A 288,358-nucleotide genomic window follows, 5' to 3' on the forward strand; every position below is an offset into this window, starting at 1 on the left:
AGACGGCGCCCACCCTGTCGAGAGTTTGGAGGATGGGCTTTCCTGTCCACCAAACTCATAATAGGGCCCTGAACGTGTAATATAAATTGTAGGAGTACATCGAGACGCTGGGTGTGCGTAATTGTTATTTTTGCACATAGATCCCTCCATCAGTTTAAGAAAGAATTTCATGTAGTCTTTTATTAACTTTGTTATAGCAGCAGGAGTATTTCCAATTTTTCTATTCCAATTTTGACGTAGTGTTTTGTTTTATGCCTATTAATCAGCAGTTGAGTGGTGTAGCTAAAGCTAAAAACATTGACATTGTTGAAGGTTTCTTTGAACCGATCCTGACTTTTGGAACTGCATATGCATACAGAAACAATTTATGTGCATTCTTACACCTGTAGAAAAATAGTTAATTGGACAAGTAGATGACAGAAGGAAAGCAATGAAAACCAAATTAGAAAAGGGAGTTGTTTCACAAAACTGGCAGAAAGACACTGTACATGATTCAGGCAGTAGTAATCAAGGATGGTGAGCTTTAGACTTGCAACACGTAGAGAAGATATGTATATACAGGCCTAAGCCAAAGACAGATAAACATTTTGGAGGTAGTAGTGAATGTACATTAGTATTTTTTTTATTTAAGTGTGCTTGGACTTTTATGTTGAAAGGACAAGATCCTGACATAACAAGTGTTTATTTTATATGTCGGAAAATGCCTATTACGAGCTGCCGAATGGCTGGTATGGTACATGTTACCTGGGAGTAGTTTTTCTGAAAATGTATCATGTATGAAAAGAGAAACCAAATTCCAGAGTTAAGAGAGGAGCTAGTGTTGCAGAGAATACAGAGATATTTTTGGTGCCATTATTCCATCAGTTGGAGTGATCTTGAATGATATCAAGATTAGGAAGCTATCATGGGTAGAAGATAAATTAGCTAATGACAAAGCAGGTGCCATGTTATTGATGTACACCAAGATGTTTGCTATGAGATCAATGGTTTTGCAAAATCGTCTTGTATTAGACATTTTCCTTGTGAAGGAGGGCAGAGTTGCACTTACATCCCTGATAATACTAAAGAGATAAGGAAGTTTGGGCCAGATGTAGCAAACATTTTTGCGATCGCAAACAGACCAACTTGTTACCGAATCGCAAATTGGATTTGCGTCTCAAGGGCGTTCCTTCCTAATACTGAATCGCAGAGGTATGAATGATTGCTTTGTGATGTTGAATGCGGTCCCAAAACAATTGCAGTTACCACCAATTTCAAATTGGTGGTGACCCATTCGCAAAGGGACACCTTCCCCTTTGTGAATGCATGTGAAAACATTTTTTAAGAGCAGGCAGTGGTTCCACGGACCACTGCCTACTCTTAAAAGATGAAAAGAAAACTTTAAATTTTTCATTTTTAAACGCATCCCATTTTCCATTAAGGAAAATGGGCTGCAAAAAAAAAGACTGCTTTAGCCATTCGCAATGGCTCACAAATAGCTATTACCTAATTACGATTCGCTAAAAATTGCAATTAGGTAATTACTATTGTGAAGAATGATACATCTAGCCCTTTATCTCTTACATCACAAACCTGAAAGATGACCTGAAAGACTTGACAGACACCATGCATAGGAAACAATAGGAAATGGTTTTTCAGCCATTGGAAAATGGTTTGGAAACTTGGCAAAAGAAATAATGAGAATGATCTTGAGACCTGTGTTGATTGCGGTTTTGTGTACCTTAGTTGCCCTTGGATTATACAAACTATACAAAATCTGGAAAGAGAAAGGAGCTAAGAACAAACAGAGGAGGGAAGAGATGGAAATGGAGACTAGGAGAAGCCTTTATTATTGTAACCTCAAGAAATTTGAGAATTACGGCAGACCTTACTGGAAATGACATCAAACTTTTAAGTTGTCTCATTGATATGAGAAAGTGTCCTTTTTGTGATGGTACAGATTGCCATCAGATGAGGGACTGTTGGAGCGTAGATTTTATTAAAACTTTGAGTGACCCAGATATCAGCAGCAGAAGCACACATTTCATGCCTGATGTTCAAAAGTCCTAACGTAGAAAGATGCATTCACACACATTTAAAATGTGCTAATGTTTTCATTCTGGTGGTGGTCACATTGCACCTACCTCATTAGCATGTTCGAAAAATGAAAGTTATGTTAAAGTATAAGTTAGACCTTAGTTTAAACATATGCACTGAAACAAATTTGTTTATTCAACATTTAATGTTAAATTATTAGTTTAAAGAGTTGAGCAGAAATCAAAGAAATGCACTCCTCTGTACCAGCTGGTAAAAAGTATTAATAAAGTCTTTGCTTTAAGTGAAATGTATTGCTTACATTAATAAGATATTAACATGAAGAAGTTTATGTTAATATTTTAAATGCTTTACTAGATTGCAATGAATAAATTATAATGCATTTGAATTTCTTAAGTTAGCTTAACAAGGCCTGCAGAGCTCGTATTTTGCAGTCATGTAAAGATGTTGCAACTTTTTCTTCTTATAACATGAAGCTCTCTTTCAGAATTCTTTCCCATGAGAAGCAAAGCCTCATTTGCAAAGTCCATTGTCTTACTGTGGAAGAGAAATACATTTGTCCTTCAATGTTAAACTTTACAGGAACATGGACTGCATTTTGTTTCAAACTGTTAGGATTCACATGGCACTGAAATGACTGCATTGTAAAACCCTGAGATTTAAATGGAGTGTTGCAAAGGGATACAAAATGTTTAGAACTCTTTGGATTCACACCGACATGAGCTATTCCCATGGCAGAACCTGGGAACTAAATTAACTGTTAAAAAGTGAAGATGGGAAACTAATTTTATTGGATGATGCCCCTCTAGCGTGACCTGAAGTAATGTTAATGGACTATTGGAATGGTTTATGAGATTTGAAATACTAGAGGACTCTGGAACTTTAGTCAGTGTTCTCATTTTCTCTCCTGATGCAGCACCTTTACTGAGGATGCTTGCTGCTAATCTTGATGTTCTTCTGATGAAGTTTCCTTGAATGCTGTTTCCCTTGGAGAGGTATACCCTTTCAACTGGATGCCATTGCCCCTTGACATGTCCGATTTTTCTTTCTTCTCATTTTCTGTCCTAATGCTGCACCTTTCCTGATGACACTTGCTGCCCCTTTTCTAGAATAGATTTAATATGCTGATACTCATTCTTTTTATTTTTCTAGCTAGCATTCTGTAGCCAAAGTTATATTTTTCTAAATTATTTTTGTCTTTTGCATTTTGCCTGCATGTGTTTGCCCATCTCTACACATGCATTTCCTAATATGGTTAGCTGTAGGGACAACCTGTGCACAGAATAAAATTGTATACTCTGCTTATTTGAATTTGATCAGTTTTGATACAATCTGACCTAAGATTTGTATCTGTCTCACAGATAATATCCTTAATGATATGTATGATTATCCTTGAATGTTTAATTGTGTTAATGCTAATTATGTTGAATTTATTTCACCACTTTGGGAAACCGATGGTGATCATATATCTTTACAATTTGGTTATGCATACTGTCTTCATGACATTAATGTTGTGGTTTTAAAATGAATCTCACATTCCTGCTGCCTCTTCTGTACCTTTTTTGGATGTTGCTGCCTATTGTGTACTTTTTCTGTTTATGATGGAAGCTTTCACTGCTGCTGCTTAACCTGAACCTATTCTTTGTTCAAGGGAAGCGTGCACTACTGCACTTGTCCCACTCATTTTCTATGCATAAGTGAAGCTTGCACTACTACTGCAGGAGCTGCATGTGTTCTGTTTTGTTGTGGAAACTTATACTGCTCTTGCTCATACTCTGCCTCATTTTTGTCTAAGGGCCCGTGTTAAGTTGAGGCAGATGGCCCATGGGTCCGCCATGGGGACAAAATAAATTACTTTTCCCCCATGATGGAGAGGCTGCCCGCCTAATTTATAAATGACTGCCAAGCAGGTGGTCATTTATAAAGGCATTTGCAGGAACCGCCATCTCACAGGTTCATGCCAATGCATTTGACTGTTTTGTATAGGGTTGCGTCGGAAGGACGCAGCCCTGTAGCAAACAGTATTCTTTTAAAAAAGTAAATCCCAAAACCGGATTTCCTTTTTGAAAAGAAAAAAAATAAAGCTCCCCTTGCCATGGGCCTCTTGGGGATGGACATTATAATGTTTTTACTGTTCCTTATCACCAGATTTTACATGGCGGTAAGAAACAGTAAAAACTGATGACCCTTATTCCCCAGGGCCATCGTAGAAGTTTGATCACGTCTGAGACAGAGTAGTCTCCTTCAAGGTCAACTTAAGGTCCACCCACAATTAAATTTGGTGGGCAGACCACTTTATTGGCGAAAAGGGAACTCTGTCACAGAGTACCCTTGCCACTAATATATAAATCAGGGCCTAAGTAAAGCTTGCAACACTGCTACATGTGCTGTACATGTTCTGTGTATGGTAGGTGCTTAGGGTGGTAGGTGCTTAGGTTGTGAGGCAAGCTAGCACTGCAGCTTCTTGGGTGATGCGTGATGCTCACAACGGGATCCTTTGATGAATGTCTTTAGAGAAAGTCTTCTGTGAATGACTTTGTTGGATGGCTCTGGAATAAGCCTACAATGGGATCTATAGGTGTGTGTGTTTGGAGGAAGCCTTCAGTGTAAGGCTTTGGTAGAAGTCTTTGGAAATGGTTTTCAATAGTTTGGCAGACATCTTTAAGGGAAGCTATTAATGGACTATATTAGTGGGTGCTTTTGGAGGAAGGTAATTTGTAGAATGCCTTTGCTGGGTGAGTTCTCCAGACATGCATCAAGGGATGAACTGCTTGGTGAATTTCTTTAAGGACTGCATTGAAAACCTTTAGCAAATGTCTTTGGGTGGAACATTTAAAAATGGCTACTGTGAATGTCTTCAGAGTAAGCTGTCAATGGAATACCTTAGTGGATGCTTCTGGAAGAAGCTTTCTATGCAGGCCTTTGTTGGATGTCTTTTGAGAAAGTCTTCAATGACAGACTTTTATTGGCTATTGGAGCCTTCAATTTGGAGTTTAGGGGACAATGTCAGAATCCATAGGCAGAAGCTACTTAGAAAACTGTAAATGAAAGACTTTAAAATGCCATGTTCATTTGAAAGAAACCTACAGACCAATGTACTTCACCCAGTGATTTGCCACATCTTGCCCATTTCAGGTTTAGAGTGTGTCAAGATGGGCACTATTAATATCTAATGTTTGTGAAACAGCAAAACGAAAAGACAATGATCACTTTTTCAATAAAAAACATCATTTGCATTATTTTGAGCTTGGACAAACTTGATTTGCCCCCTAGATGTTATATGCTTTTTGTTTTCAGTTTTCTTTGTCAGTAGTTTGCAATAGCTCGATCTCTTATGGAAGCGTGGGAAACTTGAAGACTCTTGTTCCTGTAGTAAGCATTTTGAAAATTGTATCACTAGCCAACAGATGTGTTGCATGAGCAAAATATACTAGCATTCTGATAGTGGTGGTTTGGAGATGGACTGTTCAAAGAACGTGTCTTCAGTCTATCTCAAGATCTTCTTTATCCAGGGTAAGAAGTGGGATATCTTTGTGAAGATTCTGGGTGGCTGTCCGTTGCTTAGCCCATGTGAGACGATGCCCTGCAGTACATTCTGACAGACCAATGGTCCTCCAGAGTCGCCCTACAAGGGAAAGTACAGAAAACAATATTTTGTTTCATTTAAAAATAAATGCTATTGCACCACCATTGTTAGTGATCTGGTACTCTTCTGGATGAGTTGCCCAGAAATGCACCCGCCACGTGGTTTTGTTTACACCGTCTGTTTCAAAATCTACACTCTATCACTGCATCCTGTTACATTACTGTTTATGGCACAGAACAGATATTGGGGACAAAATACTAAGGTTTTTCAATTCATAAGTCAGTCCCAAACTAGTCTGCTCCTGCAAAATCACGATGCTGAAATGTACTAAACTCTAAAAATGATGAAATCGCTAAAATTGCAAAAAGCACCAAGGGGCATATTTAAAAGAAACTTGCGCATCAGCTTTGATGTACTACTTTTCTTGCGCCTCCATGCGCCCCCCTAACGACACCATGTGTGCACTGTATTTACAATACTGAATACCATGGCGCACGTTAGGACAATAGCATCAAAGGATTGTGACGCTATTGTGGTACTTTGCAGGATTAGTGCCACAAATTGTGGTGCTAATCCTGCAAAGTAAAGTGAGGACGATTGAAAGTAATTGGTGCGCCATTAAAAATTTCTGAAAAATGGTGCAGTGAAATGTTGTAAATTTCACTGCGCCAGTTTAACAGGCCTCCCTGCATGGGAATGCCCTCCTTGCATAGATTATGCCTGGTGCTGGCATAATGTGGTGCAAAGGGTTACATAGTGGCGCAATGCATGCATTGCTCAACTTTGTAAATATGGCAAAGGAGAATGGCCTCCTTAACGCCACATTAGCATAAACAAATTACACTAGTGTGGTGCTAAGAGGAGCTAGCGCCTTGTAAATCTAGCCCTAAATACCTAATCGCTAATTGTGCAACATTACCCCATTGCGATTGCTAAAAAACAAGTAACAAATGATATGTGCTACTGAATTACAAATTGTAAATAGTTGCACAAACCACATTTTTCACTCACAAATTATCAAGTTAAACCAGTCGTCAAGCAGGTGCAATCCATAAACAGGGGCCCTGAATGTATCAGTTTGTTACAAAACGGCATCTATGAATGCAATGGGGAAGAGAATAAGGACTGTTGGAGCGCAGAGGAAGAGGCGGAAACACAAAAGTATATTTAGCGTTAGTGACATTTATTGAACAGACTGAGGAAGACATTTATGGCAAGTACAGTGCTCATACTTGATCTCAAACAGGAGCTGGACCCTGTGCTAAGGAGACAACCAAACAGAAGCTGGGCAATCCCAACACATGTAGAGGTGCTGTGCTCATTACACTTCCTTGCTTTAGGTAGTAATCAAAGCATTGCAGCTGCAGGAGGAGGTTATCTTGCTTTGTCATAGGTACTTCATACTTTTCTGGATACCATGTTGAGTATTATGAACACCCACATAATCTTTCCTGGCACCCCTCAGGAATTGCAGGACACCCAGGTGAATGTTTACAGAATTGCACATTTTCCTACAGTAGTAGGTTGTGAAGGTGAGATGGATACTCAGATCTGTTGCAGAAAGGGCAGCAGCAACAGGCTATCTGTAAAGGAATTACAAGATTAACACAGCCTAAGTATATAGGTGATCTGCAATGCCGGGTGTCTGATAACAGCCCAATATCTAACCATCTTGCACAAGAAGAGTTTGGTGGTGGGTGTTTATTAGGTAAGTCACATGAATATTGTTAAAAAACATAAAGCTGGCCTGGCATTGTGAACAAACCGACCATAAGGTTTACAGATGTTAATTTATTCAGAAATTACTCAAAATGTTGTATAATGAACAACTGCCAATCCTGGCATGTACTCCATTATTATCAATAAAACTGAAATTTCCTTTTCACATGTAAAAAAGCAAATAGTAAACAAATGAAAATGTAATTTAATGATGCCTCCTCACTTTACATATGCTTTCCTCCCCTCCCTGCAGGTGTTGCTGCCTCAGCTCCTTGACCATCACAGCTCTGGGTGCGGCATACACTCCATACGTTCTGAATACTATTGAGGATTGAGGCCTCATCACTTTCTGGAAATAGAACTTGCTCTGCTATATCAAGATGTGTTGTCTGCAACTCCTCAGGTGCTGTGGTAAATTGAACTAAACCACGCACAATACCTTCACTATAATGTCACATCTCAACCTAGAGATTAATGGCCCATCTTGAACGAAACGAAGTGGCATTAGCCAACTGAGTAACTGACCTTCCAAAAATGTCCATTCATGAAAGGATTTGGCGTTTTCTGTGCTTCTGTGAATGTGATGTTGTGAGGCTTCTTGGGCCCACTCTGGTTCTCCACCTTAGCTTAGTTTAATATTTTACATGTTTTAGGCTCACCGCTTTTAGCAATGACATTTTACGCACCTTATGCTTGCACACTATTGTCCTCAGAATACATTTTACCTACTGCTTGTTTTAGTTAGCCTTCCTCAACATGTAATTTGTACACTCAAATCAAGGCTAGGAATATTGAACAAGATATCCTTGTGCTTGAGTTGCCCATTCAGAGACAGTTTCTAACATCTATACATATCATTGCATTTTGCTGTGCCACTAACACAGTGTGGCTTTGATTATATACACTGTGCACTGCCCCAGGAAGGTCAAAGTAGCACTGCTGCCTCTACTGTCCTGGAATGAATCCTGTGTTTATTCCAGGATTCATTCATTGCAGAAGAGGATTGCCATCTTCACTCTAGACTGGCACCCTGGATCAGCTCTCCAGGTTTGGGTCCTCCTGGATCAGATACAGGCAGAGGGTATACCCGCTATGCTCTCAGATTGTAGATAGTGGTAGGTAGGAAGATATCGATCTAAGATTACCATGGGTGGACTGATAATTCTTTTCACCATGTTAGTAACACTGGTTACAATGCTTTGTTTCATCTGCCTAATAATCACACTCATTCTCTCTATGCAAGAAAATTATTGTTTCAATAAATGTTTGAAAACCTTCCTTTGCATCTTTCTTGTGTGTACCCTAGGCATGCATAAGTAAAAAATGAAAGTAGTAAGATCTGTTTCCACGACCTCCTTGGGAGTCAGCGTTCCATGTTCGAGGTTGATGTAGTCATCTGTCACCCTGTGAAGGTTGGGCATTCAGGTGAGGTACTGTGAGCTAGCTAAGAATTGGGTTGACAGCTCCTGATGTTGTAGAAAGAGTCAGCCCCCTGGTCCTGAAGTTCTGCCGCCCTGATCCACTGCCCTACCTACTCAGTGGGAACCGTACAAGTGACTCCTAATGCAGTATTGTGCACAAGGCAGTAACTGCCTCTTTCAAAGCCTCCATATGATTATTAATGGCTCTGTGACCATCATTTATTCATGATGTTGCACAAAGCCTTGTAACATTCTCTGATTTCTGTGCCAAGGCCAACTTTCATACTGATGGCACATAATGCGTTTAATTTTTGCCTTTGTACACCCAACATTGATGTTTCTGATTGTATACATATTGGTACAGCCCTCTTCTCCAGGTAACATGAGCTTCATCCTCTAAATTCTGCACCGCACTGAAGAAAATTGCTTATGAAGAATGTTGCCCACACTATTGCTTATGATTATAGTTGGGTGGATGGTGTGATAGCAGGTTAAGTTATTGGCAGAGGGCACTGGTCAACTCTTGTCCCTGTGTTTTTTGTTTTTTTACAGGAATGCTCTTACCACCTGCTTCACCAGGCTCTCCAACATTCTTTTGTCACTTCTTCCTCTTCCCTCTTACGTGCATCTTCCTCCTGGAGCAATGGCATGTTTATAGGAAAATGCAGCTCTTGCTATTTTCTTCACTAACATGACTAATGCTACACTCTTTAGATAGTATGTATGATGGTATTCATTCACTTGAAAGTTTGTTTGAACAAACAGAGCCCTGAGTTTGAGAATAATTTAATTAATGTGTTGCTTAAGCTATGTGTTACTTTTTTGAAGCCACTAATGCCACAATGCATTCTTCTGCTGTCAGGGGTAAGGCAGGCATGGACCTTCTGGTACAGAAGTATGGACTTATAGCTGTATTAAAAAATTAACTTTCACATCAAATATCAGCTTAGGGGATACATGTGTTTTTGAGGACAACCACTTATCTGTGGATGCTGGTGGTGGAGCCGAAGTGTCTACTGTGCTTAATCCTGTGACTGCTTCAGGTTGAAATGTCAAGTGAATTCTTCAACAGGAGTAAATGGTTTTTGGGTAGAACGGCCTTCCCCAGTCCCATTAGCATCATGCCTTCTATTTGCAACTTTTCCGTGTTCATGAGAGCATGGCTTAACATTGTTTCCTTATTTAATCTATGCTACGACAAGTAACTCCTACTGTTCTTGAATGCTGAGCCATATTTTCATTTTTTTGGAGCATCAGCCAATGTGAGTGAATTCTTCACAAAATTCAGAATTATGAGAAACAGACTCTTCTACCTGGATCTTTAACTCTGTTTCGCTGAACTTATGCATCCCTTCTCTCCCTCCTTAATCCCTCTCTGTGTCTAGGTTTACCATGATGGTTTTGGAGTCCTTTTGATTATATTGCTGCTCTGCTCCTCTCCTATGTTCTCTTTTGGCCCGTAGTGAGCATGTAGTAGTCTATTTCATGGTTGTAATGTCTCACTCTGGTTCCATAATTTGAAAATGCAAATCCTCCCGATTCGCTATCTAGTTATGACATAGGGATGCAATTAGTGATTTGGTATTTTTGATCAATTCCGAATTACAAACCTATTCCTTTGCACATTGGGCCTTAAAATCTTTGAGGTATGTGACTACTTTATAGGACAATATGGGGCAAGCATTAGAGAATCAGCAGTCAACTGGTCTAGGTGGCCAATGGGCAAGTCCTGGAGGATTTTTGCCAAGATTGTATATACCTTTTACATACACTCTCACCAATCTCTAAGTAAGTAATAGTTCTCATGCCAAAATTTTCATTTTTATGTAATTCTAAAAATAATCAACACAATGGCACACAGGTGGTACAAGTAGACAGAATGTGTGGATGCTAACTGAGTGCATCTATTGCACTATGTGACAGGGTATGTAAATATTGTGAAAACATTTTCTAGGCCATGACAGAAGTAAGCGCCTTATTACAGGTAATTCAGGAACACCACATTAATAATTGTGTGCCCTGATTAAAAATATTGAGAGCTACTGTATTTTTGGGGTACAGGATTATCATAGTGTTACAAGGTTTCCCATGCGGAATGGGGAATTGAAAAAGAAATGTGGTTTTTTGCAGCGATTTTGGATGTTTTTATCCATTCCAGACAGCTTCTCACAATTGGTGGAAATAGTGATGATCCTCCCTCCCACTGGAAGATGGTGGCTTATGGGCCGGGGGCAGGGAGGTTTTGAAGCAGAGGAGCTAGTGGAAGATAAGGGGTCTGTATCTGCTGCTGTTGTTGGAGATGGTGTCCCTGAAGCTGCTGCTGTTGTTGGAGATGGTGTCCCTGGAGCTGCTGCTGTTGTTGGAGATGGTATCCTTGGATCTGTTTCTGTTGCTTGAGAGGGGGGGGGGGCCTGGAGCTGCTGCTCTTATTGGAGATGGTGTCCTTGGATCTGGTGCTGTGGCTGGAAATGGTGCACCTGGATCTGCTGTTGTTGTAGTAGATGGTGTCCCTGGATCTGCTGCTGTGGCTGGATATGGTGCGCCCTGGATCTGCTGTTGTTGCTGAGATGTTGTCCCTGGATCTGCTACTGTTGTTGGAGCTGGTGTCCTTGGACCTGCTGCTGTAGCTGGAGATGGTGTCTCTGGATCTACTACTGTTGTTGGGGATGGTATAACCTAGATCCACTACTTCGCTGAAAGGGCCAGTACATTTGTTGGGGCATCTGGATGAGGGACAAGGTCTCTGCCAAGAAAATTGTACACTGGAGCCTCTGAACTTCAATTCAGCTCCTCTGACACCTCTCCTAGGCACCTCAAAGGTTATGAAGAACAGTCGCAAATAAGTGCTGCGCCTGAGGGGGTTAAGGAGGACTACCTTTTAGTTCTGTGTGGAGCCCTTTTAGATTGTGAGGGGGACAATAGAGCTCTGTGCCCCATCATGACTCAATCAAGATGTAACCCTAAAGAGCAGGGAACTATAGGGACAAAGGAACAAATGGTATGATGCCAGCTGGATAGGTTAGTCACAGGCCTTTGTCCTTGAGCCTACTTTTCTCTATACATTAAATTATATGTGCTAAGAAGGTGAAAGGCCAAAATTATACAACAAACATTTTCTCATCTCTCTAATGTATTTTGCTACACACATCTACATTCACAAACATACATTTTACAGATGCTCACAACGCATTTATAGCCTTAAAACATCTGTCTAGCTATAAATTGCATGTTTGATATTTCCCAAATTCAGAAGTGGCAGATCTTATACATGCATATGTAGGCAGGGGTGAAGCTTCAAGGGGGCTGTTTGCGGTGTGACACCCCCTAAATAAATGCTTTGTTGGTTTAGTAGTTGGGTCTGGGGGCCCTGACTCAGGTCTGCTATGTCTGTGTTATTTTTTTCTCGCTGTTCTGATTTCACTTGGAGGTTTTAACCGCTTTATTTTTTGGATCAGGCACTTAAATATATAGTGGCAGGTTTCTTAAAAAAGGAGCAACCCTGCCCCCATTAAAGTACTTCTTTGAAACAAGCAAATTTACTACTTTTTGGAATTCACAAACACTTGGCAGTAGGACGCTTGGAAGGTTGTGTCAGTCTTAGGTTTCCAGGCATACTACTGGCAAACAAATACCCAAAAGATAATGATGCAAATGCTTGCAGATAATCTAACCGCTGGCAATTACTCGGGGAGGCATTCTGAACCATCGTTTTTTCACCCACTGTACCACACTAGCTTTTGGGTTTGGCAGATACAGTAAAGACAGTCTGGCGGCCCAAGGACTTTGTCTGCCACCCTGCCTTTACTCCACCCAGAAAATGTAGAGATGCCTGCTTGCGCCAGGGACATCTCTAATCATTGTCAGGAATTGCCATTATGGCGATTCCTGTCAATATAGGAAATGTTTGACTGACAGCTCTGTGTAAAATGTCGGCCAGCTAGCCATCAATCTTTTCCAAAGTATTTTGTTTTTCAAAAACAAACACCAAAGCAAGAGTTTGTTTTTGAAAAATAAAACAACACTAATGCCAACGGCACCATGGGAGTTTTCTACAGAGGTGTTGGGATCATTTTTCTTTTTTTACATGTCCCTCACCGCTGGGATATACTTGGTGACGACAGACCTTGAATAAAGCCATCTGACCCTCTGTCCTAGTGTCTTACCTTGAGTGGCTTACCCTGCTCCCTTGGTTCATTGGAGGGAGATTTACACAGAGGGAGTAAATTTTTCTCCTTCAGTGTAAAACTTGAGGTTGCTGACTCAAAATCCTGGACATGGAAAAAATAGTGTTAGAAGCCTCACCATCTGATGCAACACACATAGCAGTTCTGTGGTGAATGGTCATCTGCTAAGGGGTTTCTGATGACAGAGCTGGCTGAGGCCCAGCTGTTGGGAAGGCAGCTTGTCCCCTAACTTCAAATGAGGCATGGGAACTCAGAGGTAGGTAGACAGGGCATCCACAGATTTTCAATACATGAACAGTTTCTAGACACCTCTAAATTGCTCTATTGGTTTCTATCTTAGCTTAAATATCAATAAACCTCTTGATGGCCCATTGGAAACTGACTTAGTATCATCCAAAAGATCATATCATTAGCATTATACAACACAGGTAAATACTAACTCCTTTCCAGAGGATATGTATTAACGCTTTTGTAGCCTGCACAAGACAACTAACTTATATGTTAAATGAGAGGGAGACAAGCGCATGTCATTGCCAGATAGCATGCTCACTGCATATCAGATCATTCTCATATGGGAACTTAACTTGTCTGTGCACTACAATTGGTATATAGATTCATTCAAGTGGTATATTGGAATTATTGTCTCTCCAAGTTCTGCCCGAAGTAACTATGTGAAATGCAGTAAAGATTGTACGACTGAATATCGAACATAACTATATTGTGATGTAAGAATTTCATTGACAATTATCAAGCACCAAAATATTGAAAGGAAAGTACATATAGAGGAAGTATGAAAACACAGTAAGTGAGATATTTTGATTAATATACTGTTTTTGTTTTTATACCTTCTGTATATTGCGTGGCGGTGTCTAGTGTATTGTTGCCCTGTGACCTACGCACTATTCATATCACTTTGTAAAGTTTGCAAGGACTCCTTTCTTTTGGTCCTTCATCTGTTAAAGTTTGCCAGGATCCACCCTTCTTAGGTTCAGGGGCTGCATGGATGTGCAACTAGAAACACAGTGTGCAAGAGATTTTGATTTTATTGTGTTTTCAGTTTTGTTTGTATATCGTCTGTAAATCAGGTCCCAGTTGTAAGGAAATGCCTTTTTTGCATGATCACCCCATAGTTGTGGACTGATGCTGCTATTGTAAGGGTTTATGTGTGGTTAGTTCACCCCAGTGCTTAATTTGAGCCGGTGTTGGTTGTGGGAGCACCAGCACCTATTTTTGGGAACTGGTGTAGGAAAGTAGCCCTTTTCTAGACTTGTTACCCCCACTTTGTGCCTGTATGTCAGTGTGTTTAACTGTTTGTCAGTATGTTTTACTGTATCTACTGGGATCCTGCTAACCAAGACCACAGTAGTTATGCTCTCTCTTGTAAATTTGGTTGTTGGATACTGTTAACACAGTATTCTACTCATAATTGGCATACTGGTGCCCCCCTTATTATTTCCTTGTATATGGTATCTAGGTGCCCAGGGCATCGAGGTTCCAGGGGATCCCTATGGGCTGCAGCATTTCTTTTGCCATCCATAGGGAGCCCATGCAAAGGTGTCTACAGGACTGCCATTGCAGCCTGTGTGAAATGGTGGATGCACCCTTTCACTGCCATTGACACTGCACCAGGTCACTCTTAAGTCACCTATATGTCAGGCCTTCCAGCCGTGGAGGCTAGGTGCAAAGTACCTGTGTGTGAGGGCACCCCTGCACTAGCAGAGGTGCCCCCACATCGTCCAGGGCCATTTTCCCAGGCTTCGTGAGTGTGGGATGCCATTTTATATGTGTACTAGACATAGGTCACTACCTATGTCTAGCTACATAATTGTAACTCAGAATGTGGTCATGTAAGGTGTCTAACATCTGTGAATGATATCCCAATGCTGATTCTAGCATTGTTTGTATGATTCCATGCACTCTGGGGGCTCCACCGTGGACCCCCAGTACTGCTATACCAGCCTTGTGAGGTTTTGAAGGCAGCCCAGCTGCTGCCACCCCACAGACAGGTTTCTGTCCTCCTGCTGCTTGTACAGCTCAAGCTCAGGAAGGCAGAAACAAATTATTTCTTTTTGGAGAGGTGTGTTACACCCTCTCCCTTTGGAAATAGGTGTTACAGGCTTGGGAGAGGTGGCCTCCCAGAGCCTTTGGAAATGCTTTGAAGGGCACAGACGGTGCCCTCCTTGCATAATCCAGTCTACACCAGTTCAGCGGCCACCAGTCCCTGCTCTGGCGCGAAACTGGACAAAGGAAAGGGGAGTGACCAGTCCCCTGTCCATCACCAACCCAGGGGTGGTGCTCAGAGCTCCTCCAGAGGGTCCCTGGGTTTTGCCATCTTGAATTCAAGGTTGGCAGGGAACTCTGGGAGCATCTGAGTGGCCAGTGCCAGCAGGTGACGTCAGAGCCCTCCCCTGATAGGTGCTTACCTGGCTAGGTAACCAATCCCCCTTTCAGGGCTATTTAGGGTCTCTCTTTTGGGTGTTTCTTCAGATTCGGACTGCAAGACACCAGCAGGAATCCTTTGCATCCTCCACTTCAACTTCTTACTGAAGAAACTGCATCTGGACCCTCCAGGCACTCTACAACTTCAACAAAGAAGCAAGAAGCCTTCTGCAACATTGTATCTTCAGCTCCTTCCAGCAACTGCAACTGTTTCCCAATCGTGCATCCTATGAGGACAGCCTGTCTTCAGCCTGCACCAGAAGAGTGAAGGAATCTCACATCGGGTGATAGAGTCACTCCCCTGCTTCAGCAGGCACCTACAAGGATGACGATCGGTGGTGTGGATCCCCTCTCCTGACAAGTTGCGTGGATCCTGCAACACAAGTGGTAGACTTAAGAGGTCCTGACGGTCCCAACGTCCTACTATCCAGTTTTAGTGGAGGTAAGAGCTTGCCTCCCCATGCAAAACAGTAACCCCATGCACTGTGTGCTTGCAGCTGCCAAGGCTTGTTTTCATTGTTGCATGAAATCCTTTGTACACCATTCAGCTTCGGCCCCCAGCACTCTATCCTGCGATGCACCGCTTCATGAGCAGTCCCCCGGCGACGTGGGAGCCTTTGTCATTGTGCTGCATGGCCCTCTTTTGCAATTTCTTTGTCCCCGAGCATTGGGACTCCTATGCATGCTGTCTGGTCTTCAGTGGGCTCTGTGAGTTGCTGAGAGCCCCCTCTCAATCCACCTCCAGGATAGAGTCCACCAGATCCCTCCTGGTCCCGGGCAACGCCATCTTCTGCTAACCACGAGTTTTGGGTGTGTCAAGGCTTGTTGGCGGAATCCAGCGACTCAAAACAGACTGCAATCTTCCATCTGGTGTTGGACATCACTTGCACCGATCAGGAGCCCGAATCCGTCTTCTTGGGTGCAATCCTGACTGTTCTTCTACACTGGTGGTTCTTCTTTTGCACCTTCATCCGGTTAGCAGGGGCTCCTGTTCTCCCTGGAGTCTTCTGTGTTTCTTTGACTTGGTCCCCTTCTGCCACAGGTCTTCAGGTCCAGGAATCCACTGTTGGTGTCCTTCAGTCTCTTCTGGTTCTTGCATAATGTCTTTCGTTGCTGTGTGTGTTCTGGGAAAGTTACTGTGTTTTACTCCTGCTTTCCTGGGCTCTGGGGTGGGTTCTATTACTTACCTTTTGTGTTTTCGAATACCCCCAGAGTCCCTCTACACACTACACTTGCCTAGGTGGGAAACCAATTTTCACATTCCACTTTCTTAGTATTTGGTTTGGGATTCTCACTGTTTGCACAGCTATTTCTGCATACTAGTGTATATAATTTGTATATTACTTACCTTTTAAGGGAGTTTAGTCTCTGAGGTATATTTGGCAAGTGTGTCACCAAAATAAAGTACCTTTATTTTCGTACCACTGAGAATTTTCTTTCATGTGTGAAAGTACTCTAAGACTGTAGTGATATTGCATGAGCTTTGCATGTCTCCTAGTTAGGCCTTGGCTGCTCATCCACATTACCCCTAAAGAACATGGCTTCTAGACACTGCCTACATTTCACTAATAAGGGATAACTGGACATTGTATAAGGTGTAAGTACCTTAGATACCCACTACAAACCAGGCCAGCATCCTACAACCAGTGATTCTTTTTTCGCATCAAATATGTACTGAACGCAAGAGTGGGGAAAAACACACAGATCAGGAAGACAGATGGGAACAGAAAGATGGCAAAACACAAAAGGAGAAAGCAGGCACCTTCAACAATGAAATAAAGGGGCAGGGAGTGTCTAAGAGTGTCTGGTAGTGGATTAAATAAGCATGAGACGACCAGCCTTGGAATTCAGCATGCAAACATTTAATTGTGAGCTACTGAGCATAGCTTCGGGCACTGACCGTCTTTCTTTTGCAAATCAAGCACTGGTTCACCCACAATTGGCATAAGTTAACTTACTTATAAGTCGCTAGTGTATGGTAACCGGGGTACCCAGGGTCTGTAAGTTAAAGTGTCCTTTGTGGACACTCAGCACTTATTGTGCCACAACAAGTGTGACAAAGAATAGTGTGACTCCTAATGTGTCCTTGCTGGCCCTTTTCAAACTGCTAACTCGACTTTGTCAATTAAAATAATGACCAAACCTTATTTTTTAATATATATGTCACCCCAGATTAGGCCTACCAAGCACTAAGGCCGGGTGTTATATATTAAAAAGTGGAACATGTGCTTTTACATGCTTTAATAGCAAAAACACCAAAACTGTTAGTTTTACTGTCGGAAGGCTGGTAGCCCCATTGGCAAGTGGGCTGGAGTAATTACCAGTTAAAGGGAACGACTAGTGTAGGAAAGTACCATCTTGCCTGGCATGTTACCCCCATATTTCACTGTATATATGTTGTTTTAGTGTATGTGTCACTGGGACCCTGCCAGTCAGGGCCCCAGTGCTCATAAGTGTGCCCTGTATGTGTTCCCTGTGTGATGACTAACTGTCTCACTGAGGCTCTGATAACCAGAACCTCAGTGGTTATGCTCTCTCTGCTTTCTAAATTGTCACTAACAGGCTAGTGACCAATTTCACCAATTCACATTGGCATACTGGAACACCCTTATAATTCCCTAGTATATGGTACTAAGGTACCCAGGGTATTGGGGTTCCAGGAGATCCCTTTGAGCTGCAGCATTTCTTTTGCCACCCATAGGGAGCTCTGACAATTCTTACACAGGCCTGCCACTGCAGCCTGAGTGAAATAACGTCCACGTTATTTCACAGCCATTTACCACTGCACTTAAGTAACTTATAAGTCACCTATATGTCTAACCTTCACCTGGTGAAGGTTGGGTGCAAAGTTACTTAGTGTGTGGGCACCCTGGCACTAGCCAAGGTGCCCCCACATCGTTCAGGGCAAATTCCCCGGACTTTGTGAGTGCGGGGACACCATTTCACGCGTGCACTATACATAGGTCACTACCTATGTATAGCGTCACAATGGTAACTCCGAACATGGCTATGTAACATGTCTAAGATCATGGAATTGTCACCGCAATGCCATTCTGGCATTGGGGAGACAATTCCATGATCCCCCGAGTCTCTAGCGCAGACCCGGGTACTGCCAAACTGCCTTTCCCGGGGTTTCACTGCAGCTGCTGCTGCTGCCAACCCCTCAGACAGGTTTCTGCCCTCCTGGGGTCCAGCCAGGCTTGGCCCAGGAAGGCAGAACAAAGGACTTCCTCAGAGAGAGGGTGTTACACCCTGTCCCTTTGGAAAAAGGTGTCAGGGCTGGGGAGGAGTAGCCTCCCCCAGCCTCTGGAAATGCTTTGATGGGCACAGATGGTGCACATCTCTGCATAAGCCAGTCTACACCGGTTGAGGGATCCCCCAGCCCTGCTCTGGCGCGAAACTGGAGAAAGGAAAGGGGAGTGACCACTCCCCTGACCTACACCTCCCAGGGGAGGTGCCCAGAGCTCCTCTAGCGTGCCCCAGACCTTTGCCATCTTGAATTCAGAGGTGTGCTGGCACACTGGACTGCTCTGAGTGGCCAGGGCCAGCAGGTGACGTCAGAGACTCCTTCTGATAGGCTCTTACCTGTGTTACTAGCCTATCCTCCTTCCTAGGTAGCCAAACCTCCTTTTCTAGCTATTTAGGGTCTCTGCTTTGGGGAATTCTTCAGATAGCGAATGCAAGAGCTCACCAGAGTTCCTCTGCACTTCTCTCTTCACCTTCTGCCAAACGATCGACCGCTGACTGCTCAGGACGCCTGCAAAACGCAACAAAGTAGTAAAGACAACTACTGCAACCTTGCTAGCTTTCTTGCCTGTTTCCTGGTGGTGCATGCTCTGGGGGTAGCCTGCCTCCTTCTTGCACCAGGAGCTCTGAAGAAATCTCCTGTGGGACGACGGAATCTTCCCCCTGCAACCGCAGGCAACAAAAGACTGCATCACCGGTCCTCTGGGTCACCTCTCAGCACAACGAGCGTGGTCCCTGGAACTCAGCAACTCTGTACAAGTGACTCCCACAGTCCAGTGACTCTTCAGTCCAAGTTTGGTGGAGGTAAGTCCTTGCCTCCCCACGCTAGACTGCATTGCTGGGTACCGCGTGATTTGCAGCTGCTCCGGCTCCTGTGCACTCTTCCAGGATTGCCTTTGTGCACAGCCAAGCCTGGGTCCCCGACACTCTAACCTGCAGTGCACAACCTTCTGAGTTGTCCTCCGGCGTCGTGGGACTCCCTTTTGTGTCTTCGGGTGGACTCCGGTTCACTCCTCTTCCAAGTGCCTGTTCCAGTACTTCTGCAGGTGCTACCTGCTTCTGTGAGGGCTCTCTGTCTTGCTGGGCGCCCCCTCTGTCTCCTCATCCAAGTGGCGACATCCTGGTCCCTCCTGGGCCACAGCAGCATCCAAAAACCCTAACTGTGACCCTTGCAGCTAGCAAGGCTTGTTTGCGGTCTTTCTGCGTCGGAACACCTCTGCAAGCTTCTTCACGACGTGGGACATCCATCCTCCAAAGGGGAAGTTTCTAGCCCTCTTCGTTCTTGCAGAATCCACAGCTTCTACCATCCAGTGGCAGCTTCTTTGCACCCTCAGCTGGCATTTCCTGGGCATCTGCCCACTCTCGACATTGTCGCGACTCTTGGACTTGGTCCCCTTGTTCCACAGGTACTCAGGTCCGGAAATCCACTGTTGTTGCTTTGCTAGTGTTGGTCTTCCTTGCAGAAACCCCCTATCACGACTTCTGTGCTCTCTGGGGGTTATAGGTGCACTTTACACCTACTTTTCAGGGTCTTGGGGTGGGCTATTTTTCTAATCCTCACTGTTTTCTTACAGGCCCAGCGACCCTCTACAAGCTCACATAGGTTTGGGGTCCATTTGTGGTTCGCATACCACTTTTGGAGTATATGGTTTGTGTTGCCCCTATACCTATGTGCTCCTATTGCAATCTACTGTAATTTTACATTGCTTGCATTACTTCCTTTTGCTATTACTGCATATTTTTGGTATTGTGTACATATATTTTGTGTATATTTGGCCTCCTCATACTGAGGTACTCACTGAGATACTTTTGGCATATTGTCATAAAAATAAAGTACCTTTATTTTTAGTATATCTGTGTATTGTGTTTTCTTATGATATTGTGCATATGACACCAGTGGTATAGTAGGAGCTTTGCATGTCTCCTAGTTCAGCCTAAGCTGCTCTGCTATAGCTACCTTCTATCAGCCTAAGCTGCTAGAAACACCTCTTCTACACTAATAAGGGATAACTGGACCTGGTACAGAGTGTAAGTACCCCTTGGTACCCACTACAAGCCAGGCCAGTCTCCTAAAACTAGTTTTGATGTAACCTTAGACCAGGGGCAACTGGTGTTAGGCTGGATTTCAACCGGACTTCGAGGGACATCAACCAGTGTAGCCAAAGTCAGTGAGGTAACTGTCCAAGTAAGTTTCATTAGCCCCTGTGGCTCTCTCACTGCCAGAGTTGATCGCCCAAAGCCAGCTAGAGAAGTAGTTAACAACTTTACAAACGTTTTCAAAGTAACTGTGGTAGTTGCTAATGCTTGCTTGAAATTCAAATGGAAAGCAGTGATTTATTATTTGCTCAATAATTTATATCTTCTGAACCCTCCCATTGAAAAAAATCATAAGACTAGGAGTTACTTTTATAAATTGCTGCTGGATTTCCTTTGTGTTGTGTTTCTTTCTTACTTCTTGTTTTGGTACTTGCAAATGCTTTGCACTTGTTCCTTTGACAAAGCCTGATTAGCACAAAGCCACAACTACCCAGCATAGAGCTAAGGTTTTGCCAACAAACCTGACTGGCCCCAAGATGGGTTTGTGAGTTTATTACATGATGAGGTTGCACCACCAATTCATATAATAAACCACTTTTCTCACCGTAGTGTTTTATTGCCCTGTGAACTGTGCACTGTTAGTATTACTTTATTAAGCTTGCGAGGAATCCTTTCTTTTGGTCCTTTGTCTGTTTAAGTTTAGTTTTTTCTTCCTACTTACCTTTGGGGGATATTTGCCAGCAGGTGGGGAAGTTAATATTTTTTGCTGCTCTGCTTTCTGCTCCCTGCTGTTCACAGAGAGAGCATGGGTCATTTTCCCTCATCTGGATTCGCCCAGCAAGGGATGGCATTTTAGCAGTGCACCTTCTATCTGTTTCCCTCTTCCTGAATGTGTCACCAGCATTTAGGTATTTAGGGCCGGGGATGTGCAGACAGCGCTGAGGGACCAACACAGTTCCCAAATTGTTTCAAATGCATGTGTGAAAGAGGCTATTCTGACTCGCCACAAGGCTCCCCTAAACAACATTAAAAACTTAGCAACCATTTCCTAATACTTTAACCTGGTAAAGGTGTGCCCCTGTCAACTCTACTCCAGTTGCAACCAGGGTGGACACCGTGGGAATACCCAAGGTCGGCTACAATGAAAGAAAACATTATAACTGAAGTTTTATTAAACACACGTCCATTAGAGAAATATGCTACAGAAAGGAGGATCCTGTTGGAAGACTCGAATATTGATATAGCTTTTATATCGTACACTTGGATTAATGATGTGTCAGCACCTGATCTTGCTCTGATATGCTATTATGATGACCAGTTTTATTGGATGGAGTGATGGAGGTCTAGCAGTGTGTGGTGATAAAAATTGGAATGAACATCGATGATCAGTTCAATGAAGTTGGATCTTCATTGGCCACAGTCATTGACAGCTCCGACTGCTCTCTACAACTGTCCCCTCTGGAATGCCCCCAAGGATCTCTCATTCCTCATTCCATGTATAGCATGGAATAGAGAATGTATGAGATCACCACACAGTGATTCACAAAAAAGACCTAGCCGCCTCAACTTGGGCCTTGAGCAAACTATTAGACACTGAGTTTCTAATCCTTAGTATTCAACCAAATTCTAAAGTATCTATCCAGCTAATGCTTATATATTTAGACCTCCGAGCCCAAGAGGTAGTTTCCTAGCTTCGATTCAAGAAAATATGGCTATGGCACATTGTGATGCTAGCAATGCCATTCTGCCTGGAGACTTTAATCTGCATGCTGATATTTCAGAACTATGCAATATTTGACAATTTTCAAAATGCCCCAGCATATACATGAGCCCACGCATGTGGCCAGTAACGTCTTAGACCACATATGTGCCGGCGAGAACTCAGTAGGTATTGGCCCCATATTATTGCTGACATTGACAGAATATAAGGCACTCTTTTTTAGTATCATTTCCAGAAATAGGAAGGCTTTTGTAGGGAAACCTCCCCAGTTACATACTATGCTTTGCCTAAAGTAAACCAGGACCAAATAATTGCCTACCTGAAGTAAGGAGCCCCAGACTTTTCTGGGAAATCTTATTATTTGTTTAAAAGTGTTTTCTACTGCAACCTGTGCCTTTTTACTGTAGACTCTCTGTGTTTCAGGCAGCCTGGCCTAAATAAAGTGGTATTTTTTAGCCATGACTGTGTAAAATGTCCCTCCTACTTTGTGGTAAAAGACTACATAAATTCCCTGCCCTTCTTTTTTAAGTAAAAAGGCTAGATACACCTCAGTGGCTAACCAGAGTGTGTTTAGGAGACTGCTTAATCTGTCTCTGTGAGTTAAACTGTGGTTAGAAACTGTCTGCATCACCTGTTTTTGCCTTGAAAAAGCCAAATTCTGAGTGCACTTCAAGCAGTATTTCAGTGTTTTTTTACAATCTCTCCCTTACCTGGAAAGTAGACTCTGCTAGCTTGGAATAGTGGATTCAGCTTGTCTGTATCCAAGGAGATTCTGAATAGAGCAGCAGCTCCCTCTTCCCTTCCTACAGGGGCTAGAGATTGCTGATTGTCTCTCTGAGTCCTGGGCAACCTGAGCCCTCATCTCACACCTGCCCTGGCCCTTTAAGTTTGTGGAGGGAACACCAAGACAGCCACCTCCATTTGGTGAGCCCAGCTTTTTCCCTGCACCCTAATACAGCCCAGTGATCAAGGATTCCTAGGAGATCGAGGTAAGGATCCCCAGACGTTTCTCGGAAATGTTATTATTTGTTTAAAAGTGTTTTCTACAGCAACCCATGCCTATTTACCATACACTATCTGTGTTTCAGGCACCCTGGCCTTTTTAAAGTGCTGTTTCTTAGCTATGACTGTGTAAAATTTCAGTCCTAGTTTGTGGCAAAAGACTTCATAACCCCCTTCTTTTGTAAGTAAAAAGGCTACATACACCTCAGTGGCAAACCACAGTGTGTTTAGGCAACTGCGTAATCTGTTTCTGTGATTTAAACTGTGTTTAAAAACGGTTCGCATCACCTGTTTTTACCTTGAAAAGGCAACATTTCTGAGTGCGTGACAAGCAGTATTTCAGTGTTTTCTTACATTCTCTCCCTTGCCTGGAAAGTAGACTCTGCTAGCTTGGAAGTGTGGATTCAGCCTGTTTGTATCGAAAGAGATTCTGAATAGATCAGCAGCTCCGTCCTCTCCCACAGGGGCTGGGGCTTGCTGATTGGCTCTTTCAGTCCCAGGCATCCTGAGCCATCCTCTCACACCTACCCTGGCCCTTTAAGTTTGTGGAGGGAACCCCAAGACAGCCACCTCCATTTTGTGAGCCCAGCTTTTTCTCTGTGCCCTAATACAGCCCAGGGATCAAGGATTCCTAGGAGACCTAGGTAAGGAGCCCCCGACATTTTTGTGAAATCTTATTATTTGTATAAAAGTGCTTTCTACTACTACCCATGCCTTTTTACTGTGTACTCTCTGTGTTTCAGGCAGCTTGGCCTTTTTAAAGTTGTTTTTAAGCTGTGACTGTGTAAAATCTCCCTCCTAGTTTATGGCACAAGACTACATAAAGACCCCTCCCTTCTTTTTTAAGTAAAAATGCTACATACACCTCAGTGGCTAACCAGAGTGTGTTTAGGAGACTGCTTAATCAGTTTCTGTGATTTCAATTGCGTTTGGAAATGGTTTGCATCATCTGTTTTTTCCATGAAAATGCCACATTTCTGAATGCACGACAAGCAGGATTTCAGTGTTTTTTTTTACAATCTCTCCCTTACCTAGAAAGTAGACTGCTAGCTTGGAAGTGTGGATTCAGCCTGACTGTATCCAAGGAGGTTCTGAATAAAGCAGCAGCTCCTTCCTCCCTTCCCACAGGGGCTGGGGATTGTTGAGTGGCTCCTTGAGTCCCAGGCAACCTAAGCCCTCCTCTCACACCTGCCCTGCCCCTTTAAGTTTGTGGAGGGAAGTCCAAGACAGCCACCTCCATTTTGTGCGCCCAGCTTTTTCCCTGTGCCCTAACACAGCCCAGTGATCAAGGACTCCTAGGAGACCTAGGTAGGGAGCCCCAGACTTTTCTGGGAAATCTTATTATTTGTTTAAAAGTGCTTTATACTGCAACCCGTGCCTGTTTACTGTAGACTCTCTGCGTTTCAGGCACCCTGGCCTTTTTAAAGAGGTGTTTTTTAGCAATGACTATATGAAATTTCAGTCATAGTTTGTGGCAAAAGACTACATAAAGCCCCCCCTTCTTTTTTAAGTAAAAAGGCTACATAAACCTCAGTGGCTAACCAGAGTGTGTTTAGGCGACTGCTTCATCTGTTTCTGTGATTTAAATTGTGTTTAGAAACGGTCTGCATCACCTGTTTTTGCCTTGAAAAAGCCACATTTCTGAGTGCGCGACAAGCAGTATTTCAGTGTTTTTTTTACAATCTCTCCCTTAACTGGAAATTAGACTCTGCTAGCTTGGAAGTGTAGATTCAGCTTGTTTGTATCAAAGGAGATTCTGAATAGATTAGCAGCTCCCTCCTCCCTTCCCACAGGGGCTGAGGCTTGCTGATTGGCTCTCCGAGTCCCAGGCATCCTGAGCCCTCCTCTCACACCTGCCCTGGAACTTTAAGTTTGTGGAGGGAACCGCAAGACAGCCACCTCCATTTTTTGAGCCCAGCTTTTTCCTTGTGCCCTGATACAGCCCAGTTATCAAGGATTCCTAGGAGACCTTGGTAAGGAGCCCTAGACTTTTCTGGGAAATCATATTATTTGTTTAAAAGTGTTTTCTGCTGCAACACATGCCTGTTTACTGTAGACTCTCTGTATTTCAGGCAGTTTGGCTTTTTTCAAGTGTTTTTTTTAGCCGTGACTGTGTGAAATTTCCCTCCTAGTTTGTGGCAATAGATTACATAAAGCACCCCCCCTTCATTTTTAAGTAAAAATGATACATACACCTGAGTGGCTAACCAGAGTGTGTTTAGGCGACTGCCTAATCTGTTTCTGTGATTTAAATTGTGTTTAGAAATTGTCTGCATCACCTGTTGTTACCTTGAAAAAACCAAATTTCTGAGTGCACGACAAGCAGTATTTCAGTGTTTTTTTAACTATCCCTCCCCTACCTGGAAAGTAGACTCTGCTAGCTTCGAAGTGTGGATTCAGCCTGTCTGTATCCAAGGAGATTCTCAATAGAGCAGCATATCCCTCCTCCCTTCCCACAGGAGCTGGGACATGATGACTGGCGCTCTGAGTCTCAGGCAACCTGAGCCCTCCTCTCACACCTGCCCTGGCCCTTTAAGTTTGTAGAGGGAACTGTAAGACAGCCACCTCCATTTTGTGAGCCCATCCTTTTCCCTGCGTCCTAATACAGCCCAGTGATCAAGGATTCGTAGGAGACCTAGGTAAGGAGCCCCAGACTTTTCTGGGAAATCTTATTTGTTTAAAAGTGCTTTCTACTGCAATCTATGCCTGTTTACTGTAGACTCTGTGTTTCAAGCAGCTTAGCTTTTTTCAGGTGGTGTTTTTTTAGCCATGACTGTGTGAAATTTCACTTCTAGTTTGTGGGAAAAGACTACATAAAGCCCCCCGTTTTCTTTTTTAAGTAAAAAGGGTACATACACCTCAGTGGTAACCAGAGTGTGTTTAGGAGACTGCCTAATCTGATTTTGTGATTTAAATTGCGTTTAGAAACTGCCTGCATCACCTGTTTTTGCCTTGAAAAAGCCACATTTCTGAGTGCGCGACACGCAGTATTTCAGTGTTTTTTTACAATCTCTCCCTTACCTGGAAATTAGACTCTGCTAGCTCGGCAGTCTGGAGTCAGCCTGTCTGTATCCAAAGAGATTCAGAATAGAGCAGCAGCTCCCTCCTCCCTTCCCACAGGGTCTGGGGCTTGCTGATTGGCTCTCTGAGACCCAGGCAACCTGAGCCCTCCTCTCACACCTGCCCTACAAGTTTGTGGAGTGAACCCCATGACAGCCATCTCCATTTTGTGAGCCCAGCTTTTTCCCTGCGCCCTAATACAGACCACTGATGAGGGATTCCTAGCAGACCTAGGTAAGGAACCACAGATTTTTCTGGGAAATCTTATTATTTGTTTAACAGTGTTTTCTGCTGCAACCTGTGCCTATTTACCGTAGACTCACTGTGTTTCAGGTACCCTGGCCTTTTTAAAGTGGTGTTTGTTATCCATGACTGTGTGCAATTTAAGTCCTAGTTTGTGGGAAAAGACTACATAAAGCCCCCCCATTATTTTTAAGTAAAAAGGCTACCTTACACCTCAGTGGCTAACCAGAGTGTGTTTAGGAGACTGCTTAATCTGTTTCTGTGATTTAAAATGTGTTTAGAAACTGTCTGCATCACCTGTTTTTGCCTTGAAAAAGCCAAATTTGTGAGTGTGTGACAAGCAGTATTTCAGTGTTTTTTTTTACAATCTATCCCTTTCCTGGAAATTAGACTCTGCTAGCTTGAAAGTGTGGATTCAGCCTGTCTGTATTTAAGGAGATTTTGAATACAGCAGCAGCTCCCTTCTCCCTTCCCACCGGGGCTGGGGCTGGCTGAGTGGCTCTCTGAGTCCCAGGCAACCTGAGCCCTCCTCTCACACCTACCCTGTCCCTTTAGGTTTGTAGAGGGAACTGCTAGACAGCCACCTCCATTTTGTGAGCCCAGCTTTTTCCCTGCACCCTAATGCAGCCCAGTGATCAAGGATTCCAAGGAGACTTAGGTAAGGAGCCCCAGACTTTTCTGGTAAATCTGATTTGTTTAAAAGTGTTTTCTATTGCAACCTGTGCCTGTTTACTGTAGACTCTCTGTATTTCAGGCATCTTGGCCTTTTTAAAGTGGTATTTATTAGTCGAGACTGTATGAGATTTCCCTCTTATTTTGTGGCAAAAGACTACATAAAGGCCCCCCCTCTTCTTTTTTAAGTAAAGAGCCTACATACACCTCAGCGGCTAACCAGAGTGTGTTTGGGAGACTGTTTAATCTGTTTCTGTGATTTAAATTCTGTTTAGAAACTGCCTGCATCACCTGTTTTTGCCTTGAAAAATGTAAATTCTGAGTGCGCGACAAGCAGTATTTCAGTGTTTTTCTACAATCCTTCCCTTACCTGGAAAGTAGACTCTGCTAGCTTGGAAGTGTGGATTAAGCCTGTCTGTATCCAAGGAAATTCTGAATAGAGCAGCAGCTCCCTCCTCCCTTCCCACAGGGGCAGGGGCTTGGTGATTGGATCTCTGAGTCCCAGGCAACCTGAGCTATCCTCTCACACCTGCCCTGGCCCTTTAAGTATGTGGAGGGAACCCCAAGACAGCCACCTCCATTTTGTGAGCCCAGCTTTTTCCCTGTGCCCTAATTCTGCCCAGTGATCAAGGATTCCTAGGAGACCTAGGAAAGGAGCACCAGACTTTTCTGGGAAATCTTATTATTTGTTTAAAAGTGTTTTCTACTGCAACCTGTGCCTGTCTACTGTAGACTCTCTGTGTTTCAGGCAGCTTGGCCTTTTTAAAGTGGTGTTTTTTTAGCTGTGGCTGTGTGAAATGTCCCCCCTAGTTTGTGGCAGAAGACTACATACAGCCCCCCTTCTTTTTTAAGTAAAAAGGCTACATACATCTCAGTGGCTAACCAGAGTATGTTTAGGAGACTGCTTAACCTGTTTCTGTGATTTAAATTGTGTTTAGAAATTGTCTGCATCACCTGTTCTTGCCTTGAAAAAGCCAAATTTCTGAGTGTGCAACAAGCAGTGTTTTAGTGTTTTTTTACAATCTCTCCCTTACCTGGAAAGTAGACTCTGCTAGCTTGGAAGTGTGGATTCAGCCTGTCTGTATCCAAGGAGATTCTGAATAGCGCAGCATTTCCCTCATCCCTTCCCACAGGGGCTGGGGCTTGGTGATTGGATCTCTGAGTCCCAGGCAACCTGAGCTCTCCTCTCACACCTGCACTGGCCCTTTAAGTATGTGGAGGGAACCCCAAGACAGCCACCTCCATTTTGTGAGCCTAGCTTTTTCCCTGTGCCCTAAAACTGCCCAGTGATCAAGGATTCCTAGGAGACCTTGGAAAGGAGCACCAGACTTTTCTGGGAAATCTTATTATTTGTTTTAAAGTGTTTTTTACTGCAACCCGTGCCTGTTTACTGTAGACTCTCCGTGTTTCAGGCAGCTTGGCCTTTTTAAAGTGGTGTTTTTTAGCTGTGACTGTGTGAAATGTCCCTCCTAGTTTGTGGCAGAAGACTACATAAAGCCCCCCTTCTTTTTTAAGTAAAAAGGCTACATACACCTCAGTGGCTAAACTGAGTGTGTTTAGGAGACTGCTTAACCTGTTTCTGTGATTTAAATTGTGTTTAGAAATTGTCTGCATCACCTGTTCTTGCCTTGAAAAAGCCAAATTTCTGAGTGGGCAACAAGCAGTGTTTTAGTGTTTTTTTACAACCACTCCCTTACCTGGAAAGTAGACTCTTCTAGCTTGGAAGCGTGGATTCTGCCTGTCTGTATCCAAGGAGATTCTGAGTAGAGCAGCAGCTCCCTCCAACCTTCCCACAGGGGCTGGGGCTTCAGCTAACTTCGCCCTTATATAAGTTTCTATTGGTTGTTGCATATGGTGCTGTGATAGGTTATTGGGGATTGTCTTTCTATTGGCTTAAGGATTAGGGTTGGGTTTGTGATTGGTACTAGGGTTGAGATTCCCATTGGTTCCTGTTTTCAGGGTTGGGCTTATGACTGGTACTAGGGTTGAGATTCCTATTGGTTCCTCTTTTTAGTGTTGGCTCTGTGATTGGCACTAGAGTTGAGTTTCCTATTGGTTCCTGTTTTTTTAGGGTTGGGTTTGTGACTGGTACTAGGGTTGAGATTCCTATTGGTTACTGATTTTAGGTTTGGCTTTGTGATTGGTACTAGGGTCGAGATTCCTATTGGTTACTGTTTTTAGGGTTGGGCTTGTGACTGGTACTAGGGTTGAGATTCCTATTGGTTCCTCTTTTTAGTGTTGGCTCTGTGATTGGCACTAGAGTTGAGTTTCTTATTGGTCCCTATTTTTTAGGGTTGGGTTTATGACTGGGTCTAGGGTTGAGATTCCTATTGGTTACTGTTTTTAGGTTTGGCTTTGTGATTAGTGCTAGGGTCGAGATTCCTATTGGTTACTGTTTTTAGGGTTGGGTTTGTGACTGGTACTAGGGTTGAGATTCCTATTGGTTCCTGTTTTTAGGGTTGGGTTTGTGATTGGTACTAGGGTTGAAATTCTTATTGGTCTCTGTTTTTAGGGTTGGGGTTGTGGTTGGTTGTCAGGATTAGTGGTATGATTGATGAATAGGGCTGGCTCTCCCATTGCTTGTGTTTAGGGTTACAAATCTGATTAGTTAGGGTTAGGGCTATGTTTCTATTGGCCAATAGGGCTATTTAAGCCTAGGATTCAGGGCGTCTCAGCCCAGCCCTCAAGGTTAAGGGAGGAGAGGACAAGGGCATTTACTTGTTTGGGCCTGGGTGGGCCCGGTCGGCCTAGGGACAGAAATGCTGCCCAATTTCCTATTTACCAGAAAGGGTCTTACTCCCTACACATCAATCAACATGAAAAAACATTATCAGCAAAGACATCCAACTCTTGCATCACAAACTGACCTCTTACAGATTGCAATGTCTCATCAACCAACACAAAACCCAATATACCACACCTATACACATATCCACCATAACTACAACAGTAAAACACCTTCATTCTCACAGCAAACACTACTCTGTCTATTCCCACTAACACAATCTGCCATCACCCACACAACACAAAACCACATTATACATTACTTTCAGCCATACAGATACACACTCCCTGTTCATACAAACCAACAGCACTATACTCTGTTTGCTCCTGCCAGACCCCTTTTTATCATGACAATACCTAAACCCAGCCTTCCAACACACCATCTACAAACACCCTTTCCTTCTTTTTACCAATTACACACAACCATACATTCCTCACACTCCACTCTACTCCACTCCACCACTCAGATTATCTCTTCCAGTCATCACAACTAACACAAACACCCCTGACACACATCCATCCCCTGTTACACACCTCATACACTCATCTCCAAAACACATCAACACCTCCTGTGATACTCTAATACCACTCACCAGCACTTACTCACATACAAATCCTTCACAGAAAACCACTACATCAATATCCCCTCTTACTATTCCACAAAAACAAAACAGACCACACAGATCAGCACATCAAAATAACACAAACTTTCATTATACTTTCCGTCACACCCACTCCCACCCTCATGACTACACAAAGAATACAGATCCTGACCAATCTTTACCGCTACATTCTCACTCTTCTCAAACATCTACAACAAGCACCCCAACACAGCAACATTCATTCACCCGCCTCTCATCCACTGCACAATTTAGAGCCTTACATTATGATCCACATGCTCCTCCACCACCCCTAACCCATACTGTTTCCACACTAAACAGATGCAAACAAAATAAACAACATGCCACTCTTAACAACTTTGTATCTCCTTGTCTATTACATAATAAGGCTACCCTACAAGAAAAAGTACACTCTTCATGTCTCTCTCAACCACCAAGTCCACTACCGACACACACAGACCCAACAAAATGCCTCCTAAGCCTGCTGGAAGCTAAACGAAATGCGACCAAGAGAAAATGTAAGCAACTAGAGAGGTTATGGTGGCACAACTAATGTCCTGAAGATGAACAAACTACCATCAGAAGAGGAGCCTTAAGGCTAAGGAGGTATTTTCTATTTATAAAATGTCGGGTAAGACAGAAACTGCCTTCACAGTGTTTAGGGCATCTCAAACATTCTGCTTGGAATTAGGAGATTTTTGTTAATGATAAGACTGAGTCTAATAACTATGATGCCATCTCATTGAACCCTTTGCCTCTCCTTAGCTTTCCTGATCCACGCTTCCACCGTGTTTGGAGATCTGTCCGATTACAGAAGATAGTATGTGAACTACTTTAAAATGAGCTCAGGTTCCCTGTTGGACCCATGTCCTGCAAAGCATCTCAAGATCCTGGCAGCTGCCATGGCCCCGGTAATTGCTTCTAGTTGTAATGACACTTTTGCCTCTGGACAAGTACCAGACTTTTGTAAACCTGAAGCTGTTATTCCTTAAATAAAGAAACCAATACTCAACCCGCGGCTCTTAGCCAACTATCGGCTGATTTCTCTCTTGCCCGCTATGGCCAAATGCAAGGGGAATCACATTAATACACTTTTATCTCGCCACATTGAAAAAAGAGAGCTCAGAGATTTCAGCCTGGCTTTCAATTTGGCTTTAGTACTGAGGACTTCCTGATGGTCGCATCTAATGGGACAATGGAACTCTGTGACCCAAATCCTCTTTGATCTATCAGTGGCCTCAACACGGTCTCACATAATATTCTTCTTCTAAGACTTGGTGAGCTTGGTACTCAGAGGAAGGCTCTGAGCCGACTAGAATCATTTTTGTTAAAGAGGACCCAAGCTGTTTATCTTCATCCTTTTTAATCTGCTCCGTATTATCAGCATTGTGGCATCCTACAGGGCTCGCCTCTCAACCCTAGTTTCTTCAAAATTGAATTGAATTCAATAATTTTACATTGCGCACGAGGGTCCAAAGGCATCTTGGCATGGGTGTCTGCTAAATAGAGTGCTGAGCAAAAGGAGTATGTAAAAGATCCTATCACAGTTGACAGGAAAACAGCCAGGTTTTGAGATGTTTAACATGACAATGGTTTGACTGACATTTGAGATGTCCTGGCAGATTGTTCCAGGGTTGGCAGGTGATGTAAACAAAATGGCAACTGATGAGAAGCCAAATGTATGGATTACTCTGGCCAGGGGGGCTACATAAATGGCTACATAAATGCTAATGAGCGAAGGGCTCTTATGTGATGTCTCTAGCCAACCTCATCACCCGTTTTGGGCTTCAATACTATTCATACTCTGATGACACCCAGATTATACTGCCACGTTAAAGTGGTCACTCATTCATCCAAGACCATTGCAGCCTTACAGTTGTGGCCAAGTGGATGAATGTTAATTCCTTGGGCCCAAACACAGACAAGCTAGAGGTCCTAGTATTTGGAAATCCTTCTATCTGGTCAACCAATTGGTGCCCTCAATGCCTCGAGCACTGTCAACACCATTTTCGGTTCTGTCCACTCCTTGCTCCTTCAACAGTTTTGGAGCAACAGATATGATCTGCTAGAAAATGGCCCTCTCTGATGGGTCATCCTAAACATTTTACCTCCCTCCTCCTCTTTTTCTTACCTCATTTTTGTTGGCTTTGGTACTCTGGACACTTGACCACTGCTACCCAGTGCTAAAGTGCATTTGGTCTCTCCCTAAAAACATGGTAACACTGGCTCATACCCAATCAGCATATTTAATTTACTTGCAAGTTCCTAGTAAAGTGCACTACATGTGCCCAGGGCCTGTAAATTAAATGCTACTTGTGGGCCTGCAGCACTAATTCTGCATCCACATAAGTAGCCCCCTAACCATGTCTGTCGCTTGCCATTGCAAGGCCTGTGTGTGCAGTTTCTATGCCACTTCGACTTGCCATTTAAAACTACTCGTCAAGCCTAAACTCCCATTTTTCTACATATAGGTCACCCCTAAGGTAGGCCCTATGTAATCCATAGGGCAGGGTGCTATGTAAGTAAAAGGCAGGACATGTACTTATGTGTTTTACATGTCCTAGTAGTTACAAATCTCACAAATTTGTTTCTCACCACTGTAAGGCCTGCTCCTCTCATAGGCCAGCATTACAACTGCCCTTATATACTTTTAAGTGGTAGATTTTGTTCTTAAAAGAGTAACCTGTCATGTTTAGTATGGCCAGAATGGAAATAGGAAATCCTGCTTACTGATGAAGTTGGATTTAATATTACTATTTTAGAAATGCCACTTTTAGAAAGTGGGCATATCTCTGCACTTACTGTCATCTGTGCCTTACAGCCTGTTTCCAATCTACGCCTGGTCTGTGCTGGTTGACAGCTCCCCTTGAGCATTACACCAAGACAGCCATAAACACAGGACACTCAGTCACATCAGCGTTCATCTTCATACTGAAAGGGCCGCCCTGGGCAGGAAGGGTGGAGGGGCTCTCACTTACACTTCAAAGGCCAGTGGCCTCACCCCACACAAAGGACTGATAATCCCACACAGGGATCCTGGCAGACAGGGCTAGGTTGAAAGAGCAACTTGTGCACTTCAAAACCATTCTTTGAAGTTTCCCCCACTTCAAAGGTACCTTTGGGTATATATACTGGGCCTCTGACCCCACCAAATCAGACACTTCTGGACCCACACCTGGAAACTGTCAGAGGGACTTTCTGGCTGCCCAAAAGACTCATCTGGACTGCTTTGCTGAGAAGGACTGCTGCCCTGCTTGTTGCCCTGCTGTCTGCTGGGCCCTGCCTCTGCTGGAAGGACTCTGGCTTCCCCACAGTTGTTCTTCAAAGGCTTGGGTTGAGTTTGCCTCCTGTCCTGAAGTCTCTGGCCACAAAGACTCCACCACAGACAAGAAAATCCCTGTGTGTCAAAAAATCAACGCATGGCCTGCAGAAATCGACGCAGCGCCTTCCTCGCGGCTGAAAAATCACAGCATCACCTACCGGATGGACACAGTGCCTGCTCTTTCTTGCCAGCGTATCAAAGATTTTCAGCTCATTGTCCCTGGGCATCAAAATATCCCCCCATCACAATGAGGAACCAAGGCTGTGCTCCTGTAAATTTATGCATCCCCTGGCAGTGTGGAAAGAAACAAAGCAACATCTGTGCTGCACCGGAAAATCCGACGCAGCGCCTTTTTTTCAATGCATCTCTTCGGAACCAATGTGGTACTCCTGTAAATCAACACATCACCTTATAGCGTGGAAAGAAATGACGCAATGTCTTTGCCACACCAGAAAAGTTGACTCAACACATTATTTTTCTATGGATTCCCCTCCCCTACGTCCGCGTGCTTCTATATGATGTTACATGTTTTGGGGTTGTCTATATGAACCTAGATATTAACATCCAAAATCACCATATTTCAAGATTTTTTGATTCTCACAAACTTTGGGATGTCTGTGTCTCAATACGGAAAAAAAAGTGCTGTACTAACATTGCCTCATTTAGCATTCTCCTCACGTATGGCAGTTTGAATGATTTTAAACGTTCATACGTTGTAACCGATTTTACAAGAGAGTTAATGTAAGTTCACAATATTTGTAAATGCGCACAATATTTCCTCTGCATGCAACATTCATGTGGTTATCTTGCTCTCGGTTTTCCTGTAGTTACCTGCTTCTTGAGAGGCTGAAATCTTCAGGTAAAAGTCTGCCCAAAATGAGGAATTAACAAGGAAGTTGTCCACAGAATTACTGATCCCCTTATAATTCCTCATTTTTCTGTGGAGCCTTAGGGTCCAACTTGCAATGGAATGGGTATTCCCCAGTCCCAGAGTCATTGTTCCTTCCAATATCGATAGCTTTGTGGGTGGGGAAAAATCTGACCATTTACCAAGCCACTTATAATAAGAGCCTAAGGCCCTCATTATGACTCCGGCGGGCGGCGGAGGCCGCCCACCAGAATTCCGCCCTCCGTAATACCGCTCCGCGGTCAGAAGACCGCGGAGGGTATTATGAGTTTTTCCCTGGGCTGGCGGGTGGTCTCCAAAAGACCGCCCGCCAGCCCAGGGAAAAACTCCCTTCCCACGAGGATGCCGGCTCGTAATAGAGCCGGCGGAGTGGGAAGGTGCGACGGGTGCTGTTGCACCCGTCGCGTATTTTACTGTCTGCAAGGCAGACAGTGAAATACATTTTGGGGCCCTCTTACGGGGGCCCCTGCAGTGCCCATGCCGTTGGCATGGGCACTGCAGGGGCCCCCAGGGGCCCCGCGACTCCCCCTCCCGCCATCCGGTTCCCGGCGGGAGAACCGCCAGGAACTGGATGGCGGGAGGGGGAGTCGGAATCCCCAAGCCTTGGAGGATTCCTTGGGGGCAGCGGGAAACCGGCGGGAGACCGCCGGTTTCCCTTCTCTGACCGCGGCTAAGCCGCCGTGGTCAGAATGCCCCGCGGGGCACCGCCGGCCTGTCGGCGGTGCCTCCGCGTCCAGCGGCCCTGGCGGTTACAAACCGCCAGGGTCGTAATGAGGGCCTAAGTAAGCCTTGCTTTCGGTTCGAACACAAACAACTAAGAATTTCTTAATCTGCCATTTTAAAGACTGAGAACAGCAACAACTCTAATGTAGAACTGAGTGATATAAAGAATGGGGCAATGTCAGAATAATTTCTGGAGTGCAAGGGACTGAATTAGAATTTGACAGTCAGGGTACTCCATCACAAACAGAATGGAGTACCTTACTACCAAACTCTCAGTCCGTCTGCCCTATTTTGGGCCTGGCGAACTATCAGTATTCAGTCTGCAAGGCCCCCATGGGATCCTATGATGGAATTCCTCTTCTGATGGTCCAACAGAGTAGGGGCCTTCAGAGGAAGGACTTTACTCCATCCGTCCCATTTAGAGTGGATGGTGTAGATGTTTTTTTCCCTGCCTGTCACAAAATAAATAAAATGTATGCTTTTAAAGAAACCCACCACCTCAAGTCAGACATTAAATAAATGCTTCCAAGGTGGAAGGAATCAGGTTCCTCAATTCTTAAATTAGACAGAAGTGGATAATGTGTGGATAAAATGTATCGTGAAGAACCATCATTTTACCACATGTTAACCGCAATAACCATGCACATGTTCCAGATTTTTGGGCTGTCTTTTCTCTGGGTTTACACTAGAGGTGGGAGAGTGACTAAAGACTCACATCTGACTCTGGCTCAGCTCGAGGTCCTCCTGGTCTCTCAAGCCCAAAGCGAGCCGAACTTTCATGTGGCTTTTCCTGCTGCTGCCGCACTTCTCTTATTGTGCAATGCTCTGCTTCTCTCCCCGTCACTCCTGCATGGCCATTACAAGGTGGCGGAAGGGGGGGGGGGTGGGGGGGTCACTGAAGAGCAGTAGAGCCCATCTGTGCATAGCCCCTGCCTATATGGGGTAAAATAAAATGGAAAAGGCATTCACAGTATGAGCTCTGCTACTGCATTTCACTTTTTATTGATGTAAAGAAATGACATGATGTCGGCTCTCCCACATATTTTGTTTTGCTAAATGTTTAATTGCCGTTCCTGAAGTGTTGAGATGCTACTAACGTCTGCTCCTTGTTATGGCAGGAGAAGTTTGTGACATCATTAATACTAACTGGCCTTCCCTTAACTTGTCATTTTATCCAGAACGGCTACATTTTCCAACTTGATTTAACACATAATACAGTACATTTTTTAATAATGTACTGGTTTAGCTCCTCAAAGAATTACACACAAAGCACTATCCTTTGAAGTAAGATGGGACATTGATACCCATGTAGTGGCTGAATTGCACAACTGGAACAAGGAAAACTGTGATCGCTCCCGGCTTCCTCGCTTGATTAAATTGTGTGATCCTAGCTATTTACTTGAAATACATCCAGACTTGTAGCCAAATGTATATTTTAACAGGGGCTTGGCCCTCATCTTATAAAGCTGTGCTCTCTAGGTGCATTCTTTCGCAAATACAGGTTGCACTACTAAATACCAACCGCTAGAATATGGGGGAACAAGAATATAAAGGACAGATTATTTAAAGGTAAGTGCATATATGGAAGTATAGATTTACTACTCCTAACTCCACATCTACATACCTCGAAGGTATATGTATTGCGTAGGAACATATATGTGGAGCAAAGTGTAGAAAAACTATACTTACTTGTCAATAGTTTGGATTTTATATTTTGTCCTCGATACTCTGTGCCATTGATATTCTGGTTTCAATAGTAAGGTGATTCTATGTGAAGAAATATACAGATTTTTTGACATGCAAATTAAAGCCCACTCAATGAACTTTTCACAATCAAACTTTAAATCCTATCAATTAAATGGGATTTAAAGTAGAAGAATGTAAAGTTGTAAAGTAGGCTGGCTCACAACTTTGTGAATTTTCCAAACTATGCAAGCTTTGAGCAATGCAAAGCTTTTCAAGTTCTTTTTTTGCTCCTTTTTTTTTTAAATAAGCTGGCCTCAGCTCAGAAAACCTACCTCGCACACCTCTTAACTCTGGTGGTGAATGTCCAGCCTCCACTTTCCAAAATGTTTTGCTGAAAGATGTCCTACCCAATACATTCTTCATCAGGAAATCATCATACCTGGAAGGCCTTAAAGAATAAACCTTACCTCAAATAAATTTAGGAAAATGTATCTGTTTCCTGAAGGGTGAAGTTTCCCAACTCCGAACAACTTTGTAACTGTAGATGTGATTTGACACTAATATAAAATACCCTTACAGAGAATTGAGAAATTAGTGGCAAACAGTGTGTTTTAAACATTTTAGGAATGCAACAATGGTGAAAACTTAATAAAAATTTTAAAATGTTATTTTACAGTGGAAGCTAGAAAGATGTCAAAATGAATTTCAGAAAGGTTTAGATAAAAGACGGATTGTTCAATTACATTTCATCAAAAGCACCAACCAAAACTGCCTGGACTTAAAGCAGTAACACCAGCATCAAGTTGAACCGAGGTCTTTGTTTCTGGCAATGGCTCCGACATTGGCTTCCACCCCTTAAAGATACAGGAAGGTTGTGCGAAAGGTGTTGTACAAATGGAGACCTTTATTGGACATCGATGAGCAAGACAGGTTGGCATGGTAAAGTATAGGTGACTGTGTGAGCCCAGAATGGGTCCATTTGAGCCCTGTGGCCTGGCTGAGGACACTAGCACCAGCATTGCCTCTAATGCTCGGAGTGGTTGTTTTCCAGTTTGCATCTAGGACCTTGCTCTGTTATATTATCTCTGTTTGATGTTACTTGCTTGGTACCTCCCATTTGGATGCCACAGAGTCCTCCACTTCTAGAATTACGGACATTTTCTGCTCTTGCACTTGCAGTAGACTCCTTGCATGGAACCCTCAAGGTGGCACCCTCTATGTGGCGAACATTGCTTGGATGAGCACAGACATTTTTGAATGGTGAACGTAGAAAACATGTAAGCTTGCCATGTGTACTAGAAATGGAAAATATTTTCTTGCAGAGGAAAATCAAGCTTCATATTATGAAAACAGGTAAGAGACTGTCATATTTAAACATGCCACCTTTGTTTGACCACCATGCTTTTCGGTGCTGCCCAGTCCCTGAAGCCTTCCATCGTGGTGTCCTACTGGAACTACAGAAGGTCCCTACCATCATGGAACAAATAAATTAGTGCAGGACAACAGGCTGCATGGATTTGGTTGGTTTTAACTGCTTTAGGCTGGGCAGACAACGACCCGTTGACATTCACCACACTGCTTTCACAGTGCGGAGGACTTCAACAGGTCATCCACAGCACCGGAAAAGAAAGTGTTTCTGGTAAAAACAGCAGAAATATTTTCTTTTCCAAAATCAAAGTCAGGATGCAAGGGAAATGCTTCCCACGAGTCCCAAGTTAGATTTTTTTGTTTTGCTATATTGCACAGCATGCTTGGCGAACTGACGTTACACAGCAAAACAAAAGTGAAAAAGGATCATGCTAATGGAATCTGTGAGGATTCACAAGTGTCCTACCACACAACATTCCTCCTGATAACAGTAATACCCCGCTTCTGTGACTGAGCTATCACCCGTGAAGGGAAAGGGTCCCTAAGACAAAAGGGAAGATCAAGATTTTGTCTTGCAAATTGACCAATTCTAGTGATGTGGGTAGCTGTGGTATTTAGCCCAGGGCTCAGTCGGCACCCAGAGAAACATTGCAGGTCCAGACATTTCTGAAAACATCATAGAGAAATTAATTGATGCAGCACCAGATGTTGCTTCCTCAAGGGCACTTAACAGGTAATGAGTCGCGCCTCACTGGAGAGGGTACTACAGGTATCGAACTGATTGTAAAGCACAATACATACGTTGAACGAGGCCTCCCTCTTCTGGGGATCCCCAGCACATATCATGGAATCCTCTTCAAAGTTCTCTGAGATCTTCTTGCACTCTTCCACTTCCACAACTTTCAGGTTCACTTCCTGCAGTTTGTCTGCAAGCCGCCCGCGTGGTGCCGTTCTCCCCCAGCCTGCTACACTGCATACATCACCCGCCTTTACCTTCTTTTTGGCTGGTGGCAGTGGGATCGGTTTCACAAATTTGTTCAATTTAACTTTGCTCTTCAGCTGCAGTGGAGAAAGAGACAATAGGTCGCTTAAATTTAACAAAAAGATTCTCATGTTATTTTGGCGAGCTGTGAACATAGTGGGCACAATACATGTAATGGCACAAACAGTTATAGTTTTGATATGGAGGGCCTGATTCACAAATTCATTTATACATGGAAGTTCAGCTCACAAGTGCCAATGATTTAATAGTACAGATTCAAACATTTAGCTAACAACCAGTAAATCACTTTATTCCCAGTTAATGCCACACAAGTATGAAGTGAGCGTTCATCTGCCGTAATTCTTCATTTCGGCAGGCGAGTATGCATTCCAGGGTGGGGATACTCTGGAAAGTCTTTGCACATTCACCACCATGTGTTTTTTGTGGTTACTCAAAAACGTTTCTAAGTACATTCAAACTGTACAAGCAATTGGAAATTTACACCAGGGAAGGATGGAGTAAGTTATTTTCTAGGATGGGGACACATAGGAAACTTCCCTGAAATTTAGGTGGTGAAGGGGACGAAATATTTCTAAGTGAAAGTCTGCATGTGCAAAAGTACTTTTAGTAAACATTTAAACATGCATAATTGTACTTTATGTGCCATTATACATCAGTAACTATTTATCTAAAATCAACAGGAACCTCGACCATAAACCACAAGCAACCATCCACCTCTCACCGACCTCCACCACCCAGGACACTCCACTCATGGAGTGCTCCCCGCAGACCAACGAAGAAACAGTGGCTATAAAGGCATCCATGTGCTTGGGGGCCCCAATGGACCCATGTCCCGACCACTTCTTCAACCTAGGGAGACCCATGATAAGCACTGCACTCAAAACCGTCATCAACACCTCTATTGGTAAAGCCATTTTCTGGACACCTGGAAACCTGCTCCTCAAGAAACCGTCCTTGGACCCCAACATTCTAAGCAACTACTTAGCTATTTCCTTCCTAGTCAAAGTCATTGAAAAGGCAATCAATCAACAGCTGTCCTACTACCTTGAATGCTACAAACTCCTGAACAGCTCACAATCTGGTTTCCGAAGCAACCACAGCACCAAGATGGCCCTCATTGTAGCTTCGGATGACATTTGCACCAGACTAGATCAATGCCAGACTGCTGCACTCATTCTCCTCAACGTTTCCACCACTTTCAACACAGTCTCCCACCACAACCTTATCTCCAGACTCAATGAAACCGCAATTCAAGGACCAGCATTCAAGTAGATAGCCTCCTTCCTGACCGTAAGAGCGCAACGGGTCAAGCTCCGTCTGTTCACCTCAGAAGCCTAATGTGCAGAGTCTTGCAAGGATCTTCACTCATTCCCACTCTCTTTACGATATACATGACTCCTCTAGCAAGCACCATTTGGACCTTGTAGGAGGCTGGACTGGCTTGTAGTGAGTACCAAGGGGTACTTGCACCTTGCACCAGGCCCAGTTATCCCTTATTAGTGTATAGGGTGTCTAGCAGCTTAGGCTGATAGATAATGGTAGCTTAGCAGAGCAGCTTAGGCTGAACTAGGAGACGTGTGAAGCTACTACAGCACCACCTAGTGTCATATGCACAATATCATAAGAAAACACAATACACAGTTATACTAAAAATAAAGGTACTTTATTTTTATGACAATATGCCAAAGTATCTTAGAGTGTACCCTCAGTGAGAGGATAGGAAATATACATAAGATATATATACACAATAGCAAAAATATGCAGTATAGTCTTAGAAAACAGTGCAAACAATGTATAGTTACAATAGGATGCAATGGGGAAACATAGGGATAGGGGCAACACAAACCATATCCTCCAAAAGTGGAATGTGAACCACGAATGGACCCCAAACCTATGTGACCTTGTAGAGGGTCGCTGGGACTATTAGAAAATAGTGAGAGTTAGACAAATAACCCCCCCCAAGACCCTGAAAAGTGAGTGCAAAGTGCACTAAAGTTCCCCTAAGGACAAAGAATTCGTGTTAGAGGAATAATGCAGGAAAGACACAAACCAGCAATGCAACAACTGTGGATTTCCAATCTAGGGTACCTGTGGAACAAGGGGACCAAGTCCAAAAGTCACAAGCAAGTCGGAGATGGGCAGATGCCCAGGAAATGCCAGCTGCGGTTGAAAAGAAGCTTCTACTGGACAGAAGAAGCTGAGGTTTCTGCAAGAACGAAAAGGGCTAGAGACTTCCCCTTTGGTGGACGGATCCCTCCCGCCTTGGAGAGTCGTACAGAAGTGTTTTCCCGCCGAAAGGACGCCAACAAGCCTTGCTAGTCGCAAATCGTGCGTTTGGCGTTTTTGGACGCTGCTGGGGCCCAGGAGGGACCAGGAGGTCGCAAATTGGACCTGAAGAGAGAGGGGACGTCGAGCAAGACAAAGAGCCCTCACTGAAGCAGGTAGCACCCGTAGAAGTGCTAGAAACAGGCACTACGAGGATGCGTGAAATGGTGCTCGCCGAAGTTGCACAAAGGAGTCCCACGTCGCCGGAGACCAACTTAGAAAGTCGTGCAATGCAGGTTAGAGTGCCGTGGACCAAGGCTTGGCTGTGCACAAAGGATTTCCGCCGGAAGTGCACAGGGGCCGGAGTAGCTGCAAAAGTCGCGGTTCCCAGCAATGCAGCCCAGCGAGGTGAGGCAAGGACTTACCTCCACCAAACTTGGACTGAAGAGTCACTGGACTGTGGGGGTCACTTGGACAGAGTCGCTGGATTCGAGGGACCTCGCTCGTCGTGCTGAGAGGAGACCCAAGGGACCGGTAATGCAGCTTTTTGGTGCCTGCGGTTGCAGGGGGAAGATTCCGTCGACCCACGGGAGATTTCTTCTGAGCTTCTGGTGCAGAGAGGAGGCAGACTACCCCCACAGCATGCACAAGCAGGAAAATAGTCGAGAAGGCGGCAGGATCAGCGTTACAGAGTTGCAGTAGTCGTCTTTGCTACTATGTTGCAGGTTTGCAGGCTTCCAGCGCGATCAGCAGTCGATTCCTTATCAGAAGGTGAAGAGAGAGATGCAGAGGAACTCGGATGAGCTCTTGCATTCGTTATCTAAAGTTTCCCCAGAGACAGAGACCCTAAATAGCCAGAAAAGAGGGTTTGGCTACCTAGGAGAGAGGATAGGCTAGCAACACCTGAAGGAGCCTATCACAAGGAGTCTCTGACGTCACCTGGTGGCACTGGCCACTCAGAGCAGTCCAGTGTGCCAGCAGCACCTCTGTTTCCAAGATGGCAGAGGTCTGGAGCACACTGGAGGAGCTCTGGACACCTCCCAGGGGAGGTGCAGGTCAGGGGAGTGGTCACTCCCCTTTCCTTTGTCCAGTTTCGCGCCAGAGCAGGGCTAAGGGGTCCCCTGAACCGGTGTAGACTGGCTTATGCAGAATTGGGAACCTCTGTGCCCAACAAAGCATTTCCAGAGGCTGGGGGAGGCTACTCCTCCCCTGCCTTCACACCATTTTCCAAAGGGAGAGGGTGTCACACCCTCTCTCAGAGGAAGTTCTTTGTTCTGCCATCCTGGGCCAGGCCTGGCTGGACCCCAGGAGGGCAGATGCCTGTCTGAGGGGTTGGCAGCAGCAGCAGCTGCAGTGAAACCCCAGGAAGGGCAGTTTGGCAGTACCAGGGTCTGTGCTACAGACCACTGGGATCATGGGATTGTGCCAACTATGCCAGGACATACAACATATATACAGTGAAAAATGGGGGTAACATGCCAGGCAAGATGGTACTTTCCTACACAACCCCCCCCCCCCCCAAACGAAGGACAATAAGACTAGCCATGACCTGATGAGTCTTCATTGTCTAAGTGGAAATATCTGGAGAGTCCATCTGCATTGGAGTGGCTACTCCCAGGTCTATGTTCCACTGTATAGTCCATTCCCTGTAGGGATATGGACCACCTCAACAATTTAGGATTTTCACCTTTCATTTGTTTTAGCCAAAGTAGAGGTTTGTGGTCTGTCTGAACAATGAAGTGAGTGCCAAACAGGTATGGCCTCAACTTCTTCAGAGCCCAGACCACAGCAAAGGCCTCCCTCTCAATGGCAGACCAACGCTTTTCTCTAGGGGTCAACCTCCTACTAATAAAAGCAACAGGTTGATCCTGGCCCTCAGAATTAAGTTGTGATAGGACTGCCCCTACTCCTAATTCAGATGCATCAGTTTGGACATAGAATTTTTTAGAGTAACAAGGGCTTTTCAGGACAGGTGCAGAGCACATGGCCTGCTTCAGCTCCTCAAAAGCTTTCTGACAGTTTGCTGTCCATAATACCTTTTTAGGCATTTTCTTGGATGTGAGGTCATTAAGAGGGGCTGCAATGGAGCCATAGTTCTTAATGAACCTCCTGTAATACCCAGTGAGGCCTAGGAAGGCTCTCACCTGAGTCTGTGTAGTAGGGGGAACCCAATCAATAATTGTTTGGATTTTCCCCTGTAGTGGTGCAATCTGTTCCCCACCAACAAGGTGTCCCAGATAAACCACCTTACCCTGCCCTATCTGGCACTTTGAAGCCTTGATAGTGAGGCCTGCCTTTTGCAGGGCCTCCAAAACTTTCCATGGGTGGACCAGGTGATCATCCCAGCTGGAGCTAAAGACAGCTATATCGTCCAGATATGCTGCACTGAAAGCTTCCAGCCCTTGCAGGACTGTGTTCACCAACCTCTGAAAAGTGGCAGGTGCATTTTTCAAACCAAAAGGCATTACAGTAAACTGGTAATGTCCTCCAATGGTAGAAAATGCAGTCTTAGGTTTAGCATCTTCTGACAATTTGATCTGCCAATACCCTGCAGTCAAATCAAAAGTGCTTAGATACTTGGCAGATGCCAGTGTATCTATGAGCTCATCTGCCCTGGGTATAGGGTGAGCATCAGTTTTGGTTACCAAGTTGAGACCTCTATAGTCTACACAAAACCGCATCTCCTTCTTTCCATCTTTGGAATGGGGTTTTGGTACCAGTACCACAGGAGAAGCCCATGGACTGTCAGAGTGCTCAACCACTCCTAGTTCTAACATTTTCTGGACCTCTTGCTTTATGCAGTCCCTGACATGGTCAGGCTGCCTATAGATCTTACTTTTGACAGGTAAACTGTCTCCAGTATCTATAGTGTGCTCACACCAAGAAGTGGTACCTGGCACAGTAGAGAAGAGTTCAGAGAATTGATCAGGAGATTTATGCAATTATCTTTCTGCTCAGCAGTAAGACAATCAGCCAAAACTACACCTTCCACAAGAGCATCTTGATCTGTGGAAGAGAAGAGATCAGGTAGAGGATCACTGTCTTCTTCCTGTCCCTCATCTGTTGCCATGAGCAGGGTGAGATCAGCCCTGTCATAGTAGGGTTTCAGGCGATTGACATGGAGCACCCTAAGGGGACTCCTGGCAGTGCCTAAGTCAACTAAATAGGTGACTTCTCCCTTCTTTTCAACAATTGTGTGGGGACCACTCCATTTATCTTGGAGTGCTCTTGGGGCCACAGGCTCCAAGACCCACACTTTCTGCCCTGGTTGGTACTGAACCAAAACAGCCTTCTGATCATGCCATTGCTTCTGGAGCTCTTGGCTGGCCTGAATGTTTTTACTGGCCTTTTTCATGTACTCAGCCATCCTTGATCTGAGGCCAAGTACATAATCCACAATATCCTGCTTAGGAGCTTTTAAAGGTTGTTCCCAACCCTCCTTTACAAGTGTGAGTGGACCCCTAACAGGGTGTCCAAAAAGAAGTTCAAAGGGGCTGAAGCCCACTCCTTTCTGGGGTACCTCCCTGTAGGCAAAAAGGAGGCATGGTAGAAGGATATCCCATCTCCTGCGGAGTTTTTCAGGGAGACCCATAATCATGCCTTTGAGAGTTTTATTAAATCTCTCCACCAGTCCATTTGTTTGTGGATGATAGGGTGTTGTGAACTTGTACGTTACACCACACTCCTTCCACATGGCCTTTAAGTATGCAGACATGAAATTGCTTCCCCTGTCTGATACTACTTCCTTTGGGAAGCCCACCGTGGAAAATATTCCCAGGAGGGCCTTTGCCACTGCAGGTGCTGTAGTGGTCCTTAAAGGAATAGCTTCAGGATATCTTGTGGCATGGTCCACTACCACTAAGATAAACCTATTGCCTGAAGCAGTAGGAGGGTCAAGGGGGCCAACTATGTCAACCCCTACCCTTTCAAAGGGAACCCCAACCACAGGCAGTGGGATAAGGGGTGCCTTTGGGGTGCCACCTGTCTTGCCACTGGCTTGACAGGTTTCACAGGACTTACAAAATTCCTTTGTGTCCTCAGACATCCTAGGCCAATGAAACAGGGGAACAAGCCTGTCCCAAGTTTTCATTTGTCCTAGATGCCCAGCTAAGGGAATGTCATGTGCCAGTGTTAGGAGGAACTTTCTGTACTCCTGAGGAATCACTAATCTCCTGGCAGCTCCAGGTTTAGGATCCCTATGCTCAGTGTACAAGAGGTTGTCCTCCCAGTAAACTCTGTGAGAGTCACTGACATCCCCATTAGCCTGTTTGACAGCTTGCTGTCTGAGACCCTCTAATGTGGGACAGGTTTGCTGTGCCACACTCAGCTCCTCTCTGGTAGGCCCCCCTTCACCCAAAAGCTCAGCAGTGTCTGCTTCCAGCTCCTCTGGTGTAGGTTCTGCACAGGGAGGGAATTCTTCTTCCTCAGAAGTAGAATCCACTGTAGAGGGAGGGATAGTAGGAAGTGGTTTGCTTCTACTAGCCCTAGCTTTAGGGAGCACTTGGTCCATTGTTCCAGGATCCAAGCTTCCCTGTCCTTTTTGCCTTTTGGCCTGAGCCCTTGTCAAAGCAAAAATATGCCCTGGGATGCCCAGCATTGCTGCATGGGCCTCCAACTCCACATCTGACCAAGCTGATGTCTCCAAATCATTCCCTAATAGACAGTCTACAGGTAAATCTGAAGCTACCACAACTTTCTTTGGACCAGTAACCCCCCCCCAGTTGAGATTAACATCAGCCATGGGGTGGCTAAGTGTGTTGTTGTGAGCATCGGTTACTTAGTACTGGTGACCAAGTAGGTGTTGTTCAGGGTGGACCAGTTTCTCTATGACCATAGTCACACTGGCACCAGTGTCCCTGTAGGCCTGAACCTCAACACCATTTATTAGGGGTAGCTGCTTGTACTTATCCATATTAAGGGGACAAGCAACTAAGGTGGCTAAATCAATAGCCCCCTCAGAGACTAACACAGCCTCTGTGGCCTCCCTAACAAGGCCAACCCCAACTAAATTACCAAAAGTGAGCCCAGCTACTCCCTTGGATTGGCTATTAGTAGGTTTGCTCCCACCACCACTGCTATTAGTAGGGACACTAGGTGTAGCAGTAGGGGTTGTAGTGGTAGGAGCAGTGGTGCCTTTCTTTGGACAACTGGGATCTGTTGTCCAATGGCCTTTTATCTTACATAAATAGCACCATGGTTTCTTTTCCTTGTTCTGATTAAAAGAGGATTTGGACCCACCACCCCCACCAGAGTGTTTTTGTGGGCCTGATGAAGACTCATTTTTAGATTTGTCCCCACCCTTGTCTGAAGACTTACCATCCTTCTTTTTGTTGCCATCTTTGTCACCCCCTTTATGAACTTTTCTGTTCACTCTTGTTCTGACCCATTTGTCTGCCTTCTTTCCCAATTCTTGGGGAGAGGTCAGATCAGAGTCCACCAAGTACTGGTGCAACAAATCAGACACACAATTATTAAGAATATGCTCTCTCAGGATTAAGTTATACAGGCTGTCATAATCAGTAACTTTTCTGCCATGTTACCACCCCTCCAAGGCCTTCACTGAATGGTCAATGAAATCAACCCAGTCTTGTGAAGACTCCTTTTTGGTCTCTCTGAACTTTATCCTGTACTGTTCAGTGGTTAAGCCATAACCATCCAGGAGTGCATTCTTAAGAACTTGGAAATTATTAGCATCATTTTCTTTCACAGTAAGGAGCCTATCCCTACCTTTTCCACTAAATGATAGCCATAGGATAGCAGCCCACTGCCTTTGAGGGACATCCTGTACAACACAGGCCCTCTCAAGTGCAGCAAACCACTTGTTAATGTCATCCCCCTCCTTATAAGGGGGAACTATCTTGTGCAGATTCCTGGAATCATGCTCTTTTGCAGGATGACTATGGGGAATACTGCTGCTGCCACCATGGGTTTCTAAACCCAACTTCTGTCTTTCCTTCTCTAGTTCAAAAGACTGTCTATCCAAATCCAGCTGTTGCTTTTTAAGCTTCAGTCTGGTTTGTTCCACCCTCAACTTATTGAGTTCCCTCTCTAACATTCTGTCATCAGGGTTGGTGGGAGGGACATTCCTAGATACAGAGGTATGATGGGAATGAACAGAAGGAGACCTGTCCCTTACAGAAGCCACCCTAACAGCTTGGCTAACAGAAACATTACTACCAGTATGGTGAGAATAAATGCTTTTGCTATGATGTGAGACAACACTATTTGTATGGTGTGGCTCATCATCATTACCAACTATGCTAGACTGTCTAGTAATGGGCAGGCTAGGAAGTTTCTTTCCTGAATCTTTTCCTGGGGGAGTCCCTGAATCAGATTGGGAACTATTAGGTACTTTTTCAACAGATGAGGCACCTATGGCCTTATCCTGTTCTCTAAGCATGTTAAGTAACAGTTCCAAGGAAGGATTCTTCCCTACACTCAAACCTCTCTCTATACAGAGACTCCTTGCTCTTTTCCAGCTAAGGTTGTCATATGCAAGTCTGGACGGATCAACATTTTGGCCTGTGCCAGACATTTTTAGAGAGAGTTAAAGTGATAGTAAAAGATAAAAAGTTTGTCAGAGCTTTTAGAAAGACAGAGAAAAAAACTTTTAAAACTTTTTAGAACTTTTTAGAAAGTTAGAAGTACTTTTCAGCACTTAGAAAAGAGTGAAAAGAGGAAATGCAAAACTTTTTGGCTATGTGTATATACACTGACCTTGTTTTGTATATTTTTCTCTTATGAAAAGTACAATGACAAGAGTGGTAAGTAGTCCCAAAGCACTTATCCCACCACTGCACAACCAATGTAGGAGGCTGGACTGGCTTGTAGTGAGTACCAAGGGGGACTTGCACCTTGCACCAGGCCCAGTTATCCCTTATTAGTGTATAGGGTGTCTAGCAGCTTAGGCTGATAGATAATGGTAGCTTAGCAGAGCAGCTTAGGCTGAACTAGGAGACGTCTGAAGCTACTACAGTACCACCTAGTGTCATATGCACAATATCATAAGAAAACACAATACACAGTTATACTAAAAATAAAGGTACTTTATTTTTATGACAATATGCCAAAGTATCTTAGAGTGTACCCTCAGTGAGAGGATAGGAAATATACACAAGATATATATACACAATAGCAAAAATATGCAGTATAGTCTTAGAAAACAGTGCAAACAATGTATAGTTACAATAGGATGCAATGGGGAAACATAGGGATAGGGGCAACACAAACCATATCCTCCAAAAGTGGAATGTGAACCACGAATGGACCCCAAACCTATGTGACCTTGTAGAGGGTCGCTGGGACTATTAGAAAATAGTGAGAGTTAGAAAAATAACCCTCCCCAAGACCCTGAAAAGTGAGTGCAAAGTGCACTAAAGTTCCCCTAAGGACAAAGAAGTCGTGTTAGAGGAATAATGCAGGAAAGACACAAACCAGCAATGCAACAACTGTGGATTTCCAATCTAGGGTACCTGTGGAACAAGGGGACCAAGTCCAAAAGTCACAAGCAAGTCGGAGATGGGCAGATGCCCAGGAAATGCCAGCTGCGGGTGCAAAGAAGCTTCTACTGGACAGAAGAAGCTGAGGTTTCTGCAGCAACGAAAAGGGCTAGAGACTTCCCCTTTGGTGGACGGATCCCTCTCGCCTTGGAGAGTCGTGCAGAAGTGTTTTCCCACCGAAAGGACGCCAACAAGCCTTGCTAGTCGGAAATCGTGCGTTTGGCGTTTTTGGACGCTGCTGGGGCCCAGGAGGGACCAGGAGGTCGCAAATTGGACCTGAAGAGAGAGGGGACGTCGAGCAAGACAAAGAGCCCTCACTGAAGCAGGTAGCACCCGGAGAAGTGCCAGAAACAGGCACTATGAGGATGCGTGAAACGGTGCTCACCGAAGTTGCACAAAGGAGTCCCACGTCGCCGGAGACCAACTTAGAAAGTCGTGCAATGCAGGTTAGAGTGCCGTGGACCAAGGCTTGGCTGTGCACAAAGGATTTCCGCCGGAAGTGCACAGGGGCCGGAGTAGCTGCAAAAGTCGCGGTTCCCAGCAATGCAGCCCAGCGAGGTGAGGCAAGGACTTACCTCCACCAAACTTGGACTGAAGAGTCACTGGACTGTGGGGGTCACTTGGACAGAGTCGCTGGATTCGAGGGACCTCGCTTGTCGTGCTGAGAGGAGACCCAAGGGACCGGTAATGCAGCTTTTTGGTGCCTGCGGTTGCAGGGGGAAGATTCCGTCGACCCACGGGAGATTTCTTCGGAGCTTCTGGTGCAGAGAGGAGGCAGACTACCCCCACAGCATGCACAAGCAGAACAAGTCAAGAAGGCGGCAGGATCAGCGTTACAGAGTTGCAGTAGTCGTCTTTACTACTATGTTGCAGGTTTGCAGGCTTCCAGCGCGGTCAGCAGTCGATTCCTTATCAGAAGGTGAAGAGAGAGATGCAGAGGAACTCGGATGAGCTCTTGCATTCGTTATCTAAAGTTTCCCCAGAGACAGAGACCCTAAATAGCCAGAAAAGAGGGTTTGGCTACCTAGGAGAGAGGATAGGCTAGCAACACCTGAAGGAGCCTATCACAAGGAGTCTCTGACGTCACCTGGTGGCACTGGCCACTCAGAGCAGTCCAGTGTGCCAGCAGCACCTCTGTTTCCAAGATGGCAGAGGTCTGGAGCACACTGGAGGAGCTCTGGACACCTCCCAGGGGAGGTGCAGGTCAGGGGAGTGGTCACTCCCCTTTCCTTTGTCCAGTTTCGCGCCAGAGCAGGGCTAAGGGGTCCCCTGAACCGGTGTAGACTGGCTTATGCAGAATTGGGCACCTCTGTGCCCAACAAAGCATTTCCAGAGGCTGGGGGAGGCTACTCCTCCCCTGCCTTCACACCATTTTCCAAAGGGAGAGGGTGTCACACCCTCTCTCAGAGGAAGTTCTTTGTTCTGCCATCCTGGGCCAGGCCTGGCTGGACCCCAGGAGGGCAGATGCCTGTCTGAGGGGTTGGCAGCAGCAGCAGCTGCAGTGAAACCCCAGGAAGGGCAGTTTGGCAGTACCAGGGTCTGTGCTACAGACCACTGGGATCATGGGATTGTGCCAACTATGCCAGGATGGCATAAAGGGGGCAATTCCATGATCATAGACATGTTACATGGCCATATTCGGAGTTACCATTGTGAAGCTACATATAGGTAGTGACCTATTTGTAGTGCACGCGTGTAATGGTGTCCCCGCACTCACAAAGTTCAGGGAATTGGCTCTGAACAATGTGGGGGCACCTTGGCTAGTGCCAGGGTGCCCTCACACTAAGTAACTTTGCACCTAACCTTTACCAGGTAAAGGTTAGACATATAGGTGACTTATAAGTTACTTAAGTGCAGTGTAAAATGGCTGTGAAATAACGTGAACGTTATTTCACTCAGGCTGCAGTGGCAGGCCTGTGTAAGAATTGTCAGAGCTCCCTATGGGTGGCAAAAGAAATGCTGCAGCCCATAGGGATCTCCTGGAACCCCAATACTCTGGGTACCTCAGTACCATATACTAGGGAATTATAAGGGTGTTCCAGTAAGCCAATGTAAATTGGTAAAAATGGTCACTAGCCTGTTAGTGACAATTTGGAAAGAAATGAGAGAGCATAACCACTGAGGTTCTGATTAGCAGAGCCTCAGTGAGACAGTTAGTCACTACACAGGTAACACATTCAGGCACACTTATGAGCACTGGGGCCCTGGGTTACCAGGGTCCCAGTGACACATACAACTAAAACAACATATATACAGTGAAAAATGGGGGTAACATGCCAGGCAAGATGGTACTTTCCTACAGACCTACTGACTCAAGATTATGTCTTACGCCGATGACACCCAACTCATCTTATTGGTCACTCAGAAGACACCAACACCACCAAAAGTAACTTCGAAATGTGCTTGACCAAAGTGGTCAGCTGGATGAAAGGTAACTACCTCAAACTCAATGCGGACAAGACGGAAGTGCTGCTATTCAGCAACAAAAGCTCACACCTGGACTCCAACTGGTGGTCCACAGAACTAGGCCCTACCTCCAGACCCTCCGACCATACCAGAAACCTGGGCATCATCTTGGACACCAACCTCACAATGAGACATCAAATCAACGCAATCACATCCTTCAGCTTTCATATCCTCTGCATGCTCAGAAAAATCATCAAATGGCTCACTCCAGGCACCAGAAAGACCGTCATACAGGCCCTCATCACGAGCAGACTGAACTGCGCAACAATCTCTATTACAGCATATCTACACACCTGCTACACAAGCTGCAAACAATCCAAAACATCACCGCCAGATTAGTACTCAACCTCCCTCGTCACACACATATCACACCTCACCTCCAAGAACTACACTGGCTCCCCATTCAGAAACTTTGCCTGTTCGAGATGCTCACCCACGCCTACAAGGCATTATACAACATGGGTTCCAACTCCCTCAACTACCACCTGCACTTCCATCCACCAACCAGGAACCTCGCTCTGCATCACTTGTGCTCACCCCGGGTCCATAGAAGCAAGACAGGAGGCAGGGCGTTCTCTTACTTGGCAGCCAAATCCTGGAATGACCTCCCCCAGCACATCAGGGCAGCCATGTCACTTATAAAGTTCTGGAAGAAACTGAAAACCTGGCTCTTCATCTGAACCTATATGCAGAGCCTGCACCTACTCAGGGCTTGAAGACTCTCACGGGTGATTAGTCGCGCTCTACAAATCCAGGTTACATTACATTACAAGGAGTCTTACTCCAAGTAACAGGTCGCATACAGACAGAGAATGACTATCATTGGAGGTGTTTGGGGGCTCTTTTCTACCATTCAAGGTGGTCTGGCGTCATTGCCTGTCTGTTTTAAACCTGTTGAGCACTTCATCCCAGTGATCTGATATTGGCTTTGAACGGAGGCCCATACGTTCTTCTCTGAAGCATCCTAGCCTCTAGATCTGGCCAATACAGCACATCGCTTCCTTTTGGACCATCTGTGCATATCTAGTAGACTGACCTTGATCGCCCCTTATTCTCTTTTCCCTACTACGCTTCTATGTCAACGACAACTGCCCGCCAGTAGCCGATCAGCAATGGGTAATCCCACATTATATGCAGTTGGTTGGCTTTGACATTCCCACACCTGGGGCACATTACTGGGGTGATGGAATAGATCTGACTCAACTTGTGAGGTGTTAGATAAACTCAGTGCTGTTTATTGAATTGAATATGCCCAAAATGGGCATTTCGAGAAACTATTCCAGGATATTTGAGTGCCCTCTGCCAGTCTTTGTTATTAAATACACAACCAACCTCATCTTCCCATTTTTCCATCAAGGGCTGCAGTGATACCTGTGTGCATTGCTTTGTTAAGCCAGGACACTGTCCTCTAACTTCCACCCACTATAGAGCGCCTGGATCAGGGCATGTGTCGGGGTTCCTCAGTGCTTATGTAAAGCTGTCGTCTGAGAGTATGTAGCATCTGTTTGACTTGGCCCTTGTTGCGTGCTTGTGCTCTCTCCTTTAAACATGGCAAAATTGGCATACACCAATTTGGCACATTTATTTTACTTGTAAGTCCCTTGTAGTGTCCATTGTAATTTACCCAGTGCTGTAAATTAAATACTACTAGTGGGCCTGCAGCAATGGTTGTTCCATCCTTTTAAACATGTTTCAGGCCTGCTATTGCAGCCTATGTGTGCAGTATAGACTGCAATTTCGACATGGAAAAATAAACCCTTTACCAGGCCCAAACCTTCCTTTTTAATACATATAAGTCATACCTAGGGTAGGCCCTAAATAGCATGGAGGGCAGGGTGCAGTATATTAAAAAGGTAGGACATGTACATTTAGGTATTACATGTCCTAGTAGTGAAAACCGCCTAAATTCATTTTTCACACCTGCAAGGCCTACCTTGCCCTTTGGATAACATTAGAGTTACTTTTTTCATTTAACCCCTTCGCTGCCAGGCCTTTTCCCCCTCCTGTGCCAGGCCTTTTTTTGCCTATTTGGGGCAGTTCGCGCTTAGGCCCTCATAACTTTTTGTCCACATAAGCTAACCAAGCCAAATTTGCGTCCTTTTTTTCCAACATCCTAGGGATTCTAAAGGTACCCAGACTTTGTGGGTTCCCCTGAAGGAGGCCAAGAAATTGGCCAAAAGACAGTGAAAATTTCGTTTTTTTCAAAAAAATTGGAAAAAGGGGCTGCAGAAGAAGGCTTGTGGTTTTTCCCCTGAAAATGGCATCAACAAAGGGTTTGCGGTGCTAAACTCAGCAGCTTCCCAGCTTTCAGGAACAGGCAGACTTGAATCCGAAAACCCAATTTTTCAACACAATTTTGGCATTTTACTGGGGCATACCCCATTTGTGCAATTTTTTGTGCTTTCAGCCTCCTTCCAGTCAGTGACCGGAATGGTCATGAAACCAATGCTGGATCCCAGAAACCTAAACATTTCTGAAAAGTAGACAAAATTCTGAATTCAGCAAGGGGTCATTTGTGTAGATCCTACAAGGGTTTCCTACAGAAAATAACAGCTGAAAAAGAAAAATATTGAAATTGAGTTGAAAAAAACATCAATTTTTCTCTACTTTTTACTCTGTAACTTTTCCCTGCAATGTCAGATTATCGAAAGCAATATACCGTTACATCTGCTGGACTCCTCTGGTTGCGGGGATATATAGGGTTTGTAGGTTCATCAAGAACCCGAGGAACCCAGAGCCAATAAATGAGCTGCACCCTGCAGTGCGTTTTCATTCTATACCGGGTATACAGTAATTCATTTGCTGAAATATAAGGAGTAAAAAATAGCTATCAAGAAAACCTTTGCATTTTCAAAAAGGGCACAAGATAAGGTGTTGAGGAGCAGTGGTTATTTGCACATCTCTGAATTCCGGGGTGACCATAGTAGCACGTGAATTACATGGAATTTCTCAAATAGATGTCTTTTTTACACACACCCCTATATTTGGAAGGAATAAATGTAGAGAAAGACAAGGGGCAATAACACTTGTTTTGCTATTCTATGTTCCCCCAAGTCTCCCGATAAAAATGATACCTCACTTGTTTGGGTAGGCCTAGCGCCCGCGACAGGATATGCCCCAAAACACAACGTGGACACATCACAGAAAACAGAGCTGTTTTTAGCAAAGTGACTACCTGTAGATTTTGGCCTCTAGCTCAGCCGCCACCTAGGGAAACCTACCAAACCTGTGCATTTCTGAAAACTAGAGACCTAGGGGAATCCAAGGAGGGGTGACTTGTGTGGCTCGGACCAGGTTCTGTTACCCAGAATCCTTTGCAAACCTCAAAATTTGGCTAAAAAAACACATGTTCCTCACATTTCTGTGGCAGAAAGTTCTGGAATCTGAGAGGAGCGACAAATTTCCTTCCACCCAGCATTCCCCCACGTCTCCCGATAAAAATGATACCTCACTTGTGTGGGTAGGCCTAGCGCCCGCGACAGGATATGCCCCAAAACACAACCTGGACACATCACAGAAAACAGAGCTGTTTTTAGCAAAGTGACTACCTGTAGATTTTGGCCTCTAGCTCAGCCGCCACCTAGGGAAACCTAACAAACCTGTGCATTTCTGAAAACTAGAGACCTAGGGGAATCCAAGGAGGGGTGACTTGTGTGGCTCGGACCAGGTTCGGTTAAACAGAATCCTTTGCAAACCTCAAAATTTGGCTAAAAAAACACATGTTCCTCACATTTCTGTGGCAGAAAGTTCTGGAATCTGAGAGGAGCCACAAATTTCCTTCCACCTAGCGTTCCCCCACGTCTCCCGATAAAAATGATACCTCACTTGTGTGGGTAGGCCTAGCGCCCGCAACAGGATATGCCCCAAAACACAACGTGGACATATCACAGAAAACAGAGCTGTTTTTAGCAAAGTGACTACCTGTAGATTTTGGCCTCTAGCTCAGCCGCCACCTAGGGAAACCTACCAAACCTGTGCATTTCTGAAAACTAGAGACCTAGGGGGATCCAAGGAGGGGTGACTTGCGGGGCTCGGACCAGGTTCTGTTACCCAGAATCCTTTGCAAACCTCAAAATTTGGCTAAAAAAACACATGTTCCTCACATTTCTGTGGCAGAAAGTTCTGGAATCTGAGAGGAGCCACAAATTTCCTTCCACCCAGCGTTCCCCCACGTCTCCCGATAAAAATTATACCTCACTTGTGTGGGTAGGCCTAGCGCCCGCGACAGGATATGCCCCAAAACACAACGTGGACATATCACAGAAAACAGAGCTGTTTTTAGCAAAGTGACTACCTGTAGATTTTGGCCTCTAGCTCAGCCGCCACCTAGGGAAACCTACCAAACCTATGCATTTCTGAAAACTAGAGACCTAGGGGAATCCAAGGAGGGGTGACTTGTGTGGCTCGGACCAGGTTCTGTTACCCAGAATCCTTTGCAAACCTCAATATTTGGCTAAAAAAACACATGTTCCTCACATTTCTGTGGCAGAAAGTTCTGGAATCTGAGAGGAGCCACAAATTTCCTTCCACCCAGCGTTCCCCCACGTCTCCCGATAAAAATGATACCTCACTTGTGTGGGTAGGCCTAGCGCCCGCGACAGGATATGCCCCAAAACACAACGTGGACATATCACAGAAAACAGAGCTGTTTTTAGCAAAGTGACTACCTGTAGATTTTGGCCTCTAGCTCAGCCGCCACCTAGGGAAACCTACCAAACCTGTGCATTTCTGAAAACTAGAGACCTAGGGGAATCCAAGGAGGGGTGACTTGCGGGGCTCGGACCAGGTTCTGTTACCCAGAATCCTTTGCAAACCTCAAAATTTGGCTAAAAAAACACATGTCCCTCACATTTCTGTGGCAGAAAGTTCTGGAATCTGAGAGGAGCTACAAATTTCCTTCCACCCAGCGTTCCCCCAAGTCTCCCGATAAAAATGATACCTCACTTGCGTGGGTAGGCCTAGCGCCGGCGACAGGAAACACCCCAAAGCGCAACGTGGACACATCCTAAATTTTGGAAAAAAACAGAGGTGTTTTTTGCGAAGTGCCTACCTGTAGATTTTGGCCTCTAGCTCAGCCGGCACCTAGGGAAACCTACCAAACCTGTGCATTTCTGAAAACTAGAGACCTAGGGGAATCCAAGGAGGGGTGACTTGCGGGGCTCGGACCAGGTTCTGTTACCCAGAATCCTTTGCAAACCTCAAAATTTGGCTAAAAAAACACATGTCCCTCACATTTCTGTGGCAGAAAGTTCTGGAATCTGAGAGGAGCTACAAATTTCCTTCCACCCAGCGTTCCCCCAAGTCTCCCGATAAAAATTATACCTCACTTGCGTGGGTAGGCCTAGCGCCGGCGACAGGAAACACCCCAAAGCGCAATGTGGACACATCCTAAATTTTGGAAAAAAACAGAGGTGTTTTTTGCGAAGTGCCTACCTGTAGATTTTGGCCTCTAGCTTAGCCGGCACCTAGGGAAACCTACCAAACCTGTGCATTTCTGAAAACTAGAGACCTAGGGGAATCCAAGGAGGGGTGACTTGCGGGGCTCGGACCAGGTTCTGTTACCCAGAATCCTTTGCAAACCTCAAAATTTGGCTAAAAATACACATGTTACTCACATTTCTGTGGCAGAAAGTTCTGGAATCTGAGAGGAGCCACAAATTTCCTTCTACCCAGCGTTCCCCCAAGTCTCCCGATAAAAATGATACCTCACTTGTGTGGGTAGGACTAGCGCCCACGAAAGGAAAGGGCCCAAAACACAACGTGGACACATCACATTTTTTTATAAAAAGCAGTGCCTACCTGTGGATTTTGGCCTGTAGCTCAGCCGACACCTGAGGAAACCTAGCAAACCAGTGCATTTTTGAAAACTAGAAACCCAGGGGAATCCAAAATGGGGTGACTTGCGGGGCTCTGACCAGGTTATGTTACCCAGAATCCTTTGCAAACATAAAAATTTGGCCCAAAAAACACTTTTTCCTCTCATTTCGGTGACAGAAAGTTCTGGAATCTAAGAGGAGCCACAAATTTCCTTCCACCCAGCGTTCCCCTAAGTCTCTCGATAAAAATGGTACATCACTTCTGTGGGTAGGCCTAGCGCCCACAAAAGGAAATGGCCCAAAACACAACGTGGACACAACATATTTTTTCACAGAAAACAGAGGTGTTTTTTGCAAGGTGCCTACCTGTGGTGTTTGGCCTGTAGCTCAGCCGGCCCCAGGGGGGGGGGGGCAGAAATGCCCTAAAATAAATTTGCCCCCCCAAACCCCCCCCCCCCCCCCGGGAGCGACCCTTGCCTACGGGGTCGCTCCCCCTGCGTGACATTGGCGCCAAAAAACAAATCCCCGGTGCCTAGTGGTTTCTGCCCCCTTGGGGGCAGATTGACCTAAAATTGGCCCATCTGCCCCCAGGGGGGCAGAAATGGTCTAAATACAATTTGCCCCCCCAGGGGAGCGACCCTTGCCTGATGGGTCGCTCCCCATCTCTAAAAAAAGAAACAACAAAAAATAAAAACACAAAAAAAAAATTGCCTTGGCGCCTAGAGTGTTCTGCCCCCCCCCCCCCGGGGGCAGTTCGGCCTAATAATAGGCCGATCTGTCCCCCGGGGGGGCAGAAATGGCCTAAAATAAATTTGCCCCCCCAACCCCCACCCCCCCCGCCCCGGGAGCGACCCTTGCCTACGGGGTCGCTCCCCCTGCGTGACATTGGCGCCAAAAAACAAATCCCCGGTGCCTAGTGGTTTCTGCCCCCTTGGGGGCAGATTGACCTAAAATCGGCCAATCTGCCCCCAGGGGGGGCAGAAATGGCCTAAAATAAATTGCCCTCCCCCCCAGGGAGCGACCCTTGCCTAAGGGGTCGCTCCCTTTGCGTGAAATTCACGCAAAGAAAAAACTCCCTGGTGTCTAGTGGTTTCTACCCCCCTTGGGGGCAGATTGGCCTCATCAAAATAGGCCAATCTGCCCCCAAGGGGGGCAGAAATGGGCAAAATATAATTTTCCCCCAAGGGGAGCGACCCTTGCCTAAGGGGTCGCTCCCCACCAAAAAAAAAAAAAAATGAAACAAAAAAAAAAAAAATGGTCCCTGGTGCCTAGAGGTTTCTGCCCCCAGGGGGGGCAGAAAAGGCCTTCCCGAAAATATGCCCCCCCTGGGAGCGACCCTTGCCCAAGTGGTCGCTCCCTTTTGTCAATAACAATAAAAAAATAAAAAAATCCCTGGTGTCTATTGGTTTCTACCCCCCTTGGGGGCAGATTGGCCTCATCAAAATAGGCCAATCTGCCCCCAAGGGGGGCAGAAATGGCCAAAATATAATTTTCCCCCAAGGGGAGCGACCCTTGCCTAAGGGGTCGCTCCCCACCTCAATAAAAAAAAAAGAAAAAAAAAAAAAATTGTGCCTGGTGCCTAGAGGTTTCTGCCCCCCCTGGGGGCAGAAAAGGCCTAATAAGGCCGATCTGCCCCCAGGGGGGGCAGAAAAGGCTTTTTCAAAAAAATGCCCCCCCTGGGAGCGACCCTTGCCCAAGGGGTCGCTCCCTTTTGTCAATTTCAATTTAAAAAAAAAAATCCCTGGTGTCTAGTGGGGTTTCAAAAGCCGGATTGCAAGCAATCCGGCTTTTGAAACCCTCGGAGGGACTTCAAAGGGAAGGAAATACTTTTCCTTCCCTTTGAAGCCCCTCCGGGCCTCCCAAGTGATTGAAAAAGAAATGCTTTTGCATTTCTTTTTCAATCGCGCTGGAAGCAGAGCTTCCAGCGCGACGAGGGAGGCCCCTGTGACACATCAGCGCGCGCGCCCGCGCTGACGTCACAGGGGGGGGTGGGGGGGGTCGGGGGTGGAAGGGGAAGGTCTTCCCATTCCATCCCCGACTTGGGGGGGAAGGGGGGTGCACGGGGGGCGCGCTAGCGCGCCCCCAAGTTCCCCTGTGCCATGGACGAGATGATCTCGTCCAAGGCACAGGGGAACTGTAGCCTTGGACGAGATCATCTCGTCCAAGGCACAGAAGCGGTTAATAAGCTGTAACATCCGATTGGGAACTGGTAGACAGGTCAGGCTTGGTGTGTCCCACTCTGCTGGACTGCTGCTCTGCAGGACTGTTGCCCTGCTGTGCTGACCTGCTGCCATGCTTTCTCTTGTCTGTCTGAGTGGGATTGGACCTGCATCTTTGAACCCAGGACCCCAGAGTGACACCAAGAACTAGTAGTCCTGTCTCCTGGTCAGAAGCCTCAAGGACATAACAGGCTTCCAACACCCTTGACCCCAGCACATGGACTCTGCTATCCGTGAGTCCCACCCTCCCAAAGGGTGCCACACCAGTCAGTATCTTAGGAAATGAGCCTGAAGATGCTCTGCCAGTCCATCTGTGGATCCAGCAGAACCAACTCATCACTCCTGCAGAGTGGTGCACCTCTTATGCAAAATCGGCACATTGCCTCTGGCACTCAACATATCACTCTCAGAACTGACTCATCGCCTCTGCCGCATCGACTTCCCCCACAGGCCATCGGAGCTGACGCATCCCCACAGGGACTTTACCTCGGCCAATGCAACCCATGGGAACCACTACTGTCTCCACGCAAAGACATCACCTTGCATTTCACAGCTCCCTGGAACCATTTAAGTGCGACGCACCTCCTCTCACGGACCCCTCATCGCTTTTACTGTGTGACACTTCCTCAACATGGGATAGTGGAACTCACCACAACCAGGATTAAGGTACTGGGTTCAGCGGGCCTAAGGGGGTCCCTGCATCTGGCCTGTGCTCCATTGCAGTCAGCTTCAACTTGTGACTTTGTCTCGGTCCGACATGACCAAATAAACACAGTTGGCAATTCGGTGCTTTTTGTCACTATTTTCCCTGAAATCTTTAAGCTTACATATCTCCAGTTTTACTGATTGGAATTTTGTCATTTTGATCCTGATTTATTTATAAAAAACATTTACTCTTTTTTTTAAATGGAGTGGGATTTTCCTTGTGTGGTGTTTTCACTTTATTCCTGCTAGAAGTGCTGCATAAATACTTAACACAATGCCTCTAAGTTAAGCCTGATTGCTGTGTCCCAAGCTACCAGAGGGTTGAGAACAGGTTAATTTGGGGTTGCTTGTGGCTTCATCCTGCGAAGGGATGTGGCTTCACCCCCACAACCAGTAACCCAATTTCTAATAGTACCCTCATCTTCCCACTTGTCCATCAACGGCTGCAGTGATGACCGTGTGCATTCCACTATGGCTTTGTTAAGCCACATCACTATGGCCTGCACCTGATAGCAGGCTAGACCAAAATGACACGTAGGCCCACAGGGACTGTACAGCCCCACCAATGTTCACATCAATCATATCATCTTTCTCGTGGTATAGGTGTATGCTCAGGTAGCAAAAGGTGAGTGGACCCCAGCATATTGCTTTTTCTGGTGGATACATTAACTACCTATGGATTCCTCACTAAAAGAATTCTCCCCTCGCGCCAGCTTCAACGGAAATTTTCTTCTAGCTCTGCACGTCGACGATGACGTCACAATTGCCCGACTCCACGCAAAGCCGTATGACGTCATCCAGGCAATAAGAAGCCCTCGTTGACGTGCAGATGTCAGTTATCACCATTTTTTTACGTGCCTTAGAGGCGAACAGGTGAACATTGACCTTGAAGAGAATATAATCACATCAAATGAAGTGAAAATGCAACATTTATTACAATAAAAATAAAAATAAACTAACAGCAATAACTGTTCCATATGAAACCAAATATGTCAGTCAAGTTCAATCATGTGTACTTGAATTATCAAAACCAGAGAAAGAAACACATATATACATGCTATAACTATATACATGAACCAAGCATATATATATATATATATATATATATATATATATATATATATATAAGACAACAGTGCTCACCCACGGATTTCGTGGCAGGACCAATCAGGCAACGGGGAGGTGGGTGGGACCGTGAGGAATCCACAGGTAGTTAATGTATCCACCAGAAAAAGCGTTACCGAAGGTAAGTCACTTATTCTTCTGATGGATACACCTACCTGTGGATTCCTCACTAAAAGAATAGAGTCCCAAAGCAGTACTACCTCTGGAGGTGGGTGCCTGAATGGTCAAACCAAGAAATCCTGCAGCACTGAGCGTGCAAAATGGCCATCCCTCCTAACCTCAGAATCCAAACAATAATGTTTGACAAAAGTATGAAGGGATGCCCAAGTTGCCGCCTTGCTGATACCCACCGCTCCAATTGAAGCACACACCCTCCCACCCCCTCCGATTCATACACAAACACCCCCACCCCCTCCTGATTCAAGCACACACCCCCACTCCCTCCGATTCATACACAAACACCCCCACCCCCTCCTGATTCCAGCACACCGACTGCTCCAATTGAAGCACACGCCCCCATCCCCTCCAGATTTAAGAACACCTCCCTCCCCGCATACACGCACACAGATACCCACACTCACCACACATACTCCCATTCACCTACACTTCCATACACGCATCCACTCACACTCATCCAGACACGCATTCACTCATTTGTACTCGCACGTATTCATGCAAGCATTCACACAGACATCCAAACATTCATTCAGGCACGCTACGCACTGACATGCACACACGCACTCACTTCAACTTTCATACACGCATTCACTCACACGCATACAACAACGCATACACCACAACACTCGGATTCACACACACACATGCATACACACAGGCAGACACCACACACTCACACCCAACACCACCACCCTCCCATCTCCCTCCCCTGTCGGACACCCGACTTACCTTGTCCGGCGAGGAGGTCGTCCGGCAGGGAAGGGGTGCTGCTACCACCGGCAGTGTCCCGCCAGCAGGACACCGCCAGGCCGTATTAAAGGTTTTAATATGGCTGGCGGCTCCCTACTGGTGGGGCGGTGCAGGTGGTAGCACCGCCAGGGCACCAGCTTCCGCCAGCATGACTACTGCCGGATTTCCGCCCTCATTGTGGCGGAAATCCTGCAGTGTCCATAATATGGCGGGAGGAAGACTGCCAGCACTGGCGGTCTCCCGGCGCCCGTGGCATCGGCGGTTTTCACAGAAATAGTTATAATGAGGGCCTAAGTGCCAACCCTCAAAAATAAGTACTGGTGCCTCGCTCCAGAAACCAAGGCAGTTTGGTGGATGCACGCAGACAACAAAGTGAAGAGCTGTTAGAGTCATTTGATTTTGATATGTTGTGTTTCACAAACCTTGATTGTCCATTAGCTTTGCATCACTTTTAGATGAACTGGGGATATAAGATCCAGTATTTTGATCGTATTTACAAGGTGGGAGCTGGTAACAATTACAGTACAGCCTGCTGAGGGCTTGAAGTTACCCTATTATCATTGTAAACTCAGGGTTTTAAGTGAACTGTTGGACCTGGCCCTTGTGGCAGGTTCATCCCCTGACTTTTTGTCTCCTTCCTCCTATTTTTTCTGACCTCTCGCTGTTGGCTCTGGGACTCTGAGCACTTTATCACTGCTGATCAGTGCTAAAGTGCAGGTGCTCTCTCATCGAAAGTTGGTATGAATGTCTTATACCTATTTGGCATATTTAATTTACCTGTAAGTCCCTTGTACAGTGGTATCTCTATACACAGGGCCTGTAATTTAAATGCTACTAGTGGGCCTGCAGCGCTGCTTGTGCCACCTACTGAAGTAGCCTTTCAAACCTGTCTCAGGCCTGCTAGCGCAGGGCCTCTGTGCGCAGTTTTCTGCCACAGGGACCTGCCATCTAAATTTACTTGCCAGGCCCAGAACTCCCCTTTTACTACATGTAAGTCACCCCTAAGGTAGGCCCTAGCTAGCCCTATGGGCAGGGTGCTATGTAAGTAGAAGGCAGGGCATGTGCCAGGTTGCGTGGCCTGTCCTGGTAGTGACAAACAGCCTAACTTGGTGTCTCATTGCTGTGACTGCTGCCTTCTCATAGGATTGCATTAGAAATGCCCTGCCTTATATGTAGGGGGTATTGTCTGATTTATGAGGGGTAGCGTAGGCATGTTTGGTATGGTTATAATGGTGGTAAGAAATGCTGCTTACTGGTGTAAGTGGATTTTTTATTACTATTATAGAAAGGCCACTTCTAGAAAGTGAGCATTTCTCTGTGCTTATGACTCTAGTGTTTTGCAGCTTGACTCCAATCCACGCCTGGGCAGAGTGACAGTTGGGCTTTGTGCATACTTTTCAGACAGCCTGTACACAGTGAGGGTGGAGGTGTCACAGAGGTGCATGTGCATGCTGAATAGTCTTCCTGGGCTGGGAGAAGGGAGAGGCGGGGCACACCTGCGTTTGTAAAGGCTATGCCTTGGCCTCAAACAATAGGATTGTTTACCCCCAACTGAGTCCGTGCTGGAGGAGAGGGGGGGGCACTCCCAGAACCAGTTGTAACTGGTTGGAAACTCCATTCCCCTTCCTTCGTAACACACTGTAAAAATTAGTATAAGTAGAGGGGAATTTACCCCACAATTTGGGAACTCTTGGAACTTACCTGGAACTGGACACAGACTGCAGGAGGGACTCACCAGGAACCACCACGGACTGCTGCTGCTGTGCTGACGTGTGACCTACTTGGTCACTGTAAGGAACTGCCACGTGCTTTAATTCATCTTGTGCTGGCCTGCTGCTGGGCCCTGCCGCCTGTGCCACGGGCCAGCTTAATTTTTAAAGCGCACCGGAGCTGCGCTGTCCCCGGTGCCCCTGGGGCACCACAAACAGAAAGGAGCGGAGCGGGTGCGCTCCTACCATGCCCCCAGGGCAAGCACGCCCCCAGGACCGCCCCGGGGCACAAGCAGGTACCTACATTGGTGCCTGCCCGCTGCTGTGGGCCGGACCGCCTCTCCAGTGTATTCGGAGCTGGGTGAGGGAAGGAAGCCTGATCAGAGGCTCCCCTGCCCCACCGGGACCCTTTGTGCCTTTTTGGACAGGCGGGGGGAAGGAAGCCTCATCGGAGGTCCCCCCTGGCCCCACCGGAGCCCCGAAGGTCAGAGACCCCGGGAAGCCTCGCCCGAGGCCCCACCGTGCCACTGGCCCCCCTTTGTGGCCCCCTTAGGGGCGGGTGGCATTGTTTTGGCCCCCCCTTGTTGGAGGGCCAGTGAAGGCCCAGGTGGGGCCCCCAGAGATCGCGGGCTCCAGGAGTTTGAGGTTGGAGGCAGTGCGAGTTTCTCTCAGTGCCTGTCAGAAAGATGTCAGAATACATGGTCATCCAATCCTTGGCCTCTTTGCAGAGCACACAAAGCAACGGTCAGTGTGCCAGTTCCAGTTGCGTTACTATGTAAGTGTGTGTGTAAAGGAGGTACACAGATTTCAAAATAATAAGAAAGCAAAATTAAAAGAAAATGCAGTGCCTACAGGTGAGTGTGTACGTTGTGTGTTGGGTGGTGAAGTTAAGGAGATGCAAGGAACTTCATGCAGGAAAGAGTGAAAAGAGGGTCCTGAAGCAGAAAGATGAGATTTTCAGATGGAGGAGTTCAGGAAGGTGTAAGAGAAGATGGGGTCACATTTCTAACGTAGACTGCAGAGTAAAGCTGTGTGATGGGAGGAACAACAGTGACAGAGACACATTAGAGACCATTACCCCTCCCACAGTTAGTAATATTTAATTCACAGTCTCATAATTACAGAACTGAACCCTTTTTACTATTATTTGCAACAAAATCATTGTTGTTACTTATTTATCTTAAAAAGCTAACAGCCACTGGCAAAGCCAATAGTACTGGCTTGTTCCAGGTGTATGCCAGTCATGTTATATACCTGGATCCAAGAACAGAAAGCTCAGAAAGGCACCAAAATATTGGTTTGCTGGCACTCTATGGGAAGCACAGAATTTTTGTTTACATGTTTAAGCCACACCCTTAATTACGTAGGTCACACCCCTTTAGAGACCCTCCCCTTTTTTTTATCTCAGTTAAAGTCCTCTGCACACTACTACTGACTACAAAAGCCTAACTTTTGCACCCCAAATCAAAAACATCACAAACAACTATAGATTACAGTATCACCCCTTAGCCCCCAATTCCCTGATAGAAGACTTCATTCTACGTAAGAAAAATACTTTTGTACTAGGTCATTCAAAGTCCTTATTTGATGTTCCCAAGTGCAACACTGCAGATTAAGGGGGTCATTCTGACCCTGGCGGTCATGGACCGCCAGGGCCAACGACCGCGGAAGCACCGCCAGCCTGGCGGTGCTTCTGGGGCCATTCTGACCGCGGCAGTAAAGCCGCGGTCAGAAAAGGGAAACCGGTGGTTTCCCGCCGGTTTCCCGCCGGTTTCCCGCTGCCCCAGGGAATCCTCCACGGCGGCGCTGCAAGCAGCACCGCCATGGGGATTCCGACCCCCTTCCCGCCATCCTGTTTCTGGCGGTTTTCACCGCCAGAAACAGGATGGCGGGAACGGGTGTTGTGGGGCCACTGGCATGGGCACTGCAGGGGCCCCCTAACAGGGCCCCATTAAGATTTTCAGTGTCTGCTTGGCAGACACTGAAAATCGCGACGGGTGCAACTGCACCCGTCGCACACCAGCAACTCCGCCGGCTCCATTCGGAGCCGGCTTCCTCGTTGCTGGGGCTTTCCTGCCTCCTTTTGGCGGTCGCCCGCCAGCCCAGCGGGAAAGTCAGAATGACCGCCGCGGTCTTTTGACGGTCTTCTGGCGGTTCCCGCCAGGCGGGCGGCTTCCGCCGCCTGCGGGGGTCAAAATGACCCCCTAAATCGGTTGTGTAAGAATATAGGGGGTTATTACAACTTTGGAGGAGGTGTTAATCCGTCCCAAAAGTGACAGTAAAGTGACGGATATACCACCAGCCGTATTACGAGTTCCATAGGATATAATGGACTCATAATACGGCTGGTGGTATATCCGTCACTTTACCGTCAGTTTTGGGACGGATTAACACCTCCTCCAAAGTTGTAATAACCCCCTATGTCTTAAACTGCTTAAACCCAGTCTCACACGTGGTGGGTTACCTGTTGGATTCTATCTTTGTAGTAGTTTGGACATTGTAGGGGAGCCCTTATACCCAATATGAATTTACTACTATGCTATTACATTTCAAATAACTATGGGGGTTATTACAACTTTGGAGGAGGTGTTAATCCATCCCAAAAGTGACGGTAAAGTGACGGATATATCCCCAGCCGTATTACGAGTCCATTATATCCTATGGAACTCGTAATATGGCTGGTGGTATATCCGTCACATTTGGGACGGATTAACACCTCCTCCAAAGTTGTAATAACCCCCTATGTATTTTATATTTTGAGATGTTGTTCCTCAATTCACCAAAGCAGTTAAAAGTTGGAATGAGTTTGACTATGAATAAATTGCTGCTCAGGCCTCCTCAACATCCAACTGCCAGCAGTTACTAATGTCATCATGCCTCCCTAAGAGTATGGTAGAGGGCTTAATTAAAGGATGAAGGATGGAGTTAATACAAACTTTGTCATTGCAGTATCGTAAGTACAGAAGTTATCTCAAACCAAAATATATCCCATGGTTTTCAAAAGATCTGGGTTAACTCAAGTTCAAGCTAAAAGTAAGGTATTGGGAGAGAGAAAATGGAGGCAATCTGATCATTCTACCCTCTAAACATATTACATATCTCATGCAAAGTCACACAAGTGAGAGATTAAAATGGCTGAAAAGCTGTATTATTCTGATCACATAGATATTGCTCCTAAACTTGCCAAAGAGTTCTATTGAATAATAGAAGAACTTGATTAAAGTTGACTACTCATACAATGATCACTGCTTCTAATGAGGATCTCATCACTTTTTTGTAGATGAACGAGTTACTTACCTTCGGTAATGACTTTTCTGGTGGATACATTAGCTACCTGTGGATTCCTCACCTAATGAATACTCCCATGGCGCCAGCATTCAACGGAAATCTTCTTCCTAGTCTCTGCACGTCGACGAGGACGTCACTCTAGCCCACGCGACGCCGTCTGACGTCATACAGGCAATAAGAGGTCCTCGACGACGTGCCGACGTCAGTACCAACATTTTTTACGTGCATGAGAACAACAACCCAATGCAATGAAAGAGCAAGGCAACATCCCATAACCTTGTAAAATACACAATATTGCAATGAATAGCTGTAAATTTAATATAACGAACAAATATATGCAAATCATGTATGTACAAAGATATATACATATATATATATATATACAGATAAATATACACAAGTATCCATATATACAACATCTATTGCAACCTTGAAGACCAAGAGGAGCACACTCAAGGATTACTTGGTAAGACCAGAAAGGCAACGGGGAGGCGGGTGGGACTGTGAGGAATCCACAGGTAGCTAATGTATCCACCAGAAAAGTTGTTACCGAAGGTAAATAACTCGTTCTTCTGATGGATACAACTACCTGTGGATTCCTCACCTAATGAATAGAGTCCCAAAGCAGTACCACGCCCGGTGGTGGGTGCCTAAATGGTCAAACCAAGAAATCCTGCAGCACTGACCGTGCAAAATGGCCGTCCCTTCTGACCTCAGAATCCAAACAGTAATGTTTCGCAAAAGTGTGAAGGGACGACCAAGTTGCGGCCTTGCAGATGTCAACCACAGGAACACCTCTGGCCAAGGCCGAAGTGGCCGACTTAGCTCTGGTGGAATGAGCTCTAATGCCCTCAGGAGGGTCCTTCTTTGCCAAAGAGTAACAGATTTTAATGCAAAGAACCACCCACCTGGAGAGTGTTCTCTTGTGGACTGCCTTTCCTCTCCTCTTGCCCACGTACCCGATGAACAGCTGATCCTCCAGCCTGATATCCTTTGTTCTATCAATAAAGAAGATCAACGCCCTCTTTGGGTCCAGACGGTGCAGTCTTTCTTCCTCTTTAGAAGGATGAGGCGGAGGATAGAACGTGGACAAAGTAATTGTCTGAGCCAAATGGAAGGGTGAAACAACCTTCGGGAGGAAAGCAGCCTTGGTCCTCAACACCACCTTATCCCCATAAAAAGTCGTATAAGGGGGCTTTACCGATAAGGCCTGCAACTCACTCACTCTCCTTGCAGATGTTATAGCTACCAGAAAAACTGTTTTTATAACCAAATACCTTAAGGGGCAAGAATGCATAGGCTCGAAAGGGGACCCCATAAGGAAAGTCAGGACCAAGGACAAATCCCATTGCGGCATAACAAATGGTTTTGGAGGATATTTATTTAGAAGACCTTTCAAGAATCTGATAACAATAGGGGATTTAAATAATGATGGTTGGTCTGGAAGACAAATGAAGGCTGACAAGGCCGACAAATAACCCTTAATGGTAGCCACTGCACAACCTTTCTGCGCTAGAGACAAAGCAAAAGACAAAACGTCCGATAGATGAGCATGTAAGGGATCAATCTGCCTCTCTCCACACCACGCAACAAATTTAGACCACCTATTAGCGTAGATAGATTTAGTGGAGTGTCGCCTGGCCGATAATATAACATCCACTACATCAGGCGGGAGAGAGAAGGAACTCAGGTTGCCCCGTTCAATCTCCAGGCATGTAGGTGCAGACTCTGGAGGTTGGGGTGTAAAACCTGCCCCTGCGACTGCGAGAGGAGGTCTGCCCTGAAAGGGAGACGGAGCGGAGGGCACATTGAGAGTTGGAGAAGGTCGGAGTACCACACCCTCCTTGGCCAATCCGGAGCTATTAAGATGACTTGGGCCCGGTCTTGGCGAATCTTCCTCAATACTCGAGGAATCAAGGGTATGGGAGGAAACGCGTAAAGCAACTGGCCACACCAGCTTATTTGAAACGCGTCCCCCAACGCTCCCTGCATCGGATACTGGAGGCTGCAGAATAACGGACAATGCGCGTTCTCCAGAGTGGCAAACAGATCTACCCGAGGAAACCCCCACCTTTGGAAGATCAAACGGGCTTGATCTGGATGGAGACGCCACTCGTGGTCTGCGAGAATTGGCGACTGAGACCGTCCGCACGTACATTCAAGACCCCGGCCAGATGATTTGCTACCAAGCAAATGTGATGGTCCTTTGCCCAGGACCATAGTCGAAGAGCTTCTCTGCAGAGAAGGTACGACCCTACTCCTCCCTGTTTGTTTATGTACCACATCGTGGTAGTATTGTCCGTCAGGACCTGTACCGACTGACCACGAAGGGAAGGGAGGAAGGCCTTGAGAGCCAGACGTACAGCCCGTAACTCCAACAGATTGATATGAAACATCTGCTCCTCTGGAGACCAAAGGCCTTTGATCTCCAGATCCCCCAGATGAGCTCCCCACCCTAGAGTGGAAGCATCCGTTATGACCGTGGCCACTGGTGGCGACTGCGCGAACGGCTTTCCTTGTGAAAGATTGTTGCTCGCAATCCACCACTTCAAGTCCACAGCAGCATCTCTGGAGATCTTGACAGCACCTTCTAGATCTCCTTTGTGTTGAGACCACTGCCTTCGGAGGCACCACTGAAGAGCCCTCATGTGCCAGCGAGCATGCGTGACCAACAGAATGCAGGAGGCAAACAGACCGAGCAGACGAAGGACCTTGAGGACTGGAACTACCGCTCCATTTCGAAACATTGGAACCAATTCCTGAATATCTTGAATCCGCTGAGGCGGAGGAAAGGCTCGACTCAATGTTGTATCCAGTACTGCCCCTATGAACAGGAGGCGCTGAGAGGGCTCCAGGTGAGATTTGGGCTCGTTCACCGAAAAGCCCAGGTCGAACAACAACTGAGTCGTTGACTGCAGATGATGCGACACAAGCTCCAGCGACTTGGCTTTGATCAACCAGTCGTCCAAGTAAGGGAATACTGCTATCCCCTTCCTTCTGAGCTCTGCCGCAACCACCGACATCACCTTCGTGAAGACTCGAGGTGCTGAAGTAAGACCAAACGGAAGGACCGCAAACTGATAGTGCTGCGATCCCACCATAAACCGGAGATACTTCCTGTGTGACTTGAGTATCGGGATATGAAAGTAAGCATCCTGCAAGTCGACAGACACCATCCAATCTTCCTTGTTCAACGCCAAAAGCACCTGAGCTAGGGTCAGCATCTTGAACTTTTCCTGTTTGAGGAACCAATTCAAGATCCTCAGGTCCAGGATTGGTCTCAACCGACCATCCTTCTTGGGAATCAGGAAATACCTTGAGTAACAACCTCGACCCCTTTCCTGCTCTGGGACCAACTCTACCGCGCCCTTTGAAAGGAGGACTTGTACCTCCTGTTCTAGCAACAGGAGGTGTTCTTCTGAACAATAAGATGGGCGGGGCGGGATGAGGTGCGGGAACTCCCGAAAGGGAAGGGTGTAGCCTTTTCCCACAATACTGAGAACCCAAGTGTCCGTTGTAATAGTCTTCCACTTGCGGAGAAAATGCTGTAATCTTCCCCCTACAGGAGAGGAGTGAGTGGGAAATGGTGGAAGCCTAAGGCTGCTTTCCCTGCTGCACCCCTCCAGAGGACGAGGAAGAGGCAGAGTGCTGCTGAGAGGCTCCTCTGGTGCGGGCCCTCCCTCTCCCTCTAAAAGATCTATAGGGATGGGAAGAGGCAGGTTGCTGGAATCTCCCCCGAAAGGAAGAGGAGGAGGAGCCATGCCCAAATCCCCGAAACCTCCTGAAAATCCTGGAAGAGGCAGAGGAAGAAGGAGCTTGGAGTCCTAACGATTTGGCTGTGGCCCTGCTCTCCTTAAAGCGTTCCACGGCCGAATCTGCCTTGGCGCCAAACAGCTTGTCCCCATCAAAAGGGAGATCCAATAGGGTTGACTGCACATCCGCAGAAAACCCCGAATTACGGAGCCAGGCCTGTCTCCTTGCCACCACAGTCGTGCCCATTGCTCTGGCCACCGAGTCGGTCGTGTCCAGCCCAGACTGAATAATCTGGGTCGCGGCAGCCTGGGCATCTGAAACAACATCCAAAAGACCCTGGGGAAGCTCCGTAAATGATGAGGAAATGTCATCCATAAGAGCATGAATATATCTCCCCAGGATACAAGTTGCGTTGGTGGCCTTCAACGCCAGACTGCAGGACGAAAAGATTTTCTTGGACTGTGCATCCAGTTTCTTCGAGTCCCTGTCCCCAGGCACCGTCGGGAAAGAACCAGGCGCTGATTTGGATGAACAGGAGGCCTGCACCACCAAGCTCTCCGGTGTAGGGTGCCTAGAAAGAAAGCCAGGGTCAGTTGGTGCAGCTCAATACCTCCTGGCTACGGCTCTATGAACCGCTGGGGAAGATACTGGTCTCTTCCACACCTCTAGCACCGGATCCAGCAAAGCGTCATTAAACGGCAATAGAGGCTCTGCCGCAGCTGAGGCCGGATGAAGCACCTCTGTCAGAAGGTTCTGTTTTGTCTCTGCCACCGGCAAAGGCAGGTCCAGAAAACTAGCTGCCTTCCGTACCACTGCGTGAAAGGAAGCAGCCTCCTCCGTGTATTCCCCTGGAGACGAAAGATCCCACTCAGGGGAAGTGTCCAGCCCACTGGCTGTATCTAGACCATGCAGTCCATCACCCGAGTCCTCTAGTTCTCCCTCTTCCAGGACTCGTTGGTACTCCTGCTCCTCTAATAAACGGAGAGCACGTCTCCTTGAATGAAGCCTCTGCTCGATACGCGGAGTCGACAATGCCTCCGCCGAAGCCGAAGATCGGCGCCGATCTTCAGAAGCCACTGACGCCGCGTCCGGCGCCACAGTTAACTTCGGCGCCGATGAAAGAGCACTCGGAGCGGATGGACCCACTGGAGTCACAGGACGAAATCCCGACGACGGAATGGAAATCTCCGGGACCAATCCCTTCGAAGCCACCGGAGTGGCCACCGGCGCCGACACCGGCGCCGAGCCCACGTTCCCAAAAGGGAGAAAGGGCATAAAGGGTGCCGGCCGTAGAGGCGCAGGATCACCCAATGAAAAGGCCAAAGGGCCAGCCGGAGCACCCCCTGGAGCCATCTGTTGGAAGATGGTATACATCGCATTTAGGAATGCGGTACTATCGGCTCCAGGGGTGGGAAAAGCCGGATACTGGGGTGCCTGTATCGAAGGCGACCCCGACGCCGGCCTCGACGTCTGCGACGCCGGAGACAACACCAGAGGCTGCACCACTTCAATCACCGACGCCTGTCCAGGTGAAGTCGGTGACGCCGGAGAGGGCAACGGCGTCGATGGATGCGGCGTGACCGTGGGACTGACCTCCCAAGTCCTCCGGCACCGATCCGAAGACCTGGAACGAGTCTCCTTGCTTGAATGGTGCCGTGATTCTCTACGGCACCGGGAGTCTCGATGACGCTGATGCCTTGGCGAAGAAGACTTCTTATGATGTTTTTCTTTCTTCGACTTCGCCATAAACAACTTCGCCTCACGTTCCTTGAGAGCCTTTGGATTCATGTGCTGGCATGAATCGCAAGTCGAGACGTCATGGTCGGAGCTTAAACACCAAAGGCAGTCGGAGTGAGGATCCGTAACTGACATCTTGCCCCCACACTCACGACAAGGCTTAAAACCCGACTTTCTCTGCGACATTATTACTACAGCGAAGGACTACGCAGCAAAAAATACACTGTAACCACGAAAGTAACAGTTGCTCCCTCGAAGATAACCGTTTCGAATGCACGGAAAAAAGGGAACTGACGTCGGCACGTCGTCGAGGACCTCCTATTGCCTGTATGACGTCAGACGGCGTCGCGTGGGCTAGAGTGACGTCCTCGTCGACGTGCAGAGACTAGGAAGAAGATTTACGTCGAATGCTGGCGCCATGGGAGTATTCATTAGGTGAGGAATCCACAAGTAGTTGTATCCATCAGAAATGACCCATACAATCCGCTCCTATACTGAGCTGGAGAATATGCCTAAACCCAGTATATCTGATATTGATCTCTCACAACACAGAAGTGCACGACTAGTTTGACACATAAAACCGTCTAGACTAGCTGTACTTAGGATTACCACAAGATCCCTGCCCAACTAAATTGATGCACGTGCTCAATCCCAAACTGATTCAGTAATTACTCTTAATTTTTAATAGCCCGCTGATGTGCCACCCATGGTCTGAAAACCTTTGTTAAAAAAAAACCCTAATTAAAAGCTGAGGACCTAAACAACTTATGGCCCATATCTATACATCCTTATCTGAGGAAAATTTGGAAAAAACTGTTTCCCCATATATAGCCTTTTATATAAAGTAGTGACATTCATGGAAGAATTTGGTGATTCTGTTATTTCTAGACAACCATCAGAGTCTGATGGGGGTGCGGTGGCGTGTTGATGTTTGATTTAGCAGCAGCCTTTGACCCCATCGACTGGTCCATCCTGGCAACCAGACACTCAGATGTGGGGCTTACAGGCATGATCCACAAGGTGTTAAACTCTTTTCTGAAACATCAATCGCTGTCTGTCGCCCTGCCCCCTTTCAGTTCATAACGCAAAATGCTCTGCTATGGTGTCCCACAGGGCTTACTATTGTTACATCAGACCGCGGTGCAGTTTTATATGTAGGTGAACAACATTGTCTGGACCTTTGAGGTGTCTCATCTTTCTGAGCAAGAAACACAAGTATCTTCCTTACTGACTCTGCATGAAGAAATATGATCACATCCCTCCTCTCTGATGGAACTCTATTTGCTCCCATTGCTAGCCCGCATTCTCAAAACCGGTTGCATTTTTTACAAAGCCATCACAACCAACAGCCCCTACATATCTTGCTGACAAGCTCACCATCTCGGGTTGTTTTCAGCATGCCCGCAACCAGGACACCATCAGATTGCAGAATTGTAAACAAGAAAAAATAGGCCTATATCACAATGCATTAAATATCCACAATTCAGCTTCTTCTCCTATTACTCCCCATCTTTAAGCGTGTCTTTGATCATGTACAGTGTTCCAGTGCCTTCTGGCTAGGTTTGCACTATAGAAATACCATATATATACTGTAGGAAGGTGGCTTTCTTCTACCATGGTTACCCCCATTTTTGGCCTGTTTGTCAGTGTGTTTTTACTGTCTGACTGGGATCCTGCTAGTCAGGACTCCAGTGCTCATAGTTCGAGGCCTATATGTCAGTATGTTTTACTGTTCTGTCAGTATGCTTGACTGTGTCACTGGAGTCCTGCTAATCCGAACTCCAGTGCTTATGCTCTCTCTGATTCCAAATTTGTACTTACATACTGGTAACCCAGAATTCCACTCCAAATTGGCATACTGGACCCCCATTATAAGTCCCTAGTATATGGTACCTTGGTACCCAGGGCATTGGGGTTCCAGGAGATCCTTATGGACTGCATCATTTCTTTTACCACCCATAAGGAGCTCATACAAACATGTCTTCAGGACTGCCATAGCATTTCACAGCCATTTTCACTGCACCAGGTCACTTATAAGTCACCTATATATCAAACCTTCAGATCCTGAAGGCTAGGAGCATAGTACCTGTGTGTGAGGGCACCCCTGCACTAGCAGAGGTGCCCACACATCATCCAGGCCCATTTTCCCGGACTTCATGAGTGCGGGGACGCCATTATAAGTGTGCACTACATATAGGTCAATGCATATATGTAGCTTCACAGTGGTAATTCCGAATATGGCCATGTGAGGTGTCTAGGAACCGGAAATTGAACCCCCAATCTGATTCTGGTATTGGGGGGCCAATGGACCCCCAGTACTGCCATACCAGTCTTCTGAGGTTTTCGCTGCAATTACAGCTGCTGCCACCTCACAGATAGGCTTCTGCCCTCCTCTGGCTTGGGCAGCCCAATCCCAGGAAGGCAGAACAATGCATTTCCCTTGGGACAGGGGTGTTAAACCCTCTCTCTTTGAAAATAGGTGTTACAGGCATGGGATGGGTTTTCCCCAAGAGCCTCTGCAAATGCTTTGAAGGGCACAGATCGTGCCTACCTTGCATAATCCAGTCTACACCGGTTCAGGGACTCCCGGACCCTGCTCTGGCATGAAACTGGACAAAGCAAAGGGGAGTGACCACTCTCCTGTCCATCACCACCTCAGGGATGGTGCCCAGAGCTCCTCCAGAGTGTCCCTGGGTTTTGCCATCTTGGATTCTAAGGTGTTGTGATACTCTGGGAGCGTCGGATTGGCCAGTGCCTGAAGGTGATGTCAGAGACCACTCCTGATAGGTCCATACCTGGTTAGGTGACCAATCTCACTAAGAGGGCTATTTAGGTTCTCTCCTGCAGGTGTTTCCTCAGATTTGGTTTTGAATGACTCCAGCAGGACTCCTCTGCAACCTCTACTTCACCTTCTACCATCTGATCAACTGCAGAACTGCTCCAGGAACTCTACAACTGCAACAAAGTATCCAAGAAGGCTACTGCAACCCTGTAACTTCAGCTCCTGCCGGCAACTGCAACAGTTTCCAGGTTGTGCATGCTTTGAAGACTTCCTGTCTTCATCCTGCACCAGAAGGACCAAAGGAATCTCCCTTGGAGTGACAGAGTCACTTCCTTGCTTCAGCAGGCACCTCTCTGCAGCGACAACCGGTACTCTGGAACTCCTCTCCTGGCGACAAGCGTGATCCCTGGAACACAGGTGGTGGACCGAAGTGATCCTGACTGTCTAAAGAACCAGCTGTCCAAATTTGGTGGAGGTAAGGACTTGCCTCCCAGAGTCAGACAGTACCCCTGTGCACTGCTGCGATGACTGCGATTTGCAACTCCTTTGTCCTTGTGTCCTGGGACTCCTGTGGGTGCTGCCTGGTCTTCTGAGAGCTCTCTAATGTGCTGAGAGCCCCCTCTGTCCCCCCAGTCTGAGTTGAGACCCCCAGGTCCCTCCTAGGCCCAGGTAGTGCCTTTTCCCACCAACCGCAACATTTGCGTGAGCCAAGGCTTGTTGATGGAATCCAATGACGAAAAACAGCCTGCATCCAATGACTTGACGTGGGACATCTCTTGCACCAAGCAGGAACCCCCAGCTGACTTCTTTGGTGCAGTTCTGACTTTTTCTTCCAACCGGAGAATCCACTTTTGATCCTTCATCTGGGTTAGCAAGGGCTCCTGTTCTTCCTGGACTTTTCATCTGTTCTTGGACTTGGTCTCCTCTCTCCACAGATCTTCAGGTCCAGGAATCCATTGTTGGTGTCTTGCAGTCTTGCTTGTTTTTTGTATAATCCTTTACCACGACTACTAGTGTGTTCTGAGGAAACGTGCTGTACTTTACTCCTGTTTTCCTGGGTTCTGGGGTGGGGTACTTTACTTACCTTTGGTGTTTTCTTACACTCCCAGCACCCCTCTTCACACTACTCTTGCCAAAGTGGGAAAGTGACTTTTGCATTCCACTATTTTAGTATATGGTTTGTGTTGCCCCTAGGCCCATTATAGTCTATGGTGATTTCCACTGTTTGCAATATTTTAAGACTGTTTACGTACCTGATTTTGGTTACTAGTGTATAGTTTGTGTATAATACTTACCTCCTAAGGAAGTATTCTGACTGACTGATTATCTTTCTTTCCCTTGCTTGTGGATGTCAATCAATTTTATCAAATGTAATCCAGCTAAAACCAAGCTCTTTGTTACTGTTCGTGATATTGCCAGCTGGTTGCTACTTCTTGGCCACAAAGTATGGGCTCTTCACGTATTCCTGCCACTTCTGTATGCAACTTCGACATCTCTCTTAACCCCTGGGGGGTACCCACTCCAGAGGGGTATGCACTGGAGTTGATACCTTTCCGTGCCCTTACATGTTTATGTAAGGGCACAGAGAGGTATGCACTGTATTGGACTCGAGTGCACTGCATACCACTCTGCATTGCCCACTCTGCCCCTTTCAATGTAATGCCACAGAATTCCGCAGAATGAAAATCTGCCATTTGTGCCCACACCGACTTGTAAGTCCCTAGTATATGACACTGCATGTACCCAGGGCCTGTTATTTAAGTTCTTCCTGGGTTTGCAGCACTTTTTGTAAAAACCTGTTTCAAGGCCTGCTAATGCATGCTGTTGTGCAGTTTTAAACTGCCATTTTGACCTGTCAAAATCACGTTTTTGACAGGCATAAGCCTTCCTTTCTAATATCTAGAAATCACCCCCAGGAATAGGCCTTAGTCCCCAATAAGGGATGTTGCGTGGTATTGAAAAGTAGGACATGTACAAATTAATGTTTTACATGTCCTTGCAGTGAAAAAACCTACAGCTGTTTTGCATTGTAGGAACTCTGGCTTTTACAAAGGTTAACACTGGCTTAGTAGCAGCTTGCGGGACGCAGAAGAGGCAGGGAGGTACGCGAGGGTAGGGGAGAACAAACATTGATTTAATTTAATAAAAAAACAACCACTTACCTTCCCTTACCGCCGCTCCTCTTGTTCGTTGCAGGCTGCAGGCACAGGTGCCCAGCCTGCCCTGCGACCAATCCTGACACTGCTCAGAGCAGCATCAGGATTGGCTTAGAGCGCCCAGCCAGGGTGCTCCCAGGCAGACTGGAAGCCTGTGCCGGCTCTCTTCCAGCCCGGCAACTGTGTTGCCGGGCTGGAGAGGGCCTACTGCGCATGTGTGTTTGGCTGGCCCAAGACGGCCGGCCAAACATACATGCACAGTGAGCCCCCGTGGCCCCAGCCCTTTACCAGAAAACGATAAAACTACGTTTATTATCATTTTACGGTAAAGGTTTTGCAGCTGCCGCTGCTGGTGGGGGGTGACCCTCCTCCACCCAAACGGAGGAGCTGCCCCTGCACTGGCTTGCACTATTATATTTAATAAGTGCTAAATTCAGTTTGGGAACAGCTGGAAAAATAAGTCAAGCACTCATTTTAATGGTAATTTAAAATCCAATTTAGTGGTAAGGGCGTTGTTCACATTACTATTTTGGAAAAGACAACTTTTACAATGTTGCTTTATTCCTGCCTAAAACCAAAAGGCCTTTCTGCCAGTGTCCAACTGTCACCTCACTACTGATGACTCCCCCTTGGTGAGATGTGTATTTCTCCCAGTCAGTAGACAAAGGGGGTGATTCCAAGTTTGGCTGGCGGCGGGTGCCGCCAGCCAAACGGGAACCGCCAGAATACCGCTGCGCGGTCAAAAGACCGCCGCGGTTATTATGAGTTTCCCGCCCGCCCAGAAGGTCGCCCGCCCGGCCAGCGGGAAACCCCTTCCCACGAGGATGCCGGCTCCGAATGGAGCCGGCGGAGTGGGAAGGGTGCGACGGGTGCAGTTGCACCCGTCGCGATTTTCAGTGTCTGCTATGCAGACACTGAAAATGTTAGTGGGGCCCTGTTAGGGGGCCCCTGCAGTGCCCATGCCATTGGCATGGGCACTGCAGGGGCCCCCAGGGGCCCCACGACACCCATTACCGCCAGCCAGGTTCTGGCGGTCAAAACCGCCAGAACCAGGCTGGCGGTAAGGGGGTCAGAATCCCCATGGCGGCGCTGCCTGCAGCGCCACCATGGAGGATTCCCCAGGGCAGCGGGAAACCGGCGGGACACCGCCGGTTTCCTGTTTCTGACTGCGGCTGTACCGCCGCGGTCAGAATGCCCATTGGAGCACCGCCAGCCTGTTGGCGGTGCTCCCGTCATTTTAGCCCTGGCGGTCGTCGACCGCCAGGGTTAGAATGACCCCCAAAGAGTCCTAGGAGTCAGGAGGGAGTTTCCCTCCTTGACAGGGCAGCCTGGGGGGTGTGCCCAGCCCCTTCCTGAGCTTAAAAGGATTCCTACCCTGTCACTGGCGAAGAACCTCACACCAAGGCCTGCCTCCCTTTTGCCTTTCATGCCAGGCTGTCTCCAAGCCCAGTATGGGGGACACAGAGAAGGAAGCTGCCCAGAACATATTTAGAGGGTGGACAAAAGATTGCACCCTACCTATATAAAAACGGCATTCCCTTAATTCTCCTCAGAACACATTTGCATCTGTGAAGAATCAGAAGGACTGCCCTGCTCTCTGAATCCCGAAGGAAGACTGGATCTGCTTGCCTTGACCCCAGGACCCCAGAAGTGACTCCAAGGCTCAGCTGGCTGGCCTACAGTTTGAGCTACAGGGACAAGCTTCCAGGGGCCTGCTTTCCCGCTGACCAGACCTGGTCCCATCTGCTGGTCTCTGTGGGAGTTAGTCTTCCCCATCTGAACTGCCCCCAAGGTCATGGACAGAGTATACTCCTAGTAGGAGGCTGGCCTGGCTTATAGTGGGTACCTTGTGAAACTTACACCTTGTGCCAGGTCCAGTTATCCCTTATTAGTAGATCAGTAGTGTTCTAGCAGCTTAGGCTGATAGAGGTAGCTATAGCAGAGCAGCTTAGGCTGAACTAGGAGACTGCAAAGCTCCTACTATACCACCTATATCATATAGCACTATATCACAGGAAACACAATACTCAGAGTTGCTAAAAATAAAGGTACTTTATTTTAGTGACAACATGCCAAAAGTATCTCAAAGAATGGACTCCCTTAGGAGGTAAGTAAAATACACAAAATATACACACAAACCAAAATCAGGTAAGTAAAACACTTAGAAAAGTAGTGCAAATCCCGTAGAACACAATATAATGCAATAGGAGACAATAGGCCTAGGGGCAACACAAACCATATACTCCAAAAGTGGAATGTGAACCACGAATGGACCCCAGGCCTAGTGTAGTGTGTAGAGGATCACTAGGAGTGTAAGAAAACATTAAAGGTGTCCAAGATACCTCACCCCAAGACCCTGAAAAGTAGGAGTAAAGTTACCTCACTACCCCAGAAAGACAGTAAAGTCGAGATAGGGGATTCTGCAAAGGCAACAACTGACTGCAAAGCACTGAAGATGGATTCCTGGACCTGAGGACCTGTAAAGGAAGGGGACCAAGTCCAAGAGTCATGCAAGTGTCCAGGGGGGCAGGAGCCCACTAAACCCCGGATGAAGGTGCAAAAGGGCTGCCTCCAGGTGGAAGAAGCTGAAGATTCTGCAACAACGGAAAGTGCCAGGAACTTTTCCTTTTGCCAGAAGATGTCCCATGGCGTGCTGGAGGATGCAGAGTTGTTTCCACACAGAAAGACGGCAAACAAGCCTTGCTAGCTGCAAGAGTTGCGGTTAAACATTTTGGGTGCTGCCAGGGCCCAGGAAGGACCAGGAGGTCGCCCCTTGGAGGAGGAGACAAAGGAGGCACTCAGCAACACAGAGAGCCCAGGCAGAAGCAGGCAGCACCTGCAGAAGCACTTGAACAGTCATTCAAGAAGTATGAGCATGGCAGTTGTGTCAGTACAACAAAATCCCATGAAGTCAGTGGTCAACTCATCGAGTTGAGCAATGCAGGACTGAGTGCTGGGGACCTGGGCTGTGCTGTGCATGAAGGAATCCTTGCAAAAGTGCAAAAAAGCCTGAGCAGCTGCAGATCACGCACTACACAGGATTACTGTCTGCTGTGGGGAGGCAAGGATTTACCTCCACCAAATTTGGACAGACGGACCACTGGACTGTCTGGGTTACTTGGATCCAGCTCCTGTGTTCCAGGGACCACGCTCGTCAAGATGAGAGGGGACCCAGAGGACCGGTGATGCAGACGTTTGGTGCCTGCGTTAGCAGGGGGGAGATTCCGTCGACCCATTGGAGATTTCTTCTTCGCTTCCAGTGCAGGATGAAGGCAGACAGCCCTCAGAGCATGCACCACCAGGAAACAGTTGAGAAAGCCGGCAGGATTAGGCGCTACAATGTTGCTGGTAGTCGCCTTGCTACTTTGTTGTGGTTTTGCAGGCATACTGGAGCAGTCAGCGGTCGATCCTTGGCAGAAGTTGAAGAGAGCAGGGCAGAGAAACTCTGGTGAGCTCTTGCGTTCATTATCTGAAGAGAAACCCACAGGAGAGACCCTAAATAGCCCTCAGAGGAGGATTGGCTACCTAACCAGGTAAGAGCCCATCAGAATGAGTCTCTGACGTCACCTGCTGGCACTGGCCACTCAGAGGACTCCATTGAGCCCTCACACCTCTGCATTCAAGATGGCAGAGATCTGGGACACACTGGAGGAGCTCTGGGCACCACCCCTGGGGTGGTGATGGACAGGGGAGTGGTCACTCCCCTTTCCTTTGTCCAGTTTCGCACCAGAGCAGGGGCTGGGGGATCCCTGAACCGGTGTAGACTGGTTTATGCAAGGAGGGGACCATCTGTGCCCTTCAAAGCATTTCCAGGGGCCAAGAGAGGCTACTCCTCTCAGGCCCTTAACACCTATTTCCAAAGGGAGAGGGTGCAACACCGTCTCTCAGAGGAAATCCTTTGTTCTGCCTTCCTGGGACTGGGCTGCCCAGGCCCCAGGGGGGCAGAAACCTGTCTGAGGGTTGGCAGCAGCGGTAGCTGCAGAGAAAACCCCAGAGAACTAGTTTGGCAGTACCCGGGGTCCATGCTGGAGCCCAGGGGATGCATGGGATTGGCACCCCAATACCAGATTTGGCTTGGGGGGACAATTCCATGATTTTAGACTGGTTACATGGCCATGCTCGGAGTTACCATTGTGAAGCTACACATAGGTATTGACCTATATGTAGTTCACGCATGTAATGGTGTCCCCGTACTCACAAAGTCCGGGGAAATTACCCTGAACAATGTGGGAGTACCTTGGCTAGTGCCAGGGTGCCCTCACACTTAGTAACTTTGCACCTAACCTTCACTAAGTGAGGGTTAGACATATAGGTGACTTATAAGTTACTTAAGTGCAGTGGTGAATGGCTGTGAAATAACGTGGACGTTATTTCACTCAGGCTGCAATGGCAGGCCTGTGTAAGAATTGTCAGAGCTCCCTATGGGTGGCAAAAGAAATGATGCAGCCCATAGGGATCTCCTGGAACCCCAATACCCTGGGTACCTAGGTACCATGTACTAGGGAATTATATGGGTGTTCCAGTGTGCCAATCAGAATTGGTAACAATGGTTACTAGCCTGTTAGTGACAATTTGGAAAGAAATGAGAGAGCATAACCACTGAGGTTCTGGTTAGAGACAGTTAGTCATCACACAGGGAACACATACAGGGCACACTTATGAGCACTGGGGCCCTGGGTGGCAGGGTCCCAGTGACACATACAACTAAAACAACATATATACAGTGAAATATGGGGGTAACTTGCCAGGCAAGATGGTACTTTCCTACACGCCCCACCCGTGTTAAACATAATTAAAAATGTTAAACTTCTAACCTTAAATGTGACAGGGGAATATAAGTAGAAACAGTCTAACCTGATACAAAGCACATGCAAAGGAGGCCAGAGATATGAAGGGGCCATTTTAAACTGATATTTGCGGGGCCCTCTCTTTAGAGCCTTGACCAAATGATGCACACGTGCTACCTTGTATGACATTTTCTTTTGAATGAACAGGAAGGCTTTTTTGAGTTGTCAGTTAGTGCTGGAGTGCTCCTCCACTGTCTATCCAGTTTACTTTCATTGTGTAACTATTTCTGTGTCACTGTATATGTATTACTCTCCTGTCTTTCCTGTTTTTGTCTTTCTCCTGTGGCCATGCCTTTCACTCCCGTCATTACCTCCCTGCTTCTCTTCTGTCACATCCTGATGATTTTATGTTTTCCTTTTCACTCTTTTTTCTTTCATTCTCCATTGACATCACTCTCTTTTAACCAGCTCCCAGTCTTTCTGAATTTATCTTTCAAACTCCCCCTACCCTACCATTCTTTTAATACATGTTACTATGTACTTGCTCTCTGTTTTTTGCACTTAATTTTTTTTTTACTATCTCCCTCCTGTAACTTCTTTCTCTGAATATCCATTTGCTCACCTCTCTGGTGCAGATCATGTGTATGATTCTGGCTCCATAGGATTGCCCTATTTCAGTAGCAATGAGACATTTTGCATCTGTCAGAGTTAACAAACTTGCATGTGAACACATGGGGATAATAATTCAGTATTCACTAAAGACAGTAATATTGAGAAATCACTGTCAAGTCTTCTTGCAAATCACTGCACCTTCCAGCTAGTACAATGACTCTGCTACTTAATGCTCACTGCTGACATCTGATGTGATCTGCAGGTCATAAACTTTAGGGGTTGGCATAACTCATGCATTTCCTTGTAAACTAATGATGCCGAATTACCTAAGAATTCTGTGAGATTACGCTTGAATTACGTGAGAAAAATAATTCTGTGTTTAGCACTATTTCTTAGTGCAAAATCCCCCCCATCTCACATCTAAAATGGTTGTGAGGTTACAGTTTGCACCAAGAAATGCAACAGAACACGAATAGCTAAATGCAACCGAACATGAATACCGAGCGTGAGCGGCCACTCACTTAATGTGCTCTTGGGGTATGATTTTTCACCAGTTTATTACCAGCATTTAGCCCTATTTTCTGAACACAAAATGCACCCTGGCATCCAAAATGGATGTAAAGATGCATTTCGCACTAAGTAGCATTAAATGCAACAGAACATGAATGACAAACACGAGCAGTCACTCGAGCTTGCTAAATGTGCTCCTGGGGTAGGACTTTTGTCTCACATTGCTACGGGCATTTCGCACTATTTTTTTAGTGCATAATGCCCACGTCCAAAATGGACCCAAGGATTAATTTTGTGATGAGAAACAGCTATACACGCAGCAGAACATAAATAGCGAGTGTGAGCTGCCGCTTGCTATATGTGCTCTCGCGGTAGGATGTTTTCTCCCCAGGTTTCTCTTCATTAAGTGAGGAGGAATAATTGCGTAATTATTGGTAATTCCATGTCAAACAGTGATCAGGAAGTACCAAAATTAAACGATTACTTACTCCAGCAGAATTGAAATTCTGCCTAGGTCTATTATGAACACTGGTAAGGCAAGTTATTCCTTACCATCAAATTAGGCAGCAGTAACGCATGTAAAGCACTTACAAAAGAAAGATGTGTGGCGGGAAGAGCTAGAATTCATTGTGTTATTGCCCTTCAAACATGTAATCCCCCCAAAAAGCTGAAAGTATGTATTGTTATAATTACTCTTCGGGTTAAACAAAGAAGTATTCTCTCTCATTCTGTGGCATGCTTTATACAGAGATCTCATAGGGGCCTTCATAATGAGTGAGCCAGGATCTACTCCTATTTCCTCAACACCGGAGTTACCAATATCCGGGGTACTGTAAACTCCAATAGTGTGAAAAATCCATCCCATTATGAACTAGACTGTGTGAAATTACTGAGGAAATTGTTCATTCTGGGTCTGATTCCCCTGATAATTGCTCATTCTGGCCCAGGCTTTTCACCTGCAGATTTCAGGTCTGTTTAGCATACAAAATCCACGAGTTAAAGTAAATAGATCCACAGTGATCCTAGAGAGTTCCTGATTCTGATGGCGCTGGTAACTGCTTTTACTAGCCCCATTGTGAATAAGTGGCATTCAGTAATGACAGCCTTTGTCCTCTTGCAAGAATACAGTTCTGTTTTGAGGTCTGGACTAAAGACAGCTTGTCTTGATGGCTTTATGTAAGTTAAAAATAATAATAATAGATACATACACGCAGGAGCTTTGGGGCAGTTCAACTATCATTAATATTTTGCTTCTGCCCAACTCAAGTTAAAGCATAGGGCAATGGGTCAGCCCCCTTCAACCATTGGCTCTCCTACTCTGCGAGTGACAGCATTTAGACTTATCAGGTGGACATCCACCTAAAAATAAGTGTACTTGAGTGTTACTTGAGTGCGACGCTGGTGGGTATTTCAGTCAAACCTCCTCTTTATGAACATTTCCTGTTACTAATGAATTTATGGATATCAGCCTTTATCAATAAGTAGCCAAGACTGCAATGTATATGTGCCAAAAATGAGCAGAGAAATCATCATGAATATATAGCCTTTCTCCATTGAAGATCTGCTGATCAAGTGGCATTGGTGGAAAATACAAAGAGACTATTATGGGCTATTTACTGTAAAAAATGTACTTGTTTTTCCCCTTCTCTGTGGAGGGTTGTGAAGTGCCTTTGGATTATTCTGTATATGCTGGCCTTGTCATTTTTAACAGTATGATTGGGATGATATGAATGTGAGTTTCATTATTTTTTTCTAATTTTTCTGTTCTTTGCCTAGGAGTTATTGAATTATGAACATTATACAGATATTTATTATTTTGGAACAAACAGGGTATTTAGTGCATAATGAATGAATATAGAATAAATTGTTATAAAACATATGTATCTGTCTGTATATGTATGATTTTGGCTTGATGAGTTCTATTTTCATTTGGGGATTACACATTTTTTGAACCATTAGTGAAGGTGGGTTATTCTTATTTTGTTTATTTATTTTCCCTGTCCCGCTTCCATATCGCTTAGCTGGGGAACTCTAGTTTTGTTAGAAGCTAGAGTTGATACATATTGTTTTTGGTGTACAAAGCGTTAGGGATGCAGATCAGAAGACAACTTGGAAGCGGCCAATTCGTCCTTGGAATCCACCTTTAAGAAGTTTTATTTTAAGCGGTTGAGATTTGCTGCCAAGTGGTAGCAAGAGTTAAATGTGCATAATGTTGGCCACCAGTCCTGGACACAGAATGCATGCAAAATTTCTTAGCGTCCAAAACCTAAAGCTTCAATTGCATTTAGGTCATGGATGCCAGAATTATCACACTGGGTTTCAAAGTGAATGTTCAGTTACGTTCCTTGGAAGAGAAATTTTGTAATTGGAGATAATCTTTTTTTCCTTAAGTTTAAGAATACCATAATGGATTAGTATTGCAGTGAGAGGTTTAGGTCTTTCAGAATAAACTGATGCAATAGTGTAAATACCTCTGGTTAGAGCAGGTCAGTAAAGGAGTGATGGAATGCTCCAGACTACTAACTGGAGGATGGCTAGCATTAAGAAGAAAAGAGTAGGTAGAAATGATGGAAAGACGGGATAAAGACACTCATGCACGTGAGAGGGTTATAGTTCATATTGTAGTTAGGGGAAATGTAGAGTAGTGATTCCCAATCTGTTGAGTTGTTTGAACTGTGAAGGCTTCTGAGTTGCCAATTCAAGAGATACATGAATAAGCCTCACCTCCACGTCCTTATTAAAATTGACATTTTTCAACACAAAAGCTAGGAAATTTTACACTGCACCTCATGACTCATTTTTCCACCACCCTGCAATTCCTGTCTCTTTAGCTCCCTCTTTTTTTATCCTGGCGTTTCCTCTTTGTCACTGTTTCCTTAGGGGAGTTGCTACAGTGAGAACAGGCAGCAGGCAACCTGCCCCTCATAATCACTGAAGGCCAGGGCATTTTTGGCTGAACTGATGTCTAATTAAATAGGGTATTTGAAGGCTGGATTATACTCTCAGAAAGGCAGCTAGTTATGTTTTGAGGAGAGCTGGCAGATGTCCTCTAAGGGTGAAAGAAGTGTTGTTTTAAGCCCTGCTGGAATTGTGTCCGAGGGCACTATGAGAGTCACTAAAGGCGGGAAGCGTTAGAACCAGCTGGTTGAGGTACATTCATGTAGGCATCCCAAAGCATGCGAGCAGTGCCAGTTAGTTCATTGGCTAAAGAGCCTATTGAGAGTGTTTAATGACCAGCTCAGGGTCGGCAAAGACTTGGTTCTAAGAGAGCAAGTGTGTATATTTTAAGGGTATGCTGGGGCAGTCTGAGAGAACACCTAGTCTGTTTAAATACCTAATGATGGTGTCTGAAGGCAAGCTGAAAGACAGTTGGGTATGTCTAGGAGCTAAACAGAGGTATCTAACGGGCTGTTTGACAGCATGCTGGAGGTTTCTGAGAGGTAATTGGGGGGTTCTGGGAGTAGTCTACATGTCTCAAAAGGCTGGCGGAGGCTGTCCGAAGACCTATTGGGAATTTCTGAAGGCAGGCTGAGGGTCAAACAGAAAATGTTTTTTGTGAGCCATCTCTCACATCCCTATCCTCCACCTTCTTTCACTGTCAGCAACAAGCGCAGACTTGGATGTGTTCAGCACTGTTGATGGGGAAGGAAAATGAATGGCGCCACATTGTTCCAAAAGCAACATTGTGATCTGCAGGTTAGTGGTGACTTGAGCTGACAAATAGCTATCTGTCAGAGGGCAATTTGGAAGTTACGAACTAATCAAAAGGGTTGTTAGAATGCTGGCTAAGGGTATCTGAGGGATTATTAGTAGGTATGCTGAGAATTTCTAAGGGACATCTGGTGAGGGTCATCCGATGGTAGCTTGGATGACGGAATATGAATTGTAGACTGAATGAGGTATCCAGTGACCAAATGTGGGTGCCTGAAGGCTGATGTCTCTCAGTGGAAACTGATAAGAGTTTGCTTGGAGAGTCTGAGGTGGGCCTGAGGTGTTTCTAGGTATGTCTGACGTCAAATACAGTTCCCAGGGCATTGCTGGGAGTTCTCCAAACCCCTTCTGGAAGTGCCAGAGTATATGCCAATTATGCAGCCTGATGTTAATCAGCCGGATGGGTGTGTTGCTAGACAGTGAAGTGCCTTGAATAGTGAGATGATGGCCTCTGAGGGCTATGTGAAGGTGACTGAGAACCTTTCAAGGATATTTGAACATCTTTGAAGGGACACTGGTGGTGTTTAAGGAGGACTTGGGGTGCCTCGAACATTTCCACTACAAAGGTGTAATGCCAGGTCATTTTTCTTTAGTCCCAGCACGTCTGTCTTCCCCAGATCTCTAATTTAATTTACAGATTCAGAAGGGTATCAGAGAGCTAAAAGCATAAAGGTTCCCTTTCTCCAGTGCTAGGTACATGTTGACATTTAATGTGACATAAGAGAATAAGGCGGTCATTCTGACCCTGGCGGTCAAAGACCGCCAGGGCGGAGGACCGCGGGAGCACCGCCGACAGGCCGGCGGTGCTCCAATGGGGATTCCCATTCCCCGTAAGAGGGCCCCTACAAGTATTTCACTGTCTGCTTGGCAGACAGTGAAATACGCGACGGGTGCCACTGCACCCGTCGCACAGCTTCCACTCCACCGGCTCGATTCCGAGCCGGCTTCATCGTGGAAGCATCTTTCCCGCTGGGCTGGCGGGCGGCCTGAAGGCGGCCGCCCGCCAGCCCAGCCGGAAAGTCAGAATTACCGCGGCGGTCTTTTGACTGCGCAGCGGTATTCTGGCGGCCCCCGACAGGCCGGCGGCGACCGCCGCCGGTCAAAGTCGGAATGAGGGCCTAAATGTTGTTGTTAAATATATATTTAACCTAGTTTCTGTTGAAGCCTATGTGTGCTGATTTTTACTTCCCTCCCACAGTACTAGGTTGACGACTTACTGGCTAGACGTTCCAGAGCAGGAGTCTCCAGCCTTTTGTGTAATACAAGCTACTTGTGTCCAATAAAAATACTCCTGAGCTACTATTACTATTAGAGATGTAGTAGTAACCATATCAAGCAAGACTGCATAAGTGGCCGCCATATGCAATATCACAAGCAGAGATCACCTCTGTGCTGCAGGCATGGTTGCCATGAGTAAATATGGCACACCTCAACATGGGTAGGAGATAAAAGCCATAGCTGAAGTGCCCTGGCACAAAGGTAATACAATTAGTAAAAGTCTCTGCGAGTGTGTTTGATTTTCATTTCTCAAATACCAGCTTATATTTGAAAATTCAACTGTTTTCCATCAAATATTAATTTATGGATTCTGAAAATACACACATTTTCATTTCAAACACATGCTTTTCAAATCTGGTGCATAAGTTAATGAAAAATAGCAAAAGCTTCTTATTTAGTTCACTGGACTGCACAGAGGAGAGCTACTTTTAGGTAGCTGGAGGGCTACAAGTAGCTCATGAGCTACTTGTTGCATAAGCCTGCTACAGAAGTACTCCTCCAGAGTTGACTGTGTTTGTTTGATAATATGTCATTTTATTTTTTTACAGAAAAATAACTCAGAGAGGCCACAGTGACTGCACATATAAATTGGTTGTTTATCTACATTTGTATTATTTCTGGCTAATTTAAAACATAGACAGTACACCCCTTTACGTCTGATGTTCATAATCTGATTACGTCTTCTCTTTTTTTCTTGCACTTTCTAGTGATCTGTTTGGTATAGCTCATTATATATTCAAACTCTCCTAAATTAAAGCAAAAATGATGTCCTTGTTCTGCGTCACAGTTTGATGTTGAAGAAGTAGCTCCCCAATATGGAGTGCCACCACCTGCAACCAACAACATTATTTAGGCAGTGCTTACCCAGGCAAAGTAAGCGCCGAACCTTTAAAAAAATCCTCGCAAGCAGTACCTTGAGAAGCATGATGTCATTAGCAAAAGTCTTTGGGTCGTACTCTGGGTGAAGAAATATGCTAAATCTCTGGACGTCTTGCTGCGACTCCTCCTTCATTTTAATGTTGTGAGCTCCCAGGGTGATCTTCGTGATGCTGAAAAGGAAATCAAAACCATAGTGGACAGGTTGACTTCAGAATCTTTCAGAGATCTACGTAAATATATATCTGATGATCAGTGGGTCCTGCCACTAATCTATAGTGGTGGAGCGGCGAAGAGGGGCTGGACGAGTTGGGGGGGTTTAGGGCATTAATAATTTGAAAAGAAGTACTCACCTGCCTCTGCCGGTCCTCTCCTCCTGGCATGGGCCACAAGCACAGGCTCCCCACCCAATCCAGACACTGCCATCATGCTATACCAAGCATGAGAGCAGTGCCAGGATTTGCCAGAGTGGGCTGGTCTGACACTTGCTCAGGCACAGGGAGCCTGTGCCTTTTCTCCGCTCGGCTCTTTAACACAGCTGGGTTGGAGAAATATAAGTGCGCATGTCGGTCTGGCCATGCTAAGACGGATGGCCAAACCAACATGCGCACTTACAGTGTACACCACTCCTCCTCCCTTGCATGGTCCAGACGGGCACCATGCTAGATTCCATTGGCTCAGTCATTTGAAAATAAAATGATAATACAATTGTTTTATTGTCGTTTTATTTTTCACTGACTGACTCTGAGCAGGGGGCAATGCTCCTCCCCTATTACCTGCTGACGATGCCTTCAAAAACACACTCTCAACATGCCCTCTCCTGGAATGCTACATTGAAATTTGCTTCGATTAAGGACCGGAATACCATGTTTGTTTCAAGAACTGAGTATTAGAGGACAGCCTATTAGATTTGGCTCTCGTGTTACAGACGCACATATTTTAAGAGCATCATCTAACTGCACCAGTGAAGTAAACCTTTCGTTCCCAAATATTAGAAACCACTGAGTTTTGTGTGGGTTGTCCGAGATGTTCTGCCCTACATGCCTGATCACCTTGCCTTTAGATACTGTGTGTGCCACTGCCTCTCTTTGAGTTGGGTCCACCAGATTACTTTGAAGTACTTCTTCTGGTGATCATATGCACTGTGCTACATCACCACAAGTGGCACACTACTTCAAATGCATGAACATTGCCCTAGACTAAGACCCGCACTTGGTAGGCTCTCACATAGAACAGCACGACTATGTTCACTGCAACTCAGGCTGCATGTGCCCATGATGTTTTTGAAAATTGAGTTTTGTGCATTTTGCTCTACTTCTTAACCTTGTGAGTGCTGATTGAAATGTTCTCATGTGTGATCCTGGACAGCAGGTGTTCCTGCTTAGTGTTAGACTGTTAAGAAAGTTGTGGTATGTCCCAGCATGTTTTTGATTCTCGTGTTAGTGAACATGACAATCACACATGTTCACTAAGGGTGGCTCATGTAATTGCTTGAGACTCCAATGTGTTATGTTATGTTCTATTGATTTGTATAGCGCACTAATCTCCCAAGGGGGTATACAGGCACTTGGGCATGTGCCTTATATTGTGGTCTCCAAGGTGCTTATACAAAGACCCCATAGCAATGTGTTGGAATGAGGTCATGAGGAGCAGATACAGTGCTTTTTGTGCTCTGAACAGGCTGTAAATGGCTGTCATAGGTGACAGTAAATTATTATAGCAGGAGGGATAGGTCATTTTGCCTATCGCTTTCCAGGGAGAGAACCCTACTCAGGGACGGAGGTTGGTCAGTCAGATTGGGGGGGGCGGCGGTGAGCTTCAGATTTTCCAACAATCACTCTGGCATTTAGGCACCCATTATGACATCAGCGGTATTTTTCCAATACCGCTGATACCCGGGCGCCAGAAGACTGTAGTGCTGGCGGTCTTCCGCCTGCCATATTATGGGTGCTGGGGGATTTCTGCCACAATCAGGGTGGAAATCCGGCAGTAGCCATTCTGGTGGGCAGTGGTGCCCTGGAGTTGCTACCACCTGCACCGCCCCACCAGTAGGACACCGCCTGCCATTTTATGGCCCAAAATATGGCCTGGCGGGGCGCTGCCGGCGGTGGCATCGCCCCTTCCTGTTCCCTGCCGGACGACCTCCTCACCGGACAAGGTAAGTTGGGCATCTGACAGGGGAGAGGGGTAGGAGGGTGTGTGGTGTCTGCATGTGTGTATGAATGTGTGTGTGAGTGTGTGAATGCGTGTTAGGATGTCTGTGTGTATGCATGCCTGAGTGCATGTTTGGATGCCTGTTTGTATGCGTGCCTGAATGCGTGTGAGTATGTGTGAGTGAATGCATGTATGGATGTTGAATTGAGTGCATGTTTGGTTGTCTGTGTATGCATGCCTGAATGTGTGTGAGTATGTGTGAGTGAATGTGTGTATGGGTGAGTGTGAGCATGTATGAGTGAATGCATGTATGGATGAGGTTGAGTGGATGTGTGTCTGGAAGTGCAGGTGAATGGGTGTTAGCGTGGTGCGTTTGGGTGTCTGTGTGCATGTATGCAGGGGAACTATGTAAGTAGGGGGGTCGGGGAGGGGAGTGATGTGAGTGTGTGTGCATGAATGGCTGTGGGGGGTGTTGTGTGGTGGGTGCATGTCTGCGTGTGTATGTATGGGTGTCGTGCGTGTGTGAGTGTGAGTATCTGCGGGTGTGTGCATGGATGGGGAGGGGGGAGGGTGAGTATATGGATCGGGTGGGGGGTTACTGTATGGATCGGGTGGAGGGTTGGTGCATGGATCGGGGGTTAGCTGTATGGATCTGTGTGGAGTGGGGGTATGTGTGCATGGATCGGGGGGGTCTAGTGTTTGTATCGGGGGACAGGTGCTTGCTAGGGGTTTGGGAGGAGCCATTACCAGTGACAGGGAAGGAATTTCCTGTCACCAGTAGCCCTACCACCATGGTTTTAGTGGCTGTGCTACCGCCACGAAACCATGGCAGTAGGCCGGGTCATAATGCCAACGGTGGTCATCTGTGGCCCGCCGGGTTGGAGATGAATATCTCCGCCCGGCAGTTCATACCGCCATGGAGGTATGAGTGGAGATGTGGCAGTATACACCGCCAGCCTGTTGGCAGTGTTACTGCCACATGAACCCTGGTGGTCGGAAGACCGCCAGGGTCATAATGACCACAATAATGTTTAAATACATTATACGACAAGCAGGGTGAATGAGTGGCACCTAAGGGGCAGTGGAAAGGGAGAAGAATGCAGTCTGGTAGGCGTGCTAAGAGAGAAAACACAATATTCTGTAAAATAGCCAATATTTTTTAGGTCTTTCACAGAGAGAGTGTGTGTGTTTTCTGTCTATGTGTATGTGAAAATATCTGCTGAAATCCAAATCACAATACTCGACTGAAAGCACTTGTACCTGTCTAATCATAAGGAAATACATAATTTTAGGAGGTGTAACACCTCAAACACCCCCTGAAGCTATACCTCTGACCCTACTGGCCTCTCCCGCAAATGGTCTCCTTAGCCCACTCAACCAGGTTCTTCACTGGGTCCAACATAAATATATCAGGAAGCTGTTCTAATGTCACTGGATCGTGGGTCAATTCCTATTTTCCCCTCACTCTGAAATAACCCTGAGAGCCTGTCAGCCCAGAGCATAGGGAAAGGAATATTGGGTTACAAAAGGAAACACTAGTCAAATGTTGGGGACTGGTATAGCATGAGGACTCAATTGTCTAGAGGTATCATTCCTCAAAGACACAGACAGCACTTCTATCATAAGAGATTAAATCCGTCCGGGTCACCGTAAAGTACTGAGGGACTAACTGACCTGCCTCCTCGTAGCAGGATGCCCTGACAAGCTTAAGGAAAACAAGGAAATAACCTTGATCCTGGAGGAGGAGGAGAATAGGAATCTCTAAAGAGAGAAAATAACACATTGATGGGAGCCCAAGGGCTGGGTAAGAACTACGGGCACAAGTGGGAAGACAATGCAAACACTAGACATTTGCCTGGAACAGACCAAAGGGAACTGCGTCACTGCCTTTGATAACCCACTGCCTTGACATTGTTGGCCCCCTTGACCCTCCAACTGCTTCTGGTAATAGGTTCAGCTTAGTGGTAGTGGACCAAGCCATAAGCTATCCAGAAGCCATCCCCTTAAGGACCACTACAGCACCTGCAGTGGCAAAGGCCCTCCTCAGAATATTTTCCAGGGTGGGCTTTCCAAAAGGAGTGGTATCCGACAGAGGTAGTAACTTCATGTCTGCATACTTAAAAGCTATGTGGAAGGAGTGTGGTGTAACCTATAAATTCACCACACCCTATTGTCCACAAACAAATGGACTGGTTGAGAGATTTAACAAAACTCTCAAAAGCATGATCATGGGACTCTGAAAAACTCAGAAGGAGATGTGATGTCCTCCTGCCATGCCTCCTTTTTGCCTACAGGGAGGTACCCCAGAAAGGAGTGGGCTACAGCCCCTTTGAACTCCTCTTTGGTCACCCTGTTAGGGGACCCCTTTCTCTTGTGAAACAGGGGTGGGAGAAACCATTGAATGGCATGACCAGAAGGTTGTCCTGACTGAGTACCTCCAAGAGCAGAAGGTGTGAGTTTTGTAACCTGTGGTACCAAGAGCACTCCAGGACAAATGGAGTGGAACACATCTTATTGTGGAGAAAAAGGGCAGGGTCACCTATTTGGTAGACCTTGGCACTGCTAGAAGTTCCCTTAGGGTATTTCATGTCAACCGCCTTAAACCCTACTATGACATGGCAGATTTGACTCTACTCATGGCAAGTGATGAGGGACAGGAGGAAGAGAGTGACGCTCTCCCTGACCTCTTCTCCAACACTGAAACTGATGGCTTAGTGGATGGAGTGGTACTTGCAGACTGCCTCACAGCAGACCAGAGGGAGGACAGTAAGGGCCAGATGTAGCAAGGGTTTTGCGACTCGCAAACGGCCAAAAACGCCGTTTGCAAGTCGCAAAAGCCTATTTGCTATGTAGAAATGCATTTTGCGAGTCAGAACTGACTCGCAAAATGCATTTCCGACTCGCAAATAGGAAGGGGTGTTCCCTTCCTATTTGCGAGTCGCAATGAGATGCAATTCCATTTGCGACCGCGAAAGCAGTCGCAAATGGACTCGCAGATACCATCCACTTGAAGTGGATGGTAACCCAGTCGCAAACGGGAAGTGGTCCCCATGGGACCCCTTCCCCTTTGTGTCTGGCTTCAAAAATATTTTTTCAGAGCAGGCAGTGGTCCAATAGACCACTGCCTGCCCTGAAAAATACCGAAACTAAAGGTTTCGGTTTATTTTTCAAAGTGCAGCTCGTTTTCCTTTAAGGAAAACGGGTTGCACTTTGAAAAAAAAAAACTGCTTTATTTAAAAGCAGTCACGGACATGGAGGTCTGCTGACTACAGCAGGCCTCCATCCCCGTGAGTGACCTGACTCGCTATGGGGTCGCAAATTGCGACCCACCTCATTAATATTAATGAGGTGGGTCTTTGCGACCCCATAGCGACTCGCAGAAGGTGTCTGAGACACCTTTCTTCATCCCAAATTGCGACTTGCAATTTGCGAGTCGCAGGGACTCGCAAATTGCAAGGTGCAATTTGGGAAGTTGCTACATCTGGCCCTAAGAATCTGCTAGGTCATTTTTTTCTGACTGCTTTGCACTCACACCTGGTACCACTACTTGGTGTGAACAATCCATAGATACTGGATACAGTTTATCTGTCAAAAGTAAGATTTATAGGCAGCATGACCATGTCAGAGACTGTATTAAGTCTGAGGTGCAGAAAATGTTGGACCTAGGTGTTATTGAGCACTCAGACAGCCCCTGGGCCAGCCCAGTGATGCTTGTCCCCAAACCTCATTGCAAAGAAGGAAAGAGAGCAATGCAGTTTTGTGTGGACTATAGAGGGCTCAATACTGTAACTAAAACAGATGCTCACCCTATACCCAGGGCAGATGAGCTCATAGATACACTGGCCTCTGCCAAATATCTAAGCACCTTTGATTTGACTGCAGGGTATTGGCAGATCAAATTATCGAAGGATACAAAGCCAAAAACTGCACTTTCAACCATTAGAGGGCATTATCAGTTTACAGGTATGCCCTTTGGTCTGAAAAATGCAACTGCCACTTTCCAGAGGCTGGTGAACACAGTCCTCAAAGGTCTGGAAGCTTTTAGTGCAGCATACCTAGACTACATTGCTGTATTTAGCTCCACCTGGGATGACCACCTGGTCCACTGTGTAAAGTTTTAGAGGCCCTGCAAAAGACAGGCCTCACTATCAAGGCTTCAAAATGCCAGATAGGGCAGGGGAAAATGGTTTATCTGGGGCACCTGGTACGTGGAGAACAAATTGAACCACTACTGGGGAGGATACAGACTATTTTAGACTGGGCGCTCCCTACTACTCAGACCCATGTCAGAGCCTTTCTTGGTCTCACTGGGTATTACAGGAGGTTCCATTGTTGCCCCTCTTAGTGACCTCACTTATAAAAAGATGCCTAAAAAGGTACTGTGGCCAGCCAGCTGTGAAAAAGCTTTCGAGGAACTTAAGCAGGCTATGTGTACTGCACCTGTTATAAAAAACCTAAATTACACTACAAAATTCATTGTTCAAACAGATGCATCTGAACTGGGGGTTGGGGCAGAGCTATGACAACTGAACTCAGAGGGCCAGGATCAACCTGTTGCTTTTATCAGTAGGAGGTTGACCCATAGAGAAAAGCGTTGGTCAGCCATCGAGAAGGAGGCCTTTGCTGTGGTCTGGGCCCTGAAGAAGTTGAGGCCATACTTATTTGGGATTCACTTCATTGTTCAGACAGACCACAAACCTCTCTTATGGTTAAAATAGATGAAAGGAGAAAACCCTAAGTTGTTGAGGTGGTCCATTTCCCTACAGGGGGTGGACTTTACAGTGGAACATAGACCTAGGAGTAACCACTCCAATGCTGATGGACTCTCCAGATATTTCCACTCAGACAATGAAGACTCATTTGTGCAAGGTTAGCCTTATTGTCCCTCTTTTGAGGGGCGGGTGTGTAGGAAAGGACCATCTTTCTTGGCATGTTATCCCCAATTTCTACCTGTTTGTCAGTGTGTTTTGCCTGTCTCACTGGGATCCTGCTAGCCAGGACCCCAGTGCTCATAGTTTGTGGCCTATGTGTGTGTTGTCAGTATGCTTAACTGTGTCACTGAAGTTCTGCTCACCAGAACTCCAGTGCTTATGCTCTCTCTACTTACCAATTTTGTCAGTATAGTTTAGTGACTCCATATTCCAATTCTCATTGCCACACTGGACCCACCCTTATACGTCCCTAGTATATGGTACCCAGGTACCAAGGGCATTGATGTTCCAGGAGATCCTTATGGGCTGCTGCATTTCTTTTGCCACCCATAAGGAGCTCATACAAATCTTTCATCAGGACTGCCACTGCAGTCTGAGTGAAATAGGGCACACACTATTTCACAGCCATTTTCAGTGCACTTAAGTAACTTATGTCACCTATATGTCTAACCTTCATTTACTGAAGGATAGGTGCAAAGTTACTGTGTGTGAGGGCACCTTTGCACTAGCAAAGGTGCCCCCAGGTTGTCCAGGGCCAATTCCCCAGACTTCGTGAGTGCAGGGACACCATTATAAGCGTGCACTACATTTATGTCAATACACATATGTAGCTTCACAATGGTAACTCCGAATATGGCCATGTGAGGTGTCTAAGTTCATGGAATTGACCCCCTCAATCCAAATCTGGTATTGTTGTGGGGGGCAATCCAATGCACCCTGGGGGCTCCACCATGGACCCCCAGTACTGCCAAACCATCTCTCTGAGGATTCCACTGCAGCCCCAGCTGCTGCCACCTCACAGACAGGCTTCTACCCTCCTGGGGACTGAGCAGCTCAATCCCAGCAAAGCAGAACAATGCATTTCCTTTGGGAGGACGGTGTTACACCCTCTCCGTTTGGAAATAGGTGTTGCAGGCTTGGGAGGGGTAGCCTTCCAGAGCCTCTAGAAATGCTTTGAAGGGCACAAACTGTACCCTCCTTGCATTATCCAATTTACACCAGTTCAGGGACCCCCAGTCCCTGCTCTGGTGCTAAACTGGACAAAGGAAAGGGGAGTGACCACTCCCCTGTCCATGACCACCCCGGGGGTGGTGCCCAGAGCTCCTCCTGAGTGTCCCTGGCATTGGACAGCTTGGATTCCAAAGTGTGGGACCCTATGGAGGCCTCTGAGTGGCCAGTGCCAGCGGGTGACATCAGAGACCCCTCCTAGTAGGTGCATACATGGGTAGGTAGCTAACCCCCCTCTCAGGGCTATTTAGGCTCTCTCCTATAGGTGTTTCCTCAGATTCAGTTTCCAAGACTCCTCCAGGACTCCTCTGCATCCTCTATTTCAGCTTCTGATTGTCGGATCAACCGCAGACTGCTCCAGGAACTGCTATAACTGTAATAAAGTACTAAGGAAGGCTACTGTGACCTGCAACTTCAGCTGCAGCCAGCATTTGCAACAGTTTCCAAGGCACGCTCTGAGGACTGCCTGTCTTCATCCTGCACCAGAAGAACCGAAGGAATCTCCCGTGGAGTGACGGAGTCACTTCCCTGCTTCAGCAGGCACCCTTCGGTGATGACAACTGGTATTCTGGGAGTCCTCCCCTGGTGACGAGCATGATCCCTGGAACACAGTTGGTGGATTGAAGTGACCCAGACTGTCCAAAGGTCTAGCTGTGCAAATTTGGTGGAGGTAAGAGCTTGCTTCCCCGTGCTGCAACAGTACCCCTGTGCACCACGCCTTCTGCAGCTCCTTGGGCTTCTGTGCACTTATTCCAAGATTCCTTCATGCACAGTGTAGCCCAGGTCCCCACACTCGATCCTGTGACGCTCAGCTCCCTGACTTGTTCTCCGACAGCGTGGGACCCTCCAGTGTAGTGCTACAACAACTGCATTTTGCATCTTCTTTGTACCCATGTCCCGGTACTCCTGTGGGTGCTGCCTAGTCTTCTGAGGGTTCTTAGCCCCCTCTGTTTCCTCAGTCTGAGTTGAGACCCCCAGGTCCCTCCTGGGCCGGGCAATGCCATTTTGATGCAAACTGCGAACTTGCTTGAACCAAGGCTTGTTGGAGGAATCCAGTGCCGGAAACTGCCTGCATCCAACGACTCGATGTGGGACATCTCTTGCATCATGCAGGAACCCGCAGCTATCTTCTTTGGTGCAATTCTACACTTTTCTTCCAACCGGAGAATCCACTTTTGCACCTTCTTCCAGGTTGGCAGGGGCTCCTGTTCTTCGTGGGCTCTTCTGTGACTTCTGGACTTGGTCTCCTCTCTTCACAGGTCTTCAGGTCCAGGAATCCACTGTTGGTTTCTTGCAATCTTGCTTGGTCCTTTCAAAACCCTTTATCACCACTTGTAGTATGTCCTGAGGAAACTTTCTGTATTTTACTCCGCTCTTGGGTGGGGTATTTTACTTCCCTTTGGTGTTTTCTTACACTCCCAGTGCCCCTCTAAACACTAAACTTGCCTAGGGGGAAATTTGTTATTCGCATTCCACTAATTTAGTATATGGTTTGTGTTGCCGCTAGGCCTATTGCAATCTATTGCATTTTTTACTGTTTGCACTATTTTCTGACTGTGTAATTACCTGAATTTGGTTACTAGTGTATATTTTGTGTATAATACTTACCTCCAGAAGGGATATTGTCTCTAAGAGATTTTTGGCCTTGTGTCACTAAAATAAAGTACCTTTATTTTTGGTAAAACTGAGTATTGTCTTTTATTGTGTATACGTACTGTGCAACTATAGTGGTATTGCAGTAGCTTTGCATGTCTTCTAGTTCATCCTAAACTACTCTGCTACAGCTACCTCCAGACAGCCTAAGCTGCAAGAACACTGCCTAAATTTCACTAATAAGGGATAACTGGATCTCGTATAAGGTGTAAGTACCTTAGGTACCCACTACAAACCAGGCCAGCCTCCTACACTGGTGGTGCAGCGGTGGGATAAGTACTTGCAATTGCTTTACCACTTTGTTAGTAGTGCTTTTCACAAGTGTACTGCAATACTTAGAGCTCTATACAATTGTACCTAGCAGTCATTCTTTCACCTTCAAAAAGTTCTTTCAAACTTTCTAAACGTTTTCAAAAGTTCTGAAAGGTTTTTTCTTTTCCTCTAAAAAGTTGGGTTAAAGAGTCTACTAACTTTTACTCTTCTCCCTAACTTTTCATTCACTATGTCTGTTGTAGAGGCTACCCTCAGGGTTGTTAAAACCACTTATGAAAGTCTAAATTTCAAAAGTCTGAGGGGTCTCTGCTTGGAAAGAAGTTTAGGGATTGGGAAGAATCCTAACAAGGAATTTCTCTTGAATCTCCTCTTGCAGGATGACCAGGAGCATCCTACTGATCAGTTACTGTTGGAGGCTGGCCTGGCTTATAGTGGGTACCTTGTGGTACTTACACCTTGTGCCAGGTCCAGTTATCCCTTATTAGTAGATTAGTAGTGTTCTAGCAGCTTAGGCTGATAGAGGTAGCTATAGAAGAGCATCTTAGGCTGAACTAGGAGACATGCATAGCTCCTACTACACCACTTATATCATATAGCACTGTATCACAAGAAAACAGCATACTCAGAGTTACCAAAAATAAAGGTACTTTATTTTAGTGACAATATGCCAAAAGTATACTCCCTTAGGAGGTAAGTAATATACACAAAATATACACACACCAAAATCAGGTAAGTAAAACACTTAGAAAAGTAGTGCAAGCACTGTAGAACACAATAGAATGCAATAGGGAAAAATAGGCCTAGGGGCAACACAAACCATATACTCCAAAAGTGGAATGCGAACCACAAATGGACCCCAGGCCTAGTGTAGTGTGTAAAGGGTCGCTGGGAGTGTAAGAAAACACTAAGGGGCCCAAGATACCCCACCCCAAGACCATGAAAAGTAGGAGTAAAATTACCCTACTACCCCAGAAAGACAGTAAAGTCGAGAAAGGGGATTCTGCAAAGACAACAACTGACTGCAAAGAACTGAAGAGGGATTCCTGGACCTGAGGACCTGCAAAGGAAGGGGACCAAGTCCAAGAGTCACGCAAGTGTCCAGGGGGGGCAGGAGCCCACTAAACCCCAGATGAAGGTGAAAAGGGGCTACCTCTGGGTGGAAGAAGCGGAAGATTCTGTAACAACAGAAGGTGCCAGGAACTTCTCCTTTGGTCAGAAGATGTCCACTGCATGCTGGAGGACATAGAGTTGTTTCCACGCAGAAAGACCACAAACAAGCCTTGCTAGCTGCAAGAGCCGCTGTTGAGGATTTTGGGTGCTGCCAGGGACCAGGAAGGACCAGGAGGTCACTCCTTGAAGGAAGAAACAGAGAGGGCTCTCAGCAACACAGAGAGCCCATGCAGAAGCAGGCAGCACCCGCAGAAGCACCTGAACAGGCATTCAGAAGTTATGAGCAGGACTGTCGACTCAGCACAACAAAAGGGGGTCCCACGAAGTCGGAGTCCAACTCAGCGAGTTGGGCAATGCAGGACGGAGTGCTGGGGACCTGGGCTAGGCTGTGCACAAAGGAAGTCTTGCAAAAGTGCACAGAAGCCCGAGCAGCTGCAGTTCACGCAGTACACAGGATTAATGTCTGGCGTGGGGAGAAAAGGACTTACCTCCACCAAATTTGGACAGAAGGGCCACTGGACTGTCGGGGACACTTGGAGCCAGCTCCTGTATTCCAGGGACCATGGTTTTCAAGATGATAGGGGACCCAGAGGACCTGTGATGCAGAAGTTTGGTGCCTGCGTTGGCAGGGGGAAGATTCAGTCGACCCACAGGAGATTTCTTCTTGGCTTCCAGTGCAGGGTGAAGGCAGACAGCCCTCAGAGCATGCACCACCAGGAAACAGTCGAGAAAGCCGGCAGGATGAGGCGCTACAATGTTGCTGGTAGTCTTCTTGCTACTTTGTTGTGGCTTTGCAGGCGTCCTGGAGCAGTCAGCCGTCGATCCTTGGCAGAAGTCAAAGAGGGAAGTGCAGAGGAACTCTGGGGAGCTCTTGCATTCGTTATCTGGTGAGATGTCCACAGGAGACACCCTAAATAGCCCTCAGAGGAGGATTGGCTACAGAGAAAGGTAAGCACCTATCAGGAGGGGTCTCTGACATCACCTGCTGGCACTGGCTACTCAGAGCTGTCCATTGTGCCCTCACACCTCTGCATCCAAGATGGCAGAGGTCTGGGACACACTGGAGGAGCTCTGGGCACCTCCCCTGGGAGGTGCTGGTCAGGGGAGTGGTCCCTCCCCTTTCCTTTGTGCAGTTTCGTGCCAGAGCAGGGCTCGGGGGGGTCCCTGAACTGGTGTAGACTGGCTTGTGCAAGGAAGGCACCAGCTATGCCCTTCAAAGCATTTCCAGAGGCCAGGAGAGGCTACTCCTCTCAGGCCCTTCACACCTATTTCCAAAGGGAGAGGGTGTAACACCGTCTCACAGTGGAAATCCTTTGTTCTGCCTTCCTGGGACTGAACTGCCCAGGCCCCAGGGGGGCAGAAACCTGTCTGAGGGGTTGGCAGCAGCGGTAGCTGCAATGGAGACCCCGGAAAGTTAGTTTGGCAGTACCCGGGCTCTATGCAGGAGACCCGGGGATGCATGGAATTGCCCCCCCAATACCAGAATGGTATTGGAATGACAATTCCATGATCCTAGACATGTTACATGGCCATGTTCGGAGTTACCATTGTGACGCTACACATAGGTATTGACCTATATGTAGTGCACGCATGTAATGGTGTCCCCATACTCACAAAGTCCGGGGAATTTGCCTTGAACAATGTGGGGGCACCATGGCTAGTGCCAGGGTGCCCACACACTAAGTAACTTTGCACCTAACCTTCCCTAAGTGATGGTTAGACATATAGGTGACTGATAAGTTCCTTAAGTTCAGAGTAAAATGGCTGTGGACGTTATTTCACTCAGGCTGCAGTGGCAGTCCTGTGTAAGAATTATCTGCGCTCCCTATAGGTGGCAAAAGAAATGCTACAGCCCATAGGGATCTCCTGGAACCCCAATACCCTGGGTATGTAGGTACCATATACTAGGGAATTATAAGGGTGTTTCCAGTGTGCCAATCAGAATTAGTAAAATTACTCACTAGCCTGCAGTGACAATTTTAAAAGCAGAGAGAGCATAAACACTGAGGTTCTGGTTAGCAGAGCCTCAGTGATACAGCTAGGCACCACACAGGGAACACATACAGGGCATACTTTATGAGCACTGGGGTCCTGACTAGCAGGATCCCAGTGATACATAGGCAAAAACAAAAACACATACAGTAAAAATGGGGGTAACATGCCAGGCAGGATGGTACTTTCCTACAGGGATCAACACAGCGCCAGCGTTGTGACCAGAACTTTGGGGGTCATTCTGACCCCGGCGGGCGGCGGGAGCCACCCGCCTGGAGGGAACCGCCAGAATACCGCTGCGCGGTCAAAAGACCGCCGCGGGTATTCTGGGTTTCCCACTGGGCTGGCGGGCGACCGCCAAAAGGCCGCCCGCCAGCCCAGTGGGAAACACCCCTCCATGAGGATGCCGGCTCCGAATGGAGCCGGCGGAGTGGAGGATGTGCGACGGGTGCAGTAGCACCCGTCGCGAATTTCAGTGTCTGCTAAGCAGACACTGAAATTCAGGGTGGGGCCCTCTTACGGGGGCCCCTGCAGTGCCCATGCCATTAGCATGGGCACTGCAGGGGCCCCCAGGGGCCCCACGACACCCCATACCGCCATCCTGTTCCTGGTGGCCGAAGCCGCCAGGAACAGGATGGCGGTCAGAATCCCCATGGCGGCGCCGCAAGCTGCGCCGCCATGGAGGATTCTACAGGGCAGCGGAAAACCGGCGGGAGACCGCCGGTTTTCCCTTTCTGGCCGCGGCTGAACCGCCGCGGTCAGAATACCCTGGGGAGCACCGCCAGCCTGTTGGCGGTGCTCCCGCCGACCCCGGCCGCCGGGGTCGGAATGACCCCCTGTGACGCACAGCCCAACGGATCGACAAATTGATGAGCCACAATGATGCAGTCCGACTTCCTGTGAGAGGAATCGACGCAGCGCCAGCCGTGCGGCAGAAACTTCCCCACATCACCCACTGGATCGATGCAGCACCTGTGACTTCATCCTGCACACCCAGGATTTCCACGCATTGTCCCTGGATGTCCAAAGACCTCACATCGCAAAGAAGGATTCAAGCCTGCGTGCTTGAAATCGATGCAAAGCCCTTGCCGTGTGTAAAAGAATCGATGCATCGTATTTGTGTGCACCTGGAAAAACCGACGAACAACTGCCGTTTTTGCATGCATCTCCTCCTCTGCAGTCTTCGTGCATGTAATTTGAACGCAAACCAGGTACTTTGTGCTTGCAAGAGACAATTGTTGCTTTTAAGTACTTAAGACTCTTTTTTATCATTTCTAAAGTTATATTTCATCTTGATTGTTTTGACCTGAATTTAATCAGATAAATATCCTATTTTGTTTTAAACCTATGTGGTGTCCTTTTGTAGTGTTCTCACTGTGTTATTGCATGATTTATTGCACAAATACTTTACACATTGCCTTCTAAATTAAGCCTGACTGCTCAGTGCTAAGCTACCAGAGGGTGGGCACAGGATAATTTGTATTGTGTGTGACTTACCCTGACTAGAGTCAGGATCCTTGCTGGGACAGGCGGTAACCTGACTGCCAACCAAAGACCCCATTCCTAACAATATATATTATTATATATATGAATATTATGAATATGTATACATATATATATATATTCACTTAAAAAACCCAAGGTTACAGGGATGTTATAGGTTCTGAATTTACTTGCACTATAGTTAAGGGTAGCTGAAGTAACTATAACTCGTGCCCTTACCATGCAATGCTAATTAGTCCACATATTATAACACCTATGTCATCTTTGATAACATCATTCATAATATCAACGCAACATTAGTAATACAATTATTGATGAGATCACGGTGCATGGTGGGGGCTTGAGTTATAGTTACCTTACGGCATGAATTATAGTTTCTTCAGCTAATCATATTTATAAAAGCTGAAATTCAGGACCTAACTATAACGTCTCTGCGAATCTTTGTTTTTTTAAGTGGAAATATATATATATCTACAAAACAGAAAAGAGAACACTCTGGGTAGTTCCCAAGTTTAAGTGGAGAGCAGCTCCAGTAAGGAGCACCCTGTAACACCAATGACACTCTAGATTTGCTCACCTTAAATGTCTGTTTTCTATCAACGTTTTTAAGCAAAGGATTGGCACAGTGCCATCCACATTGAGCTAGAAAGCGACAAAGTCTTTAGCCATTTGTACAGCCACATTTTTAAGCATAGGATTGGCCCACTGCCAGCCTTGCCGAGCTGTAAAATGACAAAAGTCTTTCACCACTCCAGGCACAGTATTACAGCTTTGGGCTGGTAAAATACCATCCAAGCCAACCTGGAATGAGCAGAAGCAACTTCTGACATGTGTTTCAATGTCATTACATCTCTTCAGAGAGGTTTAGCTTTGTCCAGACTTAAGGGAGTACCCAGTATAAGTAAAATCCAAAACCCTTTCAGGGTTAGAGTGATGCATAAGGTCTTTGGAGTCAAAACATTTCTAAGTCCCAGGTTTTTCATGATACTAAGAGGAGTACACTTTGACACAGACAACAGTCTCAGGGCCTCAAGAAGAGCACTTGAGGTCAAGACTCACAACAGCAGAAGCCACCAGCCAAGTTCAGGGCAGGTCCAGTTGAAATTGGTCAGCTAGAATCTTTAGCAAAAGGGCTTCTAGCAGCTTGTTGTGTCCCTGTAGTTTAACAGGAGGTCATCTGACAGACCCTTGGAGTCCACTTTCTTGTCCTGGGTACAAGTGGAAGGACGACCAGCCTTTCTGGTCTCCTCATAAGTCTCAGCAGCTGGTGCAGTCCCTCTTCTGTCCTTCAGAGGTCCATTAGTTTTCTGAAGAGGGTACCTAGGGGAGCCACATTTATGCTTGATGTCTGGCGGTGACTCCTGGCCCCTCCCTTGCCGACAGGGAAAAAGTTTCCAGTTGTTACCCTACCCCGCAGCACTCCCGTAATTTTGCAGCAGTTCCTATATGCCATGCTTTAGACAATCCCACAGTGTCCCTCTCTACCTAAATAACAGAACCTTTCTTTCTCTGTGCAGAGATGTGGCCAGGGAAAGGAGCAGCCCTACTCTGTGGTTACTCACAACTGGTTCTGGGGGCAGCTTCTCTACCACTGGGATTGGTGCCTGTCTGACTACAGGGACAATTTAGAGGGCAGGACAAGTGTTACTACATCTGCCTGTGACAAGGTAAGCCTGTTTGAAGTTAATTAAGTCCCTGTTCACAGCACAGATGGTCACTTTGGCAGTGGAATAGATCACCTCCCCTCACCCAATGCCTTTGTAACAGTTCTGGGAGCAAGGTCACACATCATCAAGTGCTCTATTCAGCTCCTGGTGACAGAAGGAAGCTCATGCAAATGGGCGTATGAAGCTTTAGGTAGGGAAGAGGTGAAGTTCTAAAAGTACAGTTTGCAAATTATTTATTAAAAATCCTACTTAACCAGTGAATTTGGCTTGTAGTAAATGTTATAAAAAGACAAAAAATGAACTTTGCAGCTTTTTCTGAGGCAGAGACAACATTATTAATTTTAATATTGTATTCCAGTGCTTTCTTATGGAACAGCTGAGTCTGCTACAATGAAAATAGCTTTTGGGGTCCCTTCACCATAAGGACATGTTTAACATTAATGTATTACATGCCCTACTTCTCAATTCCATGCACCCTGGCTTATAGGCCCTAAGTCCTACTTATTGGTGACTTGTGAATATTTCAAAAGAGGGTTTAGGCCTATCGAAAAGGGTTTATTTTGGCAAGATGAATTTGCAGTTTTAAAACTGCACAGGCAATCTACAATGGTAGATCTGAAGTCATGTTTATACTATCATTGTAGTGGGTTGCATAATGGGTGCTGCAGTCCACTAGTGATCTTTAATGTGCAGGCTCTTGGTACACTTTCTGCCATATACTAGGAACTTATAAGTGAGTTAAATATGTCAATTAAGAGTAGAGTCTATTTCAATGTGGCTTAGAAGTCAAAGCACATGCACTGGTGCCTGTTAGCACAGTCCCAAAGCACAGAGTCAGAAAACAGAAGCATCAGTCAAAAACAAATGGGGGTAATTATGCAAAAACAGGCATTTAACTACACTTCCCCCCTGAACCTCAAAATATAATATATAAAATAACATTGTATAACGCTCTTGTTTCGTTTTATGATAACTTTGTAACATGATACCACCATTGGTCAATGGGAAAATCTTCAGTGCCCTAAACCAAAGCCCTTTACTTAGCTCTATACACTGACCTACTAGCACTTGGTGACTACTAGAGTCTCCAATATTATGACACATACTCAAAACTAAATACTTGGGACCAATTTACAAAGAAAAGAATTAAAGCTCGGAAACTCTGAAATGGTGTAAGTCAGGGTTATGAGTGATTATCATTTACGAGTGTCTGAGTGAATTCACAAACATTTTTAATCTACACTTCTGTAAATAAAGATTGTCATAGTTGGCACTCGTAACTGTGTGATATTCCAGTACATTGATGTGTTGCGAATATTGTGCCTGGCATACACGTCTGTATTCAATAAATGTTTTACGGTTAAAGTATGTGGATGTAGGGAAAATATGGAGTTCAGTTTTTTCATAATGATTTTGTTTTAATTAAAACATGTTTTTTTTTAAATAACTCCCCTTTTGTGACAGATGTAAGTGCAGAAGACGTATTGCACAGTGTCTGGAGACATTTACCTCTCAAATAACTTTGTGGGTGTTCCCTAGGTTGCATTTCTTTTCCCTACCATTTCTGACACCACTTGAAGAGCACACGCCAGACATATTTGCCTTCTAAGCAACGAGTCTCTAATTTTCTACAGTGGGTATATGCGCATCTGACTAGCATGTATGCATTTATTTACATTATCTTGACACTTTGTTCATCACACATTTGCACATCACACATAAATTGTTCCATCCGGTCATAAATAGATCTACCCTTGGATAAAGCTGTTTGGATTTTCCAACACTGTCTAATATCCAGGCTCCCTTAGAATCCATACTTTCAGCCTGGGGACATGCTTTTCTTTTGCTCTGATCAAGAGGACAGCACAAAAGCTTCACAATCCACATTTTTTGCCATGAAGGAGGGAAACTCCGAAATGAACTATGAGACAAGGTGGGAAGTAAAGTGGAAAGGTATCCAGTGGGCCACAGCCCTTGAAGGAGGGTACAGAGAGGATTCTGGACACGTGATGACCATGGCACGCTGCTGCAGCGGGTTGGCCTTAGGACCACATGAGTACACATCTTAATTTGACAGCACTGAGGTTCTGGTTACACAGTTAGTCACTACACAGGTACACACATTTAGGCCACACACTATGAGTACCGGGGTCCTAGCTAACTGGATCCCAGTGAGACTGGCAAAAACAAACTTACATACATGTGAAAAATGGGGGTAACATGCCAGGGAAGATGGTACTTTCCTACAAGCAGGAGCAAATTACTAGAATTTTCCACAGAACACCCACTTAGAAGAAAAGGGAATTGCAAAACCTAGCGATGACTGCAAGAAACCAACTGTGCATTCCTGAAGAGGAAGACCTGTGGAAAGAGGGGACCAAGTCCAAAAGACACAGCAGAGTCCAGTGGGGGCAGGAGCCCCTACCCACCAAGGTGAGGATAGCAGGGGTTGGTCAACAGGGAGGAAGAAGAGTCAGCACTGCAGCCCTGGAGTTGGAGTTGAGTTCCTGGAGGATGCAGGTGATGTCCCACGCTGAAAGGAAGATTGTAATTGGGTCTGCGTGTCCAGATTCCACCAACAAGCCTTGGCACAGGCAAAACTCGCAGTTGGCAGAAGGTTTTGCTGCTAGGGAACATCAAGGCTCAGGAGGACTCAACCCAGGACGGGGAGCCAGAGGGAGCCCTCAGCATTGCAGAGAGACCACAGAAGCCCAGGCAGCATGCACAGGAGTCCCACAGGACAGGGACACAGAAGGTGCAAATGGAGATCATGCGGCACTACGAAAAGGAGTCCCATGCTGCAGGAGAGTCAATCAAGGAACTGTGCATCACAGGACGGACTGCTGGGGGCTGGAGCTACACAAAAACTGAAGATCTCTTGGAAGAATGCCAACAAGCCTTGGCAGCTGCAAAAGAAGCAGTGGGTGGGGGGTACTGTCCTGCGTGAGTGTAGGAAAGTACCATCTTGCCTGGCATGTTACCCCCATATTTCACTGTATGTATGTTGTTTTAGCCCTTGTGTCACTGGGATCCTGCCAGGCAGGACCCCAGTGCTCATAGTATGTGCCCTGTATGTGTTCCCTGTGTGGTGCCTAACTGTATCACTGAGGCTCTGCTAACCAGAACCTCAGTGTTTATGCTCTCTCTGCTTTCTAAATTTGTCACTGCAGGCTAGTGACTAAATTTACCAATTCTCATTGGCACACTGGTACACCCATATAATTCCCTTGTATATGGTACTTAGGTACCCAGGGTATTGGGGTTCCAGGAGATCCCTATGGGCTGCAGCATTTCTTTTGCCACCCATAGGGAGCTCAGACAATTCTTACACAGGCCTGCCACTGCAGCCTGAGTGAAATGACCTCCACGTTATTTCACAGCCATTTTTCACTGCACATAAGTAACTTAAAAGTCACCTATATGTCTAACCTTCACCTGGTGAAGGTTGGGTGCCAAGTTACTTAATGTGTGGGCACCCTGGCACTAGCCAAGGTGCCCCCACATCGTTCAGGGCAATTTCCCCAGACTTTGTGAGTGCGGGGACACTATTACACACGTGCACTATACATAGGTCACTACCTGTGCATGGCGTCACAATGGTAACTCCGAACATGGCCGTGTAACATGTCTAAGATCATGGAATTGTCAGCCCAATACCATTCTGGTATTGGGGTGACAATTCCATGATCCCTCGGGTCTCTAGCACAGAACCCAGGTACTGCCAAACTGCCTTTCCCTGGTTTCCACTGCAGCTGCTCCTGCTGCCAACCCCTCAGACAGGTTTCTGCCCTCCTGGGGTCCAGGCAGCCCTAGCCCAGGAAGGCAGATCACAGGATTTACTCTGAGAGAGGGTGTTACCTCCTCTCCCTTTGGAAATAGGTGTGAAGGGCTGGGGAGGAGTAGCCTCCCCCAGCCTCTGGAAATGCTTTGATGGGCACAGATGGTGCCCATCTCTGCATAAGCCAGTCTACACCGGTTCAGGGATCCCCCAGCCCTGCTCTGGCGCGAAACTGGACAAAGGAAAGGGGAGTGACGAATCCCCTGACCAGTACCTCCCAGGGGAGGTTCCCAGAGCTCCTCCAGTGTGTCCCAGACCTCTGCCATCTTGGAAACAGAGGTGTTGGGGGCACACTGGACTGCTCTGAGTGGCCAGTGCCAGCAGCTGACATCAGACACCAGCTATGATAGGCTCTTACCTTTCTTGGTAGCCAATCCTCCTTTTTGGTAGCCAAACCTCCTTTTCTGGCAATTTAGGGTCTCTCCTCTGGGGAATTCTTCAGATAACGAATGAAAGAGCTCACCAGAGTTCCTCTGCATCTCCCTCTTCGACTTCTACCAAGGATCGACCGCTGACTGCTCCAGGACACCTGCAAAACCTCAACAAAGTAGCCAGACGACTACCAGCAACATTGTAGTGTCTCATCCTGATGGCTTTCTTGACTGTTTCCTGGTGGTGCATGCTCTGGGGGTCACCTGCCTTTACCCTGCACTGGAAGCCAAGAAGAAAACTCCTGTGGGTCGATGGAATCTTCCCCCTGCTAATGCAGGCACCAAAAGACTGCATCACCGGTCCTCTGGGTCCCTTCTCGAACTGACGAGTCTGGTCCCTGGAACACAGGAACTCTATCCAAGTGACTCCCACAGTCCAGTGATCCTTCAGTCCAAGTTTGGTGGAGGAAAGTCCTTGCCTCCCCAAGCTAGACTGCAAACCTGTGTATTGCATGATTTGCAGCTGCTCCGGCTCTTGTGCACTCTTCCAGAATTTCCTTCATGCACCGCCTAGCCTGGGTCCCCAGCACTCCGTCCTGCAGTGCTTCACCCTCTGAGTTGGCCTCAGACGTCGTGGGACCCTCCTTTGTAACTCTGCGTGGACTTCAGTTCACCAATCTTCCAAGTGCCTGTTCGGGTACTTCTGCGGGTACTGCCTGCTTCTGTGGGGGCTCTCTAAGTTGCTGAGCGCCCCCTCTGTCTCCTCCTCCAAGGGGCGACATCCTGGTCCTTCCTGGTCCCTAGCAGCCTCCAAAAACCTCTACCGCGAACCTTGCAGCTAGCAAGGCTTGTTTGCGGTATTTATGCGTGGGACATCTTCCGTCCAAAGGAGAAGTTCCTAGTCCTCTTCGTTGTTGCAGAACTCCAAGCTTCTTCCACCCGGAGGCAGCTTCCTTGCACCTTCATCCGGGGTTTTCTGGGCTCCTGCCCCCACTGGACACTATCGCGACTCTTGGACTTGGTCCCCTTACCTTGCAGGTCCTCAGGTCCAGGAATCCACATTCAGTGCCTTGCTGGTGTTTGTTGTTCTTGCAGAATCCCCCTATCATGACTATTGTGCTCTTTTGGGGTAGTAGGTGTACTTTACTTCTACTTTTCAGGGTCTTGGGTGGGGTATCTTGGACACCCTGACTGTTTTCTTACAGTCCCAGCGACCCTCTACAAGCTCCCATAGGTCTGGGGTCCATTCGCATTCCACTTTTGGAGTATATGGTTTGTGTTGCCCCTAGACCTATGTTCCCCTATTGCAACCTATAGTAATTCTACACTGTTTGCATTCCTTTTCTGACTCTTACTTACCTGTTTTGGGTTTGTGTACATATAACTTGTGTATATTACTTACCTTCTTACGGAGGGTACTCACTGAGATACTTGTGGCATATTATAAAAAATAAAGTACCTTTCTTTTTAGTAACTCTGTGTATTGTGTTTTCTTATGATATTGTGCATATGATATAAGTGGTATAGTAGGAGCTTTGCATGTCTCCTAGTTCAGCCTAAGCTGCTTTGCCATAGCTACCTTCTATCAGCCTAAGCTGCTAGAAACACCTCTATTCTACTAATAAGGGATAACCGGACCTGGCACATGGTGTAAGTACCTTTGGTACCCACTACAAGCCAGGCCAGCCTCCTACAGAGACAAGATTATTAATTTTAATATTGTATTCCATTGCTTTCCTATGGAACAGCTAAGTCTGCTACAATGAAAATGGCTTTTGGGGTCCCTTCACCATACGGACATGTTTAACATTAATGTATTACATGCCCTACTTCTCAATACCATGCACCCTGGCTTATGGGTCGAAAGTCCTACTTAGGGGTGACTTGTGAATATTTCAAAAGAGGGTTTAGGCTAATCAAAGGGGGTTTATTTTGACAAGCTGAATTTGCAGTTTTAAAACTGCACAGATAATCTACAATGGTAGACCTGAAGTCATGTTTAAATTATCATTGTAGTGGGTTGCACAGTGGGTGCAGCAGTCCACTAGTGATATTTAATGTACGGGCTCTGGGTACACTTTGTACTATATACTAGGAACTTATAGATGAGTTAAATATGTCAATTAAGAGTAGAGTCTATTTCGATGTGGTTTAGAAGTCAAACCACATGCACTGGTGCCTGTTAGCAGAGTCCCAGAGCACAGTGTGAAAAAAGAGCAGCATCAGTAAAAAAAAGATGGGGGCAATTATGCAAAAACAGGCATTTTACTACACTAACCCTCCCCCGAAACTCAAAATATAATTTATAAAATAACATTGTATAACGCTCTTGTATCGTCTTATGATAACTTTGTGACATTATGATAACACTATTGGTCAATGGGGAAATCTTCAGTGCCCTAAACCAAAGCCCTACACTTACTTCCATACACTGAGTCACTGGCATTTGGTGACTACTAGAGTCACAAATATGATACATACTCAAAACTAAATAGTTGGGACCAATTTACAAAGAAAATAATTAAAACTTGGAAACTCTGAAAATGGTGTAGGTCAGGCTTATGAGTGGCCATCGTGTACGAGTGTTTGAGTGATTCCCAAACATTTTTAATCTACACTTCTGTAAATAAAGATTGGCATAGTTGACACTCGTAACTGTGATATTCCAGTACATTGATATGTTGTACATATTGTGCCTAGCATACACGTCTATATTTTATGATTTTTTTACGGTTAAAGTACGTGGACATAGGGGAAATACAGAGTTCAGTTTTTTCATAATGATTTTGTTTCGATTAAAACATGTATAACTCCCCTTTTGGGACAACGAATCAAAGGTATGCAAGTTCCCACACTTACTGTTCCACCTGTGCGTCGACACTGACGTGACAGTTAGATGTAAGTGCAGAAGACGTATTGCACAGTGTCTGGGGACATTTGCCTCTCAAATGGCTGTGTGGGTGTTCTCCAGGTTGCTTTTCTTTACCTACCATTCTGACACCACTTGAAGAGCACATGCCAGACATATTTGCCTTCTAAGCAACAGGTCTGTAATTTTATACAGTGTGTATATGCGCATCTGACTAGCATGTATGCATTTATTTACATTATCTCGACGCTTTGTCCATCACACATTTGCACATCATACATAAATTGTTTCGTCCGGTCATCAATAGATCTACACTTGGATAAAGCTGTGTGGATATTTCCAACACTGTCTAATATCCGGGCTCCCTTAGCATTCATACTTTCAGCCTGCGGACATGCCTTTCTTTAATTGTTTTGTATTGTTTGCTCTGATCAAGAGAACAACACAAAAGCTTCACAATCCGCAGTTTTCACCATGAAGGAGGGAAACTCCAAAATGATCTAAGAGACAAGGTGGAAAGTAAAGAGGAAATGTATCCAGTGGGCCACAGTCCCTGAAGGAGGCTACAGAGAGGATTCTGGACACTTGATGACCATGGAACGCTGCTACACCAGGTTAGCCTTCGGACCACATGAGTACATATCATAATTTGACCGCAACTCAAACGTGCACGGTTGGGGTTCAGCATTCAGAATGAATTTTTAGGCATAAGGAAGATTCAACAAGTCAATGAACACATGCTCAAGGGTGCAGCACCCAGCACAGGTCTTACTTCTTGTTGCAGTGTGCAGCAGTCATGACAAAATCGTTCCGCACCAGGATTCCCCCACATTTTGATTTGCCGGATAGATAGGCCATGTAGGGTCTGGAATGGTTGTGGGCCTCATGTCCTCCAATGATGGCATCTTGCAGAACACCTATTGGAAGTCATAGTAAGTAAACATTGCGGAAAGAAAACATTGAACAATGCACCTCTTTATCAGGGTATTACAAGTACTGAGAGTGAAATGCTGATGTACCTCTACCCCGGACCATGTTCCGAGCACCGTACTACTTTTATTTGTGACACTGAGTATAAGTTAATGGGTATGTTAAATCATTCCAATGCACATGCATATCACCCTGCTTTTACTCTTTTGTAATCAGGTATTTGATCTCTGAGTTCCTGGATGTTCCTCTCTGAGCTCCTGCATGAGACCTACATATCTCCTACAGACACAAGGTGCAGGTTAGGGACACTCCAGAGAGATCTGCAGGAGCCTTGCACAGTCCCTGCAGGCCTCGCATAGAGCTCACGCAGCGCTTCGCTGACCATCTGCTTGAACCCGTGCTCGCCCCGCAAGCAGCCCCTGCAGCTCATGCAGCACCCGCTGCAGAAGGAAAAAGGGGTGAGAAAGGAAGTAAAATATCATCTGGCTAGAGAAAGGAGGGGAGACATTCAGAAAAAAATGGCCAGGGAGCAGAAGTAAGGCAGAGTGAGGGGAAATGAAGGAAGAATGGAGTGTTTGACCACCACATAGAGAGGGCTGGGAAAGAAGGGAGGAGAAGGTAGGGAGATAAAAGAGAAGAAAGGGAGAGAACAGAGATGAGAAGATTGGAATTATGAGGGGAAACAGGCGGGTGTAGAGGAAGGAGAGAGAGGGAAACGATGATTTATAGATAATGAGTGAAGGAGGGAACGGCAGGCTTTGGAGATAGAGGGCCAATGGCTGAGAGGGCAGGAGGTAGAAGAAGATGGAGGCAAAGAGGGTGTGAGAATGAGAGAGAGAGTGAGACATTTAGTTAGACGCACAAGGGAGTCAGGACGAAACAAAAGCAAAGCACACAAAAAACGCAACAAAGAAGGGAAGGAAAAAAGTGTGGCTAGGCATTGAAGGAAAGGGAAGAGAGCGACGGAAATGATAATGAAAGAAAGAAGTGTGAGCTGGATTGACGTGCACTGTGACAGCGTGAGATTCTCTAGGAGCATCCTCTGCTCTTCACAAGCTCTGCTACCCTTGTTACTCAAACTCAACCTCCCGGCTCGGATCGCTCCAGCGCAGAAGGCACAGAATGAGGACCAGACAACACGGGCAGCTATTTATTGTGCAGGCATTGAAGGTTTTCAGATGAAGTAACCTGCACAACTGTAGCTTCACAACCTCCTTCTTAACGTAACATCGCTTCTTAGTGCGATACTGACAGCATTGGTGATCCTGACGCTGCTCCACAACACGATGAAGGAAAAAGCAGTCTAACTGCGCTCAAATCAAACTCAATAAAGCTGGGATACGCGTGGGAGGCAGTCTAAGCCAGAATGTGACCGGTATACAAGGTGCAGACTTCGCTTCTTTCCTTCAGTTGGGCGGCTGTTTACAGCAATGGTCTGTCGCCGAAGTGTTGGGAAATGTGCATGCACAATAGTTCCAGGAAAGGATAGGGTATCACACCGGTTTGTGTAAGCTGCGTGCTTTGGACCGAAGGGGATGCCCCGTTCTGGGTGAGTGGCACATTGCAGCCAGCAGGGAGAGGAAACGATTGGTTAGACATGTTAGGGGTGAAAACAAGCGGAAAGTTTATGTGCGCAGGGGAATGCGCCCGCTTTTGCTTTTTCCCAAGGCTCGCAGGGTTACAATTTTGTACTAGTTCAATCAGGTAGACCAATTTTGGCACTAGGCAGCATACTGGGCAGAAATGGGTTAGCATAATTAGTGCAGTTGGGTGGGAGTAACTGTGGAGGGATAGGGAGCGAGAGAGCAAATGTGAGAAATTGGGATCTCCGCAGTGAAAACTTCCAGGTATTCACTTTCTGAGTCATGGTATTTTGACTTCTGCTGCGTAGTGAGCCTCCCTAATGGAGTCTCACACACTGTGAGCTCTGTTTATATTGGATTATGAGCTGCAACCTGTAGCACCTGCCTTATATTATAAGGTCAGGTGCCCAAGAGCAGCTAGAGAAACAGGCTCTGTGTAGGTTGGAGGAGCTATGTAGAAAGAGAGTGTGTGCTGTGCATGTTGCATGTGTGAAATAGGGTGAGTATGGAGTGTGTCTGTTGTGCTTTAGTGTATGGGGACAGAAATCCATTTTGGATCGCCTGGGTTCTGGATGGTACAAAACATGCAGGACGGGGGACCTGCCAGGCAGTGATGTTGAATGTGGAAACATTCCTGATGTCCTTTAAAATGGACCATGCTTCTGTCAAAGTAAGGAGGGAGACAGATGTCCCCTTATTGCTGCATCCCTCTGTATAGGGAGCTCCAGCCCCACCACTCCTTCCTGCTAACACAGAAAGACAAAAGCTGGCTTAACCAGTCTGGGAGGGATGCACAAGTTGTCAGGAACTGTCTAAAACTGGTCTCAGCTGTGGTCCAGTGGAATATGCATTTTCGTTTGCAAAACTCAGATAAAAACTGAGTTGAAACTCAAGTAAATTTTACAGTATACTCATGAACCCGTGACAGGATCCACCAAGCAAGGTGGGTGGAAATTACCTGAGCTGCAGATCCAGATTCTTTACTTGCTGGTCTCCTCAACAGCGGGAACATGTAGAAAAACACTCATGCAAGGAGAGTTATGAACTGCCTAGAGAAAGGAGGAACTACTTATTGGAGAAACTGGATTGCTGGACTTCGACCCCCAGAGCAGAGGCCTGCCTTGCAGAGTCATCAACTCAGCAGCTCATTGACTATAAAGCTGTGCAATGCGCTTAGACCCTAGACCTGTTGGAAAAGCTAAATCTGCTTTGATGGAAGAGGCAACTCCTTGTGGAAAGTGGTGCTGCCAGACTGCCCAACAGGAGGATCCAGTATGGGAAAGTAGAGGCCAGATGGGTAGGAAGGACAAAAACAGCATATTATGGGAAGCAGGAGGTCGCTAGGGGAGGATTTTGGTGGCTGAAGCAGGAAAAGAGCAGAAAAAATCATCCGGAAATCCATACACAGAAGAAAGAAATATTGCCATTTCTAACAGTTGCTCATGTGCAGCATCAATGACAGAGACAGCCTTTGCATCAGTAAATCCCATGTAGGATTTACTTTTCATCCAGCAGAGGTGCTGGGTCCACAGGGAGGATCTGAGCTCTGTGACGTTATTTTTCTGAACTACCCTAACTAGAGGTGGTGTCAACCACCAACCATTATCTAGGCCTGGGAGCCCCTGGTTTTGCACACAATTACCTAGTGAAGAGGAGGCTCCCTGGCCTACAAAGTGATGCCACACTCAGTTCCTTTTTCCTGCATTCAAACGCAGGCAGACGGGAGCAGCAGTAACAGCTGTCTCTCCCACCCAGCATGAGAGTACCTATAAACTAGGAAACTGTACATGAGAGAAGTTAAGGACTGGAGCAGGTGGGAAAAGACTATAATCAGGAATCTGAACATGAAGTAGAAAAGCTTGCAAAAGAGAAACCAAGAAGACAAAACAGATACAAACTACATACAACAAGAAGGAACATACATGGAAATAATAGACAAACTTTCATAAATGGTAGTTTGCATGCTCCTTGGAAAGTGGTCTGTCTGGGAGGTAAGAAGATCTTAAAATAAGGCAAGGGACAGTTAATCGCACAGTTTTGGTAGATGGCTGGCAGCTCTTATGGAAGAAGAGGGCCGGCTGGGTCTCTGTGTCAGAGGTGCAAAGCCTCAGAATCTCACTTGCCTCAGAATCTCACTGGCCTTGGAAAGAATGATCAAGGGTTTCAAATTTGCACACTAACAAGAGCAGGTTGGACATATACACACACAGGACAGGGAACCTTGGAAAACAAGGCAAGGAGTCTACATACAACAAAGACAGGTCAGGAAATATGTAGGCTGAGTTAGAATCTACGGCAATCACAGAGGCAGAGGGACAGCAAGAACAAGAAACCCAAACAAATAAGACTTGTATGAAAGCACAGGGAAATGGGGACAAGTAATAAGGGAAACAGAATTAAAGAGCAAGCCTGACAGCAGGACCGTGTCAGCACACAAGGAGCCTCAGCAGTAAGGAGTGGTGCAAGCCATTGCACACTGAGCTCACAGGGATGAAATAGGTGGAACCTCTGGGGAGGAACACAGGTTCAGGGAGAGAGCAAGTTGAAAAATGTAAAACAGGTGCTATGAATCAGGGAATCACATATGAAGGGAAAGCAGAATTTGGGCTTAGAAAGGACAAGACCAGGAAAATCAGAAGGCATAAGAAGGGCAACAGAATGGCCTGGACTGAAGACAAAAAAGAGCAAAGTCCAGTGCGCATTTATGGTAAGGATAGAATAACTGTAGGATGCAAGAACCAAGATACAGAACAAACGTCCACCATCATGATACAACAGGTAGGTGGCGAGGAATCCTGAACTAGAGTGCGATTAGGGGCAGGGAATGCAGGGTTTAAGAAAATGTTGTGTCATATTCTGGTGTAAAGGTTGAACCCCGCCGGTTTCTTGTGAGCACCACCTAGTAGCCAGATGACAGTATCTAACAGAATGATATGGTTGGTGGGATGGAGTGAAGACTGAAGGAGTGAGTACAGGTGTAAATGTAATAGTTACAAAAGGGCTAAGGGCTTTTCTGATCTACCCAGTGTGTTTTTCTTCTCCGAAGACTTGTGCCCATATCCATGAGAGGTGCTCCACAGTGGTTCTGGTTGTATTGCTTCCTTGCAGAATACACACACTCTGATAAACATTGCATTTGTCCTGCGCAGACCTCTTTTCAACATGGGTGAGTACTGTCTTCATGCCCATGTTAACATATAAAGGACCGAGGGGAGTCTCCATCTCTTACACATGGAGGAAGAGCTGTGCTCTCTACCCATCCCAGTATCCTATGTACAGCTCCTGAGAATGTGCTGCCAAACATTTACGTGTTGCACACAATGTGACTGGATAGTTTCCCTGGCACCATTTGCCACTTACTTTATGCATTCCACTTCAAGCAGAGGCTCTGTGCACCAGTACAAATAAAGCAAGGTAACAGGGGCAGGCCTCTGCTGCGGCCTTCCAGGTGGCAGACGCCTGAGAAAGAAGCACTGCTGTTGCTTGGAGCCGGAAACAAGTAGGCGGAGGAGTGTCCTGTATGCTAAGAACCTGCATTAACTCAATGCAAGAACCATCAAGACTTTGCTGCGAGCTGCGAGAGTTAACTCTGCACCTTTCAGATGCGGACAGTATTATTCCACTGCCATTTCCCAGGAGGGCTCGAGCCACTGGATGCTGCTTTTTAGGGCAAGAGGCCGGTCCTGGTACCTCTGTCACTTTGCCCAGCTTCCCGAGGATAACTGCTCCAAGCACGGGAAGGGTCCACCAGAGAGAGAAAGAGAGGGAGGGAGGGAGAGAGAAAGCGATCAGAGAGGGAGAACAGGTAAAGGAGATACGGAGAGAGAATGCTTAGATGAAAAGACAGAGATTGTGCGAGGTGTTGAAGGGGGCGGGGCTGGCTTGACTGTTTTCTGCCAGGGCTGCTTTGGTTCCTCCGTCCAGCACCGCCTTCGAATCACGCCGATGTGTCTATCGACGTTGCACCCATCTACTCAGGTAATACTGAACCAGTAAACGCTAAGCTTCTGAGCTGATCAAGCTGACCAGGCACATTCCCTAAGCTGTACTGTACATACCTGAACACGGGTTGCACATGAAGATAAAATGTAACATTACAGAAGCCAGATTGCCTCTAAATTTGTGTAGACACAAATTCACTGCAAATCTATCATATTTGCACAAGTCTATTTAATAAAACTGAAGGAAGGACTTGTACTTTTTAAAAGCAATAACCCTTACTGGAGAATCCACTTACTGCACACATGTTCAAAAACGAAAAACAATTGTACTGCTTCTGTTACTTGAGTTTCCGCGTTGTTTTTAGTCCCCTCGGGCCTGGAGAATTGGCCTGATTCCTTGTTTGAAGCAGCCTATTTCTCACGATGTTTTTTTTCAAGTTGCTTTCTGTCTGGAGAGGCATTCTGGGCTTTATGAATCAATGGTGCAACGGTGGGTTCCATTTGTCAGGTAGGCAGGGCCAGTGAGACAGAAAGAGACGGGCAGGAGAGTAAATGATTATGAAAAAGGAAAGTGGGAGAGAATCGGAAGAGACAGCAACAGAAAAGCAGTGGTGCAGCAAAGGGGCCGTGGACCGCGACATAAGCAAAGCCGTTAGCGCTGCTCCCACTGGTTTGTTCATAAAAGAACCAACAACTAAATAGGGTAAAATGGGCCCCTCAAACCCGTGGATCTCGGTGCCACTGCACCTGCTGCACGATCGATGCCTGCGCTCCTGAGCGATAGGACATAGAAAGGCAGGCAGAGATTGCGAAAGAATAGGAGAAAACAGACCACCGAGAAAGGAAGAGCTTGGCCAGGGACAAAGGAAACAGACAATGGAAAACAGGAAGAGACTGAACTGGGGGTAGAATCAGATACAGGGGCAGTGAAAGAAAGACAGAAATCGAGAGCAAGGAATGCAGATAAGAAAAACAAAGTTGTAATGAGGGAAAAGACAAAACACAGAAAAAGAAAAAAGAGAGTAAGGCGGTGACAGAGAGAGAGAGAGAGAGAAATAAATAAATATTCAGAGACTGGAATGAAAAAAGAGAGACGTCAAGGAAGACACTTAAATAGTGAGCAATCGAAGTCCTAAGATTGGGCAGAGAGAGAGAGACAAGAGAGAGAGAGAACATAAAATAACGGAGAAACAGTGGGATAAAAGACGAGAGACAGAAAGGCAGTGCTCCAAAACAGAGACAGGCAGATTAAAGAAAATAAGATTGAAAATAAAAGGAGTACAGCTGGAGAAGACAGAGGGCTTGATGTAGGTCTTGGCGGGGGGTGGGGTGGGGGGGGGGTGAATACTTCGTCACAAACGTGACGGATATCCCGTCCGCTGTATTACGATCCCAGTATCTCCCATGGGGATTGTAATACTACAGACGTGATATCGGTGAAGTTTGTGAAGGAGCATTCCCTCCCCGAGACCTAAAGCAGCCTTACAGTTACTTTGCCAAAAAGATACAGGTGGCTGATATTCCGTGACGTCATTTGCTCACCCACCTTTAATTTAATTTACTGATCTCAACTCACCTCCACGTGCCGGGGTGAGGAGACTGATCCATACAAGAGCCATTAGCAGCAGCATCCTGGCCTCCCCGGCAGCAAAGCCCAGCATCTTTCACGGGGACGGCAGGGGTCCGCGCCCTTCAAATATGGGACCTGGACACCAGCAGACGCACAGCCAGGAGCCCGACCCCCTCTGATATAAGACGGGTCCGACCCGCGGGCCCTGGAACGGAAGTGATGCGGTATCGATTTCTTAGAAACTTTCGAGAGATTTCTTGTACACGCGCGGCTTGTGGCTTCCTTGCTTCAGCCCTCTTGCGGCTACTCAAAGGCCGTGTGGGCACAGAGACGGAGCTCGTGTCGTGTGAAGAGGGGACCCGTTTCATCTCAGCGGTCGGCTGCAGATGAGCTGTCCTGTGGTCGGGCAAGACAGTTAACCAAAGTTCGAAAGCACAGCTAGCACGAGACGCCTTAGACAGGAAATCGCGAGGTGGCCTCTCCACCCTCCTGAAAAAACACACACGCGTCCACAAAATTGTATAACATAATGCGGTCACATAGGAGGGGTGCAGGCTGAGTTTGGATTTTACCAGCTTAATCCAACCAAAGGCTACATGCCCCCCAACAATCCACACACTCAGTAAGAAGGGCATCTCATTGGATCCCCTCACTAAGTATTTTACACTGATTAACACAGAATGCCATTTTTTATGACCGGCATAATCTTAGAAGAAAGTGTGAAGTTTCTTAATGGCTAAAATATGCGCCAGCCCCGGAATTCCTCTAGTGCTCCCCGCGGAGTATCCGCTCATCCTAGAAGGCAGACAGCTGGCTGAGTGCTGGGAGTGAAGCTGCAAATGTCTTTATCAAAACCATCAACATCTCATAATTATTGCATACTTCCCCTTTCCGTTTTCAACAGGCCCCTAAATCAAACAAAAAGATCTGTGAGGAAGAACTTCGTGAGTTCATAGTGTTGTCCAAGACACCTGTAGTAAGATTGTCATTGTCAGGGATTGTAACATTTCTGAAGAACAGAAGATGTTCAGTGGACCACTTTTTCCTGAATTGGAGGCCTTGGTGAACTCAAAGCTAATTAGATATGTTGCTGGTTAACCCACAGGCATTGAAGATAGGTTGCTGGTCAAAGGTGAACAAACTGGAAAACTGAAAACAATCAAATTGAACTGGGTTTGCCATGACAAGAGTTGTATCCTGTAATGTGGAAGTGGCATGGGGGACAAATGGTCTAAGGAGCCTTAGGACTGTTAGGCAAGTGGGGGGTCCGGGTGCTCGGAGGACATTGTAGGAAAGTACCATCTTCCTTGGCATGTTACCCCCATTTTTCACATGTATGTCAGTTTGTTTTTGCCTGTCTCAGTGGGATCCTGCTGGTCAGGGCCCCAGTGCTCATAGTTTGTGGCCTAATGTGTATGCCTGTGTAGTGCCTAACTGTGTCACTGAGGCTCTGCTAACCAGAACTTCAGTGCTTATGCTCTCTCTGCTTTTAAATTTGTCACTGTAGGCCAGTGACTTCATTTACCAATTTCAATTGGCATACTGGACCCCCCTTATAAGTCCCTAGTATATGGTACCTAGGTACCCAGGGCATTGGGGTTCCAGGAGATCCATATGGGCTGCAGCATTTCTTTTGCCACCCATAAGGAGCTCAGACAAACCCTTACACAGGACTGACATTGCAGCCTGCGTGAAATAGTGCACACACTATTTCACAGCCATTTTCACTGCACTTAAGTAACTTGTAAGTCACCTATATGTCTAACCTTCACTTGCTGAAGGTTAGGTGCAAAGTTACTAAGTGTGAAGGCACCCTTGCACTAGCAAAGGTGCCCCCACATAGTTCAGGGCCATTTCCCCGGACTTTGTGAGTGCGGGACGCCATTACACGCGTGCACTACATATAGGTAAATACTTATATGTTGCTTCACAACGGTATCTCCGAATATGGCCATGTAACATGTCTAAGATAATGGAATTGCTCCCCATTCCAAATCTGGTATTGGAGAGCCAATTCCATGCATCCTAAGGACTCCACTATGGATCCTAGTACTGCCAAACCAGCTCTCTGAGGCTTGCACTGCAGCTACAGCTGCTGCCACCTCACAGACAGGGTTCTGCCCTCCTGGGGTCTGGGCAGCACAGTCCCAGGAAGGCAGAACAAAGCATTTCCTCTGAGAGCAGGGTGTTACACCCTCTCCCTTTGGAAATAGGTGTTACAAGCTGGGGAGGGGTAGCCTCCCCCAGCCTCTGGAAATGCTTTGAAGGGAACAGATGGTGCCTTCCTTGCATAAACCAGTTTACACCGGTTCAGGGACCCTTTCTTCCCTGCTCTGGCGGGAAACTGGACAAAGGAAAGGGGAGTGGCCACTCCCCTGTCCATTATCATCCCAGGGTTGGTGCCCAGAGCTCCTCCAGTGTGTCCCAGACTTCAGCCATCTTGCTTTGCAAGGTGTGGGGGCACTCTTGAGGGCTCTGAGTGGCCAGTGCCAGCAGGTGACGTAAGAGACCCCTCCTGCTAGGTCCATACCTGATAAGGTAGCCAATCCCCCTCCCAGGGCTATTTAGGGTCTCTCCTATGGGTTCTCTTCAGATTCTGCTTGCAAGTTTCCTTCATGAATCTTCTGCAACAACTACTTCATCCTCTGACCTCGGATCAACCGCAGCCTGCTCCAAGAAACACTGTTACTGTAACAAAGTGTCTACAAGAGACACTTTTCTTCAGCAACCTCAGCTCCAAGTCAGCAACTGCAACAGTTTCCATGGTGTGCATGCTCTGGGGACTCCCTGTCTTCATCCTGCACCAGAACTGAAGAAATCTCCCGTGGAGTGACGGACTCACTCCCCTGCTCCAAGCAGGCACCTTCCAAGGTGACAACCAGTACCCTGGGACTCCTCTCAATCGACGAGCATGCTCCTAAGGACACAGAGGGCGGACATCATTGACATAGACTGTCCTGAGGTCCTGCTGACGCAATTTGGAGGAGGTAAGACCTTGATTTCCCCAAGAACGACGGTACCCCTGTGTATTGTGTCTTCTTTGCCTCCTGAGGCCTCTGTGCACTCTTTGCAAAATTCCTTTGTGCACAGCCTGGCCCACGTCCCGAGCACTCCACTCTGCAATGCTCAACTCGCTGAGTTGTTCTCCGGCAGCATGGGACCCTCTTTTGTTGTGCTGCATCGACCGTGTAGTGCACCTTCTTTGGACCCGGATCCTGCTGCGTCTGGGGGTGCTGGCTGGCATCCTGAGGGCTCTCTAAAGTGCTGAGAGCCCCATCTTCCTCCTCACACAGAGTTGAGTCTCTCCTGGGTCCATCCAGGGCCATTTTGATGAAAAACGCACTTCTGCCGTAGCCGTAGCCAAGGCTTGTTGGTGCCTTCCAATACAAAATCTCTTCTGCAACGATCTTCACGCCGTGGGACATCTTTTGCATCACGCAGGAATCCGCTGGCATCTTCCTAGGGTGCATTTCTGCAGTCTTCAACTAACTGGGGACTCTTCTTTTGCACCATCTTCTGGGTTGTGAGGGGCTCGTGTCCTTCCTGGAACTTCTTTTGACTTCTGGACTTGGTCCCCTTCCTTTGCAGGTCTTCAGGTCCAATAATACAGCAGTTGTTCTTTGCAGACTTGGTTGGCTGCTGCAAAATCCCCAAAACCAGGTGTAGTGTGTCCTAAGGAAACTTGCAGTCCTTTACTCCTGCTTTTCTGGGCTCTGGGGTGGGGTAATATACTTACCTTTACTGTATTCTTACTCTCCCAGCGATTCTGCACACACTACACTTGTTTAGGGGGGAATACGTGATTCACATTCCACTATTTTAGTATATGGTTTGTGTTGCCCCTAGACCTATTTTCTCCCATTGCATTCTATAGGACTTCCTACTGTTTGCATTTTTCTATGACTATTTGCTTGTCTAATTTTGGTGTCTAGTGTATATATTGTGTATAATACTTACCTCCAGAAGAAGTATTTTTGGTACTGTGTCACTGTAGGAGGCTGGCCTGGCTTATAGTGGGTCACTTGTGGTACTTACACCTTGTGCCAGGTCCAGTTATCCCTTATTAGTAGAATAGAGGTGTTCTAGCAGCTTAGGCTGATAGAGGTAGCTATAGCAGAGCAGCTTAGGCTGAACTAGGAGACATGCAAAGCTCCTACTATACCACTTATATCATATAGCACTATATCAGAAGAAAACACAATACTTAAGAGTTACTCAAAATAAAGGTACTTTATTTTAGTGACTGTGAGAAAGTAGCCTCTTTCTAGCCTTGTTACCCCCACTTTTGGCCTGTTTGTGAGTGTATGCCAGGGTGTTTTCACTGTCTCACTGGGATCCTGCTAGCCAGGGCCCAGTGCTCATAGTGAAAACCCTATGTTTTCAGTATGTTTGTTATGTGTCACTGGGACCCTGCTAGTCAGGACCCCAGTGCTCATAAGTTTGTGGCCTATATGTGTGTGTTCCCTGTGTAGTGCCTAACTGTCTCACTGAGGCTCTGCTAACCAGAACCTCAGTGGTTATGCTCTCTCATTTCTTTCTAAATTGTCACTAACAGGCTAGTGACCAATTTTACCAATTTACATTGGCTTACTGGAACACCCTTATAATTCCCTAGTATATGGTACTGAGGTACCCAGGGTATTGGGGTTCCAGGAGATCCCTATGGGCTGCAGCATTTCTTTTGCCACCCATAGGGAGCTCTGACAATTCTTACACAGGCCTGCCACTGCAGCCTGAGTGAAATAACGTCCATGTTATTTCACAGCCATTTTTCACTGCACTTAAGTAACTTATAAGTCACCTATATGTCTAACCTTTACCTGGTAAAGGTTAGGTGCAAAGTTACTTAGTGTGAGGGCACCCTGGCACTAGCCAAGGTGGGCCCACATTGTTCAGAGCCAATTCCCTGAACTTTGTGAGTGCGGGGACACCATTACACGCGTGCACTACATATAGGTGACTACCTATATGTAGCTTCACAATGGTAACTCCGAATATGGCCATGTAACATGTCTATGATCATGGAATTGCCCCCTCTATGCCATCCTGGCATAGTTGGCACAATCCCATGATCCCAGTGGTCTGTAGCACAGACCCTGGTACTGCCAAACTGCCCTTCCTGGGGTTTCACTGCAGCTGCTGCTGCTGCCAACCCCTCAGACAGGCATCTGCCCTCCTGGGGTCCAGCCAGGCCTGGCCCAGGATGGCAGAACAAAGGACTTCCTCTGAGAGAGGGTTTTACACCCTCTCCCTTTGGAAAATGGTGTGAAGGCAGGGGAGGAGTAGCCTCCCCCAGCCTCTGGAAATGCTTTGTTGGGCACAGATGTGCCCAATTCTGCATAAGCCAGTCTACACCGGTTCAGGGGACCCCTTAGCCCTGCTCTGGCGCGAAACTGGACAAAGGAAAGGGGAGTGACCACTCCCCTGACCTGCACCTCCCCTGGGAGGTGTCCAGAGCTCCTCCAGTGTGCTCCAGACCTCTGCCATCTTGGAAACAGAGGTGCTGCTGGCACACTGGACTGCTCTGAGTGGCCAGTGCCACCAGGTGACGTCAGAGACTCCTTCTGATAGGCTCCTTCAGGTGTTAGTAGCCTATCCTCTCTCCTAGGTAGCCGAACCCTCTTTTCTGGCTATTTAGGGTCTCTGTCTCTGTCTCTGGGGAAACTTTAGATAACGAATGCAAGAGCTCATCCGAGTTCCTCTGCATCTCTCTCTTCACCTTCTGCCAAGGAATCGACTGCTGACCGCGCTGGAAGCCTTCAAACCTGCAACATAGTAGCAAAGACGACTACTGCAACTCTGTAACGCTGATCCTGCCGCCTTCTCGACTGTTTTCCTGCTTGTGCATGCTGTGGGGGTAGTCTGCCTCCTCTCTGCACCAGAAGCTCAGAAGAAATCTCCCGTGGGTCGACGGAATCTTCCCCCTGCAACCGCAGGCACCAAAAAGCTGCATTACCGGTCCCTTGGGTCTCATCTCAGCATGACGAGCGAGGTCCCTCGAATCCAGCGACTCTGTCCAAGTGACCCCCACAGTCCAGTGACTCTTCAGTCCAAGTTTGGTGGAGGTAAGTCCTTGCCTCACCTCGCTGGGCTGCATTGCTGGGAACCGTGACTTTTGCAGCTACTCCGGCCCCTGTGCACTTCCGGCGGAAATCCTTTGTGCACAGCCAAGCCTGGGTCCACGGCACTCTAACCTGCATTGCACGACGTTCTAAGTTGGTCTCCGGCGACGTGGGACTCCTTTGTGCGACTTCGGGTGTGCACCGTTTCACGCATCTTCGTAGTGCCTGTTTCAGGCACTTTTCCGGGTGCTACCTGCTGCTGAGAGGGCTCCATGTCTTGCTCGATGTCCCCTCTCTCTCCTGGTCCAATTTGCGACCTCCTGGTCCCTCCAGGGCCACAGCAGCATCCAAAAACGCTAACCGCATTATTTGCAGCTAGCAAGGCTTGTTGGTGTTCTTTCGGCGGGAAAACACTTCTGCACAACTCTCCACGGCGAGAGGGATCCATCCATCAAAGGGGAAGTCTCTAGCCCTTTTTGTTCCTGCAGAAACCTCAGCTTCTTCTGTCCAGTAGAAGCTTCTTTGCACCTGCAGCTGGCATTTCCTGGGCATCTGCCCATCTCCGACTTGCTTGTGACTTTTGGACTTGGTCCCCTTGTTCCACAGGTACCCTAGATTGGAAATCCACAGTTGTTGCATTGTTGGTTTGTGTCTTTCCTGCATTATTCCTCTAACACGACTTCTTTGTCCTTAGGGGAACTTTAGTGCACTTTGCACTCACTTTTCAGGGTCTTGGGGAGGGTTATTTTTCTAACTCTCACTATTTTCTAATAGTCCCAGCGACCCTCTACAAGGTCACATAGGTTTGGGGTCCATTCGTGGTTCGCATTCCACTTTTGGAGTATATGGTTTGTGTTGCCCCTATCCCTATGTTTCCCCATTGCATCCTATTGTAACTATACATTGTTTGCACTGTTTTCTAAGACTATACTGCATATTTTTGCTATTGTGTATATATATCTTGTGTATATTTGCTATCCTCTCACTGAGGGTACACTCTAAGATACTTTGGCATATTGTCATAAAAATAAAGTACCTTTATTTTTAGTATAACCGTGTATTGTGTTTTCTTATGATATTGTGCATATGACACTAAGTGGTACTGTAGTAGCTTCACACGTCTCCTAGTTCAGCCTAAGCTGCTCTGCTAAGCTACCATTATCTATCAGCCTAAGCTGCTAGACACCCTATACACTAATAAGGGATAACTGGGCCTGGTGCAAGGTGCAAGTACCCCTTGGTACTCACCACAAGCCAGTCCAGCCTCCTACATTCGTTGTGCAGCGGTGGGATAAGTGCTTTGAGACTACTTACCACTCTTGTCATTGTACTTTTCATAAGAGAAAAATATACAAAACAAGGTCAGTGTATATACACATAGCCAAAAAGTTTTGCATTTCCTCTTTTCACTCTTTTCTAAGTGCTGAAAAGTACTTCTAACTTTCTAAAAAGTTCTAAAAAGTTTAAAAAGTTTTTTTTCTCTGTCTTTCTAAAAGCTCTGACAAACTTTTTTCTCTTTTTCTATCACTTTAACTCTCTCTAAAAATGTCTGGCACAGGCCAAAATGTTGATCTGTCCAAACTTGCATATGATCACCTTAGCTGGAAAGGAGCAAGGAGTCTCTGCATAGAGAGAGGTTTGAGTGTAGGGAAGAATCCTTCCTTGGAATTGTTACTTAACATGCTTAGAGAACAAGATAAGGCTAAAAGTGCCCCATCTGTTGAAAAAGTAGCTAATGGTTCCCAATCTGATCCAGGGACTCCCCCAGGAAAAGATTCAGGAAATAAACTTCTCAGCCTGCCCATTACTAGACAGTCTAGCATAGTTGGTACAGAGGTTGAATCACACCATACTGATGGTGTGCTCTCACATTATACTGTTAGCCAAGCTGTTAGGGTGCCCTCTGTAAGGGACAGGTCTCCTTCTGTTCATTCCCATCATACCTCTGTATCTAGAAATGTCCCTCCCACCAACCCTGATGACAGATTGTTAGAAAGGGAACTCAATAAGTTGAGGGTGGAACAAACCAGACTGAAGCTTAAAAAGCAACAGCTGGATTTGGATAGACAGTCTTTAGAATTAGAGAAGGAAAGACAGAAGTTGGGTTTAGAAACCCATGGTGGCAGCAGCAGTATTCCCCATAGTCATCCTGCAAAAGAGCATGATTCCAGGAATCTGCACAAGATAGTTCCCCCTTATAAGGAGGGGGATGACATTAACAAGTGGTTTGCTGCACTTGAGAGGGCCTGTGTTGTACAGGATGTCCCTCAAAGGCAGTGGGCTGCTATCCTATGGCTATCATTTAGTGGAAAAGGTAGGGATAGGCTCCTTACTGTGAAAGAAAGTGATGCCAATAATTTTACAGTTCTTAAGAATGCACTCCTGGATGGTTATGGCTTAACCACTGAACAATACAGGATAAAGTTCAGAGAGACCAAAAACGAGTCTTCACAAGACTGGGTTGATTTCATTGACCATTCAGTGAAGGCCTTGGAGGGGTGGTTACATGGCAGTAAAGTTACTGATTATGAAAACCTGTATAACACAATCCTGAGAGAGCATATACTTAATAATTGTGTGTCTGATTTGTTGCACCAGTACCTGGTAGACTCTGATCTGACCTCTCCCCAAGAATTGGGAAAGAAGGCAGACAAATGGGTCAGAACAAGGGTGAACAGAAAAGTTCATACAGGGGGTGAAAAAGATGGCAATAAGAAGAAAGATGGTGAAAAATCTCAAGATAAGCATGGGGATAAGGGTAAAACCAAAGATCCCACTTCAAATCTTAAACACTCTTCAGAGGGTGGGGATACAACTAATTCTTCCTCTTCTTCTCAACCCACACACATTAAAAAGCCTTGGTGCTTTGTGTGTAAAAATAGAGGCCATAGGCCAGGGGATAAGTCCTGTCCAGGTAAACCCCCTGAGCCTACCACCACTAATACATCAAGCTCTAGTGCCCCTAGCAGTAGTGGTACTAGTGGTGGGACTGCTGGCAACAGTCAAGCAAAGGGTGTAGTTGGGTTCACTTATGGGTCCATCATAGAAACTGGGGTAGTCAGTCCCAAGACAGTTTCTGTCACACCTAGTGGCATTGGCCTTGCCACACTGGCTGCTTGTCCCCTTACAATGGATAACTACAGGCAGACAGTTTCAATAAATGGTGTTGAGGCCTTGGCCTACAGGGACACAGGTGCCAGTATCACTTTGGTGACTGAAAACCTAGTGCACCCTGATCAACACATCATTGGACAACAGTATAAGATTATTGATGTCCATGACTCCACTAAGTTTCTTCCCTTAGCTATAATTCAGTTTAGTTGGGGTGGAGTTACTGGCCCTAAGCAAGTGGTGGTATCACCTAGCTTACCTGTAGACTGTCTCTTAGGTAATGACCTAGAGGCCTCAGGTTGGGCTGATGTAGAGTTTTATGCCCATGCAGCCATGCTGGGCATCCCTGAGGAATTGTTCCCTCTCATTTCTACTGAAATGAAAAAGCAAAGGAGAGAAGGCCTGAAAACTCAGGATCCCTCTCCATCAACAGGTAAAAAGGGTATCAAAGTATCCCCTAACCACCCTACCATTCAGGATACCATTCCTGTGGTGGGAGAAACCTCTCCTGGGGTGGCACCTGTTCCAAGGGAATCATAGGCTGGCAAAGCTGGACTCCCTGAGGTAGAAGTACCTCTCTGTGGATAACTAACAGTGGTGAGAAAAAGAGCACCATTTTAGTTAACATGGAGCATCCCTCCAACCCTCCCAGAGAAACTTTAGTGCAGAAACCCTGCACTGCCTCACAACACTTAGGACAGCATCCCTGCCCTAGTGTGGAGCTCATAGGACAGCATCCCTGCCCTGCTCCAACTCAAGAGAAACAGCATCCCTGTTCTCTCTTCCAGCCATATGGACAAAGTTTTTGCCCAGCTATGGCTTTTCTGAGACAGCATCCCTGTCTGGCATTTCCATCACTACAAATAGGTTCAGTGGACAATTCCCACTGCTCTAAACTAAAACTTACTGATAGAACCTCTGAAAATACATCTTCACATTGTTGCTTAGCTAAAAAACTTCAAACAGGGTGGTTTACGTCCCCACAGGGAAGTAACCATATAGTGGATGATAAAGGGAGTAACCAGTCTATTGCAGAGCTACTCTCTACTTATCACCACTTAGACAATAAAGTCTCAACTGGCCAAGGTTGGCCTTATTGTCCTTCGTTTGGGGGGGTTTGTGTGAGAAAGTAGCCTCTTTCTAGCCTTGTTACCCCCACTTTTGGCCTGTTTGTGAGTGTATGCCAGGGTGTTTTCACTGTCTCACTGGGACCCTGCTAGTCAGGACCCCAGTGCTCATAAGTTTGTGGCCTATATGTGTGTGTTCCCTGTGTAGTGCCTAACTGTCTCACTGAGGCTCTGCTAACCAGAACCTCAGTGGTTATGCTCTCTCATTTCTTTCTAAATTGTCACTAACAGGCTAGTGACCAATTTTACCAATTTACATTGGCTTACTGGAACACCCTTATAATTCCCTAGTATATGGTACTGAGGTACCCAGGGTATTGGGGTTCCAGGAGATCCCTATGGGCTGCAGCATTTCTTTTGCCACCCATAGGGAGCTCTGACAATTCTTACACAGGCCTGCCACTGCAGCCTGAGTGAAATAATGTCCACGTTATTTCACAGCCATTTTTCACTGCACTTAAGTAACTTATAAGTCACCTATATGTCTAACCTTTACCTGGTAAAGGTTAGGTGCAAAGTTACTTAGTGTGAGGGCACCCTGGCACTAGCCAAGGTGGGCCCACATTGTTCAGAGCCAATTCCCTGAACTTTGTGAGTGCGGGGACACCATTACACGCGTGCACTACATATAGGTCACTACCTATATGTAGCTTCACAATGGTAACTCCGAATATGGCCATGTAACATGTCTATGATCATGGAATTGCCCCCTCTATGCCATCCTGGCATAGTTGGCACAATCCCATGATCCCAGTGGTCTGTAGCACAGACCCTGGTACTGCCAAACTGCCCTTCCTGGGGTTTCACTGCAGCTGCTGCTGCTGCCAACCCCTCAGACAGGCATCTGCCCTCCTGGGGTCCAGCCAGGCCTGGCCCAGGATGGCAGAACCAAGGACTTCCTCTGAGAGAGGGTGTTACACCCTCTCCCTTTGGAAAATGGTGTGAAGGCAGGGGAGGAGTAGCCTCCCCCAGCCTCTGGAAATGCTTTGTTGGGCACAGATGTGCCCAATTCTGCATAAGCCAGTCTACACCGGTTCAGGGGACCCCTTAGCCCTGCTCTGGCGCGAAACTGGACAAAGGAAAGGGGAGTGACCACTCCCCTGACCTGCACCTCCCCTGGGAGGTGTCTAGAGCTCCTCCAGTGTGCTCCAGACCTCTGCCATCTTGGAAACAGAGGTGCTGCTGGCACACTGGACTGCTCTGAGTGGCCAGTGCCACCAGGTGACGTCAGGGACTCCTTCTGATAGGCTCCTTCAGGTGTTAGTAGCCTATCCTCTCTCCTAGGTAGCCAAACCCTCTTTTCTGGCTATTTAGGGTCTCTGTCTCTGGGGAAACTTTAGATAACGAATGCAAGAGCTCATCCGAGTTCCTCTGCATCTCTCTCTTCACCTTCTGCCAAGGAATCGACTGCTGACCACGCTGGAAGCCTGCAAACCTGCAACATAGTAGCAAAGACGACTACTGCAACTCTGTAACACTGATCCTGCCGCCTTCTCGACTGTTTTCCTGCTTGTGCATGCTGTGGGGGTAGTCTGCCTCCTCTCTGCACCAGAAGCTCCGAAGAAATCTCCCGTGGGTCGACGGAATCTTCCCCCTGCAACCGCAGGCACCAAAAAGCTGCATTACCTGTCCCTTGGGTCTCCTCTCAGCACGACGAGCGAGGTCCCTCGAATCCAGCGACTCTGTCCAAGTGACCCCCACCGTCCAGTGACTCTTCAGTCCAAGTTTGGTGGAGGTAAGTCCTTGCCTCACCTCGCTGGGCTGCATTGCTGGGAACCGCGACTTTTGCAGCTACTCCGGCCCCTGTGCACTTCCGGCGGAAATCCTTTGTGCACAGCCAAGCCTGGGTCCACGGCACTCTAACCTGCATTGCACGACGTTCTAAGTTGGTCTCCGGCGACGTGGGACTCCTTTGTGCGACTTTGGGTGAGCACCGTTTCACGCATCCTTGTAGTGCCTGTTTCTGGCACTTCCCTGGGTGCTACCTGCTGCTGAGAGGCTCCTTGTCTTGCTCGACGTACCTTCTCTCTCCTGGTCCAATTTGCGACCTCCTGGTCCCTCCAGGGCCACAGCAGCATCCAAAAACGCTAAACGTACGATTTGCAGCTAGCAAGGCTTGTTGGCGTTCTTTCGGAGGGAAAACACTTCTGCACGACTCTCCATGGCGAGAGGGATCCGTCCACCAAAGGGGAAGTCTCTAGCCCTTTTCGTTCCTGCAGAAACCTCAGCTTCTTCTGTCCAGTAGAAGCTTCTTTGCACCCACAGCTGGCATTTCCTGGGCATCTGCCCATCTCCGACTTGCTTGTGACTTTTGGACTTGGTCCCCTTGTTCCACAAGTACCCTAGATTGGAAATCCACAGTTGTTGCATTGTTGGTTTGTGTCTTTCCTGCATTATTCCTCTAACACGACTTCTTTGTCCTTAGGGGAACTTTAGTGCACTTTGCACTCACTTTTCAGGGTCTTGGGGAGGGTTATTTTTCTAACTCTCACTATTTTCTAATAGTCCCAGCCACCCTCTACAAGGTCACATAGGTTTGGGGTCCATTTGTGGTTCGCATTCCACTTTTGGAGTATATGGTTTGTGTTGCCCCTATCCCTATGTTTCCCCATTGCATCCTATTGTAACTATACATTGTTTGCACTGTTTTCTAAGACTATACTGCATATTTTTGCTATTGTGTATATATATCTTGTGTATATTTGCTATCCTCTCACTGAGGGTACACTCTAAGATACTTTGGCATATTGTCATAAAAATAAAGTACCTTTATTTTTAGTATAACCGTGTATTGTGTTTTCTTATGATATTGTGCATATGACACTAAGTGGTACTGTAGTAGCTTCACACGTCTCCTAGTTCAGCCTAAGCTGCTCTGCTAAGCTACCATTATCTATCAGCCTAAGCTGCTAGACACCCTATACACTAATAAGGGATAACTGGGCCTGGTGCAAGGTGCAAGTACCCCTTGGTACTCACCACAAGCCAGTCCAGCCTCCTACAGTGACAATATGCCAAAAGTATCTCAGAGGATACCATCACTTAGGAGGTAAGTAATATATACACATTATATGTACACAAACCAAAATCAGGTAAGTAACAGTAAGAAATATAGTTTAAACATTGTAGAATCACAATAGAATGCAATAGGTAGGAATAGGCCTAGGGGCAACACAAACCATATACTCCAAAAGTGTAATGCAAATCACAAATGGACCCCAGGCCTATGGTAGGTTGTAGAGGGTCGCTGGGACTGTTAGAAAACACTAAGGGTGTCCAAGATACCCAACCCCAAGACCCTGAACAGTAGGAGTAAAGTTACCCTCCTACCCCAGAAAGACAGTGTAGGCGAGATAGGGGATTCTGCGAGAACCGCAACTGCCAGCAAAACACTGGAGATGGATTCCTGGACCTGAGGACCTGTAAAGGAAGGGACCAAGTCCAACAGTCATGCAAGTGTACAGGGGGGGCAGGAGCCCACTAAACCTCAGATGAAGGTGCAAAAGGGCTGTCTCTGGGTGGAAAAAGTCAACGATTCTGCAACAATGGAAGGTGCCAGGAACTTCTCTGTTGGTCAGAAGATGTCCCATGGCGTGCTAGAGGATGCAAAAGTGTTTCCATGCAGAAATACCACAAACAAGCCTTGCTAGCTGCAAGAGTCGTGGTTGAGGATTTTGGATGCTGCTAAGGCCCAGAAAGGACCAGGAGGTCACTCCTTGGAGGAGGAGACAGAGGGGGTGGTCAGCAACATGGAGAGCCCCCACAGAAGCAGGCAGCACCCGCAGAAGTACTGGAACAGGCACTTAGAAGATCTGCGGACAACGGTCGACTCAGAGTCACAAAGGAGGGTCCCACGACTTCGGAGTCCAACTCAGAGAGTTGGGCAATGCAGGACGGAGTGCTGGGGACCTGGGCTAGGATGTGCACAAAGGAAGTCTTGGAAAAGTGCACAGAAGCCCAAGCAGCTGCAGATCACGTAGTACACAGGATTATTGTCTGGCGTGGGGAGGCAAGGACTTACCTCCACCAAATTTGGACAGAAGGGCCACTGGACTGTGGGAGATACTTGGACCCAGCTCCTGTGTTCCAGGGACCAGGCTTGTCAGGATGAGAGGTGTCCCAGAGGACCGGTGATGCAGAAGTTTGGTGCCTGCGTTAGCAGGGGGAAGATTCTCTCGACCCACGGGAGATTTCTTCTTTGCTTCCAGTGCAGGGTGAAGGCAAACAGCCCTCAGAGCATGCACCACCAGGAAACAGTCGAGAAAGCCAGCAGGATGAGGCGCTACAATGTTGCTGGTAGTCATCTTGCTACTTTGTTGCGGTTTTGCAGGCGTCCTGGAGCAGTCAGCAGTCGATCCTTGGCAGAAGTCGAAGAGGGAAGTGCAGAGGAACTCTGGTGAGCTCTTGCATTCATTATCTGAGGAATAGCCCAGAGGAGAGACCCTAAATAGCCCTCAGAGGAGGATTGGCTACAGAGAAAGGTAAGCACCTATCAGGAGGGGTCTCTGACATCACCTGCTGGCACTGGCCACTCAGAGCTGTCCATTGTGCCCCAACACCTCTGTATCCAAGATGGCAGAGGGCCGGGACACACTGGAGGAACTATGGGCACCTCCGCTGGGAGGTGCTGGTCAGGGGAGTGGTCACTCCCCTTTCCTTTGTCCAGTTTCGCGCCAGAGCAGGGCTGGGGGATCCCTGAACCGATGTAGACTGGCTTATGCAGAGAGGGCACCATCTGTGCCCATCAAAGCATTTCCAGAGGCTGAGGGAGGCACTCCTCCCCAGCCCTTCACACCTATTTCCAAAGGGAGAGGGTGTAACACCCTCTCTCAGAGGAAATTCTTTGTTCTGCCTTCCTAGGACCAGCTGCTCAGGACCCAGGGGGGCAGAAACCTGTCTGAGGGGTTGGCAGCAGCTGCAGTGGAGACCCCGGAAAGCAAGTTTGGCAGTACCCGGGTTCTGTGCTAGAGACCAGGGGATGCATGGAATTGTCACCCCAATACCAGAATGGTATTGGGGTGAGAATTCCATGATCCTAGACATGCTACATTGCCATGTTCGAAGTTACCATGGTGACGCTACATATAGGTATTGACCTATTTGCAGTGCACGCGTGTAATGGTGTCCCCGCACTCACAAAGTCCTGGGAATTTGCCCTGAACAATGTGGTGGCACCTTGGCTAGTGCCAGGGTGCCCATACACTAAGTAACTTGGCACCTAACCTTCACTAAGTGAGGGATAGACATATAGGTAACTTATAAGTTACTTGTGTGCAGTGAAAATGGCTGTGAAATAACGTGAACGTTATTTCACTCAGGCTGCAGTGGCAGTCCTGTGAAATAATTGTCTAAGCTCCCTATGGGCGGCAAAAGAAATTCTGCAGCCCATAGGGATCTCCTGGAACCCCAATACCCTGGGTACCTAGGTACCATATACAAGGGAATTATAAAGGTGTTCCAGTGTGCCAATGATAATTAGTAAGATTAATCACTAGCCTGTAGTGACAATTTTAAAAGCAGAGAGAGCATAAACACTGAGGTTCTGGTTAGCAGAGCCTCGGTGATACAGTTAGGCACCACACAGGTAACACATACAGGGTATACATTATGAGCACTGGGGTCCTGACTAGCTGTATCCTAGTGTCACATAGGCAAAAACAAACATACATACAGTGAAAATGGGGGTAACATGCCAGGCAAGATGGTACTTTCCTACAGTCATCCAAATAAATACCTTTATGTTTTGTAACGCTGAGTATTGTCTTTACTTGTGTACAAGTACTGTATAACTATAAGTGGTATTGCATGAACTTTGCATGTCTCCTAGTTCAGCCTAAGCTGCTCTGCTATAGCTACCTCTATCAGCCTAAGCTGTTAGAACACTACTACATTCACTAAGAAGGGATAATTGCACATGGTGTAAGGTGTAAGTACCCAAGGTACCCACTACAAACCAGGCCAGCCTCCTGCATTGGTGGTACAATGGTGGGATAAGTACTTGCAATTGCTTTACCACTTTGTTTCCTGTGCTTTTCATAAGAAAAGCTTGCTCCAATACTGAGAGCATATATAATATATACCTAGAAACAATTTTCTAACTTTCTTAAAAGTTCTGATTAACTTTGCAAAAGGTTTTCAAAGTTCTGAAAAGTTTTCTTCTTTTCTCTAAAAAGTTAGCTCTGTTATTCTTCTAACATTTTACTCACTTTCCCAAAACTTTTTTCTTTCAATATGTCTTCTGTAGATGCTACCCCAAGAGTTGTGAAAACAACATATGAGAATCTAAACTTTAAAAGTTTGAGGGGTCTCTATATTGTAGGAGGCTGGACTGGCTTGTAGTGAGTACCAAGGGGTACTTGCACCTTGCACCAGGCCCAGTTATCCCTTATTAGTGTATAGGGTGTCTAGCAGCTTAGGCTGATAGATAATGGTAGCTTAGCAAAGCAGCTCAGGCTGAACTAGGAGACGTGTGAAGCTACTACAGTACCACCTAGTGTCATATGCACAATATCATAAGAAAACACAATACACAGTTATACTAAAAATAAAGGTACTTTATTTTTATGACAATATGCCAAAGTATCTTAGAGTGTACCCTCAGTGAGAGGATAGGAAATATACACAAGATATATATACACAATAGCAAAAATATGCAGTATAGTCTTAGAAAACAGTGCAAACAATGTATAGTTACAATAGGATGCAATGGGGAAACATAGGGATAGGGGCAACACAAACCATATACTCCAAAAGTGGAATGTGAACCACGAATGGACCCCAAACCTATGTGACCTTGTAGAGGGTCGCTGGGACTATCAGAAAATAGTGAGAGTTAGAAAAATAACCCTCCCCAAGACCCTGAAAAGTGAGTGCAAAGTGCACCAAAGTTCCCCTAAGGACAAAATAGTCGTGTTAGAGGGAAAATGCAAGGAAAACACAAATCAGCAATGCAACAACGATGGATTCCTGACTGAGGGTACCTGTGGAACAAGGGGACCAAGTCCAAAAGTTACAAGCAGCTCGGAGATGGGCAGATGCCCAAGAAATGCCAGCGGTTGGTGCAAAGAAGCTCTTACTAGGCTGAAGAACTGTGAATACTGCAGGAACGACAAGGGCTAGAGACTTCCCCTTTGGAGGATGGATCCCCCACGCCTTGGAGAGTCGTGCAGAAGTGTTTTCCCGCCGGATGGACGCCAACAAGCCTTGCTACACGCAAATCGTGCGTTTGGCGTTTTTGGACGCTGCTGGGGCCCAGGAGGGACCAGGAGGTCGCAAATTGGACCTGCAGAGAGAGGGGACGTCGAGCAAGACAAAGAGCCCTCACTGAAGCAGGTAGCACCCGGAGAAGTGCCAGAAACAGGCACTACGAGGATGCGTGAAACGGTGCTCGCCGAAGTTGCACAAAGGAGTCCCACGTCGCCGGAGACCAACTTAGAAAGTCGTGCAATGCAGGTTAGAGTGCCGTGGACCCAGGCTTGGCTGTGCACGAAGGATTTCCGCCGGAAGTGCACAGGGGCCGGAGTAGCTTGCAAAGTCGCGGTTCCCAGCAATGCAGCCCAGCGAGGTGAGGCAAGGACTTACCTCCACCAAACTTGGGCTGAAGAGTCACTGGACTGTGGCGGTCACTTGGACGGTGTCGCTGGATTCGAGGGACCTTGCTCGTCGTGCTGAGAGGAGACCCAAGGGACCGGAAATGCAGCTTTTTGGTGCCTGCGGTTGCAGGGGGAAGATTCCGTCGACCCACGGGAGATTTCTTCGGAGCTTCTGGTGCAGAGAGGAGGCAGACTACCCCCACAGCATGCACAAGCAGGAAAACAGTCGAGAAGGCGGCAGGATCAGCGTTACAGAGTTGCAGTAGTCGTCTTTGCTACTATGTTGCAGGTTTGCAGGCTTCCAGCGCGGTCAGCGGTCGATTCCTTATCAGAAGGTGAAGAGGGAGATGCAGAGGAACTCGGCTGAGCTCATGCATTCGTTATCTAAAGTTTCCCCAGAGACAGAGACCCTAAATAGCCAGAAAAGAGGGTTTGGCTACCTAGGAGAGAGGAAAGGCTACTAACACCTGAAGGAGCCTATCACAAGGAGTCTCTGACGTCACCTGGTGGCACTGGCCACTCAGAGCAGTCCAGTGTGCCAGCAGCACCTCTGTTTCCAAGATGGCAGAGGTCTGGAGCACACTGGAGGAGCTCTGGACACCTCCCAGGGGAGGTGCAGGTCAGGGGAGTGGTCACTCCCCTTTCCTTTGTCCAGTTTCGCGCCAGAGCAGGGGCTAAGGGGTCCCTGAACCGGTGTAGACTGGCTTATGCAGAATTGGGCACCTCTGTGCCCAACAAAGCATTTCCAGAGGCTGGGGGAGGCTACTCCTCCCCTGCCTTCACACCATTTTCCAAAGGGAGAGGGTGTCACACCCTCTCTCAGAGGAAGTTCTTTGTTCTGCCATCCTGGGCCAGGCCTGGCTGGACCCCAGGAGGGCAGATGCCTGTCTGAGGGGTTGGCAGCAGCAGCAGCTGCAGTGGAACCCCAGGAAGGGCAGTTTGGCAGTACCAGGGTCTGTGCTACAGACCACTGGGATCATGGAATTGTACCAACAATGCCAGGATGGCATAGAGGGGGCAATTCCATGATCATAGACATGTTACATGGCCATATTCGGAGTTACCATGGTGAAGCTACATATAGGTAGTGACCTATATGTAGTGCACGCGTGTAATGGTGTCCCCGCACTCACAAAGTTCAGGGAATTGGCTCTGAACAATGTGGGGGCACCTTGGCTAGTGCCAGGGTGCCCTCACACTAAGTAACTTTGCACCTAACCTTTACCAGGTAAAGGTTAGACATATAGGTGACTTATAAGTTACTTAAGTGCAGTGTAAAATGGCTGTGAAATAACGTGGACGTTATTTCACTCAGGCTGCAGTGGCAGGCCTGTGTAAGAATTGTCAGAGCTCCCTATGGGTGGCAAAAGAAATGCTGCAGCCCATAGGGATCTCCTGGAACTCCAATACCCTGGGTACCTCAGTACCATATACTAGGGAATTATAAGGGTGTTCCAGTAAGCCAATGTAAATTGGTAAAAATGGTCACTAGCCTGTTAGTGACAATTTGAAAGTAATGAGAGAGCATAACCACTGAGGTTCTGGTTAGCAGAGCCTCAGTGAGACAGTTAGGCACCACACAGGGAACATATACATGCACACCTATGAGCACTGGGGCCCTGTGTGACAGGGTCCCAGTGACACATACATATAGGCCACAAACCTATGAGCACTGGGGTCCTGACCAGCAGGATCCCAGTGACACATAACAACCATACTGAAAACATAGTGTTTTCACTATGAGCACTGAGGCCTGGCTATCAGGATCCCAGTGAGACAGTGAAAACAGTGACAAAACCCTGACATACACTCACAAACAGGCCAAAAGTGGGGGTAACAAGGCTAGAAAGAGGCTACCTTCTCACACAACCCCCCCCCAAACGAAGGACAATAAGGCTAACCTTGGCCAGTTGAGACTTTATTGTCTAAGTGGTGATAAGTAGAGAGTAGCTCTGCAATAGACTGGTTACTCCCTTTATCATCCACTATATGGTTACTTCCCTGTGGGGATGTAAACCACCCTGTTTGAAGTTTTTTAGCTAACCAACAATGTGAAGATGTATTTTCAGAGTTTCTATCAGTAAGTTTTAGTTGAGAGCAGTGGGAATTATCCACTGAACCTATTTGTAATGATGGAAATGCCAGACAGGGATGCTGTCTCAGTAAAGCCATAGCTGGGCAAAAACTTTGTCCATTTGGCTGGAAGAGAGAACAGGGATGCTGTTTCTCTTGAGTTGGAGCAGGGCAGGGATGCTGTCCTATGAGCTCCACACTAGGGCAGGGATGCTGTCCTAAGTGTTGTGAGGCAGTACAGGGTTTCTGCACTAAAGTTTCTCTGGGAGGGTTGGAGGGATGCTCCATGTTAACTAAAATGGTGCTCTTTTTCTCACCAATGTTAGTTATCCCACAGAGAGGTACTTCCACCTCAGGGAGTACAGTTTTGCCAACTGATGATTCCCTTGGAACAGGTGCCACCCCAGGAGAGGTTTCTCCCACCACAGGAATGGTATCCTGAATGGTAGGGTGGTTAGGGGATACTGTGATACCCTTTTTACCTGTTGATGGAGAGGGATCCTGAGTTTTCAGGCCTTTTCTCCTTTGCTTTTTCATTTCACTTGAAATGAGAGGGAACAATTCCTCAGGGATGCCCAGCATGGCTGCATGGGCATAAAACTCTACATCAGCCCAACCTGAGGCCTCTAGGTCATTACCTAAGAGACAGTCTACAGGCAAGCTAGGTGATACCACCACCTGCTTAGGGCCAGTAACTCCACCCCAACTAAACTGAATTATAGCTAAGGGAAGAAACTTAGTGGAGTTATGGACATCAATAATCTTATACTGTTGTCCAATGATGTGTTGTTCAGGAGGCACTAGGTTTTCAGTCACCAAAGTGAAACTGGCACCTGTGTCCCTGTAGGCCAAGGCCTCAACACCATTTATTGAAACTGTCTGCCTGTACTTATCCATTGTAAGGGGACAAGCAGCCAGTGTGGCAAGGCCAATGCCACTAGGTGTGACAGAAACTGTCTTGGGACTGATTACATCAGTTTCCACTATGGACCCATAAGTGAACCCAACTACACCCTTTGCTTGACTGTTGCCAGCAGTCCCACCACTAGTACCACTGCTGCTAGGGGCACTAGAGCTTGATGTATTAGTGGTGGTAGGCTCAGGGGGTTTACCTGGACAGGACTTATCCCCTGGCCTATGGCCTCTGTTTTTACACACAAAGCACCAAGGCTTTTTAATGTGTGCAGGTTGGGAAGAAGAGGAAGAATTTGTTTTATCCCCACCCTCTGAAGAGTGTTTAAGATTTGAAGTGGGATCTTTGGTTTTACCCTTATCCCCATGCTTATCTTGAGACTTTTCACCATCTTTCTTCTTATTGCCATCTTTGTCACCCCCTGTATGAACTTTTCTGTTCACCCTTGTTCTGACCCATTTGTCTGCCTTCTTTCCCAATTCTTGGGGAGAGGTCAGATCAGAGTCTACCAGGTACTGGTGCAACAAATCAGACACACAATTATTAAGTATATGCTCTCTCAGGATTGTGTTATACAGGCTTTCATAATCAGTAACTTTACTGCCATGTAACCACCCCTCCAAGGCCTTCACTGCCTGGTCAATGAAATCAACCCAGTCTTGTGAAGACTCCTTTTTGGTCTCTCTGAACTTTATCCTGTACTGTTCAGTGGTTAAGCCATAACCATCCAGGAGTGCATTCTTAAGAACTGTAAAATTATTGGCATCACTTTCTTTCACAGTAAGGAGTCTATCCCTACCCTTTCCACTAAATGATAGCCATAGGATAGCAGCCCACTGCTTTTGAGGGACATCCTGTACAGCACAGGCCCTCTCAAGTGCAGCAAACCACTTGTTAATGTCATCCCCCTCCTTATAAGGGGGAACTATCTTGTGCAGATTCCTGGAATCATACTCTTTTGCAGGATGACTATGGGGAATACTGCTGCTGCCACCATGGGTATCTAAACCCAACTTCTGTCTTTCCCTCTCTATTTCTAAAGACTGTCTATCCAAATCCAGCTGTTGCTTCTTGAGCTTCAGTCTGGTTTGTTCCACTCTCAATCTATTGAGCTCCCTTTCTAACAATCTGTCATCAGGGTGGGTGGGAGGGACATTTCTAGATACAGAGGTATGATGGGAATGAACAGAAGGAGACCTGTCCCTTACAAGGGGCACCCTAACAGCTTGGCTACCAGCATAATGTGAGAGCACATCATCAGTATGATGTGATTCAACCTCTGTACCAACTATGCTAGACTGTCTAGTAATGGGCAGGCTGAGAAGTTTCTTTCCTGAACCTTTTCCTGGGGGAGTCCCTGGATCAGATTGAGAACCATTAGCTACTTTTTCTACAGATTGGGCACTTATGGCCTTATCCTGTACTCTAAGCATATTAATTAACAGTTCTAAGGAAGGATTCTTCCCTACACTCAAACCTCTCTCTATGCAGAGACTCCTTGCTCCTTTCCAGCTAAGGTGATCATATGCAAGTTTGGACAGTTCAACTTTTTGGCCTGTGCCAGACATTTTTAGAGAGAGTTAAAGTGATAGACAAAGAGAAAAAAAAGTTTTCAGAACTTTTTAGAAAGACAGAAAAAACTTTTTAAACTTTTAAGAACTTTTTGAAAGTTTAGAAGTACTTTTCAGCACTTAGAAAAGAGTGAAAAGAGGAAATGCAAAACTTTTTGGCTATGTGTATATACACTGACCTTGTTTTGTATATTTTTCTCTTATGAAAAGTACAATGACAAGAGTGGTAAGTAGTCTCAAAGCACTTATCCCACCACTGCACAACCAATGTAGGAGGCTGGACTGGCTTGTAGTGAGTACCAAGGGGTACTTGCACCTTGCACCAGGCCCAGTTATCCCTTATTAGTGTATAGGGTGTCTAGCAGCTTAGGCTGATAGATAATGGTAGCTTAGCAAAGCAGCTCAGGCTGAACTAGGAGACGTGTGAAGCTACTACAGTACCACCTAGTGTCATATGCACAATATCATAAGAAAACACAATACACAGTTATACTAAAAATAAAGGTACTTTATTTTTATGACAATATGCCAAAGTATCTTAGAGTGTACCCTCAGTGAGAGGATAGGAAATATACACAAGATATATATACACAATAGCAAAAATATGCAGTATAGTCTTAGAAAACAGTGCAAACAATGTATAGTTACAATAGGATGCAATGGGGAAACATAGAGGTAGGGGCAACACAAACCATATACTCCAAAAGTGGAATGTGAACCACGAATGGACCCCAAACCTATGTGACCTTGTAGAGGGTCGCTGGGACTATCAGAAAATAGTGAGAGTTAGAAAAATAACCCTCCCCAAGACCCTGAAAAGTGAGTGCAAAGTGCACCAAAGTTCCCCTAAGGACAAAATAGTCGTGTTAGAGGGAAAATGCAAGGAAAACACAAATCAGCAATGCAACAACGATGGATTCCTGACTGAGGGTACCTGTGGAACAAGGGGACCAAGTCCAAAAGTTACAAGCAGCTCGGAGATGGGCAGATGCCCAAGAAATGCCAGCGGTTGGTGCAAAGAAGCTCTTACTAGGCTGAAGAACTGTGAATACTGCAGGAACGACAAGGGCTAGAGACTTCCCCTTTGGAGGATGGATCCCCCACGCCTTGGAGAGTCGTGCAGAAGTGTTTTCCCGCCGGATGGACGCCAACAAGCCTTGCTACACGCAAATCGTGCGTTTGGCGTTTTTGGACGCTGCTGGGGCCCAGGAGGGACCAGGAGGTCGCAAATTGGACCTGCAGAGAGAGGGGACGTCGAGCAAGACAAAAAGCCCTCACTGAAGCAGGTAGCACCCGGAGAAGTGCCAGAAACAGGCACTACGAGGATGCGTGAAACGGTGCTCGCCGAAGTTGCACAAAGGAGTCCCACGTCGCCGGAGACCAACTTAGAAAGTCATGCAATGCAGGTTAGAGTGCCGTGGACCCAGGCTTGGCTGTGCACGAAGGATTTCCGCCGGAAGTGCACAGGGGCCGGAGTAGCTTGCAAAGTCGCGGTTCCCAGCAATGCAGCCCAGCGAGGTGAGGCAAGGACTTACCTCCACCAAACTTGGGCTGAAGAGTCACTGGACTGTGGCGGTCACTTGGACGGTGTCGCTGGATTCGAGGGACCTTGCTCGTCGTGCTGAGAGGAGACCCAAGGGACCGGAAATGCAGCTTTTTGGTGCCTGCGGTTGCAGGGGGAAGATTCCGTCGACCCACGGGAGATTTCTTCGGAGCTTCTGGTGCAGAGAGGAGGCAGACTACCCCCACAGCATGCACAAGCAGGAAAACAGTCGAGAAGGCGGCAGGATCAGCGTTACAGAGTTGCAGTAGTCGTCTTTGCTACTATGTTGCAGGTTTGCAGGCTTCCAGCGCGGTCAGCGGTCGATTCCTTATCAGAAGGTGAAGAGGGAGATGCAGAGGAACTCGGCTGAGCTCATGCATTCGTTATCTAAAGTTTCCCCAGAGACAGAGACCCTAAATAGCCAGAAAAGAGGGTTTGGCTACCTAGGAGAGAGGAAAGGCTACTAACACCTGAAGGAGCCTATCACAAGGAGTCTCTGACGTCACCTGGTGGCACTGGCCACTCAGAGCAGTCCAGTGTGCCAGCAGCACCTCTGTTTCCAAGATGGCAGAGGTCTGGAGCACACTGGAGGAGCTCTGGACACCTCCCAGGGGAGGTGCAGGTCAGGGGAGTGGTCACTCCCCTTTCCTTTGTCCAGTTTCGCGCCAGAGCAGGGGCTAAGGGGTCCCTGAACCGGTGTAGACTGGCTTATGCAGAATTGGGCACCTCTGTGCCCAACAAAGCATTTCCAGAGGCTGGGGGAGGCTACTCCTCCCCTGCCTTCACACCATTTTCCAAAGGGAGAGGGTGTCACACCCTCTCTCAGAGGAAGTTCTTTGTTCTGCCATCCTGGGCCAGGCCTGGCTGGACCCCAGGAGGGCAGATGCCTGTCTGAGGGGTTGGCAGCAGCAGCCGCTGCAGTGGAACCCCAGGAAGGGCAGTTTGGCAGTACCAGGGTCTGTGCTACAGACCACTGGGATCATGGAATTGTACCAACAATGCCAGGATGGCATAGAGGGGGCAATTCCATGATCATAGACATGTTACATGGCCATATTCGGAGTTACCATGGTGAAGCTACATATAGGTAGTGACCTATATGTAGTGCACGCGTGTAATGGTGTCCCCGCACTCACAAAGTTCAGGGAATTGGCTCTGAACAATGTGGGGGCACCTTGGCTAGTGCCAGGGTGCCCTCACACTAAGTAACTTTGCACCTAACCTTTACCAGGTAAAGGTTAGACATATAGGTGACTTATAAGTTACTTTAGTGCAGTGTAAAATGGCTGTGAAATAACGTGGACGTTATTTCACTCAGGCTGCAGTGGCAGGCCTGTGTAAGAATTGTCAGAGCTCCCTATGGGTGGCAAAAGAAATGCTGCAGCCCATAGGGATCTCCTGGAACTCCAATACCCTGGGTACCTCAGTACCATATACTAGGGAATTATAAGGGTGTTCCAGTAAGCCAATGTAAATTGGTAAAAATGGTCACTAGCCTGTTAGTGACAATTTGAAAGTAATGAGAGAGCATAACCACTGAGGTTCTGGTTAGCAGAGCCTCAGTGAGACAGTTAGGCACCACACAGGGAACATATACATGCACACCTATGAGCACTGGGGCCCTGTGTGACAGGGTCCCAGTGACACATACATATAGGCCACAAACCTATGAGCACTGGGGTCCTGACCAGCAGGATCCCAGTGACACATAACAACCATACTGAAAACATAGTGTTTTCACTATGAGCACTGAGGCCTGGCTATCAGGATCCCAGTGAGACAGTGAAAACAGTGACAAAACCCTGACATACACTCACAAACAGGCCAAAAGTGGGGGTAACAAGGCTAGAAAGAGGCTACCTTCTCACATATATTGAAAGAAGTTAAATCTTCTCCTCCAAGATGACCAAGGACTCAGCACTGGTCCAGATCAGACAGGGGAAGGGGTAGTGGATAATTCCAACCAGGAAGGCTCAGAGGAGCACAATGACAATCCTGGGGAGGGTCCTTCCACAAACCTATCTGTCAAGAAGCCCCCTAGTATAACTGGGAGTGGGAAGGGTTCACACCCTAGTAGGGCTCCCTTCACCCCTAGGGCTAAGTCACTAGAGTGGCCCCTGTTAGAGATAGATATGCCTCTGCACACTCTCATGTTACTTCTGTTTCAGAGGCTTCACATAATTCTAACCCCGAGGACCAGTCCCTAGATGGGAAACTCAGAAAGCTGAGGTAAGAGGAGGCTAGACTGAAGCTAATGCAGCAGCAGTTGGACTTAGACAGGGAATACCTGGCTGTGGAGAAAGAGATGCATGGATTGGGGTTAGTTCCCCATGGTGGCAGCAGCAGGTTTAGAAATACAAATGTTAGGGAACCTTCATTTGATTCTAGAAATCTGCACAAAGTTGTCCCTCCTTACAAGGATGGTGATGACATCAACAAGTGGTTTGCTGCACTTGAGAGGGCCTGTAAAGTTCAGAGGGTCCCTCATGTACAGTGAGCTGCTATCCTTTGGTTATCCTTCTCTGGCAAAGGTAGAGACAGACTTCTTATTGTCAGAGAGGATGATGTAGATAATTACCAGGTTCTTAAAAATGCACTCTTGGATGGTCTATTCTTAACCACTGAACAGTATAGAATTAAGTTCAGTGAGACCAGAAAGGAGTCATCACAGGACAGGACAGACTTTGTGGACTGTTCTGTGAAGAACCTAGAAGGTTGGTTACAGGGCAGTAAGGTGACTGATTATAAAAGTCTTTATAACTTGATTCTGAGAGGGCATATCTTGAATAATTGTGTGTCTGACTTGTTGCATCAATATCTTGTGGACTCAGATCTGATCTCTCCCCAAGAATTGGGAAAGAAGGCAGACAAATGGGTCAGAACAAGGGTGAGAAGAAAAGCTCATTCAGGGAGTGACAAGGATGGCAAGAAGAAGGATGGTAAGTCACACGACAAGGGTGGGGACAAACATAAAAAATCATCAGAGTGTTCATCAGGCCCACAAAAATCCTCTGGGGGTGGTGGGTCCAAATCCTCTTCTCACAAATATAAGAAACCTTGGTGTTATATGTGTAAAGCCAAAGGTCATTGGGCAACTGATCCTCATTGTCCAAAGAAAAGCACCAAAGTTCCCACCACCACAACCCAAACTGCAACCACTAGTGGCCCTAGTAATAGCAGTGGTGGTGGGAAAAACACTACTACTAGCTGGTCAAAGGGTGTAGCTGGGCTCACCATTGGTAATGTAGTTGGGGTTGGTCTAGTTGGGGAGATCACTGAGGCTGTTTTAGTCTCGGATGGTGGCACTGACCTTGCCACTTTAGTTGCCTGTCCCCTTAATATGGATAAGTACAAGCAGCTACCCCTAATTTATGGTGTTCAGGTTGAGGCCTACATGGACACAGGTGCCAGTGTCATAATGGTGATAGACAAACTGGTTGCCCCTGAGCAACACCTACTTGGTCACCAGTACCAAGTGACAGACGCCCATAGCAACACTGTAAGCCACCCCATGGCTGTTGTGAATCTCAACTGGGGGGGAGGTTACTGTTCCAAAGAAACTTGTGGTAGCCATTGATTTACCTGTAGAATGTCTGCTAGGCAATGATTTGGAGACTTCAGCTTGGGCTGAAGTGGAGTTGGAGGCACATGCAGCAATGCTGGGCATTCCAGGGCACATCTTTGCTCTTACCAGGGCTCAGGCCAAGAAGCAAAAAGGACAAGAAAACTTGGATCTTGGAACAATGGACCAATTGCTCCCAAAAACTAGGGGTAGGAAGGGCAAACCCTTGTCCACTATCCCTCCCTCCACAGATGATTCCCCTTTTGAGGAAGAGGAATTCTCTCCCTGTGCAGAACCTACACCAGAGGAGCTGGAAGCTGATACAGCTGTACAGGGGGGCCTGCCAGGAAAGATCTGAGTGTGGCACAGCAGACCTGTCCCACTTTGGAGGGTCTCAGACAGCAAGCTGTCAAGCAGCAAAATGGTGATGTCACTGACACACACAGAGTTTACTGGGACAATAATCTCCTTTATACTGAAGCAAGAGACTCTAAACCTGGCGCCACAGAGAGACTGGTCATCCCCCTTCAATACAGAGAATTCCTCCAAACTCTGGTTCATGACATCCCATTAGCTGGGCATTTAGGCCAGAGTAGAACATGGGAGAGACTTGTTCCACATTTTCACTGGCCCCATATGTCAGAAGACACAAAGGAGTTTTTTCGCTCCTGTGTCACCTGCCAAGCCAGTGGCAAGACTGGTGGCACCCCAAAGGCCCCCGTAATACCACTACCAGTGGTGGGGGTGCCCTTTGAAAGGGTGGGGGTTGATATTGTTGGCCCCCTTTACCCTCTAACAGCTTCTGGCAATAGGTTTATTCTTGTGGTTGTGAACCATGCCACAAGGTACCCAGAAGCTATCCCCTTAAGGACCACTACAGCTCCTGCAGTGGCAAAGGCCCTCCTGGGAATCTTTTCCAGAGTGGGCTTCCAAAAGGAAGTGGTGTCAGACAGAGGAAGTAACTTCATGTCTGCATACCTAAAAGCAATGTGGAAGGAGTATGGTGTTACATACAAGTTCACCACCCCTTATCATCCACAAACTAATGGACTGGTTGAGAGGTTTAATAAAACTCTTCAAGGTATGATTATGGGACTCTCTGAAAATCTCAGAAGGAGATGGGATGTCCTATTACAATGCCTCCTTTTTGCCTACAGGGAGGTACCCCAAAAAGGAGTGGGCTACAGCGCCTTTGAACTCCTCTTTGGTCACCCTTTGAGGGGTCCACTTGCTATGGAGGGTTGGGAGCAACCTTTAAAAGCTCCAAAACAGGACATAGTGGACTATATAATTGGCCTGAGAAGTTGGATGGCTGAGTACATGAAAAAGGCCAGCAAAAACCTGCAGGCCAGCCAAGAGCTCCAAAAGCAATGGTTTGACCAGAAGGCTGTCCTGACAGAGCATCACCCAAGACATAAGGTGTGGGTATTGGAGCCTGTGGCCCCAAGAGCACTCCAGGGCAAAGGAGTGGACCCCATCTAATTGTAGAGAAAAAAAGTAAGGTCACCTACTTGGTGGACCTGGGCACTGCAGAAGCCCACTTAGGGTGCTTCATGTCAATCGCTTAAAGCCTTACTATGACAGGGCTGACTTAACCCTGTTCATGACTACAAATGAGGGACAGGAAGAAGAGATTGACCCTCTCCCTGACCCCTTCTCCACCACTGAAACTGACGGTTTAGTGGAGGGAGTGGTTCTGGCAGACTGCCTTACTGCTGAGCAGAAGGAAGACTGTAAAATGTCCTAGATCAGTTGTCTGAACTCTTTTCACTCACACCTGGTACAAATACTTGGTGTGAACATACAAATTGACACTGGAGACAGCTTACCTGTCAAAAGTAAAATTTACAGGCAACCTGACCATGTCAGAGATTCCATAAAAGCTGAAGTTCAGAAAATGTTACACCTTGGAGTTATTGAGCCTTCTGATAGCCCCTGGGCTAGCCCAGTGGTGCTTGTTCCCAAACCTCATAACAAAGAAGGAAAGAGAGAAATGCGGTTTTGTGTGGACTATAGGGGTCTCAATACAGTAACCAAAACAGATGCTCACTGTAGGAAGGTAGCCTCTTTCTAGCCTTGTTACCCCCGCATTTGGCCTGTTTGTGGGTATATGTCAGGGTGTTTTACTGTCTCACTGGGATCCTGCTAGCCAGGACCCCAGTGCTCATAGTGAAAACCATATTTGTCAGTGTGTTTTATATGTCTCACTGGGACCCTGCTAGCCAGGACCCCAGTGCTAATCGTTTGTGGCCTGAATGTGTTTCCTGTGTGGTGCCTAACTGTGTCACTGAGGCTCTGCTAACCAGAACCTCAGTGCTTATGCTCTCTCTGCTTTTAAAATTGTCACTTCAGGCTAGTGACTAATTTTACCAATTCTGCTTGGCACAATGGAACATCCTTATAATTCCCTAGTATATGGTACCTAGGTACCGAGGGTATTGGGGTTCCAGGAGATACCTATGGGCTGCAGCATTTCTTTTGCCACCCATAGGGAGCTCAGACAATTCTTAAACAGGACTAACACTGCAGCCTGAGTGAAATAACGTCCATGTTATTTCACAGGCATTTTACACTGCACTTAAGTAACTTAAATGTCACCTATATGTCTAACCCTCACTTAGTGAAGGTTAGGTGCATAATTACTAAGTGTGAGGGCACACTGGCACTAGCCAAGGTGCCCCCACATTGTTGAGGGCAATTTCCCCGGACTTTGTGAGTGCAGGGACACCATTACACGCGTGAACTACATATAGGTCAATACCTATGTGTAGCTCCACAATGGTAACTCTGAACATGGCCATGTAACATGTCTAGGATCATGGAATTGTCCCCCCAGTACCATTCTGGTATTGGGGGGACAATTCCATGCATCCCCGGGGCTCCAGAATAGAGCCAAGGTACTGCCAAACCAACTCTCTGGGGTTTTCTCAGCAGCTACCACTGCTGCCAACCCTCAGACAGTTTTCTGCCCCCCTGGGGCCTGGGCAGCCCAGTCCCAGGAAGGCAGAACAAGGGATTTCCTCTGAGAGATGGTGTTACACCCTCTCCCTTTGGAAATAGGTGTTAAGGGCCTGAGAGGAGCTGCCTCTCCTGGCCTCTGGAAATGCTTTGAAGGGCACAGATGGTGCCCTCCTTGCATAAGCCAGGCTACACCGGTTCAGGGATCCCCACAGCCCTGCTCTGGCACAAAACTGGACAATGGAAAGGGGAGAGACCACTCACCAGAGTTCCTCTGCACTTCCCTCTTCGACTTCTGCCAAGGATCGACCGCTGACTGCTCCAGGACGCCTGCAAAACCTCAAGAAAATAGCAAGACGACTACCAGCAACATTGTAGTACCTAATCCTGCCAGCTTTCTCACCTGTTTTCTGGTGGTGCATGCTCTGAGGGCTGTCTGCGTTCACCCTGCACTGGAAGCCAAGAAGAAATCACCTGTGGGCCGACGGAATCTTCCCCCTGCTATCGCAGGCACCAAATGTCTACATCACCGGTCCTGTGGGTCCCCTCTGATCTTGACGAGCGTGGTCCCTGGAACACAAGAGCTGGATCCAAGTGACCCAGACAGTCAAGAGGTCCTTCTGTTCAAATATGATGGAGGTAAGTCCTTGTCTCCCCACGCCAGACAGTAATCCTGTGCACTCCGTGAACTGCAGCTGCTAGGGCTTCTGTGCACTTTTGCAAGGAATCCAGTGTGCACCGCATAGCCCAGGTCCCCAGCACTCCGTCCTGCATTGCTCAACTCTCTGAGTTGACCACCGACTTCGTGGGACCCTCCTTTGTAGTGTTGAGATGACCGGCGTGCTCAGATTTCTTGAATGCCTGTTCAAGTGCTTCTGCAGGTGCTGCCTGCTTCTGCTTGGGCTCTCTGTGCTGCTGAGCGCCCCCTCTGTCTTCTCCTCCAAGGGGCGACTTCCTGGTCGTTCCTGGGCCCGGGCAGCACCCATTTTCTTAATCCGCGACCTTTGCAGCTAGCAAGGATTGTTTGCGGTCTTTCTGTGTGTAAACAACTCTGCATCCTCCAGCACGCTGTTGGACATCTTCTGTGCAAAGGAGAAGTTCCTAGCATCTTCTGTCGTTGCAGAATCTTCAGATTCTTCAACCCGGAGGCAGCCATTTTGCACCTTCATTCGGGGTTTAGTGGGCTCCTGCCCGCTGGACACTTTTGTGACTCTTGGACTTGGTCCCCTTCCTTTACAGGTTCTCAGGTCAAGGAATCCTTCTTCAGTGCTTTGCAGTCAGTTGTTGTCTTTGCAGAATCTCCTATCACGACCTTAGCGTGTTTCTGGGGAAGTAGGGTAACTTTACTCCTACTTTTCTGGGTCTTGGGGTGGGGTATCTTGGACACCCTTAGTGTTTTCTGACACTCCCAACAACCCTCTACACACTACACTAGGCCTGGGGTCCCTAAGTGGTTTGCATTCCACTTTCTTAGTATATGGTTTGTGTTGCCCCTAGGCCTATTGCATCCTATTATATTCTACAGTTTGCACTACTTTTCTAACTGTTTACTTAACCTGATTTTGGTTTGTGTGTATATTTTGTGTATTTTACTTACCTCCTAAGGGAGTATATACTCTGAGATATTTTTGGCACATTGTCACTGTAGGAAAGTACCATATTGCCTGGCATGTTACCCCCATTTTCACTGTATGTATGTTTGTTTTAGCCCCTGTGTCACTGGGATCCTGCCAGGCAGGACCCCAGTGCTCATAGTATGTGCCCTGTATGTGTTCCCTGTGTGGTGCCTAACTGTATCACTAAGGCTCTGCTAACCAGAACCTCAGTGTTTATGGTCTCTCTGCTTTCTAAAAGTGTCACTGCAGGCTAGTGACTAATTTTACCAATTCTCATTGGCACACTGGAACACCCTTATAATTCCCTTGTATATGGTACCTAGGTACCCAGGGTATTGGGGTTCCAGGAGATCCCTATGGGCTGCAGCATTTATTTTGCCACCCATAGGGATCTCAGACAATTCTTACACAGGCTTGCCACTGCAGCCTGAGTGAAATAACATCCACGTTATTTCACAGCCATTTTTCACTGCACATAAGTAACTTATAAGTCACCTATATGTCTAACCCTCACTTAGTGAAGGTTAGGTGCCAAGTTACTTAGTGTGTGGGCATCCTGGCACTAGGTGCCCCCACATCGTTCAGGGCAAATTCCCCGAACTTTGTGAGTGCGGGGACACCATTACACGCGTGCACTATACATAGGTCACTACCTATGTATTGTGTCACAATGGTAACTCCGAACATGGCCATGTAACATGTCTAGGATCATGGAATTGTCCCCCCAATACCATTCTGGTATTGGGGGGACAATTCTATGATCCCCCAGGTCTCTAGTACAGAACCCGGGTGCTGCCAAACTGCCTTTCCGGGGTTTCCACTGCAGCTGCTGCTGCTGCCAACCCCTGAGACAGGATTCCGCCCTCCTGGGGTCTGGTGAGCCCCAGCCCATGAAGGCAGAACAAAGGATTTCCTCTGAGAGAGGGTGTTACACCCTCTCCCTTTGGAAATAGGTGTGAAGGACTGGGGAGGAGTAGCCTCCCCCAGTCTCTGGAAATGCTTTGATGGGCACAGATGGTGCACATCTCTGCATAAGCCAGTCTACACCAGTTCAGGGATCCCCCAGCCTTGCTCTGGCGCGAAACTGGACAAAGGAAAGGGGAGTGACCACTCCCTTGACCAGTACCTCCCAGGGGAGGTGCCCAGAGCTCCTCCAGTGTGTCCCAGAACTCTGCCATCTTGGATATAGAGGTGTTGGGGGCACACTGGACTGCTCTGAGTGGCCAGTGCCAGCAGGTGACGTCAGAGACCCCCTCTGATAGGCTCTTACCTTTCTTGGTAGCCAAACCTCCTTTCTTGGTAGCCAAACCTCCTTTTGTTGCTATTTAGGGTCTCTCCTCTGGTGAATTCTTCAAATAACGAATGCAAGAGCTCACCAGAGTTCCTCTGCACTTCCCTGTTTGACTTCTGCCAAGGATAGACTGCTGACTGCTCCAGGACGCCTGCAAAACCGCAACAAAGTAGCAAGACAACTACCAGCAAGATTGTAGCGCCTCATCCTGATGGTTTTCCCGACTGTTTCCTGGTGGTGCATGCTCTGGGGGTCATCTGCCTTCACCCTGCTCTGGAAACCAAGAAGAAATCTCCTGTGGGTCGACGGAATCTTCCCGGTGCTAACGCAGGTTCCAAAAGACTGCATCACCGGTCCTCTGGGTCCCCTCTCATCCTGACGAGCGTGGTCCCTGGAACACAGGAACTCTATCCAAGTGACTCCCACAGTCCAGTGATCCTTCAGTACAAGTTTGGTGGAGGTAAGTCCTTGCCTCCCCACGCTAGACTGCAAACCAGTGTACTGCGTGATTTGCAGCTGCTCCGGCTCCTGTACACTCCTCCACAGATTCCTTCGTGCGCAGCCTAGCCTTGGTCCCCAGCACTCCGTCCTGCAGTGCTCAACCCTCTGAGTTGGCCTCCGACGTCGTGGGACCCTCCTTTGTCACTCTGAGCCAGCTCCGGTTCACAAATCTTCTAAGTGCCTGCCCCGGTACTTCTGTGGGTGCTGCCTGCTTCTGTGGGGGCTCTCTGAGTTGCTGAGCGCCCCCCTCTGTCTCCTCCTCCAAGGGCTGACATCCTGGTCCTTCCTGGTCCCCCTCAGCACCCAAAAACCTCTACTGCGACCCTTGCAGCTAGCAAGGCTTGTTTGCGGTATTTCTGCATGGGAGCACTTCTGCAACCTTCAGCACGACGTGGGGCGTCTTCCATCCAAAGGAGAAGCTCCTAGTCCTCTTCATTGTTGCAGAATCCTAAGCTTCTTCCATCCGGAGGCAGCTTCCTTGCACCTTCATCCAGGGTTTTCTGGGCTCCTGCCCCCCCTGGACACTATCGCGACTCTTGGACTTGGTCCCCTTGCCTTGCAGGTCCTCAGGTCACAGGAATCAGTCTTCAGTGCTTTGCTGGTGTGTGTGGTTCTTGCAGAATCCCCCTATCACGACTATTGTGTCCTTCTGGGGCAGTAGGGGTACTTTACTCCTACTTTTCAGGGTCTTGGGGTGGGGTATCTTGGACACACTGACTGTTTTCTTACAGTCCCAGCGACCCTCTACAAGCTCCCATAGGTCTGGGGTCCATTCGTGATTCGCATTCCACTTTTGAAATCTATGGTTTGTGTTGCCCCTAGACCTATGTTCACCTATTGCATCCTATTCTAATCCTACACTGTTTGCGTTACTTTTCTTACTATTACTCACCTGTTTTGGATTTGTGTACATATAACTTGTGTATATTATTGACCTTCTTACTGAGGGTACTCACTGAGATACTTCTGGCATATTGTCATAAAAATAAAGTACCTTTATTTTTAGTAACTCTGAGTATTGTGTTTTCTTATGATATTGTGCTATATGATATAATTGGTATAGTAGGAGCTTTGCATGTCTCCTAGTTCAGCCTAAGCTTCTTTACCATAGCTACCTTCTATCAGCCTAAGCTGCTAGAAACACCTCTATTCTACTAATAAGGGATAACTGGACCTGGCACAGGGTGTAAGTACCACAAGGTACCCACTATAAGCCAGGCCAGACTCCTACAGTCACTAAAATAAAATAACTTTATTTTTTAGTAACTCTGAGTATTGTGATTCTTATGATATATTGCTATATGATATAAGTGGTATAGTAGGAGCTTTGCATGTCTCCTAGTTCAGCCTAAGCTGCTCTGCTATAGCTACCTCTAACAGCCTAAGCTGCTAGAACACTACTAATCTACTAATAAGGGATAACTGGACCTGGCACAAGGTGTAAGTAACATCAGGTACCCACTATAAGCCAGGCCAGTCTCCTACACTCACCCTATACCCAGGGCAGATGAGCAAATACATAAACTGGCATCTGCCAAGTAGCTAAGCACTTTTGACTTGACTGCAGGGTATTGGCAGATCAAAATGTCAGAAGATGCTAAAGCAAAAACTGCATTTTCTACCATAGGAGGGCATTCAAAGTGATGCCCTTTGGTTTGAGAAATGCACCTGCCACTTTTCAGAGGCTGGCGAATACAGTCCTCCAAGGATTGGAAGCTTTTAGTGTAGCCTATTTGGATGATATTGCTGTCTTTAGCTCCACCTGGGATGATCACTTGGTCCACCTCTGGAAAGTTTTGGAGGCCCTGCAAGAGGCAGGCCTAACTATCAAGGCTTCAAAGTGCCAGATAGGGCAGGGGAAAGTGGTTTATCTGGGCCACCCGGTAGGTGGGGAACAGATTGCACCACTTCAGGGGAAGATTCAGACCATTATGGACTGGGCTCCCCCTACAACTCAGACCCAGGTCAGAGCCTTCTTAGGTCTCACTGGGTATTACAGGAGGTTCATTAAGATCTATGGCTCCATTGCAACACCTCTTACTGACCTCCCCAGTAAGAACATGCCTAAAAAGGTATTGTGGACAGCTAGCTGTCAAAAAGTTTTTGAGGAGCTTAAGCAGGCAATGTGCTCTGCACCTGTCTTGAAAAGCCCAAACTACTCCAAATAATTAATTGTCCAAACAGATGCTTCTGAATTAGGGGTAGGGCCTGTGCTATCACAACTTAACTCAGAGGGCCAGGATCAACCTGTTGCTTTCATTAGCAGGAGGTTGATCCCTAGAGAAAAGCGTAGGTCTGCCATAGAGAGGGAGGCCTTTGCTGTGGTCTGGGCACTGAAAAAGCTGAGACCCTACTTGTTTGGCACTCACTTCATTGTTCAGACAAACCAGAAACCTCTACTTTGGCTAAAACAAATGAAAGGTGAAAACCCTAAATTGTTGAGGTGGTCCATATCCCTAGAGGGAATTGACTATACAGTGGAACATAGACCTGGGAGTACCCACTCCAATGCAGATGGACTCTCCAGATATTTCCACTTAGACAATGAAGACTCATCAGGTCATGGCTAGTCTTATTGCCCTTCGTTTGAGGGGGGGTGGTTGTGTAGGAAAGTACCATCCTGCCTGGTATGTTACCCCCATATTTCACTGTATATATGTTGTTTTAGTGTATGTGTCACTGGGACCCTGCCAGCCAGTGCCCCAGTGCTCATAATTGTGCCCTGTATGTGTTCCCTGTGTGATGACTAACTGTCTCACTGAGGCTCTGCTAACCAGAACCTCAGTGGTTATGCACTCTCTGATTTCTAAATTGTCACTAACAGGCTAGTGACCAAATTCACCAATTCACATTGGCATACTGGAACACCCTTATAATTCCCTAGTATATGGTACTAAGGTACCCAGGGTATTGGGGTTCCAGGAGATCCCTATGGGCTGCAGCATTTCTTTTGCCACCCATAGGGAGCTCTGACAATTCTTACACAGGCCTGCCACTGCAGCCTGAGTGAAATAACGTCCATGTTATTTCACAGCCATTTACCACTGCACTTAAGTAACTTATAAGTCACCTATATGTCTAACCTTCACCTGGTGAAGGTTGGGTGCTAAGTTACTTAGTGTGTGGGCACCCTGGCACTAGCCAAGGTGCCCCCACATCATTCAGGGCAAATTCCCCGGACTTTGTGAGTGCGGGGACACCATTACATGTGTGCACTATACATAGGTCACTACCTATGTATAGCGTCACAATGGTAACTCCGAACATGGCCATGTAACATGTCTAAGATCATAGAATTGTCACCCTCTGGCATTGGGGAGACAATTCTATGATCCCCGAGTCTCTAGCCCAGACCCGGGTACTGCCAAACTGCCTTTCCCGGGCTTTCACTGCAGCTGCTGCTGCTGCCAACCCCTCAGACAGGTTTCGGCCCTCCTGGGGTCCAACCAGGCCTGGCCCAGGAAGGCAGAACAAAGGACTTCCTCAGAGAGAGGGTGTTGCACCCTCTCCCTTTGGAAAAAGGTGTCAGGGCTGGGGAGGAGTAGCCTCCCCCAGCCTCTGGAAATGCTTTGATGGGCACAGATGGTGCCCATCTCTGCATAAGCCAGTCTACACCGGTTCAGGGATCCCCCAGCCCTGCTCTGGTGCGAAACTGGACAAAGGAAAGGGGAGTGACCACTCCCCTGACCTGCACCTCCCAGGGGAGGTGCCCTGAGCTCCTCCAGTGTGCTGCAGACCTCTGCCATCTTGGAAACAGAGGTGTTGCTGGCACACTGGACTGCTCTGAGTTGCCAGTGCCAGCAGGTGACGTCAGAGACTCCTCTGATAGGATCTTACCTGTGTTACTAGCCTATCCTCCTTCCTATGTAGCCAAACCTCCTTTTCTGGCTATTTAGGGTCTCTGCTTTGGGGAATTCTTCAGATACCGAATGCATGAGCTCACCAGAGTTCCTCTGCATCTCTCTCTTCACCTTCTGCCAAAGGATCGTCCGCTGACTGCTCAGGACGCCTGCAAAACCGCAACAAAGTAGCAAAGACGACTACTGCAACCTTGTATCGCTGATCCTGCCTCCTTCTCGACTGTTTCCTGGTGGTGCATGCTCTGGGGGTAGCCTGCCTCCTCTCTTCACCAGGAGCTCTGAAGAAATCTCCCAGGGGTCGACGGAATCTTCCCCCTGCAACCGCAGGCAACAAAAGACTGCATCACCGGTCCTCTGGGTCCCCTCTCAGCACGACGAGCGTGGTCCCTGGAACTCAGCAACTCTGTCCAAGTGACTCCCACAGTCCAGTGACTCTTCAGTCCAAGTTTGGTGGAGGTAAGTCCTTGCCTTCCCACGCTAGACTGCATTGCTGGGTACCGCGTGATTTGCAGCTGCTCCATCTTCTGTGCACTCTTCCAGGATTTCCTTTGTGCACAGCCAAGCCTGGGTGCCCGACACTCTAACCTGCAGTGCACAACCTTCTGAGTTGTCCTCCGGCGTCGTGGGACTCCCTTTTGTGTCTTAGGGTGGTTTCCGGTTCACTCCTCCTTTAAGTGCCTGTTCTGGTACTTCTGCGGGTGCTGCCTGCTTCTGTGAGGGCTCCCTGACTTGCCGGGCGCCCCCTATGTCTCCTCATCCCAGTGGCGACATCTTGGTCCCTCCTGGGCCACAGCAGCATCCAAAAACCCTAACCGCAAACCTTGCAGCTAGAAAGGCTTGTTTGCGGTCTTTCTGCGTGGGAATACCTCTGTAAGCTTCTTCACGACGTGGGACATCCATCCTCCAAAGGGGAAGTTTCTAACCCTCTTTGTTCTTGCAGAATCCACAGCTTCTACCATCCGGTGGCAGGTTCTTTGCACCCTCAGCTGGCATTTCCTGGGCATCTGCCGACAATCGACATTGTCGCGACTCTTGGACTTGGTCCCCTTGTTTCACAGGTACTCAGGTCCAGAAATCCACTTTGGTTGCTTTGCTGGTGTTGGTCTTCCTTTCAGAAACCCCCTATCACGACTTCTGTGCTCTCTGGGGGTTATAGGTGCACTTTACACTTACTTTTCAGGGTCTTGGGGTGAGCTATTTTTCTAACCCTCACTGTTTTCTTACAGTCCCAGCGACCCTCTACAAGCTCACATAGGTTTGGGGTCCATTCGTGGTTCGCATTCCACTTTTGGAGTATATGGTTTGTGTTGCCCCTATACCTATGTGCTCCTATTGCAATCTACTGTAACTTTACATTGCTTGCATTACTTCCTTTTGCTATTACTGCATATTTTTTGTATTGTGTACATATATCTTGGGTATATTTGGCATCCTCATACTGAGGGTACTCACTGAGATACTTTTGGCATATTGTCATAAAAATAAAGTACCTTTATTTTTAGTATATCTGTGTATTGTGTTTTCTTATGATATTGTGCATATGATACCAGTGGTATGGTAGGAGCTTTGCATGTCTCCTAGTTCAGCCTAAGCTGCTCTGCTATAGCTACCTTCTATCAGCCTTAGCTGCTAGAAACACCTCTTCTACACTAATAAGGGATAACTGGACCTGGCACAAGGTGTAAGTACCTCTGGTACCCACTACAAGCCAGGCCAGCCTCCTACACATGTGGTGTTGTATACTTACATAACACATTTTAGCAACTAGTTATCTTGCAGCCCATTGTAGGAGGCTGGCCTGGTTTATGGTGGGTACCTTTGGTACTTATACCTCGTACCAGGTCCAGATATCCCTTATTAGTGTATATAATCAGTATCTGGAAGCCATACTTTCTAGTGGTATTGTGGATAAGCAGCTGAGGCCTAACTAGGAGACATGCAAAGCTCATGGAATATCACTACAGTCATACACTACTTACACACATGAAAGAAAATACTCAGTGGTACAAAAATAAAGGTACTTTATTTTGGTGACACACTTGACAAAAATACCACAGAGACTATACTCCCTTAGGCGGTAAGTAATATACACAATATATACTCTTGTATCCAAAACCAGGTAAGTAAACAGTTAGAAAACAGTGTAATTAGTGAAAATCACAATAGTTAGAAATGGGCCTGGGGGAGCACAAACCATATACTAAGAAAGTGGAATGTAAATGTCAGTTTCCCACCTAGGCAAGTGTAGTGTGTAGAGGGGCACTGGGAGTATTAGAAAACACCAAAGGTAAGAAATAGAACCCACCCCAGAGCCCAGGAAAGTAGGAGTAAATCACAGGAACTTTCCTAGAACACACAAGAAAACGAAAAAGAAGATAATGCAAGAACCAGGAGAAGGGGACCAAGTCCAAGAAGCACAGAAGAGTCCAGGGATGAAGGTGCAAAAGTGGAACCACCGGTGAAGAACAACAGTCAGAACTGCACCCAAGAAGATGGGTGCGGGTTCCTGGTTGGTGCAGATGATGTCCCACGCCAGATGGATCTTTGCAGTCTGGTTTGCATCACTGGATTCCGCCGAAAAGACTTGGCAAATGCAAAGCTCACGGTTGGAGGAAAATGGCGCTACCGGGACCAGGAAGGACCAAGACGACTCTACCCAGGAGGAGGAGTCAGAGGGGGTTCCCAGCAGTTCATAGAGCCCACAGAAGACAAGGCAGCACGACCAGGAGTCCCACAGGATGGAGACAAGGAAGGTGCAAAAGGAGGACCATGCAGCACTATAAGAAAGGGTCCCACGCCACCGGAGAACCACGCAGGAAGCTGTGCGTTGGACGAGAAAGTGCTGGGGGATGGAGCTGTGATGTTCATGAAGAACCTAATACAAGGTCGTACACAAGCCTTGGCAACTGCAATTCACGCGGTGCATGGGGTACTGTCTTGCAGAGGGAGGCAAGCTCTTACCTCCACCAAAGTTGGACAGCCAGACATCAGGACCATCTGGACCACTTCAGTCCACCACCCGTAATGCTGGATCCAGGCACTTCATCAGGAGAGGGGACCCAAGCCACCGGTCGTCGATGCAGAAGGTGCCTGCAGGAGCAGAGGAGTGATACCTTCACTCCTAGGGAGATTCCTTTACTCTTCTGGTGCAGGTTGAAGACTGGCTGTCTTCTGAGGATGGACGACCAGGAAACAGTTGCAGTTGCTGGCAGAAGCTGAAGTTACAATGTTGTAGAAGTCGTCCTGGCTTCTTTGTTGCAGTTTTGTAACGTTCCTGAAGGTCCAGATGCAGTTTCTTCAGTGAGAAGGTGAAGTAGAGGATGAAGAGAATTCCTGCTGGAGTCTTGCAATCCGAATCTGAAGAACCACCCAGAGAACGGACCCTAAATAGCCCTGAAAGGGAGATTGGTCAGATACACAGATAAGCACCTATCAGGGGAGGGCTCTGACGTCACCTGCTGGCACTGGCCACTCAGATGCTCCCAGAGTTCCCTGCCAACCTTGGAAAGAAGATGGCAGAACCCAGGGACCCTCTAGAGGAGCTCTGAGCACCACCCCTGGGGTGGTGATGGACAGGGAAATGGTCACTCCCTTTTCCTTTGGCCAGTTTCGTGCCAGAGCAGGGACTGGGATCCCTGAACTGGTGTAGACTGGATTATGCAAGGAGGGCACCAAATGCGCCATTCAAAGCATTTCCAGTGGCTTGGGGAGGCTACCCCTCCCAAGCCTATAACACCTATTTCCAAAGGGAGAGGGTGTAACACCCCTCCCCCAGAGGAAATACTTTGTTTCTGCCTTCCTGAGCTCGAGCTGTACAAGCAGCAAGAGGGCAGAAAGCTGTCTGAGGGATGGCAGCAGCTAGGTCTGCCTGGAAAGCCTCAGAAGGCTGGAATGGCAATACTGTGGGTCCTCTAAGGAGCCCCTAGAGTGCATGGAATCATACAACCAATACTTGCAAAAGCCTTGGGGTATGATTCCAATATGTTTGATACCAAAAATGCCTATTTTCGAAGTTACCTTTATGTAGCTAGACCTAGGTAGTGACCTATGTCTAGTACTAATATAAAAAGGCATCCCCGCACTCAGGAAGTCTGGGAAATTTGTCCTGGAGTTCGTGGGGGCACCTCTGCTAGTGCAGGGGTGCACTCACACACAGGTACTCTGCACCCTGCCTTCAGGGCTGGAAGGCCTGCTATAGGTGTGACTTACAAGTGACCTGGTGCAGTGTAAATGGCAGTGAAAGGGTACATGCACCTTTTCACGCAGGCTGCAATGGCAGTCCCGCAGAACCCTTTGCATGGGCTCCCTATGAGTGGCAAATGATATGTTGCAGCTCATAGGGATCCCCTGGAACCCCAATGCCCTGGTTACCTAAGTGCCATATACTAAGGACTTAAAAGGGGCGCCACTACGCCAATTATGAGTGGAGCACTGTGTTAACAGTATCCAACAACCAAATTTAGAGGGAGAGACCATAACTACTGGGGTCCTTGTTAGCAGAATCCCAGTAGACACACTCAAACACACTGACAAAACAGTAAAACACACTGACAAACAGGCCAAAATTGGGGGTAACCAAGCTAGAAAGAGGCTACCTTCCTACACTGGAGCCACCATATTGTCAAAGAGTTTGAGAAGTCTGTGCCTAGTGTCCACAACATTTGTCATGCGTTCCCATTCGAACCTTAGAATTTCATCTTCTTGATTAAATCCAGTCTGCATCCCAAGAGAGACCCATTTCAGAGAATTTTCACTTGACATCTTCCTTATCCTTTAGAGAGCGTTCACTGCTTCAGTTCAGTGCTTGAGGAAAGTGGAGTTCAGGCATGTGGCACAGCTCATTCATATTTTACAGGCACGCCTTCCTTGTCACGTCACATCATCATGTAAGGTTGCGCCGCAGGACCTTGCATAGAAATCATCTTTAAGGTGGCTTATGTTAGAGCAACACAGTTAAGGGGCACCTAAAAGCTCAACGTGCCAGACCAGTGAGCAGTTGTGGAAAGCTCATACAATAAACCCCTCAAAGATTGGGTTAACGTGCACTCTTCGCTCACAGCGTACAAGGTGTATGAGGTGAGATGAGCACCTTTTCGGTTTGCTATTTTACTTTCCAGGAAAATGTCTGTGAATTAGGATTTGTTACTTTCCTATGGCATCTTGGAAACTCCTTTCATTCAAATAACTTTGGTTATCTTGTCCGAGATTTCAGGCCTGTGTTGATTTCCTTAATTTATGAGGAGCTGTTCTTCAATGTGGAATTGCATTCCAAGAACTCTTCCTAAACCATTTATTTAGCACCAGTTATTAAAGCAATTTTTTACGCCTTCTACTTTAGTTCGTCACGCAGTGTAGAAATCAGACTCCTTTGCTTATTGAGCCTGGACAATTTTGTATGCAATGAGAAAAATGTCTGAGATTGCTTAAAAACTCTATGCTTGCTCTTAATGGTGACTCCTCTGATTCCAATAGAAAAAAAAACCAATCCTATGGGTATGGAAGGTGAGGAGGTTTTTGAATTTTTGCCACTCTTTCTAGCTCACAAGCGTGAATGGAGGAGATTACAGTGTTTCAGAGAGGCCGTAGATAAACTTAAAGCAAACCTTAAGGGGGAATCGCACATTGTCATGGAAAGCTTCCGTTTCTACACCCATGATCAACATATCAATAAGTCAATTGATTCCTTGAATGTTAAGGATTAAACCATCATTAGATGTTCGAATAACAAGATTAAAGAACCTAACGTATGATTTTGGTGACCCGCGGAGTGGCTGCCGTAACTAGGAACAATTTAAATAATACAAAATGTACAGAAGTAGAGACCATAAGTTTAACACATCCAGTTTTAATGTAAAAAACATTTACACATTGCAACTCCAAATTTCATGCTGCTTCATTCAAGGCATGCCCTGCAATTGGTAAGGAATGCTTAAAGTAGGGTAAATTAGGTCATTTTTTAATGCCTGTATGGAGTTAGCTAAGAGTGTTAAGAGAATTTCACTAGTTGAAGAAATAACTGATCTTGACGCTTTCTAAGCACATCATGGTTTAGATGTGAGTGTTGATCTTGAAGATTGTGTGGTTTCAAATGGCTCGGCTGAGTCAGACGTTAGTCTTAAATGGTTTCTCACGTAGGTTCAGGTTGCATGCACGTGGAGAATGAAGTGTGTGGGTTATACCTGTGGTAACACCATTTTTGGTATTAACAAAGGAAATAACTGTTAAACCACCTAATTGTACTATTCTAATAACTGACAAGGAGGCGGAGGTTATGAGAGACTCGGGCTTTCCATTTACTTTTGTTTCTGAGATATATTTTATCAACGATGAATGCTCAAACAGAGCCTATTGACTTTTTTCAAAGAATTACCACAAAATTAAGTGAGATTCTGAGTAAAATTGTAAGAAGAGTAATTCAGCATTTTGTGCTATTTTCTTAGCGCAATATTGCCCCCTCGCCTCCAAACTGACTTGGTGATGCATTTTGTATTAAGATTATTAATAGCTATAAAGAACACGAAGTGCAGCACAATTTCCCCCCCAACCTACATCCAGTATTTAGCGCTATTTTTTAGTGCAAAATGCGCTCTTGCATCTAAAATGGGTGCAAAGATGCCTTTTGCGCTAAGAAAATAGCATTTAATGCAAAACCGCACGAACAGCACTGCAAGCTGCAGCTTGCACATGATAAATTAATTATTTCTGTGCTGATTTCCCCTCAAATTACTCTTAATTACACAAGTGGGCATACTCATGTAATTATTGATAATCCTTCATTAAAGAGTAACTGAAATTACACAGATTACTCCAGCATAGTTAAAATTACTCCCAGGTCTACTACTTTATCACCATGAGTTGCTCTCATAACAGGTGCATCGTAGGTAAGATATATGATGCCACTGCAGCATGTATTGGGTTGGCAGTATCATGGCACGCTGGGGATTTCACTTAATTCCAATGCTAAAATTCAAGTGTTTTGACTGGGTGTCTCACATACTTTTAGTTAAAAAAATGGAAGCATCAGATTGCATGTAGATGGAAATTCTGGTGCATTTTCATCTACGTCCTCATGTCCAGGACTGTTGGAAATGGCCACTTTTGCGGCGTTATCCCCAAACGTTTTGCCTCTGACCTGTTTTTGACTGTGTGCTGCAGTTCGTTTTGGGTGGCTTTAGGACTCTGGGCACTTACCCACTGTTGACCAGTGCTGAAGTGCAAGTGGTCTCTGTCTAAATGGTATTGGTCATTGGTTTATCCATGATTGGCATATTTCAATTACTAGTAAGTCCCTAGTATAGTGCACCGTGTGTGTCCAGGGCCTGTAAATCAAACTCTACTAGTTGGCCTGCAGCACTGATTGTGACACCCACATGAGTAACCCTATCAACATGGCTCAGACCTGCCACTGCAGTGTTTCTGTGTGCAGTTTTAAACTGCTATTTCGACCTGGCAAGTGCACCCACTTGCCAGGCCCAAACCTTCCCATACTACATGTAAATCATCCCGAAAGTTGGCCCAAGGCAGCCCTGTGGGCAGGGAGCAGGGTATTTAAAAGATAGGGCATGTACTGGTGTGTTTTACATGTCCTGATAGTGAAATACAGCTAAATTTGGTTTTCACTATTGCAAGGACTATCTCTACCACAGGGTAACATGGGGATTGCCTTGAAATGAGTGTAATTTTCCATTGGAGGCAGATAGAGATGTGGAGTTTTGTTGCCTCTGCCTGTCTGTGGAACACACGTCTGGGTAAGGATGACAGTTAGGCTGTTTGCGAATTCACTGTAGACAGTCACACAAAGGGTGCTGAGATGTGCCGTGCATATCCGGATGGGTCTTCCTGAGCTAGAGTGGTGGGAGGAGTTGACACTTGCACCTGAATAGGGCTGTGCCTGTCCTTACACAAAGCAGTCTCCAACCCCTTGGAGTGTGTCTGGGGCCAGGGGAGGAATGGCAGGGACTTGTGCAGTACAAAGACTTTCCTTTGAGGTTTACCTACTTCAAAGGCAGAAATGAGTATAAGTACTGGACCTCTGAGACCACAACTTTAGAACACTTCTGGACTGAGGACATTCTGTTGGGAAGAAGAGCTAGTTGCCGTAGGAGGTACTGCCACTCTGCCTGTTGTTTTGTTGTGCTGGTCTGCTGCTTGCTGCCTCTCTCTTGGGAGCGAAAGGACTGGACTTTGCTCTCTGAATTCTGCTTTTCAAGGTTTGAACTGAGCTTGCCTCCTGTTAGAAATCTCAGGAACATCAATGACTTCATCTGCTAGTGGCTGGGTTCTTGTGCTGAGAATTCGCTTGCCAAGTGGTGCCAACTTCAATCTCTAGGCCTTTGGAAGTGTAAGCTGGTGACCTGAAGCAGAAAATCCATGCACTGACACGTTGCGACTGAAAAATCAACGCAGCACCTATATCACGGCTGCAGAATCAATGCAACACCTATTTCACTGCAGCTCCATCAATAAGCGCATCTGGATATTCCGCGCATCGTCCCCAGGATGTCAATTTCTCAACACCTTTCTTGCGAGGAAAGAATCAATGCATCACCTCCCCTGCCAGTAAAGAACCAAAGCATTGCTTTGCTTTTCAACGCCTCACCTCCCATGCGGCCTGCATCATCTTTGTTTTTAATGCATTCTGTAGGAAAGTACCATCCTGCCTGGCATGTTACCCCCATTTTTCACTGTGTATATGTTGTTTTAGTTGTATGTGTCACTGGGACCCTGCCAGCCAGGGCCCCAGTGCTCATAAGTGTTCCTGAATGTGTTACCTGTGTAGTGACTAACTGTCTCATTGAGGCTCTGCTAACCAGAACCTCAGTGGTTATGCTCTCTCATTTCTTTCCAAATTGTCACTAACAGGCTAGTGACCAATTTTACCAATTTACATTGGCTTACTGGAACACCCTTATAATTCCCTAGTATATGGTACTGAGGTACCCAGGGTATTGGGGTTCCAGGAGATCCCTATGGGCTGCAGCATTTCTTTTGCCACCCATAGGGAGCTCTGACAATTCTTACACAGGCCTGCCACTGCAGCCTGAGTGAAATAACGTCCACGTTATTTCACAGCCATTTTACACTGCACTTAAGTAACTTATAAGTCACCTATATGTCTAACCTTTACCTGGTAAAGGTTGGGTGCAAAGTTACTTAGTGTGAGGGCACCCTGGCACTAGCCAAGGTGCCCCCACATTGTTCAGGGCCAATTCCCAGGACTTTGTGAGTGCGGGGACACCATTACACGCGTGCACTACATATAGGTCACTACCTATATGTAGCTTCACAATGGTAACTCCGAATATGGCCATGTAACATGTCTATGATCATGGAATTGCCCCCTCTATGCCATCCTGGCATAGTTAGCACAATCCCATGATCCCAGTGGTCTGTAGCACAGACCCTGGCACTGCCAAACTGCCTTTCCTGGGGTTTCACTGCAGCTGCTGCCAACCCCTCAGACAGGCTTCTGCCCTCCTGGGGTCCAGCCAGGCCTGGCCCAGGATGGCAGAACAAAGGACTTCCTCTAAGAGAGGGTGTTACACCCTCTCCCTTTGGAAAATGGTGTGAAGGCAGGGGAGGAGTAGCCTCCCCCAGCCTCTGGAAATGCTTTCATGGGCACATTTGGTGCCCATTTCTGCATAAGCCAGTCTACACCGGTTCAGGGACCCCTTAGCCCTGCTCTGGCGCGAAACTGGACAAAGAAAAGGGGAGTGACCACTCCCCTGACCTGCACCTCCCCTAGGAGGTGTCCAGAGCTCCTCCAGTGTGCTCCAGACCTCTGCCATCTTGGAAACAGAGGTGCTGCTGGCACACTGGACTGCTCTGAGTGGCCAGTGCCACCAGGTGACGTCAGAGACTCCTTCTGATAGGCTCCTTCAGGTGTTGCTAGCCTATCCTCTCTCCTAGGTAGCCAAACCCTCTTTTCTGGCTATTTAGGGTCTCTGTCTCTGGGGAAACTTTAGATAACGAATGCAAGAGCTCATCCAAGTTCCTCTGCATCTCTCTCTTCACCTTCTGCCAAGGAATCGACTGCTGACCGCACTGGAAGCCTGCAAAACTGCAACATAGTAGCAAAGACGACTACTGCAACTCTGTAACGCTGATCCTGCCGCCTTCTCGACTGTTTTCCTGGTGGTTCATGCTGTGGGGGTAGTCTGCCTCCTCTCTGCACTAGAAGCTCTGAAGAAATCTCCCGTGGGTCGACGGAATCGTCCCCCTGCAACCGCAGGCACCAAAGAACTGCATCACTGGTCCCCTGGGTCTCCTCTCAGCACAATGAGCGAGGTCCCTTGAATCCAACAACTCTGTCCAAGTGACTCCCACAGTCCCGTGACTCTTCAGTCCAAGTTTGGTGGAGGTAAGTCCTTGCCTCCCCACGCCAGACTGCATTGCTGGGAACCACGACTTTTGCAGCTACTTCGGCCTCCGTGCACTTCCGGCGGAAATCCTTTGTGCACAGTCCAGCCTGGGTCCACGGCACTCTAACCTGCATTGCACGACCTCCTAAGTTGTTCTCCGGCGACGTGGGACTCCTTTGTGCGACTTCGGGTGAGCACTGTTTCACGCATCCTTGTAGTGCCTGTTTCTGGCACTTCTCCGGGTGCTACCTGCTGCTGAGAGGGCTCCTTGTCTTGCTCGATGTCCCCTCTGTCTCCTGACGCAATGTGAGACATCCTGGTCCCTCCTGGGCCACAGCAGCATCCAAAAACCTTTACTGCACGATTTGCAGCTAGCAAGGCTTGTTGGCGGTTTTTCGGCGGGAAAAGACTTCTGCACGACTCTCCACGGCGTGTGGGATCCGTCCTCCAAAGGGAAAGTCTCTAGCCCTTGTCGTTCCTGCAGAAACCTAAGCTTCTACAGTCCAGTAGCAGCTTCTTTGCACCCACAGCTGGCATTTCCTGGGCATCTGCCCACCTCTGACTTGCTTGTGACTTTTGGACTTGGTCCCCTTGTTCCACAGGTACCCTCGACTGGAAATCCATCATTGTTGCATTGCTGGTTTGTGTCTTTCCTGCAGAATTCCCCTATCACGACTTCTATGTCCTTTGGGGAACTTTTGTGCACTTTGCACTCACTTTTCAGGGTCTTGGGGTGGGCTATTTTTCTAACCCTCACTATTTTCTAATAGTCCCAGCGACCCTCACATAGGTTTGGGGTCCATTCGTGGTTCGCATTCCACTTTTGGAGTATATGGTTTGTGTTGCCCCTATCCCTATGTGTCCCCATTGCATCCTATTGTAACTATACATTGTTTGCACTGTTTTCAAAGACTATACTGCATATGTTTGGTATGGTGTATATATATCTTGTGTATATTTCCTATCCTCTCACTGAGGGTACACTCTGAGATACTTTGGCATATTGTCATAAAAATAAAGTACCTTTATTTTTAGTATAACTGTGTATTGTGTTTTCTTATGATATTGTGCATATGACACTGAGTGGTACTGTAGGAGCTTCACTCGTCTCCTAGTTCAGCCTAAGCTGCTCTGCTAAGCTACCATTATCTATCAGCCTATGCTGCTAGACACCCTATACACTAATAAGGGATAACTGGGCCTGGTGCAAGGTGCAAGTACCCCTAGGTACTCACTACAAGCCAGTCCAGCCTCCTACATTGGTTGTGCAGCATTGGGATAAGTGCTTTGAGACTACTTACCACTCTTGTCATTGTACTTTTCATAAGAGAAAAATATACAAAACAAGTTCAGTGTATATACACATAACCAAAAAGTTTTGCATTTCCTCTTTTCACTCTTTTCTAAGTGCTGAAAAGTACTTCTAACTTTCTAAAACGTTCAAAAAAGTTTTTAAAAGTTTTTTTTCTGTCTTTCTAAAAGCTCTGAAAACTTTTTTCTCTTTGTCTATCACTTTAACTCTCTCTAAAAATGTCTGGCACAGGCCAAAATGTTGATCTGTCCAAACTTGCATATGATCACCTTAGCTGGAAAGGAGCAAGGAGTCTCTGCATAGAGAGAGGTTTGAGTGTAGGGAAGAATCCTTCCTTGGAATTGTTACTTAACATGCTTAGAGAACAAGATAAGGCTAAAAGTGCCCCATCTGTTGAAAAAGTAGCTAATGGTTCCCAATCTGATCCAGGGACTCCCCCAGGAAAAGATTCAGGAAAGAAACTTCCTAGCCTGCCCATTACTAGACAGTCTAGCATAGTTGGTACTGAGGTGGAGTCACATCATGCAGATGGTGTGCTCTCACATTACACTGTCAGCCAAGCTGTTAGGGTGCCCTCTGTAAGGGACAGGTCTCCTTCTGTTCATTCTCATCATACTTCTGTGTCTAAAAATGTCCCTCCCACCAACCCTGATGACAGAATGTTAGAAAGGGAACTCAATAAGTAGAGAGTGGAACAAACCAGACTGAAGCTTAAAAAGCAACAGCTGGATTTGGATAGACAGTCTTTAGAACTAGAGAAGGAAAGACAGAAGTTGGGTTTTGAAACCCATGGTGGCAGCAGCAGTATTCCCCATAGTCATCCTGCAAAAGAGCATGATTCCAGGAATCTGCATAAGATAGTTCCCCCTTATAAGGAGGGGGATGACATTAACAAGTGGTTTGCTGCACTTGAGAGGGCCTGTGTAGTACAGGATGTCCCTCAAAGGCAGTGGGCTGCTATCCTATGGCTATCATTTAGTGGAAAGGGTAGGGATAGGCTCCTTACTGTGAAAGAAAGTGATGCCAATAATTTTACAGTTCTTAAGAATGCACTCCTGGATGGTTATGGCTTAACCACTGAACAATACAGGATAAAGTTCAGAGAGACCAAAAAGGAGTCTTCACAAGACTGGGTTGATTTCATTGACCATTCAGTGAAGGCCTTGGAGGGGTGGTTACATGGCAGTAAAGTTACTGATTATGACAGCCTGTATAACTTGATCCTGAGAGAGCATATTCTTAATAATTGTGTGTCTGATTTGTTGCACCAATACTTGCTGGACTCTGATCTGACCTCTCCCCAAGAATTGGGAAAGAAGGCAGACAAATGGGTCAGAACAAGGGGAACAGAAAAGTTCATACAGGGGGTGACAAAGATGGCAAGAAGAAGGATGGTAAGTCTTCTGACAAGGGTGGGGACAAATCTAAAAATGAGTCTTCATCAGGCCCACAAAAACACTCTGGTGGGGGTGGTGGGCCCAAATCCTCTTCTAATCAAAACAAGGAAAAGAAACCATGGTGCTATTTATGTAAAATAAAAGGCCATTGGACAACAGATCCCAGTTGTCCAAAGAAAAGCACCAAGCCTCCTTCCACTACAACCCCTACTGCGACTGGCTTGTAGTGAGTACCAAGGGGTACTTGCACCTTGCACCAGGCCCAGTTATCCCTTATTAGTGTATAGGGTGTCTAGCAGCTTAGGCTGATAGATAATGGTAGCTTAGCAGAGCAGCTTAGTGTGAGAAGGTAGCCTCTTTCTAGCCTTGTTACCCCCACTTTTTGCCTGTTTGTGAGTGTATGTCAGGGTGTTTGTCACTGTTTTCACTGTCTCACTGGGATCCTGATAGCCAGGCCTCAGTGCTCATAGTGAAAACACTATGGTTTCAGTCTGTTTGTTATGTGTCACTGGGATCCTGCTGGTCAGGACCCCAGTGCTCATAGGTTTGTGGCCTATATGTATGTGTCACTGGGACCCTGTCACACAGGGCCCCAGTGCTCATAGGTGTGCAGGTATATGTTCCCTGTGTGGTGCCTAACTGTCTCACTGAGGCTCTGCTAACCAGAACCTCAGTGGATATGCTCTCTCATTACTTTCAAATTGTCACTAACAGGCTAGTGACCAATTTTACCAATTTACATTGGCTTACTGGAACACCCTTATAAATCCCTAGTATATGGTACTGAGGTACCCAGGGTATTGGGGTTCCAAGAGATCCCTATGGGCTGCAGCAATTATTTTGCCACCCATAGGGAGCTCTGACAATCCTTACACAGGCCTGCCACTGCAGCCTGAGTGAAATAACGTCCACGTTATTTCACAGCCATTTTACACTGCACTTAAGTAACTTATAAGTCACCTATATGTCTAACCTTTACCAGGTAAAGGTTAGGTGCAAAGTTACTTAGTGTGAGGGCACCCTGGCACTAGCCAAGGTGCCCCCACATTGTTCAGAGCCAATTCCCTGAACTTTGTGAGTGCGGGGACACCATTACACGCGTGCACTACATATAGGTCACTACCTATATGTAGCTTCACCATGGTAACTCCGAATATGGCCATGTAACATGTCTATGATCATGGAATTGCCCCCTCTATGCCATCCTGGCATTGTTGGTACAATTCCATGATCCCAGTGGTCTGTAGCACAGACCCTGGTACTGCCAGACTGCCCTTCCTGGGGTTTCACTGCAGCTGCTGCTGCTGCCAACCCCTCAGACAGGCAGCTGCCCTCCTGGGGTCCAGCCAGGCCTGGCCCAGGATGGCAGAACAAAGAACTTCCTCTGAGAGAGGGTGTGACACCCTCTCCCTTTGGAAAATGGTGTGAAGGCAGGGGAGGAGTAGCCTCCCCCAGCCTCTGGAAATGCTTTGTTGGGCACAGATGTGCCCAATTCTGCATAAGCCAGTCTACACCGGTTCAGGGACCCCTTAGCCCCTGCTCTGGCGCGAAACTGGACAAAGGAAAGGGGAGTGACCACTCCCCTGACCTGCACCTCCCCTGGGAGGTGTCCAGAGCTCCCCCAGTGTGCTCCAGACCTCTGCCATCTTGGAAACAGAGGTGCTGCTGGCACACTGGACTGCTCTGAGTGGCCAGTGCCAGCAGGTGACGTCAGAGACTCCTGCTGATAGGCTCCTTCAGGTGTTAGTAGCCTTTCCTCTCTCCTAGGTAGCCAAACCCTCTTTTCTGGCTATTTAGGGTCTCTGTCTCTGGGGAAACTTTAGATAACGAATGCATGAGCTCAGCCGAGTTCCTCTGCATCTCTCTCTTCACCTTCTGATAAGGAATCGACCGCTGACCGCGCTGGATGCCTGCAAACCTGCAACATAGTAGCAAAGACGACTACTGCAACTCTGTAACGCTGATCCTGCCGCCTTCTCGACTGTTTTCCTGCTTGTGCATGCTGTGGGGGTAGTCTGCCTCCTCTCTGCACCAGAAGCTCTGAAGAAATCTCCCGTGGGTCGACGGAATCTTCCCCCTGCAACCGCAGGCACCAAAAAGCTGCATTACCGGTCCCTTGGGTCTCCTCTCAGCACGACGAGCGAGGTCCCTCGAATCCAGCGACGCTGTCCAAGTGACCCCCACAGTCCAGTGACTCTTCAGCCCAAGTTTGGTGGAGGTAAGTCCTTGCCTCACCTCGCTGGGCTGCATTGCTGGGAACCGCGACTTTGCAGCTACTCCGGCCCCTGTGCACTTCCGGCGGAAATCCTTCGTGCACAGCCAAGCCTGGGTCCACGGCACTCTAACCTGCATTGCACGACTTTCTAAGTTGGTCTCCGGCGACGTGGGACTCCTTTGTGCAACTTCGGCGAGCACCATTTCACGCATCCTCGTAGTGCCTGTTTCTGGCACTTCTCCGGGTGCTACCTGCTTCAGTGAGGGCTCTTTGTCTTGCTCGACGTCCCCTCTCTCTGCAGGTCCAATTTGCGACCTCCTGGTCCCTCCTGGGCCCCAACAGCATCCAAAAACGCCAAACGCACGATTTGCGTGTAGCAAGGCTTGTTGGCGTCCTTCCGGCGGGAAAACACTTCTGCACGACTCTCCAAGGCAAGTGGGATCCGTCCACCAAAGGGAAAGTCTCTAGCCCTTTTCGTTCCTGCAGAAACCTCAGCTTCTTCTGTCCAGTCGAAGCTTCTTTGCACCCGCAGCTGGCATTTCCTGGGCATCTGCCCATCTCCGACTTGCTTGTGACTTTTGGACTTGGTCCCCTTGTTCCACAGGTACCCTAGATTGGAAATCCACAGTTGTTGCATTGCTGGTTTGTGTCTTTCCTGCATTATTCCTCTAACACAACTCTTTTGTCCTTAGGGGAACTTTAGTGCACTTTGCACTCACTTTTCAGGGTCTTGGGGAGGGTTATTTTTCTAACTCTCACTATTGCCTAATAGTCCCAGCGACCCTCTACAAGGTCACATAGGTTTGGGGTCCATTCGTGGTTCGCATTCCACTTTTGGAGTATATGGTTTGTGTTGCCCCTATCCCTATGTTTCCCCATTGCATCCTATTGTAACTATACATTGTTTGCACTGTTTTCTAATACTATACTGCATATTTTTGCTATTGTGTATATATATCTTGTGTATATTTCCTATCCTCTCACTGAGGGTACACTCTAAGATACTTTGGCATATTGTCATAAAAATAAAGTACCTTTATTTTTAGTATAACTGTGTATTGTGTTTTCTTATGATATTGTGCATATGACACTAAGTGGTACTGTAGTAGCTTCACACGTCTCCTAGTTCAGCCTAAGCTGCTCTGCTAAGCTACCATTATCTATCAGCCTAAGCTGCTAGACACCCTATACACTAATAAGGGATAACTGGGCCTGGTGCAAGGTGCAAGTACCCCTTGGTACTCACTACAAGCCAGTCCAGCCTCCTACATTGGTTGTGCAGTGGTGGGATAAGTGCTTGAGACTACTTACCACTCTTGTCATTGTACTTTTCATAAGAGAAAAATATACAAAACAAGGTCAGTGTATATACACATAGCCAAAAAGTTTTGCATTTCCTCGTTTCACTCTTTTCTAAGTGCTGAAAAGTACTTCTAAAACTTTCAAAAAGTTCTTAAAAGTTTAAAAAGTTTTTTCTGTCTTTCCAAAAAGTTCTGAAAACTTTTTTCTCTTGTTCTATCACTTTAACTCTCTCTAAAAATGTCTGGCACAGGCCAAAGTGTTGAACTGTCCAAACTTGCATATGATCACCTTAGCTGGAAAGGAGCAAGGAGTCTCTGCATAGAGAGAGGTTTGAGTGTAGGGAAGAATCCTTCCTTAGAACTGTTAATTAACATGCTTAGAGTACAGGATAAGGCCATAAGTGCCCAATCTGGTGAAAAAGTAGCTAATGGTTCTCAATCTGATCCAGGGACTCCCCCAGGAAAAGATTCAGGAAAGAAACTTCTCAGCCTGCCCATTACTAGACAGTCTAGCATAGTTGGTACAGAGGTTGAATCACACCATACTGATGGTGTGCTCTCACATTATACTGTTAGCCAAGCTGTTAGGGTGCCCTCTGTAAGGGACAGGTCTCCTTCTGTTCATTCCCATCATACCTCTGTATCTAGAAATGTCCCTCCCACCCACCCTGATGACAGATTGTTAGAAAGGGAGCTCAATAGATTGAGAGTGGAACAAACCAGACTGAAGCTCAAGAAGCAACAACTGGATTTGGATAGACAGTCTTTAGAATTAGAGAAGGAAAGACAGAAGTTGGGTTTAGATACCCATGGTGGCAGCAGCAGTATTCCCCATAGTCATCCTGCAAAAGAGCATGATTCCAGGAATCTGCACAAGATAGTTCCCCCTTATAAGGAGGGGGATGACATTAACAAGTGATTTGCTGCACTTGAGAGGGCCTGTGCTGTACAGGATGTCCCTCAAAAGCAGTGGGCTGCTATCCTATGGCTATCATTTAGTGGAAAAGGTAGGGATAGGCTCCTTACTGTGAAAGAAAATGATGCTAATAATTTCCAAGTTCTTAAGAATGCACTCCTGGATGGTTATGGCTTAACCACTGAACAGTACAGGATAAAGTTCAGAGAGACCAAAAAGGAGTCTTCACAAGACTGGGTTGATTTCATTGACCATTCAGTGAAGGCCTTGGAGGGGTGGTTACATGGCAGTAAAGTTACTGATTATGAAAGCCTGTATAACACAATCCTGAGAGAGCATATACTTAATAATTGTGTGTCTGATTTGTTGCACCAGTACCTGGTAGACTCTGATCTGACCTCTCCCCAAGAATTGGGAAAGAAGGCAGACAAATGGGTCAGAACAAGGGTGAACAGAAAAGTTCATACAGGGGGTGACAAAGATGGCAATAAGAAGAAAGATGGTGAAAAATCTCAAGATAAGCATGGGGATAAGGGTAAAACCAAAGATCCCACTTCAAATCTTAAACACTCTTCAGAGGGTGGGGATAAAACAAATTCTTCCTCTTCTTCCCAACCTGCACACATTAAAAAGCCTTGGTGCTTTGTGTGTAAAAATAGAGGCCATAGGCCAGGGGATAAGTCCTGTCCAGGTAAACCCCCTGAGCCTACCACCACTAATACATCAAGCTCTAGTGCCCCTAGCAGTAGTGGTACTAGTGGTGGGACTGCTGGCAACAGTCAAGCAAAGGGTGTAGTTGGGTTCACTTATGGGTCCATAGTGGAAACTGATGTAATCAGTCCCAAGACAGTTTCTGTCACACCTAGTGGCATTGGCCTTGCCACACTGGCTGCTTGTCCCCTTACAATGGATAAGTACAGGCAGACAGTTTCAATAAATGGTGTTGAGGCCTTGGCCTACAGGGACACAGGTGCCAGTTTCACTTTGGTGACTGAAAACCTAGTGCCTCCTGAACAACACATCATTGGACAACAGTATAAGATTATTGATGTCCATAACTCCACTAAGTTTCTTCCCTTAGCTATAATTCAGTTTAGTTGGGGTGGAGTTACTGGCCCTAAGCAGGTGGTGGTATCACCTAGCTTACCTGTAGACTGTCTCTTAGGTAATGACCTAGAGGCCTCAGGTTGGGCTGATGTAGAGTTTTATGCCCATGCAGCCATGCTGGGCATCCCTGAGGAATTGTTCCCTCTCATTTCAAGTGAAATGAAAAAGCAAAGGAGAGAAGGCCTGAAAACTCAGGATCCCTCTCCATCAACAGGTAAAAAGGGTATCACAGTATCCCCTAACCACCCTACCATTCAGGATACTATTCCTGTGGTGGGAGAAACCTCTCCTGGGGTGGCACCTGTTCCAAGGGAATCATCAGCTGGAAAAGCTGGACTCCCTGAGGTGGAAGTACCTCTCTGTGGGATAACTAAAATTGGTGAGAAAAACAGCACCATTTTAGTTAACATGGAGCATCCCTCCAACCCTCCCAGAGAAACTTTAGTGCAGAAACTCTGCACTGCCTCACAACACTTAGGACAGCATCCCTGCCCTAGTGTGGAGCTGATAGGACAGCATCCCTGCCCTGCTCCAACCCAAGAGAAACAGCATCCCTGTTCTCTCTTCCAGCCATATGGACAAAGTTTTTGCCCAGCTATGGCTTTTCTGAGACAGCATCCCTGTCTGGCATTTCCATCACTACAAATAGGTTCAGTGGACAATTCCCACTGCTCTAAACTAAAACTTACTGATAGAAACTCTGAAAATACATCTTCACATTGTTGCTTAGCTAAAAAACTTCAAACAGGGTGGTTTACATCCCCACAGGGAAGTAACCATATAGTGGATGATAAAGGGAGTAACCAGTCTATTGCAGAGCTACTCTCTACTTATCACCACTTAGACAATAAAGTCTCAACTGGCCAAGGTTAGCCTTATTGTCCTTCGTTTGGGGGGGGGTTGTGTGAGAAGGTAGCCTCTTTCTAGCCTTGTTACCCCCACTTTTTGCCTGTTTGTGAGTGTATGTCAGGGTGTTTGTCACTGTTTTCACTGTCTCACTGGGATCCTGATAGCCAGGCCTCAGTGCTCATAGTGAAAACACTATGGTTTCAGTATGTTTGTTATGTGTCACTGGGACCCTGTCACACAGGGCCCCAGTGCTCATAGGTGTGCATGTCTATGTTCCCTGTGTGGTGCCTAACTGTCTCACTGAGGCTCTGCTAACCAGAACCTCAGTGGATATGCTCTCTCATTACTTTCAAATTGTCACTAACAGGCTAGTGACCAATTTTACCAATTTACATTGGCTTACTGGAACACCCTTATAAATCCCTAGTATATGGTACTGAGGTACCCAGGGTATTGGGGTTCCAAGAGATCCCTATGGGCTGCAGCAATTATTTTGCCACCCATAGGGAGCTCTGACAATCCTTACACAGGCCTGCCACTGCAGCCTGAGTGAAATAACGTCCACGTTATTTCACAGCCATTTTACACTGCACTTAAGTAACTTATAAGTCACCTATATGTCTAACCTTTACCTGGTAAAGGTTAGGTGCAAAGTTACTTAGTGTGAGGGCACCCTGGCACTAGCCAAGGTGCCCCCACATTGTTCAGAGCCAATTCCCTGAACTTTGTGAGTGCGGGGACACCATTACACGTGTGCACTACATATAGGTCACTACCTATATGTAGCTTCACCATGGTAACTCCGAATATGGCCATGTAACATGTCTATGATCATGGAATTGCCCCCTCTATGCCATCCTGGCATTGTTGGCACAATCCCATGATCCCAGTGGTCTGTAGCACAGACCATGGTACTGCCAGACTGCCCTTCCTGGGGTTTCACTGCAGCTGCTGCTGCTGCCAACCCCTCAGACAGGCATCTGCCCTCCTGGGGTCCAGCCAGGCCTGGCCCAGGATGGCAGAACAAAGAACTTCCTCTGAGAGAGGGTGTGACACCCTCTCCCTTTGGAAAATGGTGTGAAGGCAGGGGAGGAGTAGCCTCCCCCAGCCTCTGGAAATGCTTTCTTGGGCACAGATGTGCCCAATTCTGCATAAGCCAGTCTACACCGGTTCAGGGACCCCTTAGCCCCTGCTCTGGCGCGAAACTGGACAAAGGAAAGGGGAGTGACCACTCCCCTGACCTGCACCTCCCCTGGGAGGTGTCCAGAGCTCCCCCAGTGTGCTCCAGACCTCTGCCATCTTGGAAACAGAGGTGCTGCTGGCACACTGGACTGCTCTGAGTGGCCAGTGCCAGCAGGTGACGTCAGAGACTCCTGCTGATAGGCTCCTTCAGGTGTTAGTAGCCTTTCCTCTCTCCTAGGTAGCCAAACCCTCTTTTCTGGCTATTTAGGGTCTCTGTCTCTGGGGAAACTTTAGATAACGAATGCATGAGCTCAGCCGAGTTCCTCTGCATCTCTCTCTTCACCTTCTGCCAAGGAATCGACTGCTGACCGCGCTGGAAGCCTGCAAACCTGCAACATAGTAGCAAAGACGACTACTGCAACTCTGTAACGCTGATCCTGCCGCCTTCTCGACTGTTTTCCTGCTTGTGCATGCTGTGGGGGTAGTCTGCCTCCTCTCTGCACCAGAAGCTCCGAAGAAATCTCCAGTGGGTCGACGGATTCTTCCCCCTGCAACCGCAGGCACCAAAAAGCTGCATTACCGGTCCCTTGGGTCTCCTCTCAGCACGACGAGCGAGGTCCCTCGAATCCAGCGACACTGTCCAAGTGACCCCCACAGTCCAGTGACTCTTCAGCCCAAGTTTGGTGGAGGTAAGTCCTTGCCTCACCTCGCTGGGCTGCATTGCTGGGAACCGCGACTTTGCAGCTACTCCGGCCCCTGTGCACTTCCGGCGGAAATCCTTCGTGCACAGGCAAGCCTGGGTCCACGGCACTCTAACCTGCATTGCACGACTTTCTAAGTTGGTCTCCGGCGACGTGGGACTCCTTTGTGCAACTTCGGCGAGCACCGTTTCACGCATCCTCGTAGTGCCTGTTTCTGGCACTTCTCCGGGTGCTACCTGCTTTAGTGAGGGCTCTTTGTCTTGCTCGACGTCCCCTCTCTCTGCAGGTCCAATTTGCGACCTCCTGGTCCCTCCTGGGCCCCAGCAGCGTCCAAAAACACCAAACGCACGATTTGCGTGTAGCAAGGCTTGTTGGCGTCCTTCCGGCGGGAAAACACTTCTGCACGACTCTCCAAGGCAAGTGGGATCCGTCCACCAAAGGGGAAGTCTCTAGCCCTTTTCGTTCCTGCAGAAACCTCAGCTTCTTCTGTCCAGTCGAAGCTTCTTTGCACCCGCAGCTGGCATTTCCTGGGCATCTGCCCATCTCCGACTTGCTTGTGACTTTTGGACTTGGTCCCCTTGTTTTCTTATGATATTGTGCATATGACACTAAGTGGTACTGTAGTAGCTTCACACGTCTCCTAGTTCAGCCTAAGCTGCTCTGCTAAGCTACCATTATCTATCAGCCTAAGCTGCTAGACACCCTATACACTAATAAGGGATAACTGGGCCTGGTGCAAGGTGCAAGTACCCCTTGGTACTCACTACAAGCCAGTCCAGCCTCCTACACTTAGGCTGAACTAGGAGACGTGTGAAGCTACTACAGTACCACTTAGTGTCATATGCACAATATCATAAGAAAACACAATACACAGTTATACTAAAAATAAAGGTACTTTATTTTTATGACAATATGCCAAAGTATCTCAGAGTGTACCCTCAGTGAGAGGAAAGGAAATATACACAAGATATATATACACAATAGCAAAAATATGCAGTATAGTCTTAGAAAACAGTGCAAACAATGTATAGTTACAATAGGATGCAATGGGGACACATAGGGATAGGGGCAACACAAACCATAGACTCCAAAAGTGGAATGCGAACCACGAATGGACCCCAAACCTATGTGACCTTGTAGAGGGTCGCTGAGATTATTAGAAAATAGTGAGAGTTAGAAAAATAACCCTCCCCAAGACCCTGAAAAGTGAGTGCAAAGTGCACTAAAGTTCCCCTAAGGACAAAGAAGTCGTGTTAGAGGAATAAGGCAGGAAAGACACAAACCAACAATGCAACAACAATGGATTTCCAATCTAGGGTACCTGTGGAACAAGGGGACCAAGTCCAAAAGTCACAAGCAAGTCGGAGATGGACATATGCCCAGGAAATGCCAGCTGTGGATGCAAAGAAGCTTCTACTGGACAGAAGAAGCTGAGGTTTCTGCAGGAACGAAAAGGGCTAGAGACTTCCCCTTTGGTGGACGGATCCCTCTCGCCGTGGAGAGTCGTGCAGAAGTGTTTTCCCGCCGAAGGAACGCCAACAAGCCTTGCTAGCTGCAAATCGTGCAGTTAGCATTTTTGGACGCTGCTGTGGCCCACGAGGGACCAGGAGGTCGCAAATTGGACCAGAAGGTAGAGGGGATGTCGAGCAAGACAAGGAGCCCTCTCAGCAGCAGGTAGCACCCGGAGAAGTGCCAGAAACAGGCACTACGAGGATGCGTGAAACAGTGCTCACCCGAAGTTACACAAAGGAGTCCCACGTCACAGGAGACCAACTTAGAAAGTTGTGCAATGCAGGTTAGAGTGCCGTGGACCCAGGCTTGGCTGTGCACAAAGGATTTCCACCGGAAGTGCACAGGGGCCGGAGTAGCTGCAAAAGTCGCGGTTCCCAGAAATGCAGTCTAGCGAGGTGAGGCAAGGACTTACCTCCACCAAACTTGGACTGAAGAGTCACTGGACTGTGGGAGTCACTTGGACAGAGTTGCTGGATTCGAGGGACCTCGCTCGTCGTGCTGAGAGGTGACCCAAGGGACCGGTAATGCAGCTTTTTGGTGCCTGCGGTTGCAGGGGGAAGATTCCGTCGACCCACAGGAGATTTCTTCGGAGCTTCTAGTGCAGAGAGGAGGCAGACTACCTCCACAGCATGCACCACCAGGAAAACAGTCGAGAAGGCAGCAGGATCAGCGTTACAGAGTTGCAGTAGTCGTCTTTGCTACCATGTTGCAGGTTTGCAGGCTTCCAGCGCGGTCAGCAGTCGATTCCTTGGCAGAAGGTGAAGAGAGAGATGCAGAGGAACTCGGATGAGCTCTTGCATTCATTATCTAAGGAATCCCAAGAGACAGAGACCCTAAATAGCCAGAAAAGAGGGTTTGGCTACCTAGGAGAGAGGATAGGCTAGCAACACCTGAAGGAGCCTATCACAAGGAGTCTCTGATGTCACCTGGTGGCACTGGCCACTCAGAGCAGTCCAGTGTGCCAGCAGCACCTCTGTTTCCAAGATGGCAGAGGTCTGGAGCACACTGGAGGAGCTCTGGGCACCTCCCAGGGGAGGTACAGGTCAGGGGAGTGGTCACTCCCCTTTCCTTTGTCCAGTTTCGCGCCAGAGCAGGGCTAAGGGGTCCCCTGAACCGGTGTAGACTGGCTTATGCAGAATTGGGCACATCTGTGCCCAAGAAAGCATTTCCAGAGGCTGGGGGAGGATACTCCTCCCCTGCCTTCACACCATTTTCCAAAGGGAGAGGGTGTAACACCCTCTCTCAGAGGAAGTCCTTTGTTCTGCCATCCTGGGCCAGGCCTGGCTGGACCCCAGGAGGGCAGATGCCTGTCTGAGGGGTTGGCAGCAGCAGCAGCAGTGAAACCCCGGGAAAGGCAGTTTGGCAGTACCAGGGTCTGTGCTACAGACCGCTGGGATCATGGGATTGTGCCAACTATGCCAGGATGGTATAGAGGGGGCAATTCCATGATCATAGACATATTACATGGCCATATTCGGAGTTACCATTGTGAAGCTACATATAGGTAGTGACCTATATGTAGTGCACGCGTGTAATGATGTCCCCGCACTCACAAAGTCCGGGGAATTGGCCCTGAACAATGTGGGGGCACCTTGGCTAGTGCCAGAGTGCCCACACACTAAGTAACTTAGCACCCAACCTTTACCAGGTAAAGGTTAGACATATAGGTGACTTATAAGTTACTTAAGTGCAGTGTAAAATGGCTGTGAAATAACGTGGACATTATTTCACTCAGGCTGCAGTGGCAGGCCTGTGTAAGAATTGTCAGAGCTCCCTATGGGTGGCAAAAGAAATGCTGCAGCCCATAGGGATCTCCTGGAACCCCAATACCCTGGGTACCTCAGTACCATATACTAGGGAATTATAAGGGTGTTCCAGTAAGCCAATGTAAATTGGTAAAATTGGTCACTAGCCTGTCAGTGACAATTTGAAAGAAATGAGAGAGCATAACCACTGAGGTTCTGATTAGCAGAGCCTCAGTGAGACAGTTAGTCACTGCACAGGTAACACATTCAGGCACACTTAAGAGCACTGGGGCCCTGGAGAACAGGGTCCCAGTGACACATACAACTAAAACAACATATATACAGTGAAAAATGGGGGTAACATGCCAGGCAAGATGGTACTTTCCTACACTAGTGTCCCTACTAATAGCAGTGGTGGTGGGAGCAAACCTACTAATAGCCAATCCAAGGGAGTAGCTGGGCTCACTATTGGTAACTTCGTTGGGGTTGGTCTTGTTAGGGAGACCACAGAGGCTATATTAGTCTCTGAGGGGGCTATTGATTTAGCCACCTCAGTTGCTTGTCCCCTTAATATGGATAAGTACAAGCAACTACCCCTAATAAATGGTGTTGAGGTTCAGGCCTACAGGGACCCTGGAGCCAGTGTGACTATGGTCATAGAGAAACTGGTCCACCCTGAACAACACCTACTTGGTCACCAGTACCAAGTAACCGATGCTCACAACAACACACTTAGCCACCCCATGGCTGTTGTAAATCTCAACTGGGGGGGGGAAACTTGTCCAAAGAAAGTTGTGGTAGCCACAGATTTACCTGTAGACTGTCTACTAGGAAGTGATTTGGAGACATCAGCTTGGTCAGATGTGGAGTTGGAGGCCCATGCAGCAATGCTGGGCATCCCAGGGCATATTTTTGCTTTAACCAGGGCTCAGGCCAAAAAGCAAAAAGGACAGGGAAGCTTGGATCCTGGAACAATGGACCAAGTGCTCCCTAAAGCTAGGGCTAGTAGAAGTAAAGCACTTCTTACTATCCCTCCCTCTACAGTGGATTCGACTTCTGAGGAAGAAGAATTTCCACCCTGTGCAGAACCTACACCAGAGGAGCTGGAAGCAGACACTGCTGACCTTTTGGGTGAAGGGGGGCCTGCCAGAGAGGAGCTGAGTGTGGCACAGCAAACCTGTCCCACACTAGAGGGTCTAAGACAGCAAGCTGTCAAACAGGCTAATGGGGATGTCAGTGACTCTCACAGAGTTTACTGGGAGGACAACCTCTTGTACACTGAAGCAAGGGATCCTAAACCTGGAACTGCCAGAAGGTTAGTGATTCCTCAGGAGTACAGAAAGTTCCTCCTAACTCTAGCCCACGACAATCCCCTAGCTGGACACCTGGGACAAATGAAAACTTGGGACAGACTTGTCCCCTTGTTTCATTGGCCTAGGATGTCTGAGGACACAAAGGAATTTTGTAAGTCCTGTGAAACCTGTCAAGCCAGTGGCAAAACAGGTGGCACTCCAAAGGCACCCCTTATCCCACTGCCTGTGGTTGGGGTTCCCTTTGAAAGGGTAGGGGTTGACATAGTTGGCCCCCTTGACCCTCCTACTGCTTCAGGCAATAGGTTTATCTTGGTGGTAGTGGACCATGCCACAAGATATCCTGAAGCAATTCCTTTAAGGACCACTACAGCACCTGCAGTGGCAAAGGCCCTCCTGGGAATATTTTCTAGGGTGGGCTTCCCAAAGGAAGTAGTATCAGACAGGGGAAGCAATTTCATGTCTGCATACTTAAAGGCCATGTGGAAGGAGTGTGGTGTGACTTACAAGTTCACTACACCCTATCATCCACAAACAAATGGACTGGTGGAGAGATTTAACAAAACTCTCAAAGGCATGATTATGGGTCTTCCTGAAAAACTCCGCAGGAGATGGGATATCCTGTTACCATGCCTCCTTTTTGCCTACAGGGAGGTACCCCAGAAAGGAGTGGGCTTCAGCCCATTTGAACTCCTCTTTGGACACCCTGTTAGGGGTCCACTAACACTTGTCAAGGAGGGTTGGGAACAACCTTTAAAAGCTCCAAAACAAGATATTGTGGATTATGTACTTGGCCTCAGATCAAGGATGGCTGAGTATATAAAAAAGGCCAGTAAAAACCTTAAGGCCAGCCAAGAGCTCCAGAAGCAATGGCATGATCAAAAGGCTGTTTTGGTTCAGTACCAACCAGGGCAGAAAGTGTGGGTCTTGGAGCCTGTGGCCCCAAGAGCACTCTAAGATAAATGGAGTGGACCACACACAATTGTTGAGAAAAAGGGAGAAGTCACCTACTTAGTTGACTTAGGCACTGCCAGGAGTCCCCTTAGGGTGCTCCATGTCAACCGCCTGAAACCCTACTATGACAGGGCTGATCTCACCCTGCTCATGGCAACTGATGAGGGACAGGAAGAAGACAGTGATCCTCTGTAGGAAAGTACCATCTTGCCTGGCATGTTACCCCCATTTTTCACTGTATATATGTTGTTTTAGTTGTATGTGTCACTGGGACCCTGGTAACCCAGGGCCCCAGTGCTCATAAGTGTGCCTGAATGTGTTACCTGTGAAGTGACTAACTGTCTCACTGAGGCTCTGCTAATCAGAACCTCAGTGGTTATACTCTCTCATTTCTTTCCAAATTGTCACTAACAGGCTAGTGACCATTTTTACCAATTTACATTGGCTTACTGGAACACCCTTATAATTCCCTAGTATATGGTACTCAGGTACCCAGGGTATTGGGGTTCCAGGAGATCCCTATGGGCTGCAGCATTTCTTTTGCCACCCATAGGGAGCTCTGACAATTCTTACACAGGCCTGCCACTGCAGCCTGAGTGAAATAACGTCCACGTTATTTCACAGCCATTTTACACTGCACTTAAGTAACTTATAAGTCACCTATATGTCTAACCCTTACCTGGTAAAGGTTAGGTGCAAAGTTACTTAGTGTGAGGGCACCCTGGCACTAGCCAAGGTGCCCCCACATTGTTCAGAGCCAATTCCCTGAACTTTGTGAGTGCGGGGACACCATTACACGCGTGCACTACATATAGGTCACTACCTATATGTAGCTTCACAATGGTAGCTCCGAATATGGCCATGTAACATGTCTATGATCATGGAATTGCCCCCTCTATGCCATCCTGGCATAGTTGGCACAATCCCATGATCCCAGTGGTCTGTAGCACAGACCCTGGTACTGCCAAACTGCCCTTCCTGGGGTTTCACTGCAGCTGCTGCTGCTGCCAACCCCTCAGACAGGCATCTGCCCTCCTGGGGTCCAGCCAGGCCTGGCCCAGGATGGCAGAACAAAGAACTTCCTCTGAGAGAGGGTGTGACACCCTCTCCCTTTGGAAAATGGTGTGAAGGCAGGGGAGGAGTAGCCTCACCCAGCCTCTGGAAATGCTTTCTTGGGCACAGATGTGCCCAATTCTGCATAAGCCAGTCTACACCGGTTCAGGGGACCCCTTAGCCCTGCTCTGGTGCGAAACTGGACAAAGGAAAGGGGAGTGACCACTCCCCTGACCTGCACCTCCCCTGGGAGGTGTCCAGAGTTCCTCCAGTGTGCTCCAGACCTCTGCCATCTTGGAAACAGAGGTGCTGCTGGCACACTGGACTGCTCTGAGTGGCCAGTGCCACCAGGTGACGTCAGAGACTCCTGCTGATAGGCTCCTTCAGGTGTTAGTAGCCTATCCTCTCTCCTAGGTAGCCAAACCCTCTTTTCTGGCTATTTAGGGTCTCTGTCTCTGGGGAAACTTTAGATAACGAATGCAAGAGCTCATCCGAGTTCCTCTGCATCCCTCTCTTCACCTTCTGCCAAGGAATCGACTGCTGACCGCGCTGGAAGCCTGCAAACCTGCAACATAGTAGCAAAGATGACTACTGCAACTCTGTAACGCTGATCCTGCCGCCTTCTCGACTGTTTTCCTGCTTGTGCATGCTGGGGGGGTAGTCTGCCTCCTCTCTGCACCAGAAGCTCCGAAGAAATCTCCCGTGGGTCGACGGAATCTTCCCCCTGCAACCGCAGGCACCAAAAAGCTGCATTACCGGTCCCTTGGGTCTCCTCTCAGCACGACGAGCGAGGTCCCTCGAATCCAGCGACTCTGTCCAAGTGACCCCCACAGTCCAGTGACTCTTCAGTCCAAGTTTGGTGGAGGTAAGTCCTTGCCTCACCTCGCTGGGCTGCATTGCTGGGAACTGAGACTTTTGCAGCTACTCCGGCCCCTGTGCACTTCCGGCGGAAATCCTTTGTGCACAGCCAAGCCTGGGTCCACGGCACTCTAACCTGCATTGCACGACATTCTAAGTTGGTCTCCGGCGACGTGGGACTCCTTTGTGCGACTTCGGATGAGCACTGTTTCATGCATCCTTGTAGTGCCTGTTTCTGGCACTTCTGCGGGTGCTACCTGCTGCTGAGTGGGCTCCTTGTCTTGCTCGACGTCCCCTCTCTCTCCTGGTCCAACTTGCAACCTCCTGGTCCCTCCAGGGCCACAGCAGCGTCCAAAAACGCTAACCGCACGATTTGCAACTAGCAAGGCTTGTTGGCGTTCTTTCGGCGAGAAAACACTTCTGCACGACTCTCCACGGCAAGGGAAATCCGTCCACCAAAGGGGAAGTCTCTAGCCCTTTTCGTTCCTGCAGAAACCTCAGCTTCTTCTGTCCAGTAGAAGCTTCTTTGCACCCGCAGCTGGCATTTCCTGGGCATCTGCCCATCTCCGACTTGCTTGTGACTTTTGGACTTGGTCCCCTTCTTCCACAGGTACCCTAGATTGGAAATCCACAGTTGTTGCATTGTTGGTTTGTGTCTTTCCTGCATTATTCCTCTAACACGACTTCTTTGTCCTTAGGGGAACTTTAGTGCACTTTGCACTCACTTTTCAGGGTCTTGGGGAGGGTTATTTTTCTAACTCTCACTATTTTCTAATAGTCCCAGCGACCCTCTACAAGGTCACATAGGTTTGGGGTCCATTCGTGGTTCGCATTCCACTTTTGGAGTATATGGTTTGTGTTGCCCCTATCCCTATGTTTCCCCATTGCATCCTATTGTAACTATACATTGTTTGCACTGTTTTCTAAGACTATACTGCATATTTTTGCTATTGTGTATATATATCTTGTGTATATTTCCTATCCTCTCACTGAGGGTACACTCTAAGATACTTTGGCATATTGTCATAAAAATAAAGTACCTTTATTTTTAGTATAACTGTGTATTGTGTTTTCTTATGATATTGTGCATATGACACTAAGTGGTACTGTAGTAGCTTCACACGTCTCCTAGTTCAGCCTAAGCTGCTCTGCTAAGCTACCATTATCTATCAGCCTAAGCTGCTAGACACCCTATACACTAATAAGGGATAACTGGGCCTGGTGCAAGGTGCAAGTACCCCTTGGTACTCACTACAAGCCAGTCCAGCCTCCTACATTGGTTGTGCAGCGGTGGGATAAGTGCTTTGAGACTACTTACCACTCTTGTCATTGTACTTTTCATAAGAGAAAAATATACAAAACAAGGTCAGTGTATATACACATAGCCAAAAAGTTTAGCATTTCCTCTTTTCACTCTTTTCTAAGTGCTGAAAAGTACTTCTAAACTTTCTAAAAAGTACAAAAAAGTTTTAAAGGTTTTTTTTTCTCCGTCTTTCTAAAAGCTCTGACAAACTTTTTTCTCTTTTTCTATCACTTTAACTCTCTCTAAAAATGTCTGGCACAGGCCAAAATGTTGATCTGTCCAAACTTGCATATGATCACCTTAGCTGGAAAGGAGCAAGGAGTCTCTGTGTAGAGAGAGGTTTGAGTGTAGGGAAGAATCCTTCCTTGGAATTGTTACTTAACATGCTTAGAGAACAAGATAAGGCAAGAAGTGCCCCATCTGTTGAAAAGGTAGCTAATGGTTCCCAATCTGATCCAGGGACTCCCCCAGGAAAAGATTCAGGAAAGAAACTTCCTAGCCTGCCCATTACTAGACAGTCTAGCATAGTTGGTAATGATGATGAGCCACACCATACAAATAGTGTTGTCTCACATCATAGCAAAAGCATTTATTCTCACCATACTGGTAGTAATGTTTCTGTTAGCCAAGCTGTTAGGGTGGCTTCTGTAAGGGACAGGTCTCCTTCTGTTCATTCCCATCATACCTCTGTATCTAGGAATGTCCCTCTCACCAACCCTGATGACAGAATGTTAGAGAGGGAACTCAATAAGTTGAGGGTGGAACAAACCAGACTGAAGCTTAAAAAGCAACAGCTGGATTTGGATAGACAGTCTTTTGAACTAGAGAAGGAAAGACAGAAGTTGGGTTTAGAAACCCATGGTGGCAGCAGCAGTATTCCCCATAGTCATCCTGCAAAAGAGCATGATTCAAGGAATCTGCACAAGATAGTTCCCCCTTATAAGGAGGGGGATGACATTAACAAGTGCTTTGCTGCACTTGAGAGGGCCTGTGTTGTACAGGATGTCCCTCAAAGGCAGTGGGCTGCTATCCTATGGCTATCATTTAGTGGAAAAGGTAGGGATAGGCTCCTTACTGTGAAAGAAAATGATGCTAATAATTTCCAAGTTCTTAAGAATGCACTCCTGGATGGTTATGGCTTAACCACTGAACAATACAGGATAAAGTTCAGAGAGACCAAAAAGGAGTCTTCCCAAGACTGGGTTGATTTAATTGACCATTCAGTGAAGGCCTTGGAGGGGTGGTTACATGGCAGTAAAGTTACTGATTATGACAGCCTGTATAACTTGATCGTGAGAGAGCATATTCTTAATAATTGTTTGTCTGATTTGTTGCACCAGTACTTGGTGGACTCTGATCTGACCTCTCCCCAAGAATTGGGAAAGAAGGCAGACAAATGGGTCAGAACAAGGGTGAACAGAAAAGTTCATACAGGGGGTGACAAAGATGGCAACAAAAAGAAGGATGGTAAGTCTTCTGACAAGGGTGAGGACAAATCTAAAAATGAGTCTTCATCAGGCCCACAAAAACACTCTGGTGGGGGTGGTGGGCCCAAATCCTCTTTTAATCAGAACAAGGAAAAGAAACCATGGTGCTATTTATGTAAAATAAAAGGCCATTGGACAACAGATCCCAGTTGTCCAAAGAAAAGCACCAATGCTCCTACCACTACAACCCCTACTGATACCCCTAGTGTCCCTAGTAATAGCAGTGGTGGTGGGAACAAACCTACTAATAGCCAATCCAAGGGAGTAGCTGGGCTCACTATTGGTAACTTAGTTGGGGTTGGCCTTGTTAGGGAGGCCACAGAGGCTGTGTTAGTCTCTGAGGGGGCTATTGATTTAGCCACCTTAGTTGCTTGTCCCCTTAATATGGATAAGTACAAGCAGCTACCCCTAATAAATGGTGTTGAGGTTCAGGCCTACAGGGACACTGGAGCCAGTGTGACTATGGTCATAGAGAAACTGGTCCACCCTGAACAACACCTACTTGGTCACCAGTACCAAGTAACCGATGCTCACAACAACACACTTAGCCACCCCATGGCTGTTGTTAATCTCAACTGGGGGGGGGGGTTACTGGTCCAAAGAAAGTTGTGGTAGCTTCAGATTTACCTGTAGACTGTCTATTAGGGAATGATTTGGAGACATCAGCTTGGTCAGATGTGGAGTTGGAAGCCCATGCAGCATTGCTGGGCATCCCAGGGCATATTTTTGCTTTGACAAGGGCTCAGGCCAAAAAGCAAAAAGGACAGGGAAGCTTGGATCCTGGAACAATGGACCAAGTGCTCCCTAAAGCTAGGGCTAGTAGAAGCAAACCACTTCCTACTATCCCTCCCTCTACGGTGGATTCATCTTCAGAGGAAGAAGAATTCCCTCCCTGTGCAGAACCTACACCAGAGGAGCTGGAAGCAGACACTGCTGAGCTTTTGGGTGAAGGGGGGCCTGCCAGAGAGGAGCTGAGTGTGGCACAGCAAACCTGTCCCACATTAGAGGGTCTCAGACAGCAAGCTGTCAAACAGGCTAATGGGGATGTCAGTGACTCTCACAGAGTTTACTGGGAGGACAACCTCTTGTACACTGAGCATAGGGATCCTAAACCTGGAGCTGCCAGGAGATTAGTGATTCCTCAGGAGTACAGAAAGTTCCTCCTAACCCTGGCACATGACATTCCCCTAGCTGGACACCTGGGTCAAATGAAAACTTGGGACAGACTGGTTCCATTGTTTCATTAGCCTAGGATGTCTGAGGACACAAAGGAATTTTGTAAGTCCTGTGAAACCTGTCAAGCCAGTGGCAAGACAGGTGGACACCCAAAGGCACCCCTTATTCCACTGCCTGTGGTTGGGGTTCCCTTTGAAAGGGTAGGGGTTGACATAGTTGGCCCCCTTGACCCTCCTACTGCTTCAGGCAATAGATTTATCTTGGTGGTAGTGGACCATGCCACAAGATATCCTGAAGCTATTCCTTTAAGGACCACTACAGCTCCTGCAGTGGAAAAGGCCCTCCTGGGAATATTTTCCAGGGTGGGCTTCCCAAAGGAAGTGGTATCAGACAGGGGAAGCAATTTCATGTCTGCATACTTAAAGGCCATGTGGAAGGAGTGTGGTGTAACGTACAAGTTCACAACACCCTATCATCCACAAACAAATGGACTGGTAGAGAGATTTAATAAAACTCTCAAAGGCATGATTATGGGTCTCCCTGAAAAACTCCGCAGGAGATGGGATATCCTTCTACCATGCCTCCTTTTTGCCTACAGGGAGGTACCCCAGAAAGGAGTGGGCTTCAGCCCCTTTGAACTTCTTTTTGGACACCCTGTTAGGGGTCCACTCACACTTGTAAAGGAGGGTTGGGAACAACCTTTAAAAGCTCCTAAGCAGGATATTGTGGATTATGTACTTGACCTCAGATCAAGGATGTCTGAGTACATGAAAAAGGCCAGTAAAAACCTTCAGGCCAGCCAAGAGCTCCAGAAGCAATGGCATGATCAGAAGGCTGTTTTGGTTCAGTACCAACCAGGGCAGAAAGTGTGGGTCTTGGAGCCTGTGGTCCCAAGAGCACTTCAAGATAAATGGAGTGGACCCCACACAATTGTTGAAAAGAAGGGAGAAGTCACCTATTTAGTTGACTTAGGCACTGCCAGGAGTCCCCTTAGGGTGCTCCATGTCAACCGCCTGAAACCCTACTATGACAGGGCTGATCTCACCCTGCTCATGGCAACAGATGAGGGACAGGAAGAAGACAGTGATCCTCTACCTGATCTCTTCTCTTCCACAGAACAAGATGCTCTGGTGGAAGGTGTAGTTTTGGCTGATTGTCTTACTGCTGAGCAGAAAGACAATTGCATAAACCTCCTAGATCAATTCTCTGAACTCTTCTCTACTGTGCCAGGTACCACTTCTTGGTGTGAGCACACTATAGATACTGGAGACAGCTTGCCTGTCAAAAGTAAGATCTATAGGCAGCCTGACCATGTCAGGAACTGCATAAAGCAAGAGGTCCAGAAAATGTTAGAACTAGGAGTAGTTGAGCACTCTGACAGTCCATGGGCTTCTCCTGTGGTACTGGTACCAAAACCCCATTACAAAGATGGAAAGAAGGAAATGCGGTTTTGTGTAGACTATAGAGGTCTCAACTTGGTAACCAAAACTGATGCTCACCCTATACCCAGGGCAGATGAGCTCATAGATACACTGGCATCTGCCAAGTATCTAAGCACTTTTGACTTGACTGCAGGGTATTGGCAGATCAAATTGTCAGAAGATGCTAAACCTAAGACTGCATTTTCAACGATTGGAGGACATTACCAGTTTACTGTAATGCCTTTTGGTTTGAAAAATGCACCTGCCACTTTTCAGAGGTTGGTGAACACAGTCCTGCAAGGGCTGGAAGCTTTCAGTGCAGCATATTTGGACGATATAGCTGTCTTTAGCTCCAGCTGGGATGATCACCTGGTCCACCTATGGAAAGTTCTGGAGGCCCTGCAAAAGGCAGGCCTCACTATCAAGGCTTCAAAGTGCCAGATAGGGCAGGGTAAGGTGGTTTATCTGGGACACCTTGTTGGTGGGGAACAGATTGCACCACTTCAGGGGAAAATCCAAACAATTATTGATTGGGTTCCCCCTACCACTCAGACTCAGGTGAGAGTCTTCCTAGGCCTCACTGGGTATTACAGGAGGTTCATTAAGAACTATGGCTCCATTGCAGCCCCTCTTAATGACCTCACTTCCAAAAAGATGCCTAAAAAGGTATTATGGACAGCAAACTGTCAGAAAGCTTTTGAGGAGCTGAAGCAGGCCATGTTCTCTGCACCTGTCCTGAAAAGGCCTTGTTACTCTAAAAAATTCTATGTCCAAACTGATGCATCTGAATTAGGAGTAGGGGCAGTCCTATCACAACTTAATTCTGAGGGCCAGGATCAACCTGTTGCTTTTATTAGTAGGAGGTTGACCCCTAGAGAAAAGCGTTGGTCTGCCATAGAGAGGGAGGCCTTTGCTGTGGTCTGGGCTCTGAAGAAGTTGAGGCCATACCTGTTTGGCACTCACTTCATTGTTCAGACAGACCACAAACCTCTACTTTGGCTAAAACAAATGAAAGGTGAAAATCCTAAATTGTTGAGGTGGTCCATATCCCTACAGGGAATGGACTATACAGTGGAACATAGACCTGGGAGTAGCCACTCCAATGCAGATAGACTCTCCAGATATTTCCACTTAGACAATGAAGACTCATCAGGTCATGGCTAGTCTTATTGTCCTTCGTTTGGGGGGGGTTGTGTAGGAAAGTACCATCTTGCCTTGCATGTTACCCCCATTTTTCACTGTATATATGTTGTTTTAGTTGTATGTGTCACTGGGACCCTGGTAACCCAGGGCCCCAGTGCTCATAAGTGTGCCTGAATGTGTTACCTGTGTAGTGACTAACTGTCTCACTGAGGCTCTGCTAATCAGAACCTCAGTGGTTATGCTCTCTCATTTCTTTCCAAATTGTCACTAACAGGCTAGTGACCATTTTTACCAATTTACATTGGCTTACTGGAACACCCTTATAATTCCCTAGTATATGGTACTGAGGTACCCAGGGTATTGGGGTTCCATGAGATCCCTATGGGCTGCAGCATTTCTTTTGCCACCCATGGGGAGCTCTGACAATTCTTACACAGGCCTGCCACTGCAGCCTGAGTGAAATAACGTCCACGTTATTTCACAGCCATTTTACACTGCACTTAAGTAACTTATAAGTCACCTATATGTCTAACCTTTACCTGGTAAAGGTTAGGTGCAAAGTTACTTAGTGTGAGGGCACCCTGGCACTAGCCAAGGTGCCCCCACATTGTTCAGAGCCAATTCCCTGAACTTTGTGAGTGCGGGGACACCATTACACGCGTGCACTACATATAGGTCACTACCTAAATGTAGCTTCACAATGGTAACTCCGAATATGGCCATGTAACATGTCTATGATCATGGAATTGCCCCCTCTATGCCATCCTGGCATAGTTGGCACAATCCCATGATCCCAGTGGTCTGTAGCACAGACCCTGGTACTGCCAAACTGCCCTTCCTGGGGTTTCACTGCAGCTGCTGCTGCTGCCAACCCCTCAGACAGGCATCTGCCCTCCTGGGGTCCAGCCAGGCCTGGCCCAGGATGGCAGAACAAAGAACTTCCTCTGAGAGAGGGTGTGACACCCTCTCCCTTTGGAAAATGGTGTGAAGGCAGGGGAGGAGTAGCCTCCCCCAGCCTCTGGAAATGCTTTCTTGGGCACAGATGTGCCCAATTCTGCATAAGCCAGTCTACACCGGTTCAGGGGACCCCTTAGCCCTGCTCTGGCGCGAAACTGGACAAAGGAAAGGGGAGTGACCACTCCCCTGACCTGCACCTCCCCTGGGAGGTGTCCAGAGCTCCTCCAGTGTGCTCCAGACCTCTGCCATCTTGGAAACAGAGGTGCTGCTGGCACACTGGACTGCTCTGAGTGGCCAGTGCCACCAGGTGACGTCAGAGACTCCTGCTGATAGGCTCATTCAGGTGTTAGTAGCCTATCCTCTCTCCTAGGTAGCCAAACCCTCTTTTCTGGCTATTTAGGGTCTCTGTCTCTGGGGAAACTTTAGATAACGAATGCAAGAGCTCATCCGAGTTCCTCTGCATCTCTCTCTTCACCTTCTGCCAAGGAATCGACTGCTGACCGCGCTGGAAGCCTGCAAACCTGCAACATAGTATCAAAGACGACTACTGCAACTCTGTAACGCTGATCCTGCCGCCTTCTCGACTGTTTTCCCACTTGTGCATGCTGGGGGGGGGTAGTCTGCCTCCTCTCTGCACCAGAAGCTCCGAAGAAATCTCCCGTGGATCGACGGAATCTTCCCCCTGCAACCGCAGGCACCAAAAAGCTGCGTTACCGGTCCCTTGGGTCTCCTCTCAGCACGACGAGCGAGGTCCCTCGAATCCAGCGACTCTGTCCAAGTGACCCCCACAGTCCAGTGACTCTTCAGTCCAAGTTTGGTGGAGGTAAGTCCTTGCCTCACCTCGCTGGGCTGCATTGCTGGGAACCGCGACTTTTGTAGCTACTCCGGCCCCTGTGCACTTCCGGCGGAGATCCTTTGTGCACAGCCAAGCCTGGATCCACGGCACTCTAACCTGCATTGCACGACGTTCTAAGTTGGTCTCCGGCGACGTGGGACTCCTTTGTGCGACTTCGGGTGAGCACCATTTCACGCATCCTCGTAGTGCCTGTTTCTGGCACTTCTCTGGGTGCTACCTGCTGCTGAGAGGGCTCCTTGTCTTGCTCGATATCCCCTCTCTCTCCTGGTCTAATTTGCGACCTCCTGGTCCCTCCAGGGCCACAGCAGCGTCCAAAAACGCTAACCGCACGATTTGCAGCTAGCAAGGCTTGTTGGCGTTCTTTCGGCGGGAAAACACTTCTGCACGACTCTCCACGGCGAGAGGGATCAGTCCACCAAAGGGAAGTCTCTAGCCCTTTTTGTTCCTGCAGAAACCTCAGCTTCTTCTGTCCAGTAGAAGCTTCTTTGCACCCACAGCTGGCATTTCCTGGGCATCTGCCCATCTCCGACTTGCTTGTGACTTTTGGACTTGGTCCCCTTCTTCCACAGGTACCCTAGATTGGAAATCCACAGTTGTTGCATTGTTGGTTTGTGTCTTTCCTGCATTATTCCTCTAACACGACTTCTTTGTCCTTAGGGGAACTTTAGTGCACTTTGCACTCACTTTTCAGGGTCTTGGGGAGGGTTATTTTTCTAACTCTCACTATTTTCTAATAGTCCCAGCGACCCTCTACAAGGTCACATAGGTTTGGGGTCCATTCGTGGTTCACATTCCACTTTTGGAGTATATGGTTTGTGTTGCCCCTATCCCTATGTTTCCCCATTGCATCCTATTGTAACTATACATTGTTTGCACTGTTTTCTAAGACTATACTGCATATTTTTGCTATTGTGTATATATATCTTGTGTATATTTCCTATCCTCTCACTGAGGGTACACTCTAAGATACTTTGGCATATTGTCATAAAAATAAAGTACCTTTATTTTTAGTATAACTGTGTATTGTGTTTTCTTATGATATTGTGCATACGACACTAAGTGGTACTGTAGTAGCTTCACACGTCTCCTAGTTCAGCCTAAGCTGCTCTGCTAAGCTACCATTATCTATCAGCCTAAGCTGCTAGACACCCTATACACTAATAAGGGATAACTGGGCCTGGTGCAAGGTGCAAGTACCCCTTGGTACTCACTACAAGCCAGTCCAGCCTCCTACATCCTCTACCTGATCTCTTCTCTTCCACAGAACAAGATGCTCTTGTGGAAGGTGTAGTTTTGGCTGATTGTCTTACTGCTGAGCGGAAAGACCATTGCATAAATCTCCTGGGTCAGTTTTCTGAACTCTTCTCTACTGTGCCAGGTACCACTTCTTGGTGTGAGCACACTATAGATACTGGAGACAGCTTGCCTGTCAAAGGTAAGATCTATAGGCAGCCTGACCATGTCAGGGACTGCATAAAGCAAGAAGTGCAGAAAATGTTAGAACTGGGAGTGGTTGAGCACTCTGAAAGTCCATGGGCTTCTCCTGTGGTACTTGTACCAAAACCTCATTCCAAGGATGGAAAGAAAGAAATGCGGTTTTGTGTAGACTACAGAGGTCTCAACCAGGTAACCAAAACTGATGCTCACCCTATACCCAGGGCAGATGAGCTCATAGATACACTGGCATCTGCCAAGTATCTAAGCACTTTTGATTTGACTGCAGGGTATTGGCAGATCAAATTATCAGAAGATGCAAAACCTAAAACTGCATTTTCAACCATTGGAGGCCATTACCAGTTCACAGTAATGCCTTTTGGATTGAAAAATGCACCTGCCACTTTTCAGAGGTTGGTGAACACAGTCCTGCAAGGGCTGGAAGCTTTTAGTGCAGCATATTTGGATGATATAGCTGTCTTTAGCTCCAGCTGGGATGATCACCTGGTCCACCTATGGAAAGTTTTAGAGGCCCTGCAAAAGGCAGGCCTCACTATCAAGGCTTCAAAGTGCCAGATAGGGCAGGGTAAGGGGGTTTATCTGGGACACCTTGTTGGTGGGGAACAGATTGCACCACTTCAGGGGAAAATCCAAACAATTATTGATTGGGTTCCCCCTACCACTCAGACTCAGGTGAGAGCCTTCCTAGGCCTCACTGGGTATTACAGGAGGTTCATTAGGAACTATGGCTCCATTGCAGCCCCTCTTAATGACCTCACATCCAAGAAAATGCCTAAAAAGGTATTATGGACAGCAAACTGTCAGAAAGCTTTTGAGGAGCTGAAGCAGGCCATGTGCTCTGCACCTGTCCTGAAAAGCCCTTGTTACTCTAACAAATTCTATGTCCAAACTGGTGCATCTGAATTAGGAGTAGGGGCAGTCCTATCACAACTTAATTCTGAGGGCCAGGATCAACCTGTTGCTTTTATTAGTAGGAGGTTGACCCCTAGAGAAAAGCGTTGGTCTGCCATAGAGAGGGAGGCCTTTGCTGTGGTCTGGGCTCTGAAGAAGTTGAGGCCATACCTGTTTGGCACTCACTTCATTGTTCAGACAGACCACAAACCTCTACTTTGGCTAAAACAAATGGCTATTTAGGGTCTCTGTCTCTGGGGAAACTTTAGATAACGAATGCAAGAGCTCATCCAAGTTCCTCTGCATCTCTCTCTTCACCTTCTGCTAAGGAATCGACTGCTGACCGCGCTGGAAGCCTGCAAAACTGCAACATAGTAGCAAAGACGACTACTGCAACTCTGTAACGCTGATCCTGCCGCCTTCTCGACTGTTTTCCTGGTGGTGCATGCTGTGGGGGTAGTCTGCCTCCTCTCTGCACTAGAATCTCTGAAGAAATCTCCAGTGGGTCGACGGAATCGTCCCCCTGCAACCGCAGGCACCAAAGAACTGCATCACCGGTCCCCTGGGTCTCCTCTCAGCATGACGAGCGAGGTCCCTTGAATCCAGCAACTCTGTCCAAGTGACTCCCACAGTCCAGTGACTCTTCAGTCCAAGTTTGGTGGAGGTAAGTCCTTGCCTCCCCACGCCAGACTGCATTGCTGGGAACCACGACTTTTGCAGCTACTCCGGCCTCCGTGCACTTCCGGCGGAAATCCTTTGTGCACAGTCCAGCCTGGGTCCACGGCACTCTAACCTGCATTGCACGACCTCCTAAGTTGTTCTCCGGCGACGTGGGACTCCTTTGTGCGACTTCGGGTGAGCACTGTTTCACGCATCCTTGTAGTGCCTGTTTCTGGCACTTCTCCGGGTGCTACCTGCTGCTGAGAGGACTCCTTGTCTTGCTCGACGTCCCTTCTGTCTCCTGACGCAATGTGCAACATTCTGGTCCCTCCTGGGCCACACCAGCGTCCAAAAACCCTCACCGCATGATTTGCAGCTAGCAAGGCTTGTTGGAGGTCTTTCGGCGGGAAAACACTTCTGCACAACTCTCCACGGTGCGTGGGATTCGTCCTCCAAAGGGCAAGTCTCTAGTCCTTGTCGTTCCTGCAGAAACCTAAGCTTCTACAGTCCAGTAGCAGCTTCTTTGCACCCACTGCTGGCATTTCCTGGGCATCTGCCCATCTCCGACTTGCTTGTGACTTTTGGACTTGGTCCCCTTGTTCCACAGGTACCCTCGACTGGAAATCCATCGTTGTTGCATTGCTGGTTTGTGTCTTTCCTGCAGAATTCCCCTATCACGACTTCTATGTCCTTTGGGGAACTTTAGTGCACTTTGCACTCACTTTTCAGGGTCTTGGGGTGGGCTATTTTTCTAACCCTCACTATTTTCTAATAGTCCCAGCGACCCTCTACAAGGTCACATAGGTTTGGGGTCCATTCGTGGTTCACATTCCACTTTTGGAGTATATGGTTTGTGTTGCCCCTATCCCTATGTGTCCCCATCGCATCCTATTGTAACTATACATTGTTTGCACTGTTTTCTAAGACTATACTGCATATTTTTGGTATGGTGTATATATATCTTGTGTATATTTCCTATCCTCTCACTGAGGGTACACTCTGAGATACTTTGGCATATTGTCATAAAAATAAAGTACCTTTATTTTTAGTATAACTGTGTATTGTGTTGTCTTATGATATTGTGCATATGACACTGAGTGGTACTGTAGGAGCTTCACTCGTCTCCTAGTTCAGCCTAAGCTGCTCTGCTAAGCTACCATTATCTATCAGCCTATGCTGCTAGACACCCTATACACTAATAAGGGATAACTGGGCCTGGTGCAAGGTGCAAGTACCCCTAGGTACTCACTACAAGCCAGTCCAGCCTCCTACACATTCCAGGTACTGTGTGCTAAAAAGATACTGTAGGAAAGTACCATCTTGCCTGGCATGTTACCCCCATATTTCACTGTATATATGTTGTTTTAGTCTATGTGTCAATGGCACCCTGCCAGGCAGGGCCCCAGTGCTCATAAGTATGTGCCCTGTATGTGTTCCCTATGTGATGCCTAACTGTCTCACTGAGGCTTTGCTAACCAGAACCTCAGTGGTTATGCTCTCTCTGCTTTCCAAATTTGTCACTAACAGGCTAGTGACTAAATGTACCAATTCACATTGGCATACTGGTACACCCATATAATTCCCTAGTATATGGTACTGAGGTACCCATGGTATTGGGGTTCCAGGAGATCCCTATGGGCGGCAGCATTTATTTTGCCACCCATAGGGAGCTCTGATAATTCTTACACAGGCCTGCCACTGCAGCCTGTGTGAAATAACGTCCACGTTATTTCACAGCCATTTACCACTGCACTTAAGTAACTTATAAGTCAACTATGTGTCTAACCTTCACCTGGTAAAGGTTGGGTGCAAAGTTACTTAGTGTGTGGGCACCCTGGCACTAGCCAAGGTGCCCCCACATCGTTCAGGGCAAATTCCCCGGACCTTGTGAGTGCGGGGACACCATTACACACGTGTACTGTACATAGGTCACTACCTACGTACAGTGCCACAATGGTAACTCCAAACATGGCCAAGTAACATGTCTAAGATCATGGAATTGTCACCCCAATGGCAACTGGAATTGGGGGGACAATTCCATGATCCCCCAGGTCTCTAGCACAGAACTCGGGTACTGCCAAACTTCCTTCCCGGGGTCTCCACTGCAGCTGCTGCTGCCAACCCCTCAGACAGGTTTGTGCCCACCTGGGGTCCAGGCAGCCCTGGCCCAGGAAGGCAGAACAAAGGACTTCCTCTGAGAGAAGGTGTAACACCCTCTCCCTTTGGAAATAGGTGTGAGGGCTGGGGAGGAGTAGCCTCCCCCAGCCTCTCGAAATACTTTGATGGGCACAGATGATGCCCATCTCTGCATAAGCTAGTCTACACCGGTTCAGGGATCCCCCAGCCCTGCTCGGGCGCGAAACTGGACAAAGGAAAGGGGAGTAACCACTCCCCTGACCTGCACCTCCCAAGGAAGGTGCCCAGAGCTCCTCCAGTGTGTCCTAGACCTCTGCCATCTTGGAAACAGAGGTGTTTGTGGCACACTGGACTGCTCTGAGTGTCCAGCACCAGCAGGTGACATCAGAGGCTCCTTCTGATCGGCTCTTACCTCTCTTGGTAGCCAATCCTCCTTCCTTAGTAGCCAAACCTCCTTTTCTGGCTATTTAGGGTCTCTGCTTTGGGGAATTCTTCAGATAATGAATGCAAGAGCTCATCAGAGTTCCTCTGCATCTCCCTCTTCACCTTCTACCAAATGATCGACCGCTGACTGCTCAGGACGCCTGCAAAACCGCAACAAAGTAGCAAGACGACTACTAGCAACCTTGTATCGCTTCATCCTTCCGGCTTTCTCAAATGTTTCCACGTGGTGCATGCTCTGGGGTTAGCCTGCCTCCTCTCTGCACCAGGAGCTCTGAAGAAATCTCCCGTGGGTTGACGGAATCTTCTCCCTGCAACCGCAGGCACCAAAAGAATGCATCACTGATCCTCTGGGCCCCCTCTCAGCACAACGAGCGTGGTCCCTGGAACTCAGCAACTCTGTCCAAGTGAGTCCCCCAGTAAAGTGACTCTTCAGTCCAAGTTTGGTGGAGGTAAGTCCTTGCCTCCCCATGCTAGACTGCATTGCTGGGTACCGAGTGATTTGCAGCTGCTCCGGCTCCTGTGCACTCTTCCAGGATTTCCTTTGTGCACATCCAAGCCTGGGTCCCTGACACTCTAACCTGCAGTGCATAACCTTCTGAGTTGTCCTCCGGCGTAGTGGGACTCCCTTTTGTGACTTTGTGTGGACTCCGGTTCACTCTTCATCCAAGTGCCTGTTCAGGTACTTCTGCGGGTGCTGCCTGCTTCTATGAGGACTCCCTGACTTGCTGGGTGCCCCCTCTGTCTCCTCCTCCAAGTGGCGACATCCTGGTCCCTCCTGGGCCACAGCAGCATCCAAAAACCTCTACTGCAACCCTTGCAGCTAGCAAGGCTTGTTTGTGGTCTTTCTGCATGGGAATACCTCTGCAAGCTTCATCACGACGTGGGTCATCCATCCTCCAAAGGAGAAGTTCCTAGCTCTCTTCTTTCTTGCAGAACTCCAAGCTTCTTCCAACAGGTGGCAGCTTCCTTGCACCCTCAGCTGGCATTTCCTGGGCTCCTGCCCACTCTCAACACTGTCGCGACTATTGGACTTGGTCCCCTTGTCTTACAGGTACTCAGGTCCGGAAATCCACTGTTGTTGCATTGCTGGTGTTTGTTCTTCCTGCAGAATCCCCCTATCACGACTTCTGTGCTCTCTGGGGGTAGTAGGTGCACTTTACACCTACCTTGCAGGGTCTTGGGGTGGGCTATTTTTCTAACCCTCACTGTTTTCTTCCGGCCCAGCGACCCTCTACAAGCTCACATAGGTTTGGGATCCATTTGTGGTTCGCATTCCACTTTTGGAGTATTATGGTTTGTGTTGCCCATATAGCTAGTGCTCCTATTGCAATCTACTGTAACTTTACATTGCTAGCATTACTTTTCTTGCTATTACCTGCATAATTTTGGTTTGTGTACATATATCTTGTGTATATAACTTATCCTCATACTGAGGGTACTCACTGAGATACTTTTGGCATATTGTCATAAAAATAAAGTACCTTTATTTTTAGTACTTCTGTGTATTGTGTTTTCTTATGATATTGTGCATATGACACCAGTGGTATAGTAGGAGCTTTACATGTCTCCTAGTTCAGCCTAAGCTGCTTTGCCAATAGCTACCTTCTATCAGCCTAAGCTGCTAGAAACACCTCTTCTACACTAATAAGGGATAACTGGACCTGGCACAAGGTGTAAGTACCTCTGGTACCCACTACAAGCCAGGCCAGCCTCCTACAGATGCTATCATTGATTCCTATGGATTAAAATGTCATTTCCACTTATAAAAAGTGATAACTTTACTTGACTTCTGTATGTTGATTTTTGTGATTTTGGTCTTGTTTAATTCAGATAACGTATTTTGGGTGACGTTTTGACTACCCTTTAAAATAATGTAAGACCTATTCTGCTTGGTAAATGCAAGTTTTTGGCCAAAGAATTTGAATATTTGGGCAACAAAATTTCTGGTGAGGGAATTTTCTCAAACCAGAATTTAATTAAAGCAAACCAAGATGTGAGTAAAAACCTGTAACAAAGATCAACCAAGGTCTTTTCTAAGCCAAGTAGGTGAACAACACCTACTTGGTCACCAGTACCAAGTAACAGATGCTCACAACAACACACTTAGCCACCCCATGGCTGTTGTAAATCTCAACTGGGGGGGGGAAACTGGTCCAAAGAAAGTTGTGGTAGCCACAGATTTACCTGTAGACTGTCTACTAGGAAGTGATTTGGAGACATCATCTTGGTCAGGTGTGGAGTTGGAGGCCCATGCAGCAATGCTGGGCATCCGAGGGCATATTTTTGCTTTAACCAGGGCTCAGGCCAAAAAGCAAAAAGGACAGGGAAGCTTGGATCCTGGAACAATGGACCAAGTGCTCCCTAAAGCTAGGGCTAGTAGAAGTAAAGCACTTCCTACTATCCCTCCCTCTACAGTGGATTCGACTTCTGAGGAAGAAGAATTTCCACCCTGTGCAGAACCTACACCAGAGGAGCTGGAAGCAGACACTGCTGAGCTTTTGGGTGAAGGGGGGCCTGCCAGGGAGGAGCTGAGTGTGGCACAGCAAACCTGTCCCACACTAGAGGGTCTAAGACAGCAAGCTGTCAAACAGGCTAATGGGGATGTCAGTGACTCTCACAGAGTTTACTGGGAGGACAACCTCTTGTACACTGAAGCAAGGGATCCTAAACCTGGAACTGCCAGAAGGTTAGTGATTCCTCAGGAGTACAGAAAGTTCCTCCTAACTCTAGCCCACGACAATCCCCTAGCTGGACACCTGGGACAAATGAAAACTTGGGACAGACTTGTCCCCTTGTTTCATTGGCCTAGGATGTCTGAGGACACAAAGGAATTTTGTAAGTACTGTGAAACCTGTCAAGCCAGTGGCAAAACAGGTGGCACTCCAAAGGCACCCCTTATCCCACTGCCTGTGGTTGGGGTTCCCTTTGAAAGGGTAGGGGTTGACATAGTTGGCCCCCTTGACCCTCCTACTGCTTCAGGCAATAGGTTTATCTTGGTGGTAGTGGACCATGCCACAAGATATCCTGAAGCAATTCCTTTAAGGACCACTACAGCACCTGCAGTGGCAAAGGCCCTCCTGGGAATATTTTCTAGGGTGGGCTTCCCAAAGAAAGTAGTATCAGACAGGGGAAGCAATTTCATGTCTGCATACTTAAAGGCCATGTGGAAGGAGTGTGGTGTGACTTACAAGTTCACTACACCCTATCATCCACAAACAAATGGACTGGTGGAGAGATTTAACAAAACTCTCAAAGGCATGATTATGGGTCTTCCTGAAAAACTCCGCAGGAGATGGGATATCCTGTTACCATGCCTCCTTTTTGCCTACAGGGAGGTACCTCAGAAAGGAGTGGGCTTCAGCCCATTTGAACTCCTCTTTGGACACCCTGTTAGGGGTCCACTAACACTTGTCAAGGAGGGTTGGGAACAACCTTTAAAAGCTCCAAAACAAGATATTGTGGATTATGTACTTGGCCGCAGATCAAGGATGGCTGAGTATATAAAATAGGCCAGTAAAAACCTTCAGGCCAGCCAAGAGCTCCAGAAGCAATGGCATGATCAAAAGGCTGTTTTGGTTCAGTACCAACCAGGGCAGAAAGTGTGGGTCTTGGAGCCTGTGGCCCCAAGAGCACTCCAAGATAAATGGAGTGGACCACACACAATTGTTGAGAAAAAGGGAGAAGTCACCTACTTAGTTGACTTAGGCACTGCCAGGAGTCCCCTTAGGGTGCTCCATGTCAACCGCCTGAAACCCTACTATGACAGGGCTGATCTCACCCTGCTCATGGCAACTGATGAGGGACAGGAAGAAGACAGTGATCCTCTACCTGATCTCTTCTCTTCCACAGAACAAGATGCTCTTGTGGAAGGTGTAGTTTTGGCTGATTGTCTTACTGCTGAGCAGAAAGACCATTGCATAAATCTCCTGGGTCAGTTTTCTGAACTCTTCTCTACTGTGCCAGGTACCACTTCTTGGTGTGAGCACACTATAGATACTGGAGACAGCTAGCCTGTCAAAAGTAAGATCTATAGGCAGCCTGACCATGTCAGGGACTTCATAAAGCAAGAAGTGCAGAAAATGTTAGAACTGGGAGTGGTTGAGCACTCTGAAAGTCCATGGGCTTCTCCTGTGGTACTTGTACCAAAACCTCATTCCAAGGATGGAAAGAAAGAAATGCGGTTTTGTGTAGACTACAGAGGTCTCAACCAGGTAACCAAAACTGATGCTCACCCTATACCCAGGGCAGATGAGCTCATAGATACACTGGCATCTGCCAAGTATCTAAGCACTTTTGATTTGACTGCAGGGTATTGGCAGATCAAATTATCAGAAGATGCTAAACCTAAAACTGCATTTTCAACCATTGGAGGCCATTACCAGTTCACAGTAATGGCTTTTGAATTGAAAAATGCACCTGCCACTTTTCAGAGGTTGGTGAACACAGTCCTGCAAGGGCTGGAAGCTTTTAGTGCAGCATATTTGGACGATATAGCTGTCTTTAGCTCCAGCTGGGATGATCACCTGGTCCACCTATGGAAAGTTTTAGAGGCCCTGCAAAAGGCAGGCCTCACTATCAAGGCTTCAAAGTGCCAGATAGGGCAGGGTAAGGTGGTTTATCTGGGACACCTTGTTGGTGGGGAACAGATTGCACCACTTCAGGGGAAAATCCAAACAATTATTGATTGGGTTCCCCCTACCACTCAGACTCAGGTGAGAGCCTTCCTTGGCCTCACTGGGTATTACAGGAGGTTCATTAAGAACTATGGCTCCATTGCAGCCCCTCTTAATGACCTCACATCCAAGAAAATGCCTAAAAAGGTATTATGGACAGCAAACTGTCAGAAAGCTTTTGAGGAGCTGAAGCAGGTCATGTGCTCTGCACCTGATCTGAAAAGCCCTTGTTACTCTAAAAAATTCTATGTCCAAACTGATGCATCTGAATTAGGAGTAGGGGCAGTCCTATCACAACTTAATTCTGAGGGCCAGGATCAACCTATTGCTTTTATTAGTAGGAGGTTGACCCCTAGAGAAAAGCGTTGGTCTGCCATAGAGAGGGAGGCCTTTGCTGTGGTCTAGGCTCTGAAGAAGTTGAGGCCATACCTGTTTGGCACTCACTTCATTGTTCAGACAGACCACAAACCTCTACTTTGGCTAAAACAAATGGCTATTTAGGGTCTCTGTCTCTGGGGAAACTTTAGATAACGAATGCAAGAGCTCATCCAAGTTCCTCTGCATCTCTCTCTTCACCTTCTGCCAAGGAATCGGCTGCTGACCGCGCTGGAAGCCTGCAAAACTGCAACATAGTAGCAAAGACGACTACTGCAACTCTGTAACGCTGATCATGCCGCCTTCTCGACTGTTTTCCTGGTGGTGCATGCTGTGGGGGTAGTCTGCCTCCTCTCTGCACTAGAAGCTCCGAAGAAATCCCCCGTGGGTCGACGGAATCGTCCCCCTGCAACCGCAGGCACCAAAGAACTGCATCACCGGTCCCCTGGGTCTCCTCTCAGCATGACGAGCGAGGTCCCTTGAATCCAGCAACTCTGTCCAAGTGACTCCCACAGTCCAGTGACTCTTCAGTCCAAGTTTGGTGGAGGTAAGTCCTTGCCTCCCCACGCCAGACTGCATTGCTGGGAACCACGACTTTTGCAGCTACTCCGGCCTCCGTGCACTTCCGGTGGAAATCCTTTGTGCACAGTCCAGCCTGCGTCCACGGCACTCTAACCTGCATTGCACGACCTCCTAAGTTGTTCTCCGGCGACGTGGGACTCCTTTGTGCGACTTCGGGTGAGCACTGTTTCACGCATCCTTGTAGTGCCTGTTTCTGGCTCTTCTCCGGGTGCTACCTGCTGCTGAGAGGGCTCCTTGTCTTGCTCAATGTCCCCTCTGTCTCCTGACGCAATTTGTGGCATTCTGGTCCCTCCTGGGCCACACCAGCGTCCAAAAACATTTACTGCATGATTTGCAGCTAGCAAGGCTTGTTGGAGGTCTTTCGGTGGGAAGACACTTCTGCACAACTCTCCGCAGTGTGTGGGATTCTTCCTCCAAAGGGCAAGTCTCTAGTCCTTGTCGTTCCTGCAGAAACCTAAGCTTCTACAGTCCAGTAGCAGCTTCTTTGCACCCACAGCTGGCATTTCCTGGGCATCTGCCCATCTCCGACTTGCTTGTGACTTTTGGACTTGGTCCCCTTGTTTCACAGGTACCCTCGACTGGAAATCCATCGTTGTTGCATTGCTGGTTTGTGTCTTTCCTGCAGAATTCCCCTATCACGACTTCTATGTCCTTTGGGGAACTTTTGTGCACTTTGCACTCACTTTTCAGGGTCTTGGGGTGGGCTATTTTTCTAACCCTCACTATTTTCTAATAGTCCCAGCGACCCTCTACAAGGTCACATAGGTTTGGGGTCCATTCGTGGTTCGCATTCCACTTTTGGAGTATATGGTTTGTGTTGCCCCTATCCCTATGTGTCCCCATTGCATCCTATTGTAACTATACATTGTTTGCACTGTTTTCTAAGACTATACTGCATATTTTTGGTATGGTGTATATATATCTTGTGTATATTTCCTATCCTCTCACTGAGGGTACACTCTGAGATACTTTGGCATATTGTCATAAAAATAAAGTACCTTTATTTTTAGTATAACTGTGTATTGTGTTTTCTTATGATATTGTGCATATGACACTGAGTGGTACTGTAGGAGCTTCACTCGTCTCCTAGTTCAGCCTAAGCTGCTCTGCTAAGCTACCATTATCTATCAGCCTATGCTGCTAGACACCCTATACACTAATAAGGGATAACTGGGCATGGTGCAAGGTGCAAGTACCCCTAGGTACTCACTACAAGCCAGTCCAGCCTCCTACACATTCCAGGTACTGTGTGCTAAAAAGATACTGTAGGAAAGTACCATCTTGCCTGGCATGTTACCCCCATATTTCACTGTATATATGTTGTTTTAGTCTATGTGTCAATGGCACCCTGCCAGGCAGGGCCCCAGTGCTCATAAGTATGTGCCCTGTATGTTTTCCCTATGTGATGCCTAACTGTCTCACTGAGGCTTTGCTAACCAGAACCTCAGTGGTTATGCTCTCTCTGCTTTCCAAATTTGTCACTAACAGGCTAGTGACTAAATGTACCAATTCACATTGGCATACTGGTACACCCATATAATTCCCTAGTATATGGTACTGAGGTACCCATGGTATTGGGGTTCCAGGAGATCCCTATGGGCTGCAGCATTTATTTTGCCACCCATAGGGAGCTCTGATAATTCTTACACAGGCCTGCCACTGCAGCCTGCGTGAAATAACGTCCACGTTATTTCACAGCCATTTACCACTGCACTTAAGTAACTTATAAGTCACCTATATGTCTAACCTTCACCTGGTAAAGGTTGGGTGCAAAGTTACTTAGTGTGTGGGCACCCTGGCACTAGCCAAGGTGCCCCCACATCGTTCAGGGCAAATTCCCCGGACTTTGTGAGTGCGGGGACACCATTACATACGTGTACTGTACATAGGTCACTACCTACGTACAGTGCCACAATGGTAACTCCAAACATGGCCAAGTAACATGTCTAAGATCATGGAATTGTCACCCCAATGGCAACTGGAATTGGGGGGACAATTCCATGATCCCCCGGGTCTCTAGCACAGAACTCGGGTACTGCCAAACTTCCTTCCCGGGGTCTCCACTGCAGCTGCTGCTGCCAACCCCTCAGACAGGTTTGTGCCCACCTGGGGTCCAGGCAGCCCTGGCCCAGGAAGGCAGAACAAAGGACTTCCTCTGAGAGAAGGTGTAACACCCTCTTTCTTTGGAAATAGGTGTGAGGGCTGGGGAGGAGTAGCCTCCCCCAGCCTCTCGAAATACTTTGATGGGCACAGATGGTGCCCATCTCTGCATAAGCTAGTCTACACCGGTTCAGGGATCCCCCAGCCCTGCTCGGGTGCGAAACTGGACAAAGGAAAGGGGAGTAACCACTCCCCTGACCTGCACCTCCCAGGGAAGGTGCCCAGAGCTCCTCCAGTGTGTCCTAGACCTCTGCCATCTTGGAAACAGAGGTGTTTGTGGCACACTGGACTGCTCTGAGTGTCCAGCACCAGCAGGTGACATCAGAGGCTCCTTCTGATCAGCTCTTACCTCTCTTGGTAGCCAATCCTCCTTCCTTAGTAGCCAAACCTCCTTTTCTGGCTATTTAGGGTCTCTGCTTTGGGGAATTCTTCAGATAATGAATGCAAGAGCTCATCAGAGTTCCTCTGCATCTCCCTCTTCACCTTCTACCAAAGGATCGACCGCTGACTGCTCAGGACGCCTGCAAAACCGCAACAAAGTAGCAAGACGACTACTAGCAACCTTGTATCGCTTCATCCTTCCGGCTTTCTCGACTGTTTCCACGTGGTGCATGCTCTGGGGTTAGCCTGCCTCCTCTCTGCACCAGGAGCTCTGAAGAAATCTCCCGTGGGTTGACGGAATCTTCCCCCTGCAACCGCAGGCACCAAAAGAATGCATCACTGATCCTCTGGGTCCCCTCTCAGCACAACGAGCGTGGTCCCTGGAACTCAGCAACTCTGTCCAAGTGAGTCCCCCAGTCAAGTGACTCTTCAGTCCAAGTTTGGTGGAGGTAAGTCCTTGCCTCCCCATGCTAGACCGCATTGCTGGGTACCGAGTGATTTGCAGCTGCTCCGGCTCCTGTGCACTCTTCCAGGATTTCCTTTGTGCACATCCAAGCCTGGGTCCCTGACACTCTAACCTGCAGTGCACAACCTTCTGAGTTGTCCTCCGGCGTAGTGGGACTCCCTTTTGTGACTTTGTGTGGACTCCGGTTCACTCTTCATCCAAGTGCCTGTTCAGGTACTTCTGCGGGTGCTGCCTGCTTCTATGAGGACTCCCTGACTTGCTGGGTGCCCCCTCTGTCTCCTCCTCCAAGTGGCGACATCCTGGTCCCTCCTGGGCCACAGCAGCATCCAAAAACCTCTACTGCAACCCTTGCAGCTAGCAAGGCTTGTTTGTGGTCTTTCTGCATGGGAATACCTCTGCAAGCTTCATCACGACGTGGGTCATCCATCCTCCAAAGGAGAAGTTCCTAGCTCTCTTCTTTCTTGCAGAACTCCAAGCTTCTTCCAACAGGTGGCAGCTTCCTTGCACCCTCAGCTGGCATTTCCTGGGCTCCTGCCCACTCTCAACACTGTCGCGACTATTGGACTTGGTCCCCTTGTCTTACAGGTACTCAGGTCCGGAAATCCACTGTTGTTGCATTGCTGGTGTTTGTTCTTCCTGCAGAATCCCCCTATCACGACTTCTGTGCTCTCTGGGGGTAGTAGGTGCACTTTACACCTACCTTGCAGGGTCTTGGGGTGGGCTATTTTTCTAACCCTCACTGTTTTCTTCCGGCCCAGCGACCCTCTACAAGCTCACATAGGTTTGGGATCCATTTGTGGTTCGCATTCCACTTTTGGAGTATTATGGTTTGTGTTGCCCATATAGCTAGTGCTCCTATTGCAATCTACTGTAACTTTACATTGCTAGCATTACTTTTCTTGCTATTACCTGCATAATTTTGGTTTGTGTACATATATCTTGTGTATATAACTTATCCTCATACTGAGGGTACTCACTGAGATACTTTTGGCATATTGTCATAAAAATAAAGTACCTTTATTTTTAGTACTTCTGTGTATTGTGTTTTCTTATGATATTGTGCATATGACACCAGTGGTATAGTAGGAGCTTTACATGTCTCCTAGTTCAGCCTAAGCTGCTTTGCCAATAGCTACCTTCTATCAGCCTAAGCTGCTAGAAACACCTCTTCTACACTAATAAGGGATAACTGGACCTGGCACAAGGTGTAAGTACCTCTGGTACCCACTACAAGCCAGGCCAGCCTCCTACAGATGCTATCATTGATTCCTATGGATTAAAATGTCATTTCCACTTATAAAAAGTGATAACTTTACTTGACTTCTGTATGTTGATTTTTGTGATTTTGGTCTTGTTTAATTCAGATAACGTATTTTGGGTGACGTTTTGACTACCCTTTAAAATAATGTAAGACCTATTCTGCTTGGTAAATGCATGTTTTTGGCCAAAGAATTTGAATATTTGGGCAACAAAATTTCTGGTGAGGGAATTTTCTCAAACCAGAATTTAATTAAAGCAAACCAAGATGTGAGTAAAAACCTGTAACAAAGATCAACCAAGGTCTTTTCTAAGCCTCTTTTGAATTTTATTTTCTATTTGTGTGTAATTTTTCTACATTGGCAGAAAGTACTGCTCAAGAAAGGGATAAGGTTAATTTGGAAACATGAACAAAATAAAGCTTTTGATTATCTTAATCAAAATTGTAAAAGCTTCTCTCATCAGTCCCTTTTTTCACTTGGCAAAATGTATAATAACAGTTAATGCCAGTTTCAGTAGTTTGGGCCTGTTCTTGGAGATGCTATCATTGCATTTGCTTTTAAATTTCTAGCAGAATCTAAGTAATCCACTGTAGAAAGAGAAACTCTAGCATGTTTATGGAGTGTAGAGCACTTTAAAATATACATGTGGGGCAAGTAAGTTGTGTTAAGGACTAATAACAAACCTCTTGTATCCTAACTGAACTGCTATAATACTGAGAGGGCACCTTCAGGTCTGGTTAGAATCCAGTCTGGACTGTATGAATACAGCTTCGTTATCTCTTACATTCCAGGTGCACTTAACCTCAGGATGGACTGTTTTTCCAGGTTGCCTTCTCAAGAAAAATTGCTGTATTTGCAAGACTGTAGGAAAGTACCATCTTTTTTGGCATGTTACCCCCAATTTCTGCCTGATGTCATTGTGTTTGACTGTGTCACTGGGATCCTGCTAACCAGGACCCCAGTGCTTATGCTCTCTCCTCTAAAATTTAAAACAGTATTTCACCCAAAATTGGCACACTGATCACCCCTTATAAGTCCCTAGTATATGGTACCTCGGTACCCAGGGCATTTGGGTTCAGGGGATTCCCTATGGCCTGCAACATTTATTTTGCCAACCATAGGGAGCCCATGCAAAGGCTCCTACAGGACTGCCATTGCAGCCTGTGTGAAATGGTGTATGCACCCTTTCATTGCCACTTACACTGCACTAGGTCACTCATAAGCCACCTATATGTCAGGCCTTCCAGCCCTGAAGGCTAGGTGCAGAGTACCTGTGTGTGAGGGCACCCCTGCACTAGCAGAGGTCCCAGGGAGATGCCCCCACATAGCCCAGGACCAATTTCCTGGACTTTGTGAGTGTGGGACGCAATTTTATATGTGTACTAGACATAGGTCACTACCTAGGTCGAGCTACATAATGGTAACTCCGAATATGGCCATGTTTGGTATCAAACATGTTGGAATTATACCCAAAGGCTTTTGCAAGCATTGGTTGTATGATTCAATGCACTCTGGCAGCTCCTTAGAGGACCCCCAGGATTGCCATTCCAACCTTCTGGGGTCTTCCAGGCAGCCCCAGCTGCTGCCACCCCTCAGGAAGGCTTCTGCCCTCCTGCGGCTTGTAGAGCTCAGGCTCAGGAAGGCAGATGCAAAGGATATCCTTTGGAAGAGGGGTGGTATACCCTCTCCCTTTGGAAATAGGTGTTACAGGCTTGGAAATGGGAGCCTCCCCAAGCTTCTGGAAATGCTTTGAAGGGCACATTTGGTGCCCTCCTTGCATAATCCAGTCCACACCGGTCCCTGCTAAGGCGCAAAACTGGACAAAGGAAAGGGGAATGACCACTCCCCTGTCCATCACCACCCCAGGGGTAGTGCTCAGAGCTCCTCCAGAGGGTCCCTGGGTTCTGCCATCTTGTTTTCAAGATGGGCAGGGAACTCTGGGAGCATCTGAGTGGCCAGTGCCAGCAGGTGATGTCAGAGCCTTCTCATGATAGGTGCTTACCTGTGTAGTTGACCAATCTCCCTTTCAGGGCTATTTAGGGTCTCTTCTCTGGGTGGTTCTTCAGATTCGGATTGCAAGACTCCATCAGGAATCCTCTGCATCTTCCACTTCACCTTCTCACTGAAGAAACTGCATCTGGACCTTCAGGAACTCTACAGAACTGCAACAAAGAAGCCACATTGTATCTTCAGCTCCTGCCTGCAACTGCAACTGTTTCCCTGTTGTGCATCCTCAGAGGACAGCCAGCACCTGCATCAGAACAGCGAAGAGCCTAGGAGTGAAGGCATCACTACCCTGCTTCTGTAGGCACCCTCTGCATTGACGACCAGTGGCTTGGGTCCCCTCTCCTGATGAAGAATCCAGTGATGCAAACCAGACTGCAATCATCCATCCGGCGTGGGACATCATCTGCACTAACCAGGAATCTGCATCCATCTTCTTGGGTGCAGGACTGACTGTTGTTCTTCACGGATGGTTCCACTTTTGCACCTTCATCCAGGTTTGCAGGGGCTCCTGTTCTCCCTGAACTCTTCTGTGGTTCTTGGACTTGGTCCCCTTCTTCCAGTCAGGTCCACTGTTGGTGTCTTGAAGTCTCTATTGGTTCTTGCATTATCTTCTTTTTCATTTTCTTGTGTGTTCTAGGAAAGTTCCTGTGATTTACTACTACGTTCCTGGGCTCTGGGGTGGGTTCAATTACTTACCTCTGGTGTTTCCTAATACTCCCAGCACCCCTCTGCACACTACACTTGCTAGGTGGGAAACCGATATTCGCATTCCACTTATTCAGTATATGGTTTGTGTTCCCCCAGGCCCATTTCTAACTATGGTGATTTTTAGTAATTGTGCCGTTTTCTAACTGTTTACTTATCTGTTTTTGGATACTAGTGTATATATTGTACATATTACGTACCTCCTAAGGGAGTATAGTCTCTATAGTATTTTTGGCAAGTGTGTCACCAAAATAAAGTACCTTTATTTTTGTACCACTGAGTATTTTCTTTCATGTGTGTAAGTACTGTATGACTGTAGTGATTTTGCATGAGCTTTGCATGTCTCCTAGTTAGGCCTTGGCTGCTCATCCACTATACCACTAGAAAGCCTGGCTTATAGAAACTGATTACATACACTAATAAGGGATATCTGGACCTGGTATGAGGTGTAGGTACAACAGGTACCCATCACAAACCAGGCTATCCTCCTACAGATGCATTCTGCAACATTGTACCTCTGGCTCCTTCCAGCAACTGCAACATCTCCCCGGTCGTGCATCCTCTGAGGGTAGCCCGTTCAGCCTGCATCAGAAGAAAGAAGGAATCTCCTTTGGGGTGAAGGAGTTTCACCCCTGCTTCTGCAGGCACAAACTGTGATGACAACGGCCTGTGTGGATCCCCTCTCCTGCTGATCTGCATGGATCCTGCATCACCGGTAGTGGACTGAAGTGGTCCGGACGGTCCTCTCTTCCAACTGTCCATCATTGGTGGAGGTAAGACCTTGAATATCCATGCAAGACAGTACCCCCTTTCACTGCGTCTTTTAAAGCTGCCAAGACTTACTGGGGTCCTTCCTCCAAGATCATCATGCATCTTGAAGTTCCAGCCCCCGGCACTCCTTCCTGTGAGGCACAGCTTCCTGAGTGGTTCTCCGGCGGCGTGGGATCCTTTCTCGTAGTGCAGCATGGGCCTCTTCTGCGACTCTCCTGTCCCCATCCTGTGGGACTTCTGTGTGCGCTGCCTGGTCTTCAGTGGGCTCTCTGAGTTGCTGAGGGTCCCCTCTGACTAACCTTCCTGGGTAGAGTCTACTTGGTCCTTCCTGGTCCCCGGCAGCACCATTTTTCACTAACCGAGAGCTTTGGGTGTACCAAAGCTTTTTGGCGGACTCTGACTCTGACTGCAATCCTACATCTGGCGTGGGACATCACCTGCATCCTCCGGGAACCCGACTTCGTCTTCCTGGATGCAATGCTGACTCTTCTTCTTCACCGGTGGTTCACCTTTTGCACCTTCATCCTGTAGGAGAGTACCATCTTGCCTGGTATGTTATCCCCCATTTTTACTTGTGTGCCAGTTTGTTTTTGCCTGTCTCACTGGGATCCTGCTAGCCAGGACCCCAGTGTTCATAATTGTGGCCTGAATGTGTTCCCTGTGTGGTGCCTAACTGTGGCACTGAGGCTCTGCTAATCAGGACCTCAGTGCTTATGCTCTCTCTGCCTTTAAAATTGTCACTGCATGCTAGTGACCATTTTTTACCAATTCTAATTGGCACACTGGAACACCCTTGTAATTCCCTAGTACATAGTACCTATTTACCCAGGGTATTGGGGTTCCAGGAGATCCCTATGGGCTGCAGCATTTCTTTTGCCACCCATAGGGAGCTCAGACAATTCCTACACAGGACTGCCACTGCAGCCTGAGTGAAATAACGTCCACGTAATTAACAGCCATTTTACACTGCACTTAAATAACTTATAAGTAACCTATATGTCTAACCCTCACTTGGTGAAGGTTAGGTGCAAAGTTACTAAGTGTGAGGGCACCCTGGCACTAGCCAAGGTGCCCCCACATAGTTCAGGGCAATTTCCCCAGACTTTGTGAGTGCGGGGACACCATTACACACGTGTACTACATATAGGTCAATACCTATATGTAGCTTCACAATGGTAACTCTGAATATTGCCATGTAACATGTCTAAGATCATGGAATTGTCCCCTATGCCAAATTTGGTATTGGGGTGCCAATCCCAGGCATCCCAGGGGCTCCAGCATGGACCCCGGGTACTGCGAAAGCAGCTCTCTGGGGTTTTCACTGCAGCTACCGCTGCTGGCAACCCACAGACAGGCTTCTGCCCTCCTGGGGTCTGGGCAGCCCAGTCCCAGGCAGGCAGAACAAAGGATTTCCTCTGAGAGAGGGTGTTACACCCTCTCCCTTTGGAAATAGGTGTTAAGGACCTGAGAGGAGTAGCCTCTCCTGGCCTCTGAGAAAGCTTTGAAGGGCACAGATGGTGCCCTCCTTGCATAAACCAGTCTACACCGGTTCAGGGAGCCCCCAGCCCCTGCTCTGGCGCAAAACTGGACAAAGGAAAGGGGAGTGACCACTCCCCTGTCCATCACCACCCCAGGGGTGGTGCCCAGAGCTCCTCCAGTGTGTCCCAGACCTCTGCCATCTTGAATGCAGAGGTGTGAGGGCACAATGGAGGCCTCTGAGTGGCCAGTGCCAGCAGGTGACATCAGAGACCCCTCCTGATAGGTGCTTACCTGACTAGGTGGCCAATCCTCCTCTGAGGGCTATTTAGGGTCCCTCCTGTGGGTTTCTTGTCAGATAACGAATGCAAGAGCTCACCAGAGTTCCGCTGCATCTCCTTCTTCGACTTCTGCCAAGGATCGACTGCTGGCTGCTCCAGGACGCCTACAAAACTGCAACAATGTAGCAAGAAGACTACCAGCGACATTGTAGCGCCTAATCCTGCTGGCTTTCTCGACTGTTTCCTGGTGGTGCATGCTCTGGGGGCTGGCTGTCTTCACCCTGCACTGGAAGCCAAGAAGAAATCTCCCGTGGGTCAACGGAATCTTCCCCCTGCTACCGCAGGCACCAAACTTCTGCTTCACCGGTCCTGTGGGACCCCTCTCATCGTGACAAGCATGGTCCCTGGAACACAAGAGCTGGATCCAAGTGACCCCAATAGTCCAGTGGTCCTTCGCAAGTCCTTGCCTCCCCACGCCAGACAGTAATCCTGTGTTCTGCGTGAACTGCAGCTGCTAGGGCTTCTGTGCACTTTTGCAAGGAATCCTTCGTGCACAGCACAGCCCAGGTCCCCAGCACTTCGTCCTGCATTGCTCAACTCGCTGAGTTGATCACCGGCTTCGTGGGACCCTCCTCTGTAGTGTTGAGAAAACCGCCGTGCTCAGTTCTCTTGAACCCGTGTTCAAGTGCTTCTGCGGGTGCTGCCTGCTTCTGCATGGGCTCTCTGTGTTGCTGAGCGCCCCCTCTGTCTCCTCGTCCAAGTGGCGACCTCCTGGTCCCGGGCAGCACCTTTTTCCTTCAACCGCGACCTTTGCAGCTAGCAAGGCTTGTTTGTGGTCTTTCTGCGTGGAAAAAACTTTGCATCCTCCAGCACGCCGTGGGACATCTTCTGTGCAAAGGAAAAGTTCCTGGAGTCTTCCGTTGTTGCAGAATCTTCAGCTTCTTCCACCTGGAGGCAGCCATTTTGCACCTTCATCCAGGGTTTAGTGGGATCCTGCCCCCCCTGGACACTTTCGTGACTCTTGGACTTGGTCCGCTGCTTTTACAGGTCCTCCGGTCCAGGAATCTGTCTTCAGTGCTATGCAGCCTGCTGTGGTCTTTGCAGAATCTCCTACCACAACTTTAGTGTGTTTCTGGGGAAATAGGGTAACTTTACTCCTACTTTTCAGGGTCTTGGGGTGAGGTATCTTGGACACCCTTAGAGTTTTCTTACACTCCCAGCGACCCTCTACACGCCACACTAGGCCTGGGGTCCCTAAGTGGTTCACATTCAACTTTCTTAGTATATGGTTTGTGTTGCCCGTAGGCCTATTGCATCCTATTGTATTGTAGTGTTTGCACTACTTTTCTAACTGTGTACCTACCTGATTTTGGTTTGTGTGTATATTTTGTGTATTTTACTTACCTTCTAAGGGAGTATATCCTCTGAGATATTTTTGGCACATTGTCACTAAAATAAAGTACCTTTATTTTTAGTAACTCTGAGTATTGTGATTCTTATGATATAGTGCTATATGATATAAGTGGTATATTGGGAGCTTTGCATGTCTCCTAGTTCAGCCTAAGCTGCTCTGCTATAGCTCCCTCTATCAGCCTAAGCTGCTAGAACACTACTAATCTAATAATAAGGGATAACTGGACCTGGCACAAGGTGTAAGTACCATCAGGTCCCACTATAAGCCAGGCCAGCCTCCTACACATCCGGGTTGGTAGGGGCTCCTGCCCTTCCTGGACTCTTCTGTGCTTCTTGGACTTGGTCCCCTTTTTCCACAGGTCCTCTGGTCCAGGAATCCCCTGTTGGTGTCTTGCAGTCTCTTCTGGGTTTTGCAATATTCTTCTTTTCTTTTCTATGTGAGTTCTGGGAAACTTACTGTGATTTACTCCTGTTTTCCTGGTTGCTGGGGTGAGTTGTGGTACTTTCCTTAGGGCTTTCCTAGTACACCCAGCTCCCCTCTACACACTACACTTACCTAGGTGGGTGACCGACTTTCGCATTCCACTTTCTTGGTATATCGTTTGTGTTCCCGCTTGGGCTATTTCTATCCATTGGGATTTTCACTAATTGCACTGTTTTCTAACTGTTTTTATGTCTCTTCCTGCATACTAGTGTATATCATTTGTGTATTACTTACCTCCTAAGGGAGTATAGTCTCTATGGTATATTTGGTATTTGTTTCACCAAAATAAAGTACCTTTATTTTTGTAACACTGAGTGTTTTCTTTCATGTGTGTGAGTACTATGTGTGATTGCAGTGGTATTGCACGAGCTTTGCATGTCTCCTAGATAAGCCTTGGCTGCTTCATCCACAGCTAACTCTAGAGAGCCTGGCTTCTAGACACTGACAACACTACACTAATAAGGGATACCTGGACCTGGTATAAGGTGTAAGTACCATAGGTACCCACCACACACCAGGCCAGCCTCCTACACCCTGGGCCTTTGGATTGAATGCTACTAAGTGGGCCTGCAGCACTGGTTGTGCCACCCCCATAAGTAGCCCCTTAACCATGTCTCAGGCCTGCCATTGCAAGGCATGTGTGTGCAGTTTCACTGCCACTCCGACTTGGCATTTAAAAGTACTTGCCAAACCTTAAACTCCCCTTTTTTCTACATATACGTCACCCCTAAGGTAGGCCCTGGGTAACCCATATGGTGGGGTGCTGTGAAGGTAAAAGGCAGGACATATACCTGTGTGTTTTATATGTCCTGGTATTGGAAAACTCCTAAGTTAATTTTCCACTGCTGTGAGGCCTGCTCCTTTCATAGACTAATATTAGAGCTACCCTCATATACTGTTTGAGGGTTAGATTCTGATCAGAAAGGGGTAAACAGGTCATATTTAGTATGGCCAGAATAGTAATACAAAATCCTGCTTATTGGTGAGGTTGGATTTTATATTACTATTTTAGAAATGCCACTTTTAGAAAGTAAGCATTTCTCTGCACTTAAAATCTATCTGTGCCTTACAGCCTGTCTCCAATCCACATCTGGGCTGGGCTGGTTGACAACTCCCTTGTGCATTTCACCCAGACAAACACAAACACAGGATACTCAGTCACACCTGCACTCATCTGCATACTGAATAGGTCTTCCTGGGCTGGAAGGTTGGAGGGGCCTGACACTTACATTTCAAAGGCTAGTGGCCTGCCTTCACACAATGGACTGCCAAACCCCCTACTGGGACCCTGGCAGACAGATTTCTATTTAAACAGGACATTGTGCACTTCAAAACCCCTCTTTGAAGTCTCTCCCACTTCAAGGGCACTTTTGGGTATATAAACTGGGTCCCTAACCTCACCAACTGAGACACTTCCTGGGACAGACACGCTGAACCAAATCGTGCAACATGCCAAAAGGAGCTGCCTTGCTGCCCAAAGGACTCACCTGGACTGCTTTGCTGTGAAGGACTGCTGCCTTGCTGTGGCCCTGCTGCCTTTCTGGCCTCTGGCTCTCTGAGAAGTGCTCTTCAAGGGCTTGGATTGAACTTGCCTCCTGCTTCTGAAGTCTCAGGGCCAAAAAGATTTCTACTCTTCAAGGAAACTCCTTGTGCGGCGAAAATTGACGCAGAGCCTGCCGGAATTGACGTACAGCCTGCCCAGCGGTGAAAGAATCACTGCATCGCCAAACCGGAACGATGCAGCCCAGCCCCCGAGTGGATATTGATGCAGCGCCTGCATTGCGGTCGGAGCTTTGACGCATAGCCATACCGATATGATGCATCGTCAATCCTGAACGACGCAGCCTGACTTTCTGCGTGATTAATCTACGCCGCGCCTGCCTTGCGACAGAAACTCCGATGCATCGCCACACCGGATCGACGCAGCACCTGTGACTTCGTCCTGCACGCCCAGGATTTCCATGCATCGTCCCTGGGCATCAAAAAACCCCGCATCGCAGTGAGGATACAAGACTGCGTGCTGGAAATCGCCGCAAAGCCCTTGCAGTGTGGGAAGAATCAACGCATCATCTATGCGTGTCAGGAAATCCAATGCACACCCTCCTTTTTCTACTCATCTCCTCCTCTGTGGTCTTCGTGTGTGGAATTTTGATGCATACCATGTACTTTATGCACACAAGACAACTGTTGATTTTTAAAGTCTTAAGACTCTTCTTATCATTGCAAAAGTTGTATTTTAACTTGTGCTTATCAAATCTGGATCGTTTTGACCTTAAGTTACTCAGATAAATATCTTATATTTTTGAAAAACGGTGGTGTATTGTTGTGGTGTTTTCACTGTGTTATTGCATGATTTATTGCACAAATACTTTACACATTGCCTTCTAAGTTACGCCTGACTGCTCAGTGCCAAGCTACCAGAGGGTGGGCACAGGATAGTTTGGATTGTGTGTGACTTACCCTGACTAAGATTGTGGTCCCTACTTGTACCAAGGTGAATACCTCTGCCAACTAGAGACCCCATTTCTAACAATAACTATTTTAGAAATACCACTTTTAGAAAGTGGGTATTTCTTTGTACTTATAACTCTGTGTGCTTTGCAGTCTGACTCTAATTCACATCTAGGGCAGAGTGACAGCTACACTTTGTGCATACTCTTCAGACAGCCACAACACAGGATGGGCTAGGTATGACAAGAGAGGCATCTGTATCCATCTGCCTGCTGATAATTTTCCTGGACTGGGAGAGAGGGAGACGGGCACACTTACGTTTGTATAGGTTGTGGCCCTTCTTCATACAGTGGGCTGATTTACCTGCTACTGATGTCTGGTGCCAGGGCTGGGGTGAAAGGGTTGTGTTACACTTGAAAGGGTTCCATTGTAATCCCCCCCTGAACAAATACATTTTAGATATAGGTTCAGGGGCTTTGACCCAATGAGTTTAGAGCACCTTTGGAATTGGGACTACACCTCTGTAAGAATGACTGCTGCACTGCTCAAGGGACTTACTTGGACTGCTCTTCTTGTGTTGCCCTGCTGCCAGCTACTATTGCGTGGCCTAAAGGATTCACTGGATTTCTTTCCTGCTTGTTGTCCTGCTTTCAGCTGCTCCTTGACTCTGTTCCACCAGGGGACCAGAGGTGGCTCCTCCATAAGGGGGGAGGAGCTTCGCCCCCCCTGCCAGCAGCAACCATTGCAAATCCTTTCACAAGGAAAGGATAATAAACACAAGTGAAAGGGGCGGGCATTGGGGGTGACGAACAGAAGGGAGTGCACTGTGCTCTCCCCTCAGAGTGCATGTGTGTTTGGCCAGCCGTCTCGGACCGGCCAAACACACAAGCGCACAGGGCTCTCTCCAGCCCAGCAACACAGTTGCTGGGCTGGAGAGAGCCTGCACAAGCTCCTAGTCTGCCTGGCAGCACCCTGGCTGTACACTCCTAGCCAATCCTGATGCTGCTTTGAGCAGCATCAGGATTGGCCGCAGGGCACGTTGGGAGCCTCTGCCTCCTTGCTCCTTATCTGGGGACAAGAACCGAGGACATTGCCTGTCGAGAGAGGAACCCCAGGGTTGGCACAGAGAGAGGCATGGGGATCGCCCCGTAGAACTTCACTCGAGTTACCATAATGAATGTTGTAGGCAGGCAGAGGGTCCCACAGCCTAGGTCATTGTCTAATTACCATACCAAGCCTAAGAGGAGTGCAAAGGCACTGTGCTCTATATCAGAGGTTCCCAACCTTTTGACTTCTGTGGACCCCCACTTTATCATTATTGGAGCCCGGGGACCCCCAATGAATCTTTATTGGAATCCGAGGACCCCCCAACTGAGTCATTATTTAAAGCTGGGGACATAATCTGTTAATATTATTTAATTGTCTAAGCTGTCGCGGACCCCTGAGGAGGCTTCGCGGAACCCCAGGGGTCCCCGGACCACAGGTTGGGAACCACTGCTCTATATTTTTAGCTTGACTTAGGTACTGATAATGATCATTGGTAATTGGTTGTGGTCTTATCTACCCTAAAGGTTATTGGATGCTGTTTTTGTCAGAGTAATAAGTACCTTTCAGCCATTGCATAACGTACACATCATGTTTCAGATGTGTATTTCGTAGCAGAGTACTTGGCCCGCTCCGAGTATCCACTGATATTGTGTTGTATGTCACAGCTGATTATGATATTACTCCGGATTGCAAACATCACCTTTTAGTGTCTGCACAGTACTTATGACCAATGCTGTGGGTTCTGCCTGGCTAAAGTGCATACCTTAGCCAACCAGAAACCCCATTTCTAAAAGCTTCCAAAATGAAAGGTTCAGTTGAGAGATTTAATAGCTTGTGGTTGAACTCGCCAGAAAAGTAGGTCAATATGTTGAGAATCATGTTTCTAAGCAATCTATTATGGTGTAATAATTGCATGCTACATAATTCGAGTGGATTTATAAATTACTCAAAGGCATGAAGCCTCATACAGGTTTAAATCCTGTATGGCTCACAGGAACATTGCAATTTGATTTGCTTAAATTAATGTATATTTAAGCAGGAAAAATGTTGAAGAAATGCAGTCTAGTTTTATCCCAAGTTTTTCAGTCAAGAAAATCAATATGTTTGAGATATTGTCAAAATTAAGAAACCTACTTTTGTAAACAAAGGGACTCCACATTTTCCAAATGTTTCAAATATGTTATGTGGGGAAATGTTCTGCACTGCTCAACAGTGGTTGTTGGTGGGGCTTTCAAAATGTGCTAATTATAAGCGCCCAGTGCTTGAAGGTGATACACAAGGTTTGTGGTTTACATTTGCTCAGGGGCCGCACTGTTTGGTCTGTGATGTGACCGAGGGCCGCATTGATGCCAACACTGTGGCGGTTGGAGGGCTGGGGGTGGCGAGAGGTAGTGGTAAAGTGGTTGTAGAGAAGCGTATACATCTAGTGTCTGAATTGCACAACGTGAAACCAGAAACAAGTATAAATTACGGCTTCTCACTCAACCAAATTGTGTGATCCTAGGCAAATGTTTTATTTCACTTTACCACCTTTATTCCTTTTTCTTCATCATCACATATAAAGACCTTGTAATACCTCATCAGAATGTATGCTGTATAAAACTTTGTGTCTGATTTAAGAAACTGTGATGTTGTTCATGTATAATAGAAACCCAGGCCTCCCAAAGAAGTCCCATAACAACTCACTTGCCTCTTAGTTCACAATTCACATTGTTGTCAGGGTCTTGAGCGGAGGGGGAATGATAGTTTCTAAATTCTTGTTTGAAAACTATCACTTTAAAAAAAAATGCTTCTCAATGCAGTGATAGCATCTTGTGTACTAAGGTGAAGCGGTTCTGCAGGTTAATGAAATCCACTTTTTAAATGTCAGTTAGATCATACTTTTGTACATTTGCTGCAAAATGTCTTTAATAATAAAGGTGTTTCTAAAGTTCAGAGGTCCTGGACACCCTAGTTACTCCCTTTCTTGAACTTCAAATACCCTCCAAATACATACTTTCCAGTTTCTTTAACATTTTTTTAGTGCTAGTGTGAGTCGAATAAACAGCAGCACAGTGCTGCTGTTGAACTGGGGGCCCCATGTAAATGTCAGAAGGGCCGCATGTGGCCCCCAGGCCATACTTTGAGTATCACTGGTCTAAACCAAAGTTTGCTAGCTCTAATGCCTAATGACACATCTTCTCTCCATAATGATATTATTAATTCTGATTCCCATGAGACCATCCATGCTGATTATGGTTCTGAACCCTGATAATATAGACCGACGAGAAAAGTTTGGGTGCTGAGAAAATTAATGATTTTGTTATTAATTGCAACTGGTTTTCCTCCTTTTTGTTTTTGTGAAGAGATGTGTGTAAAATCATGGTTATCCCATGTGTGCTTCATGACTCTTTTCTTTCATTGCTTAGATGTTATTTTCTCTGCCTGCTGTCCCTCCTCCTGCACTTTTCATGTTCCACCTTCTGTTTCTCCCACGTTCCACTTTCTGCCTACATACTTAGGCCCTCATTACAACCCTGGCTGCCGGTGTTAAAGTGGTGGTAATACCGCCAACAGGCCGGCAGTAAAATAAATGGGATTGTAAGGGTGGTAGGAGCCGCTGGGCTGGAGACTTCGATCTCCAGCCTAGCGGCTGTCACATTCCTGCCTTCCAGATTACAACCCGGCCTACCGCCATGGTTTCCGTGGTGCCAGGGTGCCCACACACTAAGTAACTTTGCACCCAACCTTCACCAGGTGAAGGTTAGACATATAGGTGACTTATAAGTTACTGAAGTGCAGTGGTAAATGGCTGTGAAATAACGTGGACGTTATTTCACTCAGGCTGCACTGGCAGGCCTGTGTAAGAATAGTCAGATCTCCCTATGGGTGGAAAAAGAAATGCTGCAGCCCACAGGGATCTCCTGGAACCCCAATACCCTGGCTACCTCAGTATCATATACTAGGGAATTATAAGGGTGTTCCAGTATGCTAATGTGAATTGGTGAAATTGGTCACTAGCCTGTTAGTGACAATTTGGAAAGCAGAGAGAGCATAACCACTGAGGTTCTGGTTAGCAGAGCCTCAGTGAGACAGTTAGGCATCACACAGGGAACACATACATATAGGCCACAAACTTATGAGCACTGGGGTCCTGGCCAGCAGGGTCCTAGTGACACATAACAAACATACTGACTACATAGGGTTTTCACTATGAGCACTTGGCCCTGGCTAGCAGGATCCTAGTGAGACAGTGAAAACACCCTGACATATACTCACAAACAGGCCAAAAGTGGGGGTAACAAAGCTAGAAAGAGGCTACTTTTTCACAGTTACTTTGAACTTATTCTGACCATCCTGCTGCACATCTTTCAGTTTCACTGCCTCTTTGCTTCTTGTTTAACTGTACATGTAGCACTGTATCCTTTGCACAGCACTTGCAAATGAACATGCAAATTCCATTAGCGATATAGACTAGCTTCTCTGCTGCATTTTCGTGATATAAGTCTCAGTGTAAGTTTTCAGTAACTACTCCACAACAGCTCTTCACATCACATCACTCTTGCAACCTATTTTATCAACAGTGACCCACCTTGAGCCTTACTTTAGTTTCCGCTTGTGAAATCTGCGGAATGCAATAGAGAGGCTGTGTAGGGGCTTTGGATGATGCCCCTAAGCAGAAGAGAGCTTTAGAAGCTCTGGATGAGGACTGGCTTGGCAAGGGAGCAGAAAAAAGCAAGCTGCCCAACAGAAAAGCCTTTAAAAGGCCGGGGAGGGGGGTTTAAGTAAATGTTCTTGGTGGCTAGATCTCGCCACCAGGTGCAAAACAACACAATTCCAGTGAAAACTAGCCCTATGGGACAGAGAAAATGAGGTGGAAGGATCGGTCCCCCACAGGGCGGAGGGACAAATTGGGACATTTAGCACTTAGGGCTCTGAATAAATTCATAAAGAACACCCAGGGAAGGCCCAAACCCTCAGCGATCAGTACATTTTTTATTTTATATTTTCCATGGTTAGGGGCATGCATGGGTCCCCTTCTTCAAGATCATCCTTGGCCCAAGGGATCCCATCCGCTGGGACCTCACACAAATCAAGATGTTGTGGGTGACCCTATCTCCCAAGGACACCAACAAGTGGCAGGCACATTATCCACCCCTTGTGCTAGTGTCTCAGGGTGGCAGAGCACGCCGACACACTGCCTTAGGACAGTAAAAGTGGGGGGAGCCGGAAGGCGCCATGGATACCTCGGGATTTTCCTCATGATTCCCAGTGATTACTAGCACCATTGTGCCCAAGTGGGCACAGACATTCAGTTTTGAGAAAAAGAGAAAAAGCTGCAGCATGTCTTATTTATTCATCCCCTAATCTTAGGAACACACCATAAACCATTGCAAAGGGCTAGGATTTGCATTTTTCCCTCACTGTGGTGCTTCAGGAAAGGCAGGAGCACCACCAACATTTTAGAGCGTGTTTGGGGGGCATGCAAGGAGTGCAGAAACTGTCCCAGAAATGTACCTTTAAAGAGTGGCCCTAAATATTCCAGGGGATTGAATTCCTAATCTCAGGATAGTCTTTTCAGGGTATGAAGCACTCCTAGAGCTTTTATTCATCTACTCTGGAGTGCTGGGTCCACTGTCAGTTGGTTTTAAAGCTGTAATAGCAGCATGGTAAAAGTAGAAATACATCTCTGGGACATACTTTTCAATATAATAGTTTATTACCAACGTCGATGATTGACAAAACAAAGTTTTATATAACACCATGAATAGTTTTGATTGTTGTTACTGTCCCCAATGTCTTCAATGGTGTTGCAATGGTGAATTATAATGTTTTCTGCTTTTACTAATATGGTGACACCCTGACAAAGACAATAGGTCTGCCTTATTGATATTGACAACCTCCTATGTTGTGATATTGTATCCAATATAAGGGGGGATTGTAATTATAGAGGTTCAGTACCCAATAGGGGTGCAACATGTTATGATGACATCATCATTTCGCATTGCGGCCTTCAGACATTGCTGTGTCTGCAGCGAAGTGCTGAGTTTAACTTTAATGGTCCCGAATCTCTTTTTGTTTGTTTTTTGTTTTTCAATTCTTTATTAAACTTTCATAAGTGAACAAATAATTATAGATTGTCCAAAAAGAGAAAAAAAACATAGATTCACATTAAAGAGATTCCAGTGTACAGTGAAATGTTTAGATATTTTCCATAAATAAAACATTGTTAATTATATTATATCTGATATTCCTGTCATTATGTCAAAATGATAAAATATACTATTACAAAGTTACACTTGTCTACAACCTAACTAGAAAAAAAGGTTATTATCAATAATATTGAAAATATAATAAGGGCATGAAGTATTATTTATGAATTATTGAACATTTAAAGAAATAAACAAGAAATGTTAAATTATTAGCTAGTCAAGAATACATTCCATATTTGGTCAAACTGTTGTAAATTATCATTTAGTTTATATAGCATTCTTTCAAACTGGGCAATATCAAACATATCCTTTAACCACATTTGAGTAGATGGTAAAACATTAGATTTCCAAAAACGCAATATATTAACTTTGGCTACACTAATTGCAGTAGAAAGCCATCTGAATAAGTGTGAGGAAAGTGTGCCTAGACCATGGGTATCATGTAGTAAAAATAGCGAGGTGAGTGTGGGGAGATATTGGGCAGCACTTTCCTTAAATATTGTGATATTTGTATCCAGAATGGTTGGAGTGCAGTACAGTCCCATAGGATTTGAACGATATCACAATTGGTCTGGTCACATCTCCAGCAATTGGAGTCATTACTAAGTTTAGCAGAGTAGACCATTGCCATTTATGCAAAATTTTGAAATAATTAAATTTCAACCTTGCATCACGAAGCCCTTTATTATAATTCTCTAAAAGTTTAGCAAAATCTTTATCTGTATAGGTAGTGTTAAGTCGTGTAAACCACCAAGATTGTACATCTTTGGATGTATTATCTGAAAAAGATTTGTCAATTAGTAAAGAATACAGGCCAGATACCGTGCCTTTAAAATTTCCCCATATATAGATATCGTGTGCAATGGATGAGTGAATCAGAAAGTCTGAGTTCAAGGATGTTATAGAGTTCAGAATCGATGTTAGTAGTATATAGTTATGAAGTTGTGAGGTCGGGAGTCGATGTGTTTCTTGTAGTTGTGTAAATGATTTCAAAGAGTTATTTTGATTATATAAGTCTGATATGTGGTTGACTTTACAATTTTTCCAGACAAACCAATTTAGCTCTTTTCCTCTATGTATAATCGCTGAGTTATTCCATAACGGAGCATTTAAATGTATATGGACGTTACAGTTTATAATTTTATGTGCTTTTTGCCATGCTAATTGGGATGAGTAAATGATTGGATTGGAGGATGGGGAGAATTTAGGACATTTGGTATAATAAATCGCCCAAGGAGTAGTAGTTTTCAATAGATGTTGTTCCAATTTGACCCATATAGGTATCTTGTCTTTCTCGGATATCATGGCGGTCGAATGAGATAATTGTTGTGCTATCCAGTAAGTTTCCAGGTGTGGGAGTCTAAGGCCACCTTTTAGGGAAGATGAATGTAATTTCGCACCACTTATACAGGGGGGGTTTTCCTCTGCAAATGAAGCGGCTTATTAGAGAGGTTGTATTCTTAAAAAAAATCGAAGTAAGGGGAAGTGATAGCATGTTAAAAACATAATGAAATTTCGGAATTGTGTTCATTTTAATAATCTGCACTCTTCCCCATAATGAGAGATTCAATTGAGAACATCTAACAAAATCTCTTTTAAGTTTGTCTATAATGGGGTTTAAATTATCCATCGCAATATTCTTTAGTCTCGTATTGAGAAGGATCCCTAGATATTTCAAATGAGATGTTTTCCAATTGAAAGGGAGATCCCCTAAAGTTGTTGAAGTGGTACAGGTGTTCATTGGCAAAGCTTCACATTTAGACCAGTTGATCTTATATCCAGAGAATGCCGAGAAGTGAGTTAATAAATCAATCAGGGTGTTAATTGAGGTATTTGGGTTGGATAATGTGAGTAGAATATCATCAGCATAATAAAAAGCTTTAATCTCACCGGATGAGGTAGCAATACCCTGTATATCGATATTCTGCCTGATTGCAATAGCCAAGGCTTCTAATGCTATGAGGAATAACAAAGGAGAAAGAGGACATCCTTGATGAGTTCCACGTGAAATTTTAAAGTAAGGGGAAGTGAAGCCATTGCAAGTAATTGCAGCTGTAGGGGAGTTATACATTCCTTTAGCAAGCGTAATAAAATCTGGACCTATACCCATTCTATCCATGGTACGGAATAAATATCCCCTTTCTACTCTATCAAATGCCTTTTCAGCGTCTAGGGATAAAAGGATATTTTTATAGTTTATTGTTGCCATAACAAGTGCAGAATGATTCGGAGATGGTTAGAGGAGGAACGCGATGGAACAAATCCCACTTGTGAGGGATGTATGAGAGACGTGATGACTAAATTTAACCTTGTCGCTAATATTTTGGCCAAGATTTTAATATCAGAATTTATCAAAGATATGGGTCTATAGCTGGAGCATTCCAAAGGATCTTTATCAGGTTTAAGAAGTACAGTAATGCGCGCTCTTAGAAATTCAGGTGGGAAGTGGCCTTTGATTAGAGATTCATTAAAGAAATAGTGTAGGATTGGAATAATTTGAATTTTTGTGTTACCACCGCGGTCAGAATGGCCCTGGAATCACTGGCAGCCTGTTGGCGGTGCTTCCGTGTCCCTCCACCCTGGCGGTCCATGACCGCCAGGGTTGGAATGAGGGCCTTAGTTTGTAAATTCAATATGAGTTGTACTTTTGATGTGTAGACCCACGCATTTGACGGAGCATTACTGCGGTGAAGAGAAAAAAATACGAAAGTTGCTTGGGCAACACTTTGTGTCACTTTTGAATAAAGATCCGATATATCATTTGTTGATAACGAGTCTGGAGTGGATTTTATTTTTGCAAAGTTTAATCGTCATGTAGGTTTTATAATTTACTACATTACAGTAGTATTATTTAAGTTGTAGAAACTGAACAAGCAACTTCGTTGATTATTAATGACGTCTTAGTGCACCTTTTCTCTGGAGGAGAAACCAATGAAGGAAAAGAAAAGAAAAATGGGGAAAGAATAAAAAAAAACTGAATTCTTTATGCAATCACCCATGTAGATGTCTTCTGCAGAAGTTGATATTAAGAAAAGCACTTGTATTCAATGTCTGAACATTTTAGCAACCTTCCAGGTTGTGCGAAAAAGTCTGCAGTATAATCTTAAACCCATAAGTCCACGTTATTCGTTTCGTTTTTATAAGCTTTGAATTATATCTTTTCCCTTTGTTCCTCCGTTTCTATCCCCTTTAAAAAACATGAAGTAGTGTTGTCATACAAACAAAAGTTCACAGTGTGTATTTCTTAAGTAGCTGACGATATCTAGTGCATCGTGGTTGCATTCTCCAAAAGTCATGGATCGGAAAGTTACATTGCATGTCTGAGTTTCCTTTAGTGACTTTCGATTTGAAGGGAGCGTCGTTCAAGTCCACATTTCCCCCTATTGTAAACTGTGCACTGTATATTTTAAGATTATTTGCATTATGGGGTTAGCGTGAAGTGCGTAACCGATGATATCCAGATGGCAAACATTATTTGTTATTGAAGAATGCAAAAGAAAGAAATACCGTTTTGTCTTGGTGCTCCGATTTCCGTAACTTTGTTTTCAAGGGAGTGTCAATAAACTCCACGGCAGTAAAAGCTGTGCATGCCGACTTCGATCGAAGTGGAGATAAGGCGAGTCTTATTCAAAGTTTCCAGCTTCAATAGCTTCCAGTGGGGTTCCGATTAAATATTTTTAGCTTTTTTATGAGATTTGACGGGGAAAAAAGCATGTTTGGTCCCCTTCTTTGTCCTCGTTCCACCCGGGTCTAGAAGTGAGCCGCCATCTTCCTCGGCGCTTGTCTCCGCCCCCCCAATGGCCCCGAATCTCAGTGCAAGCATTCTTCAAATTCTGTGCTAACCTACCTTACTGCGTGCCTACCGCTACATTGTTGCATACCGATACGGAAATCTGATGTCTCCATGGCAACGGTTTCCTGGCTGAACTGGTTTTCACAGCGACGCGAGCATGACCACTGTGTTTGGTCTCCATGGCAATGAGCATGCAACTTCAGTCAGTGCAGCGGCTTGCTCTACTGTTGTGCTTCACTGCATATTGCGAAGGATATCTGGGAATGCTTAAATACAAAGAAGGAATAAAACAGAAAAGAAAAGAAAAACTTGGAACACATGCTCGTTTTCAAATGTTTACAGTCTGGAACATACTTTAGAACCTGAAAGAGAGATATCTGTGCTCTTTAAGTAAAGCCAGGGATTACTCTGACTTGCTTTTCCCTTAGGTTAGTGCTAACAATAATTAACTTGCTCTTCATCGCGCAGTGTTTGTGAAGTGCATGTAACCTTGTTCTAATCAGTGTTGCAGTTCTTTGTGGTGTGAGCTTAATTTTAAGCACATTGTCAGTATTGGTCATGGACTTTTTGGCAATAACGCCACCACTTTTCCTTGCTCAAACATGTACACCATCCATAGAGTGGGAAGAACAGGTAGATATTGTTGACAACTTTCTTGAGGCCTATAGGAGGCTGACCTGGCTTATAGTGGGTACCTAGTGGTAATTACACCTTGTGCCAGGTCCGGTTATCCCTTATTAGTAGGTTAGAGGTGTTCTAATAGCTTAGGCTGATAGAGATAGCTTTAGCAGAGCAGCTTAGGCTGAACTAGGAGACATGCAAAGCTCCAACTATACCAATTATATCACTTAGCACTATATCATAAGAAAACACAATACTCAGAGTTGCTAAAAATAAAGGTACTTTATTTTAGTGACAATATGCCAAAAGTATCTCAGAGGATATACTCCCTTAGGAGGTAAGTAATATACACAAAATATACACACACAAACCAAAATCAGGTAAGTAACAGTTAGAAAAGTAGTGCAAACACTGTAGAACACAATAGAATGCAATAGGGAGAAATAGGCCTTGGGGCAACACAAACCATATACTCCAAAACTTGAATGCTAACGACAAATGGACCCCAGGCCTAGTGTAGTGTGTAGAGGGTCGCTGGGAGTGTAGGAAACACTAAGGGTGTCCCAGATACCCCACCCCAAGACCCTGAAAAGTAGGAGTGAAGTTACCCTACTACCCCATAAAGACAGTAAAGTCGAGATAGGGGATTCTGCAAGGACAACAACCGACTGCAAAGCACTGAAGACGGATTCCTGGACCTGAGGACCTGTAAAGGAAGGGGACCAAGTCCAAGAGGACACAAGTGTCCAGGGGGGGCAGGAGCCCACTAATCCCCGGATGAAGGTGCAAAAGGGCTGCCTCTGGGTGGAAGCAGCCGAAGATTCTGCAACAACAGAAGGTGCCAGGAACTTCTCCATTGGTCAGAAAATGTCCCACGGCGTGCTGGAGGATGCAGATTTGTTTCCACTCAGAAAGACTGCAAACAAGCCTTGCTAGCTGCAAGAGTCACGGTTGATGATTTTGGGTGATGTCAGGGCCCAGGAAGGACCAGGAGGTTGCCCCTTGGAGGAGGAGACAGAGGGGGTGCTCAGCAACAAAGAGGCCCCACACAGAAGAAGGCTGCACCCGCAGAAGCACCTGAACAGGCACTTAGAAGATCTGAGGATGATGGTCAAGCAACAAAGGAGGGTCCCACGACGTCAGAGTCCAACTCAGCAAGTTGGGCAATGCAGCACGGAGTGCTGGGGACCTGGGCTAGGCTGTGCACAAAGGAAGTCTTGCAAAAATGCAAAGAAGCCCGAGCAGCTGCAGTTCACGCAGTGCACAGGATTACTGTCTGGAGTCGGGAGGCAAGGACTTACCCCCACCAAATTTGGACAGAAGGGCCACTGGACTGTCGGGGACACTTGGACCCAGCTCATGTGTTCCAGGGACCATGCTCGTCAAGATGAGAGGGGACCCAGAGGACCGGTGATGCAAAAGTTCGGTGCCTGCATTGGCAGGGAGAAGATTCTGTCGACCCACAGGAGATTTCTACTTGGCTTCCAGTTCAGGGTGAAGGCAGGCAGCCCTCAGAGCATGCACCACCAGGAAACAGTTGAGAAAGCCGGCAGGATGAGGCGCTACAATGTTGCTGGCAGTCTTCTTGTTACTTTGTTGCGGTTATGTAGGCGTCCTGGAGCAGCTGGCGTCCTGTCAGCGGTCGATTCTTGGTAGAAGTCGAAGAGGGAAGTGCAGAGGAACTCTGGTGGGCTCTTGCATTCGTTATCTGGTGAGATGCCCACAGGAGAGACGCTAAATAGCCCACAGAGGAGGATTGGCTACAGAGAAAGGTAAGCACCTATCAGGAGGGGTCTCTGACGTCACCTACTGGCACTGGCCACTCAGAGCTGTCCATTGTGCCCTCACAACTCTGCATCCAAGATGGCAGAGGTCTGGGACACACTGGAGGAGCTCTGGGCACCTCCCCTGGGAGGTGCTGCTCAGGGAAGTGGTCACTCCCTTTTCCTTTGTCCAGTTTCGCGCCAGAGCAGGGCTGGGAGGATCCCTGAACTGGTGTAGACTGGTTTATGCAAGGAGGGCACCATCTGTGCGCTTCAAAGCATTTCCAGAGGCCAGGAGAGGCTACTCCTCCCAGGCCCTTCACACCTATTTCCAAAGGGAGAGGGTGTAACACCCTCTCTCAGAGGAAATCCTTTGTTCTGCCTTCATGGGACCAGGCTGCCCAGACCCCATGGGGGCAGAAACCTGTCTGATAGGTTGGCAGCAGCGGTAGCTGCAGAGGAGAACCCGGAAAGTTAGTTTGGCAGTACCCGGGATCTATGCTGGGGACCCGGGGATGCATGGAATTGTCACCCCAATACCAGAATGGTATTGGGGTGACAATTCCATGATCCTAGACATGTTACATGGCCATATTGGGAGTTAACATTGTGACACTACATATCGGTAGTGACCTATATGTAGTGCAAGCGTGTAATGGTGTCCCCGCACTCACAAAGTGCGGGGAATTTGCCCTGAACAATGTGGGGGTACCTTGGCTAGTACCAGGGTGCCCACACACTAAGAAACTTTACACCCAACCTTCACCAAGTGAGGTTTAGACATATAGGTGACTTATAAGTTACTTAAGTGCAGTGTAAAATGGCTGTGAAATAACGTGGACATTTTCACTCAGTCTGTAGTGGCAGTCCTGTGTAAGAATTGTCTGAGCTCCCTATGGGTGGCAAAATAAATGCTACAGCCCATAGGGATCTCCTGGAACCCCAATACCATAGGTACCTGGGTACCATATACAAGGGAATTATAAGGGTGTTCCAGTGTGCCAATGAGAATTGGTCAAATTAGTCACTAGCCTGCAGTGTCAATTTTAAAAGCAGAGAGAGCATAAACACTGAGGTTCTGGTTAGCAGAGCCTCAGTGATACAGTTAGGCACCACACAGGAAACACATACAGGGCATACTTTATGAGCACTGGGGTCCTGGATAGCAGGATTCCAGTGACACATGGGCAAAAACAAACATACATACAGTAAAAATTGGGGTAACATGCCAGGCAAGATGGTACTTTCCTACACCCCCCCCCCCCCCAAACGAGAGACAATAAGGCTAACCTTGCCCAGATGAGTCTTCATTGTCTAAGTGGAAATATCTGGAGAGTCCATCTGCATTGGTGTGGGTCTATGTTCCACTGTATAGTCCATTCCCTGTAGGGATATGGACGACACCAACAATTTAGGGTTTTCACCTTTCATTTGTTTTAGCCAAAGTAGAGGTTTGTGGTCTGTCTGAACAATAAAGTGAGTACCAAACAGATATGGTCTCAACTTTTTAAGTGCCCAGACCACAGTAAAGGTCTCCCTCTCTATGGCAGACCAACGCGTTTCTCTAGGGGTCAACCTCCAGTTGATAAAAGCAACAGGTTGATCCTGGCCCTCAGTATTAAGCTGTGATAGAAATACAACAGGTATACACTGTTCCAAAATTAGCCAACCAGAGGACCAGGAGTGGCTAAGAGCGTTGAACCCTCAAGCATCTCAATGGATGACTGGCTTCATCATTGGGAACGCTCTGCACCAGGCTGATGCTGCAATGCCTGGTGGGCTCCCAACGGGAGCTCTTACCCATATAGCTCTCTAGGTAGCGAATGGATCCAAAAAGAGTAAATATTAACGATGTTTAAGGATCCGAAATACACCGGAGAGAATGATATAGAAATAAAATTGGTTATCCACCTTAAACCAACGTCATATATTTAATCAGTATAAATAAGATGGAGACCAAGATTAAAAACAAAAGAAAGTAAAAAAGAGTGACAATGCTCAATTACTTACAACAAAAATTACTAGAAAACTCCAACAATCTAGGAATTCTAGTGAAAGGTCGACATGTTTCACACCTAGCGGTCCAAACGGATCCCACAACGCTTCATCAGGACCAAAAGTAAGTTAATATAAGTACATCTTCTCCAAAGCCTTTTATATAAGGAGTCTTTACAATATTAGGTAGAAAAAACATCACTTACGTTAGGTCGACTGGTTATTACAAAAAGGTCGCCCTGGAATGGAAATACAAATTCAAGCGTGTCAAAAAGTGATATAAAAACAGTGTTAAAGGTGCACTCGTGAACACAGTGTATGGTGAAATATCATACGTAAATATAAGCTTACCACCCCCAGAGTCAGGAACGGCTCCTTGGGAAGTGCATGTCTGGGAGAAAAGTTGGCCCTGCATGCAGTTGTAGTTATAAAAAAGGTCAAGATTGGATAACAGATCAATATTTAGTCAAAGAGTCATGGAAAAAAACAAGCAAGGAACAGAATGCAGTGATCCTGAACACAAAAGTGCCATCTTAATAGTCTCAACTAAATAGCCTCGAAAGTTAGTAATGACAAAGCAATGGTATGGCAAGCCAAGGTCCCAAACAAGGGTCTACATGTGGTAAAGGTTCCACCCACATACTGAGATGTGGAAAATTGTAGGGGATAACGTCTTTCTAGCGGTCACTCTTCAAAAGATATACCAATAGTTTCAAGTTAAAAAGAAAAGGAGAGAGACCAAAATGGCAATAAAATAACTTACGAGTTGTGCCAAACGTCCTCGCCGGGAAACCTACCCTCCGACATGCGCCCCCGTCATGATGAAAACAGGCGCTGTCGGAGGAGTAAATCGAGCGTCGGAACCCGGAAGTGTTCATTCCGGCTCGCGCGTTCCAACTCACAGCAATAGAAAACGGACTCTACGCATATAGCGTGAGAACAAAAGAAACAAAAATAGGACTGCACTCCTATTATGACGGGACTATACAGTGAAGTTGTCCCGTCTAATTCATTCGAATAGTAATGAGGAAAATGTGCTAGAATAAAAATACTCTACAGAGTTGTACGTGAAATGGGCAAAAGGTCCCATCACCAATTAATTAATGGGAATGTAGAACCTTCTATAAAAAGGATTCAAAGAGGTTTTACCGTAACGGTAGACTTTAACCAGTAAACCGTCGATTCCGGTAGACGATAAGTGGAATTTTCTTCCGCACAGCAGACGATGCATCGATTTCTCTCAGGAAGTTGGGCGGCGTCGTTCTGAGTCAGCTTGTGTTGATCCAGTAGGACTGTGCGTTGAAGTTCCGGTTGCGTCGCTGGTGCTGCGGTGATCTTCTGTCGCAAGGCGGGCTGCGTCATTCCGGACTCGGCGTGCAGTGAATTTTTCACCGCAAGCAAGCTGTGCGTCGTTCTTGGGAGGCGGTGTGTTGAATTTTCGCCACACAGGGATTTCAGCTGCAGGAGAGAAGTCTTTTTGGTATTTGGGACTTCAGGGAACAGGAGGCAAGCTCTATCCAAGCCCTTGGAAAGCACTTCCGCAGCAAAGCAAGAGAGCAGCAAGACAGCAGGGCAACAGCAAGGCAGCAGTCCTCTTCAGAAAGCAGTCAGGTGAGTCCTTTAGGCAGCCAGGCAGTTCTTGTCAGGGTGCAGGTTCTGGTTCAGATTTCTTCTCCAGGAAGTGTCTGAGGTGGTAGGGCAGAGGCCCTGTTTTTGTACCCAAATGTGCCTTTGAAGTGGAAGAGACTTCAATGAGTGGCTAAGAAGTGGGGGCGTGGCCTAGCAGCCGAAAATGGCGGCCGCATAAGCCTTTTGCTGTGGAGGGGCCCACGAGTTATCCAATAAAAATAACCCCGACCTAGGGGCCATCCACGTTGCCGCTGCTGGTGTGGAGCAGCTGACCTGACGGGGAACTGGGCGCGCTGCCTTGAGCCCCGAGAGTGCTCACTGGAGGTGGAGCAGGGGCGAGGAACCGGGGACCAAAGTTGCTGTGTGCGTCCGGGCATGGTGCGATTGACCGCCGGGCGCGCCAACCGCGGGGGGAAGTTGCTCCGACCCCGCTAAGATAAACAGGGGGGAACCCGGAGCGCAGTCGGAGGTCCGGCGCGATCGGAGCGCTGCAAGTGCAACTCACTGCGAGGTGAGGAAACTAAGAAGAATCCCGCACACGGCGCAGCCGAGGCCCGGTAAAGAAAGACTGAGCCCAGGAGACCGGGAGAAGTGAAAACTGAAGGCGCGGAGCCGCGCCTTAACACGGATGTTGCTGCTGCCGGTGTGGAGCAGCAGACCTGACGAGGAGCTGGGCATGCTGCCTTGAGCGCCTGAGGGTGGTCGCTGGAGGTGGGGCAGGAACGAGGCACCGGTGCCTAGCGCCCCACCCCGAGACCGAGGACCAAAGTTGCTGTGCATGCCCGGGCGTGGTGCGACTGACCGCCGGGCGTGCCAACTGTGGGGGGAAGGTGCTCCGGTCCCACTAAGATAAACAGTGGGGGACCCGGTGTGCGGTTGGAGGTCCAGCAAGATAGGAGCGCCACAAGTGCAGCCCACCAGGGGGGAAGAAAACTAAGAAGAACCTACGCGTGCTGCGCTGTCGAGGCCCGGTAAAGGAAGAATGAGCCCTGGAGTCCGGGGGAAGCGAAAACTGAAGGCGCTGTGCTGCGCTTTAACACGGACGAGGGTGCAAACAGCGGCGACTCGGACAGTGCACATAGGCTCAAGGTAGCTCCACACTGGAACAGATGAAATACCCCTGTTTATGGCCTGAAGTAGAATTTGTGGAAAAGAAAGGAGGTAAAATAAAATAAGGAAAATAATAAATAAAACAAAGATGAACAAAAAGTACATCATGAATATAAGGAGGCAATAACGCTGCCCATCCAAAGGAGGACAAGTCCCTCCCTAGCCATCACAGGACTGCCACTGCGACCCCCAGGGGAACACAGAATGGAGAAATCGGGCAGCTGCCTGGAGCGGAGACAGACGGAGGCAACGGAGCAGCTCCAGAAATACCAGAGGTAGACCCAGCTGAACATAACCTCTCGCCCTGCAGAGACAGGGAAGCAGCGGTGCGGGCCATCTGACAGGCCCTGGAGGACGGGGGAGATAAGGCTCGGTTGAGCTTCATGGCCCTGTTGGGCACGTATCCTACTGGTGACGGGGTCTGGTGAGCACGGTATAGCCGCACTTTGGGAGAACAAACCATAAACGCGGAAGAGAAGGTGGGACGGTGTGGTCACCAAAAACGTTGGATCAGAGAGGAGCTGAAATAGCAGGCAGGCCCTCGCTTTAATCCTGTTGACATGACCCACAATATCCCTGACGTCTTCCAAGAACACACAAGGGTAAAACCATGGATCGAACCCCGGCCGTGGAATGCGGTGGTGGGGAGCCTCAGGACCCGCCACAATCTAAAGTGCAGGATACCCTGGACAAAATCCTGAGTGCAATTGAGGACACAAAAACAGCATTGTGGCACGATATTAATCAAGTCGCAGTTGAAGTGGGCCTCCTGAGGGCGGATCACCAGAAACTGGCCAATAGAGTCAAGGAAACGGAATCCACCCTGGCTGTAATAGTCCCGGAACAAAAAGACCTAACAGCCACAGTGATGAACCTCACAGACAGAGTGACACGGCTAGAACAAAGAGCAGAAGACGCGGAGGGGAGAAACCGTAGGAACAATGTAAGGGTCGTAGGACTTCCGGAGTGAGCGGAGGGCTCGAATATGGTGGATTTCCTCGAGGAGTGGCTGCGCACAGTCGTGGCACCGGACAGACTGACCCCCTTCTTTGCATTGGAACGTGCGCACCGGGTGCCCCCGAGGCCCTTGGCGCTGGGTAGACCGCCCGAGTGGTGGTTGCTAGACTGCTGCACTACAGGGATAGGGATACCCTGCTGCAGCGGGCCAGAGGAGCAGACCCTTTTAAGGTGGCGAATGGGGAAGTGATACTGTTCCCGGATTTCACACTCAAAGTCCAGTCCAAACGCGCCTCGTTCCTGGCTGTTAAGAGGGCCCTCAGAGATGAGGGAATACAGTGCTCACTCCTCTTCCCAGCGAGGCTGAGGGTAGCTCTTGAGGGCAAGACTACATTCTTCCAGTCCCCAGAGGAGGCGTGGGAATGCTTGAAAGCATGCGGATGCCGACCTGGGCAGCGCACGAGGGAGGAGCGAGCTGAGGGCGGTACCCGCAGGGGCCCGAGGAGACGGCGGAGCAGAAACCGCAATCGCACGGCACCAACACAGGCACAGAGGGAGTTGGGAAAGAAAGCGGCCCTGGAAGCAGCATCCTCCATGAGCGAAGAGGCGTCCCCACCTGAGCGATCAGGAGGAGAATCAGATGACACAGCAGGGTCCTCCATGGGTGGCTCAGGGTGCTCGGCGCGTGCCCCGAAAGTGACCCCGCAGACGGCAGATGAACTGAACGGTACAGTCGGCCCCTAGGTGAGAAGAGTTACATGAGCTTGGGGCCCCCCTGAGCACGCCACCCCCTACCGGATTCTCGACAATTCCATCAGACTGCCGAGAACTAGCACTAAACTGTTGAATATGTTGCACTGTTGCACAGTTCTTTGGGCAAGCTACTGTTTGAGGGGCGCCCTGGGGAGGGGGAGTTGGGTTTTATTCTTACAAGTTCTGATGGTGCCTGGGAGACAGTGGTGTGATGATGTAGGACATGCAATAAGATCCGGGGGGGGGGATTGGGCCACCGGGGTGGGATGGGAAAATGGCAATGCTTATGACACATCAACATGGCAGAGTATAACTTCATAACGTGGAACATAAGGGGGATGGGGTCTCCAGCCAAAAGACATAGAATATTGTCCTATTTAAAAAGAAGGGGTATCCAGGTGGCGATGCTACAGGAGACCCATTTGGCAGCAGGGGAAGCAGAGAAATTGAGACACAGGTGGAGAGGGCAGGTGTTTGCCACAGAATACTCCGCGTACGCACGGGGTGCGCTGATTTGGGTCCGGGCCGGGGTACCTTTCGAGGTAGTATCAACCAATATAGACCGTGAGGGCCGATTTGTGATAGTGAGTGGGAAGCTGCATGGTACCTCGATTGTCCTAGGTAATATTTATGCTCCCAATCAGGATCAGGTCACCTTCATGACGCGAATATTGAGTCAACTCACCCGACAGCAGACAGAAGAACTGATAATAGTTGGGGACTTTAACAGTATACTAGATGTGGACATGGACCCCTCCACCCCACCGATGCCTGGGGTGGCAACACACAAGGTATCCAAGAAACTGAGGGAGTGGTTGGACTCCTGGGGCTTAGTGGATGCTTGGCGAGAACAACACCCCTCTGATAGAGACTACTCATATTACTCAGGTCTCCACCGAGTGCACACCAGGATAGACAGAGTGGTGTGCGCAGCAAACACGGTACTGGGAATGACCCACTCTGAATATCTTGGTCGTACCCTATCTGACCACAGCCCTTTACTGATTACATGGAGAGTAACCGAAAACAGGCCCCCCCATCCCGACGTGGAGACTGTTCCCGGCTTCACTAGAAGATCAAGCATACAGGGATGACCTCCGCTCATATCTGGCAGACCAGATTAAAATTAATAAGGGGTCCACCTCCTCTAGGTCCACGGAATGGGAAACGCTTAAAGTTGCAACGAGGGGTCACTGTATGGGACAAACGGTAGGGGTGAGACGTACATTGGACCGGGAGTTGACCAGTCTAGAGAAGAATCTACACGAATGGGAACAAAGAAGGGGTGGGGAGGGGACAGAACTAGAGGATTATGATTGAGTGAGGAGGTCCCACTCCCAGGTTGAGGAACAACTACGCTGCCATAATATGCAAAAATACCTAGCCTCATTGCAATCCGAGGAGGGCAGATCGGGTAGGATGCTTGCATGGTTATTGCGACCAGGAGGGGATAGTGAACCCATCACGAGTGTGAGAGACAGTGAGGGGGAACGGAGATGTAGACCAGGCCCTATAAATGACGCTTTTAGAGAATACTACACCCACCTGTATAGGGACCCAGGCGAGCTCAGTACAGAGGAACTTGACGGTTTCTTACGCCAACTCCCCCTGACCACCCTGACGCATGAGGAACGTGACAGACTGGGAGGGCCGGTGACAGCGGAAGAAGTGCAGGAGGCCATCTCGCAACTAGCCTCAAGGAAGACTCCGGGGACAGATGGCCTTCCAATGAACTTTTACAAAAAATTTACGACGCTGTTGACCCCACAACTAGTGGAGATGTAACAGAGGCATTGCATCACGGCAGGTTGCCAGACTCGCTTAGGGAAGCACTGGTGGTCCCCCTACCCAAACTGAAATCTAAAGAAGCATTGGTAACTGACTTTCGCCAATTATCAATGCTGAACGGCGATTTCAAAATCCTTAGTAAGATTCTGGCCAACCGCTTACTCCAATGTATACTGGCTTTAGTACACACAGATCAGAACGGATTTGTTCCGAACCGCAGTACCTCCCTGAATCTCAGGCGGTTATTCGCCACCCTACATATGCCCATAGTGAAGAGACCCCCTTCGGGACTGTTACTAGGGGTGGATTTTGAGAAAGCCTTTGACTCTGTCCGATGGGACTACGTCAGGGCGGTGATGCTGCGGATGGGCCTGGGAGAGGGTTGGGTAAAATGGGTGAACCTATTGTATGGTGCCCCGCTGGCAAGGGTCAAGACGGGTAGGATGGTATCTGAGACTTACCCCATTTATAGGGGAACCAGGCAAGATTGTCTTCTGTCCCCACTATTATTCGCCCTGGCCATTGAACCTCTGGCCGCCAGGTTGAGGATGGACAGAGTTGGCAGAGGAGTGGAGTGTGGGCAAACAGAGCATGTCATCTCATTGTACGCTGACGATATTCTCATCTATCTCAGGGATGGAGAATCTGGTCTCCCTTGGGCCCTGCAAAACTTGGAACAATTTGGTTCCCTGTCAAGACTGCAACTCAACAGGCACAAGACATTTGTCTTCCCCATTCTGCCAAGGTGTGAGCGCCCCACCACGTGTCCAGAGGACATGATATGGACACCCGCATCTTTAAGTACCTGGGCATTCAGGTGTATCTTGAAATGGGGGACCTCCAGGACGGTAACATCGGGAGGGTACTTCGCTCCTTGAGGGCATCTGTCGGATTCTGGCGCTCCCTGAAACTGTCTATAATGGCCAGAATATCATTAGCTAAAATGATCATGTTACCCCGTCTCCTTTATTATTTTGCTAATTTGCCACTGTTGATCCCATCGGCATGGTTCCACGAGTTGAATACCCTGCTTCGGGAGCTCATATGGGACGAAGGCCGTAGGCGCACATTGCTTTCCATTCTTTGTAGACCGGCTCAGTCGGGGGCCTAGGAGCCCCAGACTTTGAGTCCTATTACCTAGCATCCCAGCTGCAGTGGGTTTCCAGATGGTTCACCGGAGAGGGTCATCCGGACAGATGCACTGCCAGCGGAGTGAAGGGTATGGATCTGATTATTGCATGCTTGATAAACCGGCGGGTGGCACACCAAACTGACAGCCTCATGACGAGTTTCCCTGCATCATGCTGGAAGAGATGCACGAGACGTGTGGGTGTGGGACCACCCTACTCCCCCGCCCTGCCACTATCGGCGCTGATGCTGGGAGTCGAGGAGAGAAGCCAGACGGGCTCCGGGTTGGGAGCCTGGAAAAAAGCGGGCGTGGAGACAGTGGGGGGACCTATTTAGGGATGGGGTGCTGAGATCCTTTGCCGACCTGGTGGAGAGTAATGGGGTACCACAGGGGCAATTCCTTCTATACCAGAGGTTGCTGCACAATCTGAGGGAACACTGGGAAACAGTTAATGCGGAACCCCCTACACACCAGATATTACACCTACTATTGGTATCAGGTGGCGAGGCCCACCTAATCACTAAACTATACCGGGTCCAAAATGAGCATGCCCTGGACCCGCTCCAATCACAAAGGGAGAAATGGGAAAGGGCAGTGAGTGAGGGACCTAACTGACACGGAATAGAAAAGAATCCTGACGTACCCCCGGGTGGTCTCACGTAACACACGACTAAGATACATCCAATACAATTATATTCACAGACGTACCTTACCCTACACCGTTTGTCCCTAATATATGGTGGCCCCCCAAAGGTCATGCCCCAGATGCGAGGACATAGACGCAGACTTCGACCATATGGTGTGGAGTTGCCCGGAACTCCAGCGGGGTTGGGGAGCGGTACTGACTGACCTGAATAAACTATTCGATGTGGACGACTGGGTCTTGGAACAGGACTACCATGTGGGAAGGTGGGGAGTCGATTCCTGGACCTTACCCTGGCCCTTTATAGAAGGTTGATCACATTGGGCCCAGGTGCCCTCTACTGAAGGTATGGAGACAGGATGTTACGAAATGGGCGAGGGCAGAACTGCAGGTCTTGATTAGCGAGGAGGCGCGGGGCCTCCGACAGACTCCTATCGCCCCAGCATGGGAGGAAGTACTGATGAAATGGAACCGTATAGTGATGGTAGACTATCTGACAGCAGGGGAGGATGTAGAAATGACAGGAACGGGAGTAGGATAAGAGAGGTGGCAACAAAGTCATATCAGCTGGGGTATAGTGTATAAGGAAGACCTGAGGCTACTCCTGTGGGGTAAAACGGAGGCGACTACAGACCGAGGATGAGAACCCCAAACCACAAAAAAAAAAAAAATAATAATAAAAAAATAATAATAATAAACACTTTGGGATATGGAACAGACACGAGGGATAGGCAGGAGCTGAACGGGTCGAATGCCCTCCCCCCAGGGAACCAGCCGGGAAGGTATGGGAGACCCACCCCACATACCGGTGGAGAAGTATAGGATCCTTGCCCGCAGCTGCTCTCACCAGCTAGCACTGGCGCCATCAAGTAAAGTTACTATTTATTGTTAGTTAAAGTCTGTCATGTAGGCATCGCAGTAGAATGGACAATGTGGTGCTCTCACGAAATGTATATATGATCATGAGCCCCGAGTAGACCGAGTACGTAGAAAATCTAAACATGAAGCACGGGCAGAAGATATAACGCGAAACAATTAATAGTATATACAAGAATGCGATAAGATGTCTACAAGGATGAGGGTGAACAGAACGGTGGCTGGTGTCCGTCAAGCCATGAACAGTACGTGTATGACAGCAAAATGTTAATGTTAATAAAAATGTTAATAAAAATATATTTTAAAAAAACAGTGGCTTAGAAGTGCACCAGATCCCCTTTCATTTCAATCCTGTCTGCCAGGGTCCCAGTAGGGGGTGTGGCAGTCCTTTGTGTGAGAGCAGGCCCTCCACCCTCCCAGCCCAGATAGACCCATCTAAAGTGCAGATGTATGCAATTGAGGCTGAGTATCCAGTGTTTGTGGAGTGTCTGAGTGAATGCACAAGGAGCTGTCAACTAAACCCAGCCAGACGTGGATTGTAAGGCACAGAAAGATTTAAGTGCAGAGAAATGCTCACTTTCTAAAAGTGCCATTTCTAAAATAGTAATATTAAATCCAACTTCACCAGTCAGCAGGATTGCGTATTACCATTCTGGCCATACTAAATATGGCCTTCCTTCTCCTTTCAGATCAGGAGGTACCACTCAAACAATGTATGAGGGCAGCCCCAATGTTACCCTACGAAGGGAGCAGGCCTTACAGTAGTGTAAAAACGAATTTAGGAGTTTTACACTACCAGGACATGTAAACTACACAGGTGCATGTCCTGCCTTTTACCTACACAGCACCCTGCTTTAGGGGTTACCTAGGGGACACCTCAGGGGTGACATATATTTAGAAGAAGGGGTGTTTTAGGCTTGGCAACTACTTTTAAATGCCAAGTCGAATTGGCAGTGAAACTGCACACACAGGCCTTGCAATGGCAGGCCTGAGACAAGGTTAAGGGGCTACTGAATGGGGTGGCACAACCAGTGCTGCAGGCCCACTAGTAGCGTTTAATCTACAGGCCCTGGGCACATGTAGGGGCACTCTATTAGGGACTTATAAGTAAATTAAATAGCCCAATTGGGTGTGATCCAATGTTACCATGTTTAAAGGAAGAGAGCGTATGCACTTTAGCACTGGTTAGCAGTGGCAAAGTGCTAAGAGTCTAAAAACCAGCAAAAACAGCATTTCGAAAGTAGAGGGAGGCAGGCAAAAAGTTAGGGGTGACCACCCTAAGGCTGTCAGGTCTAACATGTGTGTCCCCCAGCTGAAAGTGGGGAGAGCTACCCAACCTTCTGGGAGCTCTCATCGCTAAGGCGGAAGTATCTGGAGAGACCATCAGCATTGGCATGGTCATTCCCCGGGCAATGCTCCAGCGTAAAGTCCATCCCCTGTAGGGAAATGGACCACCTCAAGAGTTTAGGATTCTCACCCCTCATATGCATGAGCACTCCGAGGGGCCTGTGGTCTGTCTGAACCCGAAAGTGAGTCCCAAACAGGTATGGTCTCAGCTTCTTCAGTGCCCAGACCACAGCAAATGCTTCTCTTTCAACAGAACTCCACCTCTGTTCCCGTGGCAATAGTCTTCTTCTAATAAAGACTAATGGTTGGTCTAGGCCCTCCTCATTTAGCTGTGCTAGGACCGCTCCTATGCCATGCTCTGAAGCGTCTGTCTGCATAATAAATTCCTTGGAGTAGTCAGGAGACTTGAGAACGGGGGCCGTGCACATGGCTTCCTTCAGGGAGTCAAAGACTTTCTGACAAGCCTCTGTCCAATTCACCAACCTAGCTTGCTATTTGGATGTGAGTTCTGTCAAGGGTGTCACCCTGGTTCCATAGCCCTTGACAAATCTGCGGTAATACCCGGTGAGGCCTAAGAAGGCTCTCACCTCTGTTTTAATTCCAGGTGGTTGCCATGCCTTGATAGTTTCAATCTTGGCCTGGAGGGGCTGCACCTATGTCAACACCAGGGCAGTGTGCGCTCTATTGGCGACTAGAATGCAAAAACCCAGCACTCTCAAAACAACGTAATTTATGCATTGTTCTGGTATGTTGTTGTTTAACCTTTTGCATTGCAGAGTTCAATCCTGAAGACTTATTTTTAATGTGCTTACAAATGCTGTTCATTTGCAATGAATTGCTGCAGGCTTTCAGATTGTGTTAGCGTGTGGTCCCTTTCCAGGGCCTTCTAGAGACTTTCCCTGCAACATGCCTGGGTGTGGTTGTGGGCTGGGCCAAGACTCTATAAAAAGGAGCCAGCCCAGCTCCAAGTGCTCACTATTCAGAGGTCCCGGTGCAGAGCAGCAGCTACTTCCTGAGCTTCTGTCCTGATGGGCTATTTGATCTTCCAGACATCTGACTTTCATTCTTCATTTGGAGATCCTTGTTCTGGGCGGTAAGACAGTTGTTGGGCTGGCCTCCCGACGCCGTTATCGAGAACTCTCATGTTCTTGGGCCTAATTCTTTTATGATTTGACAGAGTACTTTGCACGTGTGAAATATACGCTTGAGTGTTTGTGACAGTTGCATGGTGGCTTAAGAATCGGCAAGACGCGCGATTCGTTTTATGGTGTTTTAACTTTGTTATTCATTGCGCGCTACCATTTCTTGACATTTACATGGTGGCTTAAGAATCAGCAAGACGCGTGATTCGGTTTATGGTGTTTTAACTTTGTTGTTCATTGCGCGCTACCATTTCTTGACATTTACATGGTGGCTTAAGAATCGGCAAAAGACACGCGATTCGTTTCATTGTACTTTGATCTTGTTATTCATTGTGAGCTGTTATTTCTTGGCATTTACATTGTGGTTTATGACTCGGCAAGACGCGCGATTCCTTTAATGATGATTTGACTTTGATATTCATTGCGTACTACCATTTCTTAGATTTTTACATGGTGACACTCGAATCGGCAAGACGCACAATTCTCTCCTCGAGTTTAATTCATGTTGTTGATTGTATGCCACTATTCTAAGATATTTATCATGTAATATTCGAGTTGACAAGTTATGTGATTTGTTTTTCCTGAATCCATATTGTGTTATTCATGGTGCACAATCCTTTTATGGTGTTTATTATATATAGATATAAATCTACAATATACGCAATTTGTGTTGAAACATTTTGAGAGTACACAGAAGATCAGAGTTTCTAGATGCAATATTGTATGGTCCTTGTATGCAAAGGATTTATATGACTGGTTTAAAATTTAGTCGGAAAGTTTTTCTGATTCTCATGTAAAGGAAAGTACTTGAATAAGAAAGTTTTCATTTAATCCATCTTGATTCCCTTACAGGTATTCGGCCATCTTGAAACTTAGTCATTTTAAACATAATTCTTAGATTGTTCATGTTTTCAGAATGACTATGCTTAGAATCATAGTCTAGTATTGATTTCAGGAGATATAATTTTCATATTGTGTGTTCTAACCTTTTTCTTACTACAGGTCTCCTTCCCAGCTGTTTCCCTTCCTAATCCCCTCTTCCCCTCTTGAACTCTTTTAGCCTCTATGATTTATCTATCAGAGTCTTGGAGCTGTTCAGTGGTGGACGTGTTAGGAACGTGCGCAGACCCCGAGGATCTGGTGACTACTTAGTAGGTGTCCCAAGTACACCACGGAACCCTGCCCAATCTGGCACTTACTGGCCTTGGTGGTCAGGCCTGCACAATAAATTCCTGGGAGTAGTCAGGGGCCTTGAGCACGGGGGCCGTGCACATGGTTTCCTTCAGGGAGTCAAAGGCTTTCTGACAAGCCTCTGTCCAATTCACCAATCTAGGTTGCTTTTTTGAAGTAAGTTCTGTCAAAGGTGTCACAATGGATCCATTGTCCTTGACAGGTTACCAGGCCTTGATAGATTCAATCTTGGCCTGGAGTGGCTGCACCTTGCCACCACCTACTAGGTGTCCCAAGTACAACACAGAACCCTGCCCAAAATGGCACTTGCTAGCCTTGATGGTCAGGCCTGCCTGTTGCAGAGCCTGAAGCACCTCCTTGAGGTGGAGCAGGTGTTCCTCCCAGCTGTCACTGTAGACGGCAAAGTTGTCCAGGTAGGCTGCGCAGAAGGCATCCTTGCCAGCTAGGACCCCGTTAACCAACCATTGGAAGGTAGCGGTACATTTTTCAACCTAAAGGGCATCACTCGGAATTGGTAATGGCCCTCAGGAGTGGAAAATGCTGATCTCTTTTTAGCCCCTCAGTCAAGGCGACCTGCCAGTACCATGATGTGAGAGCAAAAGTACTGTGGAATTTGGCAGCGCCTAGTCTGTCTACAGGCTCATCAGCTCGGGGAATGAGGTGAGCGTCAGTCCGTGTCACTGAATTGAGACCCCGGTAGTCCACGCAGAACCGAAGTTCTGGCTTGGCACTTGGGGCAGCAACCTTGGGTACCAGCACCACAGGGCTGGCCCAGGGACTACTATACTTCTCAATAACGCCAAGAGCCAACATCTTGGAGACTTCCTCATTTGTTGCAGGCCTTCACCTTGTCTGACAACCTGTAAATGTTGTTCTTTACAGGGGGACTGACTCCTGTGTCAATATCATGGACACATAAGTGTGAGTCCAGGGGTGAGAGAAAACAGGGAGGAGTACTGTTGCAGTAACTGGTAGCAGCCCCCTCTCTGGTCTAGGGTCAGGGAGTCAGAGAGAATGACACCCTCCACTGACCCATCTTGCCTCTGGGTAACGGGTGGCATGGTCCACCAAAACCAGGATAAACCTGTTGCCTAGGGCAGTTTTGGGGTCCAATAGACTAACAATGTCGATGCCCACCCTTTCAAAGTGGGTGACAACAACAGGAAGTGGAATCATGGGGGCCTTAACCCTTTTTCCTGTTTTACCACTGGCCTGGCAGGTAGGACAGGACCTACAGAACGCATCTGAATTTCTCCTCATTCGGGGCCAATAGAAGTTGGTGACAAGCCCGGCAAAGCCTGGCAAAGCATTGCCCCAAATGTCCTGCCAGGGGAATGTCGTGAGCCAGTCCCAGTAGGAAGGTTCGGTAACACTGAGGGACCACCAGCGCTCGCACTGCCCCAATGGCAGGAAGAATAGGCTCACTGTAGAGGAGATCATTCTCCCAATATATGTGGTGATCACCAGAGGCTTCACCTGCTTCCTGAGCTGAGGCTTGCTTCCTCATGCCCTCTAGAGTGAGACATTCTTTCTGCGCCTTGCAGAATTCCTCCCTGGTGGGCCCACCCTCAACTTACCAGCCAGCAAGCTCAGGTAGGTCACCTAGGGCGGCAATGTCTTCTCCAGTTGGCTCGGAGGCCTCCTCCTCAGGAACCCCGTCAACCACTGCGGGAACTTCTGGGACAGGTTTCCCTCCCCTTGCCCCTCCTCTTGGCAGTTGTCTGGGCCATTGTTCCAAGCTCCAGACACCCTTGACTTCCCTACCTGGCAGCGATTGACCGTGTGGTCATGCAAACCCACTCAGGCAATCCTAACACCTCCAAGTGAGACCTTAGCTCTACTTCCTTCCAGGTAGTTGTAGGGGGCTGGCCTGGCTTATAGTGGGTACCTGATGGTACTTACGCCTGGTGCCAGGTCCAGTTACTCCTTATTAGTAAATTAGTAGTGTTCTACCAGCTTAGGCGGATAGAGGTAACTATACCAGAGCAGCTTAGGCTGAACTAGGAAACATGTAAAGCTCCTACTACACCACTTATATCATATAGCACTATAAGAATCACAATACTCAGAGTTACTAAAAATAAAGGTACTTTATTTTAGTGACAATGTGCCAAAAATATCACAGAGGATATACTCCCTCAGGAGGTAAGTAAAATACACAAAATATACACACAAACCAAAATCAGGTAAGTAAACAGTTAGAAAAGTAGTGCAAACACTGTAGAATACAATAGGATCCAATAGGCCTAGGGGCAACATAGACCATAAACTAAGAAAGTGGAATATAAACCACTTAGGGACCCCTGGCTTAGTGTAATGTGTAGAGGGTCACTGGGAGTGTCAGAAAATACTAATGGTGTCCCAGATACCCCACCCCAAGACCCTAAAATGTAGGAGTAACGTGATACTACTTCCTCAGAAACACACTACACTCGTGATAGGAGATTCTGCAAAGACCACAACAGACTGCAAAGCACTGAAGATGGATTCCTGGACCTGAGGACCTGTAAAGGAAGGTGTCCAAGTCCAAGAGTCACGCAAGTGTCCGGGGGGAGCAGGAGCCCACAAAACCCCAGATGAAGGTGCAAAATGGCTGCCTCTGGGTGGAAGAAGCTGAAGATTCTGCAACAATGAAAGGTGCTAGGAACTTCTCCCTTGTGCAGAAGATGTCCCACGTAGTGGTGGAGGACACAGTGTTGTTTCTTTGGAGAAAGACCACAGACAAGCCTTGCTAGCTGCAAAGGTCATGGTTGAAGAAAAAGGGTGCTTCCCAGGAAGGACCAGGAGGTCGCCACTTGGAAGAGGAGACAGAGGGGGCCCTCAGCAATACAGAGAGCCCACACACAAGAAGGCGGCACCCACAGGAGTACTTGAACACAGGTTCAAGAAAACTGAGCATGGCAGTCATCTCAACACTAGAAAAGAGGTTCCCACGAAGCCGGTGGTCAATTCAGCAAGTTGAACAATGCAGGACAGAGTCCTGGGGAATGGGACTAGGCTGTGCATGAAGGATTCCTTGCAGGAGTGCACAGAAGCCCTAGCAGCGCAGTTCATGCAGTACACAGGATTACTGTTTGGAGAGGGGAGGCAAGGACTTACCTCCTCCAACTTTGGACAGATGGACCACTGGACTGTTGGGGTCACTTGAATCCACCACCAGTGTTCCAGGAGCCACGCTTGTCACAATGAGAGGGGACCCAGAGGACTGGTGAAGCAGAAGTTTGGTGCCTGCGGTAGCAGGGGGAAGACTCTGTCAACCCACGGGAGATTTCTTCGTGGCTTTCAGTGCAGGGTGAAGGCAGGCTGCCCCAAGAGCATGCACCACCAGGAAACAGTTGAGAAAGCCAGCAGGATTAGGCGCTACAATGTCACTGGCAGCCTTCTTGCTACTTTTTTGCAGTTTTGCAGGTGTCCTGGAGCAGTCAGCAGTCGATCCTTGGCAGACGTTGAAGATGGAGATGCAGAGGAACTTTGGTGAATTCTTGCAAGTGGTTATCTGAGGAATAGCCCACAGGAGAGACCCTAAATAGCCCTCAGAAGAGGATTGCCCACCTAGAGAGGTAAGCACCTATCAGGAGGGGTCTCTGACGTCACCTGCTGGCACTGGCCACTCAGAGGCCTCCATTGTGCCCTCACACCTCTGGATTCACGATGGCAGAGGTCTGGGACACACTGGAGGAGCTCTGAGCACCACCCCTGGGGTGGTGATGGACAGGGGAGTAGTCACTCCCCTTTCCTTTTCCAGTTTCGCGCCAGAGGAGGGGCTGGGTGATCCCTGAACTGGTGTAGACTGGCTTCTGCAAGGAGAGCACCATCTGTGCCCTTCAAAGCATTTCCAGAGGCTGGGGAGGCTACTCCTCCCAGGCCTTAACACCTATTTCCAAAGGTAGAGGGTGTAACACCCTCTCTCAGAGGAAATTCTTTGTTCTGCCTTCGTGGGACTGAGCTGCCCAGACTCCAGGAGGGCAGAACCGTGTCTGTGGGTTGGCAGCAGCGGTAGTTTCGGAGAAAACCCCAGAGAGCTGGTTTGGCAGTGCCCGGGGTCCATAGTGGAGCCCCGGAGATTCATGGGGTTCGCACCCCAACACCAGAGTTGGCATGGGGGGACAATTCCATGATCTTAGACATGTTACATGGCCATATTCAGAGTTACCATTGTGAAGCTACATATAAGGGTTGACCTATATGTAGTGCACGTGTGTAATGGTGTCCCCGCACTCACAAAGTGCGGAGAAATTGCCCTGAACTATGTGGGGGGCACCTTGGCTAGTGCCAGGGTGCCCTCACACTTAGTAACTTTGCACCTAACCTTCACTAAGTGAAGGCTAGACATTTAGGTGACTTATAAGTTACTTAAGTGCAGAGTAAAATGCCTATGAAATAACGTGAACCATTACATACAACAGTGCCCTAACGTGTGCGTTATTTCACTCAGGTTGCAGTGGCAGCCTGTGTAAAGATTTGTCTGAGCCCCCAATGGGTGGCAAAAGAAATGCTGCAGCTCATGGGGCTCTCCAGGAACCCCAATACCCTGGGTACCTATGTACCATATAATAGGGAATTATAAGGGTTTTCCAGTGTGCCAATTGAAATTGGAAAAATTGGTCACTAGCCTACAGTGACCAATTAAAAGGCAGAGAGAGCATAAGCACTGAGGTCCTGATTAGTAGAGCCTCAGTGACACAGTTAGTCACTACACAGGGTTACACATTCAGGCCACAAACTATGAGCACTGGAGTCCTAGCTAGCAGGATCCCAGTGAGACAGGCAAAAACAAACTGACATACATGTAAAAATGGGGGTAACATGCCAGGCAAGATGGTACTTTCCTACAGTAGTGTGCTCAAGGTCGTTGCCTAACAGACAATCTACAGGCATGGCAGGACTCACAGCTACTTTTAGAGTACCAGAGACCCCCCCAACTCAAAGGGACCCAGAGCTACCAGTTAGTGGCTCTTACGATTGTTGGCGACTATGACATGGTGGAATGTATTTGGGAGGACCTGATCTGGTGACACCAGCTGACCCTGGACAGTAGTCTTGCTGGCTCCTGTGTCACGTAGAGCCTCCACCCTTTGCCCATTGATAGTGACCCACTGCCTATACTTGGAAGTATTGGCAGGCATGTGGGTTTTTGGCACCATCTCTGCATCCCCCAGGGACACTAGGGTTACCTCTGTCTGCTCCCTAAAACTGTCTGGGACCATCTCCTCCCGAGCGCTACGCTAGCCAACACAGGTGTCTGCCCTCCTTTGGGGGGCTGTGCCCTCTTGGTACACTTGGAGTCACCCTCAGAGTGCCCATATTTATTGCACTCTGCACATTGAGGTACAAACCTCCCTGTCTTATGGTCAGTAAAACCTCTCCTTTTGGTATCAGACCGAGACTGGTTACCACTACTCCCTTGGGAACTATTTTGGGGGCCTTTTGAGAACTCTGTGTTTTTGAGTTTTTCTCCCCCCTATTTCCTCTGATGAGAACCCTGAACACCTTTGTGGGTGTCCCCCCCAGATACCTTTCTGGACACTCTGGTGCTAGTCCAGAGGTCTGCCTCCTCAGCAAGGTTCCTGGGATCAGTCAGCTTACAGTCTACTAGGTGCAAGTGCAACTCTGTAAAACAAATACTAAGCACATGCTCTCTCAGAATCAAATTATACAGTCCTATGTAATCCTCTACTTTGCAGCCCCACACCCATCCATTCAGTGCCTTACTGGAAAAGTCAAAGAAATCTACCCATTTTTGTGTGGACTATTTGGTGCTGTCCCTGAACTTGTGACGGTATTTCTCAGAGGTCAGCCCAAACTTGGCAAGTAAAATGGCTTTCATAAGTGGGTATGTGTTCTGATCCTTTGGGTCCAATGTGAGAAGTCTGTCCCTCCCCAGTGCTGGCACGTAACTCCACACAGCTGTACCCCATTGCCCCTCAGGAACCTCATGAGCCCTTAGTGCAACTTCATAAGCAGCTAGCCATTTATCTATGTCATCTCCCACCACAAAACTGGGCACCATATTTTTGGGTATACAAACCTTCTTTTCTCCAGCAGGTTCTGCCTGTATGCTGCCATCATTACTGCTGGATTCAGACTGCTTTGCCTTAAGATCCAGCTCCTTGAGACTCAGTTCATGAGCCAACAAAAGTTTATTTTCAGGCAAGGCTCTCTCAGCTGCTTGCGCTTCTCTCTCTACTCTCCTTTCCTCATGTTGCGCCTCAATTTTCAGTCTTGCCATTTGCAATTGGAACTCCCACTCCACTCTCCTTTCCTCTGCGGTCAGGCCTTGATCAGAGACACTGCTCCCTGGTCTGGAAGGGAGCACAATTGCTTTGGTAACGTCATCTACTGATGGCATAAAATCCTCTGAGGGGCCACCTTCTGGCTCCTCATCCTCAGCATCATCCTCTAAATGGGCTTCTGCCTAGGCCCTCAGCGCCACTTGAAAGTCATCCTTTCTGGAGGCCCCTTGGGTGGGTACACTCATCCTTGCAGAACCCTTTTAGCTGTTTGACAGTGTATTTCTCCAACAGGGCCAGGTCATAATCTCCTGCTTGAGACCAAGCCTGAGACATGTTGAGTGAGGATTTAAGTTTAGAAAATTGTCAGGAAAAAACAAATTTGTAAAAAGAGATAAAAATCAAGTTGACCTTCAACTGTGGGTAGGTAGTGAAATACTTAGCTACTGTATGTCACTGCACAAATATAACTCCTATCCTCACTGCTGATCACCAATGTTAGAAATTGGTCTTTGGTTGGCAGTCAGGTTACCCCCTGTCCAAGCAAGGACCCTCACTCTTGTCAGAGTAAGTCACACACAATCCAAATTATCCTGTGCCCACCCTCTGGTAGCTTGGCAATGAGCAGTCAGGCTTAACTTAGAAGGCCATGTGTAAAGTATTTGTGCAATAAACCATACAATACCACAATATAACACCACAAAAATACACCACACAGTGTTTCGAAAAATATATAATGTTTATCTGGATAAATGCAGGTCAAAACGATTAAAGATGAAATAAGCAAATGTAGGGATATCACTGGAAGTGATATCAATTGTCTTTAGAGTTAAAATATTACTGTAAAAGCAATAAAAAGTGTCTTAAGTTCTCCTAGAAACAACAAGTGTCTCTTGCAGGGCAAAGTACCTCGTTTGTGTTGAAAAATCCTCGCAAGGGACCGCAGAGGAGGAGGTGCGTAGAAAAAGGTGAGTGTGCGTCGGTTTCACCCCTTCGCACACGGACTTGCAACATTATTTTCGACGGGGGGAAGACGTTGCGTTGATTTCCGGTGCGCAGACTTGGTGGATGGTCTTCGGGTTATGGTGTTTTCAGACGCCCCAGGGACGATGCGTGGAATCCTGGGCTTGCGGAGCAAAGTCACAGCGGCTGCGTCGATCCAGTAGCGCTGTGCGTTGAAGTTCCAGTCGCGTCACTGGCGCTGCGTTGATCTTCTGTCACGAAGTCGGGCTGCGTCATTTTGGACTCAGCGTGCAGTGAATTTTTCACCGCGAGCAGGCTGTGCGTCGTTCTTGGCAGGCGGTGCATCGAATTTTCGCTGCACGGGGATTTCAGCTGCAGGAGATAAGTCTTTTTGGTCCTGAGACTTCAGGGAACAGAAGGGAAGCTCTATCCAAGCCCTTGGAGAGCACTTCTGCAGCAGCAAGAGAGCAGCAAGACAGCAGGGCATCTGCAAGGCAGCAGTCCTATTCAGAAAGCAGCCAGGTGAGTCAGTTAGGCAGCCAGGCAGTTCTTCTTGTCAGGGTGCAGGTTCTGGTTCAGGTTTCTTCTCCAGGAAGTGTCTGAGGTGGTAGGGCAGAGGCCCTGTTTTTATACCCAAATCTGCCTTTGAAGTGGGGGAGACTTCAAAGAGTGGCTTAGAAGTGCACCAGGTCCCCTTTCAGTTCAATCCTGTCTGCCAGGGTCCCCGTAGGGGGTGTGGCAGTCCTTTGTGTGAGAGCAGGCTCTCCACCCTCCCAGCCCAGGAAGACCCATTCAAAATGCAGATGTATGCAAGTGAAGCTGAGTATCCTGTGTTTGGGGTGTGTCTGAGTGAATCCACAAGGAGCTGTCAACTAAACCCAGCCAGACGTGGACTGTAAGGCACAGAAAGATTTAAGTGCAGAGAAATACTCACTTTCTAAAATTGGCATTTCTAAAATAGTAATATTAAATCCAACGTCACCAATCAGCAGGATTTTGTTTTACCATTCTGGCCATACTAAATATGGCCTTCCTACTCCTTTCAGATCAGCAGCTACCACTCAAACAATGTATGAGGGCAGCCCCAATGTTAGCCTATGAAGGGAGTAGGCCTCACAGTAGTGTAAAAACAAATTTAGGAGCTTTACACTACCAGGGCATGTCCTGCCTTTTACCTACACAGCACCCTGCTCAAGGGGTTACATAGGGCACACGTCAGGGGTGACTTATGTGTAGAAAAAGTGGTGTTTTAGGCTTGGCAAGTACTTTTAAATGCTAAGTTTAATTGGCAGTGAAACTGCACACACAGGCCTTGCAATGGTAGTCCTGAGACAAGGTTAAGGGGCTACTGGAGTGGGTGGCACAACCAGTGCTACAGGCCCACTAGTAGCTTTTAATCTACAGGCCCTGGGCACATACAGGGCACTCTACTAGGGACTTATAAGTAAATTCAATAGCCCAATTGGGTGTGATCCAATGTTAACATGTTTAAAGGGAGAGAGCATATGCACTTTAGCACTGGTTAGCAGTGGTAAAGTGTGCAGAGTCTAAAAACCAGCAAAAACAGTATATCGAAAGTGGAGGGAGGAAGGCAAAAATGTAAGGGTGACCACCTTAAGGATGTCAGGGCTAATACTCCATTTCCAGTGTCATGAGAGGAATTGGACAACAGGTGGCACTGCTGCAGGTGGAAATTAGGCCTACCTCCAGCTTTTAATTTCCAATTATGTTTTCCTTTTTCAATTCCTTCTGCGTGAAACATTTCCTGCTCTTTATGATTCTCTACCAAAGTAATTTCTTACAAACATAAGATAGGAATGCGGTGGATGCAGTTTGACTGGGAAATCTCTTCAAAGGGATGCAGTGCAGTTCTATCCACGATTCATCAAATCCTATAGTGTTCATTTCTTCAGTGTATCCCTATTCGAGGAGCTTCTATCTACAAACAGAAAAGGTAGAAATGAATGTCTACTTTTTTTAAAGCACTTCTACGTATATGTCGGAGATGGATACGGAAGTGGGTGAGGAATTGCTATTTCCACATCACTGCTTCCAGATGGCGCCATCAAGGAATTAAGAAGGAGTCAAAGTGAAGCTGAGTAGTCTTTCAGTGGGAATGCTTTATACATTATTAGTTTGATTTCAAACCTAGCAATTGTTAAGAACTATCCCTGCAGCAGCAAAGACCTACCCCTTGTTCTGCCATTATCTGAATGATTCCAGTGGTGAGGTGTCATATTATGATTATGGATGAGATGTAAAAGGGCTCTCGCACGTGTGTCTGAGTAGCTTTCCGTGATCGTATAGTGGTTAGTACTCTATGTTGTGGCTGTAACAACCTCGATTCAAATCCGAGTCACAGCATTGTGGGAAAGGATTGTCACACCACAAAGGCACCTGGGATTTTTATAATATTTGAGAATTCACTTACTGTTTAAAGCTTGCTATATTTTCTGCTGACATATTTATTCAGTGAGAAGCATTTTTGCTGAATGCTCTGTGCCTTCTAACTCAGCCTGTTAATTTAAACATTCTTAAGAGGTAGTGGAACCTGCCTCTGTTAATATTTCTCAATTTTCCATTCTTTTAGCTAATGAATGTACCTGTCTTTTAATTGCAACACATATTGAGCGAAGATGATTGTGTGGGTTCTTCAGACTGGATGAAGAAAAGCTCTATGGAATGATGTATGGATCCCCTAAGCATATTTAAATGTAAATTGCACAAGACATTATAGAAATGTAGGGCCCTCTCTGATCAAAAGGAGATTTTGTGCAAGAGCAGGCTTCACTGACAAAAAACTTGTTGAGTGAATTTCTCTTAACAACTTTGTGCCCGAGTTAAGGAAAATTGGTGCAGCGCCGTGCTGCGTCACTTTAGAAACACAGGGATGTGCCATATTTAAGTGAATGTAGGGAACCCCTGCGTTTCCCCCTGCGTTTGGGCCAAATTTAGCTGTCAGTCCAAAGTAGGCATCCTTGCACCATTGTGCAAGGATGTCGAGGTTGAGGGGTGTGATTGTTTATGTGCTGGAAGGTATCACTTCCTGCACATGAACAATCATTAATGGCACTTCTGTGTGCGCTGCACAATGCAGCACATACAGAAGTACCAAAGCGTCATTTTCAAATGATTGTTTATGTGTGGGAAGGGACACCTTCACGCACGTAAACAATCATTTCTAGCATTTTGCTCTTTCTATGCGTGCTGTTTTGCCATGGCTCTACTAGTCAGTTCCCTTTTGCTGTAACATCTCAAGTGCATTTGAGATGGGGGCAAGGTCGGGCAGTACCCTATATAAAATCATACCAGACTGATACTTGTACCCTGCTTTCTCAGGGCGACACCAGATCAGCAGTAGGCTAAAGACAGGCAATTCACGGTGTGAAAGCAGATCATAACTTTTGGGTGTTAAACTGCTTCCCCAGGCTTCAACGACTCCAGAAGGATCCTCTTTCATTTCAAAGCCTCAATCCTATAGACCTCTGTTTGTTTTAAAAACGGTGATGCAAATTTTCCCAGTGACATCGTCGTGCTCTGTGGAGAAAGCCTCCATTTCCAGTGTCATGAGAGGAATTGGGCAACAGGTAACACTGCTGCAGGTGGAAATATGGCCTACCTCCAGCTTTTAATTCCCGATTATGTTTTCCTTTTCCCTTTTTTCTGCATGAAACATTTCCTGCTCTTTATGATTCTCTACCAAAGTAATAGGAATGCGGCGGATGCGGTTTGACTGGGAAATCTTTTGAAAGGGATGCAGTGCAGTTATATCCAGATTTCATCAACTCCTATAGTGTTCATTTCTTCTGTGTATACCTATTCGCGGAGCTTCAATCTGCAAACAGAAAAGGTAGAAATTAATGTTTACTTTTTCTAGAACTTCTATGGATATGTCGGAAATGGGTAAGGAAGTGGATGAGTGTTAGAAATGGGGTCTTTGGTTGGCAGTCAGGTTACCCCATGTCCAAGCAGGGACCCTCACTCTAGTCAGGGTAAATCATACACAATCCAGATTATCTTGTGCCCACCCTGTGGTAGTGTGGCACTGAGCAGTCAGCCTTAACTTGGAATGCAAAGTGTAAAGTATTTGCGCAATAAATCGTGCAATAACACAGTACTCCACAAAAATACACCACACAGTGTTTAGAAAAATATATAATAGTTATCTGGATAAATGCAGGTCAAAACAATTAAGATGCAATAAGCATAGGTTGAACATATCACTGTAAAAATGATATAAAGTGTCTAGTCTCTTAAAAGCAATAAATGTCTTTTGCAAGCATAAAGTATCTGGTTTGCGTTCAAAATCTCCACAAAGAACCACAGAGGAGGAGATGCGTGGAAAACAGGGAGGCGTGTGTCAACTTCTCGGGCCGCACACAGCGATGCGTCATTTATTTTTCACACAGGGAAGGCTTTGCGTGGTTTTCCGTCCCTCGGTCTTGGATCCTCTTTCGGTTGCGGGGTTTTCGGACACCCCGGGGACGATTCGTTGAATTCCGGCGCTGACAGGACAAAGTCACAGGGGCTGCGTCAATCCGGTGGGCGTTGCGTGGAAATTTCTACCGTACGGCAGGCGCTGTGTCGATTCCACTCTGGAAGTCGGACTGCGTCATTCTGGCTTGGCTGTGCTTTGATCCAGTGGGCCGTGAGTCAAATTCCTGGTCGCTACGCTGGCGCTGTGTCGATCTTCTCCTTGCAAAGTTGGGCTGCGCCGTTTCTGGCAGGCTGTGCGGTGATTTTCGCCACACAGGGAGTTCTTCTTGCAGGAATGAAGTCTTTTTGGTCCTGAGACTTCAGGGAACAGGAGGCAATCTCTATCCAAGCTCTTGGAGAGCACTTCTCAGCACAGCCAGAGAGCAGCAGGGCAGCATGGCAACAGCAAGGCAGCAGTCCTTCCCAGAAAACAGGCAGGTGAGTCCTTTGGGCAGCCAGGCAGTACTTCTTGGCAGGTTGCAGGTTCTGGTTCAGGTTCTCTTCTCCAGGAAGTTTCTGAGTTGGTAGGATCAAAGGACCTCTTTAAATACCCAAATGTGCTTTTGAAGTGGGGGAGACTTCAAAGAGTGGCTTAGAAGTGCACAAGGTCCCCTTTCAGTTCAATCCTGTCTACCAGGGTCCCAGTAGGGGGTGTGGCTGGCTCCTGTCCTGTCCTTTGATATGTAAATGTCAGGACCTCCACCCTCCCAGCCCAGGAAAACCCATTCAAAATGCAGATGTACGTAAGTGAGGCTGAGCATCCTGTGTTTGGGGTTTGTCTGAGTGAATGCACAAGGGAGCTGTCAACTGAACCTAGCCAGACATGAATTGTAAGGCACAGAGGGATTCAAGTGCAGAGAAATACTCACTTTCTAAAAGTGGCATTTCTAAAATAGTAATATTAAATCCAACTTCACCAGTCAGCAGGATTTTGTATTACTATTCTGGTCATACTAAATATGAACTCCCTACTCCTTTCAGATCAGCAGGTACCACTCAAACAGTATATGAGGGTAGCCCTAATGTTAGCCTAGGAAAGGAGCAGGCCTCACAGCAGTGAAAAAATGAATTTAGGAGTTTTACACTACCAGGACATGTAAACTACACAGGTACATGTCCTGCCTTTTGCCTACACAGCACCCTGCCCTATGGGTTACCCAGCGCCTACCTTAGGGGTTACTTATATGTAGAAAATGAGTTTTGGGCTTGGCAAGTACTTTTAAATGCCAAGTCGAATTGGCAGTGAAACTCCACACACAGGCCTTGCAATGGCAGGCCTGAGACATTGTTAAGGAGCTACTTAAGTGGGAGGCACAATCAGTGCTGCAGGCCCACTAGTAGCATTTAATCTACAGGCCCTGGGCACATATAGTGCACTTTACCTTGGATTTATAAGTAAATTAAATAATCCAATTGGGTATGATCCAATGTTATTGTGTTTAAAGGGAGAGAGCATGTGCACTTTAGCACTGGTTAGCAGTGGTAAAGTGCGCAGAGTCTTAAAACCAGCAAAAATAGTATCCAAAAAGTGGAGGGAGGCAGGTAAAAAGTTAGGGGTGACCATCCTAAGGCTGTCAGGTCTAACATGTGTCCCCCCCAGCTGAAAGTGGCGAGAGCTACCAACCTCCTGGGAGCTCTAATCGCTAAGGTGGAAGTATCTGGAGAGACATCAGCATTGGCGTGGTCAATCCCCGGGCGATGCTCCACTGTAAAGGCCATCCCCTGTAGGGAAATGGACCACCTCAAGAGTTTAGGATTCTCACCCCTCATCTGCATGAGCCATCTGAGGGGCCTGTGGTATTTCTGAACCTGGAAGTGAGTCCAAAACAGGTAGGGTCTCAGCTTCTTCAGTGCCCAGTTCACAGCAAATGTTTCTCTCTCAATAGCATTCCACCTCTGTTCCCGTGGTAATAGTCTTCTGCTAATAAAGACTACTGGATAGTCTAAACCCTCCTCATTTAGCTGTGCTAGAACAGCCCCTATGTCATGCTCTGAAGCGTCTGTCTGCACAATAAATTCCTGGGAGTAGTCAGGGGCCTTGAGCACAGGGGCAGTGCACATGGTTTCCTTCAGGGATTCAAAGGCTTTCTGACAACCCTCTGTCCAATTCACCAATCTAGGTTGCTTTTTTGAAGTAAGTTCTGTCAAAGGTGTCACAATGGATCCATAGTCCTCAACAGGTTGCCAGGCCTTGATAGATTCAATCTTGGCCTGGAGTGGCTGCACCTTGCCACCACCTACTAGGTGTCCCAAGTACAACATGGAACCCTGCCCAATCTGGCACTTGCTAGCCTTGATGGTTAGGCCTGCCTGTTGCAGAGCCTGAAGCACCTCCTTGAGGTGGAGCAGGTGTTGCTCCCAGCTGAAACTATAGATGGCTATGTCGTCTAGGTAGGCTGTGCAGAAGGCATCCTTGCCAGCTAGGACCCTGTTAACCAACCGTTGGAATGTAGTGGGGGCATTATTCAACCCAAAGTGCATCACCCGGAATTGGTAATGGCCCTCAGGTGTGGAAAATGCAGGTCTCTCTTCAGCCCCCTCAGTCAAGGCGATCTTCCAGTACCCTGATATGAGGTCAAAAGTACTGAGGAATTTGGCAGCGCCTAGTCTGTCTATGAGCTCATCTGCTCGGGGGATGTGGTGAGCATCAGTCCCTGTGACTGAGTTGAGACCCCGGTATTCCACACAGAACCGGAGTTCTGGCTTGGCACTGGGTGCAGCAGCCTTGGGTACCAGCACCACAGGGCTGGCCCAGGGCTTGCTGGAATTCTCAATAACCCCTACGGCCAGCATCTTGGCGACTTCCTCCTTGATGCTGGCCTTCACCTTATCTGACAACCTGTAAATTTTGTTCTTTACAGGGGGGCTGTCTCCTGTGTCAATATCGTGGACACACAAGTGGGTGAGTCCAGGAGTAAGGAAAAACAGGGAAGAGAACTGCTCCAATAGCTCGTAGCAGTCTCCTCTCTGATCTAGAGTCAGGGAGTCAGAGAGATTGACACCCTCCACTGACCCATCACCTTCTTTGGAAAAGAGGAGGTTAGGGAGAGGCCCACTCTCCTCTTCCATGCCCTCATCTGTCACAAGGAGCATACTGACCTCAGACCTCTCAAAATGATGCTTCAGTCGGTTGTGGTGGAGAACCCTTAGGGCGTGTTTAGGGGTCTTATGGTCCACTAGGTAAGTGGCCTCTCCCTTCCGCTCCTTGATCTCAGATGGGCTAGTCCAGCGGTTCTGGAGAGCTCTAGGCTCTACTGCCTCCATTACCCAAACTTTGCCTCCAGGTGAGAATTCAACCAGAGTGGCCTTCTGGTCATACCACTCCTTCATCACCTCTTGACTGGCCTCAAGGTTACTTTTGGCCTTCTTCCAGAAGCGTTGGGTTTGGTTGCGGAGGGCCAGCATATAACTGACCACATCCTGAGGAGATGTCTTGGGAGCTTTCTCCCAGCCCTCTTTCACTATGCTTAGTGGTCCCCTGACAGGGTGACCATAGAGAAGTTCAAAGGGGCTGAACCCCACCCCTTTCTAGGGTACCTCCCTACAAGCAAAGAGAAGGCATGGCAAGAGGATGTCCCAATTACGCCTCATGGTCTCAGGTATGCCAGTGATCATGCCTTTTAGGGTCTTGTTGAATCTCTCAACAAGTCCATTGGATTGAGGATGGTAAGGGGTAGTAAACCGGTACGCTGATGCTAGCGTGCCTGGTCCTTAGTAAGTAAACTTACTTATTTTTGTGTGGACTATTTGGTGCTGTCCCTGAACTTCTGACGGTATTTCTCAGAGGTCAGCCCAAACTTGGCAAGTAAAATGGCTTTCATAAGTGGGTATGTGTTCTGATCCTTTGGGTCCAATGTGAGAAGTCTGTCCCTCCCCAGTGCTGGCACGTAACTCCACACAGCTGTACCCCATTGCCCCTCAGGAACCTCATGAGCCCTTAGTGCAACTTCATAAGCAGCTAGCCATTTATCTATGTCATCTCCCACCACAAAACTGGGCACCATATTTTTGGGTATACAAACCTTCTTTTCTCCAGCAGGTTCTGCCTGTATGCTGCCATCATTACTGCTGGATTCAGACTGCTTTGCCTTAAGATCCAGCTCCTTGAGACTCAGTTCATGAGCCAACAAAAGTTTATTTTCAGGCAAGGCTCTCTCAGCTGCTTGCGCTTCTCTCTCTACTCTCCTTTCCTCATGTTGCGCCTCAATTTTCAGTCTTGCCATTTGCAATTGGAACTCCCACTCCACTCTCCTTTCCTCTGCGGTCAGGCCTTGATCAGAGACACTGCTCCCTGGTCTGGAAGGGAGCACAATTGCTTTGGTAACGTCATCTACTGATGGCATAAAATCCTCTGAGGGGCCACCTTCTGGCTCCTCATCCTCAGCATCATCCTCTAAATGGGCTTCTGCCTAGGCCCTCAGCGCCACTTGAAAGTCATCCTTTCTGGAGGCCCCTTGGGTGGGTACACTCATCCTTGCAGAACCCTTTTAGCTGTTTGACAGTGTATTTCTCCAACAGGGCCAGGTCATAATCTCCTGCTTGAGACCAAGCCTGAGACATGTTGAGTGAGGATTTAAGTTTAGAAAATTGTCAGGAAAAAACAAATTTGTAAAAAGAGATAAAAATCAAGTTGACCTTCAACTGTGGGTAGGTAGTGAAATACTTAGCTACTGTATGTCACTGCACAAATATAACTCCTATCCTCACTGCTGATCACCAATGTTAGAAATTGGTCTTTGGTTGGCAGTCAGGTTACCCCCTGTCCAAGCAAGGACCCTCACTCTTGTCAGAGTAAGTCACACACAATCCAAATTATCCTGTGCCCACCCTCTGGTAGCTTGGCAATGAGCAGTCAGGCTTAACTTAGAAGGCCATGTGTAAAGTATTTGTGCAATAAACCATACAATACCACAATATAACACCACAAAAATACACCACACAGTGTTTCGAAAAATATATAATGTTTATCTGGATAAATGCAGGTCAAAACGATTAAAGATGAAATAAGCAAATGTAGGGATATCACTGGAAGTGATATCAATTGTCTTTAGAGTTAAAATATTACTGTAAAAGCAATAAAAAGTGTCTTAAGTTCTCCTAGAAACAACAAGTGTCTCTTGCAGGGCAAAGTACCTCGTTTGTGTTGAAAAATCCTCGCAAGGGACCGCAGAGGAGGAGGTGCGTAGAAAAAGGTGAGTGTGCGTCGGTTTCACCCCTTCGCACACGGACTTGCAACATTATTTTCGACGGGGGGAAGACGTTGCGTTGATTTCCGGTGCGCAGACTTGGTGGATGGTCTTCGGGTTATGGTGTTTTCAGACGCCCCAGGGACGATGCGTGGAATCCTGGGCTTGCGGAGCAAAGTCACAGCGGCTGCGTCGATCCAGTAGCGCTGTGCGTTGAAGTTCCAGTCGCGTCACTGGCGCTGCGTTGATCTTCTGTCACGAAGTCGGGCTGCGTCATTCTGGACTCGGCGTGCAGTGAATTTTTCACCGCGAGCAGGCTGTGCGTCGTTCTTGGCAGGCGGTGCATCGAATTTTCGCTGCACGGGGATTTCAGCTGCAGGAGATAAGTCTTTTTGGTCCTGAGACTTCAGGGAACAGAAGGGAAGCTCTATCCAAGCCCTTGGAGAGCACTTCTGCAGCAGCAAGAGAGCAGCAAGACAGCAGGGCATCTGCAAGGCAGCAGTCCTATTCAGAAAGCAGCCGGGTGAGTCAGTTAGGCAGCCAGGCAGTTCTTCTTGTCAGGGTGCAGGTTCTGGTTCAGGTTTCTTCTCCAGGAAGTGTCTGAGGTGGTAGGGCAGAGGCCCTGTTTTTATACCCAAATCTGCCTTTGAAGTGGGGGAGACTTCAAAGAGTGGCTTAGAAGTGCACCAGGTCCCCTTTCAGTTCAATCCTGTCTGCCAGGGTCCCCGTAGGGGGTGTGGCAGTCCTTTGTGTGAGAGCAGGCTCTCCACCCTCCCAGCCCAGGAAGACCCATTCAAAATGCAGATGTATGCAAGTGAAGCTGAGTATCCTGTGTTTGGGGTGTGTCTGAGTGAATCCACAAGGAGCTGTCAACTAAACCCAGCCAGACGTGGACTGTAAGGCACAGAAAGATTTAAGTGCAGAGAAATACTCACTTTCTAAAATTGGCATTTCTAAAATAGTAATATTAAATCCAACGTCACCAATCAGCAGGATTTTGTTTTACCATTCTGGCCATACTAAATATGGCCTTCCTACTCCTTTCAGATCAGCAGCTACCACTCAAACAATGTATGAGGGCAGCCCCAATGTTAGCCTATGAAGGGAGTAGGCCTCACAGTAGTGTAAAAACAAATTTAGGAGCTTTACACTACCAGGGCATGTCCTGCCTTTTACCTACACAGCACCCTGCTCAAGGGGTTACATAGGGCACACGTCAGGGGTGACTTATGTGTAGAAAAAGTGGTGTTTTAGGCTTGGCAAGTACTTTTAAATGCTAAGTTTAATTGGCAGTGAAACTGCACACACAGGCCTTGCAATGGTAGTCCTGAGACAAGGTTAAGGGGCTACTGGAGTGGGTGGCACAACCAGTGCTACAGGCCCACTAGTAGCTTTTAATCTACAGGCCCTGGGCACATACAGGGCACTCTACTAGGGACTTATAAGTAAATTCAATAGCCCAATTGGGTGTGATCCAATGTTAACATGTTTAAAGGGAGAGAGCATATGCACTTTAGCACTGGTTAGCAGTGGTAAAGTGTGCAGAGTCTAAAAACCAGCAAAAACAGTATATCGAAAGTGGAGGGAGGAAGGCAAAAATGTAAGGGTGACCACCTTAAGGATGTCAGGGCTAATACTCCATTTCCAGTGTCATGAGAGGAATTGGACAACAGGTGGCACTGCTGCAGGTGGAAATTAGGCCTACCTCCAGCTTTTAATTTCCAATTATGTTTTCCTTTTTCAATTCCTTCTGCGTGAAACATTTCCTGCTCTTTATGATTCTCTACCAAAGTAATTTCTTACAAACATAAGATAGGAATGCGGTGGATGCAGTTTGACTGGGAAATCTCTTCAAAGGGATGCAGTGCAGTTCTATCCACGATTCATCAAATCCTATAGTGTTCATTTCTTCAGTGTATCCCTATTCGAGGAGCTTCTATCTACAAACAGAAAAGGTAGAAATTAATGTCTACTTTTTTTAAAGCACTTCTACGTATATGTCGGAGATGGATACGGAAGTGGGTGAGGAATTGCTATTTCCACATCACTGCTTCCAGATGGCGCCATCAAGGAATTAAGAAGGAGTCAAAGTGAAGCTGAGTAGTCTTTCAGTGGGAATGCTTTATACATTATTAGTTTGATTTCAAACCTAGCAATTGTTAAGAACTATCCCTGCAGCAGCAAAGACCTACCCCTTGTTCTGCCATTATCTGAATGATTCCAGTGGTGAGGTGTCATATTATGATTATGGATGAGATGTAAAAGGGCTCTCGCACGTGTGTCTGAGTAGCTTTCCGTGATCGTATAGTGGTTAGTACTCTATGTTGTGGCTGTAACAACCTCGATTCAAATCCGAGTCACAGCATTGTGGGAAAGGATTGTCACACCACAAAGGCACCTGGGATTTTTATAATATTTGAGAATTCACTTACTGTTTAAAGCTTGCTATATTTTCTGCTGACATATTTATTCAGTGAGAAGCATTTTTGCTGAATGCTCTGTGCCTTCTAACTCAGCCTGTTAATTTAAACATTCTTAAGAGGTAGTGGAACCTGCCTCTGTTAATATTTCTCAATTTTCAATTTTTTTAGCTAATGAATGTACCTGTCTATTAAATGCAACACATATATGGAGCAAAGATGATTGTGTGGGATCTTCAGACTGTGTGAAGAAAAGCTCAATGGCATGATGTATGGATCCCCTAAGCATATTTAAATGTAAATTGCACAAGACATTATAGAAATGTAGGGCCCTCTCTGATCAAAAGGAGATTTTGTGCAAGAGCAGGCTTCACTGACAAAAAACTTGTTGAGTGAATTTCTCTTAACAACTTTGTGCCCGAGTTAAGGAAAATTGGTGCAGCGCCGTGCTGCGTCACTTTAGAAACACAGGGATGTGCCATATTTAAGTGAATGTAGGGAACCCCTGCGTTTCCCCCTGCGTTTGGGCCAAATTTAGCTGTCAGTCCAAAGTAGGCATCCTTGCACTATTGTGCAAGGATGTCGAGGTTGAGGGGTGTGATTGTTTATGTGCTGGAAGGTATCACTTCCTGCACATGAACAATCATTAATGGCACTTCTGTGTGCGCTGCACAATGCAGCACATACAGAAGTACCAAAGCGTCATTTTCAAATGATTGTTTATGTGTGGGAAGGGACACCTTCACGCACGTAAACAATCATTTCTAGCATTTTGCTCTTTCTATGCGTGCTGTAGAATGCAGCACGCATGAAAAAGCATAAAACGAGGAGGAATGAAAGTATTCCTCCTCGTTGTGCACTGCTTACGCCATCCTTGGGGGTGGTGTTAGATTTTGACACTTACTCAGGTTTACAAAATTTTATAAATCTGAGGTTGCATCGAAATGCAATGGGTGTTGCTGTGGCACGCCCAAAGCAACACCCATTGCACGGCCGTTCCACGCACAGTGCTGCGTGGTAAGGGGCCGTATTTACAAGGTGGTGTTAAGCCACAAAAGTGGCTTAACGCCACCTTGTAAACACGGTGCAGTGCTTAGCACCACAGGAGCGTCACAAAAATGACGCTCCTATGGCGCTAGGGGCCTATAAATACGGCCCTTTGCCACCTAAAGTACATTGATCTCCAGTCGCACTGCAGTCTCCTGCCACTGCAGTCAAAATCTTGAGAACATTTAGCAGCACCTTAAATACTGTCAGAGAGCTCTCTTTGATTACTTTTCTGGCAGACAATCATACATGCCTTGCATGTTTTGCCATGGCTCTACTAGTCAGTTCCCTTTTGCTGTAACATCTCAAGTGCATTTGAGATGGGGGCAAGGTCGGGCAGTACCCTATATAAAATCATACCAGACTGATACTTGTACCCTGCTTTCTCAGGGCGACACCAGATCAGCAGTAGGCTAAAGACAGGCAATTCACGGTGTGAAAGCAGATCATAACTTTTGGGTGTTAAACTGCTTCCCCAGGCTTCAACGACTCCAGAAGGATCCTCTTTCATTTCAAAGCCTCAATCCTATAGACCTCTGTTTGTTTTAAAAACGGTGATGCAAATTTTCCCAGTGACATCGTCGTGCTCTGTGGAGAAAGCCTCCATTTCCAGTGTCATGAGAGGAATTGGGCAACAGGTAACACTGCTGCAGGTGGAAATATGGCCTACCTCCAGCTTTTAATTCCCGATTATGTTTTCCTTTTTCACTTTTTTCTGCGTGAAACATTTCCTGCTCTTTATGATTCTCTACCAAAGTAATTTCTTCCAAATATAACACAGGAATGCGGCGGATGCGGTTTGACTGGGAAATCTCTTCAAAGGGATGCAGTGCAGTACTATCCACGTTTCACCAGCTCCTATAGTGTTCATTTCTTCTGTGTATCTCTATTCGAGGAGCTTCTATCTGCGAGAAGAAAAGGTAGAAATGAATGTCTACTTTTTTTACAGCACTTCTACGTATATGTATATGTCGGAGATGGATCCGGAAGTGGGTGAGGTATTGCTATTTCCACATCACTGCCTCCAGGTGGCACCATCAAGGAATTAAGAAGGAGTCAAAGTGAAGCTGAGTAGTTTTTCATGGGGAATGCTTTATCCATTATTACTTTGATTTCAAACCTAACAAGCTGTCAGCCTTTCATCATACTTTTAACTGGCAAGTGCTAATAACTATCCCTGCAGCAGCAAAGATCTACCCCTTGGTCTGCCATTATCTCAATGATGCCAGTGGTGAGGTGTCATATTATGATTATGGATGAGCTGTAGAAGGGTGTAGGAAAGTACCATCTTGCCTGGCATGTTACCCCCATTTTTACTTGTGTGTCAGTTTGTTTTTGCCTGAGTCACTGGGATCCTGCTACCCAGGACCCCAGTGCTCATCGTTTGTGGCCTATTTGTGTTCCCTGTGTGGTGTCTAACTGTATCACTGAGGCTTTGCTAACCAGAACTTTAGTGTTTATGCTCTCTCTGCTTTTAAAATTGTCACTGCAGGCTAGTGACCATTTTCACCAATTCTGATTGGCACACTGGAACACCCTTATAATTCCCTAGTATATGGTACCTAGGTACCCAGGGTATTGGGGTTCCAGGAGATCCCTATGGGCTGTAGCATTTCTTTTGCCACCCATAAGGAGCTCAGACAATTCTTACACAGGACTGCCACTGCAGACTGAGTGAAATAACGTCCATGTTATTTCACAGCCATTTTACACTGCACTTAAGTAACTTATAAGTCACTTATATGACTAACCCTCACTTGGTGAAGGTTAGGTGCAAAGTTACTAAGTGTGAGGGCACCCTGGCACTAGGGCAATTTCCCCAGACTTTGTGAGTGTGGGGACACCATTACACATGTGTACTACATTTAGGTCAATACCTATATGTAGCTTCACAATGGTTACTCCGAATATGGCCATGTAACATGTCTAAGATCATGGAATTGTCCCCCCATGACATCTATGGTATTGGGGTGCCAATCCCATGCATCCCCGGGGCTCCAGCATGGACCCCGGGTACTGCCAAACTAGCTCTCTGGGGTTTTCCCTGCAGCTACCGCTGCTGCCAACCCTCAGACAGGTTTCTGCCCTCCTGGAGTCTGGGCAGCCCAGTACCAGGAAGGCAGAACAAAGGATTTCCTCTGAGAGAGGGTGTTACACCCTCTCCCTTTGGAAATAGGTGTTAAGGGCTCGGGAGGAGTAGCCTCCCCCATCCTCTGGAAATGCTTTGAAGAGCACAGATGGTGCCCTCCTTGCATAAGCCAGTCTACACCCATTCAAGGATCCCCCAGCCCCTGCTCTGGAGCGAAACTGGACAAAGGAAAGGGGAGTGACCACTCCCCTGTCCCTCACCACCCCAGGGGTGGTGCCCAGAGCTCCTCCAGTGTGTCCCAGATCTCTGCCATCTTGAATTCAGAGGTTTGAGGACACAATTGAGGCCTCTGGGTGGCCAGTGCCAGCAGGTGATGTCAGACACCCCTCCTGATAGGTGCTTACCTGGTTAGGTGGCAAATCCACCTCTGAGGGCTATTTTGGGTCTCTCCTGTGGGTTACTCGTCAGATAACCAATGCAAGAGCTCACCAGAGTTCCTCTGCATCTCTCTCTTCAACCTTTTTCCAAGGATTGACTGCTGACTGCTTCAGGATGCCTGCAAAACCGCAACAAAGTAGCAAGATGACTACCAGCAACATTGTAGCGCCTAATCCTGCCGGCTTTCTCAACTGTTTCCTGGTGGTTTAGCTCTGAGGGCTGTCTGCCTTCACCCTGCACTGGAAGCCAAGAAGAAATCTCCCGTGGGTCGAAGGAAACTTCCCCTTGCTAACGCAGGCACCAAACTTCTGCATCACCATTCCTCTGGTTCCCCTCTCATCTTGACAAGCGTGGTCCCTGAAACAGAGGAGCTGGATCCAAGTGACCCCGACAGTCCAGTGGTCCTTCTGTTCAAATTTAGTGGAGCTAAGTCCTTGCCTCCCCACGCCAGGCAGTAATCCTGTGTACTGCGTGATCTGCTGCTGCTAGGGCTTCTGAGCACTTTTGCAAGGATTCCTTCATGCACCGCGTAGCCCTGGTCCCCAGAACTACGTCCTGCATTGCTCAACTCGCTGAGTTGACCACCGACTTCGTGGGACCCTCTTTTGTTGTGTTGAAACGACCGCTGTGCTCATATTTCTTGAATCCCTGTTCAAGTGCTTCTGCAGGTGCTGCCTGCTTCTGCGTGGGCTCTCTGTGCTGCTGTGTGCCCCCTCTGTCTCCTTCTCCAAAAGGAGACTTCCTGGTCCTTCCTGGGCCCTGGCAGCACCCATTTTCTTCAACCTTGACTGTTGCAGCTAGCAAGGCTTGTTTGCGGTCTTTCTGCGTGGAAACAACGCTGCATCCTCCAGCACACCATGGGACATCTTCTGACCTAAGGAGAAGTTCATGGCACCTTCCGTTGTTGCAGAATCTTCAGCTTCTTCCACCCGGAGGCAGCCCTTTTGCACCTTCATCCGGGGTTTAGTGGGCTCCTGCCACCCCCTGGACACTTGTGTGACTCTTGGACTTGGTCCCCTTCCTTTACAGGTCCTCAGGTCCACAAATCCGTCTTCAGTGCTTTGCAGTCCGTTTTTTGCCTTTGCAGAATCCCCTATCTCGACTTTACTGTCTTTCTGGGGTAGTAGGGTAACTTTACTCCTACTTTTCAGAGTCTTGGGGTGGGGTGTCTTGAACACCCTTAGTGTTTTCTTACACTCCCAGTGACCCTCTACACTCTACACTAGGCCTGGGGTCCATTCGTGGTTCGCATTTCACTTTTGAAGTATATGGTTTGTGTTGCCCCTAGGCCTATTGTCTCCTATTGCATCCTATTGTATTCTACAGTGTTTGCACTACTTTTCTAACTGTTTATTTACCTGATTTTGGTTTGTGTGTATATTTTGTGTATTTTACTTACCTCCTAAGGGAGTATATCCTCTGAGATATTTTTGGCACATTGTCACTAAAATAAAGTACCTTTATTTTTAGTAACTCTGAGTATTGTGTTTTTTATGAGTTTGCTATATGATATTAGTGGTATAGTAGGAGCTTTGCATGTCTCCTAGTTCAGCCTAAGCTGCTCTGCTATAGCTACCTCTATCAGCCTAAGGTGCTAGAACACTACTAATCTATTAATAAGGGATAACTGGACCTCGCACAAGGATAAGTCGGAGATGGGTAAGGAAGTGGGTTAGGTATTGCTATGTCCACATCACTGCCTCCAGGTGGCACCATCAAGGAATTAAGAAGGAGTCAAAGTGAAGCTGAGTAGTCTTTCATGGGGAATGCTTTATCCATTATTACTTTGATTTCAAACCTGGCAAGCTGTCAGCCTTTCATCATACTTCTAACTGGCAAGTGTTAATAACTATCCCTGCAGTAGCAAAGATCTACCCCTTGGTCTGCCATTATCTGAATAATGCCAGGGGTGAGGTATCATATTATGATTATGGATGAGATGTAGAAGGGGTCTTGCAAATGTATCATTGTAGCTTGCCGTGATCGTATAGTGGTTAGTACTTTGTGTTGTGGCCGCAGCAACCTCAGTTTGAGTCCGTGTCACGGCATTGTGGGAAAGCAATGTCACAGCACATAGGCACCTGAGACTTTTATAATATTTGAGAATTCACTTACTGTTTAAAGCTTGCTATATTTTCTGCTGACATATTTATTCACTGAGAAACATTTTTGCTGAGCACATTGTGCCTTCTAACTCAGCCTGTTAATTTCAACATTCCTAAGAAGCATGGAACCTGCCTCTGTTTATATTTCTCAATTTTCCATTCTTTTAGCTAATGAATGTACCTGTCTTTTAATTGCAACACATATTGAGCGAAGATGATTGTGTGGGTTCTTCAGACTGGATGAAGAAAAGCTCTATGGAATGATGTATGCATCCCCAGAGCATATTTAAATGTAAATTGCACAAGACATTATAGAAACGTAGGGCCGGCTCTGATCAAAAAGAAGAGCAGGCTTCACTGACAATAAATTGTTGAGTAAATTCCTCTTAAAGACTTTGGGCCTGATTCAGACCTTGGCGGGCGGCTGAGGCCGCCCGCCAAGGTCCCGCCGACAAATGACCGCAGCGCGGTCAAAAGACCGCGGCGGCCATTCATACATTTCTGCTGGGCCGGCGGGCGCTCTCCAAAAGAGCGCCCGGCGGCCCAGCGGAAATGCCCCTGCAACGAGGATGCCGGCTCCGAATGGAGCCGGCGGAGTTGCAGGGGTGCGACGGGTGCAGTGGCACCCGTCGCGTATTTCAGTGTCTGCATAGCAGACACTGAAATACTTTGTGGGGCCCTCTTACGGGGGCCCCTGCAGTGCCCATGCCATTGGCATGGGCACTGCAGGGGCCCCCAGGGGCCCCACGGCACCCCCTACCGCCATCCTGTTCCTGGCGGGAGACCAGCCAGGAACAGGATGGCGGTAGGGGGTGTCAGAATCCCCATGGCGGCGGAGCGCGCTCCGCCGCCATGGAGGATTCTGCAGGGCAGCGGGAAACCGGCGGGAGACCGCCGGTTTCCCGCATCTGACCGCGGCCGAACCGCCGCGGTTAGAATGCCCCGCGGGGCACCGCCGGGCTGTCGGCGGTACTCCCGCCGACCCTGGCCCCGGCGGTCAGAATGACCCCCTTTGTGCCAGATTTAAGGAAAATTGGTGCAGTGCAGTGCTTGCGCATAAATTGGCAGCGCCGCGTTGTTTCACTTTAGAAACGCAGGGATGCTCTGTATTTAAGTGAATACAGCGCACCCCTCTGTTTTCCCCTGCGCTGGCACTAAATTTAGCTGCCATTGCCAATGCAGGCATCCAGGTTGAGGGGTGTAAACAATCACTAATGGCACTTTGTCACTTTTGTGTGTGCTGCACAATGAAGCACACACAGTAGGACCAAAACACCATTTTCAAATGATTGTTTATGTGCAGGAAGGGACACCTTGCCTCACATAAACAATAATTTCTGGCATTTTGTTCTTTCTGTGCGTGCTGTAGAATGCAGCACGCATAGAAAAAGTAAAATACTGAGGAGGAATAAAAGTATCCCTCCTCGTTGCACCCTGCTTACGCCACCCTTGGGGGTGGCGTTAGATTTTGGCGTTGCCTCAGGTTTACGAAATTTCATAAATTTGAGGCAGCGTCAAAATGCAATGGGTGTTGCTGTGGCACACCCACAGCAACACCCATTGCACGCCCCTTCCACGCACAGTGCTGCGTGGGAACGGGCCATATTTACAAGGCGGCGTTAAGCCACAAAAAGTGGCTTAACGACACCTTGTAAGTACGGTGTAGTTCTTAGCGTCACAGGAGCGTCACAAAAAGTGACGCTCCCATGGTGCGAGGGGCCTATAAATATGTCCCTTTGCCATCTAAAGTACTTTGATCCGCAGTTGCACTGCAGTCTGCTACCACTGCAGTTGAAATCTGGAGAACATTTAGTAGCACCTTAAATACTTTCAGAGAGCTCTCTCTGAGGAATTTTCTGGCACGGTGTGAAGACGCATGGATAACATTTGGGTGTTAAACTGCTTCCCCAATCTTCAACGACTCCAGAAGGTTCCTCTTTCAGTTCAAAGCCTCAATCCAATAGACCTCTGTTTAAAAAAAAAAAACCTGTGATGCAAATTTTCCATGTGACATCGTCGTGCTCTGTGGAGAAAGCCTCCAGTTCCAGTGTCATGAGAGGAATTAGACAACAGGGGGCACTGCTGCAGGTAGAAATTAGGCCTACCTCCAGCTTTTAATTTCCGAATAAGTTTTCCTTTTCCCTTTTTTCTGCATGAAACATTTCCTGCTCTTTATGATTCTCTACCAAAGTAATAGGAATGCGGCGGATGCGGTTTGACTGGGAAATCTTTTGAAAGGGATGCAGTGCAGTTATATCCAGATTTCATCAACTCCTATAGTGTTCATTTCTTCTGTGTATACCTATTCACAGAGCTTCAATCTGCAAACAGAAAAGGTAGAAATTAATGTTTACTTTTTCTAGAACTTCTATGGATATGTCGGAAATGGGTAAGGAAGTGGATGAGTGTTAGAAATGGGGTCTTTGGTTGGCAGTCAGGTTACCCCATGTCCAAGCAGGGACCCTCACTCTAGTCAGGGTAAATCATACACAATCCAGATTATCTTGTGCCCACCCTGTGGTAGTGTGGCACTGAGCAGTCAGCCTTAACTTGGAATGCAAAGTGTAAAGTATTTGCGCAATAAATCGTGCAATAACACAGTACTCCACAAAAATACACCACACAGTGTTTAGAAAAATATATAATAGTTATCTGGATAAATGCAGGTCAAAACAATTAAGATGCAATAAGCATAGGTTGAACATATCACTGTAAAAATGATATAAAGTGTCTAGTCTCTTAAAAGCAATAAATGTCTCTTGCAAGCATAAAGTATCTGGTTTGCGTTCAAAATCTCCACAAAGAACCACAGAGGAGGAGATGCGTGGAAAACAGGGAGGCGTGTGTCAACTTCTCGGGCCGCACACAGCGATGCGTCATTTATTTTTCACACAGGGAAGGCTTTGCGTGGTTTTCCGTCCCTCGGTCTTGGATCCTCTTTCGGTTGCGGGGTTTTCGGACACCCCGGGGACGATTCGTTGAATTCCGGCGCTGACAGGACAAAGTCACAGGGGCTGCGTCAATCCGGTGGGCGTTGCGTGGAAATTTCTACCGTACGGCAGGCGCTGTGTCGATTCCTCTCTGGAAGTCGGACTGCGTCATTCTGGCTTGGCTGTGCTTTGATCCAGTGGGCCGTGAGTCAAATTCCTGGTCGCTACGCTGGCGCTGTGTCGATCTTCTCCTTGCAAAGTTGGGCTGCGCCGTTTCTGGCAGGCTGTGCGGTGATTTTCGCCACACAGGGAGTTCTTCTTGCAGGAATGAAGTCTTTTTGGTCCTGAGACTTCAGGGAACAGGAGGCAATCTCTATCCAAGCTCTTGGAGAGCACTTCTCAGCACAGCCAGAGAGCAGCAGGGCAGCATGGCAACAGCAAGGCAGCAGTCCTTCCCAGAAAACAGGCAGGTGAGCCCTTTGGGCAGCCAGGCAGTACTTCTTGGCAGGTTGCAGGTTCTGGTTCAGGTTCTCTTCTCCAGGAAGTTTCTGAGTTGGTAGGATCAAAGGACCTCTTTAAATACCCAAATGTGCTTTTGAAGTGGGGGAGACTTCAAAGAGTGGCTTAGAAGTGCACAAGGTCCCCTTTCAGTTCAATCCTGTCTACCAGGGTCCCAGTAGGGGGTGTGGCTGGCTCCTGTCCTGTCCTTTGATATGTGAATGTCAGGACCTCCACCCTCCCAGCCCAGGAAAACCCATTCAAAATGCAGATGTACGTAAGTGAGGCTGAGCATCCTGTGTTTGGGGTTTGTCTGAGTGAATGCAAAAGGGAGCTGTCAACTGAACCTAGCCAGACATGAATTGTAAGGCACAGAGGGATTCAAGTGCAGAGAAATACTCACTTTCTAAAAGTGGCATTTCTAAAATAGTAATATTAAATCCAACTTCACCAGTCAGCAGGATTTTGTATTACTATTCTGGTCATACTAAATATGAACTCCCTACTCCTTTCAGATCAGCAGGTACCACTCAAACAGTATATGAGGGTAGCCCTAATGTTAGCCTAGGAAAGGAGCAGGCCTCACAGCAGTGAAAAAATGAATTTAGGAGTTTTACACTACCAGGACATGTAAACTACACAGGTACATGTCCTGCCTTTTGCCTACACAGCACCCTGCCCTATGGGTTACCCAGCGCCTACCTTAGGGGTTACTTATATGTAGAAAATGAGTTTTGGGCTTGGCAAGTACTTTTAAATGCCAAGTCGAATTGGCAGTGAAACTCCACACACAGGCCTTGCAATGGCAGGCCTGAGACATTGTTAAGGAGCTACTTAAGTGGGAGGCACAATCAGTGCTGCAGGCCCACTAGTAGCATTTAATCTACAGGCCCTGGGCACATATAGTGCACTTTACTTTGGATTTATAAGTAAATTAAATAATCCAATTGGGTATGATCCAATGTTATTGTGTTTAAAGGGAGAGAGCATGTGCACTTTAGCACTGGTTAGCAGTGGTAAAGTGCGCAGAGTCTTAAAACCAGCAAAAATAGTATCCAAAAAGTGGAGGGAGGCAGGTAAAAAGTTAGGGGTGACCATCCTAAGGCTGTCAGGTCTAACATGTGTCCCCCCCAGCTGAAAGTGGCGAGAGCTACCAACCTCCTGGGAGCTCTAATCGCTAAGGTGGAAGTATCTGGAGAGACATCAGCATTGGCGTGGTCAATCCCCGGGCGATGCTCCACTGTAAAGGCCATCCCCTGTAGGGAAATGGACCACCTCAAGAGTTTAGGATTCTCACCCCTCATCTGCATGAGCCATCTGAGGGGCCTGTGGTATTTCTGAACCTGGAAGTGAGTCCAAAACAGGTAGGGTCTCAGCTTCTTCAGTGCCCAGTTCACAGCAAATGTTTCTCTCTCAATAGCATTCCACCTCTGTTCCCGTGGTAATAGTCTTCTGCTAATAAAGACTACTGGATAGTCTAAACCCTCCTCATTTAGCTGTGCTAGAACAGCCCCTATGTCATGCTCTGAAGCGTCTGTCTGCACAATAAATTCCTGGGAGTAGTCAGGGGCCTTGAGCACAGGGGCAGTGCACATGGTTTCCTTCAGGGATTCAAAGGCTTTCTGACAACCCTCTGTCCAATTCACCAATCTAGGTTGCTTTTTTGAAGTAAGTTCTGTCAAAGGTGTCACAATGGATCCATAGTCCTCAACAGGTTGCCAGGCCTTGATAGATTCAATCTTGGCCTGGAGTGGCTGCACCTTGCCACCACCTACTAGGTGTCCCAAGTACAACATGGAACCCTGCCTAATCTGGCACTTGCTAGCCTTGATGGTTAGGCCTGCCTGTTGCAGAGCCTGAAGCACCTCCTTGAGGTGGAGCAGGTGTTGCTCCCAGCTGAAACTATAGATGGCTATGTCGTCTAGGTAGGCTGTGCAGAAGGCATCCTTGCCAGCTAGGACCCTGTTAACCAACCGTTGGAATGTAGTGGGGGCATTATTCAACCCAAAGTGCATCACCCGGAATTGGTAATGGCCCTCAGGTGTGGAAAATGCAGGTCTCTCTTCAGCCCCCTCAGTCAAGGCGATCTTCCAGTACCCTGATATGAGGTCAAAAGTACTGAGGAATTTGGCAGCGCCTAGTCTGTCTATGAGCTCATCTGCTCGGGGGATGTGGTGAGCATCAGTCCCTGTGACTGAGTTGAGACCCCGGTATTCCACACAGAACCGGAGTTCTGGCTTGGCACTGGGTGCAGCAGCCTTGGGTACCAGCACCACAGGGCTGGCCCAGGGCTTGCTGGAATTCTCAATAACCCCTACGGCCAGCATCTTGGCGACTTCCTCCTTGATGCTGGCCTTCACCTTATCTGACAACCTGTAAATTTTGTTCTTTACAGGGGGGCTGTCTCCTGTGTCAATATCGTGGACACACAAGTGGGTGAGTCCAGGAGTAAGGAAAAACAGGGAAGAGAACTGCTCCAATAGCTCGTAGCAGTCTCCTCTCTGATCTAGAGTCAGGGAGTCAGAGAGATTGACACCCTCCACTGACCCATCACCTTCTTTGGAAAAGAGGAGGTTAGGGAGAGGCCCACTCTCCTCTTCCATACCCTCATCTGTCACAAGGAGCATACTGACCTCAGACCTCTCAAAATGATGCTTCAGTCGGTTGTGGTGGAGAACCCTTAGGGCGTGTTTAGGGGTCTTATGGTCCACTAGGTAAGTGGCCTCTCCCTTCCGCTCCTTGATCTCAGATGGGCTAGTCCAGCGGTCCTGGAGAGCTCTAGGCTCTACTGCCTCCATTACCCAAACTTTGCCTCCAGGTGAGAATTCAACCAGAGTGGCCTTCTGGTCATACCACTCCTTCATCACCTCTTGACTGGCCTCAAGGTTACTTTTGGCCTTCTTCCAGAAGCGTTGGGCTTGGTTGCGGAGGGCCAGCATATAACTGACCACATCCTGAGGAGATGTCTTGGGAGCTTTCTCCCAGCCCTCTTTCACTATGCTTAGTGGTCCCCTGACAGGGTGACCATAGAGAAGTTCAAAGGGGCTGAACCCCACCCCTTTCTAGGGTACCTCCCTACAAGCAAAGAGAAGGCATGGCAAGAGGATGTCCCAATTACGCCTCATGGTCTCAGGTATGCCAGTGATCATGCCTTTTAGGGTCTTGTTGAATCTCTCAACAAGTCCATTGGATTGAGGATGGTAAGGGGTAGTAAACCGGTACGCTGATGCTAGCGTGCCTGGTCCTTAGTAAGTAAACTTACTTATTTTTGTGTGGACTATTTGGTGCTGTCCCTGAACTTCTGACGGTATTTCTCAGAGGTCAGCCCAAACTTGGCAAGTAAAATGGCTTTCATAAGTGGGTATGTGTTCTGATCCTTTGGGTCCAATGTGAGAAGTCTGTCCCTCCCCAGTGCTGGCACGTAACTCCACACAGCTGTACCCCATTGCCCCTCAGGAACCTCATGAGCCCTTAGTGCAACTTCATAAGCAGCTAGCCATTTATCTATGTCATCTCCCACCACAAAACTGGGCACCATATTTTTGGGTATACAAACCTTCTTTTCTCCAGCAGGTTCTGCCTGTATGCTGCCATCATTACTGCTGGATTCAGACTGCTTTGCCTTAAGATCCAGCTCCTTGAGACTCAGTTCATGAGCCAACAAAAGTTTATTTTCAGGCAAGGCTCTCTCAGCTGCTTGCGCTTCTCTCTCTACTCTCCTTTCCTCATGTTGCGCCTCAATTTTCAGTCTTGCCATTTGCAATTGGAACTCCCACTCCACTCTCCTTTCCTCTGCGGTCAGGCCTTGATCAGAGACACTGCTCCCTGGTCTGGAAGGGAGCACAATTGCTTTGGTAACGTCATCTACTGATGGCATAAAATCCTCTGAGGGGCCACCTTCTGGCTCCTCATCCTCAGCATCATCCTCTAAATGGGCTTCTGCCTAGGCCCTCAGCGCCACTTGAAAGTCATCCTTTCTGGAGGCCCCTTGGGTGGGTACACTCATCCTTGCAGAACCCTTTTAGCTGTTTGACAGTGTATTTCTCCAACAGGGCCAGGTCATAATCTCCTGCTTGAGACCAAGCCTGAGACATGTTGAGTGAGGATTTAAGTTTAGAAAATTGTCAGGAAAAAACAAATTTGTAAAAAGAGATAAAAATCAAGTTGACCTTCAACTGTGGGTAGGTAGTGAAATACTTAGCTACTGTATGTCACTGCACAAATATAACTCCTATCCTCACTGCTGATCACCAATGTTAGAAATTGGTCTTTGGTTGGCAGTCAGGTTACCCCCTGTCCAAGCAAGGACCCTCACTCTTGTCAGAGTAAGTCACACACAATCCAAATTATCCTGTGCCCACCCTCTGGTAGCTTGGCAATGAGCAGTCAGGCTTAACTTAGAAGGCCATGTGTAAAGTATTTGTGCAATAAACCATACAATACCACAATATAACACCACAAAAATACACCACACAGTGTTTCGAAAAATATATAATGTTTATCTGGATAAATGCAGGTCAAAACGATTAAAGATGAAATAAGCAAATGTAGGGATATCACTGGAAGTGATATCAATTGTCTTTAGAGTTAAAATATTACTGTAAAAGCAATAAAAAGTGTCTTAAGTTCTCCTAGAAACAACAAGTGTCTCTTGCAGGGCAAAGTACCTCGTTTGTGTTGAAAAATCCTCGCAAGGGACCGCAGAGGAGGAGGTGCGTAGAAAAAGGTGAGTGTGCGTCGGTTTCACCCCTTCGCACACGGACTTGCAACATTATTTTCGACGGGGGGAAGACGTTGCGTTGATTTCCGGTGCGCAGACTTGGTGGATGGTCTTCGGGTTATGGTGTTTTCAGACGCCCCAGGGACGATGCGTGGAATCCTGGGCTTGCGGAGCAAAGTCACAGCGGCTGCGTCGATCCAGTAGCGCTGTGCGTTGAAGTTCCAGTCGCGTCACTGGCGCTGCGTTGATCTTCTGTCACAAAGTCGGGCTGCGTCATTCTGGACTCGGCGTGCAGTGAATTTTTCACCGCGAGCAGGCTGTGCGTCGTTCTTGGCAGGCGGTGCATCGAATTTTCGCTGCACGGGGATTTCAGCTGCAGGAGATAAGTCTTTTTGGTCCTGAGACTTCAGGGAACAGAAGGGAAGCTCTATCCAAGCCCTTGGAGAGCACTTCTGCAGCAGCAAGAGAGCAGCAAGACAGCAGGGCATCTGCAAGGCAGCAGTCCTATTCAGAAAGCAGCCGGGTGAGTCAGTTAGGCAGCCAGGCAGTTCTTCTTGTCAGGGTGCAGGTTCTGGTTCAGGTTTCTTCTCCAGGAAGTGTCTGAGGTGGTAGGGCAGAGGCCCTGTTTTTACACCCAAATCTGCCTTTGAAGTGGGGGAGACTTCAAAGAGTGGCTTAGAAGTGCACCAGGTCCCCTTTCAGTTCAATCCTGTCTGCCAGGGTCCCCGTAGGGGGTGTGGCAGTCCTTTGTGTGAGAGCAGGCTCTCCACCCTCCCAGCCCAGGAAGACCCATTCAAAATGCAGATGTATGCAAGTGAAGCTGAGTATCCTGTGTTTGGGGTGTGTCTGAGTGAATCCACAAGGAGCTGTCAACTAAACCCAGCCAGACGTGGACTGTAAGGCACAGAAAAATTTAAGTGCAGAGAAATACTCACTTTCTAAAATTGGCATTTCTAAAATAGTAATATTAAATCCAACGTCACCAATCAGCAGGATTTTGTTTTACCATTCTGGCCATACTAAATATGGCCTTCCTACTCCTTTCAGATCAGCAGCTACCACTCAAACAATGTATGAGGGCAGCCCCAATGTTAGCCTATGAAGGGAGTAGGCCTCACAGTAGTGTAAAAACAAATTTAGGAGCTTTACACTACCAGGGCATGTCCTGCCTTTTACCTACACAGCACCCTGCTCAAGGGGTTACATAGGGCACACGTCAGGGGTGACTTATGTGTAGAAAAAGTGGTGTTTTAGGCTTGGCAAGTACTTTTAAATGCTAAGTTTAATTGGCAGTGAAACTGCACACACAGGCCTTGCAATGGTAGTCCTGAGACAAGGTTAAGGGGCTACTGGAGTGGGTGGCACAACCAGTGCTACAGGCCCACTAGTAGCTTTTAATCTACAGGCCCTGGGCACATACAGGGCACTCTACTAGGGACTTATAAGTAAATTCAATAGCCCAATTGGGTGTGATCCAATGTTAACATGTTTAAAGGGAGAGAGCATATGCACTTTAGCACTGGTTAGCAGTGGTAAAGTGTGCAGAGTCTAAAAACCAGCAAAAACAGTATATCGAAAGTGGAGGGAGGAAGGCAAAAATGTAAGGGTGACCACCTTAAGGATGTCAGGGCTAATACTCCATTTCCAGTGTCATGAGAGGAATTGGACAACAGGTGGCACTGCTGCAGGTGGAAATTAGGCCTACCTCCAGCTTTTAATTTCCAATTATGTTTTCCTTTTTCAATTCCTTCTGCTTGAAACATTTCCTGCTCTTTATGATTCTCTACCAAAGTAATTTCTTACAAACATAAGATAGGAATGCGGTGGATGCAGTTTGACTGGGAAATCTCTTCAAAGGGATGCAGTGCAGTTCTATCCACGATTCATCAAATCCTATAGTGTTCATTTCTTCAGTGTATCCCTATTCGAGGAGCTTCTATCTACAAACAGAAAAGGTAGAAATGAATGTCTACTTTTTTTAAAGCACTTCTACGTATATGTCGGAGATGGATACGGAAGTGGGTGAGGAATTGCTATTTCCACATCACTGCTTCCAGATGGCGCCATCAAGGAATTAAGAAGGAGTCAAAGTGAAGCTGAGTAGTCTTTCAGTGGGAATGCTTTATACATTATTAGTTTGATTTCAAACCTAGCAATTGTTAAGAACTATCCCTGCAGCAGCAAAGACCTACCCCTTGTTCTGCCATTATCTGAATGATTCCAGTGGTGAGGTGTCATATTATGATTATGGATGAGATGTAAAAGGGCTCTCGCACGTGTGTCTGAGTAGCTTTCCGTGATCGTATAGTGGTTAGTACTCTATGTTGTGGCTGTAACAACCTCGATTCAAATCCGAGTCACAGCATTGTGGGAAAGGATTGTCACACCACAAAGGCACCTGGGATTTTTATAATATTTGAGAATTCACTTACTGTTTAAAGCTTGCTATATTTTCTGCTGACATATTTATTCAGTGAGAAGCATTTTTGCTGAATGCTCTGTGCCTTCTAACTCAGCCTGTTAATTTCAACATTCTTAAGAGGTAGTGGAACCTGCCTCTGTTAATATTTCTCAATTTTCAATTTTTTTAGCTAATGAATGTACCTGTCTATTAAATGCAACACATATATGGAGCAAAGATGATTGTGTGGGATCTTCAGACTGTGTGAAGAAAAGCTCAATGGCATGATGTATGGATCCCCTAAGCATATTTAAATGTAAATTGCACAAGACATTATAGAAATGTAGGGCCCTCTCTGATCAAAAGGAGATTTTGTGCAAGAGCAGGCTTCACTGACAAAAAACTTGTTGAGTGAATTTCTCTTAACAACTTTGTGCCCGAGTTAAGGAAAATTGGTGCAGCGCCGTGCTGCGTCACTTTAGAAACACAGGGATGTGCCATATTTAAGTGAATGTAGGGAACCCCTGCGTTTCCCCCTGCGTTTGGGCCAAATTTAGCTGTCAGTCCAAAGTAGGCATCCTTGCACCATTGTGCAAGGATGTCGAGGTTGAGGGGTGTGATTGTTTATGTGCTGGAAGGTATCACTTCCTGCACATGAACAATCATTAATGGCACTTCTGTGTGCGCTGCACAATGCAGCACATACAGAAGTACCAAAGCGTCATTTTCAAATGATTGTTTATGTGTGGGAAGGGACACCTTCACGCACGTAAACAATCATTTCTAGCATTTTGCTCTTTCTATGCGTGCTGTAGAATGCAGCACGCATGAAAAAGCATAAAACGAGGAGGAATGAAAGTATTCCTCCTCGTTGTGCACTGCTTACGCCATCCTTGGGGGTGGTGTTAGATTTTGACGCTTACTCAGGTTTACAAAATTTTATAAATCTGAGGTTGCATCGAAATGCAATGGGTGTTGCTGTGGCACGCCCAAAGCAACACCCATTGCACGGCCGTTCCACGCACAGTGCTGCGTGGTAAGGGGCCGTATTTACAAGGTGGTGTTAAGCCACAAAAGTGGCTTAACGCCACCTTGTAAACACGGTGCAGTGCTTAGCGCCACAGGAGCGTCACAAAAATGACGCTCCTATGGCGCTAGGGGCCTATAAATACGGCCCTTTGCCACCTAAAGTACATTGATCTCCAGTCGCACTGCAGTCTCCTGCCACTGCAGTCAAAATCTTGAGAACATTTAGCAGCACCTTAAATACTGTCAGAGAGCTCTCTTTGATTACTTTTCTGGCAGACAATCATACATGCCTTGCATGTTTTGCCATGGCTCTACTAGTCAGTTCCCTTTTGCTGTAACATCTCAAGTGCATTTGAGATGGGGGCAAGGTCGGGCAGTACCCTATATAAAATCATACCAGACTGATACTTGTACCCTGCTTTCTCAGGGCGACACCAGATCAGCAGTAGGCTAAAGACAGGCAATTCACGGTGTGAAAGCAGATCATAACTTTTGGGTGTTAAACTGCTTCCCCAGGCTTCAACGACTCCAGAAGGATCCTCTTTCATTTCAAAGCCTCAATCCTATAGACCTCTGTTTGTTTTAAAAACGGTGATGCAAATTTTCCCAGTGACATCGTCGTGCTCTGTGGAGAAAGCCTCCATTTCCAGTGTCATGAGAGGAATTGGGCAACAGGTAACACTGCTGCAGGTGGAAATATGGCCTACCTCCAGCTTTTAATTCCCGATTATGTTTTCCTTTTTCACTTTTTTCTGCGTGAAACATTTCCTGCTCTTTATGATTCTCTACCAAAGTAATTTCTTCCAAATATAACACAGGAATGCGGCGGATGCGGTTTGACTGGGAAATCTCTTCAAAGGGATGCAGTGCAGTACTATCCACGTTTCACCAGCTCCTATAGTGTTCATTTCTTCTGTGTATCTCTATTCGAGGAGCTTCTATCTGCGAGAAGAAAAGGTAGAAATGAATGTCTACTTTTTTTACAGCACTTCTACGTATATGTATATGTCGGAGATGGATACGGAAGTGGGTGAGGTATTGCTATTTCCACATCACTGCCTCCAGGTGGCACCATCAAGGAATTAAGAAGGAGTCAAAGTGAAGCTGAGTAGTTTTTCATGGGGAATGCTTTATCCATTATTACTTTGATTTCAAACCTAACAAGCTGTCAGCCTTTCATCATACTTTTAACTGGCAAGTGCTAATAACTATCCCTGCAGCAGCAAAGATCTACCCCTTGGTCTGCCATTATCTCAATGATGCCAGTGGTGAGGTGTCATATTATGATTATGGATGAGCTGTAGAAGGGTGTAGGAAAGTACCATCTTGCCTGGCATGTTACCCCCATTTTTACTTGTGTGTCAGTTTGTTTTTGCCTGAGTCACTGGGATCCTGCTACCCAGGACCCCAGTGCTCATCGTTTGTGGCCTATTTGTGTTCCCTGTGTGGTGTCTAACTGTATCACTGAGGCTTTGCTAACCAGAACTTTAGTGTTTATGCTCTCTCTGCTTTTAAAATTGTCACTGCAGGCTAGTGACCATTTTCACCAATTCTGATTGGCACACTGGAACACCCTTATAATTCCCTAGTATATGGTACCTAGGTACCCAGGGTATTGGGGTTCCAGGAGATCCCTATGGGCTGTAGCATTTCTTTTGCCACCCATAAGGAGCTCAGACAATTCTTACACAGGACTGCCACTGCAGACTGAGTGAAATAACGTCCATGTTATTTCACAGCCATTTTACACTGCACTTAAGTAACTTATAAGTCACTTATATGACTAACCCTCACTTGGTGAAGGTTAGGTGCAAAGTTACTAAGTGTGAGGGCACCCTGGCACTAGGGCAATTTCCCCAGACTTTGTGAGTGTGGGGACAGCATTACACATGTGTACTACATTTAGGTCAATACCTATATGTAGCTTCACAATGGTTACTCCGAATATGGCCATGTAACATGTCTAAGATCATGGAATTGTCCCCCCATGACATCTATGGTATTGGGGTGCCAATCCCATGCATCCCCGGGGCTCCAGCATGGACCCCGGGTACTGCCAAACTAGCTCTCTGGGGTTTTCCCTGCAGCTACCGCTGCTGCCAACCCTCAGACAGGTTTCTGCCCTCCTGGAGTCTGGGCAGCCCAGTACCAGGAAGGCAGAACAAAGGATTTCCTCTGAGAGAGGGTGTTACACCCTCTCCCTTTGGAAATAGGTGTTAAGGGCTCGGGAGGAGTAGCCTCCCCCATCCTCTGGAAATGCTTTGAAGAGCACAGATGGTGCCCTCCTTGCATAAGCCAGTCTACACCCATTCAAGGATCCCCCAGCCCCTGCTCTGGAGCGAAACTGGACAAAGGAAAGGGGAGTGACCACTCCCCTGTCCCTCACCACCCCAGGGGTGGTGCCCAGAGCTCCTCCAGTGTGTCCCAGATCTCTGCCATCTTGAATTCAGAGGTTTGAGGACACAATTGAGGCCTCTGGGTGGCCAGTGCCAGCAGGTGATGTCAGACACCCCTCCTGATAGGTGCTTACCTGGTTAGGTGGCAAATCCACCTCTGAGGGCTATTTTGGGTCTCTCCTGTGGGTTACTCGTCGGATAACCAATGCAAGAGCTCACCAGAGTTCCTCTGCATCTCTCTCTTCAACCTTTTTCCAAGGATTGACTGCTGACTGCTTCAGGATGCCTGCAAAACCGCAACAAAGTAGCAAGATGACTACCAGCAACATTGTAGCGCCTAATCCTGCCGGCTTTCTCAACTGTTTCCTGGTGGTTTAGCTCTGAGGGCTGTCTGCCTTCACCCTGCACTGGAAGCCAAGAAGAAATCTCCCGTGGGTCGAAGGAAACTTCCCCTTGCTAACGCAGGCACCAAACTTCTGCATCACCATTCCTCTGGTTCCCCTCTCATCTTGACAAGCGTGGTCCCTGAAACAGAGGAGCTGGATCCAAGTGACCCCGACAGTCCAGTGGTCCTTCTGTTCAAATTTAGTGGAGCTAAGTCCTTGCCTCCCCACGCCAGGCAGTAATCCTGTGTACTGCGTGATCTGCTGCTGCTAGGGCTTCTGAGCACTTTTGCAAGGATTCCTTCATGCACCGCGTAGCCATGGTCCCCAGAACTACGTCCTGCATTGCTCAACTCGCTGAGTTGACCACCGACTTCGTGGGACCCTCTTTTGTTGTGTTGAAACGACCGCTGTGCTCATATTTCTTGAATCCCTGTTCAAGTGCTTCTGCAGGTGCTGCCTGCTTCTGCGTGGGCTCTCTGTGCTGCTGTGTGCCCCCTCTGTCTCCTTCTCCAAAAGGAGACTTCCTGGTCCTTCCTGGGCCCTGGCAGCACCCATTTTCTTCAACCTTGACTGTTGCAGCTAGCAAGGCTTGTTTGCGGTCTTTCTGCGTGGAAACAACGCTGCATCCTCCAGCACACCATGGGACATCTTC

At 47.1% G+C, this 288,358-nt stretch overlaps 1 protein-coding gene across 1 annotated transcript; it reads right to left on the minus strand.

Annotated features, from left to right (window-relative positions):
- Positions 1-3,236: 3,236 nt before the first annotated feature.
- On the minus strand, positions 3,237-121,653 carry LOC138299767 (granzyme B(G,H)-like). Its single transcript, XM_069238307.1, has 5 exons — positions 121,457-121,653; positions 114,199-114,343; positions 90,035-90,170; positions 39,575-39,832; positions 3,237-5,659 (listed from the first exon to the last, which is right to left on the minus strand). The coding sequence occupies exons 1-5, from the start codon at positions 121,539-121,541 to the stop codon at positions 5,522-5,524; spliced, it is 762 nt and encodes a 253-aa protein (XP_069094408.1). The 5' UTR covers positions 121,542-121,653; the 3' UTR covers positions 3,237-5,521.
- Between the last annotated feature and the right edge of the window lie 166,705 nt (positions 121,654-288,358).

The sequence above is a fragment of the Pleurodeles waltl genome, chromosome 6 (genome assembly GCF_031143425.1).
Source record: "Pleurodeles waltl isolate 20211129_DDA chromosome 6, aPleWal1.hap1.20221129, whole genome shotgun sequence".
NCBI classification, from domain to species: domain Eukaryota; kingdom Metazoa; phylum Chordata; class Amphibia; order Caudata; family Salamandridae; genus Pleurodeles; species Pleurodeles waltl.

What these genes read in the sequence shown, in the direction of transcription:
- LOC138299767 (XM_069238307.1), bottom strand. Translation starts at nt 121,541, where the DNA reads ATGCTGGGCTTTGCTGCCGGGGAGGCCAGGATGCTGCTGCTAATGGCT. An exon ending in CCTCACCCCGGCACGTGGAG is followed by an intron (nt 114,344 to 121,456) that starts GTGAGTTGAGAT and finishes GACTTCCAATAG; the next exon opens with GTGTTCTGCAAGATGCCATC. An exon ending in ATGACATCATGCTTCTCAAG is followed by an intron (nt 39,833 to 90,034) that starts GTACTGCTTGCG and finishes TCTCCACTGCAG; the next exon opens with CTGAAGAGCAAAGTTAAATT.